Raw genomic sequence first — 288358 nt, 5'->3', positions numbered from 1 at the left:
GTTCCTGCTGGTTTGCACAGTCTGTATCTGCTGCCAGTGGCGTCCCAGGAGAGATACAGGAGCTTCTTAGTGGAACAAGAAAATCTCTGAGTGCATAATGTGTGCACTTTACCAGCAGTTGTTTTTCTCTTCTTAAAAGGAAAGCATTTATGAGGTCAGATGATATTCTTTTGATGTAATTAATAAAACTGCATGAGAATTAGTTACACTTCAGCATGCCAGACTCCATTTGTGAGAAAGCTCCTGTACTTGGTGAGGATCACACTATTCAATTTGGGAAAACATGTATTAGCATTTTGAAGCATTTAATCCAGTGTAGCAGTCACCCTGGGGTTAGCTAGTATTTTGTGGGAATTTAGTAGGTGGCATTTACTTTAATAAGATAACATTTATATTCTGTCACTGTTACTAGAAGGTATATAAAGTGCTGCTCATTTTCCTCTCTTGGCAGACTAAAGAGCCTTCGATTTAAAATAGGTATTTAAAACAGTGGCTTGTTTTGGTGAAAAGGATGACATTCAAAGCAGACTATTTTTATGGCATGCTGTATCTCACAGATGATACAAATACTATTGCATCTAATTTGATGGCTGAACTAACTAAAACTGGATAAATGTGATTTTAAAAATAGCTTAGGCTCTTCTTTGCTCCATGAGAAAAAAACTTTCTGTTGTTGCTTCATAATGCCTTAAACTGTCTTGGCTCAGATGATCGGTTTGGCACAGTCAGTTTGGCCTTAATCAAGTTAGTCAGCCTACACATATAAGGTTCTGGTATCTCCTGTTTGAAAACTGTAAATTCATAGCAAAATAAAAAGCAAACAACTCCATCAAAGTGGTAGCACTTAAAAAGATGGTAGGATGTTTATGGGGTAGAAGTACCCCATTCATTTGGTTTTAGTGTCATGAAATGTAACCAAGTGACTAAAATTACAAGGGAGGCAAATGAAATAGAACCTTTAATAACAGCTGAACAGATCTGTATCATTACTAGGGGGATGAAACCAGCCATACAACTTAGCACCCTGATGGACTTCTTTCAACAATGTCCTGTTCTTAAAGTGCCTTGCCATCTAAGGCAACCTAAGGAAATCTTTCTTTCTTTGTAGGCCTGAGTTCATGCTGGCCAGAAATCCATGGACCATTACATGGGGGTCTTTGCAATAACAGTAACAGAAGAGCAAGGGTAGAACTTCATCTTCTGTCCTTTACCCTGGGTTATGGAAGGCAGTGAAGCATGCCTGTAATTTTGCAGCAGAGTGGGGTGTTACTGGGAAACTCTCATATCCTGCTAACCCCTAGGCTGTCAGTCTTGAATTCTTTGTTTTCTTAGGGGTTGTGGACATGCAATAGCCAGTGTATTTGTTGTGCTTCCTTGGGGGACAGTGCAGTTTGCAGCACAGATTCCAGTAGATGCCAACATAGTGTTTTGTATCAGTCTTTCCTTCCCACTTTCATGAAAAAGGATGGTGAAAAAGATGATGGCAATGGAAAAATTGTGGATCAAGGTAGCTTCCTGGTACCTGAGTTGTAGAAGGGCAGGTCTGGCAAGCACCAGGATTTCTGCTGAAATGCTTATAAACCCCTGAGCTGCTGCTGAAGGCTAGGATATCACATCCTGTCACTTTGTGCTCTCTACGTGCCTTCAGAGCACATTAGTTGATTTAATGAGAAACACTGCTTTAACCTTAATTTGAATTATGTTACTGTTGTCAGATCTCCTTCCCCATAGTGGACAGACCCATTTAGTGGTTATTATTTATTACTATTATATTAGAATTGCAGAATTCTCTTGAGCTTCTCTTTAAATTTTAAATACTCTAGGAAAACCAAGCTAAGTCCTGATCTCATACCCATTAATTTCAGTGGCATAACTGCCATTGATTGAGTGAGTCTTGAGGCCTCAAACTATATATCTCAAGTAATGTTTTTAGAGGACATAAAGTGAAAATATCTTTTCTGGAAAAAACACACTAATGTGTCTTTCTCTTTTTAAAGGTAAAATCTCACCTCAGAGTTGACTTGGAAACAAGTTGAGTCAATTTTTTGTTTAAATAGTAAAATGAATTTTTAAATCCTCTTAGATAGCATTGAGTTTCATCATGTATTTCTGGAGTGCACTAGAAAAGGAGAGTTTATATTTGTTTATGCAATCATTTAATAACTACTTAACCTTAAACTTGCTATTAGAGTAAAATATGGTTTTGTGGCATTTATAAAGCACATAAAGTAGGTGTTTTCAGCTTTCTTGTGTTCCATGTATCGCTTAGTTGGGGGTGGGGGGAGGCTTGTGCACTTTCTCTACATTTCCATGGCAGGCATAAGATTGCTGTTACAAGGTATGGGCTGATTCAATTCATGTATGTCTGTGAGAATTTACACTGGTATTTGCTGTTCAGCCTTATGCCAACTACTAGCCTGCAATTTGGCAGTAGTAAAATTGCTGACCTTTCAAATGTTCATTTACCTTCAAATGTCCAGCGGGCTCAAAACAGACATTGCTGCCTATGTTTGATACCACTGTCTAATGCAGTTTATTTCCTCACTTTCTTCCCATGGATACTGGTAGATATTTTTCACTGCATATCAGGAGTTGCTGATTTCCAATAGGCTTTTACAATTTTTTTGTGTGCTTTGTCTTCCTTTGTTCCTTAGCCCTCTTTAGGAAGAGTCTCTATTTTACTTGAAAGCATCCTTAATGAAATAAGGGTGAGATATTTTTTCCCTCTTGTAATCTTGTCCAGAATGGTGTAAAAAAATCAAATAGTTTTGAGAAGAGACTTCTTCAGGTATTTTCCTTCCAACAGCCTGAAATTCTCCTTAATACTTTGCTAAAAGAAACTGAAAATAGGAGCCCATTCTTCTTAGTCGGTAAATACGAGCCAGTTTTCAGACTGCCATTCAGTACACAATTTCAAGTGGCATTCTTGGCATTTGCACACTCCCTGTTGGAATTTTATGAATAACAAAAAGAAAACTTTACCAATTTGAAGACAGTCATCTCATATAAAGGTAGTCATGAAATCAGATGAGTGCAGTTTTCATAACAAAGTGTGTTTCATCTGACTTTTATTGTAGTCCAACTAATGTGATACTGAATGGAGCAGCCTGGAGAAGCCAGTGTCATCTCGCGATGCTCTTCCATATCCTCTGTTTTGACCTGATGAACTTCTTATTCAAATTCAGTCAGTCGTGAAGGTTAGTTGTACATTTTCAGTTCCAAACTTGCATTTTATTGAGTTGAATGGTCAGTATGGATAGAAAAATGTGATTTTCTCAATAAAGAGAGGACTAACTTCTGAAGTAGCTGTAGTAACAAAATGCTGTTTCCGGCTGAAATGCTGAACATAATGGTCACACCATTATCTACTTCAGAAAGATGAAAGAAGTGTTTCCCTTCTCTTAGACAAACACCTATCTGCCAAGAAAGCCAATTTCTGGATCTGGCCTTCCCCAAACACTCGTGCATTCTGTGGGGCAGACTTCAGGCTAACACAAATTGCCCCAGTTCCCTGGGGGCACTACAGACCAGCTGAATATCTGCTTCAAAATGCTCAATCTTTGTCTAATGTACTGATTGCTTGCAATCCTCTTAAATCAAATGTTTTCAACAGTTACTGTTTCATAAAAGCCCAGACATTAAAAACAAGGTTGAAAGGATAAAATCTGCAGAGAGAGAAAGAGATTGTGCTATCCAGCAATGACTAACAGATTAGATTAGAACTAGTATTAAGATTGGTTTTACCTGTCTTTCCTAAACTCACTGTTTTCCCTTGTGTTAATAGAGCTAAAGTCTATCAAAAATTTTTGTTTCAGTAGTCTCTGTTGCCCAGTTTTACTTCTGTGGGTCTGTGTACATTAATTAGCTATTAACAGCAATGTTACCTGCTAGAACACATGAAGTGCCAGAGCAAGTTATTAACACTTCAAGGTTGACCCGCCCTTTATCCCAGTATTTGGTCTGTATGTCTTCCTATTGATCTGACTCATACAGCTTTGTGTCACCTGGGAATTACCAATTCAATGTTTTATTTGACCATTTATCTCTTTAGCAAAATTATTGCAATCTCTTTGACCTTTTAAAATGTTTATGACAAGGTGTTTGCTATTAATTGCACTCATAAAAGTGTAAAGCTCAGATCAGGTCTACTATGTGCAAGGAAACAACCAAGACTTTGTTTTCCCTTCAAAGCAAGGAAGGTTTTCCTTACAAAAACATTTTAAGCTATAATGTGAGTAATTAATTTATCTGCAATATAATTAAAAGAGATAAATATATTTTCCATACTAAAAGGGATGGTGCTGCTTGTCCTAAGACCACAAAACTAACATTGCTGTAGTCTCAGCTCCTACTTCTTGCTTTGCAGGGGGAAAGCACCAAAGGTAGAAATCATCTAAACCCAGAATTTTTTATTAAAACTGCTGTTTATAAGTAGGTGGATGTCTGTTTCTTGTCATTTGCTCTTGATGCCTGCTGGAGGAGCACACATGTTTACATTGACTAAGCAGTAATTTTGCTATTTCTGTGTGCTGTTTGAGTCCATGTAATGGAGAGGTCAGGGTGTATTGAGTCGAGACTGACAGGTCAAGCCTGTCAAGTTTGTTACTCCTTGCAATGCCTTCTCATAACCACTATCACAGGTTGTCCTTACCTTCTGTCCTGTACCACCAACCCCGTGCCTCCAGATTCCATACATCTCCAACACCTTCCAGTCAGTCACATTCGCTCAGCTTTCTGCAGGCACACTGATCCTGCCCATGGCTGTGGACAGAGATGATGGTGTCTGGACTCTTTCTTTTGTGCCAAAGGGAATGTTCCAGATAGGAAATATGGTTGTATCCAGAGCTGCAAATGCATGTTAGAGGGTACAACACAGACAGCACAAAGGCAAGGCTACAGCCAGAGTGGTGCTGCAGATTTGGCAGCCTGAGGACAGTTATTTCACAGTATCACAGTATCACCAAGGTTGGAAGAGACCTCAAGGATCATCAAGTCCAACCTGTCACCACAGACCTCATGACTAGACCATGGCACCAAGTGCCACGTCCAATCCCCTCTTGAACACCTCCAGGGATGGTGACTCCACCACCTCCCTTGGCAGCCTGTTCCAATGACCAATGACTCTCTTGGTGAAGAACTTTCTCCTCACCTTGAGCCTAAACTTCCCCTGGTGCAGCTTGAGACTGTGTCCCCTTGTTCTGGTGCTGGTTGCCTGGCAGAAGAGACTAACCCCTTCCCGGCTACAACCACCTTTCAGGTAGTTGTAGAGGGCAATCAGGTCACCCCTGAGCCTCCTATTCTCCAGGCTAAACAATCCCAGCTCCCTCAGCCTCTCCTCACAGGGCTTGTGCTCAAGGCCTCTCCCCAGCCTTGTTGCCCTTCTCTGGACACCTTCAAGTTTCTCAGTGTCCTTCTTAAACTGAGGAGCCCAGAACTGGACACAGGACTCAAGGTGTGGCCTAACCAGTGCAGTGTACAGGGGCACAATGACTTCCCTGCTCCTGCTGGCCAGACTATTCCTAATGCAGGCCAGGATGCCATTGGGTTAGGGTTTCATATCCTAGGGCTGTCAAGTATTGCACAGAGGTCAGTGCAGCCGTTGCCTCAGTCCTTACTCAGTCCCTAGGAGAGCCCATCCTGCTAGTAAAATTAATGAGGCCACTCTGATTTCCTCAGGTTCTCCACTGGTTCATGTCTCCTACCTTGTGTGTCTGAATATAATAGTCTGGAAATGACTGAATTCACAAAGCACTAAAATTATCTATCAAAACCCTGGCGGGGGGGAAAAGAACTGAATTCAATGCACAGCTTTGTGAAATTACATAAAACAAGACAAAAATGTCACTAATAGAAGTACTGTGAAAATAAAACCAGTCACCCAACAGTTCTTGAATTATTTTCTTAACCAGTAAAATATTTTTATGTGTGTTCATGCATGACTAACTCTTAAGGTCTCTTTTTGCTATGTTTGCACTACCACTCTCACATTATCAGAGTAAAATGCAGCGTTGTGGCCTTTCCAGCTGTGCATTTCCCACAGCTAACTGAGCATATGTTCAGGGTACTTTCCTGTAATTTTCAAGGCCTCACTTTAAATGATAAGGCCTGAGGTGCTTGGCTTACTCACATCTGCTGCTTTCCTGGAGGTCAATCAAACAGTTCTGCATTCAAGAAGTAATGGGGTCTTACAAAGGAAAACAATTATTTCACTTGAAATCTATTGATCTGGTTTCTGTGGTTCATGTGGTGTTTTGGGTGCAGAACAGTTGCTTGGAACAATTTGAGATCAATTCAAGTGTAACCGAATCAATAGATAAACATAACTGAAATGCACTGCTCTTGTTTTTCATAAGAATATATTTTTTTGCCACCAAGAGTAATACGAGAAGGCTAAGAGTGAGCAAAACAGAAGGTTGAAATGAGAAGCTCTTATATATTAGTGATAAATAATATTTCTAGCTTCAAATTTCCATCTAAAGGGAAGTTGAGACATGAATAGCATTGTGAAAACAGTGATTTACTGTTTGTAAAAGCCTTCCAAAGAGTTTGGCTAACTTCTTCTCTAAAGAACATTCACCAGAGCTAAATTTACCAGGTTTATGGCACTGTGCAGAATGTTATCTTCAAGTAGTTTTGCTTCAAAAGGGCACTATTTGCGTTTTTTGATGACAACACTTTGACAACAAATGCTGGTGATAGAAATTTGTGATTTCATAACCAGATTTCCTTTCTATCTTGCCAACACAATTTGGTTTTATTTCTCTCATTTTCTGGTTTGCTCCAGTTCTTTTTTTCCCTTGTGGGTTTATTCAGGCAGAAAATTTGAGACTGTTCAAAAGAAGTTTGAAAACAATGGATGAGAATAAGCAATCAGGGTATCAGAAGATGTATTTTGACATTAACTCTTTGTCTGCTGCCAGGGTACTGCTGACAACAAAATGAATGGAGTAGGAGAAGCTTTTGTTAGAGCAGTCGCTAAACATTCCACATAATCATTTAGTCGTGCACTTAGAATAATATTCTTTTGGAAATCCTTCCTGTAAAATGGAGAATGCTGATAGAAAGCTGGTGGACAATAAAAAATAGACACATTTGGTTTCAGCTCTCTGGAATGTTTCTGCAAATTACTTCTTCTGGAGGGGTAAGAATGCTTTGGGATCTACAGGATGAAGATCATAACTAATTTTCCCAAATCCCCCATTTCTGTGGGCAAGGATAACAACCAGAGGAAAGTAATGGATAGTTAGTCATGAATTAAATGTGACAGGCAAAAAGTTTGAAAGTCTTTTTTATTCTTCTCTGATATTAATTTTGATTGAGGACAACTAGTGCTTTTGCATCTTGATAATATTCTTTCCTAAACTATTCATTTGGCAAACAATTGGTAGTGCATATATGGAGAAATCTGCTTCATTACACATATGCACTACACTGGATTTCCCCAAAAGACCCTTAAAACTGTAGTGCTGTTTAAGGAAGGTTTTGAGTTCATAATTACACCTGGAAAGGACTGTTTGAATGTGCATGTGATACACAAGTTCAGGTAACCTGCTCATCTTGCATGCAGACATGCCCTTTGTATGCAGAAATACAGATATGTACATGCATAAAACCGCATGCAGAAAGGAGGTTGATCTAGTCCTCCGAAGCATAGTGATGTGAATTGCCTTAAGCAAATTCAGGAAGGTACTCTGTTAGGAATTTAGGTAGTCATTAGGTCTTCCCTAAACTGATTTCAGTATGGACCTGTGACTGATTATACAGAGGATTTTGTATTTTTAAAGATTTATTATTAGACTCAGGTTGCCTGACCTCACTGAACTGTATGGTACTGAGAGGTGTGGCAGAAATGGGTAGGAGACAAGCAGCAAGTAGTGATGAGCTAGTATTAGAAGGGGAGACAAAGAAGACATGAAAAGAAGAGTGATTAAAGTAAGAAGACAAGAAAAAAACATTAAACCTTTGAAAAGTGCTGTAAGGCATAATGAGCACAGAGACAAGAAGACATGGGAAGAGAGAGCCAGTAGATACAGTGTAAACAGACTCTAGATAAGTTTGTGGATTTCACTGTAAACAGGGACACTTCCAGGACCAAGGCTGGCACGCTCAGTATGCTCAGCATGCATCACAGATACTCCAATGCTACATAAACACACTTTCACCTGCCTAGCTCTCTTGGATAATCACACAGTCTGTGCCGTGGGTACCTGAGTGCCTTGCAGCCAATCAAAATTATCCCCAGAGTCTAGTGCTACTGTTGTTCCTCCAAACTTCAGCTATTCTTCCTTTCTCTGCAGTGACTTCATTGCTGCTACCCAGTTCACTGGGGGAAGACAATGGAGAGCCAGTGACATGGTCCTTAATATAACGTCTGCTATGAAAATGAAGTGGTCATGGAAGAGGTACCCACATACCAGGTTCAAGAAGTGATGGTATGAATTGTTTAATTCCCAGAGCTACCTTATAGGAAGAAATTTTGGCAGAGGAAGTCTGAGTCACGACTCGCTGGAGGCTGCACTGTCCTCTCAATATCATGATGCTTTCCCTAAAGCATCTGCTATCTGCCACTGCCAGAGATGGACTCCAAGTTTAATCTGACTAATTTGACTGTAGTTATGTGTTGCATCCGTAGGAGAGGCTACATGTGTTGGGCAGTGGCCAGTAAAGGCTTCTGCTGTTCTAAACTCAAATTAGGTGCAGGAGCTATAGAAGTGCCTTGTCTGGTAAGATTGAAAGTAGTTTTTATAATGCAGTATGTGTGTGAAGAGATCAGAATTTTGTTTGTTGATCTTAAAATTGGAAATTTAAAATTCAGCCCAGAAGTTTTGCTGCACTGGGTGAAGTACCCAACAGTCATGAAGTAACTGGTGGAAGTAAGCAGTAGTTACGACTTGTTGCTCAAATTATTTCTGCTGAAGAAAATCACCCTCTAGAATGCTAGTGCTTGATTTCTGGAAAGATTAGTGGTATATCACTCTTGAGTCTTCAGCCTGAGCTCAAAAAGAAGGTAAACCTATATATTTTTTTTATTCCAAATCAGATTACCACTCAAGGCTGCTGTCAGTTTTTCAGTGTTGCTTACTGACCAGCTCCAGAGATGATCTGCTAGATATTAGTTTCTGCTCAACACTATTGTGATATTAAACAGCTGTGTACCTGGTGGATCCACAGCTTTTAGAACCCTACATGACTCAGAAGAAATAACACATTCATCTCTCTCTGCAGTGGAAACCAACTCTCATCATCCTACACTTCATAATTCAATTTCCCTCTGGATGTAACTTCCTCTAAATGTAGAGATAATGGCCATTTCTTACCTCTTGGTGTATTCTGCTTGAATGACTCTATAGCTGCTGCAGTGCAGAATAGAGAGTAGAGACCTGCAGCACACTGTGGAGAGAAGAATTGCCCTCCTAAACACTGCCATGTGAGAGAGGGCTGTGCCCATTTGCGTGGGCAGTTGTTATGTGCCTAACTTGTGTACAGACCTTCAGTGGTATCTGTAAATACAATATTACAAACAGATCCTCTCAATTAAGACTCCTAATCTGAGAAATAATTTTGGAACAGAAAATGTGAGTTAATATTCAGCCTGCTTTTGTTTCTTTTCACCTTTCTTCTTTTGAATGACTTCCAGTTTAATAGCAAAGTTAAAATGCGCTGTCCCCAGAACAAAATTGCTTTGCTATGATGTAAATAATGCTGAGGAGCAATGCTAATGTTGCTTGTTTTCATTTAATATAACAAGTTGAGCATCATGATTCTTTTAGGTAATAGACTGCTACAAAGACTAATTAGAAACTGTGAAAGTCAGGAATCATAGAGAGTAGTAAAGCATCTAATTAGCTGGGATTTAAAAAGCTGACAGAAAATCAAGATGTTGAGGGTCACAGTTTGATAGAAAGTACATGTGATGGGTGAACAGCTAAATGCCATGCCAGGGAATGGTGGTCTGCACACCGTTTTCTGGTGCCATTCAAATAAAGACACTGATACCACAGTCCACTTGCTTCCTGCAAGGGTTAGGTGGAAAAGATAGCTTATTAGGCTAACATTGCTGCCTTCCTTCTTTATGTGTTTTAAGAGAGAGTTACCCAGTCTGTGACATTACAGCTCTCATGTTGTTTATGAAATAGACCCTGATGGAATAAAGTGGGAATGCCAGAGGATCAGTGTATTCTGTGGCTCCCTGTGTGTCAAGTCGGCGCCCTAGATGTCTGTGATCTGCACTCTGATCAAATAAATGCAGGAAAAAGTCAAATGCAGTCCTCAGTTCAGGAACTAAGATCCTTTCAACTAGACACAAGCTTGTGATAGTCAGGAGTCAGTCCCAAGGCAGGTTATGAATATTTGCTAGTCTTACTATGAAACAGGAAGTTGTTAGTAAAGATTGGGTAAGTCTGAGGTAATGTGAATTTCTCAGCTTATTTTATTTCCATCTTTTCCAGTTTTACCATTTGGGAAACCTATCTACCTTTTATTTATGATACTTTGTGTGCCACGGTTTTTCTGTTAGCACCAAGACAGGTTTCCTAGCTGTTTTTTCCCACTGTGCTGTCAGTGCCCATCTGCAGAGGCATGTTGGTGTATCTGTGTATTTCAGATCAAGGGCTGTGAGTTACAAAATGGGCACCATTAATAATGCTTTTTGAAAGTCCAGGTTAAAAGCATCAACTCTACACTACACTTGGAATATACTAACCTTTGTGTATTGTTGAGTGCATGCTATGAGAAATTATCAGAGACACAACTGATTCTAATTTAAAAGTTATAGTGGGTCACTCAAGGCATCTGCCTTCTACAGCTGACATTTTGGGTCCAAGTTTGGAGAAGTAGTATAAAGCTTTGAGGTTTTTTTCAGCTTGCAGAAAGCCTAGCTTGTTCAAAGTAAGGCATTACTCCTAATAATATTAGTTGATTATAGAATTTGCTTCAGAGTTTTCATCTGTCTGATGACTTGAAGACCTTCACACTTCAAGTGTCCCACCTTGGGAATTACTTGCAGTGTGAGGCTGAGAGCAGAAGTGGGTAAAATGGATAAACTATCAGGAAACAGCTTCAATATTTTGAGGTTTCAAATTACTCTTTTCACCTAAACCCTATCTAATTTGGGAGCTGCATGAGTGCGAACATCAAGGGAGAATGGTACTTTGGGGAGGAGTGCAAATTTTGAAAGACTAAGTGGTTTTCAGAGATGCTGGTTTTTAGTCTCTGTTGATCATAAAACAGCACTAGAAACCTGAGAAGATTTCAGAGCAAGCAAATGCCTGGCAGTCCATCTCCTTCAAGCAGTCATTGTTTGTAGATACAAGGTGTATCCAAATAACCATTTACAAATCACTAGTGATTGTATTACCCTACCACAGGATTACTAAAGGAAAAGCCAGCCAAAATACATACTTCAGTAGTGATTTTTGCTCTTCTGTCTTTTAAATCTTAAAAAATGCTGGTAGGTATATCAGCTGTGATTTCTAATGATTCTAAACCAACCCAGAAAGCCTGCATTTGGCTGTAAGAATGTTATCTCGATAAAATTGGATAGAATATATTCTAAATTAATGATGAAATAATAATGAATAAATATTCCTTGGCTCTCTGGTTTGCCAGTATCAGCACATTGTGGCCCTTGCCATTGTTTATGAGTCCTAAGGAAGCAGGTTAATCCAGGACAGCTGTCTGAATGTGTTTGGGACTTCTGAAAGTTAAATTTTTTTTCAGAACAGATGGGACAGAAGGACTTCTATAGACACTTGTGGAGAGGCTGTGTCTGTCTTGCTCTTTATCAACTCTTGCAAGCTGGGTGAAAGGGTAAGGGGTTGTGAACACTTACCGTAACTTGAGAGTGAAAACTGGGGAAGCTCAGAATTTATGGATCTTAAATAGTTGAAAATTACTAATTTCCTCACAGAAAAAAAGATCTACTACTTCTTCACAGACTGCAGGGAAACTGATAACTGATTGGAATAGGAGTGGCAGGAAAAGAAGAAGCATTTGTGTGGTAAAAAGCTGGTGCTAGTGGAATCTGGGCATTGGCAGTCTCTGCCTTTCGCTATCCAGTGCTGCCACACTTCCCTACTGTCACAACCAGGACAAAACAAATGGAAGTTCCCTTTCCAACAAATTTAGCCTCTTAATTAATGTAATGAAGTGTAACATGTCAAAGTTAAGAACAAATTGTAGCAATGTGGTTGCTATAGAGTAATTTCATAATGGAGTTAAGATTGAGTGCCCTTAAAACCCAGCTTTATGCAACATAGTACATTTGGCTCTCTTACACATATATGTTACAGATGTGATATATGAAATCGTAAGTCCCTGTGTTTGAAGCTCTTTCTTGGTGGATATTCCCTATAACACATTTATCCTTAATTTAATGAGATTATCTGTAATCTTGTTGAATGGGATTTCTGTTTGGGAATTTGTATTTGACCCTTTGAAGGTAGCACTTGCTGCACCTGGGGAAGTGTAACTTCTGAACCAAGAGATCTTCCCTTGTTAAAACTGGAGAGAAGGTCTGGAAGTCCTTTGGCTTACCACCAGCATGCTGTGTGTAGCACAGATGGTTAAACACTGGTACAAGGCTAAAGTCTGATAATTCTGTTTTATGCTCACCTATTTGTCTACCAGCTCTTTCATGTGAAAGTGGTATAGCAAGTACTCAATATATTATTTACATACTGTACAATATAGCGAACTATAAATGATGCATTATTCTTCCATTTAGCCCCATTTGAACTGATTGATTACCAAATTTTCCATTTATCATTTATCAGCATTGTGATTATTTATAACTTTTGCTGAGTTTGCAAAGTAATGCATCAGTCAAGGAGCTGAATTGCACTTCCCTGATTTATAATGGTATTTTAATGATCAGTACCCGATCCTCTTATTGTTTATTTATTTAATTTTGTCAGCATTGATCTTGAAAAGAGCAGCCAGATGATAGGAGGCTAAAGCTAAGGCTGAGAAAGATGACACCCTCCTTCTTGGCCCTTGATTTTAATTATTGACTTACATTATTGTAATATTTACTTCAAAGAGTAGCACAAATAGGGAAAACAATGCTGTTAATTTTAGTAATGAGATTGGTGGTGCCTGAGGACATCCTGATCCCTGTGACAGATAAGAGTGCCACCATGGGAGGAAAAGATTGGATTGGGGCCCAGTTGCCAGTGCTGCCTGGGCCAAAGCCCCATAGAAAAAGATGGCAGGATGTCTTTCCATTTTCCTCCTGCCTCCACTGAATTATGCCAGCTGACCATGGCTGAGATTTCTTGTACTCCTGGATGTGATTTCTTTGTGAACTAAATTCTTGTTGGAAGCTTTTTTACAGTTTACATGCATTTCCACTCTTTACCCAGGGTGAGAGCTAAACATGCTCTGCTGGAGACACTAGCATGCCACCAGCCTGCTCTCATTCCCCACATCATTTCAAAATACTTAATTACCCCAGTCCACTCCATGGCTTTCTCTGCAGTTCAGATCAGGCTGTCTCTCCTGCATCCCCACCATGCTCCTCATCTGACAGCTATTCCATGAGCAGCTTAAAGAAGGAGCCAGGCCTCATACACTGAGCACCAATGTCTTCCCCAGTTAAAACCCGTAATCCCAATTTGTTCTTTTGAGTGGAGTGGCATTAGTGATGTATTTGAGGTTAATAGAACAGAGAATATGGAGGTGCTAGTTCTCCTAAATATTTCTGATTTGAGTTAGAATACTGTTAAAGACAAATCAGAGAATAGATCCTATTTGGGTCCTGATAGCTTTCATGTTACCACAATGTTCTGTCATTTGGACTCATCTAATCGCCTTTCTTTCTTTCTTTTATTATCTTTTTATTTTTATTATTTCCTTTTTTTTCTTCTTGCCTCCCCAAAATTGCACTAGCAGTCAGTAGCACAACTTTAAAGAATGGAGATGTACACAGCATGTAGCTCACTGGGCTTTGACTCTATATGCTATCCTTATTAACAACTGCTCTGCTAAGAGAAAAGAAGATTGAACATAAAAACCCGAAGGTCATCCATACAGTTGTCTCAACAGCAATCTGTGTGACTTTAACCCTGTTGAGGAAAAGTAATTACCCTTTGACTTCTGATGACCTCAACTAACCTTTGTTGAAGGACCAGAGAAAATAAAGGCTGACCAACAGCCTGCCCTTCTTGCCCCGTGGTTAACCCGCACCGGGAATGAAGAACACCCTCAACAATAGCACGTGAAAATGTTGCCATGGAAATATCATTGGAAGAAGAAACAAAAATCTATTACAATTAATAGTGTTTTATTAGGTGACTCCTATAGAAGTGCTTAATCCATGGAAGTTGCTCTATCTTAAGGTCTGAGGTCAGAAAATTTCAGGAGGAATAAAAGAGGGAGGGAGATGGTACCTCTTTAAAAATTCAAGAGCTGTTGACAGAGCTGGAATGGTTTGCATGAGATAAAATAATCAGTTAGATGTTGCATGCTCTAAGGATGGAAAATTATAGGAAAGAATAAATGCAATTACAGTAATTGCAACTGATAACTGCTTGCTATCCAACTGGTCAGCAGTGTGTTGATACAGAAATATTTTGGTTTTGTTATATGGGAAATAAAAAGGGTCATTTATCTTCTCATATTCTTTTCACACTCCTAAGGCCTTGCCTAGAGAACACCAAGTTGTTTGCAGTCTGTGCTGCTTTTCTCTGTCCAGCATTTTCAAAATTTGATCCTATCATGCTTGTGGGTTGATTTTTTTCCTACATCCTTTTACTGTTTATTAAGTTTGATACCTTGCCATGTGTATTACAGTTGTGTTACATTCACTGCTCTACTTTGGTTAGGTTTTGTCTGCATCTTACGCTGTTCACTGCCCTGGTAACTGTAGTTTCAGTTGGACCTGACAGTGCTGCACATTTTCAGTGGTTTCATAGTTTCTAACAAATGTAGATGGTTAATGGCCAGGCAAAGACAAAAGATCATGAAGACAAAAAGCTACATGTTGCTGATCTACAATATTCCAGTTTCTGAAGCATGATAAAGCATTTGGAATATGTTAATACTGTGGCATTGCCTTATTCATGTTACAAATTAAAATACTTTAATGTAGGAAGAGGTTTTAATGTATTTCTATATGTCAATATCTAAATAATTTTAAATCACAGAATCACAGAATTGTTTTGGTTGGAAATGACCTCTAACATCATTGAGTCCAACCATATTGCTTGTAAGAAATTTTAGCATGGTTGTTTTAAGAGATACTAATAGGCAATGGTACATATTTTCTACAGCACATCTTTTAAGGATGTTGCACATGTCATACCCCAGATTCCTTCTTGTGGTCTTATTCCCAAAGCACAAATATATAAAATGCTAGGAAAGCTACAAAGCTTTCACTAGTATTACTGATCATCTCACTGTTAGTGTAAATGGGAGCAAGTCTGTGCTGTAACTGAGTATTTCTTCTAATAAAAGCTGAAAGCATACTCAGGAAATGAGTTGCAACAAACAGGAATAAGATTTCTTTTTCTCCAGTATTTGTATGTGTCAGCTTCTATTAATACAGCTGTGGATTTTCAATATGAGAGTACTCTTCAATGTAAGCATATTTGCAAATGGTAATTTGTAAAGAGGACCTGGTGTGCTGGCTAGAAGCTAACATTTACTTATACCTGAAAAGGACTTTCATGTGACACATTACAATAATTTTCTGTATCACAAATATGATAATTTTCTTAACCTTTTCCTAATCATAGTAACATTGTTCAGTCATTAAAGTTTGTTTGCCCCTCAAAATTTTTGGACACAGAGTACAGTATAGCTAGGTGCAAAAATACTGTGGTGGTGCACCTGCCTTTTGTTTGTATAATGTAAACTTGGCTGTTGCTTTAACATAAACCGTCTGCTGCAAAATTCATTTGCCACTGTGTGAACACCTATAATGGCTTTGGTCAGATTTCTTTAACTACATAAGCTTGTACCTCAATTTAAGAAAGCAGCCTAGGTCCAGGATGAAGGCAATATGCTTTCATTAATTTTCAACAATAATTTTGTATGTCACTGGCTCCAAAGAATTGTTTATTTATATAACTCACCTAGTCCTGGTGCTGTGGAGAACCAGTACCTGTTTCACTGACTGTTTCACTCTTTCCTTTGGGCTGGTGCCAAGATTTTCACATTATTCCCTCTCCATTTCCAGATACTCTAGGTCCACGGTGTTCTGGCTGAAGCTCAGAAAAAAATCAAGCAAGTCCATCATCTTCCATGGAGTTTCTGTTGTTCTGTTTATCGAGGAGAGGGAGGAAGCAGGAAGGGAAGAATTACAGTTATGTTGTTCAAAGGTAAGCCTGTAGATAACCTGCTCAGTGCTCAGTACTTTGAGGAGTTTGAGCAATTCCCTTAAATTATGCACATCATGTTATTTCTAAATTAGAGGTTACTGTGAAGGAGTCCTCTCCTTCACCTTTGGATTGTGTTCTGTCATGTTTTAATTGATACATCAGCTACATCTTTTTTTTTCCATTTTAGCCTAACATAATTCTCAGGCCTTGGAAATGTTTTAATTTATCCATCCTTTAATTTGTGGGATTAACATAGACAGTACTGAGAGACGTAGAAACCATTAGCTATTCCTCTTATTGAGTGTTGCCACAAGAAGAATTTTCTGGCCAATTCAATGAGCTGTGTATACTTGTTCTGGTTTATAACATGTTTCGCACTTCATGCTCTGAAATACACTGTTGCCTGCCATTGTCGCCTGAATGAGAAATGAAATAGAAACTCTCTTCATAGGGTATTATTTTCCTACATCACTATTGTTCTGCTATGTCCATGCAGGTGTACTTTATGTTATTCTAAGCATAGTATAACTTAGATAAAAGAACTAGGCAGGGAATATCACAGCTAAACAGTCAGAAATGTTTTTAATTGAAGAGCAGAGTCTGGTAACATACAATCACATTCTTTAAAATACAAAACCCTATTTATACTTCAGTTCAGTTTTAGGTCATATGTTCATCGATATTTTCACCATAAAACATACAAATGTACTTTGGTAGCTGATGATTAATCTTGCCAGCATATTATCATACATGTGCTGTGGAAAGTCAGAAATTAAATGATTTCTGTCTTAGTCTGACCTGGTAAATTCACAGACACCTATAAAATGGAAAGCTTTTAAGCATACAACAATTTTTAAAGCTTTAATTGCTCTAACACAGCCTAACTGGTGTGTTTAACTAGTGGCCTCCTATTGTTCCACAGCATTATCTAAAACTATTATGCCTTTCGAGAGAGAGACAATACTAAGGTTTAAATGTTGTATAAATGTTATAGGGAGAAAAGAGAATTGATTCAGTCATCAGTGGTAATTGCAGCAGAAATATTAATTAGAACAAGATTGCTTCATGGCAAACTACAATATTGAAAGAACTGAATAAACATCAGATTCTCCAAAGGAATAAATACAGCCTGAATAGCCAAGGCATTGCAAAAACCTTTCTTGATTATTGTAGTAATTTGCACAAACTAGAGAAGAGCTACTTTAAATAAAACAGTATGACATTTCTGTAGCAAATTACTGTCACCTTAAAGTAATCTACTAGTTATTTTTGAATAGTACAGCAAGAAAGCATTGAATATAGTTTGGATAAGTGCTTATTGGTATCACACAAACAGATAAGTAAACCTTTATCTTGATGGCTTTGTTTTAAAATTAACAGCAGTATTAGATATCCTAAAAGTTACCACAGTCATTAAATACCTTTTAGTGATGGATCCCTGGTAATCCAATTTACAAAACTATATTCTCAGCAGAAACTCCTGGGGTATAAGGTAGTTCTCTTCAATGAGCCCTTCCTGCTTTTTCTTGTCATGAAGCAGTGATGGTACAGTTTTATCCTGTTGATAATTGGACTCTCTTTAAACTATTTCTTGTTGACCCACTGGATTGGTCTTTATTAGGGTGGAGATAGCTGGAAGACTGAAGGACTGCAGACCATATATCATTCTTCGCTTTTTACTGTACCTTAGTATGCAACATAGCATCATTATTCTGAGCCGGAAAGAGAAAAGCTGGTCCAGCATATATTCCACACATTGCTAGTCTTGCCTCTATGTCCTGCAGTGCTAGAGAGGGGGATTATTGCTGCAGAAAAAAAAATAGCTGGCCATAGTGTAGAAATAATCACTGCAGTCCAGCTCAGCCCCACACCTCTTTCTCTCTCTCTCCTTCTCTCTCTCCCTCTGTTTGAGGCCCCAGCTGATTCAGTCTGCATCCATCCATACATAAATCATTGCCCTTATTCTATTGGTTACATGGTACATGGCAAGTATTGATTTTTTCCGTTGCCTCATTGCTGGGGAACCCATGGTTTTTTGTGAGACTAAAAATGCAAAATTTTATCCTGGAGATCTTGTCAAGGTATAAAAATGACAAGTGATGAGGCTGCTATTTTAAGGTTTATGTGACTTAAAAATCCTCACCTTCTCTGTTCTACTCAACATTTGCCTGTGTCCCAAAAAGTCGTGGCTTGTTTAATCACTACTGCTTTTGGTAGGCTTACTAGCTAAGCATCAGGAGAATAAGCAAACAGAAAGAGGGCCTGGCTGTTTTGTCAGAGACACTGCTTAATTATTAAAAGTTTAATTATCTTCTGAATCTTAAGAAAAAGGTAAATTACAATATGAAAAGAATGCCATTTTAAGAGAACAAAAAATGAACCCTGAGTACAAGACAATAATACATTGTAGAAAAATGGACATCTGTTTTGTTATCTGCATAACACAGATATAATATTACACTTAATTCTTGAGGTAGTTCCTCATAGCATTTTGAAACATATTTAGCAACCTTTTATCAGGATGATTGATTGCTGTATTGAGATAATGTTTCTCAGCATTCAAAGATGCCTGAAAATGTCTCACAAAAGATGGCATCTTGTTTCCTCAAAAAAAGTGTTTCTGAGGAACAGGGAGGTGAGGTTATAAGCCAGATTCTGAGACACTCTCCTTCAGTAATAATTCTTGATTTCCAAGAGCCTGATCTGAAAGGCACTGGACTCAACAGGAACGTTTTCATTGACTCTGTAGGTGCTGGATCAGCTTCAGGTTACAAGGAAGCAAATGTATTTATTTTTTTAGACTGTCACTTTCCCCCATTTTGAAGATGTGAAATGGCTCAGGACAGGTGGTTTATAGCTAGATGTATGATACCATTATCTTTAATCTGATTACATCTTTTAACACTTTAAAATGAGATGCTTGCAAATCTATGTTTACTTTCTTTAATGCCTGTAGTGCAAAATCTGACCCACGCCTGCCTGGTGCTCTGTTTTCCTTCTGTGTCTTCTTTCTTTTCTTTTTTTTTTTATACTTTTGAAAGCCACTTCCCAATCTTTTTACCTACACTACCTTGAGATGTTGTGTGGATTCCATTTAAGCCATTGGACCCAATTTCTGCCAGCTGCACAGCCAAAGCAGTTGATGTTTTCTGTCTGTTGTTTGCATGCAAATAAAATAGCTTAGACAATAACACATTCAGAGCTTCATGATTCTGGGGAAGTAAAAATTGAGCATAAAGCTAAAATTATCAATAAAAAAATCCCAGTCAGACACCTTCACACATAAAGGAGATGAAAACATAGCTTGCTGCTGGGCCTTTAGTTGAGAAAACAGCATGTATTGATGAAAACCTTGGGCCAGGCTGGAGTAAGCCACCTCCTCCATATTTGGTGGAGCAATTGATTTCTTACTAATGCACTTTATTTCTCCAAATGTATGTTGCAACTCTTGTGAATATTTAAGAAAAATAAAAAGAAGAAAAAATAAGACTGGGGGAAAACATTGCTGTCAGCAAATTAGCTTCTCACTTCATCCAGAAATGTAGCAGCACTGAAAAATATGCCTTTTGTTTGACTCTCTCTGCATACAAACAGGCTGGTTCTTCGTTATATTCAGTAGCATTACTTGAAATGAGAACACTACTTCTGTGGGCTGTAGACAGTGAGTGTGTACAAAAGAGTTCATTACATGTCTGTGTATACAACCAATTTGCTGGTTGAAGTTGACTCTGTTAACCTTTATTAGTAAAAATGGAGCGCTATTTGGCTAGCTGAGGTATCCTTTATGAGCACAGTGCCAGTAGTTCCATGGTTATATCACAAAGATACTAAAGAAATGCCATTCTAAATTTGAATAGTACCAAATGTGTTTCGTTGGTCTCTTACAGAGTGTCAGGACAGACAATACTCTCAGAATTTGCCCCCAAGATTTTAGGACTCATCTTCTGTAGGGGCATGGTTCCCTTTGTATGTTTCTCTGGAGCCACCCAGCCTGAAGCCTGGGCATTCACAAGGCAGTTTGCCTACCTGTGTTAAACTAGTTTTGCTGTAGTCTATGCTCATTTTTTAGCAAGGTATATTTGCATTGCAGCTCTATTGTGGTTGCAAGCTTGGCAGACACTGCACATGTACAACGCAGAGATGAATCTTTTATATGCTACTCACCATCACTACTTTTTGTGGCTTTTGTTTCCTTTGAGAGGCTGCATTGTGTTTTCTGTCAGCCTTTTGTGCAGAAGGATGTCCTTGTGTTACACTCTGCTCAGTGTAACCAGTACACATGCATCACACCAGTCACCCCAGTACCAACTCAGGTCCTGGCTGAGGTAGGTTTTTAGAATGGCTTGAGGAATTCTGGTTGAGGGAATAAGGCAAGTCTGAATATCCTGAAGTTGTTCGTAATGAGGCAAGAATTGCTCTTACCCACGAGGGTTTTGTAGCAGAACTGGCTGCACAAATCATTCTGGAAAACTCCTCTGCATGATGCCAGATTGATAGCTCTCAAAAGCAGTATGTACTCATACAATAGTTTATTGCATGAGGGTCTGGACAAGAGAGTGCCTTGAAAGGAACATAAGTCACTGAAGAGCCCTGTAACAGTCCTTCCAGTGTGGCTGGGAAGTTGTCTCAGCATTGTTGGTTGTTTCCAGAAAGAAAGTGGAATATAGATAGCATGATCCCAGAGCGTGGACCTCCTTTTTGCATCTCTCTTGAAGAAAAGCGATGTTACTTCATTAATTCTCTTGAAGATGGACATGAAAATTAATAAGTAACTATGACATGAGGGTTTTTTTCTGCAGCAACCAATAATATTATCTTTGTTGAAAATACAAATGAAGAGACAGGATGGCAGAGCATGCTTGTGTAAGACAGAACTGAAGCAGCCAGGTGCAGAGAGGACAGAGCAGCTGCCCATTTCCCCACGACAGAAAGCCATCAGCCTGCCCCAGGAGCCAGCCCACACTGCTCCACACAGGATCACACAGGAATACCACATGCAAGGCTAGGACAAGCTGCTGACAGTTGGGGCTGAGCTAACCTGGTCTCTCTCACCCATTGCCAGTGACTTTCCTTCCCCACTGTGCACAACTTTATCTCTGCTACTGAAACAGAAAATGATCAGCCTGTTGGACAAGAGCAGACTTCCATGCTCAAATGCTTTCATAAACAAGGTTGTGATACAGAAAAATAAGTCTTGTGTTTCCATTTCATAGGTGAAGAAATCAAGGAACACCAAGAACTGGCACTGAAGCTGAGATCATGTTTAAGAGCTCCTGCTTGTGATACACGTGGGAAAAATTGCTGAAGAAATGAGTGCTAAAGAACTGAGTGTACACGTGGAAGTTTGACCCCTATAATGCTGCCAAGGTCTTTGGTGGTTTGCTTAGCAACCATTAGTCACAAGAGCATTTGGCTCAGCTCAAACCTGTATGTTGCATTTTCTTAAAAACCACTAAAAATATCCAAAATGAAAAAGGGAAGGAAATAGGAAAACAAAGTCCTTTTGAAGAGAAAGACCTGGCTCTTGTTTTCTGCTTCTCTCAACCTGTTATTTTGTAAATCAGTCTCTTACACCAAGCAAATTAACTGCATGTGCTGCAACATGCTGTAGGAAGCCTGTTGTGGATTTGTCCCTTTTAATAGGAGCCGAATATAGTGCCACTTCATTTAACCCCTGCTGAATGCTGCAGAAGATTCCAGAAAAGTTGTTCAGCAATAATTTTAAATCTCATCCCAGGGGAAGAAAAAAAAAGAAAAGAAAAGACAAGAAAAAGCTTTGGACTCTCTAGCTGGAGCCTGTGTTGGCAATGAAATCCAGGAAAGGGTTATTTCACCTGAATTCGTCGCTTAGCGGCCAAGAATCTACCTCCCGAGATTGCTGTTCCTGGGTTACCAAGTAACTGGTTGTGACAATTACCAAACAGCTGTCCCAGGAATCTACATAGCCTTTAACCTCTGTCAGCTGAGAGATGGGCTGATGACAGCTAACAAACAATAGAAACACACCCTAATATTTTATTTAAGAGCTGAGAGAAGCCACAGCTGTATGGATCATTCAGCCATCTGGATTTAACTGCTGCAAACTGCCTGTCCTGTCTTCAAGAAACCACTCTATGGCCACACTGTGTGTTTAAGGATGCATTTGGGTCTTTTATCTGCCAAATTTGGTGTCCAATAATTAAATCCAAACTATCAAGATAGGCTTTTGCTGTTGTGCAGGAACAGCAAGTGATTAAGGATGAAGTAGACATTTTACATATGCAGCCAGTGTTTCACAAGATTTTCCCATTTAGTAATGGTGTTCATCTTGGGGTTTTCTGAATGTTAACTGTTGCACTGACTCTCAGTGAGAGAGAGAACATTAAAGATAAAAATAATAAAGGAGTAATTCAGAATGAGAGAAAAGCCTTAATTAAAAGTGTTAAGAGAAAACTAAGGGAAAAGGAATGCTGATCTTGGATATTGAGAAAAGCTTCTTGATAATGAGGTAGATTATGTCTGGGGAGCGTTTCCCAAGGGAAAGGGAAACTACCATCAGCAGTGTGTGGAAGCTGGAAAGAGTGTAAACTGCTGGAAATGTTAGCTATACTGATGCAGGTGTCAGTTCTAAGGGGTGACAATTGCTTTATTAATTTTGGGGGTTTTTTCCTCCCATTTTTACTTTCTGTGATTTTGTAATGTTACAAAGAGCAGTCAGCAAACTTGCCTCAAATCTCAAGTGCAACTTTTTATGCTGGTGCTTTGGGTGCTCTGAGCTGGGAGAGATTTATGGATATGCTGTCTTCTACAAGTTCTGAGTGGCTCCTTTTAATTTAAACTAGAATCAGGAAAAAGGTTCTTGAAAGTTAAGGGCCCAGTTCATGTTCACCAATCCCAAGCATGTGAGCTGTGGCAGAAATGGCAGTGAGTTCCATTCCTCCCTGTTGCTATCCAGGAGGGATTGTTTGGATATCAGATGTGTCATCCCACTGCTCATCTTCCAGCATATTCTGCTTGAGATATTCTAAAGTTCTCTGCTACACTCTTTTCATTTTTTTTTCCCTTTCCTTTTCTGCACACCCCCCCCCCCATGTTCTGCATCCCAGAATACTAAGAAATGGCTCATAAAACTCTTCACCAGATTTCCACTGGCAGCAAGTTCACAAAGGAAATTTTCTCCTGGGCATCTGTGGTCAGAAGCTTCTTCATTGGCATTGGAGGATTCTTGTAGAGATGGTTTAATTCTCTAACCAAGTAAGACTGTATTGCGTTTGGCTACCCCTGCCTTTTCTAACCTCCTCCTTAAAGCAGAATTGATAACATTTACCCTTTCACACAACTATAATAAGTTTTCAGGTACTCAGGCTTTAGAGGAATTTTTGGTTCCTGCAATAGGTTTAAAATTCACCTAACTTCATCAGTGTAATTTCTAGAGAGAAAGTGACATCTCTCGTGGCACACAGAGCTTTCCAGAGGGAACACACATTGTCCTGCGAGAAGGAAATGTTGAGGACTATGACACACCTGCAGGTTGCAGGACACGCCTTTTTCTAGTGAACGGAAGTGTGGAACTAGCTGTCAGCTGTAACACCTTTTCCATCAGAACTTAACCCTTTTCATTAGCAGCTGATCCAAAGTGAGTGATATTGAGTATGTGAATGCTTAGGAAGTGAGCAAGGACTTTGGAAATATTTATTAAACAAACAAGCAAACAAACAAGAATCACAGTCTCTTGTTTTAGAATAGAACAGAATTAACCAGATTGGAAAAGACCTTCAAGATCATCAAGTCCAACCTATCACCCAACATCATCTACTATCTACCATCTACCATTGACTGATGATGGACTCAATACACTCATCCAGATCATCACTAAAGATATTGAACAGGATGGGGCCCAGCACTGATCCCTGGGGGACACCACTAGTGCCTGGCTGCCAGCTGGATGTGGCACCATTCACCACCACTCTCTGGGCTCAGCCCTCCAGCCAGTTCCTAACCCAGCACAGAGTGCTGCTGTCCAAGCCAGGGGCTGACAGCTTGGCCAGGATTTTGCTGTGGGGAACAGTGTCAAAGGCCTTGCTGACATCCAGGTAGACTACATCCACAGCCTGCCCCACATCCACCAGGCAGGTCACCTGATAATGGAAGGAGATCAGGTTGGTGAGGCAAGACCTGCCTTTCCTAAATCCATGCTGACTGGAACAGATCCTTTGGTCATCCTGCAAGTGCTGTGTGATTGCACTCAAGATGACCTGTTCCATAATCTTGCCTGGCACTGACTTGATATTAATGACTTGTCATTGCCATCGTTGCAACATCTTTACATATCTGCTGTGGACATTTGTCCAGGCTTGTAAGCTCTGACATATCTGAGAGGAGCAGCACTGTGGTCATAAGGAACTTGGTGCATTTTTGGGGAGAGCACAATGAGTCTCAAACTGGTCACTGCCTGGATGATGGTTCTTTTGCTCCTTTCATGTATCCCTTGAGCTAAGTACCAAAGGTGCTTTCACTCCTAAACCGGTTATTGGCTGATTTGGGTATGAATGAGAAGGTAGGAAGTCACAGCGACTGTCTTGTGTGAATCCCATTTCTCTTAGGCATTTGTCTTCATGGTGGAATTTGATATAGGAAGGCTTTCATGAGACATTCTTTCTGTCTCTTGGTGACAGATTAAGTTTGTCCTATTTTTCTGGCTGGTAGCTGGTTGGTTATGTCGACATATGTTGCAAAGATTCTTTTGGCAATATTCCATTGTGCTGACTGTTCAAACAGGAAATTCATTTTTTAGTATTTGCACATGTTAAATGTTTATTTTAGTAGGACTCAGCTCTGACAGCAGGCTGGTCAAACAGTGTATTTTTGGAGCAGCAAAGTCTGAAATTCTCAAAGTCCTGTAGTTCTGCTAGTGTTCAGCTTGGAGCTCTGCTTCTTGAAATACCCCAGGACTAACTTTTGAGCTCCAGATTTCTGCTGTTTTGTTCTTTTGGTGAAGGGTGCCTCTGTGTGCTTGATGGCACTAGGTTCAAATCATACACTAGGATGGGAGACTTTGTAAGCTTTGCTCTGTGATAGTCTGTGCTTTGTTCTTCTACTTTCTGAAGATTTCATTCATTGAGTTGGCCTCTTGTTGCACAAGTGTTAACACCAGTGAACAGAAAGGTGATTGTGGCTTGTGCTGCACAATAGAAAGTGAGGACATGCTCAGGAAGTATGGCAAGAAATGCTTTCCTTGCAACAAAGCCTGTCTGAAGAACTTCATCTGAGGAAGCTAAATTTCCATGTAAATCTGTTAGTTGATAATTCCATTTCAGGTGGCTGCTTTTTGACCTTGGTGGCCAGCTTCTTTGAAGGATAGTCTGAAAATGCTGGTGTGATTTAATGTGATACATTTTAACTTGCTTCCTAAATTTTCATCAAGCAAGATTCTGTGGACTCTTTATCTGAGGGCTGAAAGTGGCTGTTTCTTGTATGCAGTGGCATTAGAGACACCCTGGCTAAAATTTGATCAGAATAAGTTTATAAGATGTCAGAATTGACACTGTTTACTTTCTAAGTGTGGTGTCTGTGCTGAAGAGGAGCACAATACAAGAAGCAGCTACATCAAGACTTCTGGTGCACACAGAGGAGGAATGGTTTAATCTGGGCAAGACCTCTCCAGACCCCTTCACTGTCCCTCAGTTGGTGAGAAACAAAGTGGCTGCAAGTCGCCTGTGAAAGCTGCTTTGTGTCTTGCCAGCCTTTTGGAAATACTTCAGACCTGCAGCTATTTTGAGTTTGAGGTGGAAAAAGGATTTGTGGCAAGCCTAGCATATGCATTTCTGAGAAACACATTCAGTTCCTCTATAGTTATTTTTCTGTAATTTGACAGGAAAAATTAATGTTGAGGAGATCCTGCTCAGGTAAGTCAGATTACAACACACCCATGCATTTGCCATGTATGTATTTGAGCACAAAACTTAGATAATTGCCTGAAGAACTGTGTGCATATACAAGATAAATGGTTTTTGACTTGTGCTTATAATAATTTAGGTAAAAAATACCTGGTACTCATTAATTTATCAGGGTACCAGAAAAGTTTGTTAGCTACTGAATCTTTGGTGTTGCACCTGCAAGAAAGTAGAAGAATCCTTCAGAATCCAGTGCTGATTAGCATGGATGAAATATAGGCAGTGCAATGAAATATATCCTTCAAACCCTGCCATGTAAGTATTCTGGCATTTGGAATGACATTGTTAGTTTAGAACTTGCCTTGATTGTTCATCACTTAGCTGAATTTTGAACATATGTGGTTTCTGAAGAATTAGTCTCTTACATGGTTTAACAGTTCTACTGATCACCAGATTCCATCTCTCTACCTTGAGATATGATTTTTATTCTCAAGTGCACTCATCCTAATCTCTGAGTAACAACACTGGCTCTGGAAGGAGCACACTCTTTCCAACAGAAACTCAGAAGTGGTTTCATATATGTTAGGTGAAAGTGTGTTGCAGGAAAAGGCACTATCTTTTAAGCAAGCTTTGTTTTAAGCACAAAATAATCAGGATTTGGATGTTAATAAAGTAACATTTTTGTGAAAAAGGAGCTAGATTTACAAAAATGAACCAGCTCTTCAGCCAGACCCATTATGAATTGCAAAAGCATCTGGGAGATTTGGCCAGAAAATCAGGGTAGGCTTTTTTTACTGCATCAGAGTTTGTAAGGTATTTGGAGGGACATAACATTTATTTCCTATTTCTCTGAGTCCGGGCCTTGGAAAAATCCAGGCAGTTTGTTTGTATATTTTACATTTTTCCCCTAAGTGTTCTAGGCTCATTAGCAAGCCTTGGAAAAGCACAATTTGTTAAAGTTAATATGGAAAACAAGATACTAAGACCTCAAATCTGTCTCCAGAATATAAATAAGCATAGCTTCCGTTGGACCAGATTCTGACCACAGTTATACTGCAACCCTTGTTTCAGGAAGAGTTATGAATGTGTGTTTGCTAGGACATGCTTCTCCTTCAACAAATTTCCTAAGGGCAGTCACTAAGTTTCTGCCTACAGGACATACACATCTACAGAATAACTGCAGTGCATCCAAAGCAGCTGCACAGCAGGAATAGGGCATCACTTACTGCTGCCTGGCAAACACTTACCCAGCAGATACAATGCAGGAGGAATGTGGACCTCAGGGCTGTCCCAAATCCTCTTCTGTGCCAGGAGAAGGCTTGTGCTATGTTTCCTTTCTGACCCATTGCCCTGGCCATCAATGAGTAGACATGGGGAGGGAATAGTCTTGTGGGCTAGTTCCTCCCTGGAGAAGTTTCCTGTTCCTGTAGATCAAGGAAAACTAATATGTTTTCCTTGCTTTACATGGAGCGGTTGTTTGGGTTGTGATTTCACTTCTAAGAGCACAGTTACTCCACTGCTACACCTCACCAAGACATGGCAATGACTGCGTAACACTGACAGTTCTGGTTTACTTCATCCAATAACCACTATGTCACATTGTACAAGTACCCTAGGATCCCCTCTGGGGTGGCAACCAAAGAAGACACTGCTCAAAATTATGCTTTGTAGACTTAAATGAAATGATAAAACGATGTCTGTGACATTGGATGAAGTAATCTTTAGCTGAGATCTTCATTTCCATTACAATTTTGTAATTAAAAGCTTGGATTTGAGTAATTTATGTTTTAAACACGGGTGTAAGCTCTGCTTATCCAGTTGGCACAAGATAGGTGTATCCTCATTAGCCAGAGTGTTTACTTCCCCATTAAGCCAAAGTTGTTCCTACTTACTGTACCAAACTTGGGTCCTTTGGTGATCTCCTAATTCCAAAAGTGCACTGGCCAAATAAGCCCCAAGTAAAGCAATTTCTGGTTTGAAGCCAAGCATATGGTAACACTAGAGGATATAAAGAGCTGCAATGGTACTGGAGAACTTGACCTGTTGAATTGCTGCTTGAGAAGAGTACTGTTTCTTCAGGCAAGGTGTAAAATCTTTCATTTCAAACATGCTCTGCAGCTCTAACTCCCCAGACAATGACATCTGCTTGGTTCTTGCGACAATGACCAAAAGAGTGCTCACATGTATCTGAGCATGATACCAGGTGACACCTTTTTAGATTGATGACATATTTAAGGCTGCTGTGGTACCATGTGGCAAACTGTGTACAATCATTTTGATTATCTACTGTCTTGTAAGTAGTTTTTACTGTCATCTTCATCTGCATCTTTGCAGGACTTTTGGTTTTGCAGGGTTCATCAGCTTTCTCCATTACCCTTTTTCTGAAATCACCTTTTGTAACATCATGTAGTAGCACTGGAGATAACAATATTCAATTTATGATATTAAAAGACAGCTAGATCAAGGCTAAAATCTCCCAGGCAATCTGCTTTTGTGCATGTCTGCAGCTGAACATGAGCCAGCAGCCTGCCCAGGTGGCCAAAGAGGCCAATGGCATCCTAGCCTGTATCAGGAACAGTGTGGCCAGCAGGAGCAGGGAGGTCATTCTGGCTCTGTACTCAGCACTGGTTAGGCCACACCTTGAGTCCTGTGTCCAGTTGTGGGCCCCTCAGTTTAGGAAAGATGTTGACTTGCTGGAATGTGTCCAGAGAAGGGCAACAAAGCTGGTGAGGGGTTTGGAACACAAGCCCTTTGAGGAGAGACTGAGGGAGCTGGGGTTGCTTAGCCTGGAGAAGAGGAGACTCAGGGGAGACCTTATTGCTTCTTACAACTACCTGAAGGGAGGTTGTAGCCAGATGGGGATTGGTCTCTTTTCCCAGGTAACCAGCGCCAGAACAAGAGGACACAGTCTCAAGCTGCACCAGGGGAGGTTTAGCCTGGGTGTTAGGAAGAAGTTCTTCACAGAGAGAGTGATTGCCCATTGGAATGTGCTGCCCAGGGAGGTGGTGGAGTCACCATCACTGAAGGTGTTTAGGAAGAGACTGGATGGGGTGCTTGGTGCCATGGTTTAGTTGATTAGATAGTGTTGGATGATAGCTTGGACTCGATGATCTCAAAGGTCTCTTCCAACCTGGTTAATTCTATTCTATTCTATTCTATTCTATTCTATTCTATTCTATTCTATTCTATTCTATTCTATTCTATTCTACTCTACTCTACTCTACTCTACTCTATTCTATTCTACATGATAGAAAATAATGCCTTGTTATATTCTTGCAATCTCTGTTTTGTGCAGCATATTTAGCTCAGTACAGTCACATGTCAACTTCTTAACCTTTGTGAGCATGTGCATTTTATAGTAGCTTTCATTTACAAGATGATGTGTTATGCCTCACATATTGCAGTGCTTCAGCATCATGCAGTTCTGGCGGTGGTGGTATTTACTACAAGAGCAATCCTCTTTCAATTGGAGGAGCTTAGTAGGAAAACAGCATTTTCCTGTATGCATGTACTTGCTGAACAGCTCTGAAGCTGCAGGATGGTAGGTCTTTTAACCATGTAATTTGAGAAACTAGGAGGAGGACTCTGTAGTTCTGGGACCAGCAGAAACTGCCTTTTGCTTTCCTCTCATATAATCTTAGAATGGAGCTAAAGGAAAGTGCGCAAGGAACATATGCTGTGAAGTGTTCAGATAAGGGACAGAATGCTCTACCCAAGTATCTGCTCAAACATTTTGGGAACCCTCTGTGTATTTGGTTAAACCTTTCAGTACTCAGCAAAGCTCATCAGGAATGCAGGTGCAGCAAATAATTTGTTACTTCTGGAGTTCACAGTCTCAGAGGACCATTCCCCTTCCTGCATTTGTGTGCAGGGCTACATCTCAACTAGGATAACTTTAACTCAGCAGTTCTGGAATAAGCAAAGTCCTAAGTTCCCTGTCAGCTCTGTTGTCAGCCGTCTACCTGTGCTTTACACAGTTCCTAACCTTCACTGAAGCACTAGTGTATTTATATCATCTATATGAGATAATGAACTGTAATTTGCCCTGGTTTTTTTTAACTGGGGAATTGGGACTCAGGGAAATTGCACAACTCTCCGAAGAGGAAGAGGTGTTCATTTCCTGGTCCACGTTGTCAGTCACAGACCATTTAATTTGTTCCAGGAAAGTTTTAAAACTCTTTTAATAATATGAAGCACACTTTCTCATGCTTATTAGAAAATAAACTATTTTATTCTAACTTGGTATTTTTCCAAAGATGTTTATTGTCTTCTTGAAAATTTGAGCCAGAGAGTCAGATAGAGTAGAAGGGTGGGCTGGCAACTCTTGTTAAACATCAGTTCTTCCAGTTGCTGTTCCTTCTCCAAAAGTCCTGAAAACATCTTTCCCATAGTTACCTCATAACAAATTTCTCTTCTTCCTTTGCAGAAACCACTACACAGTAATTACTTCTTAAATGCTCTGATTGCTTTTCTAATCCATATTTAATGGACATGTAGTGGTGATAGATTATCATCAGACATGAAAGGCAGTATTCTCTGTATGTAAGCTTAATTTGGTTGGTGCCTGGGCAATAGCAGTGTTCTGCAGCAGTGTAGGTGAGGAGCTATGTGGTGGCACCAAAGACCAGACAAAGGGCAGAGGACTGACAGCCAGAAGAATAAACCCTAAACCCCATCTATTATGTGGCAGTATGCATGCTGACGTGGACTGCTGAACTAAGACTCCAAGTGGTGCCTCGGGAAGCAGAGGTAGCAGATGTGCCTGTTCTGCATGTGCTACTGCAGAGATGTTGGAGAATGAGTGAATCCCATAGCACTGACCATAAGCTGAGCAAGCTCAGTTCAAGTGAACATCAGTGGCATATGACCTGTTGCATCAGGACCACTTTGGGGGGTGCCCCTGAGATCCCCCAATCATTTCTCATTTCACTGGGGTCCATTAAAGAGACTCACGGAAAGCTTTAGGTAATTTTCCTGACTCTGCTCATTTATTTTCTTCCTCCTCTTGTCTCACTAATCAAGAAGTAATTGAGTTGGCTTAAAAGAAGGATAAGATGCATTACTAAGAAGACATAACTGTGCACCTGAGGTCAGAAGGCTCCAAGAAAATTCAAGGTGAGAATTGGCTGGACTATAAATGAGATTTAGCAGGAGGATACCAAGTTGTGGAGAATGGAGGTGCAGAAATGCATATAGCAAACTAGCTGTGGAAATCTAGAGGTATCTGAAAATCTTTGGGCATTTCCTTTATGTTTTAAGATGATGGCGCAAAGGATTGTGCTTACATTCTTTCCAACTTCTGTCTTTGTGGAAGGGAATTTCCCTGAAATCTAACTATTCATCCTTGTGTCAACAGGCTTTGCCAGGAAGACGTTTTTCCTTCTGTATTAATATCAAGGTAGTAAATGTCTGTCCCTGTGTTCATTTGCTAGCCTTCCTTTCTTTTTCTTTCCCCCAGTTGCTCTGCAATTTAAGTTCATCTTTCATTGAAAACATATGTTGAATTAAAGACAGTATTATTTTCATGCATTGTAATACACTCTATTACTTCCTTCATTATAGCTCCATGTAAAAGTAATTTTTATTCCATTTGTCACTGAAGACTGTTAAGATTCTTTAGGTCTTCTCTAGCCAAGAGATGATCCCTGATTCACTAGTCTCATTCTTGGGTTTTTATGTCACAGTTAGCCAAGTGCAGTTTAGTTGTATAAAAGACTCTTAAAATATGAAAAATGCATATTAAGGAAATAATAAATTATACTAAATTATGGTTCAAGAAAATATTAAGCTAATGACAGTAACTTATTTTATACATTAAAAAAAACCTAAGTAAATGTAATTAAGAAGCAATATAAAGAAAAAAATCCCAGTCCTAAACACTAATGGCTTAACATGGACGAAAGCAGCATTTTACACAATTGCTTTGTTCTTTTGAACAAACCTTGAAACTAGGTAGCTTTAAAGAGCTTATGAATTTATGTTTTTGCAGCAGCTTTAAACTAATTATACTAACTCCATAGAGACTTCATCTGATAAGTTTACTTTATTGTTTATATCCACTTCCCACCAAAGCTCAGCTGTAGCTGTATGAAATAAAACTACAGAAAATGCTATAGTAACTTCACCATCTGCTGTACAGCTTTGGGTTTTGTTCTGCAGTTCAAGTTGAAATACATTGCTTGAAATAGTGGGCTAAGTCGCTGAAATTAGATGGGACCCCTGCAGTCTAATCCATAGGAACCAGCCAATTCTTTTGAGTTCTCTGTGTTTGATTAGTTGTACTGTAATTAAAGAAATTACCAATAGCCCTCTGTCTGGAAGTGATTAACGCATCACGTGCTCATACCTATATTCTTTAAGCATCTTCAAAAGGCTTCATTTGTGTACCTTAATAAGGATACAAATGAAAATTGTCTGTAGCCCTAATACTGTAGCTTGTGTGTTACAAGCTGTTGTGTTTTGTGCTTCAGTGATGCCTCTTCAATTGTTTCTGATTGTGCTGTGTTTTAATTAAAAAAAAAAAGCTGTTTGTGTAAATGGAACATGCTTCTTGGCACAGCCATTGACCCTGGGGAGAAAGAAACCAGAGAAAGAGGAGAGCCTCCTAAGCAAACAGAATGTGGCATGTTGACTCTGCACACGCTTGGAGATGTGGATATGAGTGCTTGAATTATGGCTAAATTTTTCCTGGGCTCTCCAGGATCAGAGTTGCATTCATTGAGGTGCAAAAAGGAACAAAACCTAGAAAAGAAAGCCCCTTCAAATTCTTACTTGGTGTTGATGATAATGGCTTCTAAAAAAAATAAATAGAAATTTAGGAAAAAAAAACCCAACAAAAGCTGCTGGAAGGATTTTCTTAGATTTGCAGTCTGACAGAGCAGCCAAATGCAAATTCATCTCTGTGCAGGTTCTCATTGGAAGGAAGGAATTTATAGGCTGCCTTGCACCCCCCCCGGAATGTAATATGTAATGCGACGTTCTCCCTGTGTGGTGGTGTATTTGCTGTGGATTCTCTGGGGAGAGTCTTGGTGAGTTTGGTGGCACTGGGCTGGACTCTAGTGCCTGGGTGAGGAGGTACAGATACCAACCTTTGGCCATGTGCTGCTGCTCATCGGGGTCATGCAGAGCCCTGTGCTGCTAACGCAGCACCTTCCTGCTGTGCTGTGTGCTGGCACATGCTCAGCCTCTTCACACTGGGCTACCTCCCAGGGGCCAGAGTTCAGCCATGGCATTTATTTTCCCTTCCCACTCTTCACTTCTCTCAAAGTTCTTTCTAGTCATGAGGAGTGGAAGAGATCAAGGGAAAAAGACAAATGAGTTTTCCCTCCAAGAGCAATGCAGCACCTGGTGGGATAGACAGTACACAGAGTGCAGCTGTGGCACTGCTTGGTCCCTGCTGAGTGCCAGCTTTCACCAGCAGTCCACTCCCTGCTGAAATAACACAACAGCAACGTCCTGACACATTGTATTCAAAATCATCCATTTTCTCCAGAACAGGACAGAGAAGGGCTTGGGGAAAGCGAAGAAGGACCAGTAAGGTGCTTTTGTCTCGTCTGTCAGATGTGCTCTGGGAATACTCCTGCACGCGTTTGCACGTTAAATGAATATCTGTGTAGGCCTTAATCTTGAGCTGTTCCCTGGACATTAGTGAGGGAGATATGGATCTCCCCTGTGACATTCCTATAGGCTTTCATTTAACTGTTTCTCAACCTATAGTGAAGATAAAAGCAAGATAAACTTTTATAAAAAGCAAATAGCACAAGGCAGCATATTTTGTATCCCCCCTTAGCATGACAATAATTGACAGTTTGATCTAATTCAGGAATTGGTGGGCTCTTGTATGGAGGGCAATAAGCCTTTTATATCTCATGTGGGTTTTGAGTAACATGTATCAGCTTAGGTGAAGTGAACAGAACAGGGATGCTCTGGAAGCAACATGAATTTTGTTGGGTTCTGAAGTCCTGGTGGTGTCAAAACTGCAAATGTGATGGTCCAATTTGCACCACTGAACCACATCTGTGGCCTCTCAGTGGCACCTAAGACCCCTAAGTGCTGGGGACTGAAAAGAAAAATTAAAAACCTCAGGGATAGAAGGAAGTTGCCTGATAAATTGCAGTTAGCCCTCAGAGTAGGCTTTTACAAACACCTCTCCAGAACAAGATAGGCAGGGCAGAAGAAATGGGGAGTGAACAGGGAGTGGAGTCTGAAGTCTAGAAAGACTGATGGCTTGTTCTGCCTCACACAAAACTGTGTCAAAACCACAAACCAGGGAAGCTCCTCTCACTGCATAACAGACTTCTTATCCTTGCCTTATCTTTCTTTGATTGTAAAGTTGCAGGAGGCAGCAGCTGTCTCTTAACCATAAGTGACATAGTGCTTAGAACAGTGTGTCTTCATCATGGCTGGTACTTCTAGGAATTACAGTTTTTCCAAACTAATACACATCACACAGAAATAATAACACTCATCCTAACAATATCCTTTCCAACATCACTAGGACCAAATGGAAATAGAGAATAAAACCACTTTTCTGATTCTAAAAATGATTCTTCTGGGTCATGTGGAAAATTATTGTGGAGCTTATTTATGGGAGTTCAAATGTTCAGTTGTTCTGCTTTACTTTTTCTAGGAATTACTGCATGGCTGAGAGTCAGCCTCTGAAAGTCTCAAAAAGCTCATGAAAAGAACTGCTGTGTTTCCTTTGGAAAAACTGGATGGCACTGTAAGGAGAGAAAAAAGTGTTAGAATGCGTTTCAGCTTTACTGGAATTTGGAAATATAAGAGAGTTTAGGATGTACCTATTGCTGTCACAACTCAAACGGGAGAAGGAATTCATTTGGGGATAAACTATTATCCTTAATGCACTGGGACCCACCGTGGGGGCAGCTCAGCAATGGAAACTTGTCAGTGGAAAATCATGAGGTTTTCCTTGAGAAACAATGAAATTCCTCAAAGGTTAGTCGTGTGCAATAAAGAAGTTTGAGGAGATGACTGTTTGGATCACCTTCAAAGTTGAGGAAAGCCTATTTGACGTGCTTAGCCAAGGGGGCACAGACACGAGCGAGAGGTTGTGTGGGCATTGGTGACAACAGTAACCTGTAAAGTTAGACCAAAACAAGAGATGGCTTTCCTGAAAGCTGCTGGCAGAGTAGGGATGCTGAAATAGCAAGACTGCTGACCATCAATTCCTGCACTCTAAACTGTTTGCCAAAATGTAATTTAATTTTTTTTTCTTTACCATCAAAGGCTGAAAATAGGAAAAAATAACCCAAAACATACTGGCCCAGTATAGAGCAAGTGTTCTCCTGGTCCTAAATCCATTGTCAAACCACAGTCACCAGTGCTGCCTTTTGCAATTCTTTCTCTTGAGTACACAAAAATCAGAACTGATTAAACAGCAGGTAGGTTACTTCCAAGTACCTCCAGACTTTGAAAGGCTACCTTGCTCTTTTCACCTTGTATGCCAGAGTGTATGTTTATCCAAAAAACCCAAACACACAAACAAATGAAACCCAGTCAAGACATGAGCTTCCATCCCTTTGCTCTCTTCAGTCTTTGTTTTCAGAAAAAACTATCTTTTGAGTCTGAGAAAGTGGTTACATCATATATTTGCTCCAGCTCCACCCTGCCTGTTGTGAGCGTTACAGGTTAGCTGAAGTAGGGAAGAACCCAAACAGTTCTGTGGCCTGTAATCACATAATTTCTGATCGGCACACGCTGAAAAGCAAACTGTGATGATCATGTGAAATGTCTGTATGTCAAATAAGGGAAGAAATGCTCAACTTGTTTCAGGGACTCCCACTGTATGTTGTGTTCTCTTGCCGTGTAGTATTCAGGGATGAGGAAGGAGGACACCAGAGTACTGGTCCTTTGTGTGCAGCAAAACTGGAGAGATCTTAGCCTGAAATAAAAAAATCTGTTTCTTGGTATGTGTAAACTTCAGGAGCATAAAATTAACATTCCTCCCTCTCCTCATGTCAGCAGACTGAGAAGATGCTGAAATCTGAGCTAATTGTCACCTTCTTGAGAAGAATAAAGGCACAGCCAACCAGTAACAAAGCAAGCAAGCTGAACAACTGAAGAATGGTGTCTTCTGCTTTAATTAACTTGTAGGGCTCTGTTTTGCACTCTGCCTTAATAGATGTTTAGCAGGAAGATTTGTAGAGCTAAAAAAGTGTTGTACCATGAAACATAACTACCTAACATGTACCAAAACCTGAGAATAAATTTAACACCCTGGGAGGCAGAGGTGTGGATCAGATGAAAGATGGTTTAGTTCTAAGTAGAACTAAATGCTGAAGGGACTTCAGCATAGTAAAACTGCTGTAGGCGAGAGAAAACTAGGACTTTACCAAAGAACTAAGGGGAAAAAAAACTGTTTTACTACTGGCTTTTAATCTTCTTGGCTTCTCCAATATATATGGGGAACAAGGAATAATTGCTGAATAATTTGTAGTGAGAATTGGCCGTGTTCTGTCATGTTAGATATATGTGCAGCATTTGTCTCCAGCCAAAGCTTCCCTTCATGCTGCTGCTTTGCAGGATGCTTGGTCCTAGGTGACTGCAGTTCCAGGCATGGTGGTTGGTAAGTGCAGTTCTCTGAATTAGGCTCAGTCCTGTTCTAGAAGCTCTGGAAACTCAGGCAACCTTGTGTACAAGCTCATCAGGGCCTTGGGCTGCTTGCTGGAAATTCTTGTTTCCATGAGCTGTTTGAATCCTGTGGAAAACTCCCACTGATTTTGCAGGGATTATCCATTTGTGGAAAGTTATTCAGAGGGAGGTGCATTCCTTTGTAAAACAGCTGGCAACAAGTCTGGGCAACACTTAGGTCTCAGTTTTGGCCCTATATTTTTGTTGGTCTGAATTCATCATGTGCCTCACACAATGGGAATGTACTCCATGACTAGAGCTTGCACTTTCCATTTTAGTCTAACAAAAAGTAATAATAAGAAAAGGTAGTGAGGCTTGAATGCATGAATGTTCTCTGGTGTCAGGTGCCTTGGACTGTATCATATCTATCTTTGAACAACACTCTGTAAACATCTGAGTGCAATTCTGCTTGAAAAGCGTAGACCCAGCATTACCTGTCTTTTGTCAGGGCCTTTGGACTCCAAGTGAGGAAAGCTGCATTGTAAATGGAAAATGAAATTAGGTACAGTGTTTTCCATTACTTTTCTGAACATTGTTATTATTTATGCCCTTTTTATGTTTGAATACCCTGTATTTCTATTTATGATGTTGTGACCTCATTAATCTCTGTATTCTCAAAAATATTCCAGTATTTAGGAGAAGTATTCCAATATTAAAGGAGAAGAATCACCATGCTAGCTTGTTTCAAGAACACGTTATCTGCTGACTGGTCAACATATTTTCTATGCTGCTTCAAGTCAGAGAACCCTGCATTGCATTTACATTTCAGTTTGCTAGTAAAAATGCAGTTCTTCCTTAGCTTCTTTAGAATTATGACCTACATTTCCCACATCCCACTGTTGTCTGAAATACTAAATCCCATCCTATAGTGCTGTGCCGGAAGATGTTAGCAGATAAAGTGCAGAGCAGGTCAGGGTATTTCTAATTCAGATTAATGACCCCATTCAGCTTGTCTCCTTAGCAGGAAATTAGAAAGTGCTTGGAAGGAGAAAATAGTGATTCATAATGCGTGACTCTCTGTATTGGCAGTTGCACACATTAAAAGCTAAGATATTGTTTTGATACAAAATAATTGAGTCTGACTTATTTGTAGGATATGGCTGCCTCAGTTCATAGAGATTCCTTGTGAAGACTGCTGGCTTAATGCCCAGATTGAGGAAGACTTGGTGACTGATGGCTGTCAGCAATCCCTGGCCAGGTTACATGCATGGTTAGTTTCTACTGCAGAAATGACCTCAAAGGGCCAGAAGAGTAAACACCTTCAGGAAAGTTTTGAGCAGTCAGAGAGAAAACAATGTGAAGCTGCCTAGGAAAGCAGCATGTTTGTTGCTTAATTTGACACATGCAGTTATTTTTAAGTGCAGTGGTTGTAGCTTGAGGATTGTAGAACTGTAGTTACTGGATGCTGAATGGTGGCGGTGTGCACGGCTTAGTGTTGTCACGATTGAAACATTGAGGTCAAAGGCCAGCAGAAGTCAAAGGTCCCTGCAAGCTAACCATATGCATGGGTTCACTGAGATCTTCTCCCTCAGTGTCATGAAGACAAATGGCATTTTTTTAAATTCTCCCAATGAACTAGCATTCATTTTTTTGGTGTCTCTCCCTTCTTTATTGCTTCCTAATGAGCTTCATTCCCATCAACTCTGCCCCTCTGCTTTCCAGCCTACGTTTACACCTGGGCATAGAAAAGAAGCAAATTGAACAAATTAATTAAGCTGGCATGTCTAAGGAAACAGGCTTTGGTGACTTCTAGAGTTTTACCTCTTATTTTTTACAGTAATTTTCTGTGAAAGTTTGATAGCCACATTTCCTGGGCTGCTTCTGTCTGTAAGGCTGGTATGATCCCCAAATTTTTTGTGTGTGTGGTGGCTCTAATTTAACTGAGAACATTTCATTCTGTGTCTATATTTACATATATAGATAGATACTACATACACCTGTGTATTTTTACTCTAATTGTATATTTATGGTGCTCATTTAACTCACTTGTTTCTTTTTTTTAGCAATGGAATTTTCATGATAGTGTTTCTTAGGAGGTATTTGGATGAGGGGATTGAGGCCATCATCAGTGAATTTGCAGATGACACCAAGCTGGGGGCAGGTGTTGATCTCTTAGAGGGTAGGAGAGCTCTGCAGAGGGACCTTGACAGGCTGCACAGATGGGCAGAGTCCAATGGCATGAGGTTTAACACATCTAAGTGCTGGGTTCTACACATTGGCCATAACAACCCCATGCAGTGCTACAGGCTGGGGTCAGAGTGGCTGGAGAGCAGCCAGGCAGAAAGGAACCTGGGGGTACTGGTTGACAGTAGGCTGAACATGAGCCAGCAGTGTGCCCAGGTGGCCAAGCAGGCCAATGGCATGCTGACCTGTATCAGGCATAGTGTGGCCAGCAGGAGCAGGGAAGTCATTCTGGCCCTGTACTCAACATTGGTTAGGCCACACCTTGAGTTCTGTGTCCAGTTGTGGGCCCCTCAGTTTAGGAAAGATGTTGAGCTGCTGGAAGGTGTCCAGAGAAGGGCAACAAAGCTGGGGAGGGGTTTGGAGCACAGCCCTGTGAGGAGAGACTGAGGGAGCTGGGGTTGCTTAGCCTGGAGAAGAGGAGGCTCAGGGGAGACCTTATTGCTGCTTACAACTACCTGAAGGGAGGTTGTAGCCAGGTGGGGATTGGTCTCTTTTCCCAGGCAACCAGCACTAGAATAAGAGGACACAGTCTCAAGCTGCACCAGGGGAGGTTTAGGCTGGATGTTAGGAAGAAGTTCTTCACAGAAACAGTGATTTGCCTGTTCATGCTGCCTAACCAGCACTTGGCTCCATGGTATGGGCATTACCTTGGGAATTATACAGACAGTTTTAACATGAACTCAAAAAGTGCCACTAGCACTTAATGCAGGAAGCACCTGATGGCGCCTCTTGAGATCAAAGCTATATTATAGAGATGAAATAACTTGTTTAAAGCTGTGTCACAGGAGTGATGAGCCTGGGAATTACCCTAGGCTAGTGTCCTAACAGCTGAATGATTCAGCCTCCTCATGCCATTTATCCCCAATGCCTTCCAGTCTAGAAATGGGGGTACTGGACGATACAAAGAAGCACAAACTCAACAAAACCTTCTAGATTATATTACTACATACCTGTCATGCCTGAGGAGAAGCAATCCCCTCGCTTGGGCCTTGGAATGCCTTGGGAAAGGGTTCTTTAGGTAATGTTAAAGTTGTATGGTGAATAATCTGATTCTTTTAGTCTGAAAGATCTCTTTAGATAGTTAGGAAGAAGCCAGCTAATGAGGGGGAAACAGAATACAAATAGCATCTTTTCTTTGTCAGTTTTCTTTGGGAAAAGAAGCCCGGACAACTATATGCTCTACCCATTTCATGTTTAATCACTTTATAGGAGTTGGCACTGCAGGGAGTATGTATTTATAGTAATGTATTCACATGACTTCTGCTTCACACAGACTACTGATTGAGATGTCTAATTTAGGAGCACAGACACTCCTTGTAGTCAGTGGAACCTAAATTACTGTCTCTGAATTACCCCCTGAAAGGAGGTACCTTTCTCCACTGGCTTCAGAGTGACCTAAGGCTTTTAATTTAGGTACAGAAACCACGTGCCCAGTGTATTAGCCTTGTGTAACTTGATTAACTGTTGGCCATGGCACTGCCTTCTCCACACGGGCAGTGAACTCCTCCAATCACTACTTTGTCAGAATTGAGCATGTCTAAAGATAAGATGATCTTCCCTGGCTGGACATAGCTAGATATATGTTCTCATGACTTGAGGGCAAAGACACACTTGTATATAACTGTGCCTGAAATACCTTCCAGTCACTGAGGGAAAAGGGAATTCCCTGCTTTGGACCTGGCTCTGCATGGTTCACTTCAGGTGGCAGGGCATGTAGCAGCACAAAGTGCCTGCAAGCTAATGCGTGCATATACGAGATACCATGAATGTTACCTTAGGAGGAACAGAGCTGGGCGGGGGGGGAGAAAGCCACACCCCAAACCAACCCACATTCTGCACTTCTGTATCTGCAGAAGTTGAGATTAATAGTGTGAAGACCAAAATTGGCCTGTGAGCCCCTGGCTTCTTCATCTGACTCTGATAAGGGCTCTTCCTGTGACCCACACAAAGTGCAGATCTCTTGCTAATTCTCTATGTCTTCACAATGAGAATGCTTTTATTCACAGGAGGTAGTGTCACAAGGTTGTTGTGAGGGGATGTGACTCAGTGTTTATATAATGCTTTGAAGATGAAGAGTGCTAAGTATTGTTTGAGATGGCAACAAAATAAAACAAAATATGTTTGGTGTAGCTGTTCAAGCCAAATCCATTTTCAGTTAATCTTCCAAGCAGGAATTCAAAATCAAAGTAAAAACCTTTGCCAATTGGAACTTTACAGCTTGATGGGAAAGCTAGAAAGAGAATTAATTGGGTTTTAAATAGTTGTAACTGTATTGTGATGGAGCATGGCTCATCTACTCCTGGTTGCCAGTCAGTTTGGAACTGTGAATTTATCCTTGCTCAGGGGAATCTTTTTTTTGGGGGGGAAAGAAAAGTAGTTGGGCCATCTTGCATGCCATACTGTATAAACTGTCAGAAACAGCCTCTCTGCTCTCTGAAAATGTGTACTTTTCCACTTTAAGCTGCCTTTTTTCAGTAATGCCAAACAGCAAAAATTGTGGAAAGCAACAAAATTGCCAAACACCAGCAGAGTACCTCCAAGGGAATTGCTGTCCACTCCCAGAGTTCAGCTTCTGACACTGCCCCAAAGGGCTGTTCTGGCTAGGGAAAATATTCTTCCAGACCCAGGTGAATGTTGCCTAGGAAAGCTTCAGGATCCTGTGCTGCTGCTTTACACTCTGTGCTGGCCCCCTCAGCATCTGCTCCTCATTTGCTTGTGTCCATTACAAGAGAACCTTTCCTTTGAATCAGGGTTATTAGTAATCAGCCAGTGTTTACTTGTGGTGTAATACAGAAGAATTTGCTCCCTGGCCTTTGTACTCTTCGTGATGGCCTTTAGTCTCTCCTGCCTCAATGGTGGGCACACAGAAATGACTGTACTAAATTGGACTAAATAGTTCAGTATTCAGGCAGCAGTGCTTCAAAATTGTTTCCATCTCATGGTTGAGATTTTAATATGCAATAGCAAGAATTTGCTTAATGCAGATTCTCTATAAAATGGGCACAGTAACACCCTTGCTTCCCAGCAGCATTGCTGGGTCCAGATCGTTTGCAAAACACTTTCAAGTCCTGTACTGAAAATAGCAAAGTTCAACTATTTTTACCTGCCAAAGACTTGCCTCTTTTAAGGAAGGCTCTATGTACATTGGATGTAGATGCTTCACCTGATGTTCAAAGGGACTTGAACATGTCTCTCAGCCTCTTGTGTTTGGTGAGATTTGTCAATATGGAGCACCTTTCTAAGAGGGTTATTCATTGCTTTTTCACTTTCAGTGAACACACTGTTTTCTAGAGAAACCATGCTGTTTGAATTTTGCTGTTCTGGGCTGAGGTATGCCTTCAGATCCTATTTTTCGTTTTCTTAATACTTTTGAAGTTACTTGTTCCTAAAATACAACTCTCAGTAAACATTTCAGTGCTTTAATTTGGCTTAAATTTACACTTGAATAGTAAAGTTCCAAAATAGTTTTATGAGGGAAAAAAAAAGACTCTGTGAGCCTTTCTTTTCAATATCTTCTAGTTACAGTAAACTACACACACAAGTAACTGCCTTATAAATAGCTTTACATTGTATTCCACTGCAGATCATTGGAGCAACATTCCCTAATGGGTGGTGAATGGCATAACGTTATGTGGCACAGTTTCTGCAGCCAGGATGAAGAAGATCATTGGGAAGGTATCGTGTTGATAAAGGTGGCCATAGAAACAAAAATAACCTGTCTATATTACAAGTAATAGACCAAAAGAACAAATACAAATAGCTTTTCTGCTCAGGAGCAAAATGAGACAGCATCACTCTGCTTGGTGAAATGCTCTTGCTATGATAGCCCAAGATTTTAAAACATTTCCTTTAAGCCTATGATTGCTGTGGCACAAACACCTCACTGCAGAAATAATTGTTGCTCACCTTTGGGAAGCTGATCCTGTCTGGGAATCAATTAGTCAGCTGTCAGAAGAAAGTGCATATCATATATTCATGAACAGAGCAGTTTGGAAATACCCACAGCAAACATTCATTACTTGAGGTCTTGCAATATTAAAAGTGCAGCACAGGACTGACATTTTTTCCCCCCTTCCTGAGAGAAACCTGTATTATTGGTCAGATGTTTATATTTCATTCTGAAGTGAAAATACAGCATTCCAATTTTTCATTTTTAAAAGTCTTATTATTTTTAGGTACAGCAAGCAGGTTCCTGTTCCCTAAACCATTCTCAGTACCACAGGTGTGCCTGATGTTGAACACAGAGCACCTGTCCCAGAGGACTAATTTTGCAAGCTTCCCATTCTCTACATTTCTGTGCTTCCTCTCCTGGAGGTGAGTCTGCAGAATCAAGGCTGAGCTGAGTTCTTGTAAGGAGAGATCTTTCAGAGAGTGGGCAGAAGACAAAAGAGCCAATGGCTGCATTCTTGTTGGAGTGGGTCTAGTACGTTCTGCTTTTGCTCTTCTGGCTTGATCATGTTGAGATATATAAATATCTATATATCTACACACATGTGTGTATACATGCTTCTTTCCTCAACCCTATTCTGACACTCCTTTGGCTTTATGATTACCAAAGACTTGACCAGAGCCCCCTGTGTCTCCAGATAGGCTGGAGAAGGAGGTTAAGGGGAGATCACTCTCAATGTTGCTGCTACAACTGCTGGACAGGCAGCAGGTTGCTTATGATGCTAAGGAAAATTTGAAGCAACTGTGTTCTGTACCAATTTATCCTGATGTAGATGAAGAAGTTTTACAGGCAGGTGAAAAATCTAGTGGTGTCATTTGGGGTTGTAGAGTTTTCTTTCAGGTCCAGAAAATCTTTTACTTTTGTATGAGTGTAGCAAGCAGCTTAAAAAACGGGAAATAGAGGAAAAGATGGTCAGTACAGCAAAAGATCTTTCACAACATCTTTAGAATAAACCTTTAGAATAAACCAAACCAGGTTGGAAGAGACCTTCAAGATCATTGTGTCCAACCCATCAACCAATCCAACCCACCCAAACAGCTAACCCATGGCACCAAGCACCCCATCAAGTCTCCTTCTGAACACCTTCAATGACAGCGACTCCACCACCTCCCCGGGCAGCCCATTCCAATGGGCAATCACTCTTTCTGTATAGAACTTCTTCCTAACATCCAACCTGAACCTCCCCCGGCGCAGCCTGAGACTGTGTCCTCTTGTTCTGGTACTGGGTGCCTGGGAGAAGAGACCATCGTCCGCCTGTCTACAACCTCCCTTCAGGTAGTTGTAGAGAGTGATAAGGTCACCCCTGAGTCTCCTCTTCTCCAGGCTGAGCAACCCCAGCTCCCTCAGCCTCTCCTCATAGGGCTTGATCACAGAAACATCACCAAACCACTAAACCATGCACATCTTTTCCAATTATTACTTCAACAACCTTGACTGTTCAAGTGCTTTCTTAAACGCAGCAAGAAACTTAGGAAACCTGGTTCCATGTGGTGCAGCTTCTTACACCCAATGAATAGACACACACACACACCTTACCCTGTCCCCACCCAACCCTAAACAACAAAACCCCCTGCCTGAAAAGTTCTGACAGAAAATACAGCGCTGTTAACCGAGGGACACGTATGCTTCCTTTGTGTCAGCAGTGTTTTGGGTGTCAGCTGTTTGATGATTGTACATTTTAATTAAGGCAGGGCACACTGATGTGTGCAGTTGTATTTGAGCTTGTTCTTCCTTGTAAGCCTAATGAACTTATTCAGCCCCACAAGCCTGAACGAGCCTGTCAGGTACCTTTGCCAGTGGTCTTTGGCAGAGATCCATGTGCAGACAGTGTGAGACACTATCAGTCAATTGCCCATTTCTAAAGAAATCCCTCTCCTACACTTAGTAAAAGACATTGCATCAGGAGAGAAGGATGTTTCCCAAACACATTTCTAGGCACAAATGCATTTGGAGAGGCTGAGATGGCTATAGCACACAATTTCTGGCTTTATTAGAGCTTTTTAGCAGCTGTGTTCAGGCTTAGGAGTAGTTGTCCTTTCAGGCAACATTCACAAGATTTTCTTCAGCATAGCTTGAGAGCAGTAACTGTAAGTTTGCTTAGTTTGATCTTGGTTTTTATTTCTATTTGATTGTATTTGAACAGACTTTTGTGACTTGTGAGTGGAAGAGGATGAAAGTGAGAGAGGAAGACAGGGCAGAAGTTTTTACAGTTGTGGCCCTAATGGTTAGAGCAGCAGCCAGTCAGGTGTGGGGATTTCTGCCCTTTCCCTGGCTCAGCCGTGCCTCACTGATGCTTGAGGCAATTCACTTATCCTTTCCAAGCCCATAGTCACAGGGATGTCTGAAAAATAAGTCTAATAACCCTGACTCATGGTGGTGCTGAGGGGAGAACAATGTGTAGCTGAATGTTCAGTTCTCTACCTGTAAGCAATGCCTTAGGTTTCTTCCTTTGCCAAATGATATTCTAAACCTTGATTTGTACATTTAATCACTTCAGTGATCCTTAACCTGCAGGCTGTGTAGAACCTCAAATTTGGTGGACATATAAAACACCATTAGCAACACCTGTATACAGCTACAGCAAAGCAGCTTATAAAGAGGAGACCCTGTACAATGGTGTTGAGTCTTGGTGATCGTGCCAGTGCTAGTGGAAGAGCTTTTTCTATATCAGGTCACTGGTTTCACAGAAGGCACAGGACTTTATCCAGAGCAGGAGGGGCACAAGATGAGAGCCTACAGGTACTGGTGGGAATCACTCTCTGCGATGCAGTGTCACCCTATGGCTCCAGGCCCTGGGAGAGGAAACATGAGATAGACCAAGAGGCCACCTTACAACTTCACACCATTTGGGAATCTTTAGATTGCCTTGGCTGTTTCTTTGGATCTTCCAAAGGGCAGTTAAAAAGCATGGCCAGAGGGGAAGCCCCTTTGTTCTGTGGAATCCCAGCATGGTAGGAGTTGGAAATGACCTCTACAGATCATCTATTCCAATCCTGCTGCTAAAGCAGTCACCTAAAGTGGGTTGCACCAGATCACATCCTTGTGGGTTTGGAATCCCTACAGAAAAGGAGACTCCACAACCTCTCTGGGAAGCCTGTTCCAGCCTCCAGCATCCCTACAGGAAAGCAGTTTTTCCTTATGTTTAGGTGGAATTTCCTGTGCTCAAATTTGTGCCCATTGCCCCTTGTCCTATCACTGGTCACCACTGAAAAGAGTTTGTCCCCATCCTATTGACCCCCAACCTTTAGATATTGATGAGCATTGATAAGATCCCCTCTCAGTCTGCTCTTCTCCAGGCTAAACAGCATAAGGTTTCTCATGCTTTCCCAGTCAGAGATGCTCCAGTCCCCTCAGCATCACCACAGCTTCTGTTGGAGTCTCTCCAGTGGTTCTTTCACAGAATCACAGAAAAATTCAGGTTGGAAAAGACCCTCAGGATCACCAAGTCCAACCTATAGCCCTACTCTGCAAAGTTCACCCCAAAACCATATCCCCAAGCACCATATCCAAATGACCTTTAAACACAGCAGGGTTGGTGACTCAAGCACCTCCCCGGGCAGCACATTCCAATGCCTGACCTCTCTTTCCAGAAAAAAAAAGTTCCTAATGTCCAGTCTAAACCTACCCAGGAGTAGCTTGAGGCCATTCCCTCTTGTTCTATCACTAACTACCTGAGAGAAGAGACCAGCACCAGCCTCTCTACAATGTCCTTTCAGGTAGTTGTAGAGAGCAATGAGGTCTCCCCTCAGCCGCCTCTTTTCCAAACTAAACAGCCCCAGCTCCTTCAGTTGCTCTTCATAAGACTTATTTTCCAGGCCCTTCACCAGCTTAGTTGCCCTCCTCTGCACTGGTTCCAGCACCTCCACATCTCTCCTGTACTGAGATGCCCCAACCTGGACACAATACTCAAGGTGTGGCTTCACCAGAGCCGAGTACAAGGGGACAATCACCTCCTTACTCCTACTGGACACAGCATTTCTAATCCAAGCCAGGATGCCATTGGCTTTCCTGGCCACCTGTGGGCACACTGCTTACTCATATTCAGTTGCCTGTCAATTAGAACCCCCAGGTCCCTTTCTGCCAGACAGCTTTCCAGCCACATTTCCCCAAGCCTGTAGCGTTGCTTGGGGTTGTTGTGACCCAAGCACAGGACCTGGCATTTGGCCTTGTTGAAGCTTATCCCATTAACGTTCACCCATTGATCCAGTCTATCCAAATCCCTCTATAGAGTCTCAGGAAGATCAACACCCCCACCCAACTTGGTGTCATCTGCAAACTTACTGATGACACACTCCATGTCTTCATCAAGGTCATCAATAAAGTTGTTAAACACAAGTGGTCCCAACACTGAGCCCTGAGGAACACCACTTGTGACTGGCTGCCAGCTGAATTCAACTCCACTGACCACCACTCTTTGGGCCTGGCTGTCCAGCCAGTGCTTTACCCATCAGAGTGTGTGCTCATCCAAGCCACGAGCAGCCAGTTTGCCCACAAGAATTCTGTGGGAAACAGTGTCAAAGGCTTTTTGAAAGTCTAGGTAGACAATATCCACAGCCAATATCCTCATCCAATAGTTGAGTCATCCTGTCATTGAAGGAGATCAGGTTGGTCAGGCAGGACCTGCCCTTCATAAATCCATGCTGACTGGGCCTGTTTTCTCTGTGCCATGTAGTGGTGCTTGGGATAATCTGTTCCATGACCTTCCCTGGTACTGAGGTCAGACTGACAGCTCTATAGTTTCCTGGATCCTCCTTTCTTGCTTTCTTGTAGATGGGTGTTACATTTGCTACCCTCCAGTCCATTGGGACCTCCCCAGTTAGCCAGGACATCAGGTAAATTATGGAGGTGTTCAAGAGGAGATTGGATGTGGCACTTGGTGCCATGGTCTAGTCATGAGGTCTGTGGTGACAGGTTGGACTCAATGATCCTCGAGGTCTCTTCCAGCCTTAGTGATATTGTGATACTGTGAAAGTGGCTTGGTGAGCACATCTGCCAACTCCCTCAGCACCCTTGAGTGTGGCCCATCCAGCCCCATAGACTTGTGTGTGTCTAAGCAGTGTAGCAGGTCAGTGACCACTTCCTCATTTACTGTGATGACCTCATTCTGATTCCCCTCCCTGACTCCTAGTTCATGATGCTGGGTGTCCAGGAAACTGCCGGATCCAGTGCTAGGGACTGAGGCAAAGTAGGCATTGAGCACCTCAGCCTTCTCATCCTTAGTCACTGTGTTTTCCTCTGCATCCAACAAAGGATGGAGACTTTTCCTACTCCTCCTTTTGTTGTTAAGGAATTTATAGAAACATTTTTTATTATCCTTAATGGCTGTAACTAGGTTGAGCTCTAGCTGTGATTTGCCTCTCCTAATTTTCTCCCTGCATAGCTTTACTACATCTTTATAGTCCTGCTGAAAGACCTGTCCCCTCTTCCAAAAGCCACAGACTCTCCTTTTGTTCTTGAGGTCCAGCCAAAGGTCCCTACTCAGCCAGGCCAACACCCAGATACCCACCAAGATACCAACACCCTATCTTTTTCTGTCTTGAATTGGAGAGCCCAGAACTGGACCCAGTACTTCAGATGTGGCCTCGCTAGGGCAGAGTAGAGGGGGAGGAGAAAGACTCTCAATCTGGACGTCACACTCTTTGCGCACCCCAGCAGACTATTGCCTTTCCTGGCCACAAGGGCACATTGCTTGCTCACTTGTTGCTCACTAGGACACCCATGTCTTTCGTGTCCATGTCCCTCTGTGTCTATCTATAGGGTCACAGAGCGGCGCCAGCCCTTAATGCCCGGGGCCAGGCTTCCTCCTGGCATCAGCCTCAGTCGGGTCGCCGGTGTAGCCGGCTGGCGGCGGCGTGACGGCAGCGTGCTGGCTGTGTGCGGGCGCCACCTGCCGGCCAAGCTGCGACGCGTCGTGGGGTTTTCCCTCAGGGAAACGTTTGTCTTGGTTTTCCCGCCTAAGCTGTGTCTCCGAGTGAGGCGGGCGGTCCCTTCATGCAGGGTCTGGCGTCCGGCACTTCGCGACTCTTAATCAGGAGGAGATCTGATTGAGGGAGAGAAAAGACTTTTCAGTCAGGGCACTGGCTGGGGCAAACCAAAGGTGTATCTGGGTAACCTGGCTGATGTTGTGCTTTATGTCATGCACGTTTGTCCCACTTCAAAAGTTCCACAGAGGGAGAGCATAGCCTCCAGTCCCAGATGGAAATTGTAGCTGTATGAGGTTATTCTCTCTGCTTTCTGTAAAGAATCACAGAACTGTTAGGGTTGGAAGGGACCTCAAGGATCATCTAGTTCCCCCCCACCCCGCCATGGGCAGGGACCCCTCACACTAGAGCCACATCCAGCCTGGCCATAACCCCCCAGGGGTGAGGCTTCCACCACCTCCCAGGGCAACCTGTGCCAGGCTCTCACCACCCTCATGGGGAACAACTTCCTCCTAACATCCAATCTGAATCTACCCATTTCTAGTTTTTTCCCATTGCCCCTAGTCCTGTCACTCCCTGACACCCTAAAACGTCCCTCCCCAGCTTTCCTGTAGCCCCCTGCAGATACTGGAAGGCCACAACGAGGTCTCCTGGGAGCCTTCTCTTCTGCAGACTGAACAGCCCCAACTCCTTCAGTCTGTCCTCCTAGGAGAGGTGCTCCAGCCCTCTGCACATCCTTGTGGCCCTTCTCTGGACACCTTCCAGCATGTCCAGACCCTTCTTGGAATAGGGGCTCCAGAACTGGGGGCAGCACTCCAGGTGGGGTCTCCCCAGAGCTGAGCAGAGGGGGAGAATCACCTCCCTCAACCTGCTGGCTCTGCTTCTCTTGATGCAGCCCAGGATGGGTTTGGCTTCCTGGGCTGCAAGTGCACATTGGTGGCTCCTGTTGAGCTTCTCCTCCACCAGCACCCCCAAGTCCTGCAGGGCTGCTCTCAAGCCAGTCGCTGCCCAGCCTATATCAGTGCATGGGATTGCCAGGTGTGATGCCCCATCATCTTTCACTATCTCTAGCTGAGTTAATGCCAACAGTGTTTTCATTTCAGAGACCCTGCTTCGGTGTTATTTCCATATAGGGCTGGCCTTCCACCGCTCAGTGTTGGCTTTGTGGTGCTGATAGTCACATGCTGCCTGAACTCTCTCTACTGGGAATGTTCATTTTGTAAGCTGGAAGAAAGGCCTGGATTTGCCCCATCTACCTCAGCCTGCTATCCTTAAGGTTCTGTGTGCTGGAGACAGATCCATAAATGTCCTGGAGAGCTGAGCCCTCTTCTTTCAGAGCCACTCTCCCTATGGAACACATAGGGTGACCAGCTTCACAGAAGCACATTCAGGTGGCAAAAACTAAGGGCCAGCAGAAAATGTATTTGACCTGAGTAGATACAAGCCAGAGAGCAATGTAGTAGTCCTCAATACAATCATGTTTTACTTGCTATTCTATTTCTAATTTCTGCAATTTTAGTGCTAACTCAGAGTTGGTTTTGAAAATTTCCATGAATTTTGTTTTGTTTGTTTTAAAATAAATATTGAATAAATAACAAATCCACAAAATTCACTAAGGGGAATGAAGCCACTCCCCTGCTAAGCATTCCCTCTCCTGCTTATGCATTACCTCTCACGGACAGATGAGGCTGCTATGCAATTGCTTCTTTCATTTTGGGGAATCACAGAATCATTGTGGTTGGAAAAGACCTTTAAGATCAAGTCCAACCACTATCTAACTCAACCAAGTCTGGTGCTAAACCATGTTCTTTAAGCAAACAGGTCTAAGTGGTTTTCATCACTTAGCTGACCTCTGTTACTCATTGGAAGTGATAGCTGGGGGAAAAGCTAGATTTCTGCCTGCCAATAAATCTTGAGGCTGCCTTCCTGGCTCAGTGTGTGTGAGGTTTTGAGAAACAACAGTACTATATCCTAGGAAGCAGGCACCCAGCTTTCAGCTGGTGCTCCTTGCAACATGCAAGCTGACTTTCTTTAGTTTCCCTGTGTTTGTAAGGCTGTTAGGAGAGTGCATTGCTAGGAAAGCATGATGATATAAATTATACTGGTAATAGACATATAAGCATGAAATATATGAATCAAATTAGGCACACAGGAATGAACAAAACTGGAGGCTGCCTCAAGAACTGCCTCTCCTTTCTTCTGCTAATGCATTCTTGCATACCTGAGATGTTCCTGTTGTTTTTAGCATACCATTAAGCTTGTAGATATGTTAGGGTAATGAACTGTCATTGAAAATCCTTGACTTCACAAGTGACTCCCAAATTTGTAATCTGCCCTTAACCTTAGCATAAGCAAATGCTTGTTTAGGTTGTTTTGCAAGTGTATAATTAAGGGACATCACCTAATTTCTGTCTAATGAAGAACTTTTCAGAAACACAAATGTCAGAAAAGCATAGCCTTGAGTGGATTTTGGGCAGAAAAATCTGTGCCTTAGCACATCATTCTTCAGTAATGAGATAAAATTAACAGAATCAGCTATTAGGATCAAAAATATATCTCCTGTTCTACACAGATCATGATATAGGCTTGTGGTGAGGAGAAAGTTCTTCACAGAAAGAGTTATTTGCCATTGAAATGTGCTGCCCAGGGAGGTGGTGGAGTCACCGTCCCTGGAGGTGTTCAAAAAAGCATTGGATGTGGTGCTTGAGGTCATGATGGGTTGGGTGATAGGTTGGACTTGATGATCTCTGAGGTCTTTTCCAACCTTGTTGATTCTATGATATCTGAAAAACAGCACATCACAGTGAAAATCCCTGTCATCAGGCAGAACTGGTTTATAACCTGATAAATCCGAAAGAAAACCAAGTAGTTAGTGCAATGTATTGTGCCAAGAAGGAGCATCTGGTTACAACACCAGAAATGTTTATTTTTTCCCCTCCAGATGAACATATTGAATGAAGTGTATTATCCCCTAGATAATGGCCAAAACCATTCTTTATTATGAAAACTTTATGCTTTTTCATAAGCATTAATAATGCTGTGGGTGTGTGGGTGGGGGAACAGGTTGACAGGAATGCTAAATGGAAAAGCAAAATGGGCTAGGTATGGAGCTATAATTTCTCAGGAAATATTTCTCCATATGATACCTCCTCCATTTAGAACATTTTTATAAAGCAGAAATACTTCTAATTTCTTACAGTCTTCAGGCTTTTGCTGCTTTTGTAAATGCAAGTATTTCTGAAAGGCCATGGGAAGAGGATGGTTTAGAAAAGCCTTTATTTATCCTGATGACGTACAGCATGCAGCTTTGTCGTGCTCTGGACCAGTGCCTAAATCTTGTCTAAAAATCATCTCTTAATCTTAGAGCATTATTCCTCTCCTGTGCTCATTTATCCAGCAACTATCCCAAGCCTACTGAGATGTGACAATCTTGCTTCCTCTTCAAAAAATGCTTTCTTCTGCTTTTATAAATTGGGTGGTTTTCCCTCATTATCTTCTTCAGTGGTCACAAAGTGATAGTAGCAGCAGTAGTCACTGCAAGCAGTCACTCTTCCTATGGTACACATAGGGTGACCAACTTCACACAAGCACATTCAGGTTGGTGGCAAAAAATAAGGGCTGCACTCTTTTTCATGTACCCCAGGAAACCATTGCCCTTCTTGGCCGCAAGAGCATGGTGCTGGCTCATGGGCAACTTGTTTTCTGCCAGCATTCCCAGGTCCTTCTCTACAGAGCTGCTTCCCAGAAGATCATCCTGTAACCTGTACTGGTGCATGGGGTTATTTCTCCCCAGGTGCAGGACTCTGAACTTGCCCTTGTTGAACTTTGTTAGTTTTAGTCAGGGTTCAAGACTTTCAGGGCTCAGAAATCTTTATTAACACAGTTCTCTCTTCCACAGCTTATACAGAAATGCTTTTCCAAAGTGATCAATTGTATTTTCATTGAAACCTGTCTTTATACTGTACAGGTATTTTTATGGCTGGAAGTAAAATGGAGTGAGCTTGAAATACTGCTATGTATATCTCACTAGGTAGCTTCTCTTTAAATTAAAGAAATATTCCATTTTAAAGAAGAATAAAAATAATTCATTAATACAAGTTTGGATATGTGCAGTCCTGTTAGGGAGAAGCAAATGAGGTAATGGACAAGCTTACAATCAGTGCTGGCCTTTCCTGTTAGAAGTTTATGGGTATTTTATTAATTTAAATGAAAAAAAGACTACAATAGATTAATTATTAGTAAGAATTTTATTCATCAGTGTTTGAGTAGTTTCTGTTGCCTCTCAATATTCTGTTGCTTTGTTACCTCAACATAATTGCTATTGATTTCATTGAATGGAAACATGTAAGTAGCACCAAAAAATCCCAAGTTAGAATGGATACAAACTGTTCAGGGGCTTTCACAGCCAGCTAAAGAGTTAAGACATGAGCAGAAAAGTAATTTGAAAGAGGTAACTGTTTCAGGATGGATAAATGCTTTTGTCCCTCTGCACTTACAAGTTCAAATGTAATGCTTAACAATTATGTGGCCATGTGAAAAAAAAGAGATTCTCACAGGAAACTCAAGCTGGGTAATCTGCATTTGTCCATAAAGAAAGTCAAAGAGTAGCAGAGCAAAGGCAGTCTCAGCCTACACATCTGGCAGGGAAAATGCTGCAATGTGAATTAGTTTTCATTAAAAAGGTGTGTGAAACAGCAGGAGGGCAAACTGAAACTGAAGATGGAGAGGGCATCAGTGAAGATAGGAAGGCATCAGTGGGGAGATGCTGTGTTGCAAATTCTCGTTGTGAAGAAAAGACAAATGCATTTACTTTGTCAACTAAGAGAGTTTCTTACTGTAGACTAGATGGGTACTTATGGCTTTGGGGATTTTTGGTTTGGTTGGTTTGGTTTAAGGACCTGAAAACCCTGTAATACTATTGGAAAAATGCAACACCTGTGAGTTATCATTTGTTATTTGACATCCCTGCAGACCAGAGGCCTGCAGTCCAGAAGGCACTTTTCCCTTCTACAAAAGGTCAAGCCGTTGGCCACAAAAACAACAGATGTGAAAAGGAAGTATTTTTAAACTGTAAGATTTCAATTGGCAGCAAGGGAAGATGAGTTGCCAAAATGTATCTGTTTTGTGACTCTGAAAGCTTCAGTCCCTCCTAATGGAAGACTTCCATAGTTAGTCCTTGCACAACACATTTAACGTGCACCACACTTGCTGTAGTGAAATTGGAAAGCCAAGAAAAAACTGTCCTGTGAGGCAGAGTGAGAGCTGTTAACCTATGGGAAGCTCTGTACTGATCTGGTTTTAGCAGTAATGGTACTGGAAGTGGTGATTTCTGAGGTATACCAGTGAAGGCTGCAATCACTAGGAGTCAGGTGAGAGTACTTACTACCTAGGAAGAAGTGATGTGGAATTGGTTCCTGGAACTTTCCAAATCCAGCTTTTGTGTCTATATGTGAACACTTCAGTTTCAGGATAGCAGCAGTTCTAGTGGCTTTTTCTGAGGAACTTCTCTGTGGTTTTGGTGTGGCATAACTGCTGTAGGATTGACGTTACTTCACAGAATCCCCTGAGCAAGAGCAAAGATCAAGAAAAAGAAACTATTTTGAAAGGGATCTGTGGAAATCAACTAAAAAGGAAGGATATTGGGGAGAATAAGAGCAGATGTGATTCCTCCTTGAGTGTGTGGGAAGGTTGAGAAACTTCATGACTTTATTAGAAGTTGTACAGAATCCTTCCTAATTCTATGGGAAAGAAGCACGTGTAAAGAAGTAAGCATTTTGTAAATGGTCAGAAAGGAGGATAATGGAAATGTGAATTCTAATCATATAGCATGCTCAAGCATTGATTTTAAAATTCATATTACCACTGTATATTGTGGCTACTATCATTACTATTGCTATCCCCTAGGTTGAATTAGTTCTCATACATTTTAATCTGAGTATTGAGATGCACACTTAGAGAATATAATCTCAGGTGAAATTCTGTCCTCAGAATTCTGGGGAAGGGAGCAGCTGCAGTAACCACATTCACAAATAAGGAGCCTGGCTTGTTTATGGGAATTGATACAGAAATCTTTTTGCATTTGCTCTACATGAACATGTGCATTTGATGAGATTCCCTCTCCCCTAAAATTATCCTTGTCCAAATCTAGGCAAGAGGACATTCAGCATGGGCTAGTGATGGTATTTCTACAGAAAGCTGTGTCACAGTGCTAAACAGTAATTTATGGTCTTGAAAGACTAGAAACAAAAAGATTACAGCACAAAGATGAGAAGATTCCCAGTTTACCTTTGAGGCCTGCATGTTTCTGTCACCCTTTGAAGACAGGGAGTTGGCTTTAAAACAAAAGTATCTTTAACTTTGTCTGGTTGCAGTTTGTTCCTTGTTCCTTCCATGCCTGTAATGACAAAGCCTGATGACCTTGTCATTTATTCTTGCTTGTAGTTCAGGAGGATGTATAGAAAATAACAGTTTCTATTCAACCTGATTTATTTATTTATTTAGAAATAAGTGCTTTTGAGGGAAGCATCAACATATGATCCTCTTGGAAGAAACCCTTTGGGAGGTTTTCCTTTCAGTTTGGTCCAAACTGCTTCCCCCCACATCCTGGAAAGATCAGGGACTTTCTGGATTTGTGCAAAGTTGTGGATGATCTAGTTCCAGAATCTGCTTTATTTCCAAACCAGTAATTGGGCAGCTGGCAAATCTTCCCACATCTGCTTGCAACAAGGCTCTGTGTTCTGCATTTTTTAACAAATACTTTGGGTTTAGTGATTATAAAACATCCCCCTTCCCAGTCCTGGCTTAAAAATCCCCCACAAAAAAGCAGCTGAGATTTTCTGATGCATGAATGACTTGCAGAATTCTCTTTAACAGCTCTGCTTTTTTGGTAGTGTAAGGCAGTACTTACCACTCATGTTGCTGAATTGTAAGGGGATTCCAGCTGACAAGAGAAAAAAAGGACATGTGATTTCTCCCCTCCCCCCCTTTTTTTATTAGCTGTTTGTCTTTTCTATTCTTTTTTTCCTGTCAGTTTTTCTGTGCAATTGGTAGCCTGCATCTAATAAGAGATCAGGAATAAGCAGGGTATCAATCCAGTATTCCTTGTTAAATAATGAAAAGTCACCTACTGAATGCAGTGAGCTTTGGGACAAATGTTCTAAACCACCTCACAACTGTCTGTTTCCACAGTGCTGAGTTCTAACAACAAAACACTGTGATTTGTCCCCTTTTTTGATCATAGCTTTCTCTTAGTTCTGGGGTCTTACGCTGTGGCATCTTATCCCTAGTTCCTCAGACTTTGTAGGACTGAACACAATTGTCCCTATCTGCATGTATTAGGAAATTAAAATCTTTTATTTAACCTCTGACAAACGTTTGCTGTGTCAGCCTAAGAAATCAAGCTTCTGAATTAGATCTTTTATTTCATGTAGTGCTGCAGTTGCAAGAAATCCCTACACAGTGATCATGCCTTGTGCACATTGTTTATCTAGTGTTACAAAGAGAGCAAATACTTGTCCCTTGAAGATCAGGGGTTTTTGGGGGGGTCTAATATTTCTGTGTGGCGGTTGGTCTCTTTTCCCAGGCAACCAGCACCAGAACAAGAGGACACAGTCTCAAGCTGCTCTAGGGGAGGTTTAGGCTAGATATTAGGAAGAAGTTCTTCACAGAAGGAGTGATGGGCCATTGGAATGGACTGCCCAGGGAGGTAGTGGAGTCACCATCACTGGAGGTGTTTAAGAAGAGACTGGATGGGGCACTTGGTGCCATGGTTTAGTTGATTAAATGGTGTTGGATGATAGGTTGGACTCAATGATCTTGAAGGTCTTTCCCAACCTGGTTAATTCTATTCTATTCAATTGTTTCAACTGCAGCCTATCAGTTTATCCTCAGAAGCACTTGCCCTTGACAATCGTCATACCTCAACTGCAACAAAATGTGCAGCAATTTGAATCTCTTTCCTTTCCTCTTCCTGTATATTCCAAATGTTACAGTCTATGTCATCCCTAATTGCAGGTAATTGGCTGAGGTCAGCAAGATTTTGCTGGCAGTTCTGAAGCAATGGTTTGTACTATACTTAGGCTGTACTTGTTTCTATAAATTGCTGAGTTGCTCTGATTTACTTCTGTTTCATTCAGGTTAAAGTTTCACTGTGGTCTGTCATGCCTGTGGCTACACAAGCCACACACAGAGATTTTCACTACTGAATTCCTGCTCCACTTAAACCCCCAAACAAACACCCCCCCACCTTCCCACTTCAGTGTCTCCCTATTAGAGCACCAGCAGTTTTCAGAGTTGTTGCATCTCTTCTTGGATTGATTAAATAATAATAGCCAAAAGGAGTACACTTAGATTAGAAACCCTGATTTGAGTGCTCAGTTTCTATTTGCTTTTACTGCTCATAAGCAAATAGAACAACAGCTCCAATAATACGCGTATCATTGCAATGCTGCATTATACAGACCGTTGTGATACGGCACGTAATGTTCAGCCAACGCTAGATAGAATAGTTAATTTACCTAATATATTGAACATGGCCTAATTAAATATTTAATGGATTTTTCCTGCTGAGAGGAATCAGTGGAATGACTAAACAGTGTGTTCATGGAGATAAAAGTTGCAGAGGAAAGTCTTGCAGATTTATTGAGAGATGCAATTAAATAAATCATTCCTAAGCAATGGGTTAAAGCCAGAGAATGTGAGTATCATTCACACTGGGTTGTGAACATAGAAAATCTGGGTTTGTTCACAGTTGGCTCTTTACTTTTACTGAAGAGAGGACCAAAAGACAAGGATTCCATCTGTAAGTGTTGTAAATACCAAGGTGTCTATAATGAAGGATTTTGCTTCCAGCCAGCTTTAGCTAGATGGTATTGTCCATAATATCCCTTCTGTGATAGAAGTGGGTATGCAGAAGGAGAAAATATTATATGGACTGCCTAGGATCAGTCTATTAATTTTTATTTGTGCTAACACTCTATGAATGCTGTATGAGACTCTGTTAGGGAAAGTTATTTTGTATTGTATTGTAAAATATTCTTATGTAAACAGATGAGTTTATACTGATAATGTGAATGAAAGTCAGGCAGGCAGGCTCCGTGCTTGTCAGGTTGGAGAGTGAAAACTCCTCTAGTGGCAAAAGGGCTTAAGGAGGAGTGGATCCTGTGGTCAATGATCTGGCACAGCTGGTGTTGACAGCAGGGATTTGGTTCATTTGACCCTCTTTGAGTATCAAGGACTGTTAGAAAGAGATGGGATCTCTCTGAGCCAATCAGGCAAAAGTATTTTTGCCAATATGCTGGCAAGCCTGGTGAGGAGAACTTTAACCTAGGTATGGTCAGGAGAGCTGAAAACAAACAGGAAAGTGAGGAAATAGTAGATCAGACAGGCAAGTAAGGAATGCAGGGTGATGTGGGTGAGAAACACCAGAGCAAAGGATGTGTATCTAAACAAGAAGGTGGCAAAAAGACAGCATTTCAGGGGAAGCTCTACCACTTTACTGGGAAATCAGCACAGCTGCAGGGCTATGATTGCACTGGGATCATGGAGATACGGTGGGGTAGCTTGCATGACTAGGGTACTGCCATGGATGGACAGAGGCTTTTTATTAAGTATGGGATGGGAAGGCAAAGAGAGGGAGTCGTCATTTTTTGTTAGAGATGGGAAGGTGTAGAGCTCTGCCCTGGGCTGCGTGATCCATCAGAGAACTAACAGGCTCAGATGAGAGAGCAGTCAGTGTGCGTGATGTTGTGTCGGATGTCAGCTACAGGCACAAGAATGATGGGTAGAACATTTAGAAGCAACTATAACTAAAATTACTTGAACCTTTAATTTTTAAAGTCATTTCCACTTCCTTCCAATTTGGGGAATGACATTTTTGAATTTGAACTCTTCTCAAAAGTATTTTTGGAAAGTCAGAACAAAATCAGCTGAGCCATCCTTGTGTAAAATGACTGCTGTGAAAGTATTCATTGGCTGTGACACATTTTTTTGGCAGACAGATATTGAACAGCTTTAGGCCTCACTGGAAATGTCCACAAGTGTTTTTGAAATCATTGCATAATGATTATTAGTTATAATAATGCTTAGAGAGTGCACCCAGAGATTTCAAGCACTGGATAGTCTGCAAGTGACAATGAAAAGCCAGAGCTAGCCCTCAAGGATTTGCAAGACAATGTGCCAGCAGCACTATGTATCTGCATATCCAGGGGTGAGCAGGACACATCAGTGAACAAGTTCCCAAGCTGGCAAACCGTGGTCAGCTATGGAGATTTAATTGGATGTTGGTCCATGTTGTTGCTAGTGTTTTGTGCTCAGTGTGGAAGGGTTGAAAGGGAATGGGACTGTCATCCTCCTGGCCATTGAACAAAAGAAACAGTGACCTCAGCACTGCGATCCCCACACTCATTTGCCTGGGCTCTACACTTCAGCTCCTGAAGGGAAATTATTCAAGGGAGTAAAATAGTACTGAAAACAAATATTAAAACCCCAGCTTTGATGTGGAAAATGAAGTGTTTGTTTCCGGGCAATTGTTTTCGGCACCACTGATGGTAACACCCCAGGTGCAGGGAATTGCTCATCATTTGAGAAAAAAAGGTGGACTGTCTGAAAGTGAAGTTTGAAAATTGCCAGGAGACAGGAATAATTCTGTCACATTTCCCACTTTTGATCTTGTTACACAAGCATGAGTGAATGTGAAATTAGATCCTCTCCTTATAGAAGCGTTCCAGATTAGTTTCACTTGAGACATTTTTAGTTCCATCATTAGAGCTACATTTGTTCAAAACTTTTGAAGTTTGACTTAATTAAACTATTTCTAATGGCCATCTTCTCCTTCTAAGGTCTATGGAATAAAGCTGTGCCTCCTGAGGACACACATGTGGAGGTGTTTCACACTGATGGGGAGCATGTTACTTGAAGCTGTTCATTTCAGATCCATGCTTTCTATGGCACCCAATGATCAAAAGAGATGAAGTACTGCTCCTGAGAAATGCTGTTAATGTTTGGCTGAGGCAAGTGGATGTTCTTTCCTGAAGTTTTTAGATTAAAAATGTTCAGATATTTTTCAGTTTATTTCATGGAAATACATTTGAACTTGTCTTATGACCTTTTAAGTAACACACTGCTGAATTAGAATAAGAAAAGCCTTTACTTATTGCTGCCTTCTCCCCATGCTGTTCTTTTAAAGTTGCATTAAAATGGAATACATTTGGTCATAAAAGATGACAGCTCCTTTTCATGGCCTTTTACTGTATTTTTGCTTTGGCTGGTCAGATGCTTTTATCTCAAGCTTTGTTCTTTACAGTGGAAAAAAAATCAGAGGATTTAAGAGAGTGATAGGAGTGTTTTCAGAGAAAACAAAATTTTCATACAATACTCGGTACTGATCAAGAAGTGGAATTTCATGGTGACAAAGCTCTGTGCTTTGTTGTAACTGCTGTTGACAGTGATGAACTTCAGGGTCCATATAGCAGCTCAGCAGATGTGCCCATCCTCTTGCACTCCACTTTGTGACAAAGGTCATTTGTCATCGGGGTGGTGGGCAATACTCCTGTGTCCTGAGGAGCAGCCTGTACCTGTGTCAGCAGCTCAGATATGATTCCCCAGCTGGGACTTTGGCAAGTGACTGTTAAGGGAAGGAGCTGGTATGGGCTTCTGGGACTGCCCTTGCTGGGGCTCAGATGGATGAAATCAGAGGGCCTGGCAGGTCACTGGGAAATGGGAAGTATGTGAAAAAAGGATCAGCTGAAAGAACCTCTCTGAATGGGAAAACACAGAGGGTTCTTTGGAATTGTGAGAATGCCAAGTGTAGCCCAAATGCATGAGAACAGGAGAACTTTTATTGTCATCAGGTGACATCTGATACTTCATGGAAAGGATTAGGAATAAGAGCAAAGAAATAGTGTTTGATGTAACCGTTCTTGTAGCAAATTTGAAATAGGACCAGAGCAGAAACCAAACCCCTTAGCTAGGTTGGTCCCGTGGCCTTAGTTGGTCTCAGAGCAGGCAGGCAAAGAGTGGCCTGAGGCAGCAAATTGCCAAGGGAACCAGCTGGGACAGTGACAATGGGATGGGCAGGGCACATCTTTTGCAGCTGCCTTCGACAGAGCCAATCTCGATTGTGGGGCTGCAACCTCTTGATCTGACAGTGCTGATATGAAGTACTTCAAGTGTTCCCATCAAGAATCAAAACTCTTTAATGCTAAGTAATGACAAAATTACAGAACTGGAGGCAGTGAGGGCCTGCTAAGTGAGGCAGCCTGCTCTGCCTGCAGGGGATTGTTCAGGAGAATGGGGTTATTGAAGAATGGGTATTCACCCAATTATTCACCAAACAATTGCTGTTCCTCCACTTCTGCTGCCCCTGAGATGTATTATACCACCTTTCTTCGTAAGCAGCAGGAATAGATCATCAAATTTCATTTTCAAATAATCTGCAAGGCAGATTTACGTAGAGTCTTTGTATCTTTGAGCAAATTGGAAACCCTAATGCTTCCTGCAACACTGCAATGGAATATTCTCAAGGAAGAAATATTAATATCCCAGTCTCAGTTCCTGCAGGGAGCTCATTTCATGGCGTGTGGCCTCCAGCTTCAGTGAAGTGCTGCATTAAGGAACCGCATCTAGTGCTGTCTGATAGCAGCTCTGGAAGGCTGGCTTCAGTATTCCCACTGTCAAAGAAAGCTGGTGAAGGCTGAGGCGGCGCCGGCTTTCGGTGATGTAATGCGACCCCTGACAGTGCGTCCACATCTCAGATGGAGATGACGTAGGTGTGCTTGTACCGTTATTTCTAAGTGTAAAGCTGCTCACTGAAGGGATGAGGACGTGGGGCTGGGGTCCGCCGTGGTGCTCCTCTCAGGTGAGGGGCCCCTCCCTCCCTCCGGGCTCCCTCGGAGCCCCCCCCAACGCCGACGGCGGCTAGCCGAGTCCCCTCCCGCCCGCGCTCGCCCCAGGGTCAGCCCCCGCCGTATTGTCGGGCAGAACCCGACAGGTGGCGCCCGCTAGCCGCGCGGGGACAGCGCCGCCCTCCTTCCCCCCTGCCGCTCCGCCCGCGCCGGGCCGCACGTGGCGCGCGCCCCGGTGAAAAGCCGCGAGCCGCCCCGCGCCCGCCAGTGGCGCCGGCAGCCCCCGCCTTGGTCATCCCCTGCGGCGGAGCCGGGACGCCGGCCGGCATCCCGGCACGACCCACCCACGCACCCTCCCTTCCTCCGCTATGGTGCGTTGGCTCGGTACTTCGCATCCTGCGCGCTCGGCGAGCCTGCAGCCCTCAGCCGAGGGGCGTCGGTTACCGTGAGAGGCACCTCTTCCAGCGGCGGGTAGCCCTGGCACGGCAGCAGGGAAGCGGCGCACGCTGCTGCCGCTGACCTGTTGAAAGAGCCCAGCTTCTTCTGGCTTTCCTTTGTCTTAGTATATTTTATTTATTTTTTTTTAATTTCCTTCTCGGCAGGGAAAGTTTGATCCCTAGACTGTGGCTTGGCTTCCTCCACACCCTTTCCTCCTCCTCTTCCTCCTTTTTTCCTGGATCCGCTGCCTGAGGCCAGAAGTGATTTTCCTCATAACCCCTTTCCTCGAGCCCAGCCTGCTGGAGCTGGGAACATTATTATCCTCCCGAAGGATCTGCCCGCGGGGCCCATTCCCCAGCCGAGGCTGTGGGGCGGCCCCCGGGGAAGGCTGTAGCCCTTTGGAGGGGTGTTGTTTCCGCGGGTGTCCCCGGGCTGCCGGGCCGCTACCATGTCGAAAGTGGCGGCGGAAAGTTGCGGGGCAGCGCCAGCTGATGACTTGTCCAAGGTGTCGGACGAGGAGCTGCTGAAGTGGAGCAAGGAGGAGCTGATCCGCAGCCTCCGCCGCGCCGAGGCCGAGAAGATGAGCGCGATGCTGGATCATAGCAACCTCATCCGGGAGGTCAACCGCCGCCTCCAGCTCCACCTTGGCGAGATCCGCGGCTTGAAGGTAGCGGGGTGGGCAGGGTGGGAGCCCTGAAGTTTCTGCCGTGTCTCCGCGTCCCCAGCGCGTCCCGCTGGGAGCTATTTCATCAGGTGGATGGTCTGGGAGGAGCCGTTGCCGCGAATCGCATGAAAAGCGAACACCGACTGCAGTAAATAGCGTTTGATCCCAGTGTCCAGTAAAGAGATGGCCAACTATACGACAGGCTGTGGTATTATCTACCTCAGCATGCTTCGGGTTGATAAAACGCTTAAGCCTTGTCACTTTTGTGTTATACTTCATTGTTTTGCAGTAAGGTTAAATGAACCTTGCTGAAATGCATGTGAAAAATTAGTGTGCAGATCTGTAGGCATGCAGAAGGTTTTGGGTAGATTATGCAGGTTTCTGTCACTGTTTTAAGATGACTTACTCATCTGTCCGGCAGTCTGGAGAGACTGACAACACTGGAGAGAGTGGTCATGGTCAGAATGCAGTGTGTGGCAGGAGATGGTAAACCCATGGGCTCAGTTTTGGGATGATCAGAGCCGATCTTTAGTTTGTTACCCAAAAATGACATCTGATAATGCATCTCAGACCAAACCATTTTTTGGATAGTATACATCTGCAGTCTACGGTCAGGACACACCAAGTCTGTAATGACTTAGCCTTTCTTAAGTGAACTTAATTGAAGCTTACTCTCTGATGTTTCCTTCCCAGTTCTGAGGACTGGGAAGATAGTGTGACTGCAGATAACTACCCTGATGTAGCATGTACATCTTATCTTAAAGTAGGCATCTCCACAACACATTTTCTGTCTTGGGACATTGGGAATGGACACTGTTTATAGGAAATGCCTTTGGTGAGGTGAGGTTGGAGGAAAGGAGAGACAGATGCGGCATAGGCCTTTGAATTATTACTGGAGAGTACATTAGAAGAGAGTTCTTCCCTTGTAGAATGGTTTAAACCAACTAAATTACTGAGAAAATGTCTTTGATAATAGTGTGGCATAGAATAAATAGCATATCAGGGAAGACTCTTCCTGTCTCCCAAGTTTTCCTGATGTTAAAAGTATCAGTGTGTGTCTCCCCTTGCTCTTTGACTGTATTTAATGTCTGGGGGTAAAAAAGGCTTATCCATGATAGGAGTTTAGTAAAAATAAAGTGTTTTAAATGTAAGTTAAATTACAGTAGTGTATTTCTCCCAGTTCTGTGCAGAGGTCTTGCAACATCAGACAGATTTACGAGTCTTCCAGATAAGTAATAAAACACACCAAAATGTGTAGGAAGGAATGATAAATTCCTCCCTCAATTCTGAACTCCTTAAGTGATGATTAACTTCCACCTTTTGTTTAGATGCCTCAGCTGGAACTTTAAAAAGGAATTTGGGAGAAGGAGGTTTTGAGTCCTACATTCTTATCTGGCCACCTTCCTCCTTTGTCCTGTGTGGAATACCTGATCCATCAGTAAGAATGACTAGCTGTGCCTGGTTTTGGTGGATGGGTTCCTCCTGCTCCTGTCTCTGTGGGCTTCCACAGCTTTTTTTATTCCACCATGAAGTCATTGTAAATCTCTCTCACCAGCTCAGATTTTTAAGGATACCTTGTAGCCTCATTGAGATTTTTTTTCTTTTGTCAAATATGAGTTGAAATTGGTCAAGCTCAAAGTCATTGTGAGGCAGAGATCAGACAAACACCTGCACGCGCACAAATATCCTGTGGAGTTACAAAAGGTTCCTTTTCTTAAGGAGCAGTGCTGTAATGGCCTTTCCATCAGGCTAAACGTTTAACAGTTGTGGCTAATCTCTACTTCTAATATCACACATAAAAAGGAATGAATATTTAGATGGAAGAAAGATAAATGTGGTCACAAACCAGTTTCTTATAAGTAGGAGGATAAAATACTGGAAATGTTTTCTTTAGCGTGTTGTTGTGCTACAGTAATAGCTTTAATGTTTTGCTTTAGAGCATTTGCTTCAGTCTGCTACTCACTTAGAGAATGACATGGAATCGTACTTCATTTGGTTAGAAGTACAAAAATCTATTAAAGAAGTTTATTTGATTTTAGAGGGGTTGAAGCAATTCTGATGCAGTGATGACTGACGAGGTTCTTTTATGCATATCTGAAACAAAAAAAAAAGCATTTTAATATCTCTAAAATGTTCATTTTTGTATCTGAATATGCTTTAGGGAATAGAGGGTATAAATGTTAATAATTAACTATTTTAATGAGGTTCCAGTTTCTGCTGTACCTTGTAGTTTTATGCAGCAGGAACTCACAGGTGAATATTTCTCAAGGGAGTGAGATCATCGTGACAGAGTTTATGACCTTTACCCAGTTTGGGAGCTAAGTTATTCTGGTATTTAGGATACTTAGTATTAATTAAGCACCTGAAACTTTTGTCCTGTATCAGAAATTTGTCCTCTAGCCCTCCAAGATTAGCTCTACATTATAGTCTCTTTTTACTGGACAGCAGCTTTGTCTGAAGCATGATACTGTTATAATATGCACAGTCTACACTGGAGTCTCACTGGAGGGTTTAGGTGATGGGTTCGTATCAGTGCTGTTCACTGGCTTGTATAAGGGTAATAGTATAATGTTAATTCTTTTAGACACTTTTCTGTTATAATTATCTTTCTTTTAAAGGATATCAACCAAAAGCTTCAAGAAGATAACCAAGAACTGAGAGACCTTTGCTGTTTTCTGGATGACGACAGGCAGAAAGGCAAGAAGGTGTCCCGTGAATGGCAGAGACTGGGCAGATACAGTGCTAGTGTTATGCACAAAGAGGTTGCCTTATACTTACAGAAGCTGAAAGAGCTGGAGGTGAAACAAGAAGAAGTGGTTAAAGAAAACCTGGAGCTCAAGGAATTGTGTGTGTTGCTAGATGAGGAGAAAAGTGGTGGGGCAGGCAGCCGGAGCTCTATTGACAGCCAAATCAGCCTGTGCCAGTTAACCACCACCAGTACTTACATAAGAGATGTTGGCGATGGAAGTAGCACTTCTAGCACAGGAAGTACAGACAGTCCAGACCATCATAAGCACCATCCAAGTACTAGTCCAGAACATCTTCAAAAACCTCGGGGTGAAGGGAGCCCTGAGCATCAGAAACACAGGAGTATCAGCCCCGAGCACCTGCAGAAGCCTCGGAGTTCTGGCAGTCCTGATCACCATCTGAAAGGACCAAGTCTGGAACATCACAAAACCATTGTCAAAGCACCTGAACAGCAGAAGCACAGCAGCAGCAGTCCAGAAACTATCCCAAAGCATGTTTTGAGTAGTAGCCCTGAACACTTTCAAAAGCAGAGGCCTGGCAGTAGCCCTGAGCATCAAAAGCACTGCAGTGGCAGCCCAGATCATCTTCAAAAGCACACACCGAGTGGAAGTACAGAACATCTCCACAAAGTGAGGGGTACAAGCCCTGAGCATCTTAAACAGCACTATGGAGGGAGCCCAGAGCATCTCAAACATCTTAGTGGAGGCAGCAGAGAAGGTACCCTCAGGAGACAAGTAACAGATGACCTATCACCTCACCACAGGAGTATATACAATGGAATGAATGGTGGGTCAATACTTCAGTGAAAACTCACTTTGAAAGGTAGTTTCAGTGCTATTTCAGCTGTTACTGGAAAAAGAATAATGTTTTATGTGAAATGAGAGGTTAGTATTAGTATCATAGCTGAACACCTATTTCTCAGACCTTGGCACCTAGGTTTGAAGTTAAGCTCCGAAGAAAGTGAGGATTTTGCCATAGTGAATTGTCTTGGATGGAGTTGATGTGTTTCCATTTTATAATCAGCTGTGAGAAGTTGCATTGACATAGATGGAGCTGGCCATTTGTTGTTGGATCTGCTTTTGAGATGGAGGAGACAGTGAGCTCAGCGCTGAGTGCTGTCCTCACCATTTACCTCATCATTCTCTCACACTGGTCCATTTACCTGTTGCGATTAACTTGCAGAAAGCCTTCAGTTAATTTAACATGCTCAGTAGGGGTAAGTCCAGATTGCTTTCGGTGAAATGTGTGTATTTGACAGGGCTGGTGCATCCCAGGGTGGTGAGTGCAGAGGCTTCTCTTCTTAATGATTTAAAAGTGATTGTTCAGGTGAGCGTATGACAGCTACGTGAAGATGTGTCATACACAAGTTATACAAGTTGGTTTAAAAGGCTTCCATTAAATCCCGTATTTCTTTCTCTCTTCCATACTTTCTGTAAGTAGCATGCAGCATGGAATCCAGCTTCCTGAAGTGGCTTTCTTGCTTGCACTCAGGATGTTCATCAGTCCAGTATCTGGTTATGTAGAAAGGTGATCCAAGGTTTTAAGAATTTATCTTTATAACTCACATGGACACAAAGATAGCATTTCTTCTTCACCCAACATAGTGGGCTTTCTGACATCTCTTTTTTGTGTCCAAATAGTCTTGTTAAGTACTCAGCCGTGTTACTCACAGTGCAGTGAAAGCTGCTGTTGCTTTAAACTAAGTTGACTGGTGTCCTTTGTGCAGATTATTTCAGCTATCTACAATTTTAACTCAAGCCACAAGATGCTGGAGAGTCCATCTGGTGATTTAGAACTCTGTTTACTGACTTTAATCTGAGCTTTGACTGTTCTATGCTTTATATAATCACTTTTTCAGAGGACTTCTCTCACCAGTAAGTTGTCAAGCCTCTCTTCCATATTTGCATAATTTGATGCAAGCATGAGGTTGAATTCTGACATCTTGACAGCTTTAAAACTCCTGACAGCTTTGCTCTGAGGAAGAGGTCTTAAACTTCAGGAACATACTTGGTCTTAATTTGCCTGTTCTGTGCATACCTGAGATGGGGAACTGTGAATTGAGCTGTAATGAAAATCCTGATCTTTTGAGACTTGTTGTAAGCAATGTTGAAACTGAAAACAGGAGTTAGAAAATGGTGTGGAAACCTGGCTCTGAACTTCAATGAGCAGTACAAAAGGAGGCTGTTTTTGGGTATTATCCTAAAATCATGTAGTAAGTATATGATGTCATGCTGATGGAACCTAGCTTTCAGATTTAGGAGTATGTCTAGCTATGCACATCTGGGTGATTGTTTTGTAATTTTATTGCAGTACTTGTGGATTGAACAGCAGAAATTGAAGTCTTTGTGATCCTCAGTGATGAATATCTAAGGTTAACATCTTTCAACTCTTTTGTAAATGAAGGAATAAAAGTAATGTATCAATTGGGTGATCAGAATTTACCACACTTGGTACATGTCTGTCCTATCTACTGTGGTCTTAACTGGACTCTTAGGTCTGAGAGGAAAAGGAATCCCTCTGCATGTCAAAACTCATTCTGAAAAGAACTCTGCTGTTAACCTGTAATTGCTGTTCTGAATTGGAAAGCATGTCTGTGAACAGCCAAGCTGTTCCTGATGAAACAGAAGCTTCCATATGCTGCTAAGTGCTTCCATTTACCTGAAGTTCTGGGCTTGTGATGACTTGTGTGACCACAGGAAAGAAATGTATTTATTCAGTGTACAGTTATCATAGCAGAACTTTGTCTGTAAAGACATGGGGAATGGAGGCAGAACACTTCCAGGTTTCTGACAAACTCTTAAGCTAAAGTTAAAGCAGTTGCAATACAATGTTACAATGCTCATGTAAATATACTGTGTATCTGTAGTCTGCTCTACAGGCCATAGTGTCTGCATCAATCATTGGGCTTCACGCAAATTTTAAGCTGTCATGAGGTATGTGGGAAGTTGCTTCACTCTGAAGCTGTCTTTGGGCCATAGGCACAGCTGAAGGAATAAAGGATAAGGAGATCACATTTCCTTTCATAGTTTTTCTCATGTTCTATGCTCAAAGGTTCATTCTTGATAGTTTTTTCTTGTATGACATGTCAGCTTCCACTTATAGGATTTATAAAGCTTAAAGAAAATCCTCATAACTTCAGACTCCTCCAAGATATTTTCTGAAAGGGCTGTCCTTAGACTTTGGAGTGACAGAAAATGGGATGGGGGAGTGAAGTTTGTCCTGATGTTTGTTAATTAAAACCATGTGCATTTCATTTTAAAGACTCTAATGAAACGAAGCATAATGACAATCTTTTGCTGCGATCACACAGAAGAGTTCTGGGGGATAAGCACTGTGGTATTTGGGATAGAGAGATTGCTGAAATTAGGAAATAACAGCAGTAAAAAACATTTTAAAAAGAACATTTATGCCACACAGAATAATACTTGACAGTTTAGCTCTGACACAAACGTGAGTTTGAGTGTCTCTTGGAAGTTAATATGCTTTCAGAATTTGCAGTCCAAGTGGTGCTTTTTATTTTAAGCAGCATACTTCAAAGTTTCTATTTTGAGAAGTTCTTTATTATACTCTGGGCTTTAATTTTTATCATGGAATTGTTTTGGTTGGAAAAGAGCTTTAAGACTGTTGAGTCTGATCATTATTTAACTTTTGTGTGTATGGAATGTATAAGAAAGCTTTCATATACGCTTTTCACTTCCTGCTGAGGTTATTAATGAAGAGAAGTGAAACTGCTAACTGACAATATCTGCTGCTGGAGGTGTGAGGATTCTTAGAGAGCAAATGCAACAGCACCTCTTCTTGGGCAAAGGTATTTGTAGACTAAGCAGACTTGCCTTAAATTTGGAACAATTTCTGCTATGAATATACTTCTTATAAGAAAAATAAAACCAGAAAATACTGTGCTGAGCCAAAAGCAGAAACTACAGTGTGACTGAAGTCAGAGAGAAAAAGCCTACTATAGCGTTACAGATTTAACTGATATCATCTCTGTGGAAGTAGCTCATGTCCTGCTGGCCAAATAGTGCACTGTTGTGATTCAGTGTAGGTTTGCTTACGTGTTGTGTGTTGTAAAGTTGAAATGGAAATAACTTGTCTGTCATTAATAGCAGTGTGCAATACTTCACATCAAACTTGTAAATTAGCTGTAGGTATTACACACTGTGAGAGAACTGGGCATCATGTGTGAATGTGTGTGTGTGTAGAGCATGCTTCATTTATTACCACACTCATTTTCGTAAAGTAATTCATCGAGGTGGAAATGTGGCTTGTAATATCAAAACAACGGACCTACTAGAAATGCATGCTTTAGGGCTTTGGGGAGAAGTTTGAGCTTACCACACTGACCAAAGCAACTTTGGTTTGCAAGGGAGGGAGTCACCCTTCCCACAAAACTATTGGTGCATTAATGGGAAGAGCAGTGCCTCTCCTTGTGAGGAAACTTGCCTAGTTTCAAACAATTCTATTGATGTTCCAGCACTCCAATTATTGCAAAACCGGCAGATGATCAGTGGCAAACAGACTGGTGCTGATAGCACAGCTTTGTGTCTCTCCCCGTCTGCTAAGCAGTGGCATGACACATCACACTGGGAAGTATAGGAAAGCTTCAGCTGAACGACCTGTTTTGTTACAGGACTGTGACTACCTCACAGCCACGTGTGATACACAGCACTCTCTGATGTCACTACTTTGAAGTTTCATACTTTCCCCCTTGAGCTGCATATTCTGCTACACAAAGTACTTTGCTTTGAAGAATTTGATGCTAATTCAGTCTCCTTTGCTGGAAGCATAGGGAATTTACGTTATCTCTAAATCATCACCAGTCTACCATGTATCTTTTAGAACAAGGTCTGTGTCAGTCTGTGATGAATGGGAGTGTGTGCTAAGAAGATGGGAGAGAGTTGGTGTCGCTGCCATTGAGTCAGTTAAATCATCCCCAGTTACACCCAAGTGTTGGTAACACCCTGTGCAGTGACCACCCTGAATAGTGCCTTTGTTTTCCAAGCATTTAAGTAGCATGGTGTGGAGGATAACGGCTGTGCTGGCTGATTAATTTGAGATGTGTGGCCATATCTCTTGTTTTGAGTGGCTGCTTGAATTTCAGTGACATTTGACCACAGACCTCCAGAAGTGAAAGGCCAACAATAAATTACAGTGCTGTCACTGACAATGTCTTGACACACACCCTGCAAGCCAATGCTTGTGTGCATCCCCTGACTTTACCAGTGGGACACTGATGAACTGATTTGGGTTTTTTATTTCATTTTCCATGTTTTTTAAAATTTAGTGAGTGGGAGTTTGTTTTGGTCTGTACTGAAGACAATAGAAGAGCTAGTTTGTTTGTTGTGGTGATTGGGTCAAGATGCAAGGCATTTGCATTTACCTCTGAGAGCTGATCAGGAGCTTGCATGGCAGTTAGTGTGATCTGTGTGAAATGTGGGTAGGGTTTTGGTTTACTTTTATAACATTAAAGCCTTGACTGAGTCCTTGTTTGGAGAGAATACTTTTAACCTGAGGGCAGGACCTCATGTAACAGTCTCTTGCTCATCTTTCTGAATTAGAATTTTATGATTTTATAATAGTAAAACATATTTTTTAAAACAATTACAGTGATTAAATTGTCAAATGCCATGAACTCTGGCAGTTGTAATGGAGAGTTAGAGTACTGTAATACCTCCTGGTAAATGCTACTTACTTAAGAACTTCAGAATTGTAGGGCATACTATGTGTGCTAAAGGGTGTCCCTTATTTTCTGTCCATTAATAGAATATTTTTATTGATTTTTTAAAATTATGTTTATCTTTTAACTTTGTTAGGAAGCTGTTCATGGAGAGTTGCTGTTAGTTGTGCAGGGATTGGAGATGAATGGGTTAACAATTAGGGAAGAGTGCAGCAGTCGGTATAGTGTGAGGTTAAAGTTTTGTGCTATCATTCACACATAGTACTTAGGTGTTGACAGGAGTCAATGACAGTGAGGCATTCCAAATTACAGGGTATTTAATGAGGCATAGTGAAAATTTGTATACATCAGAAAATGACTAGCAAAGAAAATCCATTGGCTTCTGAGCTAGCAAGTCACATCTTAATCAGTAAACTGAAGCACAACCTATCATGGTCTCATTGTCATACACACAGATATATAGTTACTGAGAGAGCAGTGAGAATTGTCTTCAAGTCATGATCTTGATATAAATCTTGTCTTCATGTGCTTCTTGAATAGTTAGAATGAGCTCTGTGACAAGAATCAGTCAGGATTGAAACACTGGGCTTTGAATGTTGCTTACTGCAGAGGGATGTCCAGCTTAATATGCCACATCCATACTTGTGGGAAGATTAAAACCAAATTGCATACTACTTGTGGTATGATTTGATTTACCACACTTTATACTTGAATCTGTAGAAGAGTCCACTGTGTAACCACCAGTGTTCTTGTCTGCCTGAAGATAACTGCAGATTTGAGCCTTAGTAAAGGAAACAGGAAATGGGATTTGAAGAAGTATTGTCATAGGATGCTCAGCTGTGACTCAACTCTTGGCCATGTGAGCAGATCTACACAAACCCTCACTGCTGTGAAGTGACATGGAGCCCAGTGGTGGTTTAAGTCCTCGGAAGTATCAGGTGTTCCACTGAAAAATACAAAATGAAAGATAATAGATAAATATGTGGGTGTTTGAGAGGAGAGAGCTGATTCACTTAGTCTAAGAGCAATATTAGCTTCTAAGTAATAGAAACTGAGGATGAACTTTCGCTCTGGGATGTTGTTCCATTGCTGTTCATGGCAAAAGTTTTTATGCACCTCTACCTGAAGCAGCTGAGTCAGTTTCCTGGGGGATGTATTCTAGTCCACCTCTGCAGCTTGATGGTGTTTTTCATTTTATTTTTTACCTTTTCAACTAACAAAATCAACAGAGCTGATTCTGATACCAGTTTGGAAAATAGATATTTGAAGGATTGCTGAGGAATGTTTGAAGAAGAAATAATTTGTTTGCTTAGAGATCAAAATGTCTGTTAAATTTATCAATATGAAAAGATCTATACTTCAAACGTAGCAAACCCTGGCTCTCTGCTTTGTGTTTGGTAGAGGTGCACTTAGCAGATCTAGTTCTCAGTAAATTGATATTAGATGTTAATCCTGCATGTCACTTAACCCTGTCATGGGTCTTTTGGATATTGCTTGTTGCAGGAGAAAGAGTGTTGACTGAAGTGCTTTTAATACTCCCAAAGTTTTGCTAGGTTGTAATTGATTTGTTCTTTGCAGTGCTTCTCAGAAGGACTTGCATAGGAAGCATAAGGCTCTTGAAGGTCGTGGGGAAGGATCTGTAATGGAAGATGAAAGTGCTCAGTCAATTTTCACTTCCCAGAGTGAGAAAAATCCAGACAGTATTTCTGTTGTTTGTTAAGAAGTGCTGTTTCTCAGGGAACCAGGAGCACACTAATTCTAAACACTGAGCATCACTGCTCTGTGTTTTTATGCATCACAGTAGTATTTGGGTGCTGCAGGAATGTGAATAGCTGTGCTAGTTAGATGATGAATAACCCAGTTGGTTTACTTGTCAGGCTAGTGCTTACTAAATGCTAAATTTATGTCCCATCATGTCTGGTAAAACACAGCAAGAAAGATTCTTTGAGAGACAGTTTCTTCACTGCTCCAGAAGCCTGATCAAGAAGCCAGAGACCATAAAGATGAGAACATTCTCTATTTTATCCACAGCCAGAGACATTGTTACATGTGTAAAGAAACATAGTTCACTAAATACAGATTTCTTTCATGTGATGATGTAAATCAGAAGTAGCTCTTTGACCTACAAGTCACAGGCCTAGTGCTCTTCTGCATGTAAACACCATCCCTTCAGCAATTCAAATGTATTTCCAATTCAGAGATCAAGTCAGCTGCAAATCTGTGGAGGTCCAGGAGTTAATAAAAAAGAGGATTAATTAGCCACCAACTTAACTTTAAATAATACTTCTGCCAGCTTTTCTCTTAGTCATTTTTGAGTGTGGTGTGAAAACTGGGGCAGAGGTTACACATGTGCCTAGAAAACACCTTTATTAATGAATAGCTTGATAGAAACATTGTCAATGTGCTTCCTTTCAAAATCAACTTTTAAGGCAGCACTTCCTTCTTTTGTGAATTTCCTGAGTTATGCTAACTAGGTCAGTGGGGAACAAAGGTATTTGACATTTTGTTTGTGTGTGCAGCTGGCATATTTGAAGATGTTAATATACAGTTTCCATTTACAAGAGTGCTTAAAAGTGTCCTGGCACATGAAGCAATTTACATGGAATGCAGACCTGAAGTGCTTTGATAGCTTTACTGGAATAAGCTGCATTTTTCTGTCTTGTTTCATGGGGTCTGTTTTTAATGTTGCAGCATAGGTGTGTAGCTGTAGTTAGCTTAATTTGTGAACTCAAGATTCTGGTATGAACTGGAGGCATGCTCAGTTATCAGCCGAATATTTCAGGTTGCTAACTGGTACAATCAAAGGGAGTATTATACAGTATCACTGTGTATTAGAGGTTAGAAGGGACCTGAAGAGATCACTGGGTCCAATTCCCCCTGCCAAAGCAGGATCACTTAGGGTCTTCTGCACAGGAATGCATCCAGGTGGGCTTTGAAAGTCTCCAGAGAAGGAGACTCCACAACCTCCATGTGCAGCCTGTTCCAGTACTTTGTCACCCTCACTGTAAAGAAGTTTCTCCTCATGTTGAGGTGAAATCTTCTATGTTCAAGTTTGAACCCATTGTTCCTTGTCTTATTACTGTGCACCATTGAAAAGAGCTTGGCCCCATCCACTTGGCACCCACCCCTCAGATATTTATACACATTGATGATATTCCCCTCTCAGTCTTCTCTTCTCAAGACTAAATAGCCCCAGGACCTCAGTCTCCCTTCACAGGGGAGGTGCTCGAGTCCCTTAATCATCCTCATGGCTCTTCACTGGATTCTCTCCAGCAGTTCTGTTTCTTGAACTGGGGAGCCCCAAACTGGACACAGTATTTCAGGTGTGGTCTCACCAGAGCAGAGTAGAGAGGTGGAAGAACTTCCCTAGACTTTCTGGACACACCCTTCTTGATGCATCCCAGGATGCCATTGGCTCTCTTGGCCACAAGGGCACATTGTTGTTCCATGGAGAACTTGCTGTCCACCAGCACTCCAGGGTCTTTCTCTGTGGAGCAGCTTTGCAGCAGGGCAGCCCCTAACCTGTACCGGTGCCTGTTGTTATTCCTCCCCAGATGTAGGACCCTGCACTTGTCCTTATTAAACTTCATGAGGTTTGCCTGCACCCAGCTCTCCAGCCTGTCCAGGTGACATTGGATGGCTGCACAGCCTGATGGGGTGTCAGCCAACCCCGTCAGTTTTATATCATCAGCAAACTTGCTGAGGATTCTCTCAATCCCTTCATCCAGCTCGTTGGTAAAGACATTGAACAAAAGTGGACCCAGTACTGATCCCTGGGGAACACCACTGGCACAGGCCTCCAAGCTGACTCTGTCCCACTGATGACATCCCTCTGAACTCTGTTGTGAAACCAGTTTTCAATTCACCTCACAGACCAGCTGTCTATGCTGCATTTCTTGAGCTTTGCTAAGAGAATGTTATGGGAAACAGCATCAAAAACCTTCCTGAAGTCAAGGTATATGACATGCACTACTCTTTCCTCATCTACCTATTTGGTCATGGTTTCGTAGAAGGCTATCAGATTAGTCAGGCATTTACCCCTTGGTAAATCCATGTTGCCTACTCATGATAACATTCTGGTCTCCATGTGGTTAGAGATAACCTCCAGGACCAGCTGCTCCACCATCTTTCCAGGGATGGAGGTGAGGCTGGCTGGTCTGTAGTTGCCTGGGTCATCCTTCTTGCCTTTTTTGAAGACTGGAGTGACATTGGCTTTCTTCCAGTCATCAGGCATCTCTCCTGTTCTCCATGACTTTTCAGAGAGAATGGAGAGAGGTTCATCAACAGTATCACCCAGCTCTCTCAGCACTTGTGGATGCTCCCCATCAGGGCCCATGGACTTGTTTGTCTTCAGTTGGTGTAAGAGATCTCTAACGTGGTCCTGACTGATCAGCGGAAGGTCCACATCTCTCCAGTTCTGCTCCCTTGCTTCTAGCGACTGAGGTTCCTGAGGGCTGGTCTTAAGAGTAAAGACTGAGACAAAGAAGGCATTCAGCCACTCTGCCATCTCTGCATCATCAGTTACCACATCTCCCACATCATTCGTTAGTGGGCCCACCTTTTGCCTGCTCTTCCTTTTATCATTGATGTATTTGAAAAACCTCTTCTTGTTCTCTTTCACCCTTCTGGCGGGATTCAGTTCCGGAGAGCCTTGGCCTTCCTTGTTGCATCTCTAGATTCTCTGACTATATCTCTGTAATCCTCCCAATTGACTAATTCTTCTTCCCACATATTGTAAACCTCCTTTTTATTGTTGACTTTTACTTAAGAGTTCCTTGTGTATCCATGCAGGTCTTCTGCTTACCTTATTTGATTATTTTTTTCCCCCAAGGGAATACATTTCTCTTGAGCTTGGAGGTAGTAATGTTTGAATATTAACCTCTACTATATCAGAATAAAATTTGAGAACGTGAGCTTTTATATACTAAGAAAAAAGAGAACATAGTATGTTGTCAAGGTGATCGTTTGGCCCTTAGTCAGTAGTGTGACATCTGGTGAATATGCCAGGGAAGAGCGGAAGTGGTGCTTAGCAGATACAAATCTCCATGATAAATTTGTCTGAACATCTGTGTGACTTGGCAGCTATGGAAGAGAGGAACTGGGTGAACTTGTGTGTTTTGAGGTTTTTTTAGTTATTTTTTTTCCTGAATGTCTCTGGACTCATTTCCAGCAGGTAGGTGGTTGCTGCTGCCACCTCTCAGATCCTGCAGTCTGACATGGTTATTTGAAGCCTTGTGAAGCAGCAGCTGATTTTGAGGGAAGATTGGGTGAATGTTCTCTCTCTGTCTGACAAAAGATGGTGTTTTCCTGTACACGAGAGCTGGCGCAGAGTCTTCTCTAAAAATGTGTATAGATTGCTGTGATCAGAATTCAGGCCAGGATTTTAGAGCTCTGTAGTAATGTATGCTTGGTGGGGAATCAGGCTGTGACATTCAAAAATGACAGCCTAAACATTTCCAGTCAGTGATACGCGATGACAGGACTACGGGAACAATCCTTGTTATGAGTAGAAAGTCACTGCAATTACGGCAGCTTCCTGCCATGCTAAGTGGTGAGGCTTTAACGGCACTTCTCATGATGAAATGTACTCTGAGTGCAATTGAATGTTTCAAATGTGTGCAGAGATTAGAGACATTGGTACTGCTCCTATTTTAGTCTTACTTCTAAACTAGAACAAACACTAGGTTGTGTGTCCTGAGCATGATTCAGCGACCTGTTGGTGTTTCAATTATCTCCTTCCTAATTAGATGGGAGTGATTATGTGATACTTGAAATAAGTGCATGTTTTGAAGTTCCCAGAGAAGTAACTTTTGGCAAAAATCCATTGCTTTTCATTTCGCAGGCATTCTGTCTTTCATGCTGAAGTATGGAAACATATGGTGCGGATTCTGATGTAGCACTTGTCTAAATATCTTTGCTTGTAAAATTTTCTGCAGAGCCATATAACTTTCTCCTGTAAAAACATTCCTGAGGCATTTAACCAATTTTATATCTGCACGTTTCTGTCTTTGTAAACTTTTACTGGATGTAGGTCAAGAAACGAAACTGTGAACCCCAAATAAGAAAAATGAACAGCAAGTAGCTAGAAATTCAAAGAGAGTAGTAAGAAATAGAATGGTGATGTGTGCATAAAAAATAGCATCGTTTGTCAAAACATTGCCCAGATATTTTTAAGGAACCAAACCAGTACTTTAAGTCAAACTCTTTGAATACTACTGAGAGCCAGTAAACACAGAATGCTGCACTCTCTGCAGCCAGTTGCCTGGACACCTGCCTGCTTAAGTTTGACTTCAGCCTGGGTCAACACGGATCTTTTGAAAAGAGCTTCGTGGCGAGTTACCACCATGCCTATCCTTGGCCACGGGGCCTAACTGGAGAGCAATTCAGCTCTGAGCCCAGGTGACTCAGCACCTCCCTCCTGCTGGCGCAGATGTGCGGCAGCACGTGCCGCTAGCCGCAATCGAGCGAGGAGACAGCTCTCTTGCCAAAGTGGCGGCCCTGCGGCTCAGCTCTCCATGTTTAAATTTGCTGTGGCTAACATCACTCTCTCGAGCAGGCACGCAAGAAGATGACCCTGCTGGTCCTCACTGTCTCCTGAGGTCCTCCTGCTCCAAAAAGCCCCCAGAAGAAACCCAAATGGAGTGCCTCTCAGCTTGAGCACGCTGGTCCTGGTGCTGATCCCGAGCAACAATACATGTTCTTAAATTAATGTTAGCTATCTCTCTTCAAAGTGCAAGATCCATTGCACCTACTTTGAGATGGTGGGATTTGATTGAAGAGTCGGTGATGGAATTGGACAGATTCAGCAATGTGGCAGGAGTGGCAAAGGAGATTTGAGTCCAGTAGTGGGAAAGGATCTAAAAAGATTTTCAGCATTTGAGATTCAAAGGGCTTTCACTACATTGCTCTTTCAGCATTGCAGAGCTGCTTAAAAGCTCGGTAATGTGCATGTAAGTGTAGTCAGAATGATACATCAAGGCAGGGACAATGTCTGTTACTCTGAAAAATAGCTTAGTAGATTGGTTTGGCTGCAGCAGCTTAGTGCATTGAAGTTGCAGTTTCAATGTATATAACTTTGTATGTTTGGTCCTGAATTGTGGTCATTTACAAACATCTCTAAGCCAGTGTGCTGAAGTGATGCTGTTGTCTCCTGTAAGCTTTCCTGTGTGCTCCTCATTTAAGTACAAGAGCAGCATTCACTGATTTGAGGACACTGCCTCTTAAACGGCGAATATTCTTCATTAAACTTGGCAGTACAAGAAATTGCATGTTTCAGAGAGACCAATGCATGCTTCAGGTTCAGACTCTGTTGGTAAGCTTTAATCAAATCTAGCTTTAGAAACTATGCTTTGGGCATCGCAAAGGAGATGCTATCTAGATTGAAGAAAACTTTTGTTGAACAGAGTCCTTGAGAAGAAGAATGGTCTGGCTTTGTTTTCTTCCACAGAGCAAACCCAGAGGAGAGTTGGGTGTGAGAGTACTGTCTGTCTATGCAAAAGATCAGTGTTGTCCTTAATGCGTTCTATGTGGGTTATATTTTGTCACCTTTCATAACCTTGGGTGCTCTAGAGTAAGAAACAGGTTGAATTTCTTTTGTGTTTTGGTAAGAGGAGTGCATGTTTTCTACCTCTGTATAAAACAGCTGGTCGGATAAACTTGGGCACACCTCCAGACCTGACAGTTGCTGTAGTTGCACCAGCGTTGTGCCTGTTCTCATGAAGGGTGACTTTCACCCAGTGCTGAAACGTGTCACTGCAAATCTGCCAGTGACTAAAAAGATAGGACTCTTCTAAAATGTTTGGGTTTTCTTTACTCATTTTTGATGGTGGATGATGTATTACTCAAAGTGAGACAGGGATGTAGGAACTCCTCCTGGTCCCTCTTGTTAGTCCTTGTCTGGCAGCTATTTGAATGACAGAGCTGTCTGATGAATATGACTGCGTGAAGTCTATGGCAGTGTGAAGTTCCCGTAGGTGCCAGTGCTTCAGCACTTTGGAAAAAACCTTGGGGTAACTGAATGGCAGGGGAGTATGATGGTTCACTTTATGTGTGTCCATGCAGGTTAGTGTTCATTAATTTGTGGGGGCCACTGTCCAGTTAAAATCAAATAGGAAATGTTCACTCAACAGCACATGTAGGACTTTCCATCTGTATACCTGTTATCACATTGGAGTAAAGTAAAGCCAGAAATAACTTCAATTGCAAAGGCTGCTGTGCATGGCTTGATGGTCGTCTAATAATATGTTACAGAACAAGAGGACACATTCTCAGGCTGTGCCAGGGGAGGTTCAGGTTGGATGTTAGGAAGAAGTTCTATACAGAAAGAGTGATTGCCCATTGGAATGGGTTGCCCGGGGAGGTGGTGGAGTCGCCGTCATTGAAGGTGTTCAGAAGGAGACTTGACAGGGTGCTTGGTGCCATGGGTTAGCTGTTTGGGTGGGTTGGATTGGTTGATGGGTTGGACACGATGATCTTGAAGGTCTCTTCCAACCTGGTTTGGTTTATTCTAATACATAGATAGAAGGCATCATATAACTAACACAGTAAACTATACATTTTGGTACATTTGGCATATTAGGAGGTTTGCTTTGTTTTCAAGATGATCAGTAAATGTAGCTCAGTAGTCTTACAGAGGTAGTAGAATTGACGCTTTCTTGAAGAATTTGTAATGCTCAGTTTTAGCCTTATGATTGTTTCTAACTAGAGCCTTAAGTACCTTTAATCTCTGCGTATGTCTGAATGGTAATTCTGATTGATTCAGTATGAACCAAAGGCACTGGGGAATCAAAACAATTCTCTGGCGGTCACTGAGAAGAGAAATAGATTTTGTTTACTTATTTTTAGTTGCACAGAAGTAACACTGAATTACCTTTCTGTTTCAAAACAGTGTAAGCCCTGTCTGAGGCAGAGGCAAGAGTAATTCAATAGAACCACCTGAAGACTGTCATCTCACAGTCATTGTGTTTGGTAAAAAGGTGAAATATTTCAGAGACTACTTTTCTATTTCCAGTTGCATTGTTTGGTAGCAGGTACTTCTCAGGAAAATATGTAGACCTGGGCTATTCACACATGCCCCTTCCTCCCACACTGTATGTATGATTTAGTATGAAACTCCAGACAGGAGGGAAACCTATTTGTGGGAAATTCTCAGTCTGTTTCAAAAGGATAGGTCAAGGACAAGAGGGTACATGGTTTGGTAATGTGCAGGTTGTATTGTAGCTGTACAAATAAGCTCAATATTCAGACCTACAGCCTGGCCAAGATTCAACTGTAAAAGAGAAAGCAGAATTAATAAGTGTTGTCTATCTATTAGTGAACTGAGGGCAGGAAATGAGACCTACTCTCGGCAATAAATTAGTATTATGAAAGTCTGCAAGACATCATTGCTGTGCACTAGGCTGTGTCTAATGCTTCAAAAGAAGAACTATGTATGAGTAGCACTTGAGCTGTATGATTACACTTCTGGAGATTGGACTAATATTTTGCTTGCTTCCTTTTGCCATTGGTGACAGCTATGGAGCAGCAGCACTGCCTTGCTAAATGGGTAATAGATACTGATTAGTAACTGCTCTGGAGGAAATGCAAATTTTAGTCACTGAGGCCTCTTAAGGAATTGCATGTAGCATTTCACTGGGTTTTGGGAAGACAGAACTAGGTGAGAAAATGCAATGGTGATGGTTGTTGAAGTTGTGGAGAGAGAGAAGTACAGGAGTGTGCAGCCTTTGGATGAGGGTCTACTGTGCTGTAGTTATTCCTGTCATCACTTCTGGTGAGGTCGAAACTAGCGGGAAGACTTGTGTTGGCGCCTGTTGCTGACAGTTGGCTGTGAAAACAGGAGTATGAGGAGAGCTGTATGAGCAGGACATGTCTAGCAGTGCAGAGTTAAAGGACAAGAGTTAAAGGACAAGGCTGGATGAGGCTCTGTCCAGCCTGATCTAGTGTGGGGTGTCCCTGCCCATGGCAGGGGGGTTGGAACTAGATGATCCTTGTGGTCCCTTCCAACCCTGAATGAAACTATGAAACTATGAAGTGAATAGGAATTTATGGGAGATGCAAGGCTTTGTAACTCTGCATAGATGAAAAAGTCTTTCTAAATTATCAAAGGCTTTTATTTTGACAACTCAGGATTTCTTAACGTCTCAGATTTAAAAAAAGCCAAGGGGGTTGCCTTGGATGTGCTTTGGAGGCTTCTGTCAGTGTGATGAGCATTTTTGATCCCAGTGCTGTGACCCTCTGTTCATCACAGTAACAGGCATGTTGAAACAATAAGCCTGGAATCCTAAGGATAAATTGGCAGAACTCTGAGAATTTGTTGCATGCATCTTAACATTAGGTGTTCTGATCCTTCAGTGTCTTGAATGAGAGAAAAGCATAATATTCTTTTTCAGTTACCTCTTTTGTTAAAGATGTAAGAAAGAAGAGGAATCCATATACAAGTAAAAACTCTGTTATTTCTTATACACACAGAAGAGAGAGATTGAAAATGGGATGCCAGGAGGAGAGAGGAGGTTTATCTTTCTGCAAAGAACTGGTCACACAAGAATTGGCTTGTTGGTTTATTTTCCTGGCAACATGTGTTCCATTCTTGGTAGTCAAACCTTTCCCTAACTCTTTGGGGAGAAGGGACAGAGGGATTTGGAAATGCTTAAATTGCTTTAATTTCATTTTTGGTGGAAAAAAGAAATTATTTTGAATGAGAAATTGCATTGTGCATGGTTTGATCCTCTTGCAGGAATATTGCCATTGATTTCCAGAGGAATGGAATGTGGCCATATAGTTTGCCTGTGGCTATTCCTCTATGTTTATATAGACTAACTCACTGACACACAGAAAAAAAACAACCCAAAAAGGGAAAAACCTCACTACAAATAAGCAAGCAGAATCTACTTGCCTGCATGAAAACTAAATTAACTTTTGCATCTATCTATGCAGTGATTGTTATGCCAGAGGGATGCAGGCTGAGAGATTTCCCTTGAACTTTTTGCCTTGCACGCTTGCCCTGTAGTGCAGCAGTCCAAATGGTTAAGTAATTTTCTAAAAACCATGTAGATAAATGAAGGTGAGGCTCTTTGATTTCTTTTGAGCTCTGAGGAATAAAATATGAAAACCTTTTCTGGTTCTACTAGCTGGCCAGAGACTGCAGTCAGTTTAATGAAAGACAGCTAAATGTAACATGCTGAAGTGCTGCTTCGTGTGTGGAATGGATGCTGTGGTCCTATGCTGGCGATCGAGGATTTATTATCTTCAAAACTGTGTATACCAAAATGCAGAATTAATTCTCAGTTGATTATTCCTGTTATCTCCTGTTTGTAACCCTTTAGAGTCTTAGATGATTGATAAACATTTTAAAAAGTACAAACTAAAAATACAAGGCATTTTACTTTTTATAAGAAAGCCCTCCCTTTCCCCAGGATATGTTTTAGAAGCCTTATCTAGCAGCAGCTCATGCTGCAAAAGATCTTTATAACTCACTTGTTCTGGTTCCCTATCGAGTTACTTGTCTTACTCTTTAAAGCTCTCAGGGAATTGACTTAAGCTCAACTGTATAGATCATCCCTCTCCATGTGGTCCTGTGTTACCCCAGCAGCTGATGGGCCATCTTAGAATCAATAAGGTTGGAAAAGACCTCAAAGATTATCAAGTCCAAGCTTTCACCAAAGACCTCATGACTACTAGACCATGGCACCAAGTGCCATGTCCAATCCTCTCTTGAACACCTTCAGGGACTGTGACTCCACCACCTCCCTGGGCAGCATATTCCAATGGCTAACAACTCTGTGAAGAACTTTCTCCTCACCTCGAGCCTAAACCTCCCCTGGCACAGCTCGAGACTGTGTCCTTTTCTTCTGGTGTTGGTTGCCTGGGAGAAGAGACCAACCCCCACCTGGCTACAATCTCCCTTCAGGTAGTTGTAGAGAGCAGTAAAGTCTCCTCTGAGCCTCCTCTTCTCCAGGCTAGGCAACCCCAGCTCCCTCAGCCTCTCCTTGTATGGCTTGTGCTCAAGGCCTCTCACCAGCCTTGTTGAGTTGCTGGAATGTGTCCAGAGATGTGCAACATCTTTCCTGAACTGAACTGGCTCAGAACTGGACACAGTACTCAAGGTGTGGCCTAACCAATGCTGAGTACAGGGGCACAATGACTTCCCTGCTCCTGCTGGCCACACTATTCCTGATGCAGGCCAGGATGACATTGGCTTTCTTGTCTACCTGGACACACTGCTGACTCATGTTCAGCCTGCTATCAACCAGTACCCCCAGGTCCCTTTCTGCCTGGCCTCTCTCCAGCCACTCTGACCCCAGCCTGTAGCACTGCATGAGGTGGTTGTGACCCCATCTTGGCTGAGGGGCCTCAGTTTGATATTGGAAGACTGGGCAGTGTGAAATGTCCACATCAGGGTTTGCTCAAGGAGGGCAATTTTCAGTTCTGAGTTATGCACCTGATTTTACTCTTTACCTTCTGGGGAGAACAACATGTTTAGGCAAAGGATTAGATAAAACTAGGTGACTGAGAGGAGAATCCATCCAGCAAAAGATGGAGAGGGGAAAAGTATGTTAGAGGAATCTTCTGATGGCTGTGGTATGGTGGTAACTGTCAGGAAAACAAGCACCCAGTGTCACAGTTTTGGGACTTCTGATGCAAACAAGTCTGGGGTTTGACTCTTGCACTGAGGGGATTTTTAATATACAAAATGAGTTGATGACCTGCAATGGATCCTCTCAGTGAGCAGCACAATGTGGGGAGTAAAGAGCAGCTCAGCTGCTGAACAGTGTCATGCTTCTGGCTTATACATGTCTACTGGTGGAAACATCAGCCTTGACTGTGCTTGGTAACTCCATGGGACTAGGCAGTATAAGGTTTATGCTCTGAAAGTCTCAGTAACACTTTGAACTTATATGACATTTTTCAGGTGCTTAGGAGTTTTGGTCCTTGCCCTACGGAGATCAGGTGAGCTGATGACTCTTCAGAGGTTGTTTCATAGTCCTCCTTTATACTTCATCTCTTGTGTGATTCCAGTGTGACAGAAAGGCTCAGCAGTGTCTTACCTAACAAAAGCAATGACTCAGTGTTTCATTTAGTCCTATATTTATTTAAAAGGGAAGAAGCTGTGCTTTTGCAGGCAAGGCTCTTCTCAGCATTTGTAAGTTGAGCAGGGTCAGTCTGGGTTGTTACCTGGGCTTTTAACCTCTGGAAAGGACACAAGTTTGTTCGTGATAGAAAAAAACATTCTCTTTTGAGTCAGTCAGAAATGCTGTGAGGAGAAAGGTGGCAATCTCAAGCTGAGATTCCCTCTACTTGTTATTTCAAGTCCAGAAGACCAAAAGCTTTGCAGTTTTTCCAAGGCTCTCTGCAAACATCTCTGGTGGAATGTATTATCATTCCCTTCTTGACAGAAACAGCTGTACAATGCTGCTGTGTGCTTCTAAGCAAGGACAGCCCTGTGTGCCCTCTGCTACAAGTCCCTTTCTCTTCTCTCATCACTGCTCCTGTTTATTCTCTTTATCACAACTGTCTTTTGTCTATGTTGTCTCTTTGCCCCTGGTCCCTGCCACTCTTCAGTGTTCTATGTTTGCAAGATAAAATAGATGTAATTATAAGCAAAAATGCCTGCTGAGGATGGAAATGGTCCAGGAGTATGTCAAGAAGAGATCATCCCCATTCTGGGGAAAAACTCCCTTTTTTGACCTGTTTTCTCTCTTGAAATGCTGTTGCACTTATGTTTCTCTACACATCTTCAAAAAAAATCAGTACTAAAGAATTTAAAAATATATATAAGGCAGATTTCTGCCTTTCATGGCTGGTAAATAACTGTCAAGTGACTGTAATCCCCCTTACTCTAATTCCATGTGAACAGCTGTGGTGCCTCCTGACTGAGCTGCTCACAGCTGATTGCTACACATCCCAGATACCAAGCCCTCCAGTGCAACAAACCAGTGAATATTCTGTCTTATAAAAATGAGCTGTGGTTATTCTTCCTACACATGCCTGTTTTGTTATCTGTCATTTTTGATTTATCAGAATGAGCAGCATTTGGACTTCACATTTCTTTCTGGCTTTACTGGTTGATGAATAACTGTAGGTATGAAAAAGGCAGTTTCCATAAAGGGCTGTTGGCATCTCAGTCTTCACCCTTGGAAAAACAGGAGAAAAGGGAATGAGTGTTGCTGTTGCAGTAGACATGGATTTGTTTTCAAGGACTAGGCTTTGTGCTCAGTGTAGTTGTAGAACAATGATGTTAAATTACTGGCTTCTAGAATGTGAGGTCATCAAACTTCTGTTATGGAAAAATCTTTTTATATTAGAGAAATGTATCTTGAACCAAACCCAGTTTTGTCTTACCTAGCAGCCAAACCTCTGTGAGCTCTTGATTAGCTCTTAGCAATGATCCTAGCTTGGCTGAATAGATACCATATGGTATGGTGTGGACATGTAGAACAAACCTGGCCAAATTTGAGATCTGTTTGCTGTTCCCCTGCTATAGGCTTCACTCACTTTCTATAGATGTTCTGCCTCATCGTTCAGGGTGCTCAAAGCCATGAACTGCTCCTGAACCACCCAGCTTTGGCTTTGCTGTCTCTATTTTATCATTTATTTTGCAAGTGCTATTTCAGATTCTCTTCTGTCTCCATGGTGTACTTCTCACTTTCCTTACAATAGAATAATAACAACAGTAGTAATAATATTAATAATAATATCAACAATAATAAGCTTTATTTATTGCCATTATGAATAATGGGATTTTGCATGATTCTGAATCTCACAATAAGTTTAAAATGCCTTATGGCTGTTAAAAGAAGAAATACTAAAATTTGTTACTATCCTTTAGACAGGATGCCATGATCACTCTATCAGGGTCTAGAGGGGTGATAATCAAACTAGCTCTCTCTTGCAGGAAGTGTTAGATGTGACATATTTAACAAATGGCAAGTTAGGCTTACTTTATATCTCAGACAAGAAAGATGCTGTGTATTTCAATGCCAGTGAAAGTGTCCCTTCTTTGGACATTTTAGCAAAACAAAAATCACAGAATCATAGAATTTTTGAGGCTGGAAAAGACCTCTGAGATCATCAGGTCCAGCCTATGACCCAACGCCATGACATCAGCTAAACAATGCCACCAAATGCCAAACCCAATCTTTTCTCAAAGACCTCCAGTGATGGTGACTCCACCACGGTTCCACAGGCCATGTAGGTAGAACAGGGGTTAAAAATACACATGGCGAAGAACAGCATATGCATTAAAAGTGTTACTTTTTGTATTATAACTAACTAGTGGAATTAAAACTTCTAGAAAGCTGAAAACATTGTTGGACAACAAGGAATAAGAAGTGATTCTGGAATAGAACACAGTAAAGGACTAATAGCCTCATCTTCAGGTGCCTGTGAGAGCAGGGAAGGGACGTTGACAGGAGCTGTGCCTTGGATCATAGGAAGTGCTGTATTTCCAAAAGGCACAGGTATCATTCCAGCTTCTGGTTCTGCCAGTTCAGGCAGCTTTGAGCATTACATTCCTACTTTATGATCTCAATGTTTGTATCCCAAGGCAGAATTTGGATTTGATGCCTACCTGCAGATGTATTACACTTTGTCATGTGTCCACTTTGCACAGTATGCTTCAATTTAGCTTCTCCCTGTTGAATGACAAAGGCATTGCAAAAATGCAGTAAGAGGAATGAGTGCTTGTCTTATATTTGAAATCTAAACCAAATTTTGAACCTGAGAGTTCCTAATAGACAAGCAGCTGAATATGAGCCAGCAGTGTACCCAGGTAGCAAAGAAAGCCAATGGCATTCTGGCTTGTGTCAGAGACAGTGTGACCAGTAGGAGCAGGGGAGTGATTGACCCTCTGTACTCAGCACTGGTAAGGCCACACCCTGAGTGCTGTGTTCAATTTTGGGCACCTCAGTACAAGAAGGCCATTGAGACATTGGAGCGGTTGCAAGGAAGAGCAACTAAGCTGGTGAAGGGCCTATAGAATGAGTCTTATGAAGAGTGACTAAGGGAACTGGGGCTGTTGGCTTTGAGGAAGAGGGAGCTGAGGGGAGACTTTATCACCCTCTACAACTACCTGAAAGGACAATATAGAGAGGTGAGTACTGGTCTCCTCACAGGCCATTAGTGACAGAACAAGAGGGAGTGGCCTCAAGCTGCACCAGGGCAGGTTTATGCTGAAAGGGTAGTCAAGCATTGGAACAGGCTGCCCAGGGAGGTGGTTGAGTCACCATCCCTGGATGTATTTAAAGATCATTTAGATGTGGTGCTTGGTGATACAGCTTAGTGGTAAATTTGGTAGAGCAGGGTAGTGGTTGGACCTGCTGATCTCAAGGATCTTTTCCAACCTGAATGATTCTGTGATCTAACAACACCATTACTGTGCGAAGTCAAATGACTTCTGCTCCCACTGGGGCCGACACATGATGTAGCATGGAAGTTTTTGTTCTTAATTTGGAGGGAACAGAAATACAGCTTATGTACTTGAAGCAGCCAAAAACATTTGCCTGCCTAATGAGTAATTTGGTTTGGTGGAACATTTTTTTCCCCTTGCATATTTTCCTTAGAAAATTAAAATGAAGTCCTTTCCCAGAGCTGAGGTTTCCTGGGTAGGCAGCGTCAGCAGGAGTCCAAAAGGCCTCTGAAGGGCAGAAGGGTAGTGAAGAAGTGCAAGATACAGTTTATAGGCAGTATTCCTTATGCATAATGCAATGAGTAGTTAAAGCAATCAGCACATTTGGTGTCAAGTTTTGAAGATACTGTACCAGAGCCAAGAAAAGGGGGAAAGCTAGGAAGCATTGGGATGTGCTGAAGGTGATTTTTGTCAAGGTAGAAGACATAAATAGTAGCAATTTGGAAGGTAAATAGAGGTTGCCAGAGAACAACAGCTTTAATCTGCTGGTTGAAATTCATATCAGGCCTGCTTTGAGTTATGCTGAGTGTGTAGAACCTAGCAACATGTCCTGTGTTGGAGACTAGAAGATTGGTGTTCTGTTAAAAAAATCCAATTGTTATGCAGAGTGCCAGTCTGTAGGGATTGCTTGGGGAGACGTTCAATCACATCACCTGGTAGCTGCTGCAACATCAGATGCTGAATGCCACGGTGATACTAAGCTTTTGTGATGTGCTGGATACCATGTCAGAAAGGATAGATCAGAAGGAAAGTGCCCAAAAATACCCTGCAATGCAAGGAGTCTTGGTGCTGACACAAACTTTTGAAACCTGTCACTTGCCCAGGCAGTGAAATCAAGACTGAATATGTTTAAGGTTTTGAGGTGAAAAGGGAATAATGATAATTGTTTTTCTTGAGGCCAATTCTTATCTCCCAGCCTTTTTTACACTTCTCCATTCTGTGGTTAGGTGAGGGGTCTGACTACAGGAGCTAGTTTAATCTTAATTAATAATAGCTGGGAAATTGAGATTTTCTTTGTGTAGTTTTTAATGTATCTTAATACACCTTGCTGCTTTCACTTTCTCTTTTCTTCCCAAAAGAGTTTAAACAAATGTAGAGATACTGCAATGAAGAGAAAAGAAAATGATTTCTGCCAAAGGAGCAGTGAAAATTAAATCTCATTTGCTTTAGTTGTAATAGGAGAAGAACTTTCTGAATGTGACTGTATCCTACCAGAGCCCTGCAGCTGTAGGGAGTAGGTACCTGTCTTACCATACAGAAGTTCCAACATTTTAAGGAATGAGAAGCCAAATCTATAACCAGATTAAGGTGGCACAGTACAACACACTTCTGCCTGATTGAGAATTTGGCTTGGATTTTCTTATCTTCAAGCTGTCTCATACACTACATCAAACAGTGACAGCTCTTCTGAAAGCTGCAAAGATTTGGATAGGGGCCATCCCAGTGATGCATGGCTTTTGCTTTTACGTCTTCCTTCCATACCCTGACTTCACTGCTTAATAAAATAAAACCCGTCTATTTTAACTGGTAAGCTCAACCAGTGTATTTTATGTAATCCATGACAGACATATGGATTTATAGATTCATAGAATGGTTTGGGTTGGAAGGGATCTTGAAGATCATCTAGTTCTGAACCCTCCTGGCGTTGTCAGGGACACCGATCCCTGTTGTCCTACCACTATGAGCCCTTGTGAAAAGTCCCTCCCCAGCTTTCCTGCAGGCCTCTTTCACGTGCTGAAAGACTGCTATAAGGTCTCCCCAGAGCTGCCTTTTCTCCAGGCTGAACAATCCCAACTCTCTCAGCCTGTCCCCAAAGGGGAAGTCCTGCGGCCCTCTGGTCATTGTGACCTTCCTCTGGATCTGCTCCAGCAGTTTCCTGCCCTTCTTCATGGAAGGTATGATATATACAGTAGATCTGGGTACAAGGTGAGGCATTATATAATCTGTAACTCTTCACTGCAGTGAAAAGCATAGCTGCCTTGACCTGCATCTGAGAGCAGACCACCTTTCTTCTGAGGAATTCCATGTGTATAACATGGGCCTTTTTAGAATTTCTAATGCACTCTTATTTCACCACTTAATTCCATTACTGTGGCACCTTGTGTGGGTAGTTGGTCTCTGAACCTTGCTTTTTCTGCATGTGCAAAAAATGCAGTTTTCTGGGTTTCTCAGTACTTTTGAATGCATGCTCTTTAATGAGCTGCCAGCTTAAGCGGGGCCACATGTGTGTTTTGTAGTCTGATGCACAAGGAAAGCCTGATAGCAAACCCAAAGGCAACTAATGCTGGGGCAGAATGTTAGCAATAAGATGAAGTGAATTGCAGAGAGTTCTCTGGGTTTGGCCGTTCAGCTTTGGGGCTCAAAGCTGAGGAAATCAAGCTACATAGCATATTTCATAGGTTCTTTCATTTATAAGTAAGCAGCTCAGCTGGGGTTTTCTTCAGCCTGACTTGAAATTCTAGCTTGATGTCTTCTGATAAATAGCCTGTCTCCTGGCCTTCCCTGAAGGTATGGGAAGAAATGCAAGCTGTATGTAGAGTTGCAAAAAGAAGAAGCTGTGTTCAATTTTTACAGGGATTTTTATCTGCCTCTGCTTTTATGTCATACTGCATTTATATGTTAAAACCAGTAATTTTAAGTTTTGTTTCTTAGAAGTTTACAGCTTTCAGTATATGCTTTGAACAATAAGAGAAAATTTCAATGAAGAAGGTAGGTTACAATAGAATAGAATGGCTTTTACAGCTTGTGGGCTAGAAGTGTTTCTTGTATCTGAGGCTCTTTCAACTGGAGCTTGGACTTCACAGAGGTCTGTATGAGAAGACCAGTTATCTATTACCTCTAAAACAGGTGAAGACATGATGCAAATACTGCAGTGATGTTAAACAGCCTGACTCATCTTTTAGAATAGCATCTTTATTACTCTGCATTTGATTTGCACCTGAAAGTAAGTCCAACAGGTATGGGTACGTGAACTGCTATATACCCTTGCTGACAGGATGGCCATTACTCTCATTTTGGAACATTTCAGGTTAGAGAAAAGAAGGGAAATAGCTTTTTATCTACATAGACCAACTCTCCTTTAAATACATTCTTCAACATTTTACTGTTCACTAATATAGGGCTGGCTTGTGATCTGCAGTAGTAGGTTTCCCAGCTGACATCTGTTCCACAGAGTCCTTGGCTCTTACTGTACCAGTGTACGAGCAAGCAGGGAAAGAAATACCTACAAATTCACATAGAGAATATTTTTTTAGAATAGCATAGAATAGAATAAACCAGGTTGGAAGAGACCTTCAAGATCATCATGTTCAACCTATCAACCAATCCAACCCACCTGATCAACTAACCCATGGCACCAAGCACCCCATCAAGTCTCCTCCTGAACACCTCCAATGACGGTGACTCCACCACCTCCCCAGACAGCCCGCTCCAAGGGCAATCATTCTCTCTGTGTAGAACTTCTTCCTGACATCCAGCTTTTTGCTGTTGACCAAGTGTTGGTCTTGCAGGTGAATGGGAGCTGCTTTTGTGTCCCTGAGGATGTGTTTCTGGTGATTAGTTGCTTTTTTATTTCTGAGCTTGACTGTGAAACTAGAGAAAGTTCTGACATTTCTAGCTGAAGAGAAATACTGCTCCTTGCCTGTACTTGATGAGACTGCCAACTGAAAATCAGATCTTTAGAGTATATTCACCCATGCAGGAAGTACTGCTGTTGTATTTGGGACACTTGAGTGCTATATTTAACAGTGTTATCTCTAGTGAAAAACCTTACCTTTTGCTTGGTATTTTTTTCTTAGCTTGCTCTAAACTTATGCCACATGTCACTTCTTTCTGCTTTTAGATGACTACTCCCACATGTCTGTAGGTTCTTAAACAGGAAAAATGAAAGGGCTTTGAGGAAAGTGATGAGGTTAAATTGACACAGTACAGGACTGGAACTGAAATGTTAGACTGCTGCTATACCTTCAAAATGCCCTTTTAACCAAGCAAGAAAAACTGTCCTTAAATAATGGTTAGGAGACAAAGAGAGAGTGACATTTGAAAGGGAGCAAAGGAAGCATCTGCAGAATTCACAACCAAGATGAGTGAGTACAGGAAGAAAATCCCAGTGAAGTAGCAATTGGGCAAAGATTTTTTACAGAAGAGGTCTCAAATATTTGTCTTTCTGTCACTTTTGTAGAAAAAGATTAAGATGTCTTTGGGAGTGAGACACACTGTGCACAGTGTTTGCTTAAGAATGAGTCATGCCTCGAAAAAACAAACTTAGCATGTGCAGGGTAACAAACTTATTCAAGATCAAATTGCTTGAGTGTTGTAAATTTGTCCAATTCCACTAGAATTTGATGTAAATTCATCATATTGTATCAACCTAAATATTTAAACCCAAGACATCCTGCCTCGTTATCTAGTGCTGGCAACCCTCTTCCATTTTTATCTAAGTCTTCACTTGGGGCAGTGAATCATTCCCTGTTACATGGATTTATGAGGCTAAAGAGCACATCAGCCACTGTCTGTGACCCCAGTATGATCATTGTGCTGGGATAACTTTAATGGAAATGTGAAATAACTACAGTGCTTTTCCTAGTACTGGAGTGATGGTGCTACCAATACAGGTATTGAACCTGGGCATTGCAACTGAGAGGAGGTCCTATGCCTGGTTAGAATAGGCAAAGCTGATGTTGGGTTATGTGGGGCTGTGAATGCTACAGGGAACAAGGTATTGTATGTACATTTTGTATGAGCTTTATTCTAAATAGTAAGTGAAGCTCTGGCCATCTCTGTCTTGGACAAAAAAAAGTCTTAATTGGTGAAGGACAGTTGGACAAGACTTTCTCATCTCTGAGGAGGGGAAAAACTTGAAAACTGCAGAAGACTGAGTGAAGCTTTGTTTTACTTCTAGAAAATGTAGGGATGCTCTATGAAGTACAATAGGAGATACAAAATCAATGAAAGAAATGAGCATGTGATCTAAATATATAAATAACATTTACAAGCAGAAGAGTTGATAGTTAAAAGAACTGAAAAAAGACTGAAATGTGGCATTGGGGATATTCAGTGTTGTCGGAACTGACTGGAACAAACTGTCCCACAATAATTACAAAACCATTTAATCTGCTGAAGAACAGGCTGTGTCCTACAAAAAGGGGCAAATAGCCAGTGTTTGCCTGTGATGGGAGTTTGCCTGTTACTTTGCAGTGTGTTGAACTAAGCTCCAAGAGACTAGTCTGACTTCAGTGTGGCAATTCCAGTGCTGCTGAAACAGCAGCTTGATTTGTCCTTAAACACCCTATTTACCTTTTTATGCTGAAGATTAATTTCATACTTCAGTCCTACTCCATCAATTATTTGCCTGTTTTGTTTTGTTTTGGTTGGTTTTTGGTTCTTGTTTGGTGGGGAACCTGCCCTGAAGAGCTTACCTCTATTTGCAGTATAGATAGAGCTTGTAAGCATCCTTTGGCTTGCAAAGTGAGGTCATCCTGTGACTTTTGAAGTCTGGGAGCATGAAATACTGTAGATTGTTTTAGTGCAAGTGGATGGTTGTAACAAGGTAGAAACTTTGTTTAGGCTGTAAGTACAGAAGTGACACCATATGTGTTAAATTTTGGACCAAAAAGGAAGAGGTACACACTACCAGAGGTATTTGGGTTGGAGTTTTGCATGCTCCCTCCCCTCAATTCTTTACAGCAGTGATGTGATGGGGAGCACCTTGTATTGTTGTGTGCCTGGCACCTCTCCTGTATAGGTTATAGATGAGCTGGGATACTGCCTGGCACCAGGTGGGAGAAGGTAAAAATATCAGTAGGAACTATTTTATCACCATTAAGATTCAAAAACCTCAGGTTACACCTTCTTGTCCTCTGCCCTCTGCTATTCTATCTTTTTGTGATGTTGTCACAGCTTATTCTGGGTCAAGCCTTAAAAGCAAGAACAGAGAAGATGCAGTAAGGTGGTTTCTACTTTTCATCTGCTGCAGCAGACGTTGGTTGCTGTGCTTCTGCTGCTTTCTGTTATGGCCCTCCCTGCTGTGTCTGCCATCAGTCATGTAGGTTCATTGGGCTAGATTGCAGCAGCATCCCAAATGTGCCTAGCAATGTGAAAACACAGAGGAATATCGTCCTTCCCACAAAGCCTCTCTACACACTAGATAAACAGTAAGAGAAGCAAGGGATGCAAAGAGTACTACACCAGACAGCAATAATAGTTATCATGGTGATTTTCCTGTGCATTCTGCATGCATGACTAAGAGTAAATTCCCTTCCTTTTCTCATGAATTCATCCATGTACCTTCCATGTCCTCAGCTTATTACCAGCTGTGGTTTATTTTATTAAAGTGAATAAATGTAGATGAAAAATTAAATAAAAAGGTCCTAAGTAAATGCTTTTGCTGTGCAGTTTGGGGCAGGACATGAAACTGGGTCATTTGAAGGAATTTTAAGTCCTTGAGTAGAAACAAGTGAAAGATTGCTATTTGCTTTCCCTTGTCATTTTGCTTGAAGTGTAATAAACCCCAGGTAACAGACTGGGATGTTGTTGTTCTTGGCTTGATACAATCTGCATGGGAAGTGCTGTTCAACTCTTTTAAATTACAGAACTGCCAAGTTATAACCAAACTAACTGGAAGACAAGTTTTTATGAATTTTCTCTTCCAGTTTACAATGTACAATATCCTGCTCTTTATTAGACTACCTAAGGGACGGGCAGTAATAATCAAGAATTCTTTTGCTGTTCCCAGGGGCCTACTCCATCCCTCATTTATTTGAGTTCTCATTATTACTAAACCTAATATTTCCTCATCTAGAAATGATGTCATGCTGTCAGAGACACATCTGTGGGGTGGTAGCATCTCTGAGGTGACAAGTGTTTTGGGGGATATGGTGACAACCATATTTCTGTGTAGGGTAAGAGTTACTTTCTGTCTTCTGCCTATTAGCTCGTGTATGTGAGAAGCCTGATCTAGAGATTTCACCACGGGAGAGTGCAGGGTGGCCGTGAAAGGATGAGTGTGCTTTGGAAGAGATTCTGGGTCACAGGATTTAATTTATATTGCTTTTATTTCTTAAGATATAAATTTAGAAACTCATTAAAGCTTTGTCCGTATGGATTAGACATACTTAAAACAATGATGGGATTTTCCCTGAAGGATACAGTAGAATTTGTTGACAAGATTGAGGAGAGGTGAAGGGTGTCATCTGAAGCCCTCGGATGTCGGCGAGGAGCTTCACTGACTGTTAAGGGCTTCGGATGTAGCCTTCAGAATTTTACATTAGGGGCAGGAAAAAAGCTTATTTTATCTCTTGGATAAGGAATAATTCATTAGTGCTTCCTAAGAGAAACCAGGGACATTGATTTCCTGTAGATTTATCTGCGGTGGTTTATAAGACTACTTTTTATAAATGGATTCTGTTTGCTGAGGTAAGCAATCTCTTGCTTCACTGTCTGTACAAATACCCTTAAGCAAACAGTTGCTATTAGCAGGGACTTTCTAAAGCTTAATTTTGTTTATGCATTTTTCTTTAAATGTCTGTAAAATTGCAAAATGGGAGGAAAAAAAAAATCCATCTCTAGTTCAGATGGCTGAGAGGTCTTTGAGGAAATTAGTTTAGAAAGCATCTTCAAAAGATGGACACAGCTCTACAGTTTCAATTATGTCATTCTAAATATAATCCTAAATCCTATTAGTTCTAAATATAATTGCATGAAAAGGAATGGAAGATCAGGGAGAAATATAACTGCATGGAATAAATGGGTCTCCTAAATAGATACATTCTTCACTGAACTTACTTGTGCTGAAACAGTATCTTTAGTCTCACCTCAGTTAATAGATCTCTCTTTAGAGTAACACCTTAGCCATGGGAATGTGAAAATTACTCTCTTGGAGTCTGATTTCTAGAGGTTTGCAACTCAAGCATTAAAACATTGACTCTGAGGGGAAATCTGCTGTGTGACATCTTTGATATCCTGGAAGGGAAGTTATTCCATTAACTGCTCTTTGGCTTATGTGATCTCCTCAGAAGTGGCTTTTCTGAATTCATCTCTGTGTAGGACAGCAGTAGGGAAGGATGATGGAAGAGCAATACTGTGATTGAAAATCTCAGCTGAGAATGCAGGTACAGGTAGGAAATGCTCTGTGTTCTGTTCTGAAGAATAACATCTGAAATTCAGAGACATCTGTCCAAGTTGTACACTTGAAAGCTGTGTTTGATTTCTGATAGCATCCCTTCCCCACTGTATTTTGTAATGCAGCCTGGTGTTATGACATGCAGGAGGCAGCAGTTGCTGAGAGCTATTGTACCCAAATAACTTTGAATCAGCAAGTGTCTCACTGCATTTTAATCTTATTTACCCAGTAACTTTGTAGAACATCATGCAAGAAGTTATTTTAGTAATAAAGATTTATTAGATTCTTAGCATTGTTACCTTTGCCTTGTGGACAAGGAAGGCCTCTTAGTTCTGTGTGCATTACAGATGCTGATTTCTATTCTTTTAAGTGTTGAAAGGATTTGGGAGCCTGACAGAGGCTGCTCTTCTCACTGGTACTTCACACCATATTGGGTGAGAGTGTTGATCTGCTTGAAAGTAGGAAGGCTCTGCAGAGGTATCTGAATAGGCAGAATTAATGGTACAAGGTGAGCTTTATGAGGTTTAACAAGGCCAAGTGCCAGGTCCTGCACTTGGGTCACAACAACCCCAGTCAATGCTACAGGCTTGGTGAAGAGTGGTGGGGAAGTTGCCCAGCAGAAAAGGACCTGGGTGTGCTGGTTGATAGCCATCTGAGCATGAGCCAGCAATGTACTCAGCTGGCCAAAAAGGCCAACAGCATCCTGGCCTCTGTCAGGAACAGTGTGGCCATCAGGAGTAGGGAAGTGATTGTGGCCTTGTACTTGGCACTGGTGGGGCTGCACCTTGAATACTGTGTTCAGCTTTGGGCCTCTCCCTACAAGAAGGACACTGAATTGATGGAGTGTGTCCAGACAAGGGCAAAAAAGCTAGTGACAGGTCTAGGGAACAAGTCTGTGAGGAGTAGCTGAGGGAAATGGGGTTGTTTTCTCTGGAGAAGAGGAGGCTGTATTGCTCTCTTCAGCTTCCTGAGAGGAGGCTGTAGGGAGGTGGGTAGCACTGAAACAGGCCACCCAGAGAGGTTGTGGAGTCTCCTTCTCTGGAGACTTGGATGTGTTCCACTGCAACCTGCTCTATGCACACCTGTGTTAGCCAGGGGGTTAGAGTAGATGGTCTCTAGAGGTCCCTTCCAGTCTCTACCGTTCTGTGAACTCTTGATACCTGACTAACCCTTTGTACTCTTAATGCCAACTTTGAATGTATGTGCAGGATCAGATCTTAAGTAAAAAGAGCTCAGCATAAGTAAGATAGGAGTTCTGATCCTTAGATCTAACAAAACAGCTGCTTTATGTTGCCCTGAAGAAACTCTGGATACATGGCAGTTACTGCTGTGAATGGAACTGATAGATTCCTTTCTGACAGTAAAAAATATTTCCTGCAAAGATTTTATTACTTACTCTACTTTTGATTAAGGTTTTAAAAAGATGTATGTGATACTATTTTCATGAAACTTATTTAAGGTATCCATTGATCTCTTCATAATTACTCATGTCATGTAAACTTTGCGTGTGGTTGCCACAACCTTTTCTGGAAAGGTGCTGTCATGTATAGTAGTTCTGGGCAAGGCCATTATGTGTTTTATCTGGGTTTAAGAAACAGTAGAGTCATGAAACTCAATTCTCTCTCCATTCCTTTTGGCTTTCCCATCTGTTATGACTTTGATGTGAAATATCTGTGAACAGCAAAATGTTGTCTGATGCAAATGCAAAGAATTGTTTAAGTGGTTTACAGTTTATGTACTCATTTTGCTTGTGACCTTTGACATCTCCATGGGGTTAAGAATTTTTAAACCCTTGAGTCTTCATCTGACTACTGAAATCAAGAGAGATTTTTCCTAGTGCCTTCAGTAGGAAAAGAGCTGGCACCTGAGTGCTGTTGAAAGTCAGACCCATAATTTATTAAACAACAAATCACTGTCAGCATTTACAGCGGGTATATACAGCATTTACACTATAAATATATCCATTAGGTTAAGCATTACAGGAGTGGAAGAGTTACTGTTAGCTTCAGCACAGACACAGGTTGGCTGCCAGCCAAGGCCAGGCTGTTCAATTTTGGCTAGTTGCAGTGGGCTCTTAGGGAATTTGCCTCAGTGACATGTGGCTTGGTTGCTGTCTGTATATCAGACCTGGCAGTATTGCAGCTCTGCTTGGAGCAGGCAGTATGCAAACATGTAGAGCAAGACAGTCCCTTTTACTGAAGTGGTTGTTTCAGAGAGACCTGAAGAGGTCCTGTGATGTCTGAAGCAAGCTGTGTCTCAGCCTCCTGATGCTAGTGGCAGTTTGTGGTGCAGTTTATGGTCTGTTCTTGGGGCTGACTCTCCTGTTACTTCAGTGACACAAGCTAGAGCTCCTCTTCTAGTGCCTGCTGCAATTATGAATCATTCTTGTATGGGAAAATGCAAATACATGTACATATTTTGTCTGCTATCTATATAACTTGAAGAGAAATTCAAGCAGTTGTGCTTTCAGTAAGTTAAATGCAGGCATTCTCATAGTGGGAAGAACTACAGAGAAAAGCAATGGACATGCTGCATCAGGCCTACAGAAAACAGGCTACTGTGTAAAACAGATCCTGGGGAGTCCAAGGCCCAGTGCATTTAGAGAAAAGAGTACAGTTTTGGGTATAGTGGCCTGAGTTGCACCTACATCCTGCTCTAGATGTCTAAATTTAGTTTAACTTGAAACCATAGGCACATGTAGGTGGCAGAAGCCCACTGTGATGGGCACACATGTGTCTCTCTTAAAAGGCATCACTTGGTGCTTCAAGGACAAGTATGTCCAGACCTGCAGGAAGAGCTGTGACCCCACTGTGTTCCTGTTTGTGGAAAGCCCAGTGGCTGGGGGCAAGGCTTATTTGCAGATGGTCAACAATTTTGGTGCAGCTGCAACCAAATGCTCAACCAACAGCACATCCTCTAGGATGACTTTGTGGACAGTGTCCAATCATTTCAGTCACTGCCTTCACATCTGCTGTAATCTAAAGAAGCTTTTTATGGGTTTCTGAAAGGGATTTTAGAAAGCCTTTGTGATTTTTTTGATATAGAAACCAGAGAGAGAATAAAGAGTACAGAGCTTGTCCTGTATTTTTAGTGAAAATCACTTCTTTTCACACCTACTTGCATTGAATAAATCAAGTAAACAGCTTTGGGACCAAATTTTCACTCAGCCTCTGCACATTAATAATCTTGCCTATACAGCTTCCCATAATGACTCTTTAAGGTGGAGACATTGAGCTGTTTTAGTACAGGAAATACATGTCGTGAGCATACCTATCATAATGTTCATTGCCATTAGGACACTTTCAGAATGGGAACCCTTCAAAGAAAACGCCATAAGGACTTTGTTCCCATGGAAGTCAGTCAGTGAGTGAGTTATCTTTGAAATGAACTGAGTAACTAGGTATTTTCTCTCTGGATGTGGGAAGAGACACCAGGAATAAGTATGGCAAATTCCAGTTTGGAAAGGAGTATTCAGAGTGGAGGATCTGTTCTGGATCCTTGTGCCTATGGCTCAGCCTGCCTGCACGGTGATTGTGGGACAGAGGGCATGCAGTGGGGCTGGGCACACATTACCAATCCCTTGAATTGCAGTAAAGGAGGTCCTTCATGACTTTATTCTCCTTTTATTCCTTCCACACTGTGCAACACCAAGTGCAACAAGTTCGTGTAGCTCCTGTTTGAAAGGGTTATTACTTGCCCCTGTAACAAAACACGCATGGTATGCATGTGAGGTTGATAGATGAGAATTCCCTTGCAATACTTGTGGACATCAGTGCTAGAACAGTGTGTGTGTGCCCAGTGATCAGTGACATGATTTTTCAAGCCAGAACTTCTGAGCTGGGCAGAACTTCAGTCTCTCAGAAACTACTAGGGTCAATAGCAGACTACAAAGGGAGATGCAGAGGAATAGTCAACATGGTTGAAGTACAAGTAACAGGTCAGACAGATAACAGAAGTGTCAAACCACCTTATGGCCAAATGCATCCCCTTTTTATACTAGTATTCATCTGAAGAAAACCCCAGCAAAATGAAGCCTTCAGAATAAAAAGGTAGGTGAAGGAGCTCTTTAAATTGGTCTTGATTCAAATTATGTTAGTTCTACTGAAATCATTCATTCAGCCTTGGATGTCCTAAATTTACAGCTATATGGCAAGCTCTGCATGTGAGAGAAGCATCTTGGTGGAAAAGAAATGTGTTGTGAAAACACTTGGATGGAAATACTGAAGTCTACATGTGTATTACTTGTCTGTAAGCACTCTTGTATTCACTGCCCCTCTTGGTACTGCATCTTGTGGGACTGAGGCTGGCATGAAGACAAATCTTATGCAGACCTTCGTAACGCTCTGTGTTTAGCATCAAGTATTTCATCCTCCAATATGTTTGGAAAATGCTGGATTAACTAATGGGAATTGGCAGTGGGGCTGTTCTCACAGCAAACACAAGATCTGCAGCATACTACTGCTAAATGGCAGGTATTTTTTAGAAGTATAGTTATAAAAGCATTCAAAAAGTGACACCCTTGAAAATGAATTTTGTTCCACTGTCTTGAAACCTGCCCCCTGACTTTTCTTTGCAGCAGGGTCTGACTTCATTTGAATGTTGGGTGGGATTTTTTGCATTTTTATTACCTAAAGAAAGAATGCTTAAATAAATCTTAATCTTAAATCTTCATTCATCTGATCTCAACCTCACTGCCTTTTTTCAGAGCGTATTTGTCCTGATCAGGTTCACCAGCTGTAAAAATAAACAATGTGAATTTCTGCCCCAGGGTCAAAATTATGCTTCTGAGTGTGAAATTTGACAATGTGTGTATTTATCCAGCTGATAAACATGTCAAATAGAAGAGATGTGTTTGACAAGAAGTAGAGGAAACAAGGTTTTGGGAGCGTGGAGGCATGTGTCCACTCTTGCAGCTTTCCATGGGGTTTTGGGTGTTTTTGTTGGTGTGTTCAAGACAAAAGTTACGTTGATGGGTGATATGAAGATGTCGGGAAGCTGCAGTGCGCACAAAATACTTACTTGTTAAGTCTCAGTCTCAGAAAGGGCCAGGCAATAACAGTAGTGAAAATGGGGTAAAATCTGAAGACTGTTGTGAGAGTTTATCCAAGTAAACAGAGGGTAAAAACTGAGAAAGAGCTCAAGGGTTTGCTAGTTATGATTGTGTTCCTGAAGAGAGAATAGAAGAGAATAAATCAGATTGGAAGAGACCTTCAAGATCATCGTGTCCAACCCATCAACCAGTCCAACCCACCCAAACAGCTAACCCATGGCACCAAGTACCACATCAAGTCTCCTCCTCAATACCTCCAATGACAGCGACTCCACCACCTCCGCGGGCAGCCCATTCCATAGCGCAATCACTCTTTCTGTGTAGAACTTCTTCCTAACATCCAACCTGAACCTCCCCTGGTGCAGCCTGAGACTGTGTCCTCTTGTTCTGGTGCTGGCTGCCTGGGAGAAGAGACCAAGATCCACCTGGCTACAACCTCCCTTCAGGTAGTTGTAGAGAGCAATAAGGTCACCCCTGAGTCTCCTTCAGGCTAAGCAACCCCAGCTCCCTCATGTACACACAACATTTGTTCTTATGTAATGAGCAAAAATGGTATAAAAGTCACTTTATTGTCAGGAAACAGTAATTAACCTATCTTGTTAGCATGGAACAGGTATTTTACTAGACAAGAGTACTCCTGGAGAGAGCAACCTTACCTTTGATTATGTGCTATTACATTATGAAAACTGCAATTCAGTCAAACTCATCATTCATTCACCGAAATTTCAGTTTCATGTGGCTTGAGCTTATTGAGCTTAAACTTGGCATGAAGATTGCTGAAGGTGACATTTCAAATAAACATAATTTCTCTGCAATCTTTTCACAGCAAAACTAGAGCAAATGAATGACAGATGTGAAGTAATCTTACAGTTTAGAAACAAGACTTATAAAACCTGGGTGCTTTGTGTAGCAACATCCCTAATTTTGTTTACACTTGATTAACTTTTATACTGTTGTTCACAGGGCCAGAAAGACGTAATTGTAGTGTGAAGCAACTTGCCATGCTCTGTTAAGACTCAGTTCTTGGACAGAAATGTTTAAGGTCTCTTAAAGTCTGCAGCAGAAAAGAGCAGCAGATGAAAGGCAATTACTGGTGAAAATGTAAACTTAATTGACTGGTAAAGCCTCGTCTTTGGGAAAATGACTCCCCAGCACGATGAAAATGTGCACCAATCCAATAATATTGATTCCAGGGTGCTGGCGAAGGAAAAGGGAATTGTTCTGGGAGAACTGCCCAGCCCTGCTCTGAGGCTGCAGCTTGCACTGTGAAGCTTTTTTTAGAACTGGGCAGTAGGTGAGGGTGAGTCCAAGTGGTGGGCCATGCTTCCTCTGGGGCTTAGCTGACCCATCAGGCTATAGGCAGGGTTGCCGCACAGAGCAGCCAGCATGCAGCTGAATTGCTGAGCTGAAGGGAGAGGTTGCCACAGCCCAGCTTAAGTGCGTGTGTCAGTATACATAGGATGTATCAGAAGTCTGTAAATGCACTATTCATCCATCCATCATGCTCTGCCCAGGAATACAACCAGTCGTGCACCTCTTTGCCGGTTGTGTTGCATTCACCTCGTTGTGTGTTGCGGCACAGGATGGCTCCTTCCTTTCTAGCTTGGCATCACTTGTGCCCAGCTGAGCACTGAGCTTGGCCAGACCCATGTTTTGTTCCTGGTTGCACTGCATCTTAGCTCATGTCTGCTCTGGTATCAGTCATCTCCACAGTTCTATGACCCATTTTACTGCTCTGTAAAAGCGGAAGCCATTAGTGGCAATACACCCTGCCAGGGGTGGCAAAGCAGCTGATCACAAAGATACTCATCAGCAACGGGAAGTGGAATTTAAACTCCCTTTTAATTTGTGCTGAGACATTAAGTGGGAATTATGAACCAGTACTACTTAATGAAATATGTGGTCTTTAATAGACTGGAGGGATGTGTGCTTAACATGTAGGACAAAGTAAGTGGTGCATCTGATTGGATTAGTGGCAAATTTAATCTAGTGTATGACACTGCTGATTCAACAGTCTTCCCTTTTTTTTTAGGATCAAAGTGACTTTGGCTTGCCACATGATCTATCCAATGCACTAAATGAACTGTAAGCTGGATGAGTTTGATCCATTAATTCAACAGGGGAAGGAATTTAGTGACTATATGCAGTATGGGAAATTATCCTTTACCACAGGGGAAAGCTTTTTGGTGACATGTAAAATATCCCCAGATACGGTCCCCCAGCAATAAATAATGACTTGCAGTCATTTCCTCAGAGTATCAGCATTTACTTTGCAATCTGTGAAAGCTTGTCTTCTCCATGATGTATTCCAAACACGAATCCTATGCACAAATACCCATTTTCCTGTAAATTTGAATCAGCAGATTTGACTGAATGTTCTTACAACACGAAGATAAGAGAGGATGTGAATAGGTTGAGCAAGGGCTGAATTTTAGTCCTGCATTTGTGGGAAAAGCCTTTTGTAACTTCCTGAGTGTTTCTGAGATTGCAAGTGAGATTGCAAGTCTCTGAGATCAGTGTGCTGTGCTTCTAAACAGTGATGTCTCTCTGATTAATGATTAGGAAGACTGATTTGCATCTTAAAGCAGTATGTGTGTGTGGTGAGTTGTCCTGTTTTCAGCTTTTTACGTGTTATGTTTGGAACACAGTTACGAGAGAAGAGTTACTGACTTCCGGCTTTGACCCTGCTGACTGGAATGGTTAAATGTCTTAAGTGCTCACACAAATATTTTTAATAAAATAGTAGAAAATGTAACTTTTGGTAGTCTTGCAACTATTGTTGCAGTAAGTATGGTACGTAACAAACGTGCAGTCATACAAGCTTTCAGCAAAAAGGCTTTCAACTTACTGTAATGTATATATTTTATGGTTCTTAATTGGTAGCTGAGGAAAAAAAACCTAGGTGGCACCAGCCATGGATATTACTTGGACTTTGACAAGAGCTAGGAAAGAAAAGTGGGAATTGACATGGCACAGCAAGTGTGGCTGAACCAAAATTGGCTATTGCCAACATTTAACGTGTTCAGTTGGCAAATGCTTTGGTGTGCAGGAGATTGTGGACTTCCTTTAGAGATAACGGGTAACTTAAAGAAAAGTGCCTAGAAGAAAAACTCCTTCTTAGATTTACAGAATTTCTTTCTGTGACTAAGAAGCATTGTGTTCGTGTTAAGAGTAAGGCAGTAAAGATCACACAATTTTCTGGACATTAGTTTATGAATTATTCCTCTGACTTCCTCCAATTTTACTTTTCCACACAGGTTTGCTTTCCCCTGTCTTCCACCATAGGAAATTTGTTTCAAGTGTTAGTTCAAATTGAGGTCAAGTTTTCTTTCTCTGACTTTGCTTCCTACTTTTTCTCTGCAGTTCTGAAAGCTTCAAAGTTCAGGTGTGAGTCTATCTTGTAGTCTTTTTCTAACCCAAAGATCCAATCCTTTTGAGACCTCACCCTTTAATCTTGCATTCTTCTAAGACAGAGCAATGACTTGCATGTTTGTGCTTAACAAAAGTGTCAGCATTTTTGTTAAAACATAAAATGTCCTCATTAATGGTGGTAATCAACAAGGAAATCTGGAAGGTGACAAAAGGCTCTCTTCATTATTGGTGTTTTTCTTGTAAGGAGAATTGCTGTCTGTTCACTGACTAGTCTGAAATAAAAGGGTAGTCTTTGATCATTGATTGCCCTGGAACAGTGTCCTGGTCACAAGATCGTCAGTGTATTTGGTGGCCATAGCTTATGTTTTTGTGTGAGGTCAAAACAAAGTGCAGCTCAGGGACAAATCAGTCTTACTGCATTTTCAGACTCTTCTCCATCAGCTGCAAATGGTGCCCTCAACTGCAGCAGCACTCAGGCCTGTTTAGATGACGTTTGGATAATGCTCTTGGTGTTTAGGTTACAATGCTAAATATTCCATTAAAAGGTTAGCCAGACAGCTGTAATTCTTTTTTACTTACAGGCTCCAGCGAGGTTATCAAAGTTGTACACCTTGGTGAGCCTGGTGTAAAACTGCTGTTGAATTTAGGCTTTTCTTTTCCTTCTGGTCATGGGAAGTAGCCCTTGGAGTCAGGGTTCCCAGGAGTGTGGGTGTTACTGAGGAAGTGAGAGTGTGCCTCTTAGAGCAACTTGAGTTAGAGAAAACTAAACCAAAACAGTGCTGTCAAGAGCTTGCTCTAGCTGTTGTGAGAGCAGATAACTCCCTTTGTGTGGAGCACAGAAACCAAATCCTTCTTGCCATCTCCAGTACCAAATGCCAGCTTGGCGCTCTGTTCAGTGAAGTTAACCCTTCAGAGCATCCTTCTGTCATTTGCTACGGGAGGTCCTTGGTTCAAAGCAGAAAAAGCCCATGGCCTTTAACCTCCTCTGGTCACCACACATTTGGCTGTGGCACTTTTTTTGCTGTCCTAGGCAGTGTAAATTGTTCCTGCATGCTGACTATGGAGCCAGGCCTCTGGTGTCAGTATAACAAATACCCTCAACAAAACTCATCCAACTATTTCTGCTGCCTCTGCAGGCATTCCCTTAACAAAGAGTGAAAATAAAACCTAGTAATATGGTGAGTCATGGAAGTGGAACGACTTTATCCGCAGACCTGCTTGTAGCAACCAAGTGTGGGAATGGGAGACCGCTCACTGCCACTTTCCAGTCCATGATGTGGTTAGAGATGTGTTAAATGCCTTTCTTTTTACTTCTGTTTGTTTGTGGTGGGGAAAAAAAACACCAAAATGGCCCCAAAACAAGCAAACCAACCAAGCCCAAACCAAAGCAGGCAGTTCTCATCCACTACTCTTTTAGCTCCATTTGCTGCTCGAGTGCTTTGGTCTCCCAAATTCTGTTTGTTGGATGAGAAATGATAGAACTTGCTACTCACTGAGGAGTTCAGTTCCCAGCAGTGTTGTATTCTGTGTTCTCAAGAGAAGGTTATCTCAGCTGTCTGTGTAAATGCTGTTTTGCTTGGAAAGTGCCGGCTGGGCTGGCTGTGTTGGTGACTGGTGGCAGAGCCATGTAGAGCTTAGCAGCTGCTCTGCCTGATAATTCTGCTGCTCTGCCTGGTAATTCTACTGCTGCTGCTGTTGTTGTGGAGCTTCATTGAAATGTGTTTATGCTACAGGAAAGGCAAACTTATAATTTTCCTGAGCTCCTGGCGTGTTTCCAGCAAGGAGTTGTTTTGTGTGTCAACTGTTCATGGAGTCAGTATGTCGTAAGCGCTGCTATTAGAAGAATGGGAGGAAAGGAGATTCCTGCACTCTCCAATCCCACACTCTGACATTTTTTGTCGTTGTTAAGACTGGAAATTTCTTTTGAGTTTGTGAGCAATGGTCTAGCCAAAGACAATTCTCTGGTACGTTCTAGTGGAGGCCATATAGCTGTCACCATCTAGGAGATGCCAGTGGGTTCCTGGGACCTGTCTTCTGTATAAGATTTCTTGGCACATTTTGGGACTTTGGTGACACTTAACTGTAGCCTAGCAAATCTTGGTGCTATGGTACCTACTCCAGTAACCCCATAGAAGCAGGTCGATGGAGGAAGCATTGTGGGTCATCCTCTGGTGTGAGGCTTGCCAGATGGGGCGGATGGGTTTCCTTCCTTATGCGATGTAAACAAAGTGATCAGTGACACAGGTTTTCTCCTGCTGTTTCCATAGGTGAACATGTGGGCAGGTTTGTCCTGGTGAATGGTAGGAAGTGTTGCAGATGGATTGGAATGGGTTGTCAGTCTCCACAAACCCCACAGAAATGGAGAATAAAAACCATCTTGCAATTATTTATTACTGCAGATCTTATGTATCTGCCCAAAGTCACACGAAGACTGTTGTACATAAACTTAGTTTTGCTCCAGTTCTTCCATTTTTGCCAAAATTGTATGTGAATTAGTCCACAGCTTTCTCTTTACTGCTGCATTTCCAGGAGCACAAAGGAAACCAGGCATTCCTGGAATTATTATCAAGATTCTTTTGTCTCCACAGGGCAGGAAGCCAGCCTGTCTTGGCTTAATGGCATTTTTTCTAGCCTTAAACCTCGGAGGTTGTCTTTATTCCTCTGTTTGCTTGAGAAATTTCAGGATGCATCTGCATTTTGTTACAGCAGCTACTCTTTTCACATCCCTTACATGCCTATTCTACCCTCCTTGCCCTCTGCTCTATAGTATCTAAGATCATCCCTGTGTAATGAAATAGTAGGTAGTCTGATTTTATTGCCTTTTTAACATACAGTGGTGATGTGTATGTGATGTAACCTGTTTTGTAGTTCTCCTCCAACTATTTTAGTGGTTTTCCTTCCGTTTGTAGCTATAGGCATGTCCATCTTATATGGCTTAGAACTCTGGGAATAATTATGGGGTTTTGTTTTCATTCTAGAAAGTCTCAAGAGATACAGTCCTAGTTTGCAGCTGCTGGGGGAGCAAGATGTCTGTATTTTGTATTTTTCTATAATGGATAGTATTTCACAACACTGTTGTGTTTCGGTGTCAGTACTGGGATTAATCAGATAGAGTCACTGTGATGTACTCAGGAAACGCTCTGCTAAAGAGCAAAAATCTCTCTTCTGTCTCTTTGATGCTGAAGGAGCAAGTTTTTACTTCTTACAATCCTATAAAAGACACCTTCAGAATGTGACCAGAATGAAGTCCTAATAACTGTGAGACAGGTAGTCAATGAGAAGACTCTCACCTCATCTGCACATGTGTACGCAAACCTGCACTCCTGATTTTTGAGGTGTGGCTCATTGTTCTGTGTGCATTGTGAAGCATATGAGGGAGCTGATGCTGGAAAGGGCAAGAAAGGGGCCTCGGGAGGTCGTGCAACCCCTTGCAATGTGCTGGGGTGGGATTAGTAGTGAATTGCTCTGTGTAAATCTCAGCATTAATGACATGACAGTTTCCAACAGCCTTTTGTAGCTGAAGCCTTTCTCCATTATTTGTATGTTTAGGGAGAGGAAATACGTAAATTGCTTTCCCATCAGTGAAGTAACCAGGAAATAAACAGAAGAGACCTTGTTTAAAATACTTGTTTTGTTCCAGTGGGGTAGATAAGCAGCTGTGAGGGCTCTCAAGTTTGACTTTTCTGTGAGTCATTCTAAGCTTTGTCTGAATGTTGAAGCCCCTAGTGCAACTGAACAAAATAGTATATACTATTGATTACAGAAATGCAGATGATTTAAAGACTTGCAGAATTATTGTAACTGTTTATTGACTGGTTTCAGGTTCTAAAGTACTTCCTATATGGGATGGATTTCATCCCTGTTGAATTAAATGGTACTTGAAACAGAAAAGTAGAAGGTTCAGGGGCAGCCAACAGTTCTGGCATCATTTCATGTGTTTAAGAGACAGCTCAGAGTGAGACATGTAGATTCAGAAACGGCCTTGCTGAGTGTCTGATGGCCATGTTAGCAATAAAGATGTATGAGTGATTCTACAGAAGACAGAAGACTTACTTCCCTTTATTTAGGGCTGCTTGGAGATATACTTGAATCTTTCTCCTAAATGTTTTGGAAGTGAAGAGAAAGCACTTCATTAACCTCTTCACTTAGGAAGACAATCACATCATATTAAGACACAATATGGTAAAAAGCCACATCAGTGGAGAGGTTACCAATAGGACAGGCAGTAGCATCCTAAGGGATCCCCTCTCAGTCTTCTGTTTTCCAGACTAAAGAGCCCCAGGTCTCCCAAGTCTCTTTCTCTTAAGAACGATGCTCCAGCTCCATAATCATCCTTGTAGCCCTCTGTTAGACTCTCTCCAGTAGTTCCCTGTCCCTCTTGAACTGGGAAGCCCACAACTCTAGATGTGGTCTTACCCCGGCAGAACAGAGAGGGAGGAGAATCTTCCTTGACCCACTGGTCACGCACCCAAGGAAACCATTGGCCTTCTTGGCCACAAGGGCACTGCTGGCTCATGCAAAAGACTCCTGACCCTTTCACTAGCTTTTCCTGTGCTCCTGAGACAGCAGCTGAGTTGAATCTTACTGTCTTCTTGGTTTGATGTAGTAGGCTAAACATGAGCCAGCAATGTACCCAGGTGGCCAAAAAGGCAAATGGCATCCTGGCCTGTATCAGGTATAGTGTGTCCAGCAGGAGCAGGGAGGTCATTCTGCCCCTGTACTCAGCACTGGTTAGGCCACACCTTGAGTCCTGTGTCCAGTTCTGGGCCCCTCAGTTCAGGAAAGATGTTGACTTGCTGGAACATGTCTAGAGAAGGGCAACAAAGCTGGTGAGGGGTCTGGAGCAGAAGCCCTATGAGGAGAGGCTGAGGGAACTGGGGTTGCTTAGCCTGGAGAAGAGGAGGCTCAGAGAAGACCTTACTGCTGTTCTACAACTACCTGAAGGCGTGGTTGTAGCCAGGTGGGGATTGGTCTCTTCTCCTAGGCAACAGGAACAGAACAAGAGGACACGGTATCAAGCTGCACCAGGGGAGGTTTAGGCTGGATGTTAGGAAGAAGTTCTTCCCAGAAAGAGTGATTGGCCATTGGAATGGGCTGCCCAGGTTGGTGGTGGGGTCAACATTCCTAGAGATGTTTTCAGAAGAGACTGGATGAGGCACTTAGTGCCATGGTCTAGTTGATTACATAGGATTGGGTGATCGGTTGGGCTTGATGATCTTGGAGGTCTCTTCCAACCTGGTTGATTCTGTGACTACAAAATCCATAGCGTCAAAGTGGCCCTTAAATCCAGACAAAAGCAAACACTGGCAATCTGAGTCAGAGAGCATCAATGAATCATTAAAGGCAGTGCTATGGCTGCCTCAGGACAATGAGAAGTACTTCATCTTATAATAAATAGATAATTTTAAAAGCTGCTGCAACTGAGAAGCCACTACTTTAATAGAAAATCTGTTCTGAAAGTGTCTGATTACAGAGATAAGGTAATTAGCACGCCTGTGTGTAATGTGTGATGAAAAGGGAAGCCTGGCATACGTTACCAGGGAAAGAAAATGAAGTGGCAGGGGATGTTTGAATTAGCATATGTGAGCTTTTCCCTTTTCTAGGATTCAGTTTTGAAATATTCAGTGAACTAGCTAAGCTTAGTTAATTATCATAGAATCATAGAATGGTAGGGGTTGGAAGGGACCTCTGGAAATAATCTAGTTCAACCCTACAGGGAGAAGTTATGAAGTGCTGGATCTGTAATCACAGGAAATCTCAGCTTGAGGTGGGAGAATTCCAGGCAAGAAATGCAAACCCTCTCTTAATGCTAATGCCACGGTGTTTGCTCTCCCCAGACTTTCAGAGAATAGGTGTCTTGGTGCTAAATCGCTCCTAAACATTCCTGGGACCTTAATAAAATTTTGCCTTGGGCAGTTGTCTTTCTGCAGTAATCTTCAAGTTGCTGTGTTCCAGGGGAATTCAGCTGCACTCTAATAAGCTCTCCAGCACTTCCTCAATAGGAGCGTTATGTAAGATGTGCAACCATAATAGCAAATTGTAGAAGACAAGGCTAAAAATGGCCTTTGGACGTCATCCTATACTGCTGCTGGGCGCCTGGACACTGCCAGTGTAAACGCTGAGCAGCTTCACCAGTTTAGAGATGCAGGTGGTGTAAGTTTGTGTTAGTGTAAATCCATGAGTGTGGGTTTTCTCTTGTATTTAAACAAGGTAGCTGGAAGGGGATGGGTTGCAGTAATATCATGTTTTAGTCATGAATATTAATATTGAAATAATGAAATCAGATGACTAGGAATTCTAGGACAGGGAGATATTTTGCATGTCATTGAATCTGCTCCCCAGTTAGCAAAGGGACACTTTCATAAACATATGGAGCTGTCAGTTAATTACAGGAGGGTTTAAAGTAGCCCTTGCACAGCCTTGTTTCTCATATTCCATTTATGGAAAGATTATTTAGATTTCATCGTGGGATGCTGGGTGTGGATTTGAATGACCAAAATCCAGTTTGATATGCAAGTGTATTCCTGCCAGCACAGTGCAGGAAGAGCTGCAGAACAAACGACTTTCCTCACTGAACTTGAATATACCTTAACCAAACCTTCATTGCCAGGTATCAAAATAACACTGCACATAAAGTGCTACGTTCTTTACTGAGGTAAATTATTTTCAGTTTCCTTCATTTATATCTTAAGTGTTTAAAATATGCCTATGGGGATGTGACAGCTCCCCAGATTCTGGTGACCTCCTTTAGGAACCTGAATACCAAATAGAGCTGAGCCAGTGGAAGCAGAAAACGTTGACGTTAACAGAACTGAGGTGAGGTTTGCATTATCATGAAATGGTGTTTTTCCATTTTCTAGCTTTGAGGATGGAAGGAGATACTTCAGAGCAGCCTTTTGTCCAGTGTGGCCTCTTCAGCCTGGCTATAAGTTAATGGTGAGAGATCAAGTCAAACAGTATGAACTGTTTTCACATAATACCTTGAGCTTTCAAAGTATTTTTGTCTTGGAGGATTTTGCTCTACTTCCCCTGAGATGTCTGCTTTGCTCATCTACTGTCTTACCACTTTTCTCTGAAGTTAAGAGAGTTTATGTTTTTCTTTTAACTTCCATGGAGCAAGTAGCATCTTCTACGTTGATGAATGAGTCCTTCAAAGTTAGTCAAAAGGAGGTCTGTGGAATCCCTGTGCTCAGTTTTTGCAGACAGCTATTATAATTTGGACTATTTGTTTCTTTATTTATTTAAAAACCCAGAAAAATGGCATTTTACTCATTGAGTGAAAGCACTTTTTGTGTATTACTTTCTCAATATATATCAGCACTAGAGGTGTTGCACCTCTTTCTTTTCCTTTACCTCAAGTACTCTTCTGGTCATTAGGTAAGATCCCTTTCCATGCCCATATTCTACTTGCTACTCAAGCTTGCTTGAACAAGTAGAAGTGTAGGCTGAACCCTGGAGTTTTTGCTTCCTGTGGGGTTCTAAGCAAACTGCTTTGCAGGGAGCTAATAGGTGGGTGGAGAACCTCAGTCTTTAAGAATTTCTCTGGTGCAATCCCACAGTTGCCTATGAATTGTAACCCTCTAGTCTGCAAAAGAACAAACCCAGCAAAAAAGTGTTGGAATTGAATGTGACATCCTCAACCACTCTAAAATAACAGAGGATGATATAGCTTAAAGAACTTTGAGAAGTACTTCAGTGACTGAGATCAGGTGCAGTTACACAAGTGGATAAAGCTAAGGCACAGGTATACCTTTGGCAACAGTGTGTCTGATACAGCTTGACATAACCCCAAAAATATCTATTAACTTCAAGAGTGTGGATGTCAAAAGAAAAAGTGACCAACTATGTAAATACTGATAGTAAGGTGTAAGAGTGATGGATTTGGAGGAAAGGCAGATTGCCATCAAATTTCCCTAAAAGCAAGATATTGCTGTCTCTAAGAATTTAGGGAAAAAAAAGATTGGTTTCTGTTCTGGAATGAAGTACCTCACAGTGACCACATTTTCAATGGTGCCAAGAGCACAAGCAGCTCATTTGGTAGCTCAGCTTGGGAAGGAAGATGGGAAGGAGCAGAAATAATATAACCAAAGAGCCCAAAGGTGATGAAACTGGTAGTTTGGCTGCTGCAGTGTCATGGCTCTGTGGTCAGATCTTATTTAGATGTGGGTCCAAATTAATTGTTACTCTGTATTTATTTGAATATGTGTTTGATCTCAACATAGTCAGTGGTTTCTGAGCTATTGCTCAGACCGTGGTAGTTGATGTATATCATGTTAATACAGATGCTGTTTTTACCCTGGTTGCATTCTCTGCAGAGGAGGCTTGGTGGATTTGTGTTTGGAAGTTTATCTGTTAGCAGTCTATAACTCAAGTTTATGTTTGCAAATAAGGGAGGGCTTTGCTGTGTTACTTGCAGCTCTATGAACAGGAGCAATGTGAGATAAATCTGTTTGGGGAGGGATAAAACACAAAACAGTTTTATGGCTAGTGACATCAGTGAGAGCTCATCTTGTTTGTGTAGGTTATGTTTCAGAGGAGTTCACAGTATCGCAGTATATTAGAGGTTGGTGCCTGATGCATTTTAGCATCTTATTAAATCCTTTATTATAAGACAGCAGTAATGTTATGGAAGTGATGCTAAGTTTCTATTCTGCTTTCCCTTTGGGAGATGTTTGTTTCCAGCTCAGACAGTGAAGCTGAAGTATTTTTATCATCAGTTCATTCTGTTTCCATTTTAAATTGCTTGATTGTCTTGTGAAAATTAGCCTGGCATGACATTGGGAGCAAAGATTTGCTTTTTATTGGTCTCCAACCTGATGAAGAATAGGTGCATCATATAGGCCTTTTCACAAATGCTTTGAAGATACATGTTTTTGTGGTGGGTTGGTTTTGGGTGTGGTGTGGGGTTTAGGGTTTTCTTCTTTTTTAGAGTTTTATAACTGCTTCACTTCATGTATTTGCAGTTCTTCTGTCTTTTATGTCCTTGACTGGCTTTTCTCCTTTAAGCTCATAGCATCACAGTATAAATATATTAACAGATACTGAAATATATATGCATCTAGTCTATGTGCCAGGGAGACTCACATAAATAAGGATTTGCTAGATCAAGCCTTTGGTAGATGACCTGATTTTCCATTCTAATCAGATTACAAAAGGAGATTGAAATAACTGTTTCACACTTTAGAAGGGTTAACAGACAAAGAATTCAGACCAAATCCTCAACTCATCTGAACTGGCATTGGGAAGTTGTGAACTGGCAGCAGAGTGGTGTGATTTGAAGCAGTACAGATCTCAGGTCTGTACTCCCAACATGAAGAAACAAACCGGAGAGAGATGTTGCTAAGAACTATACATTGTATGAGGAGATGATAAATGGTAAACCAGGAAATTACAGAAAACTGAGTTGAACAGAAAGGGGCTTGCATGAAGTGGGCTGGTGGGTACAGCTGGGAAGTTGGACTGGATCATTTAGTTGAGCCCAAGCTAACATAGCAGTGGACTTGTACCCAGTGAATTTAGAGATGGCTAGTGCCAAAGAAAGCACTTACTTCAGTCTCTCTGAAAAGGTGACTCCACAGAAACTGCCTTACATGGAAAACAGAGAGGAGAGAGATGTTTGAAGCTGTTGCCTATGCTGATGGTTGTAATGATGAGGGAGTTTCTGCGTCTCCTCCCAGAAGTGCTGATGCTGGGAAGGAAGCTGATTTGGTGGGAGGAAGGCTGCTGTACATAAGTTAATTGAATAAGCTGTTCATCTTCTAAGTGCTCATCTGAGCTAGGCTCAGTGACTCTCCAGAGGTGCACCCATCACTAGCTATGAAAATGGTTATGCAGCAGAGCATGCAGAACCTCACATTACCTCTTTCCCTTTTATTGTACTATGCTACTTTGAAACCAGTGTCTTGCTGTGTATTAATTATTTTTGACAAATTACTGTATGTTGCCTTCATTCATTACATGTAGTGTAGATTCCTGTGCACTATCTGTGCATGCATATTTTACCCTATTGCAGTCTCACAAGAGCAGTAAGTGATACCTCATTTCCCATCACCTTTACTTTATGGACAGGCTGGCATGGTGATTAGGTTTCAGAGGAAACTACTGCACAAATTCGTCTCTCAATTTAAACCAATTGCCAGTGCAGCTTGACAGTACTGCCCTGATAGCCACAGATTCTTTACCATTAATCATCAGAGAGATACTTTTACTAATAGCATGGTAGTATGAGTACAAATATGATACTGGAACTGACATTCAGAGTAGATCATTGAGACAGGAGTGATTGTGTGGTGAACTTCCAGCTACACAGAAGGAGGTATGAGAGTCACAGCAGTGTTTTTGCACTGAGAAGATATGTTTAATGTTACAGTCATGTGCTACTTTCTCAGGGATATATTTCTCCTAGATAGAGGACTTTAATAGCAGAAACTCTGTGTGACCCCAAAATGTGTGATGATAATGAACTTGGATGCTTTTAGGGATGGATGATGGTTCTACTCTTATTATGTTAAGTTCTTGGGAACAGAGCAGACTAGGAGGGACTCATATTCTCTGTAGTTAAGCAAATTATCTGATGAAGGTCAGTAAGGTTCCTTGTGAATAAAGTGGACATGTGCCTAGCAGGAGCAGAGGCTTGACCCTCTATTGTAGCAGACTGCTGTTTTCCCTGCGTGCAAGATCATGGCTTGTAGGAGGAAGCTGTATGTGTGCCACTAGACCTCTGCTGGAGTGTGTGGAGCCTCTTTGATTGCATCTTCCTGAAGGAGCCTGTCTTTTCTTTCTGGTGTTTCAGTGGTGATTTGGTGTGGAAACACATTACTCTTGTTGAGTATTTCCAAAACGTTGTACAAGCTTGCAGCGGTCAGTGGGTGGATTGGAAGAACTCAAGTCTGTCTTGCCTTTCTGTAAAATAATTTGTGTCTGGGAAGGGACCACCTTAATGTGCATCCAGTTAGAATCAAAAGCACCAGGGGCTTGGATTAATTCTAGTATTGGTGTTCATTGCACTACCTTTGAGAGGAGCAGAGTCGAATGCTTGTTGGGCATTTGAGAGAGGCAATCTGCTGTGAGTACACGGTAGAATGTGGCACAGGATCTAACGTTAGTGAACACAAACCTATCTCTGTGGATAATAAGAGTTTTTCTTCTTTTTGATTTTTAGAATCAACCTTGTCCTATGTTAGGCAGCTGGAGGCAAGAGTAAGACAGCTGGAGGAGGAAAATCGCATGCTGCCCCAGGTGGGTGACTTCTGTTGGTGGGAACAGGAGCCAGCAGCTAGACAGCAACACTTGAATCTTCATGCTTGAGATAAAACCAGTACTAATTGTCATTTGACATTACTGCATCTAAACAGTCAGGCTGATTATTTGGGTAATCAAATGCATTCACATCTGTTTGTTCATCTAGCTCATAATTGAGTGAAGTATTTGTTTAAGACTACCACAATGCTTTCATTAATTTTTCTCCTTTGCAGGTGTTGATACCATGCCTAACAAAAATTCACTGGAAGCCATTACTAATAATTAATTAAAGGGTTCAAAATTGCAGTGAGCTGACCTTTTCCAGTGTTGTTATTCCGAGAGCTTCCTTCTTATCAACTACTTTTTATAGTTACCCAAAATGTTTTGCTCTAAAGATGCAAACGTTTCACGGGATAATAATGGGATTACATTTTTTGTGAGGCATACATCAGATATGCAAAAGCAAAACTGAAAATGTGTGGAATAAATAAGCAGACATGAAACTAAAGATTTTCCCAATATATGCTTATGGGAATGAAAAAAATTGAAGTTCATTGAGAACGAACCAATGACACTTGGAATTTTTATATAGACACATATATAACAACACATATTTCTACTGTATTGCATTAAGTAATCCTTAGAAAAATTCATCAAGTCTCTAAATTAAGTTGCCCTCTGCAGTTGCATTTTATTTAAATCAGACGCTGGTTGAAATGGAGACAGTGGTCTTCATGAAGAAAAGTGAGGTTTATTGAACATACAGTACTGTTGTTTGAATGTAAAATCCAAGATAGCAGTGAAATGTAGTAGCAAGTAAAAGCCACTGGCTCAGATTTATTCATTTGTGTAAGCCAAGATTAGCTAGAAGATCTCAGCCCCAGGTTAACAATTTCATTTCTTAAGGCAGGTTTTAAGTAAAACATAATTTTTAACATTCTTTTTTCCCCCTCATCTATAATCTGGCAGTTGGAAGGGCCTCTCTATCTCTTGTTTAGCTCTTGACTTATGAGGTGATCTTGAGCAATTCCTGTAACTTCTTTGTACCCTAATGGTTTCATCTGGAAAGGAAGGACAGCAAGAATGGTTACATATCTGTCCACTAATCTATACAGTCTTCAGTAGTAAAGACAGAAGCTGATACTCAAGTGACAAAGACTATAATTTTCTTGTCAAGAACAGTGTTGAGGGCGAATGTTAACAAACCTGCCTGAAAAATATTGTTGTTTCTCTTGGGTCTGGAACAAGACCAGAGGATAAATTGTGCAGAATTTTTTTTGTGGGCAACATTTTTAGAAGTGGCCATGTACTTTATTTGGGGTTTGAGTTGAGTGACAGGGGTTTGAATTTCCTGGTGTATCTTATTCACCTTTCCTCCTGAAGAAAGTAATTTCCTGGGGAAGAGGAAGGAAATGGAGACATCAAGCTTATTCTGACTTTGCATTTGATTACCTTGGTATATTATCTGCATGAGTTCATTTTGGGGATTTATAACTGTGAGTAACACCTTGAACATGCTGTCAATGGTGATCAGGCCCTGTCACAAAGACCAGGATGGAGGCTGGAAATGCATAAGTTTGTGGCACTGGCTTGATTCCATTTCATGGGAGGAATGGGAGTTTATTGGGTGTTACGTGCTTTTGACAGATCAGCTGAAAATATACAATGAGCTCCACAACTGATGAAGATTTGTGATACAGCTCTTAGTCAGTTAGAGTGTTGTGCCTTAAAATTTCACCAGTGCTTCAGTACAAGAGTGCCATTCACTTTTTGCTTTGCACCTCTTTAATGACCAACTGGAGCATGGGAGCTTTGGGAGTAGTGGGGCTGCACTTGGTAGGAGAGGGATGGTGACTTGCACTCTTGAGTGTGGTGCCTCTGCTAGCTCATTGAGTCCTTTGCTTTCCTTTCTAAGGCTTTTTACTCTCCTCCTACCATGCTGTTCTCCTCTTTCCTCTCTATCCTTTCGTTCCCCCTTTGCTGCTTATGTGTCACTCATGGAAGTGCAGTGGTGTGTTTGTTGACACCCTCTTCAGAAGATAAATCACTTCTTTCATCTGTCACTTAGGTGTGGTTCTTCTCCAATTTCTTTTGTTTTGCTTGTCTCACTCCACACATGTTAGTTTCTTTCCAAAACCCTGCAGGCCTCTATTGTAAAGGTTTTATTAATATTTAGTGGCAAGAATATTTCCAGACCAAATGCTTTTAAGTGCTGCTATCACTGTTCAAATGGAATCCGGGTTTTAGTTCGCTCTGCTTTACTGAAGGGCTTCTTTGTCAAGGGAAATACAGTGCCACCACCAGTCAATATTTTAGTTTGATCAGGTGATAGGAAAGGTATAAAAATGTGCAGATTCACTTAAGCCTGTTAATGTCTCTTCTGTACTGTACAGTGGGTCTGATGGTGATTTGTAGTGCAGTAGTGGATTGAAAAGTTATGAGGAGCCTCAGATGGGTATGTTTGCCGTGCTGCTGAGACCTGCAATGAGCTGCTCTTTCTTTTGTTGTTTTTCTTACTCTTCTGCCCTCAGATAGCATGTAAAAAGATAGGATCCAGAGCCTTTCAGTTTTGGACCACAAATAGTAGTTTTGTGCAGGAAAGCAGATACTCTCCAAGATTTATGGCATGCAGCTGGCTTTTCTGTTGAGAATGCCAGACTGTGCCAGCTGTGCCTGAGAAAAGAAGTGTGCAGCTTGTGCTGATGCTTCTCAAACTCTTGTGTAGGTAAGAGCGTGTTATGGCAGTGCTTAGAGGCAAAAGGATTTGAGTGAGAACATTTCTGTTTGGCTGGATGAGTTTCAGACCAGAGTCCTTCTCCTGTGGGGCTGGGTCAGGAAAGCCCTGGTGCTACTGATGCCTTCTGCTGCCTTAAAATGACGTGAAACTCAAATGAGTTTTGCTGCTAACATACAAACCCCAACCATGATAGTGCTCTAGCCAGAACATGGTGTCAGTGCATATTGTAATGAAGATACTCAGCAATAATTAAAAAGATGTGTAGGGACCAAACTATGGATTCAGATGCCAGTTCCTGGACTGTGACAGGTTTGTCAGCAAGTTACTTCAGCTAACAGAAACCAGGAATGTCCTCCCAGGCTTGATGTGGTATGTAACTGCTCTCCGTGCCTTATGCTGGGGGAGGCAAGATCAGGATCTGGCATCCACATGTCAATTAACTGAAGAGATACCTGATTTTTTTAGGAGTAGTGTTTCAAGTCTGGTAAGCTCAGCTGAAATGTTATGGAAATGCAGACATCTGTCACATAATGACAGAGATGCATTTGCACAAGATATACTTGGCAAGGCACCCAATTTAAATTGTTTCAGTTTTATTTGTTTCATGGGAATAGGGAGCAAGAGGCCAAGATGGAGAATTGTCATACATTTCCTCCTTCTCTTTGTCCTTGTAATTTAGCTTTACCTTTTAATGAAGGGGAAAGGAAGTATTGCCAGGATGCTGTTTGTGAGCCAATAAACTGCACAGGTTGAAGGGGTCAGAGGCTGGACACAGGGAACTGAGCTCCTGACTTCTGCAGCATGCAGCACAAAAGCCATGAGGCAGGTGTGGTGCAGGGCTGAACTTCAGCCCTTCTGCTCCCTCTCAGGTGGGCTTTTCTGCCTCCATCTCCTCATTCTTTCTTTTACAAGTGTATTGTTCCTTTTCCATCTCTTTTTGTGGCTTCTCTTTCAATCTCACTGTCGCTTCAGGCAATTTTTTTCCATTCCTGCTTGCCTTTTCCAGTCCTGGTAAGTGTGAAATGGCAGGCATGACCCTTAGGCACACACTAGTTTATTTTTAAACACTTGCAACACTTTCCATTTCCTCCTTTCTTCCCTCTTCTGTTAAATTACCACGTTTTATTTAAACTCATTTACATATCTTTCAAAACCTTTTTTTTTTTTTTTTTTTCTGAGATCTGCACTTGTTATTTTCCCTCTGCATGGCATGGTTTTAGTTATAAATGTAATTATAGGATGGGAGCTGTTGGATTAGAATTTGTATTTGGTACAATCTGTGTCACTCACAGTCCAGTAATGTTTATATCCTCCCTTCCATAGCACGTAGAAGAATAGAGTGGGAATCCTTCAAACAGAATGTAATTAAACCCCATTGAACATGCCTGTGTTACCTAATCATGGAAGCAAATATTTGCTGAAATTAAACCAACAGCATCCACCCACCCAATTCTGTTATATGCTCTCCTCCTGGATTTAAATTAATAGGTTATTAATGAGGTAACTTAGGTTTACAACAGCTGAGGTTCTGAGCAGTCTTTTGTCTCAGGGTGTCCTAAGGCAAGTCTTTATGAGCTTGCTGTACATGGGGCGTGAAGTGGGTTTTACCTGCTTCAGACAGTGAGCTTTCTGCAGCATTATAATCCACACAAGATACAGATTCAAGTGTACCAAAAGAGCAGCAATTCAGAGAGGAGGACAGCTTTTTTTTGCTTTTTTTTCTCCCCAGTGTAATTTCTGAAAGTGTTAAGTTACTTTGCATTCAAGAATGTCTATCAGAGTGCACTTAATTTTCCAGGTTTTAGATAGTGGTGGTGTTCCAGGATTTGGAGGTGCTGCTGCTCAGGGCCTTTTTATCTTACAGGTTCATTAGCAAAAGAGGCATATGAAGGGTCTACTGAAAATGGTTGTTTCTGAAGGTGTGCAGCAAGCGATGGTCTTGGCCATTGATCAAATATGCTGAGTGTGTTACAAGTATGCTGTGGTGATTTCAGCAGCAGCGTATAGGGATTTCTGCTGAGGTCTTTGAAGACAGGAGTTGTAGCAGCAGCTGCAGCATTATAAATTGTGTGTTTGAATGGACAGAAATACTTCCTAAAAAATTGTTGCAGTTGTTGAGTGTGTTATTAATCCAGCAGTGCAACACAGTGACGTTTCATGCTGCTTTTCCTTTCTCCTGCCTGTTTGAAACAAGGTGACAAGACCAGACTGGGTTTTCTTGAAGCTACTGGGAAAATTGAGGGCTGGGGAAATCAGAAGACAGCTTTGAAAATCAGGTAGTGATTGAACTGGCATGGCAGTTGCCCAGCAGGAAGGATACAGTTCCCAGTAAACCACTTGCCTCTGGGATAAAAGGCTGCTAGAGAGTGAGGTCCTGTGCATTTGCTGAGTTTGGTCTCCGATGGCAAGCGAACAGAGCAGTGCCCAGTGGACAGGAAAATCATGTTCTCTCAGAAGCTTTGGTGAGGTGACAGCAAGCATCCTTGGGGCAGAGATGGACTCTGTTTTTCCCTTCTCAGCTATTCCTGTGTCCCACGGGGAACTGGTGCATCAGGCAGCAAGCGGCATGCTTTCTCCAAAGGGACTGGCAGGCAAACTGCCCCTGACTTCAGCTGTTCTGTGTGCTTTGCACTACAGTGGCTTTCATTCATGACTATCCTTATCAGCAATATTGATTGAAAAACTAGTATTTTCTACTGGCTCAAGTAGAAAGGCACGTGATCAGTTCTGTCAATTACAGAATACTCTTACACAGGGGTCTTTATTCTGTCTATGCCCAGGGAACAGTACAGGATTTGCCTCTGGCACTGTAGGATAATGGTCTAAGTGTCCTTAACATTTTGCAGTCAGTGGAAGGGAGATGCTGAATTTCCATTCATCTAATTTTTTGTTATGTGATACTAGGGAGTTGAGTCATATTTCCTATTCTTTCTATTCCCTAGAGTTGCTTGTTGGCATTAGATATTTTGTGGATGTATTTTCAACAGAAGATGGGCCTGCAGTTAGTAACTGCACACTCTTATGGTTGTGGTGAAATGTGTATAGGATATTAAGTGGGTTTTACCTGCTTCAGAGAGTGAGCTTTCTGCAGCAGTATAATCCACACAGAATACATGCTATACTCAGAGGAGGCAATATGCAAACCATCCTGTTGCTTGGGCACAAGGGCTGGGAAGAGGCAGTAGGAAAGGTTGGCAGTGTAGGATATTAGGGAAGGTTGGCAGTGTAGGATGAGCAAAAAAGTAAATTCTCAGATGTTGATATTGTGCAGCACTATTCTTAAAGTTATTATAAATTTAAGCACTAGGGAACCATCAATTTCATCTTTTCTGTTTGATTTGGTCCAATTCCACAGCTTTGTTACTGGATAATGAATTAAAACATCTGTCCAAAACGTGGGGATATATGGGATGCCTACTTTGGGTGGCTGAATGTGAATGCAAGTTCTGTGTGTGGAGCTAGGTAAGAGGAGGAAGGGAACAGGATTTTGCTTTTGTCCTTGAGGTCCTGCAGAGAATCTAGTTGTAATATGAGTTGAGCAGTGGCAAAGAAGTGACTGAGTGCAAGGAAACTCAGGTCAAGTTTTGGTGGAAGGTTAAACATTGCCATGCTCCCCACTGGCAAGCAGCAGCTGTGATGGTAGATCTGAAAACCACACTATTCTGGTCTCCTGAGGCACCTTGTTTTCAGCCACTGCCACTTCGACGAAGTGCCTTTTCCGCTTGTTTTCCTTTACTGCCTCCTGAATGCAAACTTGTAATGCAACTGGAAGTGCTCACAGGACTTGCTGAGGAGCAGGAGACGTGGTCAGGCTGGTCCCATCCCCATCATCTGCTAACATAAGCTGCCTTCATAGTGGCCTTACCAGAGACAAGAAGTCCCTGAGCTGGAGGATGGGGCTTCAGGGCTGCAAAACCTGCCTTACTTTTTGAGAAAAGCTATGTCTCTTATGGAGAGATGGAGGAGACAGAAGGATGTCTATGGGGGAATTACCAATTTTTAGTCTCCTACAGGTATGTGTTGAGAATGCTGTCTGCTTAAAGTGGTGTGATCACAATAAATTTCTTATTCTCATGAAGAGTGACAAACATGTGCTGCATATGGCACAGAGGAGGCTGAGGAGGGCAGCCACCTGGAGGAAGGCCTGAATTCTGACAGTGGCACAATTCACAGGACTTTCAGATTTTCTCATATTCAGAAGGATTTAAATGCACAATCTGTACTAACCTTCCCAGCCTCTTTATAGCAGTATTTGTATTTACCATTCAAAACTGATCAAAATCTTTGCTGGCCCTGAAGTCAGAATACTCTGACTTACAAAGAATTCAAAACTGACTGAGGGAGCTTATCCTAAACCAGAATTGCTCCAATCTGCTTTACTACCCCTTCCTTTTCCATTTCCTTTCCCAAAGTATAGCAGTAAGTCTGTCCAGTCACTAACAGACCTATAAATCCTTCAGAAAGGGAAGTAAGTCTGAACCTACCTCCACCCCTCACAGCAAATTGGTAATAGTCATTGTTGTGGCACACCTGTAGGATGATACACTGCATGCTGCCCTCAGTGTGTGCTGGATTTGCCAGTGTAGTTATGAGACCAATTAGTGCCCACTGTTGTGGTCCACACTGCTTCCGTTGCTGAGCAGGAGGCTGACAGTGGAAGAGATAGACATACCAAATAGGTTTTATCTTCATATTCAAGGTACCTTTTTAGTGGGCTTAGTATATGCAGCATTCCTTCCCCCTGCCCCCGTTTTTAGGGTGTTTAGGAGTATGTGAGGATCAATCCTGCAGATGATTTCTGGGATTGAGTCTAACATATTGTGTATTATGCAGGTTATCTTTGTGATGTGCCCCTTTGACACTGCTGGTTACAAAGGCCTGGCTATATCCTGGTGAGGTCACATACAGCATACCAACTTAATTTGGACTGCAGTACTTATTAAACATTTTTGGACAGACTAGGTCTGTGAAGTTCAGCCTCACGTCATCTCCCCGTGCCCTTTTTCTCCCATACCTACCTTCCTCTGTCCTCTCCTGTAGATTATAGACACCCCTAAAAAGACTGCAAAGTGCGATGTACGTGCTCAGCAGGGGCAGCGGTTCTGATCAGAGGCTCCTTCCACTGTCATTATCTTCCCTTCAGAAATGCATTCCCTACACATTCCATCAGGAATTGCTGCTACATTATTTCTTAATGTTTCTTGAATGTTCCTTACTCTGTGAAGTAGAAGTTAGTATAAAGTTGTTCTTTGTATTTCACAGGATTGTTTTACAAAGCTCTGCATGAAGAATGACAGTAGAGAGTGGGTCAAGTTGAAAGCACCTCGGAAGCATCTACTTGGGCTGTCTTTATCGCTGCAGCTATCATATTGCTGTCCACGAATGCAGCAGGGGTATTTTTAGAACTCCTCCAAAGCAGGCTGCTTGCTCAGGTTACCTTGGCACTGCAGTCACTCCAGGAGATGCTTTATGTACTGCAAAGTTTGAGGTTATTGAGCTGTAAGAAGTTAGGGAGCTTGCATTTGTGTGGCAGTGTCCTGAAGAACCCTTCCAGGTGTTCAGTGGAAGGAAAAAGCCCCTGAGGTTGTCACTGTTGGGTATAAACTGACGTTTCACAGACAAGCAGGGGAACATGCCCTTGCCGTGGAGCAGTTGGGGCAGGGAAGGTGTGAGCTAGCTGCTTGGAGGCGTTGGCTCCTTCCCTGGTTGGCTGTGGCTAAGCTTGCCTTGCAAACCTTGCAACAGTGTTTAGAAATGTGAGTTTTGTTGAAGGAACAGCCTCCAGAAATACTGGTATAAAGTTAGACTCTTTCAAAACCTTCCTCTGGAGTTGAAGTCATCTCTCTGAACCTCACAGCAGTTTTGTAAGGCAGTGTCCCTACACAGGGAACTTTTCTGCCATGTCCTGATTTTCCAGAGAGACACTTGAGGGCCAGAGTGACACTCAACAGTAGCACTTGAGCTGCCTCAAGTGGATCTTGGTTACTGTGCTACACAAAGATGGGGAACTTCAGAGTAAAACACACCTTCAGTGCTTCTCAGCCTCTTTAAAAAGAACAAGACCTAATTGACATTTGTTTTAAATAGCTGCCAACCCTTTTCTTTATTAAATAGCTTTTGATTTTTTGCGAAGGATCCCATTAGGATGCCAGGAGGGGCGGAGGGGAGTTACTGCTCTGCAAACGAGCCAGCTAGCATCAGTGGACATGGCTCAGCCTCTCAGCAGTCTGACTCAGTGGTAAATGCTCTGAAGGTAATGCTGCTCTGGTGCAGTCCATGCAAAACGTCATGTCTGTTACTCAACACATGTTGTATCGTCCCTAGCAACATTCCAGTGGGCACCACTGGGATGTTGCTGTCATGAGTGGGATTGTTTTTCTGTGTGTCACTCATCACATCTGTGGACTGTGTGTTTCTTGGAGCAGGGATCTGGCCCTTACAGTGGGGATGATGCCAGCGGTAGCTGCTCTTCAAATCACTTGTACATTTTTGTTTGAAGCTGAAAGCGGTGCTTTTCTGAATAAGGAAGTCTTTATGCTTCATCTAGGATGCATATTTGTTCCCCGGTGGAATATAATGGATTCCTGTAACCCATGCAGAAAGAAACACTTTAATGCAACAATAAAGCAAATGTACATACTAAAAATATCAGAACTTTGGGCTGAAGACCATGAATCATGTTCCCAAGATCAGTGTTGAAACTTTGAGAGCAGATATGATTTACTCTGAGGTCAGGGATGGATTGCAAAGACCTCTGGTGCATTGATAAGCAGCCATTGACATAAGCAATTAGAGGGGTAAATTTGCAAGTTTCTTACCTATGCCAACAGTGAAACTGTGGCAATTAATGGCACTTAAAAAGCTGCTACAAGATGCAGTGGTTTATCAAATGATCTGAATCAACAAGTGTGGCTGAGTTTGCTGTCCCACTGAAGCATGGGTGTCAAGCTGTGTTTGTGCTTCTCTGGACAGCATTGAAAACTGACGGTGCCCTGAGCAGGGAGCAGGGACTCTGTGTTTCTTTGACATGATTATTTTTCTGCTGCTTTGTGCACATCTTCTCTCCTGTACTCCATTAATTAACTAAACTGCTTTAATATTAATTTGGTTAAGTGAGTGTTATTCCCCACCTCTACAGGTGTTGCAGGGACGTGCTGGTTACTTGCAGGGAGTATGTTTGGACTCCTTCAGAGGAGAAATAGAAAGACTTTTGTAGACATTTGCTTGGGTTTTGAGCTTTGTGGAAATGCACAGTAAGAGCTCAGTAGTCCTGTGACCTGCCTGGACATCTCAGGTTATGCACAAGGTGATTATCTTCTACATGGTTGAGTGACATTGACTTATCCTCCATGAAGCCTGTGGAGATAGGTTTATGCAAGTGAACTGTACACAAATTACAGCAATCAAATCCCTGTTTGCATTGCTTCACTGCTGCCACCTTGGCATTTGAAGCAGGGAAGGCTTGAGCCCATCTCCATGTGCATGCAATTGCAGGTCCCTTCTGTAATGGCCACCCCTGACCACATCCTCATCAAAAGCACTCTGCCTGTGTGTATGCTGGTCTCACCCTTGTACAGGAGAAATATAGGGAACCTTTGTTCCTGGCTGCTGAGGAGCACCAGTGCCCAAGGTCCTGTGTGCTTCTCCCATCTATTTCACCTCCTGCTGCCTAACTATGCTAGGTAATTGTGTCAGGAGATCATGGGTAATTAGAGTTTTTTGAAAAGATTTTGTAGTTCTTCTAAAGTACCCTTTGGAAAAGACACTTCCCTGAAGGGAGCATTTAACTGCTTGATCTAAGTGAAATATTTGAGCTGGTTGGTGTAAATGAACTATTTGAACAATGGCTGATACTTTGGTTGCTGGAATGGATTGAGAAGAAATATACAGAATTCAGTTCAGTATGATGTGAAAGCTCAGCATTTAGTTTGCTAGGAGGCATTGCAGTAGGCAGAAATAAAGATAAATGATGCTTTCATACTTGAAATGGGAAGTGAGCTCTTAGTTAGCAGGCTGCCCAGCCTTCCCCAACTCCCAGCCAGGGAGGAGACCCTGCTGTTCCCCACAGTGAAGTGTATGGGTTTGATCCTGCCTTTCTGGGGAATGCAGAGCTCCCACTTGCATCATTCAGGAGGAAGAACAAGCCAAAGAAGGAGCCTGCTTTTCTCCACAGGTTTGGTTTGGAATTCCTGCAAAAAAAGAAACAGACTTTGTAACAAACCCTCATTATTAGTGCAATCTCCTGCACAGCAAGGAATCTCAGGAGCAGGAATGTATCTTGAAGGGACAGATCGTAAGAAAACAGAGGAAGGCCACTCCTAAAAATAGGGCTGTGTTTTTCCTAAGTAATGGGGAAATGAAGACAACCCACAAAACCAAATTGCCTGTGAATCAGTGGTGAAGACAGTGGGGAAAGACAGAGCAGAAGTTTGCCATGAGGTTGCTCTGGGAAAGGTTCTTCCATGACCTGACCTGTCATGTGGGGTGGCTGAAAGAAGGAATCGTACTGTGTGCCTCCCCTTGGTGATTCTCCCCACCCTGCCATCAATTAGGGGGTAATTCCCCATGTGCAAGTGGTGTCACTAGGGTTATCCAAGCAGTTATTTCCAATGGCAGGGTGGGTTTGCTTTGCAGACCAGGGTTTATAGTTATGAAATAATGATCATTATCTAGTCTGACTGCCTGCATACCCAAGGACACAGGCTTGCCTGCAAAACTTGCACTGAGATTTTCTGTCCTGAGTTCAGTGTCTCCACTGGAAGCTCCACAGTGCTCTCTACTAATTAAAATGAGGTGTGTTTTAATCGACAACAAAGTCTGAGGGTAAGTATAGGAGTTGCTGCAGCGAAGTGGGTGTTCTGTGGTACCCAGGAGGTCAGGCAAGAAGATTCAATGTTCCCTCCTGCCCTGAAATCTGGAGCACTATGATCAATTTAATTAGCCTTAGATGCAATTGGTCAGTTATATATGTATGCCCATAAACATACTACTACTATTCTTTGTGGCTGCAAAACAAATCTGTTAAATAAATATGCTTTTTACATATACATATATATGTATATATTTTAATACTCTTGTCTTGGAAGCTTAGGAAAATCCAAATCATCAGGCTATTAGAGACTCTTACTCTTAAAGGCTCTTGCCACTACCTTAGTGAGATAGAAAAAGCTGTGGCTGGAGAAATGTGCAATGTAAATTTGAGGTGTTTAATTTTGTACTCCCTGTTGAGCCTGGAAACACCTGCAAAGATGCAAAGTATTTTTTGTTTAAATGCTGACAGTATGCCCTTGAAGATTTTCTATGAGAATTAAGTCAATTATTGTTTCTGTAATACAATTACTCTTTTATTAGGAACATTATAATTTTAGCATTGGTTAGTATTGATCAGAAATATCTATGTGTGATAATACATCTGGATAAAGTACTTTATGACTCAGCTGACCCAAATTTATCCTTCAGAAGAGGAAACTTTGGCAAGTATGAAGTCTGGTAGCCTCAGTTTCCCTATCTGTACAATGACACCACTGTATTTTCCTGCCTACACTATTCCTTTGCAGTGTATGGATAAGATAGCCATTTCTAACTAATACATATTTAGTAGTAATTCATAAAAGTTGCCATGATGCAAGTAATTCCACTTCTAAAATGCTATTATACTAAATTTGACATTATCAAGTCCAACTATATACTTGTATGCTGCTTTTTCTTTTTGTTCCCACTCAAAGCTCTTTTGTTTGCTAGCACTGAAATTCTGCCTTTTCTTCTGTCTTTTGTAATCTCTCTGATTTCACTATTGATGTATTATTGTACTTTTAAAATAGTTGATTATTTCCTTTCTGGTTTTATTTTTTTCTTATATTCATCTAATCCATGTTGAAAGTACAGTGGATTTGTGACAATTACAAGGGTTCTTTTCTTTTGCGTTTTCATTGCAGTCCTTCCAGTTTGTAGTTCACCGTTTTGCTGCAGCTTGGTGTGCTGTGGGTGTTTTACATGCAACATTTGGTGTGGCATTGTTTTGCCTGTGGAATGACAACAAGTTTCATTTTGGGTTCTGTAATTTTGATATCTAATCTTGATACTGAAATGCATTTTGGATGTGTAACTCATGTTGTAGGAGTTTTATGGTGTTGTATGATCATGTCGATATTTCATTAAGGTAACAGATAGGGGAATTCTCTTCTCAGGATGTGTATACGATATTGGTACCCACCTCATCAATGTGTTTGGGAATGGTTTTGCTTTGTATTCATACACTTGTGTTGTCTAAGGAGAATGTAGCAGCAGAATTAGAAGTAGTTTGTCGTATAATTACTGCATATGGAGGTAATTTCAAAGCATAGGAATGTTTGGATTAAATCTGGAGTGGTTTCTTCTTGAATTTCCTCAGGCTCTCAGTAAGTTTTCTTCACAGGGCTGCAGCACACTCACTTGAGCTGGGAGCCAAAAGGAAAATGGGCTATGTCATATGGGATTGATGGAATGGCTGGTCAAGAGGGGTCAAGGAGCCCAGAGATCACAGTTATTTCATGCCACATATGAAGGACTGTGGGCCTTGAGTACTGCCACAGCTGTCTGGTGATGTAGCTGCTCTTGTGGGGTGCAGGTTTTTGCCTGCCTCTCAGGGAGGGGATTTCTCCTTCCTTTCACTCTGGTGTGTTGGAATTAAGCTTGAAGTGAATCATTATGACTGTACCATGAACCTCATAGCTGTCCTTTATTCAGTGAAGATTACCACTGAAATTTTGAGTGGAGTTTTTGATACTGGGCTTTTTGCTCTGTTGTAACTATTTAAAACATGTTTGGGAATGCGCAGTGCTTCCATTAGTGTTGCTTGTGACAAATCCCTGTTGGACTACTGAACTGAGAAGAAAACAGCCTTACATGCAAATACAAAATACATAGACAATGCAGAAGACCAAAAATAAGTGCATTGAAGGCAGCAATATGCACAGCTATGTTTGTGCAAAGAACTGTACATATGCCAGCAGAAAAAGAGAGTCTGGTGATAAGTCTGCAGAAATTGAGCCTTTATCATCCTGTGTTTCTGAAAAGGAGGTAAATCAGATTATTGTGATGCCTTTCCTGAAAAGGAAGCAAATAAAATTATTGTGATGCCTTCAAGATCCAGGTATCTGTTGTACTGTATCCACAAGCAAAAGTGGTTGCTGATAAAGATTTATCCACCCATAAAAATGACAAGAGTATTCCTTTTGACTACACTTTGTCAATTCTACTTAGCATCTCAGCTTCCCAGGCCTGTCTCATGTGTGTTGGTGCCTTTCAAGTAACCAAGGGTCATTTGTTCAGCTGGAAATAAAGGACTTTGAATGTGTCACCTTTTAGTTTGTTATTGTGTCAGCAGTAGCTGCTTTGTAAATATTGTCTAATGTGTATTGATTCAAAAAATTATTGTAAGGCATCTATATATGTACAGTAATGCCTTCTCACAAAAGCTATTCAAGAGGCTTTTGGTTTTGCTGATATAAAGCTAGGGAAATCAGCTACCAAATGTTGGAAAGAAATGCCTGTCTCATCAAATCCAGCCTCCTGTCCTTTCCAGTGGCTTAGCCAGGACACTGCTGATTTGGGAGGTTTCACTGAAAACACGTTTTTCACGCTTTCACTATAGCATAGTGTTTCACAAGACAGAAAACAGTTTTTATATGTTCTGATTTCAGGCTGCAAGACTCTGGTCACATGGAAAGTTTGCAGAGTTTGGCTTATGTCCAACCATTAGTATTGAAGAGAGTTCCCTTTAAAGGATGTTAATTTGTTTGTCCCAGGTAGTAAGGCTGCAGTTGTATTACTTCAAATCTTGGAGGATTTCAGTTTTTCATTCCTATACTTCAGTTTTCTTCAGCAAAGGCTCAGAGCTCCTGTGTTATTTTTCCATCTCTTGCAAAGAGTATCAGTAGAACCTTTGCTCACCAGCTGTAGGAACTGTCTGTTCAGGATGTTGACTTCCCAGCTGCTTTGCATTCATTCAGTTCCAGCTCATGCAATATCTGTTCATTCCTGGGTTTTAACACTGTTAAAATGCAAATAATAAATAATGACAGTGGAAAATGGTTTGTTTGTCTCTCTCGATAGTTGTATCCCAGTCAGTCCGGAGATTATGAGTGCTTTAGTAGCAGTTAAACTTTAGCTGGTTTCTACTTGATTATCATTAAACAGAGATAACCTTAAATTGCAATATGCAGTATGGTGGTAATGGCCAGGCTTGTTTCTGGTGGCCCCACCTGGTGATACAACACAAGCTACTGATTCTTCTTCTTATCATTGTCAATCTTTCTATAAATTACTGTAAAACACTTACCCAGGCTGTTTGGGGTATAACTTCTCTGCATTTGTAATTGCATACTTTGTAACATGGATGTTATGCAGTCATGAGTGGGAGTAAATCTGAGTGTGAGGAAGGACACCTTTATAACGTGTAGTCTACACTGAGAAAAAAACTGCTCATTTCTACTAAATTGCAGATTTCCCCTTGGTTGAACAAAACACACAGGAGTGTATAGAACAGTGACTCCACGTACAATTCTTCTCACCTCAAGGAAGAACAAATGAAATAAACTCTTTTAATGCCTTGCTTGATTTTAAGAGAACAAGTAAATTCTTTGAAAAAGAAGAGAACTGCTTTGTGCTTTTTAATCTGGAAATGTTTAGACTTCTCTGGACTGAGCTTCATTCTTCTGAATCGTGTTCTGCAAGAGATGTGGTTTGGAAAGTAGTTGAATGAAGCTTCAGCTGAGGCCTGTAAATGCCCTTAGTCTTGTATCTGAAGCATAAAATATCCTAGTGATGCACGTGCTAGTTCATTTGTCTCTGTTCTTAATCATTTTTCCTAGAAGCATGTGCTTTCTGTGTCAGAAGGAATGCTGTATCCCTTGAGAAATGTTCTCTTCTGTTGTGTGTCCCTCCTGTTTGTCCTTACCTGTGCTGCATGATCTGTGTAATGAATGTGTGGCATTTCCAGATGCATGTCTGTATGAAATCCAGTACATCTTAACTGGTGATAATGAGATCTCTTTCCATCCTTCCATTTAGGTTGTGTGGAGGAAACTTGGAGATGCTGCCGGATCGTGCCCTGGCATTAGACAACATTTATCAGGAAATCAGTATAAAGGACCTATGTAAAAGGGTCTGAGCAAGTCTGCTCTCTGAAGAGAATGAATTTGAACTGCTGATGAGAGACAAAGAACTGACTGTGTCCACAGCAACTTCCCAGTTGATGGCAAGGTGTCTGTTTGCACTACAGAAGACTTTGTTGGGAGCTAGTAGAGATTCTGCACAAAGGTCTTTAGGAGGAGCCATGTTGTCAGGGTCCCCCGAATGCTGCTGATCTGGTGTACTGGCTACTGAAGCGCTGCCACTGCATCATCATTCCAGCACACCTCATTTAGAAGCACTGAGGTATTTCCATCCTGACTAAAAGATAATTGGGAATCTGCAGGAGTTCCATGAAATAAGTTTTATTTTGATCAGTTACAGTGAATCTCAAGTAAGTCTGAAGGAATTTTTCACTGGATTTGTTGGAGGTTTTTCACCAGGCTGGAGAGATGCTGATAAACTGTGCCTTTGGTCTCTGCAGTTTTGAGAAGGTCACTCATTAGTAGCTCACATTTCAGTCTGTACAATGCTGGGTAATGGTGCTTAGGCGATGTCCAGATTAGTTTTTGCTTTAGTAGAATACCTGCCTTCGGAGGTGCTCAAAGATCATAGAGTCTCCTATCCAGCCAGTAGTGTAGCATAACTACAGTCCTTGTAGTGAAACACAATTTCTTTCTAAATGAAAGTAAAGATAACTCTTTTCCATTCACTTTGCACGTCTTCTGAAGATGTGTACCATGTTCACAGCCCTCTCATGAACAGAACACTTAGATGTCACTATCACAGGTCTCAAGTTAGAACTTCCATCAGGGTTTTATTTAGCAGAGTATTTTCCAATTATCAGGACATTACTTTCTACTGTTTAATTTAGAGACATGCTGGTTTATTTAACAGAAGTCTATAAGGATCTGAAAGACTGCAGTGCATTACAATAAAGCTTTTCTTGCCACTGTAGCATTCTTTCAAAGAAGAAGGGTTTATTATACTCAGAAGGTGTCTTTCATTATTCTGGGGCAGAAAGCTCTTGTTCAGATTGCCTGAGATTTGACCAGACAGCACCCTAGATGTGCTTAGTTTATTTTTATCTATATGTATGATACTAGTTGTGTGTATTGAATTGCAATGATAGGTATTTTGTGTATCTCTAAAAGAAATGATAGTTTCATGTATGAATGTGCAACAGGCTTGTGAATGAATGCTGTTGCTTAACTTTTTACCTTAGCTAAAAATCAAGAGGACTAATAAAAGTTTGGAAAAAAGAAATAGGAATGCAACAATTCCTGGGTTCTGGTTTGTTCTTGGTTACTAAGATTTGAGCCAAAGTTTTCTCTGAGCTTGCAACATGCTGTATTCATGGGCTATTTGCAGTGGAATGTAGCTTGGTTGCTGTACAATCTTTCGTTATATAGGAGTATGATGTAAATCTGCTGAGTGTCTTCAGAAACAGTGTGTTAAGTTGCAGCAGCAGTTATATTGTTTTCTGCTGTTCTTTTGACTTGGTATCTTTCAATATAAGGCCTCTGATCCAGCATTGCTTTCTCAGGCAAAAACTCCAGTTCGCTTTGTCTCTTTGAGTTGGAAATGCAGAATCTGGCCTTCCTTCTGGAATGCTGCACTCTGGCATAATTTCTTAGCTATAACCCAGACAGTTGTCTGCTATTTTACATGTTGGTTTCTCTCATCATATTGTTTGCCTAGTTAAACTTCAATTGTTATATTCCTATCTATCTATCTAAATGTATGAAAAGCTGTAAAACTGTACTTGTGCCTGCAATATGTATGTGCAAGGCTAATTTGAGGGACAGCGCTCTTTTGACAGTACACTTGTGTAAATTTTGATACTGTATTAAAACTATTTTTTTACAGTTCTGCATACAAGATTGGGTATCAGGTGTCTGTGTTCATCCTAATGATGGTAATAAATTATAACATCTCTCCCTTGTTTGCTTTCCTTTAATGGCCAAAGCCAGGAGCTGCTTGAGCTTGCACACACTTTGTTTTGAAGCTGCTATTTCAAATGTTCCCTACTTGGTGGAGAAGCTAGCTGGGGTTGTGGGGGTTTGTTTGCTTTCTCTCCAGGTGTCACTAAAATGCTCAAACAGGTGGATTTTATTCTCTTTTATGCTGAATGAGGCAGCTCCAGATTGGCACCAGCTGTGTGCCCCAGGTGTGACATATTAAGTCCTCAACGGTGCTGGGGCACTTGTGTGGGGCTCTTCCTCTTCCTTTCTTGCGTAGTGCAGCTTTGAAACAGGAGGCATGGAGCTTCTGGAGCCTTTTTGCTCAGGTAAGAGATGTAGAGATGTTCATGGTGCTGGGGGAGGCTGGTTGTGTCCTGCTGTGTGGTGGTGACTTCCTGTCCCCAGCTGGGTCTGGCCTTCCTTGTGGGCTGCTTATGTCGAGGGAAAGTGCAGCAGGAGGCTGCCTTACTGGCTGTGCCAGTGAGCAGAAAACTTGCACTAATTTTTCTGGGAAAGAAACACACTTAGTGCTATCAGTGTCTTGAAACTAATAAATCCTTTGGGGGCTCCTAAAATACAGCTTATTAAGAGGAGAAAAGTGGACATTGTGTGCAGAAGAGGCTCAGAGCTCATGAGGGGTCCTGTAGCCTGCTGATATATCTCAGCGCTAATGAATAAAACTTGCAGTGGTAGGGATGGACCTTCATCTCCTCTGTCTTGCTCTCTGCCCACATGGTTAGGTGTTTTTCAGCAAACTGTAATTGCACCAAGTGTCCTGGATTCCTCCTTCAGTTGGTTTAGTTTTAGTATAATTCTACTTTGGCTGAAAATCTGTACATGTTGTTATGGGGCTGTTCCAAGCCTCTGAGCTGAGTATGAACGAGCTCTAAAATTCACTGTCTGAGTGAATTTTAAGCAGCAGTTGGACAGCAGATGTAGTCAGTGGATATTACATTCTAGGGTGAAGAAAAGCTGCTTTGCTGAAGGGTCAGAAGGTATAGAATGGCAGCCTGCTTTTCAGCAAGCGCATGGTTTCAGCAGAGCCTGCTCCCCCAAGGTTGCAGTTGATGGACATGTTTTTGAACATGGCACAAAGCCAGCATGCCCTTTTTAACATTTGGAGCATAGCCAGCCCAAACAGCCTCAGTGGCATGGGGATGACACCTGGCCCCATGCTCCTTTATGCTGCCTGACCTTCTCAAACACCAAGCCCTCTGAGGTTCTGTTGGGTACCCCCTCAACAGACATCACTCTTGCCATGACACTCGTTTAAGTCTTTATACATTTCTGAGGTGAATCCCAGGGTGATGTGAATTCTTTATACTGATCTCATCAGTTTGATACAGAAAAGAAGAAGGGGAAAAATCTTGATGAGATTTCCCTTTATTGTGAATTCCTGCAGGACAGACTAGCAAATGCAGCTGCCAGATATATAATACATATGTAATACAGCTTCACACTTGTGTTTTCCAGGCTTAAATGAACCATGAACACAAGGATCCCAGCAATGAACGTTTCCAAGCCGTCAACTGGCTCTGCAACTCTGCTTACCTAAAAATCTGAAGGTAAGAACAGCTGACTTGAGAGCAGCTCTGCCTGGGTTTAGTAGATACAGGTTTTACATTATGGAATCAAACAGGCGTTTGCTGGGCTGCCTCGTGGTTGTGGTGCTTTCTAGTACAAGCAGTCAGGCCCCAGGCTGGCAAGTCACTGCAATATTGGGAATGAGGTGGAAGGAAAAATTGCAGAAGGAAGAGAGAGGAAAGTAATCTTTTTGCCAGCAAGGACTTCTCTTCTTTTGTGATTTTTTTTTTTTTTTAATTGAGAAAAGAGAAAGATAAAAAAAGAGAAGCACTCTCCTTCTCCTTGGTGTGCCCAGGCTCTTCACGTTGTTTTATTTATCCCAGAAATGGCACAGTGTAGAGGAGATTTTCCACGTGGAAGACAAACTTCAGTTGTTACAAAAAGGCAAATGTCCACTTGACAAAAAGATGAGAAAGGAGGTTAAGGTTTAGTAGGACTATGTGGGGTGGTCCTGGGCACTCCTGCTGACTTTGGAGGGTCAGGCAGTCCAAAAATCCTAGTGGGGATGAAAAAAAAGTTTTAAATAGTCTTGCATGGACCTGGGAAGTTGATAGAGCAGCTCATTCTAGAGGTCATCAGGAGTAGCCAGTATGGATTTACCAAAGAGAAATCATTTTTGACTAATCTGATAGCCTTCTATGATGGTGTAGAAAGCATAGAAGGGGCAAATGCAGAGAGAGCAAGCCTTGATTTTAGCAAAGCTTTTGACTCTGCACCGTAGCATCCTCATAGGTAAGCTCAGGAAGTATGAGTTAGAAGAGTGGATGGTGAGATGGTTTGAGAACTGGCTAAACAACAGAGCTCAGAGGGTCATGGCCAATGGTGCAGTCTAGTTGGAGCCCCGTAGCTAGCAGCATTCCCCAGGGGCCACTGCTGGGGCCAGTCTTGTTCAATAGCTTCACCGATGACCTGGATAAGGGGCTATAGTGTATCCTCAGAAAGTGTGCTGGTGATACTAAACTGGGAGGAGTGGCTGACACATTGGAAGGCTGTGTAGCTATTCAGGAAGATCTGGATGAACAGGAGAGCTGGGCAAAAGGAAACATGAGGACGTTCTATAAGAATAAGTGTAGTGTCTTGCATCTGGGGATGAATAATCTTATGCACCAGTACAGGTTAGAGGTTGACCTGCTGGAAAGCATCTCTGTGGAGAAAGACCCTTGGGCCCTTGTTGGACAATAACTTATCCATGGGATTGCAGTGTGCTCTTGTGGCCAAGAAAGCAGATGGTTCTCCTTGCCCTCTACTCTGCCCTAGTGAGACAACATCTGGAGTATTGTCCAGGTTTGGGCTTCCCAGTTCAAGAGGGACAGGGAAACACTAGAGTCCAACAGAGGGCTATGAGAATGATGAAGGGACTGGAGCATCTGTCTGATGAGGAGGGGCTGAGAGACCTGAAACTGTTTAGCTTGGAAAAGAGAAGACTGTGAGAGAATCTTATTAATGTTTACAAATACCTGAAGGGTGGGTGTCCAGAGGAAGGGGCCAGTCTCTTTCCACTGGTGTCCTGTAGCATGAATCAACAAAACCAGGAAGTTCCATTTCAACATGACAAGAAACTTCTTTACTGTGAGGGTGCTGGAGCACTGGAACAGGCTGCCCAGAGAAGTTGTGGAGTCTCCTGCTCTAGAGACATGTTCCTGTGCCCTAGGTGATTCTGCTTTGGCAGGCAGGTTGGACTAGATGATCTCTGGAGGTCCCTTCCAAACTCTGCCATCTTATGGTTCTATATTTTAAAAATTCAAAAGAGCACATGGATCAGAGACATAAAATGTACTTGAGTCTTTCTTAACTGAGCAAGTTCAGACACTTAGAAAACTGGTAACTATTCTTGTGGGATGATGAAAAATCAGTGAAGTCGTAGCTTCTTCTGATACTGGTATGATATCTTTGCTGTCCATGCTGGAGCCAGGCTCTGGGTAGATCCAGCCTTGTCTGAGTGTTAGTGGTTCTTTTATTGCTGCTGGCTTGTGGAGAAGGACTGCAGGAGGCTCATTACATAATTCCATTTGAAACAGCTTCCTAAATACTTGGTTCACGAAGAAATGCCAAAATAATGAAGTATTTAATATGTTTGTTAGAACATGACAATTACTCTCCAGTTGAAGATGGAGTGGCCATGGCCATGGCTCAGGTTCTTTGGTGAACAGGCTGAAGTAAATTTTAAAATAACTTACATATGTCTTCAGATTGAAAAAATAACCTTGGAAGCCTATCCCCAGACTCTGGAAAGAGTGAACAAAGAAAAGGGGGATGGGAGCCTGTTGTGCCAGCATCCTGGCTGCAGGTGAATCTTCTGCAGTGTTCAGGTGACTAGTCCTACAACACCCATTTGCTGTGTGCCTCACCTGTGTGTATGGGCATCACAGAGGCCTGAGAGAGAGGCTGTGTGGGAAGAAGGTGATTTCATGTCTCCACATGTGATTGTATTTTATTTTCTGCTGTTCTTGATAAATGCTAGGGGGCAGGCTTGTCCCATGAGCAGTCGTTCTCTGGGCCCTGAACTCCTCAGCTATAGAGCAGGAGGGGGTTGATAGCATGTTGATAGCTTTTCAAGACGCTTTGAATGTCCCTAGTGACACAAGGACATCATGGCTCAGATGAGTGCACTGAGTCCTCTCAAACTGTAGCATCACTCATGGCTTGAGAGTAAAGGTCAGCAAGTAAAATGAAAGCACCCTCTTGGGTTTTAGGTGGCCTTTCAGAAGAGGATCTGATTGTTGTCAGAGTGATGGGAATTGTCCCAAACATCAATACACAATCTAAACAGGCATTGCTTTTCTCTCCCTCCTGAAGGGCAAGTGTTCACAGGCTGCTGTGTGTGCCCATTAGAAAGCCCCAGAGCACCTTAGAGCCCACCCTACACAATCCTGAAAATCCCAGGAAAAGCACAGCATGAAACACAGGAACGTTTCCATGGGAACGGTTCCTCTACTCCTGCTAATAAAATGGACCTATAGCACAAATGATAACTGGTCCCAATTCCTTCACCAAACAGCAAATGCTATAAAGGGAACCGGTTAAAGAGCAGAAGCGCAAATCAACACAACTGCTAAATTAGGTACATGCATGTCTCTCCACCAAAAAACCCCAAGCATATAAACAAGGACCTTGGGGGAAAAAAAGAGATAATTTTCACTTATAGCACATCCAGCCAACATAAACCCTGTGGATTGTGTGAAATCAGGTTTGTTCTTCTGATGCACAGCAGGAAACCCTGTAGCTGATCAAATATGTTCAGGGAGGCTGTCTTGCTAATTGCTGCTCCTAACTGAGCTGAAGCAAACTATTTAGACAAAGGAGAGAATTCACTTTTTATTTAGTATTAATGATGAAATAGCATGTCTGGATGGGCTGCACAATAATGCTACATTTTCTGGGGAAGAAAAATGTACTTCTAATCCTGTGAAACAGTTGGGGGATTAACCCCTTGCTTTAGGCTGGGACCCCAGCATGTCCTTGTAATTACAAGATGAATGATGTCGTGCATAAGGCCTTTCCTTCAACCGCAGCAGATTATGAAACAGACTTTAAAGCTGCCTTTACCAACATTCTTGTATGTCCTCACTTTATGCTGATGTTAAAGCAATGCATTCTTTTCTTCCTGTTGTGACTTTCACACCTCCTCTTGGTTTTTAGTTTTTGTGTTATGGCCATTTTACAGCATCCTTTTGGCTTGGAGTGTTGCAGCGGCTCTCCTGGGGCTGGGCTGCATCACTCGGCCACTCTCACTTTGTGCTGCCCGTAGGTTTTATCTTTCTCCTGTCCTTTTTTTCTGCAGCACACAAGTGGTGTCTGAGAATGACTTAGCTGAATATCAACATTGGTAGCCATGTACAAATAAAACCCAAATGGCAGGAAGAAATTGTGATACTAAATGCTTGAAGCAAGTTCTTTTCAGGCTTGGTTAACCACCTTCCGCACTTGGACGCCCAGGTCAGGTGGTCATACTGCTCAGTAGAAAAGGGGAGTGGTGATGGACTTACAAATATGATGATGAACTTACAAGTATATGTGGGCAAGTTTGTAGGAAGTGGATGAAAAGATGGACAAGGAAATGTCTGTGACTGAAGGCTACTGCTTATCTTGTGTAGCAGGTCCTGGTGATTGCATTGTTTTAGCTTCCCTTTACATCAAGCTTTGAGTATGCATTCAGTACAAAAAACTGCTCCTTGGAGGCTGCCTCCTCTGGACAGTGCTGTCTAGAAAGACAAATCTTCCACAGCATGGGATGAAATCTTCTCTCCAAGGGAAAAAGATATCATAAATAGTGTGAAGGCCTCTAAATTGTAGGCTTTGTGGTTCAGTTCCTGTCTCACTGAACCATGATCCCCTCTGCTCTTGCTTAGCTGCCTTTGGGCACCCTGTCCATCAGCTTCCCGCAGAAGCAGTAGTCTGTTGGTGCACTGCACCTTGCTGACAGTCCTGCTGGCAGTTTTACATGGCCCAAACCAACACCAAACTAACAGGGGAAAAAAAAAAGCCCCCACCAAAAAAGGTGGTTACTTCAGACTGAGTAGCTTCCCTTGCTCCTTTGAAGCTCTTCCTTTTCTCAGATAAAAGGTACATGTGATCACATACTTGACTTTTTCCCTGCTAATATCCCTGCCTTAGCAGGAAGCAGGAACAATAGAGAGAAGATGGCTTTGATAGCATTGAATGATCTGATCTGCTACTGAGAGGTGCTGAGATAGTGCAGATAAGATTTTTATCTTTGATCTTGATGAAATAATTAATGCTCAGCATCCTTCAGCAGTGTCAGTTAAAAGCTTCCTCTCTGTTTCAGTTCTGTGCTGTTGTTGAAGTGACTTTAGGGGCTTGTTCCTGCCCTCACCTCCATCCCAGGGAGCCACTTAGCAGACCCTGGGGACTCTTGCTGTGGGGTGAAGATGTTGTGATTTTGGGATCATGTCAGGACTGGTAACTGCTTTATTGCCTGTCACCACAGGACATCCCCTGAGCACCAGCTCTGATCTGGCTGTGCTGCCGTGGTTTGTCTCTTGTGTGTGTCAGAACTGGAGAGGACAGCCAGGCTAGGAGGGTTGCCTCTGCCCTCACGGGGCTCTTTCTCATGATGTTTTCCCTCACCCTTGCTGCTGGGTGCATTTTGGCTGTTCTCAAGCCCATTTCCCATGGGGTGCCTCAAGTGAAACTGAGGGAGCTCCACGGTGTGGGGCTGCCAGAACCTTATAGAACCAGCCGGAACCGGCTGGAACCGGCAGTGCCTGGCAGTGGGCAGCTTCCACCTCCCCTCAGAGCACATCTGGTGTCCCGGCACCTGCAGACAGAACAGGTACTCGCCATCTATATCAAATGTCTCACTGAGTGTTCATGCTAAGGGGTGGATGGAGCATCTGCTACAAGTCCTGCCTTTCCCTAGGGGGCTGAGCTACCTCCTGTCCCTCAGAGACAAGCTCTGCAGTGCCCGGCCTGCGCCATGGGCAAAAAGCCAGATCCTCCTTCCCAGCCCCATCCTCCCTTGCAAGCATTCCCCAAGGTGGCCTTCGGGTTTGGAAAGTACTGAGACCTCTCCAACTTTGGGCACAGCCCTCGCCCTCTGCTAGCTGAGTGTGAGGGGAAAATCCTGGGTTGAGTCTGGGATTTTCTGTGCCTCTGTGTCCTGGCAGGGACTGCTTCCTGGGCCAGGAGCGTCTGTCTGCCTGTTCCTCCCCTCACTCTGTACTGCCCCTGTGTCTGCAGCAGCTATGGCTATCAGACTGAGGAAAGCATGTTGAGTGCAGCACTTACAAACAACATATTCTAAGTCATATTTGCTGGGCTTTAGTTTTCTATCATTATAGAAACTATGCAAAGAGCAAAGTCTGTAAATCACCCCCCATGCTATTGGTTTGGCTGAGGAGGAATTATTAGGCAAATTCCTGTTTCTGATTTGAGGAGAAATTGAATATGTTCTCTAAAGGTTTCTGACTAAACCACCTGTTTACCACACTTGTAATTCCTGTTTCACACATTGTTAGGCTCTGAATTCTGGTGGCCTGAGTGAGAGGAGCTAAAATTACATAAACTAAGGGACAGAAGAGAACTGCATAGCCAATCCAAAATAATGCTCTGGCTGGGCCTCTGTTCAGATGTGTCCTGTAAGATTCCATTCTTTACAGAGAAATAAATATGCCCAAAGGGTGTATGACTGCAAGGCTGGAGTTCTTGCTGAACTATAACTGCACTCAAACCCATTTATTTCAGTCTGTTTTCAATTACCTGAGTGATCTGTACAATATTTAAACTTACCAGGAAAGGTAGTGCCGGTTTAGCTGGATGGATATTCACTTAAAAGAAAGGCCTTGATTCCCTTCACGTTTCTGTTAATGTTTTACAGACACAGTCCTGTTAACTGGGATTTCATGGGTATAAAAAGGCTGGAAAATTATCTCCAAATGATGATGCATTTTTTGGTGTCTGTGGTGATATCTCAAGAAGTAAGTAAATTATAGGAGACTTGATAGGGTGCTTGGTTGCACGGTTTAGCTGATTAGGTGGCTTGGGTGATAGGTTGGACACAGTGATCTTGAAGGTCTCTTCCAACCTGGTCTGGTCTATTCTATTGTATTCTATATGCAAATTGTAACATTTAGTAATTAAAAAGCTTTAATATTCAATTTAACCTTGCAAGTCCTTGCTTCTGGTGAGAACACCTGAGGCAGTGTTTATCTTGAAGCAATGGTTACTGCGGTCGGTGGGAACGTGTCTATAACGTGTGACTATTGGTAAATTGCCATCATTAGTGGCTGCTGGGGATGGCTTAAGGCCGAGTGAGGGAACCAGAGATGGTAAAACTGTAACTGTGGTAAAAATGCTGATGTGTGTTGAAAGCAAGTGACTAAGATCTTCCAAGAAAAGGTAAATAAATAAATAAAAAGCAGTAGGTAAGCTCCTGAACTAATGCTGTTTGATATACCGCAGCTGTAAGTGGATTTTTCCCTCTCTGTACCCTGTAGGAAAACCTGCTCCAGAAACAGTAGATGTCTAGTTGTGATCAAAAATGGTTGTACTTTGCTGGTGGTTTTGCTCTTATTAATAACTAGGTAGAGCTTAGTAGAACAATTAGTTTTTTGTCAAAGTGATAAGGCTGTGGTACTTGACAAGCTACACAACTCTAGTTGAATTACAACAAAATACATCTATCTTGTGGCAACAGCAACAAATCTACTGGCTGAAGTGCAGTGACCTGTATTTTGCTATTAAAAATCACCATAAAGGAGTTTAAAAGCATGTTTTCCTCACTTTGAGGCTTAGGTTTCTTTAAGGGCTCCAGGGAATTTACAGGATCTGTCAGGTATCTCCCTGTTCACCCCTGTGTTACTAATTTATGCAGCTCAGGGCAGCTTGATGCGAGAGTGGAAATCAAACAGGGATAGTTTTACGCAAATAAGGCAGCATCCTGGACAAGGTGTTCCTCAGCTCATGAGAATTTGAATTCATTTCATGTCAATTTGCGATGCACTGGATAGAGCTACACTTCTTGTTAGGGGCGGTTCTATCAGATGGGATGCCTTCACACCCTGAAGTGTAACCCTGTAAACATGCTCAGTGATGGCTCTTTCCAAACCACTGGTAGAGACAGGTTAGTCTGTACAGGGTTTACAGTGGGCTTGTGGAGCCCGGTGCTAAAACACACACTTAGTGTATTTGGCTCTGGCATTGTGTTTATCTTAGGATGTGATGTGGGGTCATTGTCTGTGCTACCATTGGGAGATACGTGCGAGTGCCTGGTGGTCTTGGGAACACTGCTCAGAAAAATACTGCGCTTTGAACTCCAGTCCTGGGGGAAGGCCCCTCCAGCATGCTTCTGACTACAAGCCTGTTCCTTCCTATTAACACCGTTATTGCTAACACCTTTCCCCGTGGTTTTAAAAATTCCAACAGTTGTTTTGGGCTTTTTGTGCAGGTTTTTTGTTTTGCTTTCTTCTTGTATAAGCCAGTACAAAATATGTGCATGAAGAAATGTCTTCATTTGTTTGAGAAACATTTAGTTTGCACACATTCCTGCTGTGCACAGGAGCTGATTAAAGGGGTATGGCTCACTTTGCAAAATGCTTGTACAAATGGATTTCTCCCCTTTACCTTCTGGTCTCTCTTCCTGACTTGAGTTTTCCAGGTGCAGAATGGTCTTCTGTCAGAGAAAAGACCATCTGCATTTTGTTGATGCTCAGAGGAATAAAACTTTGCAAATGAAAACTGATTTCAGTTCTCTTTTCTTGCTCTGATGCTGCAGTTGGTTGGGTGGCTGTGCCAAGCAAATTGGCAGAGGCTATGGGGCTTTGCAAAACCATGCTGATTTGTGACCAGACAACTCACCACTCCTTTTATCTGTTTATTTTGGGTATGAATTTCAGTCTGACAGAGAAATACCATTTATTCTGCAGAGAGTGACAATAAAAATGTTACATTGTATGATGTTTTAGCTGTTAAGTCAAAAGACTCTGTCATCAGTGGGGCTCCTCTGCTCCAAGCAAAAACTAGGGAACAGAGAGAAAAAATAGAGAATTTCCTGCACACCTCTGCTGATGCTACTTTACTGGCTACTCTGAAACGCCTTTTGATGTAATTGCCGGTTAGTTTTGGTCACTGCGTGCAATACAGCCCTCTGCATGGTCGTGTGTCCCCCTTCTGGTCATGGAGCTTGTAGCAAGGAAAAAAGTTTTCCCTTCCAGTTTACCAGTGCCCATTTGTTGACAGAGGGAATAAGTAGTGACTGGAGTCTAACACCTCAAAAACTCTCCGTGGGAGATTTCTGTATTGGACAGTTCACACCTTTGTGATAAGCAGCACCAGTGGAAAACCAACACTTTTCTGTGGTTTTTGTGATGTCTAATTCTTTGCCTTGTGAACAGCAGAGCTGTTAATTCTGGGCTGCAACCTTGGCCTAATATTCTAACACCCCTTTCTCAAACAGAAATGCTTCCTCCAAAGGCTTCAGTGCTGCACTGAGGCAGCAGTACGCCCCGGCGTTGTCAGAGCCCTGATTTGCTGGCCCCTCAGCTTGGCACTCAGCACAACCAAAAGTGAGTAGTAATTTCCAAAACATTCCATGTGTAAAGCAACTCCCAGATAGGGGGGCAGCAAGGAGGTCTCTGCCTAGGGCTGACTGCCCAATGCATCTGCAAGTGGTTAGCGGCAGAGTACCTCATCAAATGGCATGCTTGAAAGATATATAAATGTTAATTTTAAAGAGTGCTGATTCTTATCTGATGGTTTGTGCAATATATCAGTTGTTTGCATAAAGAGCTTTTGACCTACTCCAAGACTTGCTATTAATTTTGTTGTGGCAGAGGGTTTAATAAATTGCAGGAGACAAGAATAAAGAGGAAACTCCAACCTTTAACCAGAGCACAAAGGAATTATGTTGATGTGGAACATTTTCCCCCCCCCATCCCTGTACTCAATGTACAATATTTTTCTCCATTGCTAGCTGTTGGCTCTGAAAGTAAAAACACAGAGGCTGGTGACCCAAGGCCATCAAAAATGAGGAAATACTACTATGTAAAACCATTTGCACTAAAATGCTAAACTTGTCTAGAAGATAAATAACAGATCTCTTATTGTTTTTTAATAGTGGTAAGAGAGTAATGGTTTGGTCTCAGCCCTCATAGTTTATCCCATGCAGAGTGTTGCCTGTATGCTAAGGGCTTGGTAGATGCTCTCAGCCATCCTGGTGTAGCAGGAATCAAGATGTTCTGCTTCACACTTTACTCAGTGGATCAGAAAAGAGGAGCCAAAAGCAGAACTGATTTTTACTTTGCTGAGTATGTGCGTTGATACAGCTGCAAATCTGGCTTAGTCCACTTCAGGATTATGTGGTCTTTACGGCACATGCTGCAGCACTTGTGCCTCCTTGCTTCAGAGAAGCTGGTATGTTTGTAAAAATATCTGTATTTGAGTTTGAAGAATTTTAGAGTCTCTCCTTGAACCACAGCTGAGCTCAGGCAGCAGCAGCAGCCGGAGATGACTCCACTGCCCTGCCCCTATGTGATGCACAAGCTGAGGACATAACCTAGTACCAGCCTGTTCCCATCTTTGTACTGACTTTTCCTTCCTTAATATGGCTGATGATGCAACCACAGGTTGTTTAAGCAGACCCATTTTAAACCTTGTGAAATTAACATTTGATGAAGTAAAGTACGGATCGATGGTGGGTTTTGTGCAGTGGCTCAGTTGTATTGATTGCAGGGTTCAAAGACTTTCAGTATGGACCTGTTAAACATCTATAATGTTAGGCTTGAAATAATGCTCGGCAAATGCTAACAAGCTTGGAAAGGTGATGTGGATGTGTTTACTTTCTGCTTTCAAGTAATCTGCTGCTTTTCAGTTGGTAAGGAGAGGTGGGAACTGGCTGGTCACACAGAGATGCTCCTGGATTATTAGTTTTACTGAGTTGCAAAGAAAGAGACTTCTGTGCTGGTGCAGTGGCAAAGGCATCATGGCAGCAACTGTAGCTGCAGAGTATGGAGGTGTCAGTTCTCCCTCTTGGCACTTGCATTGTGCAACCCTTGTCTTTTTCTTCCCAAGGTGATTTTGGTTTGAATAGGCAAAAGTGAATAGGCACTTGTACAAGGCCTAAAACCGATCTGAGCATGGCAGAAGACAAACAGGCCCCCTCTCCTGCAGCACTGCCCCTCTGTAGTTTCTGCATGTGGCCACACAAGGTGACCTTGGCCACGTGGTGAGGACCCACTGGAGACCACTTCTGCCACAGTGGCTGTTTGGTAATGCAGATGAGAATGTAATTTAGCTGTGTTTGGCTTTGGCACACTGAAAGCTGGATCCTAGCTCCAGCCTGGTCCCCTAGTGAGAGGTCTGTAATTTATAACCACTCCAGGATGCCTGTGGTGGTTTCTCTGCTGCACATATGCAGGCCACGCTCTGTAGCCTCAGACGAATCACGCACCACCTCCTGCCCAGCAGCAGAGTGGAAGTGGGAAGATGTATGCTCAGGCAGACAGCATGGCAAAAATCAAATCAATACAGATCAGCCCAAAAGTTTTAATCTTCCCTTGTAATAACTCTGTCTTTATCCACCCCCTTTGTGCATGACAAATGTTGCATCACTGAACAGTGCTTGCTTGCAAATCAAAATAGTGTGATGTGATACATATGAATAGGCATGCATGGACCAAAAAGACACCCTTTGCTGTGCAAGTGGGTGTGCACATGCTCAAAAACAAAACCCACCAACTCTCATGTCAGGTATGGCAGAGCAATACCTTAGGGTTTAGGGTCTAGGTGCTGTGTGTGTCCCTGACAGTTCATGCTCCTGTTAACTGCTTGGATGACTGTCATGCAGTTAACACCTAGATGTGAAAGGCTCTTACTTCCTAGCACAGCAACCCCCTCTCCCACATACATTCTGACAATGGCAATTAGAAACATAGCAGCACACCAGGGAACTGCTAAATATAGTATGGCCTGGAGTGATAAGCTTATGCTTCCTGCATTTTTGTGTTTTGATTTCACTGTTTCCCCATTTATGGATAGTGCAGGAGATTTTAAAGGTTAGGTGATCAAACTACCTCCGAAGCAGGAGGAAGAAGAGAGATCCCAACCTCTGCCACTGCAGCATAAAGAATATAAATTAAGTACATAAGGAAATAAAGGACCATTAATTCAAAATTAGTTATTGCTAATTAGTTATTGCTAGCCTACAGCAGCTAAAGCTCCTGCCAGTTCTGGAACAAGGAGGAGAAAGCAATTCTGAACCTGAAAGTATCTGGTCTTGAGCACAGCAGGATGTTCTTGCTGAGAAGGGAACTCAGGCTAGGTGACTGCTGAAGCTCGGCCCTGGTGAGCACCCTCCAGCTGGACCTACAGCGCTGTCACATGCAGACATGGCAGCTCCTGTGCAGGAGATACTGCATTTGAGACGTTCTTGCCCTTGAACATGCAAAGAAAGAGAACTTTAATTCTTGAATACGTTAATTCAGGGTGACTTGTCGCTGCTGCAGTCACACAAATTTTGCTTGTGCTTAATATTTATTTAGTGGAAGCTGAAGGAAGGAGCTCGCTCTTGCTCTGTGGTATGCAAACACTTAGGGATGGCTTGGTTCTTGGTTTAGCAGCTTAACGCTTTGTAACGATTTGACATCTTGTTTGTGTTACCTAAATAGATACATGCGATTTCCGGGAGCTGCTGCTCCTGCTGGGCCTTTCTGACAGGATTTATGCACACTTTCGTTTTTAGCCTGAGAGAGGTCACAGCGTATTGCTAGCTCAAAATACCTGACACTGACAAGAGAAAACAAATTTAATTAAATCAAAAAGGGGGCAGCACTGTACAGGCTGGTTATTTATAAATAGTGCCACCAGTCAATACCTGATGGTTTATTGAACTTCATCAAACTCCTAGTAGCCAAATGTCTATTTTAAGAAGGCATCTGACCTTGGGCATCTCTCCTGCTTGGGAGGTGCTCTCTGCTGCATCAGTGGTTCAAAATCAATAACCTCCAATACTGCCCTGTTGAGGGCTCTTGTATTTAAGGGTGGTATTGTAAAATGTGACAATATTCTGCTGACAAGTGACTCGATACTGATATCCCCGTGGGGAGAGGTGGACAGGGTTATGTGGTGACTAAAACTGCACTGATAATGAATGAGGAAAAAATCTGCTGGGGATGCCATTTTATCCATTTAGCACTCGGGTCTGCTGCCCTTGCATCAACCTTTATTAACATGGTGCGTGGGTGCCTGAGCAGAACTGGTTTGTCTGTTGTGTTTCACAAGTTTCATAAGACTGGTAGGGCTGTGAAATTCATAAGCTGTTATTCTCCTGCTTTTAATAATGTTAACGAAGTGAAGACCCCTGTGTGTGGAAATGATTCTTGTCTGACTTGTAAACAAAACTGAAGCTGTAGCCCAAAATTCAGTGCGCAAGTCTCACTCTGAGAGCTGATTTGGACACTTTATGCTGTTGTCTATAAGCAGATTGAGAATGAACACTGGAGAGGAAGGAGGGCTCTGGGTGCAGGAGCAAATGGGAATAAAGTATCGGTGCATTTTTTTGTGTCAGTTGGTAGAGGGCTTCAGGCAAAAGTGTCTTCCTATACAGGGCAAAGCAAAAGTTTAAGTTCTTTTGAAGACTAATGCTTAATTTACATGGGGGATGTACATTGATAGACAGATAGTTAGGTACATTGACTTGCAAAGGGCTTCTTGTCCCAAAGGTTTAGGGCTCCAGACTGACTGAGATATTGCAGATAGGTGAGATTTAGCACACAGCATCACTTGGAGGTTGTTGACTCTGTTCCTGGCCTAGATTGAATATGGATTTTCTGTGTTCCTGGCTTTGGCACTGGGATGTATATCACACTCGAGATGCTGTACAAAATAGTTTGAAAAATCTACTTCTGCCAAACAGCTGCTCTGTAACATGGATTAAAAAATGTATGGCCTTTCATAAGAATAATACTGTTACTTTCTTGTAAACATGCCTATAATGACTCCAAACATCCATCTGTGTAAACAGAAGCCTCTGTCTTTTTTTAGCTTGATGCAGACTGACAGGCAGAGAAGCAATAAATACAAGTGTACAGATAGATATGTAATTGCCTATTTCCAAACCCCCTTTTCCCGTAACACTGAAAAAATACTTTATATACTAAAGGGCTCAGCAGGTCTCTCCATAATATACAGTGTGATTAATTCAAATGCAAGCAAACAATCGTGCATGCAGGCATTGCAGCTAATGACCAGGATGCCCATTGAGACCCTTCTAGATGGCGAGTGGTAGGGGCTTTCTGATGATCAGTAGCTACATTCTGGCAGAGGCTGGGGTGATGTCTGTAAACAAAACATTGCCGGTTTGCAGCAGGCTGAGTGCTTTGCTCTTCCAAAGTAAAATCATGCATGAAGAAGGATCAAGACTCCTTTGCTTTTATATGTGCTTTGAGTAACTTTTTGCTTAGAATGTTTTTGGTAACTATAAATGGTTCTAGACCTGCCTGAGTATTTCCTAGGACTTGGTATATAATCAGAACCAGTGTCCCTTCTTGTGTTTCAGACACTCGGTATGAATAAGCACATTACTGTGCTGAAATAACAGACCACAAGCTGTATCTAGCATATGCACTCTCTCCCCAGTCTGAACACTAAATATTGCTCAGACAATGTATTGAAGGGAAATCCCCTTAGTAAAGCCAAGGATGTGGTTTTCTTCAATAGGTTTTGACATGGCTTGAATGTATACCTGTATTGGACCATGTGCAGAGCACCTTGCAGTATTCTTTACCCAAAACTTTAGTGTAATCTTTTAGCAGGAGTCACTTCATTTCTCATGCTCAACCAAAAAGCACTTTTTGCTCTCTAGCATCTAAAGTCGTTCTTTTGCAGAAAAGATTTGCTACCTTGAAAAAAAACAGGAAGAAGAAAACAGAGGAGTTGCTTAAGAGATAAATGGCAGACTCAGCCTTAAACCCTGAACTTGCAATTTATTTGCAGAAAATGTTCAGGGATTGTGAAGACAGGACATCTGTTTCATGTTATTCCCAAAGCAACCTGCTTATTCAGCTGCAGACATCTCCACCTGCTCTTCTAATGAGCTTGGATCTCACAGTCTTCCCTCTTTACCCCTTTGAGCACGGACAGAGCTATCTGAAGCAGAGGGACACTGCCAAACATTTAGCGTAGGGTGAATCCTCTGCATACGTGCTCTTGGAGCCTCTAACTCCCAGTGCTGCTGGAGTTGTGATGGTTAAATTAGATATGACTGTACATGATCCTAATGTAGAATGTTGAATGTGAAATCAGAGCAGTCTTGGGGCTGATGAGGAGTTTGGGCTCTGGCCTTCAAGAGGTAATTCTTCAGCGTGATCTTTTTCTAACGTACTGGTGTTTGACATTTACAATAGACTGCACAAACTGAGGAACAGCAGAGAGAAACTGATTTTTCTTTTTTTATCTCCTTGTGCTTTAATTTTGTAAAGTAAATATCACAAAGAAATGCTTTGCAGGTGTGTGGGGAATGCAGTTGAAATCCTTGGCCAAGGCTGCATTGTCACTGTTTCAAAATTCATGTGACTTTGGTGAAAACTTGAGCCCAAGTACTCACAGCTAGCAGAAGTGCCCAAAATGGTGCAGTCATCTGCTCAGGCAACCCTGTTTGTATCATGCAGAGGGAGAAAGGGAACATGGTTGGAGCTTTGCAGAAGAGACAGATCTTGAGCCGAGCCCCTGGGGTCTGAAGGTGTCTATGGCAGTGCAACCCATGCGCTCCTTTGGAGACTGGTGATTGAAAAATGTCTTCAATTGTACCTGAGCACTCTGAGCTGACTTCTTGTGACCTGCACAGCAGCAGATGAGGCAAGAAATGTTCTTTGTAGAATCTCATGGAAAGATTCCTTCTCTGGCAACTCATTCCTGAGAGCCTTTGTGTGTGTTCTTCCTTATACCAAACTTTATTTTTTCCCCTCTTAGTACAGCCAGATACACATTCTCAGATGCAGAGTCTCTCATTCAAGGAGAAGGACATTCATACTTTTCCTCTGCTAAATATTGCTATTAATATTTCATTTAATTTGACTGATGGCTTTTGCTTTTACTAGCCACTGACTCCTGGGCTAGTTGTGACAGAAGAGGACATGTCTCTGATGGGTTCCTGGGAGGGCTCAGTGCAGGACCCTTAGGATGTGGGTAATGATTAAGGAAAATAAGTGAAAAACTGAAGCTCCTTGGGTCAACACCTTCCAGTAAATATTCTCATATCACTTAAAGAACTTGATAAATTGAATATACCAGGACTTCCAAATGTCTTTCCAGCAGTGAATGATGACTTCTCCTCCAAAAGCCATAGGAGTGCAGATATGTGTGGGGAGCAGTGGGTAGCCCCAGCCCAAATTCCAGGAGGCTGAGTTCAGGCCCAGGGTGAGGCAGCAGACTGAAGGTGATGCAGCTACTTAGCTGCCATACTACAGTTTTGGTAGTGCAAATGTGAGTTGTGTAGGAACTGCATCTGATAGCTCTGAAGGTGTTTTCTGTAGTCACAGACCAACAAGAGTGTCTCTGGAATGGTGAAAATAGTTTCTTGGTGCCATCTAAAATATCCTTAGCAGCATAGGAGACAGATTTGCTCTCTTGAGCAAATAACTTTCCTGTTTGTGTCGTCCTGAGCTAAGACTCTTGTTCCTTGTTGGTGTTTCCTTTCCTCAGTCACTAATTTTTCAGAGGATCAGGATAAATATCAGCAGTGCTTTGTGGTGCCAATGCATTTCTGGCCATGAGACCATGATGAGGTATGGTGGTAGCTGGACGGACCAGGGTGATGGTTGGAAGGACTGGTGCTGCTTCGAAGTTTTGCTTATGCCTCTGCCCCCTCTCAGGAACCCTGTGTCATGCCAGTGGCCCCCTGCCACATGCCAAAAGCAAGTTGCAGCAGGACTGTAATCTGTATGATCAACTATGATGTGAAATCCAGTAGGTCTTGCAGAGGACAGATGATTATTATGGAGCTTTTATATAAATGCTGGGTTGAAGGAGTCTGGGATGTTCTGTAACAGCAAATTTTCTGACTGCATGCTGGACTTGACTAGATGAAACCAAGCACTGGTAACATTACAAAGGATGTGTGTAAATATGATCTGAAAAAGCAACCAGAAATTGTCTATAATGCAAGGGGATCTTCAGGTATGTGTTTCAGTAAAAACACTGGGACAGTTGTCTCTTTGGTGGTGGTAAAAGGCAGATCCTCTCTGCTGCTGTTTCCCAAGAACAGCAGCTCCAGAGAAGAGAGGTGTGACTGCCTGTGGGAGCGAGCAGGAGCAAATAGCCACTTTCTCCACGGGCATGGAAATCAGTTATTTGTTCACCTGATGCATGGGGCTCAGTGTGGAGCACTCATACTGTATCTAATGGCAGTGTTTCCACTTGTAAGAAAGCATCTCACGGCAATTAGTTTTACTGGGTTTGGACAAATGCCAGGTGAAAGCCTGGATGCTCAGGCAGATAATACATAGCTATTGGCATGGTGCTTCATCCGGCCAGATATGCTCCGTTTCTAACAGCTTTTGGAATCTTTAGTAACTTGTATTATGCAGCCATTGCATATCCTGAGTCAGTGTAGATAGCATAGTACACAGGTAAGTATCTTTTCCCAGTGTTAAAATATATGGTATTTAGGTTGATGTATCTGTGGAATTAGGTATAATGGCTTTCTCTTTGTAAATGGGGTGGATGTTTCATGTTATTGGCAGTTAGACTTGATGGGGCAGAAAAAAATAAATGAGAATTACAGGGGAAACAAAAGGGAGTTACAGAAGGTTGTAAACTCAGTTGAGCACCATCTATATATAATTATACTTAAGAAATTACAATAATAGGTGGAAACTCCAGCATAGTAGAAAAAATTTGAATCCTCACTGGAGGAATGTCTGCTGTTTGTAGCCAATTTCACATACTTAGTAACTTAGGTATACATTGATTTCTGTAAATGGTACTTTAGCTCACAGGATGGCATTTAACATACTAAATCAAGCAGAGAAGAGTATTGAACCGAGAGCTATTGGACCATGACAGGCAGTCAGGACTCCCTTCTTGCTTAGGCATCATAGATCTGGTAACAGTGATCTGATAGGCAGTGATCTGATAATTATACTAGGACTATGAGAAATGGGAGGCTATTACAACAAAATCTGCATCAAAGCTAGCCTCTTTCTTAGCAGGACATGACAAAGCACAAACACTTATCTTGGACCTAGAGGTGGTCCCTTCAGCCCGAGACTGAGACTTGCTTCAATGGGAATCACAGAGGTTGGAAGGGACCTCCAGAGGCCATCGAGCCCAACCCCCCTGCCAAAAGCAGGATCACCTACGGTAGTCCACACAGGAATGCATCCAGGTGGGTTTTGAAAGTCTCCCTAGAAGGAGATTCCACAGCCTTCCTGGGCAGCATGTTCCAGTGCTCCATCACATGACCCTCACTGTAAAGAAGTTTCTCCTCATGTTGAGGAAATCATTAGCAAAGTGTTTCTCACTGTTGTGTGTGTTGCACCTGTGTGTATTAAGCAGACATCTTCCAGACCCACTGTTGTAGTTTCTCCTCCAGTGAGGAAAAAAAAGTGAAATACATGCCCAGAAGATAGTGAAATCTGTTGGGGCATTGAAAGATTAATAGCAAATTAGCAGGGAGTTAGATATGGCTGAGTTTTCATCCTTCCTCCTGAGTGACTGAACAGTGTCTTCATTCCTGAATCAGAAATAAGAATAAAAAGGAACATTTTCAAAAATATTGACTTATTGAGGTTATCAGTGGCTTAGGAATTTGTCTCCTTGTGTTGCTTAGTAACCTTGCCTGCAAAGCTGATATTAATAATAATACATGGCAGCAGGATCTCACATGGTAGTAGCTGCAGGTTCACAGCATCTGTAACAGGTCAATACCCTGCACCACACAGCTAATATCCATCATGAGCAAACCAGGTGAGGAAGATGCCTAAGATCAGCTTATGCCTAATAACCACAGGACATGCTGTAAAGTAACTTCCTATCCCCACTTCAATTCACTGTCTCTATTACTTTCAGTACAACAGTTGATTAACTCTGTTGATATCGTTATCATTAGCTCCTTCAGTCAATATATTTGTCTCAATCTAGTCTTTCTTTAGGGACAAGACAATTCTTGATACCTCAGCAAAATACTTGAAGGTATCAGTTTTGTTTAAGCATTGTGATTACTGGCTTTAACAAGCTGAATTCATTCCTATAATATTCATGTTAATAACAATAACTTTTGAGAAACCCATTAAAAGTCTGTGATGGTAATTTGAAAGAAAGGTCATCTGCACCATTCCCAATTCAATTATGAGCAAGTTAGTATCTTTTGATGGATACATTAAAGGCTGCTGTCGTCCCTGGGCATATCATAGCTTCAAAATTAGGCTCCTATTTCATTCAGTGTAAGTAACACTTGGAATGAAATTATTTTCCAGCTAAAGCAAGTATTTTCAGCAGAGGGAAAAGTTTAAACTGCATCCAGCCAGTACTGCAGATGCCTGCCAATAGACAGCAACCCATACTCTATATATAAATTAAACAAAACCCCCTTCATGACAAGAATATTATTAAAGCTGCAAAGTCAGACACTTGGAGGTGAAGAAATGCCAGCATCAAAGTTTTCTGATTGACCTCAGTTTGTCCTCTCCTTCCATTGTGCACATACATAATGATGCAGCTTATAATTATGCAGGCAGAAGTTGCTACTTTTTGGTGCCATATCCCTGTGTTCCCTGAAACACCCTTGCCCTTGGGTCTGTGAGGTACTGGGGGCTTGTCTCTGCTTTATAAATGACATCACATTTCTGCCCTGGAAGGAGATGTGCTAGGGCTGTTGGGCTTTTGCTTCTGTGGTAACTTAAGCACCCCATTGATGTCGATTTGCCACATTGTGGATAAGGAGGTGAGAATGGGGCTCCACGCAAGCTGTGGACTTTGCATACAGTGCTGGGAGCAAACAATACATTGAAGTCTTCCTGGACTTTCCCCTGATGTTATGGGGCCCTGTGTCCATAAGCACAAGTGTGTCTTGTGAGCTTTCATGGGATTTTAAACTCATTAAAAATATCACTTGTTCTTTACGAGGAAATCTATTTCTTGGGGAATTTGGAGCAGCATTTTGGCAAGAACATGCAGGTCATCTGTTTCTGCACTTTAAAATTCTTTCTGTATACTTCTGGTCCTAGGTATTATAAAAGACATTTAAAAAATGCATGTTAGGAGTGTATTGTTATGACTTTACAAAACACAAAAGGCAGTATTTACAGCTTCCATTAAAAGAAAACATTAATGGGGTTGTTCATATGGACAGTGGGTTTGAGTACACTCCTGGGGCAGGCTGAGAGAGTTGTGGTTATACAGCCTGAAGGAGAGAAGGCTCCAGTGAGACATAGCAGTCTTCCAGTATTTGAAGGGGGCCTACAGGTGAGCTGGAGAGGGACTTTTTACAAAGGCATGTAGTGATAGGACGAGGGGAAAGGGTTTCAAACTGGAAGAAGAAAGATTTAGATTAGTCATTAGTAGGAAATTGCTCACCATCATGAGGGTGGTGAGGCTCTAGAACAGGTTGCCTAGAGAAGTTGTGGAGTCTTCAGCTGTGGAAGTGTTCAAAGGCAGGCTGGATGGGGCCTTGAGCACCCTAGTCTAGTAGGAAGTGTCCCTACTCATGGCAGTGTGGTTAGCACTAGATGATCTTCAAGGTCCCTTGCAACCAAAATCATTCTCTGGTTCTGTATTTCCTTTAACTGAACTCAGCAGCAGTGTAGCTACAGTAATTGATGGGGTTGCATATCTCAGCTGGCCACTTCAACAAACCTTTCCTCTATGATCTGCTACTTTTATGCCTAAATCCCTTCCGTGGGCATGGAATGCTGTCAGCACTGCTGGAAAGAGTATGTAAGGGGACATCTCCATCACCCTGGGGTACTTTAATGGCTTTAATATGTTCCGAAGTTTTTCACTCTGCATTAAAGTCCCTGCTAGCAGTGGAGCTGAAGGAAAAGAAATTTGGACTGGTTTATGTGCTTCAGTCAGAACTTCCAGCAGTTTTGAGGGTGTGAGATCAGCTACAGATTGAGTCTGTGCTGTGTCCTCATCGTACCTTTCAATTCTAAATCCTCTGATTTTTGTTTTGGATCCCTCTTTTCTCATTGTTAGATCTGAAGTTTGACTTTATATAACTGTCTTTGTATGATTTGAACCAGAGGGTGCCAGCACATTATGCCCGTACAGGACTTGCCTACATCCAGCACAGGGATTGGGGGTTTGCAAGTGCTTTTCTAGTCTTTGTGAAATAATAGTGCAATGTGGTATTTAAACATGAGAGAACAACTCAGACCCATAAAATGAAGAGAAAATCAGCTTTTTGATACTTCAGTTGCAGTAATTCTATTCTATTGTGTGGGCATAGCTGTCTCCTGTTTGTTTTTGAGAGTTCTCCTTCTCCAGTGAAGTCATCAGGAAGAGGGCAATGCAACCTCAGTGGAAAATGCTTTCTTCCTCTGAGACAGAAAAGAAAGGTGGCATGGATGTATTTTCAAGTGTGTTAGTTTTTTCCCCTCTGGTCAGACTGTACAAACCCACCAGTTCAAGTTTGAATTGTGGGTTACTCTGCAGGTTTAAGCATCTGGCAACAGATGGCCCAGATGTCATCACAGACTTTATCAAACCCTTGAAAATCACCCCTTGAAGACACAAGGAAGAAGGAAAATTGTGTATGACTTTGTTCACTGAATAGTCTAAGTGAACACACAATGAATCTAGCAAAGTTTAGATCCTGGCACGAGAACTTTGCAGAAATGGAGCAAAAATCTTAGGTTACAAAGTATCTCAGCAGTAGCTAGGGGATTTGCAGGGTGGTGCTCACCTCCTGAGACCGACACCTTGCAAGACCGCATGCTCTTTCCAATGGTTTTCCTCAGCATTTAGTGGTTCTGTGTGAATTACCCTTCAGGATGGCTTCTAGAAGGGAAATATCATCCCCAGAGGCAGGATCAAGGTGCTAAAGGTTGTTCAGCTTAAAAATACCACTGGTTTTATTTACAGAAACAAATCCTATGAGGTTTGTAGCATCAGCCTCAGTTTTAGTACCTATGGTGTGCAGGTAGATTGGGTTTGCATTCAGGAGATCTTTGTGTTCACCATTTCACTTTCATTCTTGTTGGTTGTATTTGACCATATGGAGCTGTAGTCTGACAAGCCTCCATCTCAGGTAGTAACCTAAATTTTTGACAGGATATGCCTAAACTGCATAAATCTGAAAACTCACACTGAGGCTTGCTCCTCCAAACTAGAATATCATTAATCTCAGGAGAAAAGTGCTGCAAATTCAGTGTAGATGGAAGCCACGTCAGACTCATGCTGTAAGGGCTGTAGTTATAAGACAGATGTCTCAAAGACAGCAAATATATGCAAGTCACACTTGCAGCTAAGGAACATCCTTATACCCTTGTGGAAAAGTTTATCACCTTTCCAGGCTTATAAGGTTGTTGGTATTTTACTGGGTTGGGCTGGTGATTGAAGCTCACATGCTTGAAGTGGATTAGCTCACTGTCATCTTGTTGGCGTACTGGCTTGCCATTTGCAATTACATCTAAATGTATATGTGAGCATTCTCCAAAAGACAAGAATCAGCTTCCCATGAGCTTCCCAGGTGACAAGAATCCAACTTCCCAACTTGTTCACTTTGTTTGACTTCTTGACCACGGAAGGTTAGGCTGTGTACCAATCTGCAGGGACCCGCACGCTGCTTCTTAATTGTGCACTGTAATCAGCTGCTTGTTTGCAACCCTCTGCAATGACTTAGCTTTGTCCTCCAGCTGAGGGCACCACGGGACCCAACTCTGCACAAAGGAAGCTGAAGTGCTGCCGAAAGCCTCTGCTTCGATGCTGGGAGGCTGACCGGGGTCGTGAGTGTAACTTTTTGTAAACCTTGGCTCTCAGCATGTGTTTTATAGTGCATTGATTGGTAGAGGAAGCATAAGCCCATATACTCTTTGAGAGAATGCATTACCCAAGGCAAAACTGGACCCAAAGGGCTAGGGTCTTAAAAAGCTTTAATTCCTCTATAAAGATATGCATGACCCTGGATTAAGTCAGGAGAAATAGGTACCCACTCAGCGTTTCACAGGAGTCTGCAGTCTTACAGGAGTGAACCTGTGAAACGCACTACAATAAAACTCTGCAGGGGTTAAACTGAGTGAAGCAGAAGCGTTCCTGGAATCATCCAAGGTGAAGGAGCTGCAAAGTTGCTCTGCTTCCTAAGTTTATAGTGAAGGAACTGCATTCTGGCCTTTGTTTTGCTTTGTATTAGTAAAACTCTGTGAACAAGCTCTGCAGAGAAATGAGGGTACTCAGAGTTGTGAGAAAACACCTTTCAATACCAACACCAAATGTCAATAGAAATGGGCTGCTGCAGAAATGAAAAGCACTGGGCATGGGCCAAGAGAGAGGTGACTTTGCTCGTTTGAAATGTCAATGTTTCAGGTGCTCTTCTGCCTGGGGAACAAAAAATACAAGCGTAGAAATGACAACTGCAACACTGAACCAAAGTGGAGTGTGCTCAGAAATTAGTTGAACAATATGTTGCATGTTTCCACTCTGTAACCACGGAATTATGGTTTTGGAAAGGCTGAAGTGGGTAAAGCTTCCAGAATCCTTTCTGGAACCTTAGCCTTTCTCTTCTAAATCAATCATTCCCTGCCTTGATGAAATCTAACTGCAATTACTGCAGCCCAGTCTGGATTGAAACATTTGCTGTTTAATCTCAGGACACCAAGAAATGATGGTGTGTTTTTCTTTAAGGCAGAATTTCCTGTATTCTTGACAGCTTTTTGAAAAAAAGAAGAGAGTGTTGTTTATGGAAGAGAAAGTCTTTGATGGGACAGTGGAAGAGTGAAATAAATGTGAGTTATAGCTTAGTTGTTTTGCCTTTTAAAGGTGAGGTCTTAAATTTCTGAAGTGGCCATCTAGATGTGCAAAAGCCTAACTTGCAGAATTTATTACAGCACATTTTCCCCTTTATGTCCAATAAAACAATATAGGTGTTCTTGACAGTACACCTCTGCCATCACATGTGATATATATCTCAACTGGATTTGCTCAGACCCAGATACCAGGGGCTATGTTTGCTTTAGCTTGTAAATGGTCCATGTGAAGGCCAGAAGTTGGAATGAGCTTAAGAAACCATGATGGTAAAAAAGACAATCTTGCCATGTTTCATGTAATCCATGTTTTCCTGTGGGGTTTAACTGGACTGAAGTGTAAACCTGACCTGGCTTCCTGTGGGTTGCTGCAAATGAAGTTCTGTGCCTTTGTTGTGGGGAAAATTACATCTTTGTATTGTGGAGAGAGTGAACCTGGAGAAAGACAAGAACACACACAAACAACTGCAAAAAAAGTAGTGTCATATGCAGTTCTCTGCCTGGGTAAGAAGAGGAGGGTGAGCTGCCAAAACAGACCTAGGAGTGATTGCTTTTCCTGACACCCCGTTAACTCCAAACCCCAAGTTTTAAAGCCAGGGACGATATTGCTTCTAGGAGTGATTCAAGCTGCAGCTAATAGGCACAGGAAAGGAGCTTGCCTGGTTATCCCAGACCTGTTTATTGTGTGCTGTTTGCTCTTCACTGCAGAGCAGATGGTATCTTCATGAGATACTGACTTCAAAAGCAAATATGTTTGCAGCCCAGGCAGCTGTCAATATGTTTGTTGTACACATGGTGAAAACCGGGCCAAATTATGAGAAGGGAGTGATTCTGTGCATGTCCCAATCAAACCAGGGATATCATTCAGCAGGAGTAATTTACTATATTTTTAGCAGTAATTTGAACTTTTAATAATCTGTGGTAATTCTGTATGGCCTTACATTTCAGGGGGCTTAAATAAATCTTGTTTAATTGCCTTCAAAGTGCTGCAAGGAATAATCAGTGATTGAGCAGAGCACAGCACAGCACAGGCTGCGCTGGGTGTGCAATGATAGCACAGGGACTTCAGAAATACTTATTTACAAGCTTGGAGTCTTGACACATTGGCTTAAGCTGTATGATAAATCAGTAACTAATTCCTTTACCTACTGTAAGGGAAAGCAGCAATTCAGAAAGTAATTATGTTTTGATTTCCTTTCATTTAAACATGTATATATGTGTGTTAAGTGTGTTGTATAGATACTTAACGCTTAATAACCATACACTCTTGTTTATATTCAATAGAAAAATCTATAATGAATGCATAGTATTAGCCAATAGAGTAAAAGTAATGTATCTCTTCTTATAGCATTTGCTATATTTGCTTCACTACACTTTAACTTATTAACATGAGTTTTAATTAAGTCTAGTGAAAATGCTGTCTCCTGTAAGAATTCTGTAGAGAAGTAAGACAAATTCCAGCAATGGTTGCATTTAATCTCTTTATGGAAATAGAGGAAGGAAAAAAAAATGATCTGTTGTGGTTTCTAGTGGTGCACATGAAGGAAAACAATTCCTGTGAAAATTTAATGTTGGGTTGTAAAGAAAAGGGGCAATTACACTCTTCCTAAATAGAGATAAAGTGATTCTGCATATATGTGTGTAACTTTACACCAGACTGAATGATATTTGGCTCCTCCCAAATGTCAATGTGTAGACATTTTGGCAATATGTTAAAACCTAACAAAAAAGTGAGGGTAAAATATCGCAAAGCCCCTCCATCCATCTCTTCAGTGCTTGAAGTGCTGATTTTGCTATTACTATCAACTAGCCTTTGAAATAAACTCCCTGGTGTAGATTGAAAATTAAGTTCTTCAATACCCTCTGCTTGAATTTGTACATCATGCATTTTTGGCCATGTCTGTTGTGAAATTATCTCGGTCTAAGCAAGGTCTTGAGCTTTGGGAAATTTGATTAGATTTACTAGAGTGAGACCAGCTCTTGCTTCTAGTTCCAGGTACAGTCCCAAGTGTATAAGCTGGCTGTGTCCTGAGTTAATGGCTCCACTTTGGAGTTAAATACCAGCGAGGGTGATGCTTTCAAGTGCTTCTTTTCCCCCTTTTCAAGGGTATTTGCTGTTTTTTAGATGCGATCTGATTATGATCTTGCCTATTTTGCACTGTTGCACCTGAGGAATGCTCAAGTCTTTGACCAAAGTTTTTGACTGGCAGATCTGCCACTACTGGCAGTCTGGTGGAGCTTCGCCCACTTTTTGCCAGTGATATTTGCAGCCTACCTACTGAAGTTTACCTAAGAAGTGGTTTGAAAAATGTTTTGGCTTGGCCCTTTTCAGCAAAATTATTTTGTGTTGGTCCCACAAAGCCAATTTCCTTTATGAAGCTTTTGGCAGGGAAGAGGAGCTGCAGCTCACCATTTAAAGGGCTAATCTTGATGTATTTATTTCTGGTGTCCTTGTTGGAGTTTAAGCATTTCAGGGCAAGCAATGTTTTTAATTGGTTTTCTCCTTGGGATGGTTTGATGTCATTCTCTGTGAGAACCTTGAGGTAATGGAAAAACCCTGAAGTTTTGTACTTCAGGATGAAGCTCAGGTTTTTGAAATGCATCTGTGCACCTTGGTAGCACAGACACAACTCCATGGGGAGTTCCCAGGGAAGTTTGAAGTTGCAGCAGATGGGCACAGCCATACGCTGGGGACAGACTCTGTGCTATGCCACCAAGCTGTCTTTGATGTCTTTCCGACTTGTGTTGTTATCACAACTACTGTTACTGTCAAGGTAAAATGTATGGATAGTGCAGTGAGAGGAAGACACTAATCTGATTATAGTGACAGACTAAGAAAATAAACCTTTCTCTGAGAGTAGAGTTCTGACAGTTGGCATTTTTTTAGTTCATTCTCAAAGCAGCTTTATTTTTCTGCAGTTCAAAACAAAAGGTTGCAATCATTAGAGACACAGAGATATGCAAAATTAAATGCATTAAGCAAACAACAATTTTCAGCCAAATATGAACCTTTTAAAAATATGCTGAGGTTCTAACTTCTTCCCTTATGCTGACAGCCTATGGTAGAATCTACCCTGTTGAGCACTACAGTAGGAACTATATGCTGGGCTGTCAGCATGGCAGATTATTAAAGCTTTGGGATGTTCAAAAGACATCTTCAACTGCAATGGGCTCAGCTCAGCTTTGCAAAAGCAGCTAAATAAAGAGCCTGATTGCTCCTGGATTTCTACCTCATAGCTGATTATGGTCTTCTGCAAAGCCTTTCCTGCAGCACAGACATTGGAAATGGCATGAGACTGTAAGAAAATCAGCTGGCAGTCACTAAAGGAGGGGGGGAAATGCTAATTACATAAGCAATCAGTTCTGCTGGCAGGATGTGATGAACTTTCTAAAGAATTGTCTGTGGAAATAAAATACTCTTGGAAAACACTTTGGAGAAAAAAGGGCTTGACATTTTTGAGAAGCAAAAAAGAAAAATACTCTACAGTGGGGTTTTGTTTCCCCAAACAATGAGTCTCCATATTTCTGTCATCAAGCTGCATTTCCCTCCTGTCCTTACAGGTGATTTTTCCATTTCTTGTTTTACCCTAACCTGAGTGCCCTTCTGTTAACAGGCACTGGGCAGAGAGTGCTTAGGTTTGGACAACTGCCCTCTACATTGTACATAGAATAGTGTGTAGAATATAATGTGCATTGAAAGCAAAGCTGTTGCAGCTGGGGTGCCTCTCCCTAGCAAACGAACGCCCTGAAGGACAGGGTGGTTTCTGAGCCCGTGTGACAAGATGATGTGGTGATTCTGATGGCAGCCACTCTGGCGTGCTTCCCACTTGCACCTCCTCCTCCTCGGAACCCTGACTGAACCAGCCATACCTGGTGCTTCAGAGGAAGCTCTGTAAAACTTGTCTGTGCATGCTCTCATTGTATACTTCAGTGAGAGAAACGTTTTCTTTGGGCTGCTTTGAATTCTCCATGGATTGGTGTTTCGTGATGGCAAATGTGGATGAAGTTTTGGTTTGCTTTGTAAACTGGCACGAGGCAGGCTTCGCTTGGGCTGGTGGGAGTAGGTCCCCAGCTGGCTCCTGCCCTCCTGCCAGCAGCACAGACATTAGCTTGAACGGGCACAAAATCTAGTCCTATACTGAGGTACCAGGCATGGTAAGCTGTGCCTCAATTGATGAAGATTATCTCTAGAAAGGAAGTTTTCTAACAGAAAATAAAGAACGTTTATCTCTATTCATATTTAATAAGCATGAGGCAAACTATAAACTGCATCAAATCAAACATGGATTCCCTGCTGGATAGTGTTAAATTGATGGTGATTAGTAAACATTTGACTACTTCCTTTGTTTTGTATACTATATGGTGCCTCTTAAGCTGGAGAGCAAAGGAGATATTCCATCTTTTTAGAGTGATGGTGCTGGTTAGGTTACACCAAGGTGTTACTTGCACACCCACTTTGGAGTACCCAATGTACATTGAAGGAAGCACAGAGCTTCCTGTGGCTTTGGATCATCCTCTGCTCATGTTCTCTCACCATTTGCTGTGCTTCAACTCTTGCTGTCAGCAGCATGTTTGGGCACTGTAGACAGCAGAAACCAGGGCAATATGCACGTGAAGTGGATCTCTGCCCCTGTGTCACATGCTGAGCTTGTATTGCTGCATCTGATGGCAGTAAACAGCAACTTTGTGTCTTTGTCTTGAAGCGGCAGTGGGAAAGGGATGCTGCTTATTCCTGACCAGTTGGATTGCACTTGTATTTCTCAGCAGAAATGTTCTCCCTTTGCAAGTGAAAAGAGGATGTCTCAAGGAAATCTGTTTGCAGTGCTCTGACCTGCCATACTTTGCCAAGCTTCCCATATCTGTGCCAACTTTCCCCTCACAGTTCAGGCGGTCATTTTAAAGACTGCCTACAGCACTTCTCTTTCTTAAGAAAACCAATCCAACCTTGTGTTTAATGCATGTGTGTGCTCAGGTAGATACAACCAATGGCACAACAAAATAAGAGTAGAGTGATTTGGGTTTTTTCCCAGTCTTGTGAGGGTCAGTGCTCTCCACATACAAGATAAGAGAATATCTGACCTGGTAAGTGCTTCAGAGCATTGCATACAAAGAAGCTCATCTTGTAGATGGATTTTAACCCTCTGGAGATGCTGGCAGGTAGTGTGGTGGGTTTTAGGAAGTGATGCAGTGGTTTGCATAGGAAGTGTGGCTTTGAAGTGATGGTCTTGGAGAGGGCTAGACACTTGCTGTCATGAGGGAAGGGCTGTGCTGGGGAGCAAAGAACATCATGTTTATGGCTGAAATCACTCAATACATGCATTGATACTTGTTCTTCTGGCAGATGATTGTATTTTAGCTGCAAGTGCTCTGCTTTTCCTGCTGCTTTGTCATTCCTGTGATTGTGGAAATAGCACTTTCTATTTGAGAAGAGCACAGAAAGCTGGTGATTCCCAGCTGAGGAACAGACCACAGTCTGTGAAAGCTGTAACTGTTTTCAAGTGAGAGATGATCAAATGCACCAGATGATGTCACCTAATTTTACAGTGCACATCACAAAAACTATTTGATCTCCACACACCTAGCAATACACACCTTGGAGGCAGTGCTCTGGCTGGATTCAGCAGCAGAGCAGACTTGTTCCAGAAAATGCAAACCGGGAAGCTGGAGCATGATGTGATACCTGCATTGCTGCTCTGCAGGCCGGCCTTGATGGAATGGACACCAACCAGCTCATCATATCATCACAAGGGGCCAGTCACAACCCCCATGCAATCCCTGCCCCCTAGGTTTACACAAAGCCACAGGACACTTCTGCAGAATCATGGCTGAACTCCATCAGTGCTAGTTTTTTGGTCCACCAAGGGATTGTGATGAGGTTTTATTTGCATGGTTGTGCACTTTGGTAATTGAGCTTACTCTGCACCAACAATCTGCTAGCCTTGTATTTTCATATTAACTGCTAGCAAGCCTTTCTGATGAAGGGTTTTGAAAACAGAAGTAGACCAGAAATTGACAAAATTGCAGAAGATGGGTTCAGCAGGAGTGCTGTTGGCAAGCTGTTTTACTTGCTGCTGGGGTTTGTCCTGGGCCAGGAAGGGGAGCAGGACTTCAAAGAAGGTCAGTTCATTCTCTGTCCAAGGCCAGTGGTGAGTTTCTGGATGGAACTATACATAAAGGATAAGCAGGACTATTTGTATGAGCTTTTGCTCACTAGCTGTGAGGAGCATTATGTCCATCCTTTATGCTGGAATTTTTCCTTTCTGTGGTTGAGTAATTCCATGGACAGACATAAATATGAAAGGGTAAGGAACCAGTCTGGCTCTTTGTCCTCAGCTGAGCAAAATATTATGGTGCTTGAAGTTCAGATATTCAATACCAGGCTGCCATCTTCAAAATGCTGTCTGGAGCAAAGTGTTATGGGGCTTGCAGTTCAGATTGTATCAGGAGAGGCTTCCTGTCCCAGTTGCTGCTTTTGGTTTCCAGGGTTGAGGTGTTGGTCTTTTCTGCTGTGGGTTGGGGGGGGGGGGGGGGGGGTACAGGTTGCTGGCTTCTGCTGCATTTTGCTGCTCTTTTCTGCAGATAGGCTAAGGTAATTGTGCATTGTGTTATCTCCTTTGTAGTAAAGCTCTTTATCACAACCCAGAATTAATTTTTCTGCATTACTTTCCTTTCTGTGTTGGGGAAGGGGGCTTGTGAGAGCAGGCTGTGTTAACCCAGGACATTGTCACATTGAAAAGCTGGAAATACTGTTTCTGCATGAGTCTGTATTTAGTGTATGTGTCCTGGGGAACACATGAGGAGAACAGCCCTCCCCAGTACTTGTGCAAGGGCAGAGCCCAGGCATGGGTCCTTAATCCTCCCCAACCTTTGCCAGTGCCACTTTGGAGGGACTTGCTTTTACTGAGGTGAATTACACTGTTTTACCTGGAGCACTCTGAACTGTCCCTGGCAAGGCAAAATCAGAGGGATTTGGCTTCTAATCAGTAGGGGAAGTAGTCAAGCTTATATTAAGCCACAGAGAGTTGTGGTACAATGTAACTTATCATATTTTAAGTCTGTAAAGTAAACGGTGGTTGATCTCATCTGAGTGCTTCCAAACAAGATTTTGATCTCATCTAGCAGGTTGCTGTTCCTGCTGAGGGGATAGAAAATCTTGACAAAATGCTGAGATGAAATGACCCTCCCCTCTCTCTCCCTGTAAATCATTTGTGTTCGAGCTCAAACACAAACCTAGATTTCACAGCTGGTTTTTAGCATAGACTAACCCCAAATCTTGGATTCAAAGCTTGGCAGTGTTCGAAGTGCAGTAAATTGTATCGTAGCTTACTTTCCTTTCTGGCATAGATGAGGTAGGAGCTCAGAGGGAACTCAGCATAAAGTGAAAAAAGCTCCACAGAAATTCTGCAGTTCACTGGAACATATATTTGTTTCTTCCATTTCCGGATATCTAAATGAAAGACATGGAAGGCAGAGGGATAGTCCTAATGAAACTGGCAACAATATTTGTAATCAAAACTGTCTGGGTTTTCAACAAAACCATTTAGAGTTTGTCCACAGTCTGCAAAGGTTAGTTTTCTTCCTGTCTTATGTGTTTAGCTGTGACTTCCAGTAAAAAGACATTAAGGTTAGAGTTTTGTTTTGCCTTGCCCCCCTTTGCCCCCCCATTCCCCCCTCTTCTCTTTTCTTCTCTTTTTCCCAGAAATCAATTGCTAAGAAGAGCTGTATGGGAAGTATTTGGACTAAAAAGATTGTTACAGTGTTAGAGCAGTGCCAGAACTAGGCACATTATACCTTTTGGAACAGTAACAACAATGGGTTCACTACAAGGCACACTTCTTGTTTGCTTATTTATCAGTTTGGTGCTGCTGAGAAAAGGACTGTGCTGGGGCAAAGGTTTTGCTGAAGACCTGGGGAATGGAGTCACTCCCTGGCAGGGTGAGGAGTGATTGCAAACGTGGGACTCCCCACATCTTCTATGGAAGCACTGGTGTGTAGTATGTCCGTAAACCAGAAATGTCCTCTCTCTAGTGTGGTGAAAGCTGTTGTCCTCCTTGCAAATCCTAGAAATCATAAGACTTCTTGGACAGAGGCAGAGATGTGGGCATTTTCAGTGCAAAGCCTTCGGCTTCAGGTTTTATTTCTTCCACTACTCTTGAGGGTACACAATAAATCTTCCCTAGTTATTTCCATGTGAGACAATGCACCAGAGTGATGTGTTATAGCTTACCCTGGTGCAACAAATATCTTCCATTTACTATTTTACAATCCTCCTCATTTTTATGGCTTTCCAGAACTGTTTATTAACTGAGGAACATCTGTATGATGAAAAGGAAAAAAAGGAAGAAAATCCTAAACAAACCCAGGAATGGTGTGTTACAAATATCTGTGGAGAGCAAGCAGACAGATCAATGCATTTGCATTGCACATGGGAGTGAGATCTTTCACAGCTGATCCTCCATCAGCTGCCACTGGTACTGGTGTAGACAGCAATGCTAACAATCTTTTCAGCTGCAGGGGCAAAGAGGTGCCCTAGACATTCCCAAAATGCTGCTTGTGGTAGCCCCAAACACAGCTCAGGCAACACGTGGAGGCTGTACAGCGAAGCTCATTTTCAGTGGGAGGGGGTGTATACATGGGGAGTCATCTCACTGTTACTTGCTGACATGCAATAAGCTATTCTTTAAATTTTGACTATATTTTTGAGGAATGGGAGTGTTTTCTGGACTTTAATTGGCATCTGTGATCCACTGAGTAGCTGGACAACTTATCACATCCGAGAACAGCTGCAGAGGACAGCGGAACTGTGTAGGTGAGCCGCTTCTTCTGTCAAGATGGCCCAAACTCGGGGCACATCCAAAGTTTTGTAGGTGACCAGTGTGACCTGGGTGGCACTTTGTGTCCTGTAGTCTAGCTTTGAGATTTTTGCTCCAAGATCTTTGAGCAAAATGGAGATGAAATATGGCTTCTTTTTGCTCAAAAGGGCCCAAAGGTCTTGGAGGAAAATCAATTGACGTGACAAACTTGGCAAGGAGAGCTATCAGCTGGTGGCTGGCTTCTGTCCAAGCTCTCCCCCTTACAGGGACAGGCAAGATAATTTAGCAGATATTGTTACAGAAGAATAGGATAACATATTCATGAATATCCTAGTGACTGAAGAGCTTAATGCCTAAGTACTTGGGAGCAAAAAGGTGCTTGCTGCTTACCCTATTGTGAAACACACATTGGTTCAAAGTCCCTTTGAAAAGGGGCACTGGAAAGCGTTGAAACAGTCCGTGACTGTCTTTCAAAGCAACACACGATTTCTCCTCAGTTCATGGATGTACACCATGACTGATACATCAACAGCTGCTTGAATTTTCCATTTTTCATCAGCTTTTTTCTTACTGCTGTAACTTTTTAACCTTCTTATCACCTCTAACTGCATGTGTTTTGGATGACGTTAAATGAAATTTCAACACCGCTCTCTTTCATGCAAAAGCATTGCTGTTATTTTAGCAGCCTTGAAGACACATAGCTATTACTGCCATAACACAGCAATAGAAAAATCTGACTTTACTTGAACCCTCTCTCTGTTTGTACTATCACTTTTAAGTCTTCTTGGCATTACAGAATCTCTGAAAGCCTTCTGGTACGGTGGGTAAATGAGTTTTTCAGTTCTTTTCAAATTGAGTTAATAGCCAAGAAGTGGCAGAGGGAAGAGACTGGTGCATGCTCTTGTTCTTCACCACCAGTGTGTCAGATCCTGCCTTCAGCTTTGCAATATGGGCACATTTTGTTGTGGCATGAAAATGCACAAAGCAAATCCATATACTGGTATGCATATGCCTGGTGGCATTTTAAATGATTCCTGAGTTTTATTTTTGAGTTCGTAGATTGGAGCCTGGTTTAAAATCATTATCCCTTCTTTAAGAGTATTCCATGGGGCTTCCATTCTCTGTTGCCTTTGAGAGGTGAGTGACTAAAATAAATGAGAATTCTGGAATATCAAAAGAAGGTTAACATAAGGATTAAACATTTCCTTGTTAGCAGAGAAATAATAAAATCATTCTAACTGAGAATATTGAAATAAAATTACAGGATGCAAATTGTAAGTTCTAAATGTCTAGCCTCACTTCTGACTTGTATATAGAGGAACCATGTGGTTACCCTGCTTTGAAGTCTCAAACACCTGAAAATTACTGCTGCAAGGGGGTCCACAGTTGTCCTGCTCAGCTAATGCTAGGGCTGTGCAATGTGAGTGGTAGGGGGAAAGAATTATTCATGGCAGAGGTATTAAAGATCAGACTCTGACACTGCATATTTAAGGTTTGATGTTTGGCTTTTCAGGGCATTTTAGACAAATAATGTCAGGATTGATTTAGCAGAGCTGATTCTGCCTTGAGGAAGGGAAGAGAGTAACTGACCTTGTAGGATCTCTTCCCACTCTCCTTTCTACGATACTGTTATAACTCTGGTCCTCTGGGACCCAAAACTGTGCAGCATTTTGCATCTCAAAGTCAGCCTGGGAGTAGGCTACTAGAGGTAAAGCAGGTTCAGCTGAATACTTGAGATGGGTTTGCAGAAGTAATTGAAGTGTTGTTGTTGGACATCATTAACTTGAGATGTTAATCATAAGAAATGTACCTGAAAAACTTGGTCTCTTTATCTTCCCTGGTCAACAATGGCTTCCAACCTTGGTGATTCTGTGGAAGTTGGGCTCAATGATCTCCAGGGGTCCCTTCCAACCCCTAACATCCTGTGATCCTGTAATAACACAGTCTGCAAAGGTATACTGGGAAAATGGGCTAAAATGAGAAATCACATTAAAGTACTATGGTTTTTTTGCTCTTTGCAGTTAGAGGACCTGATAATGCAGTGTTAGTGGGAAGGGTAAGAAAACTCAGAGCAGGCACTAACACCAGCACATATACCTCAGGAACAACAACAAAAACCCCCACAACCCCAAAGCATTTCAGAAGAAGTGTTATTTCTTTTACTCTCTAATTCTCATTAGTGTTTGTTGGCTTTTTAAAGCAGCAATACATTCCTCCTTTTAGCTCCTGGCTGTCGTCTTTTTCTTTTTCTTTCTTAAGTATCTCATTAGTGTCTGATATGGAGTTGTGCAAGATCAAATGTCAGCCTGCACTGCTTAATGTCTGTGAAAGTTATATAATTCACCCCAGCACCAAATCAGGCTAATACAGAAATAACACTTTACACCTTTGAACTGCCAATCATGCAGCCACCAGCACCATGTTCCAGACCGTGGTTTTGCCAGCACAGTCAGGAAGACATAGGTAGCACCAAGTTTTGGGGTGTAGAAATGTGGCAAAACTCATGTCAAAAAGTGTAGTTGCAGCCATGCTTATATCATGTTGCAAGTCCTGTTTATTAACTCTGAATCCATTGCCCTTGGAATCTTCCTTTCCATGATGACAAAGGCAGAAAATGTGGAGGTTGGGTCTTTTTCGTTTGCGTCTGAAACTCGTTAGAATAAAGCAGTGACTAGGTGTTGTAAGAAAAAAGGCTGTGGTTTCTGGGGCAGGCCCACATTGCTCCTGCTTCAGTGGCCAAACGCTTTCAGAGACTGGCTCGATAGGAGTGTTTACAAATGAGGACCATGATCCTCCATCCAAGCTCCGTTCACTCAAGATACTGCTCTGCTTTCAAGTGATTCTTTGTTAATGAACTTGCCATGACTTCAGGAGATCGAAGACCCATGGGTGCATGGGTCAGAAAGGGCTAAAAGATGCCTTTCTGACAGTCTGGTGCTAAACTGGGCAATTTCATGTCGGAGTTTGACATCAGTCTTAATTTTTGTAGCTCTCCATTCAATCTGTGGGGATTTTTGGCTAGCACAAGGACACATAGCAGGAAGACTTCTCACTTACAGATGTGTAATCCTGTTAAATGACAGGCCAGATTTTCAGCTGCAGCTGTCAAGTACATTGCTTTCAGGGGGCAAGTTGCATTTGCATCAGCATAGAGTGCATTTTAGGCTATGTATTGAGGGGTTCATCCTATATGTTAGATGCAGGGGCCAGGAGCTGTGGTGTTTAGTGCCTTCAAAACAGTCCAGTGAATTGAGGACCTGCCAACATTCAGCTTTTTTAATTATTCATGGCTCTGCTGATAATTGCTATTTCAGTATTTCTGTCTCATTTATTCTACAAGAAAAGCTGACAGGGCTGCAGCTTGATTTTTCTTATTTATACAAAAAAAGGTTTGCTGGTTACATAGCACCTCTAGGGAATCCCTCAAACCAGACAAGGATGCTCATTATTTTCCACTGGCCATGACCACTGGTCTGTGTTAAGACAATTTATTGTTTCTATGTTTACCGCCAGAGAAGAGTGAGTTTGTTTTGGCTTATTTTCAACCTCCTTGAAGCCTGTGCGTGTTGCTCAGTGGTACCTAGATAAGAATTGAACCTTTTTGTACATTACAAGAATAAGATGGAAACAGTGCACCTGACAGCCAAAACTCCTGGAGATGATGTAAGCTGCAGAGCAAAATGTGTAGGAGTAAACAGTCATCTCCCAAACTGGGAGTCTAGTTGCAGGTGAGGAATGAAGGAGCAAATACGACAAGTATTTTGTACAGAAGTAACCCAGGGAAATCATATGCTACAATTGGGTTTTTATTATTTATTTTACTTTTAATTAGGCCAAGCACTAATTTAATCACAGGAGATGAATTTTCTTCTGTTGCACTGCAGGTCATGGAGAGATGATTGGCTCTTTTTTTTCCAGGGTTTAAGTCCATGTGCACAGGTCATGTTTTGTTTCCCAGGCGCTTTCTACAAGCGCCATATATGCACTTGCTGTGTGCTTGGAGGCCGGAAGATGGTTCGAGAAAGGAGCCATCTCCAGCCTGAAACAAGAGGAGGCCTTGGCAGGACTGGTTTGATGAAGGTCTAGACTTCCAAGTCTTTCTAGTTTTGCTTGCTCTGCTCACATGAGTCACTAGAACATTAGTAGGTAACAAATAAATATATGTGTATATGCACACGTAAATACATACTAATTAAATGAAGGACTAAGCAATCACACATTATTGACTTACCCAATTTCTGAACATACAGCTGTTTCCTTTCAGGACTGGGGGGAAACCAGCTTTACACATGTGCTTTGCCTACAGGTCTTCTCCACAATCAAGGAGCCTTTCAGTTAGATCTGATTTACAGTGGGGTTAAAATTTGGGGCTTTTGGTCTGGTCAAAGGACATCCATTGGAATAAAAATCATGCCACAAGTGCTGTTTTGTGAGGTACCCATCATCTCCTTAGTGCAGAAAGTGGAAGGAAGTTGATGGATTTGGGATACTCAAGTAAAAACCAGTGACCTGTATTTAAGACTCAAGGGAGACAGGAGAAAAGAGAGAGAAAGCAAGAATAAGTCTGATTCCTCAGTGCTAATCTTCCTCAGAATGTGTAAATGAGTTAAAGGGAAATTCAGCCTCTTGAAAATGAAGTTTCAAATAGGATTACCAAAGGCTGTTCAGGAGGCAGATGAAAGGAAGTGAGAACTGGCAGCCCCACTCCCCCCAGTCCCTGCTCCAGTCAAGGGAATGCTAATGTGGCTTTCAGCTATTCAAAGCCAAAAAGGCAATGAGGGGGCTGTATCCCCTGGTGAGGGATCTTCATGAAGAAGGGAAAACATCTTTATACTACACATAAAGCCTGCCACTCTATGCAATGTATTCAAGCAAAATACATAAAAAAATGAACCTGGAAATTAGAATATGCAGTCAGAAAGAGCAAAGCACAGGTCAAATCTATTTTCAGTTGCTACAAAATTATGGTTCTATGTACTGGAAGAAAAGGTGGCAAATTCCTCTCTGCCATCAGGCAGAGATGAAGGAAAGCTCCAACCTGTCTCTCTTACTTCTCATTTTCTGACTAAAATCTACCTTTTCTTCCTCTGCCTTTCCCCGTTTCTGTCCACTCCAGATGTAACAAATTAGTATCTCTTGGTATTTAGTGGTATGCTAACAGTGTTTTCTTTACTGCTTATAAGAAAAGGTGGAAATGGCCCTTAGTGCAGATAGCTTATGCTCTGCAGGACAGGCAGCACAAGACACAGCACACATAGAGACCTCATTTCTTGGTACTCATTGTTGAGTGCTTGGGTTGGTTGTTGCAGGTGTCAGGAAATATGGCTATTTTTAAATAGAATAAGGTTCAGACTGACTCAAAAATGACAATGAGAAGGGCATATAGCAGGAAATGAATGTAACTCTGAAATATCCATAGGGTATTTAGCAGAGAGATGGGAAGGAGTCTGCGAGACAGGACTGCTACTGCACTGGATATGTACCTCTCAGGCTAGAAGAGGTGAGGTGGCTTCAGGACTCCTTTTGACTTTTGTGGAATCATTTAGCATTGCACTGCTGTATTTTGCTTTTCAACACATTAACTACCATTTTTAATAGAAGAATATCTCTTTGTATGACTCAAATGCCTGTCTTCCAAAGACTGTCAAAATCTAATTAAGAATAATTACCCTATCAAATGTCTGCATCATTCATCCCTATTTGGTTTGCCAGGCTCAAATATTTCTGCTGAAAGACATGTGAAATGATCTAGGGTTTTTTATATTTACCTTTACAAACTTTGCTGTGATGTTTTGAATACGGAATCTCTGCAGTCAAAATCTGTAGCCATAGTTAACTTTGATCAGCCCTACTATCAGCCCTGTATCAGCCCCACTGTCAGCGTTACAGAACCAGAGTGCCCAGTGCTAGTTTCAGCCTGTGGCACTGGCAGCTCAGATGGGGCAAAACCCCTCTGTGTTTGGGCAAGGCAAGCAGGCCATAATGGCATGGGCTCCCTCTGTGCTACTTATTCCCAGTTTTGCTTGAATTCTTGCTGAGGCCCTGAGTCCTTTTGCTTGAACACATCTGGGTCAGCTTCTACTCTCAATTAGATAGTGGTTCAATTCTTGCTTTGAGCAAGTTTTCATAAGAACAGCTGAGGGCAGAAACTGGCCCTGGAAAGCTGCTGGAAGAAAGAGTATTTGCAAAACTTCTGTGTTATATAAGTGGAGGTGGCGAGAAGGACAGTAATCACAAGAACAAGTCTCTTCCCTGTCTTGTTGAAACAAACAGCTTTTCTTCTAGGACAATAGCATTACTTATATAGCAAATCAGGCTGCTTTGCTCTTTTAATGGATTTATAAATTGAATTTGTTATTAGCAGTGACGTTATTGTGATGTTAAATGGCAGGAAATTGGCCTGCTGTGTTGCAGCCACCTCTTAGAAAAGAGGGGAAAGGTACTTATAATAAGAGACTGAGTTTTGAAAACCCATGAACAAGGGACATCATAGAGAATCTGATACAGTTCAGTTTAAAAGCTAAATCAGAGCAATTGCTCATTTCATTCTGGTGATTGGAGACTCCCAGCAGAAAAATCTGAAACATCTGTAATAGCCAGACTTGCAGAATAACAATAAGTAAAGATCTGAGATGTTTGGAAACTTATTTTTCATCTCACTGGTGGTTAGGAACATCGTAATAGTACGTTCAAAAATAGCTTCAGGTCAAACTAAAATGGAAGGGCTTGGCTCAAGTGTAAGGATTTTTTTTTTAATAAAAGAAAATGGACATTTCTGAGTGAAAAGCCACATGAAAGGGTAAGACAAATCTAAGTCTTTATTTAAGAACACTGGTGAAGGTGTTCAGACTGCGCAGCAAAGTTTTTTGCTTTTATTTTCAACGTAGAATCATCACAGAATCAATAAGGTTGGAAAAGACCTCAAAGATCATGAAGTCCAACCTGTCACCCAACCCCTCCTGACTACTAAACCATAGGCACACTTCTGTGATATGATTGGAATGACCTTAACTCTTCACAAGCCAGATGACTTGCCAAAAATATATTATTTCCAGAAGCTGTTTTTCAAAGTCCCGTGGAGATCACTGTTTCACTTTATCAGTCATTAGTTCTTGGAAGGCAGCAGTTGCCTCTGTGAACAGAGATGCTCTGCTTAAGTAGAATCTTGAAGAATTTGTTTAGACAAAGCTACCCCATAGGGTTACTCCACTGCAAGACAGGGATGCATTCACTGAGCCCATGGATCTTCTTAATGGCAATATGAGAGCTACAGGGGAGATGTAGAGGAGAGTGCAGGGAAGAGCTGGACTGCTTTTGGGGGCAGTGATATGCTGTGATAGGAGGAAACAGTGCTCATGACACTCTACCCTGCTCATGCTGTTGACCTCAGTGCTATTCTCTTGTCCTCATTGTGCTATCTTTTGGCTGAGGCATAGACATGAAATGGAGCAGTGTGATCATCTGCAGTCACACATACACACAATACCAGCTGGGTATTGGCAGGTGTTAACTGATGTTTGGTATCTTTTTAACTCCTCAGACATAGGGATCGCTAGATATGTGTTTTCTTTAGCACTTGACTGTTTCTGAGTGGAAGAAATTAATCAGAATAACATTTACAAGATGATATAAAATGCAAGTACATTAAAACCTAATTCTGCTGAATCTGAAGGAGATGCTAATTCTTTCTGATCGTGAGTACTTGAATTAGCACCTGACCTGAAATTTTCCACAGCAGATTCTTGGAGAAACACCTACAGAGAAAAAATTTATTTCTCTATGAGAGAGACACATTATGGCAAGGACAGTGGTAAGGTCAGTCTAGAAAACTCTGTGAGCTGAAAGCTCCTCAGGCAAGAAAGATATTGAAGAAAAGTTAGGGGCAAACTTCAATGAAAATAGCAGCAGAACAGTTACCAGCAAAAAGTGGTTAGGAAATCTTCCACAATGGATTCATCTGGAATTGTGACTAAGGCATCATTCTGGTATTCAGTATAAGAAACCTCAGCTTCTTATTTATTGTATTTTCCTTTACACATGTGGTTTTCATATTTTCTGGAATGAAAACATGAAGACAATCCTATAAACCCCACTGTATATAAAGTTAATCACAGGGAAATCACAGTATAGCTGGTATGCCAATACAAAAATATATCACACTCTGCTCATCTTTACTTTTTGTCTTCTCTTTATATTACTTTTGCTGTCTTGAGCAAATTTTGTTTTAAACCAGCTCCCAAGACTATTCATTGTACTGCAAATGCACATGAGTTCAGCTGACACTGACATGAATGATCTCAGACTCCATAGTCTTGAGACTAAGACATGAACAAAACCAGGAATAAAACTTACCTCTTTGCTGAGCAAGCCTGTGGCTACTGCATTAGGTATGCACAACTGCTACCAGTATGGTACCCATTTTGGTGAGCTCAGATAATTTGTAGCATCTCATGTTTTCCCTGAAATGGTGCTCCAGAGGTTTTTTTAATCTAAGGTGGTATTTTTCACAAGGAAAAAAAAGAAAGGCAAGTCTTCATGTTGAAACAGATTGATAACATGACCTGGGTGCTTTCTAATGTCTCTGACACCAGAGGACAAAGAAGTCACAGATCTTAGTCACCTTTTCTCCACACAAAGCTCTTTTTGCCTCTTTCCTGCTCCTTCATAGGCTTATGTCTTTTAAACTCATTGTCCAGTTCTAACCAAAGTTTACAAAAAAGAAGAGCAGAAGTGTCACAAATTATTTTGACAGAAGTGTAATGAAACTGAGTAAATGAAAGTAAGTAGCTTAATAGAAAATTCCAATCCTAATACAAGATTTCACTAAAGATTTTCACCAGACACTCAAAATCCTCTTATGGCAAGCTCGATCAACATAGCTGGGGAAAAGGCTCCACTGATATCCCCATCAATCTGCCCCAGATACAATTCCAAACAAAACATTATTTGGTCTTGGAACTGTGTGGTCCTTGCATTTTGCAAGTCTTGTGGTGTTTTTTCCCTCTTTTGTGATTAAAATCACAAAACTATTTAAATCTGCCAAGGTTTCTATCCAACAGGCTTTGCAGTAAGTACACTCTGTAGTGAGCAGTCATGGGCTGTCCATCTCAAACACAAAATGCAGCCATATGGTCATTACAGTGTGGTGCGAGTTTCAAGAGAAAAATATTTACTAAGAAGAAGGGAAATGATAGCATTTCACTGAGTTAAAATCTGTGTAAATAAAGATACCCTCCGCTTCCATAACCCAGTTATAATATTGATGTATGTGATCTCAAAATTATATGCTGTGAAAATAACAAACTGTTCGAGACAGGCAACTGACTGGCTCTCCATGACTTCAGACATGTGTACGATAATTACATCCTCCAACATAGATCTTAATTTGAGTTGTTCCAGAAAAAAACCTTTATTTCTATGAAACTGTTTTAATCCTAGGGTACTAAATAAAGAAAGCCTGTGAGGGAAAGATAACAACAGCTGTACTGGTTTAGGGGAGACCTTGTTGCCCTCTACAACTACCTGAAAGGTGGTTGTAGCTGGGAGGTGGTTGGTCTCTTCTTCCAGGCAACCAGCAGCAGAACAAGGGGACACAGTCTCAAGCTGTGCCAGGGGAGGTTTAGACTCGAGGTGAGGAGAAAGTTCTTCACCAAGCAAGTCGTTCATCATTGGAATGTGCTGCCCAGGGAGGTGGTGGAGTCACTGTCCCTGGAGGCGTTCAAGAGGAGATTGGATGTGGCACTTGGTGCCGTGGTCTAGTCATGAGGTCTGTGGTGATAGGTTGGACTCTGATCCTCGAGGTCTCTTCCAACCTTGGTTATACTGCGATACAGTGGTTAAAAAATGGATCTGCAGATGAAGGACCGAGACCTGTTCTTGTGTCTCAAAACATGGTCCAAGAGAGAGTGCCTGTTTCTTCATGTGGTGGGGAGCAACACTCTTTGTACTGGTAGAAGTCACATGGTATGAATAAGGTTTCTGGAAGAACGATCTGTATTGTGTTGCCCAGCACCACCTTGCAAGGGGAAAATGCTGTGATAGAAGGCATGTGCATGGTTTTTGCCAGGCCATCTGTGAGAAAACCTGCATAAAGCTCAGTCGCAGCACTTGGAAGCTTTGTGGTTTTGGACCCAGTGATGTCCTGTGCACCCATAGGTAAACATCAAGCCCAATTGCAATGGGTTGTTTCTGTGCAAAAATACTGATGCAGAGCCAACAAACACATTAATTCTATTTTTAACTAATTGCCACCATCAGCTGTCTGTGTTTGGGGCAAGGGAAAGATTTCCTTTGAGATTTTGTGTTTACACCCTGGAAATGTGGGCAAAGTGCTGTGGTAACTTTGTTAAAAATAGTTTTAGTGGAAAGCAGAAATCCTTGCGAGCATCACCAAACAAACCTGAAAACAGTCATCTAAATAATGGGATTTCTGGTTTCCAGTGCATTTATGAGTTGTCTGCAGTCCTGCAGAGGAGCCAGCTCCCTGATGCCACCTATTTGGCAACAGATAACTTGAAGACTGTCGCAGTTTGGACAGATTTTGTTGAAGCTGAGCACTGAGCTCAAAATGTGGTGATGAAAAGAAATGGACCAATTTCCTATGCAGTTTATTTATGTTAGCATTATTTCCTTAGGGTAAGGGACTAAAAATGAAGTAATTTTAATATACTGCTACTATCCCTTATGTGCACATAGAGACAGATGCAATGGAGAAGGTGAGAACTAAACAAAAGTCCTGTCACCCCAAATTAGGAGGATGTTCTGATTCCTATCAGAGTGCAGTGCCTGTGTGGGAATTCAGTCTGTCAGGCTGTATTTTAGGCTTAGTGGTTTCAACATGCCAGCTTGTGAAGGCTGAAGAGATGCTTTTAAATGGACATATAAGAAAATTAGTTTGTGATATTACTATCAGACACTACAGTAAAGCTGAGAAAGTATCTCCTGTGGGCTTATCCAATTTATGTAGTAGTTTTGCAGACAGATTTATATAAGCCTTTCCGAACTCCTGTTTTATTTTCAGGACTGAGTAGGACTGGGTATTTTCTGACTATGGCAAAGAAAACCTTGAGAAATTAAGTGTACCAACTTGATGTTTTCTGAACATTGTTGATATTGCCAAATTATACCTCTTGGGGAGCAAGCTGAAAGTTCAATGTGTCCCCTGAGTTTTTCCTAAAGCTCTTTTAAGGCACCATCTTTCTGCTCCCCGGTGGAGACTGACTGTGAAACTAATGTATGACAAATTTGGGAATGACTCATCAGCTGCTTGCTATTGTGCATACATTGTATATTCATGACCCTCAGCGTACAAGCAGTCTCCAGATCTGGCAGGCAGTTGTGAGTCAAGCTGGTATTCTGAAAAGAGGGAGTTCTGTGGAGAAAACGAGTGTGCTGGCGGCACTGTGTACTGACAAAAGCTCAGGAGAGAAGCTCCTGTATAATCAGTTGCTACTGCTTGAACTCGGGAGAAAAAAGCATCCAAAGAACCTAATAAGAATATTCAATTCATCAGTGTTATAGACAGGAGTGACTCAGGATGAATGTTCAAGCCTGAAAAGCACAGATTAAGCTCACTTATTTGAAAGACACAATTGTAATTCAAATTAAAAGAATGATTTGTATCAATAACTCCAAGGTAGCTGCCTGTTCAGGCACTAAAGTGGGACTTGCAGCTGCCTGAATCTCTCTATGTGGGATGTGACTTTTTGTCTCCTCTGAGTATTTTACTTCCTCCTTATGCAGAAAACCACTCGAGAGGTAACATACTTGTGGCAGAGAGTACTGGATTGGTTGGTTTACTCTATGACAGACAAGACCTTATGGCAGAAGGGGGGGAGACCTCTTTCCCATGGAGACTTAACGGGACCTGCTCAAGAGTAAGCAAGAAAATGAGACATTGCTGTGAAGTGCAGACAGCAGTGGGGCCAGTTTGTAAGCCATGGATGAAATTTCCCATTGGTGGGTTGGAATCATGTCTGATTTTGTGGACACTCAGGATATTGTGGAACAGGCTGAAAAGGACAAGCTGCCTGTATTGCTGTAGTGGGTGGCAAGTGGTGCTGTCCAGAGGGTACAGGGTCATGCAGGATGAGACCTGTGCTTTCTGATGTGTCACCGTGTCTTGGAATGTAACTAATAGTTTCCCACTTTCTGTTTCCCACGAAAATGCACTGCGATCAAGGTTGGACTCAAATGCTGAATTCCTTTTTGAACTCAATCCTCTTTGAACTGGTGTGACTGCTAATGAAAGCTGAGGTTATTTAGAGAGGAAAACAGCTTATCTTTTCCTTCTCCTTGCTGGATGGATACCCTTATTTTGTTTTGGATCATTCAACTTTATTTTTGCTATGGAAATGTTATTTTTTCAGCTTTCAAAGGTTTGGTCAGCTTATTAATTTTTCATAGGCAGGAGCTTTGATTATTTCTCTTTGAAATGCCATAACTAACCCTTTTTTCCCTTTGGGCAATGTACTTGGCTCTTCAGTTATGATGTCCCAAAAGTTGCCTAGAAAAATAGCCAAGGACAGGTTGTCCAGCTTGTTGTTGGGATTGCTACAATTTATGCTGTTCCCATTAGAGGTGCTGAAAGGGATGGACAGGCACTATTTAGTGTGTGAAGGGTATGTGCCTGGGACAGCACACAAGGTCATACTGCTCATAGGGGAAAAATGAGTGGTCTCCTTCCCTGCTGTAATGTCTTGCTTGTTGTCTGGCCTTGCTGGAGAAGGTGACATGAGGAAAATTTCACCTCAATGTGAAGAGAAACTTCTTCATAGTGAGGGTGACAGAGCACTGGAACAGGCTGCCCAGGGAGGTTGTGGAGTCTGCTTCTCTGGAGACTTTCAAAACCCACCTGGATGCGTTCCCATGCAGACTACCCTAAGTGATCCTGCTTTGGCAAGGGGGTTGGACCTGATGGTCTCTTGAGGTCCCTTCCAACCTCTAATATACTGTGATTCTGTGAAAATAGATCCCCTTTTCCTTTGAGGATGAGCTGACTCTACTGTTGTTTTAGAAGAGTTATTGGTTTGTTTCCTACTGTTACTATTTGTTGCTTTATCCTCTGGGGCTGCTTTAAAAGGCACAGATGTTTTGCTCTTTAGGGAAAATTGTCTGTGATGCTGAAATGAACTAAATGTGGAGGGTTTTGCTTTGTTTCTTTTATATAGTATTTTTGCTCATGCAAGAGACAGTACTTGTGGCCCAGTTCTTTACAACACTTCTCTAGTGAAATGTTTAGCTCATATTAAATTGGCCTTAAATGTCCAGAAAGATATGGTTGACATAAATTTGATTGTATGATTTTAAGGCCCTATCTTTGATTTTAGCTTTTAAACCAATTTGAGATAGTTCTTAGATAAATCTGTGGTAGCTTGGGTGGACACTCTGAATGGTGGAAGTAAGTCAGCTCACAAAAGGTGCTGCATTAACCACAGCTACAGACAGCTGTTCTCACAGTCCATGTGAAGTTGTCTGTCTAGTCAGCAAACATGCCTTGAATCTCAATACATTATACCATCATTCAAAGGAGAAAGGAATAAAAAGCAAAATGTTGCTGTTCTTTTATTAATTCAAATGTCATTCCTCTTTATTCACATACTACCAGCTAATGTTTAATTAAAACAGGTATTCTGGGGTAGCTGGTTTTCATTTTCTTCTAGCTGTATTCCAATTTCTATTGTTGCTTCACTACTGATTTTACTTTCACAATTGATTGGAAGGTTTTCTCTTCCTTTAATGCCAGCCTTGAAATATTCACTTGCCATAGGGCCTCTCAGAGGCTTATTGTATTGGACTATGTGATGTGAAAGGGTCTGCAGCGGCAGATCTAGTGGGTGATGTTCTGCTGTATATCTCTCTGCATGGACACATATGCTATCAACATTTTAGCTACTTCTCTTACATCATCATTTTTATAATTATTTCCTTCATTGTAAGACTTCACCATATCACAGGAGTCCCACAAAGTAGCCACAAAGAAAAGATTGTTTCCTTGTTAACTGGGTCAAATGGTCATGTGTCTCTGGAACAATGGTTAGTGAACAGTACCTCCACTCAGGAGGCTTTTGTTTTTCTGTGAATGTGGAGCAGGCATAAATTTAAGCTTGTGGAAGGTTTATTGTTAACCTGCTGTGTCATCATTGTCCAGTGATTTCCTATTTCCTGACAGCAAATTTAATTAACATCATGCTGGCTAAATTACAAATTGGGAAGTATAACATGAGCTACACATGGGAAGTCACCTTGGCACTAGTCAAAATCAAAGGAAAGTAGGAAGGAGTGCTATGATTGAGACTGAGGTAACACTGTTCACTTGTGGTATTAGAGTGTCTTTTAGAATTTTCTCTTTATCAGAATGATGCCCACCATAATTTATTATGACTACCCATAGAAAAGTTGAATGAAGAAAGAACTAAAACTCATTAAGGTATTTCTTTCTGTCAAACTATTCAGTTTAGCAACATGCATCTAAACTATCCTCACTTTAGGGCCAAAATTGTCCCAGTCGTTAAAAAGCACACTTGAGTAGCATGCCCTTTCCACAGGGAGGATAATGGGACTTCAGTGGTGCTGAGCACCAGCTGATGGTGCTCCAGCTCAAGGGCCAGGGTTTTTTCCTGGTTTGCAGTGGTTCAGTGTGTGGGGGACCTATTAGGCTGTAAAACTGCAATACAGTAAAAGTCAAAAATAAAGCCACCTGGTAAACATAAGATGTTTTCAAAACTTAGTTTTAAGTGTGAGTTCAAAGTACTGTTTCCCCTTCAGCCTCCAAAAGGTGGTGTTAGGTACTAGCTTTTCCCCTTCTTTAGCTATGTCAGATATCTTTGACATCTGAGCTTGAATTATATACTAACTGGTAGTAATCCCACAATCCTGTGACTGAGCACCCACAGAAAGTGTGGAGACACTATTGACATTTCTGCTTTCTTCCCCTGTTGCTTACATTTTCTTGTTATCTAATGACTGTGTCACTGCAAACTGCTGTCTCCAGGCTATTTTCAATTGACAACTGGAATGGAAAATACCCCAGACTCAGAGGAGAATATTCTAAGTATTCATAAATACTCCTCAGTCCTCTATCTCCCATGCTTACTGCCTCTGGTCACTCCAGCTCTGGAAAACTCAAACAGCTTCCTGATTTCCTCTATGGACAACCTGGTGGCTTTATAGATACAAGCATGAAGCAGCAAAAGGTCAAGTGCCATGTTTCAGCTGCAGTCAGGTTTGGGAACACAAAGCATGTATGAAACACACCAAGACAGCTCAGTTTTGGCTGTTAAAGTATGTTAAGTTTCGGGGCCATTCGAGTTCTGTGTAATCAGAACAATTTTTTTACCTTTCTGAAGGGTTTTGTGATTTCCAGAGCTGGAGTGACCAGAGGCAATAAGCAACAGTCACAACAGGCAGGCCTCCTTATTCTGCTGGGATAAAAGGGAGTGGAAGGGGAGATACTTTAGGTTGATCAGTGAAGACCTGCTCTACAATTGGTAACCAACCTATTAATGTCAGTCTGGATGTAGGATCACGGTGAAGGTGAACTGCAAAACATCTTCATTTCTGAAATAAGTTTTGCCTGCTTAAGTTTTTATTAGTGGTTGAATTTCTCCAAGTTACAAGGATTTCCTACCCTGCAACCGAGCTGAACTAACAAAGGAAAGTACCTATGCAAATACAAAGGCACTGATCTCATAGCTGATGCTTTACTAACACCAAAGGGCCCAGGAACTTGCCTTCCAGGATCATTAAAGAAGAATTTATCCACTGTAAGGAATGAACCTAATGGCTGTAAAATTCCTGTCCCAGTTCCTACAGGGATGTAGTGTGAGTTAGCTTGATCTTTATAACAAAAATAGTAGAACCACCCTGGAGACCTCAGGGTGTTACCAAGCCCCAGAGATGCTTGGTACTTGAGTCATCCTGACAGACAGCTGTCAGAGACACAGAGACTTCACAGCTCTCTGTCTCAATGATTCATTGCTCCTACAATTAGAAAATTCTTTCCTGGTTCTTTCCTCCCTTGAATTTTATTTTCTGCAGTTTTAGTCTGTTACTCTTTGGCCTCTGGGCTGGTGAGTGCTGGTGCCTACACACAGCTCCCTGACAGGCAGCCTTGGATGCCCCTTTGAGCTTTGTTAGTATTTCCTTTGACTAGAGCAGGCAATAAAGTCAGTGAAGAATTTGCATCTAAGTTACAGAGTAAAATGCTTTAAACTCTTCTAGATGTGTCATGCACATGGGGAAAAAGAACTATTTAAAGCAAGATAAGCTGTTAGCTGTGATTTAAATGATCCCAGGAAAATCCTTGGTTTCTGTAGGAAGAACGAAAGCTCCAGCACAATTAACTGCAAGCACTGATGAACACTGCATGAGTGAGCTTCTCTTACTGTAAATATTATAGCTGCTTCAAACAGCATGAGATAGTGTGTACATCTTTTATCTCTGCAGATATTTTTTAACTTATTACACAGTAAAAGGTCACATTTGCTCTTTTGGTTGTCATTATGTAGATCCTTGCAGTTCTTTTGTAAATGCAATGATCTAAATAATTCATAAGAGCAGAGATGCCAGCTTTTGGTGCCACAACCAGGCAAATCCTAATTCATGACAGTCTTCTCTTTTGTGAAGACCCCAAAGGTTGTAGCTGTGCAGTAACTGCACCAGGCTGTGGTATGCTGCTGGAGGCTTGTTTGAATTTCAGGGTAAATCTGGCAGTTGAAGACAAGAATAAACTAGCCAAAGGAAAAATACTCATCAAATAGATTTTTCCCCTTGACATAATCTGGAAAGTGCACCTTAGGTGATTAACAAGGATCAAACCAGGCAGAAATTATATTGGAAAAAAATTACTGGCAGTATTTTTAAAAGGGGGAAGACTGTGCCTCTTGTAGGAGCAAGTTCAGGGATGTCAGGTGTAGCAAAATCAGTGCTACAATAAGATAGACTGCTGGCATCATGTGGAACAGTCAGCATGGATTTTAATGTCACTTGTTCCTGAGGTTACAAACATTTTTATCTGAAATAACTGTCATATTTCGAGGAGGAGCTTGGCCTCCTCAGCCAGGATGTTAAGGCAGCTGGGGTTCACTCCTAGCCTGTCCCTGGCAGTGTATTATCTTTGGAGAAGTGGAACATGTCCAGAGAAGGGCCATGAGGATGATCAGAGGGCTGGAGCACCTCTCCTATGAGGACAGACTGAAGGAGTTGGGGCTGTTCAGTCTGCAGAAGAGAAGGCTCCGAGGTGACCTCATTGTGGCCTTCCAGTATCTGAAGGGGGCCTACAGGAAGGCTGGGGAAGGACTTCTCAGGATCTCAGGTAGTGATAGGACTAGGGGGAATGGAGTGAAGCTGGAGGTGGGGAGATTCAGGCTGGAGGTGAGGAGGAAGTTCTTCACCACGAGAGTGGTGAAGCCCTGGAATGGGTTGTCCAGGGAGGTGGTTGAGGCCCCATCCCTGGAGGTGTTTAAGAGCAGGCTGGATGAGGTTCTGTCCAGCCTGATCTAGTGTGGGGTGTCCCTGCCCATGGCAGGGGGGTTGGAACTAGATGATCCTTGTGGTCCCTTCCAACCCTGACTGATACTATGATACTATACTATGATAGTATGAAGTTGTTGTGGGAGAGAAAGCTTTTGCTGGAAATGTCTTGAAAGTTGCAAACTTTCAGGCCTGGAGCTGCCTGTTGAGAGTTTTGGACCCATATCCTAGAGCACAATCTGGTATCAAAAATCTGCAACATGAGCAATTCTGGAGGCCAGTATGTTGCTTTACTGGAAGGCCTGTGTGCACTTCAGCTGGAAGAGCTTCATCTTAACACTGAAAGAAATAGCATTGCTGTATGAGATAACTGACTGGGGCTTGTCAACCTATCTGATTTTTCCTGCTCTTTCAAGTCTGTACAGGTCTAGCTGTAAAAGAATCTGGAATAGCAATAGGAACAATGTAAATTCTGGGTTTTTCCTCCTCTGAATAACAGGAAAAAAGTAATTTCCAACTGCTGGGACTGATTAGCACAGTTTGACTGTGAACTAATACCAGATGTTATATTATCCAGGTTTTGTGTGCTTCGTGTCTATTTGCATACAGATTTGACAATGTAATTGTCTACTGACATAAAGCACACTGAAAGAAAAATCAACCATGAGTAAATTCAGAGAAATGAGTTCTATGTCCTACTTCTGTGTTCGAATCACAGCTAAAAATCTACCACTTTGCAGCAAAAGTTGACTTTTCCTATTTTAAGTAGACCGGCTAGAAACCTTGGAGCAAAATTTATTCAATCTTTTGCAATGTAGAAGTTTTCCAAGTAAACCCACAGTAGTGAGTGAAGGTCAGATTGACTGTGATTCAGTAGTTAACAATATGCTTTACATAATAACAAATTATCTCCAGGTGAGGACAGCCTGAACAAAATTAATGGAGCCACATCTGCTGCTAGTGTGTTTTATCTAGAAGGCTGCAACAACTTTTCACACACCGACCCATTCTGCATTGGTATGGTACTCAGACCCAAGCAGGGCTTTAAGATGGCAACACATTTCTGTTGGCACTGGAAGCAACACACATTTTAATACTGACTGCAGCCAAATCAGGACTTGTAGCAATCATGACTGCATTCAAAAAACGTCCTGTCGCTGTCTGCTCGACCTTTCTCTTTCATCATAATTTTAAAGCTTCAGCATCAGGCTGATTTTGGAGGCATTTAGCAGCAAGGAGCTGTTTCATAGGAACAGACACTTGGAAGAGAAAAAGCTTACTGTTAGAATCATCATATGAGTCTGAGACTAAGTGAAAAAATCGGTTAACAACCACCTTTTGGAAAGATTAACAGATCTAGAAGGGACCTTATTTTTATCCTGTTTCATGTAGGGCTGCCTCATTTAAAAAAAAATACACCCACAAAACCTGACCATCCTTTCTGGTACATGTCTTGTTTCTCTCTTTTTCTTATGGTAAACACTTTGGTGCTGAAAATGTCTCCCATGAATCCTGGTATGATTTCTTATGGTTAATGGCAAGTTCATGTAAACTGGTAATCCCAGAAGGTAGACTTCTCTGGAATACTGGTATGATCCTGTCCCTGTGGAGGTCAGTGAGACCCACCCGAGGCCAACTGTAGCCACAAAGTCAGGATCAGCTGGTGGGAGTGTGCTGCCCGGTGGGAGAAGGAGCAAATTTATTGATGGAATTGTGGTGTTAAGAACAATTTTCCATACAGACAACTGAAGTAGTGAGAACGAATTTAAAGATTAATTTGATGCCTTGAACCTGTCTCTTATTTAAAACCAATGACCCATCTGTCCCTTGGGTAACACCCTGACAAGTATTTAGACCGGTTACATGACAAAAGATGCTAAAATGAATCAGCAGAATCTCTTGAACCAGACAGAGTATTAGAGGTGGTTTCTTGTTCTGTATTTCACATCCATTTTCAATATCGTTCCCATCAGACTAGAGATGTCAAATAAATGACAGGCAGGAGATGAAAAGAAAAAATGAAGCCTGACTATGAGCAAGTGTTAATTAAACCAGGATTTAGAATAATCAAAAAGTTCTCTTTTCATATCTGTTGCATATAAACCTTCATTTAAGAACCACTTTGATTTGATTTATATGGCTATTTGTAATGATTTCTAGTGGATATTTCACTGTGATAAAGTGCCTGAAATGTAATCTCTCCCTGATACAAGCTTTGTCACTTGTAAGTCACCAGCTGCGCTGCTGTGATGCTGCCACTGATATCCTCCACTCACACACAGGACAGGTAGAGGTAGACCTAATTTCAGAGTGTTGTTTGTTTGCCTGCATGCACATCCCCCCAGCATGCATTCCTAGTTCTTATCTAAATAGTTTACAGAAGGAGTTAAACCATTTCACACCAGTCTGTGAGCCTCCTTTGATCTGAGATAGCTACTGTGAATTACTTCATAAGCTTTGTGATCTGTGTATGTCAAGCTATGATAACTCTGGCTTATTGTTATATCATTAAAATGTTTAAGCCCTCAAGATCTGTTAAGCTGGTCTTTTGTTTTGGTCTCCGCAAATTAAATCCCCCTTGAAAAAACAAAATTTAGCAACCAAAGTGGATCATCATACAGAGCATTAAGGCCATAAGTCATAAATTTAGTCACCCATTTCCCTTGTGATTTGTTTTATTTTACAGCTCCTGCATAACTTTGTCTCGCTTGATAAGCTGCCTTATCCAGGACCGTATCTATTTCCTTGCTGGTGTTCGCTGTGTCAGCAGTGTTGGGGAAGACATCACCCGCTGTGACTCTTCAGTGGAAGGTGCTGGCTGGAGTCTTCCTGCAAGTGGCTTCTAGTAAGATTAATTTTTTTCCCTGACCCCCCTCCTACTCCCTGTCTGGACTTCTGAGATCCAAATTCAAACTACAGCAACTGTAAAGTGTGTTTTCTGTAGTTTTACAGCTTGTGTTGAGGTATAACAAGTTGGGAGCTAGACTACAAATACTGTTTTTTACTTCCTGGAACACAGGTACTTTGAGAGTATAATTTAGTGTTATGGGATTAGAGCTTGACATCTCTTAAAAAGGAGTGAACTGATTGACTGATTCCTTTTCTCCCCTGTAAGATGGACTCACAGTACCAGTTGAGTTGAACACTGTGCTCCAGTGAGCAGCATCCCACCATGGATGTGTCTGGGAGCTGTGGTGGGTTGGAGTGAAAAGCTTTACCTAAGCAGGAAAAACCTTAAAACCCTTACCAGGTTAGGAAAGTAAGGGAGACACTAGAACATTGTTCTAATTTTACCAGGACTGTGGCCAGGCCAGGAACAGGAGACAGCCAAACAAGTTTTTTGTTGGGTGCAGTCAGCAGAATTATATCCCCTGGTGTTCTCAATATTGGGAAGACTGAACTGAAGATGTGAGATTTCTGTCAGGGAAATGTCCTAGGGCATTCACAAACCCATCTAATTTGTTTAGCACTTCTAGTTGTGTAGTTTTTGAAACATTGTTGGTGCATTATCTCTTCTCTTGCAAAATAACAACATTGCAGAAAATCAGGTAACTCCAGGAAAAGCTATTAAAACCAGACTTGATAATTTTGACAATTGCAGATTTCCCCCTGTGCTGCAACTGATCTACCTGAAGTGGACTGACTGAAGAGTCAAGGTGCAAGCTTTTAGTAAGTGTTTGAAACAATAAAATGCAAACTGCCTGGATGACAGAAATCAGGAGAATGAATCCAAGAAGAGCATCAAAGGTAAAAAAGTTTCTTGTATGAAAAGATTGGTCACTAGGGGCCAGCCAGAGGGCTGTGGGGGGGAGTGTGCACACACCCATGTGTTTTGCTTGGCTTTTTGGTTAAACGGCAGCCCAGCTTTTATGTTAAGACAATAGACAGAAAAAATAAGTCTGGAAGAGGAAATTTTTGAAGCAATGGAAATGTCTTCCTTGGTAGTGTGTTACCTCCAAACATGCATAAAAATGGTGGCAAGGAAGTTAGAGTAGTCGTGCAATCTGTTACTCTGAAATCTTCATTTGTTTCGTGCTCGGGCTTTAGGCAAGACACTTCATGCTATGACAGCTGTGCCTACAGTCTGTGTTTCCTGTTTGTATAAGCCTTGGATGTAACAGTATCAAACAATACTAAAACAAGAGGAAAAGAATACTCCTGACTCTAGTGCTCATCCCTTAAATCAGAGGGTGCCCTGACTGCAAGTTGTAAGAACAATGAATATGTCTATTTTCAAATGTTTATTCCCTGTGGGCCTGGTGCAGCAGTGGTATAAATTAACTGATTCCAACAGCCAGATTTACAAGGAGAACAGTGGAATTAAGCAAAGGCCTTCTCATAGCCAAAGAAGTGTTAAAACCTTCAGAGAATGACTAAATGATCCATTATGTTTTGGCAACTGAAAACTCATTTCCTACCTGCTGTTCGTTTTGCGGTCTCAATGAACCAATTATTTCAGATAATGTGGGAAGCAGTCCCTTTATGAGAATCCATCAAGAAATCATTATTCCACTACAACCTAGGTACTGTTTTTTTAAACAGAATTGGAGGGTACAGAGTAAAAAAAAATATTTTCCTGCTTTCTTTAGCCACATTTTTGAGGAGATGGGGTGAGGGGAGGGTCTGTTACCACATTCTCCAGAGTGTTTATTGACCAGTTGTCTTGTCTAAGCACAGAGCATTTTATACTACCCCCAGCAATAGCTTACAATCATAGAATCATGGAATTCCATTGCTTTGACTGACCATGATTAGAGGTCAGCTTCATGCTAGTGCAAACTCTGAAAAATAGCAAGTGAGTGTAAAGTCATGTGGGAAAACAAAAAATTATACAGTAAGAAATGTTCTGGAATAGCTTTTTTCTAGATACTCAGAACAGGAGTATGCTGCCTGTGATCCTGGAAGAAATACAACAGCCAAGCTGAGACAGAAAAGGAGAAAATTCAATGGTGAATGCACTTATTCCCAAAATTGTTGTCTAGTAAAGGCAATGCACTCAGGTACATGACTCAGCAAACTGCCCCTCAAGGGCAATGCATAATCCTCTTATTTACAGAAACAGGGACTCCTGGAAGGGCCTTGAAAACAGATTTAAATGTGTTTATACATATGCTGACTCAGAAAGTACTGATCTTAGTACCTGGAATAGGATTTCCTTACACATTTGTTTCTCCTTCTATCAAATGGGCTCTTTTAACAGGAGAGAGAGATGCTCTCTTTTGCTGTAATCAAAGGTATCTTTTAAATTCCTTTACACTGGCAAGACAGCTGTGTCTTGCATCAGATACTGGGAAAGCATACAAATAACACCGAGTTACTGTGGGTAGCTCAGATATAATCTGGCATGAAAGTGGAGACATCCCTCCACAGCATGGCTTAGACCAGGACACATTGGGAGTCCATCGTGCACCCAGGCAGCATACCCAAGGGCTGCTGATATCCCCCACAGTTATATTATGTTTTCCTCAGCAATCAAACTCAGTTCTTCTCAGGGTTTCCTGTCTGGATCCGTAGTTCTCACACATATATTGAGCTAGAACATTATTTTTTAATTATTATTTTTAGTTTATTATTGTATTATTATTTTTTATTTATTATCTTTTTTATTATGATGTTTGTAAAGAGACAGCAATGTCTGTCTGCAGAAGCAGGTAAGGAAATCCGAGTGGTGAGGCACGTATGTCTCGCAGAGCGCTGTGGGGCGTTCAACACACCCCAGCCGTGAATGCAGTCCAGGTCAGTGGCAAACACCTCCCAAAGCTCTTACTAACTGAAGGTGCTGGGATTGCCACCTGAGAGCTGATGCAAAAAATTCATTTTCAGCCCAAACCAGAACAAACCCAATGTGTTGGGATCAACAATACCCACAAAATAGAAATGGTCCTTTCTGGTCTTAATGTGTAGTCTCCTAAGGCATATATATGAGGTGCTTCCCCTAGTTCTGGTGGTGCAAGTTGGTTTTGTGTCATTCTGTAGAAGTGCTGATTTCAGTTGCTGGCAGGACAAGGAGAGCAGTGTAATGTCCCAGGACACCTTAGGCACAAACTGTTCTCTGGAGTACAAGGGAGTTAATACATCTGAAGCAACAAGGCATTGACCTCAGGCCTGTCATTGTGTACAGCCTCGAAGGGTCCTCACCAGCTGTCTCCTACACCTGGCTGCCCTTTGCCAGCAGAAGAAACTTGTCTTTATTGCTGAGAGGCGAATGTATAGGTTGGGTTTGTACAGTTGTATTCCAAAAACAAGGGCAGGCACTGTCTATAACTGCTTGAAGTTATCACTCAGGATAAGCAGTTATACTGGGCTCTGCATTACCTCTGAGTAAGCAGTGGGTGTCCAGCTCACCTAAATACTTCCACTTGGGTGGAAAATACTACTCAGAGTCTGCTGGGGCCTCACAGCAGTGATACTAGCATCTCCTGATTGCAGAGATGAGTGTGGTAACTTGTTCAGTCAGAGATGTTAGGCAATCTCTGTGTTTGGCCTTAGCCATCAGGGCTTCATAAGCCAGCATCTTTTTATTTCAAGAAGAGCATTCCTCATAAATCAGTTATTTCCTAGAGGACCCAGGAAAAATACAATATTATCTCAATTAAGCAAAAGTGTTTGTCTGCAGATCTATCACTCCACATGGAACAGGATGACAGCCAGATCAATGTTTAGTCTGGTAAATCAGACCAGTCATTCAAAGAGGCTTCACCTCGATGACAAGCCTGTTCTCCCACCAGCGTCATTCTCAGTTTGTGGCTGGGGAAAGGCAGGAGGTGTGTGTGTGACAATTAACTATTACTGATTAGCCACCCATGTTCTTTTTGTTTATCTAATCTAGCATGAAGAATGTTGGGTATCTGATCCACAGACAAGCCAAACAAGCCATTCCAGAATTGCCGGAATGCTGCACAAAAGGATGGTGTGATGTTAAATGCCTGTTTTTTCCCTTCTTGGCAAGTCAGTCCGGTACAAAAATGGGAGAAGGAAGGATGAACATATATAATGCAATTTCAGAGAGCAGGTGGATAGGTTTCTCAACACAGACTGCAAACCCCTGTGCCATTTTACCATGTCGTTATGGTAATGGCAGATTTATGCGAGCAGTACTTGCTGGCTTTTGCCAAAAGCACACACTGCCTAAATTGAGACTGTTGCTGTAGCGCTCATCATTTAAGGTGCATTAGAGACACTGTAAGAAGAGAAATGTGGAGAGGGACACTGGGATGCTATTAGTGAGTTGCATATGAAATTAAATGGGAAATGAGCAAAAAGCCATCTCATCATAGTACAGAACTTCTGTCTCTATGTGACAATAATATCCGTCTTCCATTTGCACTTGGCATGTTGGTAATTTGCACAGCACTGAGGGGCATTATTCATTCAGCATGGCTAATATTATTTATAGCATTTTGAGAGAGCAATTTAATTGCCCATACACAGCAACATCTCTCCATGACATATCCCCCACACAGAGACCCAAATAGCACAAATGGTGTCATGCTCTGCCAATGGCCTCTGCTATCGGTTTTCTCCAGGAAAGCAGCATTAAAATATATGAAGGTATATATGTAATATGTTATTGACAGGGAGGGAAGGAGCAAGAAAAGAGAGGAAGGGAAAGGAACAGGGAAGGAGGGAGGGAGGGGGGAAGAAAAGAGGGAAGGAGGGAAGAAGGGAGGGAGGGATGGGGGAAAGGCAAAGGGAAAGGCAAGAAGGAAGGAAAGGAAGGACACTGAGGACAGACAGAAGGAAAATTGGAAGCACAGATGGTAGGAAGGGCAGAAGAGTACAAGGAAGGAAAGACGGATGGAAGAACAGATGTATGAAATGGTAGACTGATAGATAAAGGAACTAACGATGGAGGGGATGCATGGAATGTGGGGTGGAAGAACAGAAGGAAGTTAGGACAGAAGAAGAGATGGAAGGATGGAGGGAAACAAGCAGAGAAAGACAGAAGTAAAGATGGATGGACAGAAGGAAGGATGGACAAAAGAAAGGAATGATGGATGATCTTTAAGGTCTCTTCTAACCTAAACTATTCTATGAATCAGTGAATTAATCTTTGAGGTTTAAGAGAGAGCAAGAATAACCTTGTTGCTTTGGCACTGAACCTGCCTCTGGAGAGCCAAGTTTAGTTCACAGCTCAGCCACAGGCTAAAATATTGGACATGACATGTCACCCTTTCCCCTTCTGTAACAAGAGATTATTACTTCAGTACTTCACTCTGGTGAGAAAAGACAGAATCCATTAACCTCCATGTGTTCTCTGACACTCTGATCACAAAGGTCATATATAAATTACAGTATAAAGGTAACCAGTTATTTAGTTAGTCTGAGTTAAGTCCTCATGAAATATTCATACTAAAATGAGCACTTGGCATTGGATCTGGTATTAGCACTTCAGAGAAATTAAGAGCTCCTTTATTTAACATTTGTTCCTTTGTGTTTGGTTGTGTCAAAGGTGCATTGTAGTTGTATGTCTCATCCATAATTCTCTAGAATCACAATTTATTGGGATTTTAATAACACCCCAGTCCTACAGATACTTTGCAATCTGTCAGCGAACACAACAGAAAGTGTTTAGAAACTGTATGCTAAGTTTGCAGTTGTCAGAAAGCAGCCTGCAGGGAGAAATGTATCACAGGTGAGAGGAAGCACCCTGAGGCTCTTACCCCAAAAACCCCACTAGCAACAGTTTGGGGAGGGGAGGTTCCTCCCCATAGGTGTTTAAGCAGATTACTGTTTCCTGGCAAAGGGCAGTACTGACTCAGGCTCGAGTTTATCTATTTTCCTTTCAAGTACTACAGAGAGAAAAATAAAGTGATAGCATTTGCTAGCATCTTTATTATAATAATGAGATTTTATATAGGAGTCACCATGTATTTCATGGAAGTGTTTTTCACCCCTGGTAACAACCCTGCTCCCAATTTTGTTAGGTTTGGGGTTTTCTTTTTTCTCTGTGCTGTTACTAAGAAAATGAGAATGAACCCCTAAATAAAAAAACACAAACCAACACCACACCAAACCAAACCAACCAACCAACCAACAACCAAAACCACAACCAACCAACCCCCGAACAAACAGACAAACCCCCCAAGGAAACACAGATATCCAGAGGGCTGGGCATCAGCCTGTTCCGGCTCTGCCTCACGCCCAGAGATCAGAAGCTATTTCAATCTTCAACTATCTACAGCAGTTTACACTAAATCAAACACAGCTATATGATGGAGTGCCACAAAAATGATCAGGGGATTGGACCACCTGTGCTGTGAGGACAGGCTGAGGGAGCTGGGTTTTTTGGCCTGGAGAAGAGGAAGCTCCAGGGTGACCTGGTAACAGCCTACCAGTACCTGAAAAGGGCCTACAGGAAGGATGGAGAGAAATTGTTTACAAAGTCCTGCAGTGACAGGATGAGGGGCAATGGCTTCAAACTACAGAAGGGCAAATTTAGATTGGATATCAGGAAGAAGTTCTATGTTATGAAGGTGGTGGAACACTGGAACAGGTTGCCTGGAGAGGTGGTTGGGGGCCTCCTCCATGGAGGTATTCAACATAAGACTCGACGAGGCCCTGGGCAACCTGGTGTAGTTGGGGGTGTCCCTGCTGACTGCAGGGAGGTCAGACTAGATGACCTTTGGAGGTCCCTTCTGGCCTGGACCATTCTATTCTAGTCTATATACTTTGTGCATAATTCCTCCCCCTCCACCTCCTTCACTAAAGAAAAAGATGGCAGTGCCCCCCCCAAAGTCTGGGGAAGTTCTGAAGACGTTCTGAGCCTTGTATGAGAAACATGCAAAGATTTACAAGGGCAAATTGTATTTCTACCTGTGAGGATGTAAAGAGCAGACATCTTCAATTTTCCACACATTGGCACTCAGGTTAAACACCTGTGTTCGTCCTGATTTCATCAGAACCATTAGCCACTCACCATGTGACCTATAGCATGTTCAGCTACATTGTCTTTTCCAGGTAGATGATTTTCCAATGAAAACCAATCAAGTCTCTAGCCAGAATCATTGTTTTCATTCCCTGTGGATTTCAATGTGTTGTAATCATACTGTGTCACTGAAAGCCCCATTCATGGGGCTGCACACCATAGGACTGTAGAGCAACTCCTCTTTGAGTAAAAAGACAATCTCTGAAGATACATCATGCAAAGACTGAAATGATTAATGTGAAAAGATAAATATCCCAACACTTATTATTTTTTACAACTTTCTAAGTGTTTGATGCTTCAGTCATGACAATTTAATGCTTGGAAGTAGAGGGACTGATGAACACATCAGACCAGAGTCTAGGTTCCAGGGACTGCTATATGGAAAACACCAACATGAAGGAATTGTCTACCTACTTTTAAAATTCTTCTTGGTCTATATTGGAGTGGGGAGGTGTTTTTAAACAAAATCTCTTTGCTGTAACTATTCAACCAACAGAATTTAGTGATCATTCCATATACTGGAGTTTCCCAAGGGAAGAAAATGACCACACAAGAGCCAAGGCAAATTAAAGAAGTATTCTGGCTGTTGGTGCTGCAGCATGTGCACTTAGGACTGCTCTTACCTTCCTGTGTGCCCTGCACACCAGTGTGACTTCTTGGCCATTATTGCTGTTTTCCTCAAACCAGGAAAAGTTGGTGCATGAAATACAGCTGCTGCCAAAGGCACAGTGAGCAGTACCTTGTCAGCACATGGAATGCTTATGATTTACTTTAACAGAAGCAGTAAAAGTACCTAGAGCACTTACCTGTGCAATACCCACCTCACCCAATGAAAACAATGAGACAGAAAGAATTTGATGGGAAGAATAAAAACCACACACATAGAAAAAAGAGTCTTGATCAAGAGTTTCTTACTGCTCTCCCTCAAAAGCACTTTAATCAGTACCTACTGTCCACTTGTTCACAAGTCTTAGTGATACACAGACCACACACTACAAGTTGCCAAGGAAACCGGATTCACTTATGATGCTACACATTTGCTGTTTCAATCTGCTTATTTTTCTCCACCCATGTTCACCTTAAAGTCGCTATTGTCCTTCATGGTCTAATTCCCATGATAGCACTGCCATCCAGGACATGGAAATGGATTTGCCACCTAAATCAAAGCTTGAGCCACTCTCACTTTTAAAGCAAGACATGAAAAATGATCTTCAAAATTACACTTGTCAGTATGTTACTTCAGGGTGCCTTTTTTTTTCACACTGATTGCCAAAATACTAAATGGCAGATATATTTGAAGTGCATATGCACAACACTCCTCAACTGGGCTGACTCTAGAACTGAGAATATGCAAGCAAAGTTTTTTGAAAGCAAATCCTCTTGCCACTTGCTTGATTCATGAGTCTCAACATCTTGGGCACTGGCTACACAATCACAGTCCCTTTCAATTCAGTGGGAGTTTTTATTATTACCTCAGCAAAGCTGGAATTTCAACTGCATTTTAGGGAGGTTGCCAGCTCTGTATCTAAAGTCAATCATAGTTAGATTAATTGTCCCAGGGCAGCTGAACTGCTGAGACACCTGAGTTTGTGCTAGCTGGAATGACAACTCATAGTTTTGGTGAAGTCTCCAGGCAGCACAAATTCCAACTGCTCCATAGTTTGTACAAGGACAGCTTTTGAATCCCAGGGGTTTGGTGAGTATCATGAAAAGGGTTCCAGATGTAAATCTTATTCCTGATTATTTTTTTCCTCCCAGTTGGTCACAGCTCTGTGCATAATTTGAAAAGTCTCAAAGTGATGACCTTTGAATGATAGTCAAGTGAGCTAGTAGAGCTGAGGGAGATTGTTTTGCCCATCAGTGTAACTGTCAGAATAGTTTTGTTGATCTCCCAGTGTGTTTTCATTTCTTTTTCCCAACCACAGCACTTTTACCTGACTGAACTTTACAGCAGGTTCTTTCCAACCCATGTGATGTGTCTTAGTCAGGATAGATTGTGACCTCTTTGAGGGTTATCATATAACTTGGGCTGATCTTAATAAAGAACAATAAAATAGATTCTGGGAAAGTGCCAAATAAGACACTATAGCAATTGGTTTAATTCCATCCCAAGCAAAGCCTGTATTAATCTCACAGGAAAATATCTGCCATTGTCTTCCATGTGTTACTATGAGTTCATTCTGTCACCAGTCTCGATGCTGCCTAGAAAATACCAGAATGCACATCCACACATACCCTTCAAAACTCAGACCTGACTGTTGATTAATAAAAGAAAAAAAGAGGAGTTTGCAGTGAAAGAAAAAGCATCTTTGTTGACAGCAATAAAATGTAACTTGTCACCAGAGCTGATATGCTGTATTAATGGCTCTTTGGTGAAAACACAGAGCAGGGTGCTATAAATATTGATGGAAGCACGCTGCTTTTGGAAATCGGTGGGGAGTGAAACTTTTTAAGGTGAATACAAAATTTTCTTCAAGTGTTTCTCCAACTTGAAACTCAAATACCCTCTTTTAACTGGAAGCCATGACATTCACAACCACAACCAATTTTTGCTGCTAATGCAGCAGACAGAGCAGGGAAAAGTATTACCACCTAGAAGTGATAGGCACAGCTGTCAAAATCTGTAATAACAAAACTGAGGGAGAGATCTCCAAATGAGCTGGAGTGTTAATGTATGTTGTAGTATATTGAAGCTCTTTCTATTTTTTTTGGGGTATGTAAATGTCTTGATGCTCACAGTGACAGCTTGGTTGCCATGGTTACTTGTGAGCCAGCCTCTACCTCAATTTGAGGAGCCAGACTATGTTTTCTCCTCTGTACTGGATATGTCCACATGGGCATTCCTGTAAATATCTCGGCAAAGGCTGGGGGGTCAAGTGTCACAAACCAGCATCCACTGCCCAGTCCATGTTCACTAGGAAAAGGCTATAACAGCATTCCTGATAGTTCTACAGACACAACAAAAGATATCAACCCACTCTCAGCAGCCTTTAAAAATTGCTTAAAATTTCTTTTTACACAGCAAAATGTTCTTTTGAGGAAGGTGGGGCTAGATAGACTCTAAACACTGAAGTCTCATTCCAGAGCTCCCAGGCCTATTTGCCACTTCCTGTGCCCATCAAAGGGCTGCTTCCCTACTGAGAGCTGAAATCGGTCCATTCCAGTACATGCTCTGGCATGAGAGGTAATCAGGCCTTGATGAAAAAGTGCATGTGCCAATAAAAAAGGCAAGTAATTTTAAATCCAAAGCAGAGGGAACTAAAAAGGTAAAGCATGTCCACAAGTAGTATCAGCTGTTCCTGCAAAGGGGCTAGATTAAAAAACCCCTGATTTTAGGTAGGATCTAAAGCAACAAGGCCTTTTCAACAGTCTGCTGTGCAGGGGCTGCATTAGGAGAGAATAAGGGAGACCTCCTCTTGGAGACCTCCTCTTACAGTACTGCATGGGCACAAGTATAAGTATTTCTACCTCAAGAAAGAAGGGCAACAAGCTTCAGGTGTGGATGGGCATTAGCTATATGCAGGGGACTTTCTGACCTATCTGTACTGAGGAGTACAGCTAGCAGAAATAAAAAATCATAAAGCTGGAACAGGCTTGATGTGTAAGGGGATTCCATACCAAACAAAAGGAGAAATACAGACTCTAAGACAAATGTACTTGAGAGACAGCAAAGATTGGCTATGTATCATGTTAGCTTTACTGCACTGAGGAGAGAGGAACCTGAGGAAGATAAACACCAGCTACTCCACCTCATGCTTTAGCTATAGTAACTCACATAATTTATGCTTAACACTAATATGACACTATATGTTATACAGCACATACACAGCACGAGAGAGACATGAACAAATAAGCACTCTTACATCACAGAAGAGTTTGGAGCCATGGTCTAGACCGTTCCAAGGTGGTAACAAGAACGACTATAAGCAGGTGTCAAGGAGGTTTGAAAGAGACAGTGTCATAGTTTGACGGAAATCTAAATGTCATCTCCCTCTGAGAAAAAAAATCTATTTAGAATACTGGGAAACAAAATCCAATTCTAGTATGTAAGTGGAAAAATCCAGTTATTTTAGTCTCTGTGCATATCACAAAGTGTTTGTTGGCTAAATGAGGTGTTTGTCATTACTAGTATAAATGGTAAGGTTTTGTTTAATTGCAAGAGAAATAGTGCAAGTGAGTGCAAGAGGAAAATTGCAAGTGAAAAAGCAGCATTTACAGAACAGCAACTGTGAGGAAAAAGAGCACAGGTCCAAAAAGCCCGTGAGGTTTTTGAACTTTGTCTTCAGGCAACATTAGTGGAATACTTATTCAGGACCTAATCCCCAAATCCAGATTTTCAAAAGTTGGTGTGGTAGAAGAACAAAAGACCTGAATTTTAACTGGCATGTACTTTAAAGAAGGGTTTGACTGCAAAGATGTAACACGGGGGAAAATGCTGGAAAACAAACTCCTTGACCTACTTCCATAAAAGAGAAAACAGTCACAATGCATCATTTTAAAATGCAGGAATATTTCAACAAAGACTTCCTTCTACCTGCAAGCTACCCTCAATCCAGCTCTTGAGCTAGGTGCTCTAAATCCTGGCAGTGCCATGTTGTACACAACTATGGTACTCAGATAAACGAATCAGGGCAGTTTATTCAGACAAAAGCTGTGCCCCACATTTGCAGGACTATGGTAGACATGAGAATTTGATCCAGAGGTGAATAAATAACAAAACTTGCATGAGCAGAACAATGCCTTTAGCCAGTGGCAGCAAGGACAGAACACAAGACAGTTTTCAAACTGCCTTGCAGTTTGAAACAGCAGCCAGGAGCTAGAGCTAACTGCCCCAGGATTTTATCACCTGGTTTGTCAGACTTTTGACATGCGCTTTAATCAGATTCATGATGGGCAAGGACCAAGCATACCAAGTAGAAAAACTAACAGAGTCAGAACCACTAATTAATGTGCCAAATTATTTAAATCCTAAATGTTTGCTTGCATTAGATTTAATGGTTTGGGAGACAGGATGATCCCTGTCCAGCAAGGCCCCCTCCCTTCTACTGACTTTCAGTCCCTAATTGAAGGATTATTTCTTGAAACCTCCGCACAATTCTTCTTTCAACCATAATTTCCTTTGCTCTTCCTTGACCATGAGGCTTGGATTTCTTTAACAGGCCTACTTTCCAGCACTTTTCTGTCCATGTGAGTCCAAACCATATGGGCTCAAGAGGAAGCCAAAACCTGCCTCCCTGTGGCTTGAGTGGTTGCTCTAACAGCTTGTTGCAAAAAGAGCTGGGCACCCACCAGCATTCTCCTGCCCTTCCACAATTAAAAACTGAACCCAAAAGAACTAAGCAAGAACCTGAAGAATAAGGTTGTTTTTTTAATTTGTTTGTTTGGTTTATTTTATTTTATTTAAGTGAGATGGAATCTCTCCCAGGTAACACTTAAGAAGCTGCAAGCGTGCAAGGTGTGTGGTGAGGAGAGCTCAGTTACTAGCTAGACCTGTTCAGGTTTGACTCTTGCACTGGAGCAGGCTGCCCAGAGAGCTTGTGGAGTCTCCTTCTCTGGAGACTTTGAAAACCCACCTGGATACATTCCTGTGCAGACTACCCTAAGAAATTCGTACTTTGGCAGGGGGGTTGGACCCAATGATCTCTTGAGGTCCCTCCCAACCTCTAATATACTGTGATACTGTAAAAACATTCCTTTCCTAAGACAATGGAAATTCAATTTGACAAATACAGATTTGGATTATCAATTTGATAAAGAGGTGTGAAGGAAGATGCTTCAGGGAAGGAAAAAACAAATCTTGTATCACATTTAAAAGCTCAAATTCTCTCCAGATGAATATTCAGCAAATGTGGCATTGAATAGCTGAAGATGAAAATGAACATTGCAATAATGGCTTTTTAGAGGAGAAGAAATATTTGTTTGTATTGTCAATGTGTATTTCACAAAAATAGACTACACTCCAACTGGGAAATGCAAACTGAAGTTACATTTCTAGAACCAAGCAGGTATTTTGCCTGCTAGTGCAGTAGCTCTAATTTTCCTTACCCCAAATTCACTATTAATAAATCAAGAATGTCTGGCCTACCTAAAATGATACTGGTAGCTGTAAAGGAAAAGGTTGTCAAGTTTTTGTTTGACTTGGGAAATCTCATGCTCTTTGATTAGACAACACTGAACACAAAATTCAGAACACAGTTAAACAGGAGCAGGATACTGAGTTTTCTCCTTTGATGTATGAATTCTGTTAAGGTCAGCAATGATGAAAAATTCTTCAAAGTGTTGCTTAAGTGTGGTAGGCAGAGCGAAAGGAGGCAGCAAATGGCTACCCATATCAATATTGACTTCTGTGTAAGCAGATTCAGCAACATGATGGCCCTCGAGACTGAACTAAGACAGGACACACACACACACACACACACACACACTTGCATTACGTTGCGAACTTCTTGAAGCCAAAGCTGATATCAATTAAAGGTCGAGCACAGGTCAGCTTGCACCAGTCCTCTCTGATCTGTATGAATAGATATTTCTTGACCTGTGACCCTGGATATTTTACTGCAGATAGTACTCACATTCAAGACATTTTCATCCAAACAGCTTTACAGATCCTTTTCTCAGAACAAGTTGAGGGACGTTAATGATGTTTCACGGGTACAAAACCATATAGACAAAAGAACACAAGAAAGAAATGGCCTGTGTGGAGGGTGGCCCCTCATGAATAAAACCCACTATATTTAAATTTGGTAACAGAAATTTATAGATGACTCTTGTCCATTATCAACAGCTGAGGAAATTGTTCAGACATACACAGTAATATGATCTGAGTTGTTGGTTACCAGGGACAATTGTCTCACTGTTCCTTTCAGTTTACATTTTAGCACATAAGTGCACACAGTGCTTCTCATCTGCTGTATGTTTGCTATTGTTGCCAAGGATGTGTGAAATTGGAGCGTGACTGAAATTTCCTCCAGTGAACTTGCATTGTTGGAAGATCAAAATATTGACAGCCTGATTTTATAATTGTAATTCAATCTTGTTTCATGCCTTAGGGCTGTCATTTAGTTTTTACTTCAGGATTATGTTATGCCATTTATGGCTTTTCTTAGGTAATACATTGACTGAAGCTGACTTTGGACCCTACTTACTAGAGTTGGCTGAAATCTTTCAGATGTAATGTTTCCAAACTTAATGCTTTTCACTGAAAAATGCCCCCGTCTCAAAATCTAAACTTTCCACAGATTTATGTATTTCCTTTATGAACTCTTGCAGGAGACAAAATTTACACTCAAGTGCTTTGTTTAGGAAAAAAAATTCTTGTTTCTGTCTTATGGGAAAGAAAATCAAATAGTTCAATTATTCAATTCAAAGCAGCTCTTCCTTCTAAAGCTTGTAAGCTACATTTCAGTGGAGGGGAAGGAAAAGAACCTCAGGAATATATTTATTGAACTAAAGCAACTGAAAGAAATTAATATCCCAGGAAGGAGTTTTGTTTGTTTGCTTTATGCCCATTTTGGAGTAGACACAATCTTTCAACAAGCTTTGCTGTTCACACACCAGATGGCTATATTTTCCTAATACTTTATTTTCCTCACATATATTTCCACTGGAAGTACTTTGCACGTGGCAGCAGGATGCGTGTGCATTTCATTAATCTGCAAGATACTCAACTACACACTAACTCACTGGACCAGATGATTCAGTGTCTTCCTAGTAGGGAAGATCAGGAGCAGCCATATTATCTCCACTGTCATAGATACAAAAAGATCTATTCACCAGCTAAATGCTTTGAAGGGAAAGAAATTAATATATCAAAAATGGGTATCAGCATCTTGTTGAATTCCTGGAGCAATTCCTCATTTAGCAAGCAGTAGATTTTCACACTTCTAAGGATGGAATGAGTTTGTAGGTTGTCTAACAAACTGCAAAGCACTGCAGAGAAAATATTCAGCTTTTGCAAACCCATACATGCTTGTGTATTTTCATAACTGCCTTTGTTATCAACCTTGATATAGACAAAACATTGTAAAACAGCCACAGGAAATCCAACATTCTTAAAGTCTTTCAGGTTTTCTTAGTATCTATAATATATAAAATTATGAGAAGCCTTGATGTATATCTGTATCTGTTCATGTATGCTGTGTTCATCTGAAACCCATTTCAGTGTCTCACCACCCTTACACTAAAGAATATCAAGTGTCTAACCCCAGTCTACCTTGTTCTAGTTCAAAACCTTTGTACCTTATCACAACAAGCCCTTATAAAAAGTCCCTCTGCAGCTTTCCTGTATGCCCCATTCAGGAACTGGAAGGCTGCTCTAACATCTCCCAGGAGCCTTCTCTTCTCCAGTCTGCACAGACCCAGTTCCATCAGCCTGTCCTCATTGGAGACATGCTCCACACCTTTGATCACCTTTGTGTCTCTCCTCTGGACTTGCTCCAACAGATCCATGTCCAACAATATGTAGCAAAACTCTTGGCACTCGCCTAAACCAACTTGGAGATAGCCTATCCATTTTAGAAATACTTTTTTAGTCTTTATTTTGGCTATCTCAGGAAATTAAATGCTTAATTGCTGCTTGGAGTACTTTTCTTTCTAGAACCAGTGGTCATTAAAAAAAAAATTCAGTAGATTACTGAAAGTAGATTACTGAGACTGGGATGCTGCAGCACCCAGCCCGCTCCTGGCACAGCTCATTTTCATCCTGAAGGCAATGAAATAGTTTCTCAATTTCCAAAATGGGCTTTTATTCACCACCACAGTCACAAGTACATTTTGCTCTATAGTTTGATTTTAAGAAGAGTTTATCTTCTGCTAGTTTGTTTTAAAGAGAACATTTCCTTTCTCGCTCTAATACTTTCCCTTCTACCTTATCCCCTTTGCGCCTCTGAACTAAGATTTCTGTGTGCTCAGACTCCTCTTGTCCTGAGGACAAATTCCAATCTACAGCCATGAGAGCTGCCAATCTGTGAGATTAATCTGATACTGGAGAAGTCAAGAGTCCACTCCCAAAAGAGACAAGACAAGAAATAGGGAAAAGCAGATCCAGTAAGGCAGATCAATAGGACTTTATGCAATGAAAGAAAAAACAAAGGTAAGCAACCTCAAAATGCCTGTGCTTGTCTGCTGCTCTTTGGGCAGGCTCAGCCACAGCTCAGCAGCTTGTTGGAGTGCTGCTGTTCTGTTCTGAGTGTAGCCGAGGTTGATGGCTGGTAATGGGTACTCCAAACATGGGGGGAAAAAAATCCAGCCCAGGGCTGGATGGAGGAGGTGAGTGCATCTTACACTCTTCCAGTTTCAGGATTTCAGACTCCAAACCAGGGTAACTGCCAACCACAGCAAATGCACACAGCTATAAATCTACTTTAATCAGTTAGATTTATAGTGGTGGATTTTTTGTTTTGTTTTGTTTTAACTAATACCAGTTAGTGTTTGGACAACTCCCTAGCTCCTAAGTGAAAACAGGAGAAGCTCATATGATTATGTTTTCCCTACAAGGCTGAAGCTTTCTGAGATCACATCCCTCTGCTGCTTCTATCATTTCACCCCATTCAGAGACTTCAATAAATGGTGTCCATTTATTTCAACCACATTTCTAAAGGATGTTTTGTTTAAAGATTTATTATCTGAACCACTGGGGAGGGGACTCCAAGAAAATGTCCTTGTCATTCTTCCAAGCTGTGTTTATTACTGTCTGGCCAGCTGTTTTATGAGTCTAAAATTACCCTTTTGATTAAGTCCAAACACTACCCTTTCTGCACTTTTAATTGTTTCTATATAGTGACATAGACTAGCAGCAGACCTTACACTTGTTGAGTTCTTCATAAAATGCCTCTGATGTCCTTATTTTTTTAATAGTTTAACTGCTCAAAAAAGGAATCCTATTTTATTTACAGGGAAAAAAAAACACACCGTAAGTTTTGTGTATTTGTTTGGTTTTTTCCCTTCTTGAAATGCAATAAAACAGAGAAATGCTTGTGTATTTGCAGATACAAAGCCTAAGTTTCTCTGTATGGCTGTTATGTAATAGCTTCTAATCCCTTGTCAATGAATACAGCCTTTAAACTGATTATGAGAATAGAATAGAATAAACCAGGTTGGAAGAGACCTTCAAGATCATTGTGTCCAACCTATCATCCAACACCACCTAATCAACTAACCCATGTAACCAAGCACCCTGTCAAGTCTCCTCCTGAACACTTCCAGTGATGGTGATTCCACCACCTCCCTGGGCAGCCCATTCCAGTGGGCAATCACTCTCTCTGTGTAAAACTTCCTCCTGACCTCCAGCCTGAACCTCCCCTGGCGCAGCCTGAGACTGTGCCCTCTTGTTCTGGTGCTGGCTGCCTGGGAGAAGAGACCAACCTCTGCCTGTCTACAACCTCCCTTCAGGTAGTTGTAGAGAGAAAATTTTCTCTCTTTATATCAGCATAAGCCCACCATATTTCACATGAAAAAGCAAGATGTTTGTTTCACATTGAAGAGCAAAGAGTTTTCAGTAGAAGGAAATATTATAATCACTCATCTAATCCCAAATCCATGTCCTTGGGTTTGCTTCATTTCACAGAAATATTGCCTACTACAACTGATCTTCTCAAGGGCCTTTCTCAACTGACTATGGCAAAAGATCTTGCTCCTCACATTTTCACTCAATATGCAGAGGTTTAATATAAATCCACAAGACCTAAAGATAGTCATAAACAAAGTCTTCTGTACAGAGACCACTTAGAGCAACCCACTGTAAACTGATTTGCAGAAAGTTTAGGGGAGCAGTAAAACCTTGTGCAAACCTCCCCAGCTGCAGGAATAAAGACAGCTTTGCCAGTGAGCTCTAGTAGTGTAGACTGAAATTGCTGTACCTCAACTTTCCATGCCTAGGATGATTATTTTCCATTTCCATCTACCTAGTAGAGTAGATTTTTAGAACGAGACTCAGATCTTGCTTCTTCAACTCTTCTCCCCCTGTATGCCCTAAACAAGGGGGAAACTGACTGATGAGAGTGCTCAATGCCAAACTGTCCCAAGTGCTAATGTTTAACTCTCTGATTACATTATAAAGAATTCACTCTATTCTGGAAACACAGTTTGACATTCTCGTAAGGTATAATGCCTTCAGGAAGAGGCAGAGAAATGCAGAAACCAAGCTTGCCAATGAAGTTTAGTTTGTCACTGATATGTTCAGTAGCAAATACTTAAATTTTGGTATCTGCCTGCTGGCTCTACAACTCCAGGGAACTTGAGCTTTTTAATGCACGGGAGTCATGTTTTGCTTCAGTCTTCCCTTGGCCTGCGTTGCAGGAGTCTGTTGCTCTAGTAGCCTATTCATATCAACATAAAGGAACATTTATATAGTATGATGAAACAGGAGAGCTGGATTTATAAGGATAAAACCCAAAAAAAGCAGAATTGGTCTTTAGAATATTAATGTTGCTACATTAGGAAGGTTATTGATACACTGAGCATAAAACCCACGACAGTAGAGCTGATACTTCTCTGTAACTTGAATGCCCAGCAAAGAGGAAACATCTTTGCTTTCACTTTTAAGGTCTCTGGTTTCTAGCTCCTTGTTTTGAACAGATAACATCACAGGACAAAAATGTGCCTCAGATCTCTTTTTAATTTTGTGGTCTTTCTTTTTCACTTTCTTTTTTAATATGTTCTCCATCTCACAAAGCTCATTTTCCCAGCCTGGTGCTGGAGATTGCCCATCTATAATGAGGCTCAGCCTTCAAAATGTCAAACATAATGAAAAAGAAAAAAAGCCATAATGAAATCAGCCGTAGGGACTTGAGGGGCCTTCTGGTTAAACCTCTGTGAGTCTGCCAGTACTTCAGCTACAAAGACAAATAGGCTCTCTGCCTACATCAGAGGGGCAATCAACACTACCACAGGATGCGAATAACCCAAACTGACAGCACGTATGCCACGAAGAAGGCCATATCTCCAGGTTACTGTCACTCATACAAAATGAGCAACCTCAGCTTGTCAGACCTGGCAGCAAACAAGAGTAAGAGCCCAAACTGTGAAAATCATGCTGCACAGGGGCAGGCATTTCTGACCTGGGCACTACAGATTACCTGTATTAAAAAAAACAAGGAGACAAACCAGAGTTCTCACTAAAAAGCCTGTTGAAATTCTGTGACTTTTCTTCCTCTCCCTTCCTAATACTTTCTCTCTCTCCAGAGACACATATCAGAGACAATTCAAAAGAAACACACATACCTCAGTCTGCTGGATGTATTAGGCTTCACCCTTCTGAGACAGAGGAGTTCAGGGCTGGAGCAAGTCACAAGAAACCAGGAGACACCAGCTGACCTAGGCACCCACTGTGTCAGCTTCAGGACTAGCAGCCCACACCTTGGGCTTCCTGAAGGACTGGGCTGCCATCCAGCAGAAAAGCAAGCTACACAGAGCCCAATTTACAGGTTCACAAGAATATTTAGGACAGAAAATAATGATGTGAGAAAAACTAAGAACCTAACAATCAACACTGCTGGCACACACACTGACTGCAGAACCTCCCACTTGCTTGGTTCTGTGGAACATGAACAAGTCCAGTGAATAGTCTGACACTTCATAGCCTTAGTAGGAAGTTTTGAAGAGGACTGAAACAGTCAGTCTGTGTAGGAGAAGGGTTGGTTTTGGATAGCTTTGGAACAGCTATGTTTGGTCTCTGACTTAGAAAAGAATGTAAACATCTTGTAATTGAAGGGAGAATCTTGGCAGATTTTGGTTGGATGTGTTAGAATATTGTTTTGTTATTTTAACCTATTGTATGCCTTAATTACACACACAGCACTAGGAAATAACCAATTAAGATGTGGCACATATGCCTTCTGATAGAGTATATAACTTTGCTGTGTAACATAATAAATGTCTTTGCCTGCTATAGAAGCTGTGCTCTAGGGTGAACGAACACCTATGCCCTTATTACAAGAAGTCTTGAATGGTTGCTTTCCATCACGATTTCCTTCATATCTGTGTGCCATGAATAAAAATGCAAATGCAATTATAATGGCTCATTAATGAACATGCTGATGTTTGTGCCAGAAAACCTGGTCTGGTGATCTTGAGACAGCCTCTAGCTGCCTATAAAATAATGCATTAACCTCTTCGTCCTGTTTGGGTGGTCTATAGCAGAGTCCAACCAGGATATCAGCATTGTTTGCCTTCCCTCTAATTCTCACCCCCAGGCACTCAACTTGATCATCCTTGATCTCTAGTTCCATGGCCTCTAGAGCCTCCCTAATGTACAGGGCCACCCCTACACCCCTTCTCCCTTGCCCGGCTCTCCTAAAGAGAGAGACAGTAGCCATCAATTACAGTGCTCCAGTCATGTGAGTCATCCCACCATGTTTCTGTGATGGCAACTACATCATAAATTTCCTTCTGTAACAAGGCTTCCAGCTCCTCTTGTTTATAACCCACACTGTGTGCATGCACTTCAGCTGGGCTGCTGGTTTCACCCCTGACTGCAGCTTACCACACTCAGACTCCTGTCTGCCTTTGCTGCCACCGCTTGCATTTGTTCCTGGAACAAGTAAACAGCAAGTGTGTGATCCTCCATTAAGGAGCAAAACAGACTAGAAAGCTTTTCACGGTGTAGCACAAGAGTTTCATGCAAGATTTTTAATATTAAAAATTACTCAGTTTAATATGCAAGATGTTTTCTTCCCCTACAGTAATTAAGCCCACAGAGACCACTGATAGTTTCTAATGCATATAAGTACTAGCAGCTATACAAAACTGAGAGATAAAAGGTGGTTTTCCTCTTTATGAGATACACTGTGGTTTATGAACAATGTCAAAGGTGATCAAGTTCAGGTGGTGTTGTGCTCTACTAGTAGTCAAGCATCTCCACTGTACAGAGTTGGGAAATTCTCTTTAAAATAACATGACCTTGGAACACTGAATGTGTATATACTGTGAAATCTTCAGGTGATTTGCCTCTCAATGCTGCCTTGCAGTAACTTTGAACATTAGCTAATTAAAGCTTATCCTGAATGAATTCTTGATTTATTGGTTTCAGTATGGTTTTACCTAAATCCACTTCAATGACCTTAATTTCGCTTAGCATATGATGGTAAAAGATGTTAATATTCAAAAGTGAAGGTGCTTGTTACTTCTATGGAGTTAAAAATCCTCTAAACTGGAAGAAAACAGGAAGCAGGAAAATAACTTGCCGTTTGAAAATAGTTATTTCCAGATGCGAAAAAGGCAAATAGGTATGTTTGCATGCAAATTTAAAATTGTCTGTCAGAGAAGACTGAGATTCGAGTTAAAATAGGTGAAAAACTTGGAGAAGGTTCCTTTAAAAATAAAATCCTTATTTTTTTACTCTTAAGAATCCCCAGAACCATGTCCTGTCAAACTGGCTTTGAGAAATCAACCTTCATATTCCTAATTTCCCCTCTGTAACAGGAATCTGCCCCAATTCTCACTGGTTAAAAGGTACCACAACTCCTTTTGGAGGTTATTATTGTGCAATGGTAGTAACTAAATGAATAACTCTTCATCCCACGATACGAATGTTTTAATGTTAAAATTATTTGCAGCTCAGGAGCATTAAATAGCTGTGAATGTCGGGGTGACATGAAAAGCGATGGAACAAAAGTTCAAGTGAGAAATGGCTGAGAAAGGGCTTTTCAAGACTTGGGGTTTTCAAACCAGTGTTGTTTTCTTTTTAGAAAACTTCTGAAACAACCTAGCAGTAACTCAAGCTCAATAAAGATGCCCCAAAGGACTTCACTGCTCTCGTACATGGCAAAAATACATTTTACTATACTTCAAGACCAAAACTAATCTCTTTCATGTCATATAATCACAACGAAGGAAAAAAGAAAAGGAAGGAGTTATTGTATGTATCAGTGCCTGTGTGACATACATACCAACACGAGCAGTGCTGAAACTTCAGATCAGAGAAACTGTGGAACTCTGCTAATACAGATGTTTGAATTAAATCCTTAGTGCTCAGTGACCGTGCGTCTGTCTCAGATAGCATCTGTAGTATTCCCATGGTAAGCTTTTCCAAAAGTCAGCTATTTTCCTGCTACACAATGAACACTTTCACCCTGGGAATAGGTTTCCTGACTTAACTTCTAGGCAGGCCTTTGGTTGTTAGGTAAAGGAGTGGTCTAGAATTAGTTATCTCCTGCTCAGGTAGGTGCTCCCATATGGAGATTAAGGTATGTCTTCATTCACTGCCTGCTAACAGATGCTGAGATTGTTTAAATTGATTTTGAGAGACCTATTTTCTGTTTTAGCAGGATACATCCTGACCACTGGTTTTACTTTGCAGATTTTTCCTATATTTTTAATGAAAATTCATTCATCTAGCATTGCATTTATTGTAAACTGCTGTGGAGTTTGTTGACATCACAAAATCAACAGCAACAACGACTGAAAGAACATTGAATAAATTTGTTGTGACTCGTGTTTTGAAACCGCTCTGGAATAAAAGCACCAGGCATGTGGGGCTCAGCAGCAGCAGCTGGGGAATGCCACATACAAAAACGTAACAGATGTTCAATTACATATAACCATGGATGAGAAAAAGGATATTATATTATTATCAGCTTAATGTAATGTTTTCACAATTTTCTGCAATGCATTTCAAGATATGTGTGGATTTGTTCAAGAAAAGCTGGGTATTTTTCAGTGCTCTGAAATATAGTTTTTTTCACTGCTTAGTGAAAAAGAATGGTTCCCCTAGGGAATTGCTTAGTCAGAATTTCTTACACATTCAGCAACCAAAAAGACTAATGGCTTTTTGGAAGGCATTTAGTAAATGTATAAATACTGCTGATCTGTGAGCTGTACGATTCTCTTGTTATTCTGACTGCAACACAAGGCTGAATTCTATGGAAAATGCACTGGGTGTGTCACACAGCTGCATGTGATAGCTGGACAGACATGGGACTGATAAATGCCAGAGATACAGCACGTGATATCAGATTGGACCTACATTGGAGATGTTTTAAATCTTACTAAATTGAGGCAATGAAGTGTGGAAGAAGTGTACTTAGAATAGAATAAACCAGGTTGGAAGAGACCTTAAAGATCATTGCGTCCAACCTATCATCCAACACCACCTAATCAACTAAATCATGGCACCAAGCACCCTACCAAGTCTCCTCTTGAACACACCACCTGCTGGATGTGGCACCATTCACCACCACTCTCTGGGCTCAGCCCTCCAGCCAGTTCCTAACCCAGCACAGAGTGCTGCTGTCCAAGCCATGGGCTGACAGCTTGGTCAGGAGTTTGCTGTGGGGGACAGTGTCAAAGGCCTTTCTGAAGTTCAGGTAAACTACATCCACAGCCTTCCCCACATCCACCAGGCAGGTCACCTGATCATAGAAGATCAGCTCAGTAAAGAGAAAAGCTCAGTGAAGAACAAATCTCTCTCAAAATTCAGCTCTGTGCATGAACATCAGCATATTAAGCTAAACATTTCCAAAACTAATTTGCTCTGCTGCAAGTAGTGCACGTTGGTGGTGCAATTTGATTATGTCTTAAGCACACTGCAAAAGCTGGGCATGACATTTTTTGAACATTTGTGTTACTTTTACCAGGAAAAGGATACCTAAGAATAGTTTCCTGCAGCTAGTCAAATACTGTGTACAGAGTAGTTTGGTGAGAAAGGCTGGTTATCATACTGAAATGAAAAATCATACTTTATTAAGAGCTGCAACACATCTGACAGCAGCACAGGCATTTAGGGCCTTGCAAGAAGATTTTCAGTACACTGTAAATATGGAAGTATATGTTGCAGTATAATTTCTATTTATTGTCCAGCTTTGGGGTTTATAGGAAGGAAGGTTTAGCCTATTTCACACTGAGGGAGGGAATTACTGTGAAAGCAGGAAAAGAAAGATGGTGCTCAGAAAATTTCAACAATATTACATCTTTCTTTCTCTTCAGCTGTATCTGCATGTAACAGCCTTTGGCCCACAATCAGCAACTAATTTCCTGACCTGCTCGGCTGAATGGAGAAAGAAGTTCCAAGAGAGAGAGAATGAGTAGACCTACTCAACAAAACAGGGAAGTGATTGCTATGAGAGTTGGAACTTCTGAACCGTGTGAAATATTGATTAATCTTTGTGATCAATGTAACAGTGAAATATAGTTGGAAAAAAACATGCAACATGGGTGAAAAAAATATCTACTTTTTATGTCTAGCAACTGCAATATTAAAACTATTTCTCATTCAGTTGGTGAGGAGCAAGGCCTGCCTGGCTAGGTGTTCTCAACAACACAGAATTCCTGTTTTCTCCACACATTTTTTACATTCCATCCTCATTCAGCAGTGCCTGGGTGATTTGGAGAGGTGATTAGGCTGCATTCCTGTTATTACAAATAAAAGAATCAATAGTAACTCACTTAACTTCATTGGCTAAGTGGCTAAAGAGGTGTAACATCAGCTGCTGAAAAGGGACAACACTTCCTATGCATGTAAAAATACTAGTAAGAATTGTCTCAGGGTAATCACCCAGCAAGATTTGTTTGCCAAAGCAAATTAATTATTAATCAGAAGCTTGCTCATTCTAAAATGTTTGGCAATTTTAAAATAAAAGAAAAAGGCAGCCTGGAGCTGTATCAAACCCAGACCCTACTGAAGCCATGTGATAATATTACATAGCATAGATTTTGTAACGTGAAACAGATAGTGAAATGAATTCAAAACAGAACCTTCCCAAACACTCTAGAAGTTTAAACTCACTTTGCAGACTGGGCTGTTCTCTATTCAACACTGGAACTTAAGCTTTAGGCTCAGATGTACTGCTAAGAGTAAGCATGTTACAGAGAGAAAAGTAGAGGGAAATTCCTTTAAAGATAGTAAGTGAGTTGGACTCCAACCCCCTGTACGTATCAGTGACAAATCAGTTGGCCTGTGAAATACGCTTGGCAGGTTACACATTTCAGATCAAAGGACCATGGCTGGATACAATAATAATCTGTAATACGTACTTTAGGTCCTTAGTTCCTTCTCTGGAGATCTCCAAGGTTAAGCACTTTATGCATACTGAATAACCTTTCCTGGAAATTCAGTGACCAGAGTCACTGAGAGAGACAACCTTCTGGATTGCCTCTTCTCTGCTAAGTTCCCAGCAGATGTCTGGCAGGTTAAAGTCACCCACAAGGACAAGATCTGATGATCTTGAGAGAGCCTCCAGCTGCTTATAGAATAATTCATCAACCTCTTCATCCTGGCTGGGTGGTCTATAACAGACTCCAACCAGGATGTCAGTTGTTTTAGTCCTCCCTCTGATTTTAACCCACAGGCACTCAATCTTTTCATCCTCTACCTCAAGTTCTGTGGCATCAAGAGATTCCCTAATATACAGGGCCAACCCTCCTCCTCTTCTCCCTTGCCTGTCTCTCCTAAAGAGCTTGTAACCACCCAGTGCAGCACTCCAATTGTGTGAATCGTCCCACCATGTTTCTGTAATGGCAGCTACATCATAGTTTCCCTGGTGAACCAAGGCTTCCAGTTCCTCTTGTTTGTTACCCACACTGCGTGTGTTGGTGTGCATGCACTTCAGCTGGGCTGCCGACCTCTCATCTAACTCTAGTTTATGTCCCTCTCTCCTCTCTCTGGAGAGACTGGTTTCATCGCCCACCCTCCTCAAACCTAGTTTAAAGCCCTCCCAATGAGCCCTGCCAACTCTAGTGCTAGAGCCCTCTTGCCCTTTCCAGATAGATTCACTCCATCTAGGTTCAGCAGGTCAGGTGCGGTAAAATTTGTCTCTTGATCAAAGAACCCAAAATTCCACTGCTGGCACCATCCCTTGAGCCATTTGTTGATGATATGGGTTCTCCTGTTCCTTTCAGTGTACACCCCTGCCACTGAGGGAGCTGAGCAGAGCACCCCTTGAGCTCCTGCCCCATCACTCAATTGTCTGAGGGCCTTGAATTCCTTTTTGATTGTCCTGGTGCCCTTCTTATCAATTTCATTGCTGCCAGCCTGGATTATCAGCAATGAGTAATAGTCAGAGGGCTGGATTAGCTTTGGTAGTCTCTTGGTGATGTCCCTTACCCAGGTCCCAGATAGGCAGCAGATTTCCCTGTGGGATGGGTCAGGACGACATATAGGACCTCCTGTTCCCCTCAGGACAGAGTCATCACCAACAACTATCCTCCTCTTTTTCTTCATGGTATTAGTCCTGATGGAACTACAGGCCATAATTTTCAGGCCACTTTGCTTAGCATTAAGCAACTTCTCACCCCCCAGCCCCTTATAAAACTGTTCTACAATATTCTTTCTTTAAACCCAGTCTCTTCCAGTTTTGTCAAGATCTGAATCTTTTATACAGAGGTTTCAGCTGGCCTAAGCTATCAAGTTCCCCAGGATAAGAAATCAATAACCATTTAATATTTAAGCAGCTTACAGGCAACAATTGAATTGTACATGTGGCAGCAGCGCTCCAACTACACAGAAATCTTGAAACTCAAAATGCTAGAACTAGCAAGGCAATAGGCTGCATTATGCTTATCTCTATTTGAGGGCAAATTATCTCACTTACAGGATAAACACTGTTAATGATGCCTTCCAGTGTTTACTTTTTCCCCACTGAGTGCATCCTATTTTGGCCTGGATAAGGGAAATCTGATTTGGGGCAGATCAACAATCTGGCTTTGAACAAAAGACAACTCAGAAGTCAAACAAAGTTAAGCAGCAACAACCTCAATTACCTCTTCCAGTAAACAGGAAATTTTTGTCAATCTCCTGCAGGTGATCTATATCTGTTTTGTTCTCTCAGGATACATTTTGTTGCGGGTCAGCTCCTGAGAATATCTTTCATGACTCTGCTGAAACAGAGCACTCAAAAGAGAGTTTGTGTGCCAAATGTCTAAATGCAGCAAGATGCTACAGACAGGCTGGGAGTTCATCACTGGGAAACCACATAGCACATAATAATATGAGAGAGACTATGTACAATATGCCTTCTCACAAAGATACATCCTTTGTTCTCAGACATCTCACTAGTAGAAAAGACAGTTCAAAGTGCAAGTTTGTACAGGTAAAAGAGCTCAAGCAAACTCCTATACTGATCCCAACTTAAGGGTCTTCCCTCTGCATCTACGTATATGCACTGACATGCATAGTAATATGAACAATCTGTTTCCACATATGTTTTCAGTTCCACTGAGAAGTTGAGAAGTACTCCCTGTTGAAACAGGTTAAGTATAAATATATATACTTGCTGCTAAAATGTTTAAGCTTATGGATGAATCTGGCACAATAGATATACTTTCCCATTGATACAGGAAAGTTCAAAAGGAAAATAATCCTTACTCTTTTATAAGCAGTGAAAATACTTTCACAGTGAACACACTCTTAAGTTTTAAGGGAAATCAATATGTTATTTATTCCAAGCCTTTAAGAGAACATAAGAAACCTGAAGCAAGGATTGTCTGGTGATAAAGAGCTTGGGTCCATGTAATCCTTGGCGTGCCTTTTTATCCCCAGAAAATGCGCTTATTTGTTGCAGATTGTTGGCTGCTCCATGAGCATCACTAAACTGCGTCAACAGTCAGTAATGTCTGAGTTTGCAAGCAGGGCTCTTTCCTTGAAAACTCATTAAGAATTACTTTTGTCAGCCACCAGTGCAATGAATCTATTGCTGCAACGCAATGTTACTGGGTGCTAATTTTGTTTATTTTCCTGGAGTCTTCTCATGGCTAAAACCAACTGAGAATAAAAGCAGCCAGTTAACTATTACCCTTGAAGATTTTTGCATGTGTCTCCAATTTGCTTCTTAATTTCTCACTACCTAGCTACTTGGGAGTGATTTACTCAGAGTACTCTGATAATTGCTTTTAATTCTTATTAATTCTTGGTTTTAAACATGCTTGGAGACTTTAAGCAGGTATTTGCTAGCTTTGAGTAGCTTCAGAACTGATTATTTTGTTCAAGCTCTGCAAAGGCTTGGGCAGTCCTTACTGCCTGTGAAAGGATGGATTTTCCCAATTTTAAAAGCAATTCTGGGGTTTCAAAAATCCCCAGAAGCAAACCAAGGGATTCTGCTGGGGCTCTGAGGATGCTTCCAAGGCAAGTGAAAAGGAAACTTTATTTAGCATTTACAGGAGTTGAATAAGTGATAAGTATCAGTAGTCTTTTACATGAGCAAGTACCCAGTCACAAATAGTGGTCCTAGAACAGGCATTCTTCAAGGAAGCCAGACCTGACAAATCATCTTTAATCTGGTACCAACCAATGCAACAGCAACAGCAGGGAATTGCATTAGTGAAAAATTCTGGGGAACAACGCTTGGAGAGTCAGAGAGATCTAATAGCTACAATACTTGGTCAGGAATCAGAAGTCTCTTGCTTATAGACACTGTTTGTCTGACACTCCTTTTGTGCATGCCGGCATCTCATAGGAATGATAATGCTGTATGCAAACCCACCAGCAGGTCCAAGCAGAGAAGCCCTGGGTGCAACTCTTTTGTATCCCGAGTAACATACTCCAATTTACAGCTGCCCTAGATGTAGAAAACAGAGATCAGGACCCACTTTTACGTCGGGTTTGGTTTGGTGTTTTTTTTTCTTTTCGTTTTTTTTTAGAGCAGCCAAAGTGGCCCTGAAAACAAATGAGATGGGAAATACCAATACAATTTCATTTCCTTGATAACATTGCCTGCTCTCACTAGGGATTTGTTACTTCCGAGTGTGTATGCATGTTCTATCTGCACCTGCAGGAGACAGGGGGCTGACTTCTACTTACTGGGTTTAAGCAGAGATGAGGATCTAAAATCTAATGAGTAGTCTGGGGTATGTTAAACACCTGCCTTTGCTGCTTGCTGCAAGCTCTCAATGTAAAGAAAGAGTAAACCACCCCAGACTTTTTTGTTTGGTTTGTTGGTGTTTGTTTTTCTTTTTTAAGGACACTCTGGATGCTGACTGTATATCTCTGCCTTGGACACATTTGTGTCTCTGAGCATTTAGTACCTGTACTCATGGTACTATCAGCAGAAATATTTCCTCTAGGTGCTTGCTGCCTCAAGAGGCACAACTGAAAGATATTTGCAAGTAGGATGTGGTTTTTTTTTTTAATTTAGAGCAAGACTTACATAAATAAACTTCTCGAGTTGCTGGGGTGTTATAAAGATGTCTAAGCACAGCTTGGGGAGTGTATTTCTGAGTGAACGTGGATCTCTGCAGCCTACAGCATTAAGGCACTGAGCCACATGAACCCAAAGATTATAAATGAGTAATGGCTGCATGAAGTTAAGGACAGCTAGTCTCAGGGTTGATACATTTGAGATTCACTCCGTGTGGTATTTTTGGTCAGAGACTACAACAGAGCACTACAGAGACTTGCTAGTAGAGTTTTCTAAGAGAAAATATGTTACTATCATGGTTACTGATCAATTACTGCTAATGAAAACAAACTACTTGCTTACTTAAAGCAATTATAAACCTTGTGCTAAGAAGCAAAAATTAAGTTAAGCCAGCACAACTCATTTCTTCATCATTTCCCCATTGGTGAAATAATTAAATTACATGTTGCAATCTTTAAGTATGCCTAGCATAAATTATTATTTGATTATAATAGCATCATTGAACAGTCTACCAATCTTTAGGAGTTGCAGAAGTTTTCACAGCTCTAGATTCTTATCACACCTGATGCAAAAGGAGATGAACATATGAAAATTGTTTTGAGAAGTCCTTGGTATGCCCACTAGCTAGAGAAGCATTTTGCAGGTGTTTTCTTTTACACAGCTATTTGCCAGCTTTGTCTGGAATGAATTGACAGCATGGAATGCAAACCTCTGCCATCATGGTAGACAATTTAATTTTTCTCTGACCATGACAGCCTTTCCAGAGGAACATGAAAGAGGAGACTTTTAGCAGAGAATTTCCCTTTTGCAGTTATTATTCTCTTCTTACCATTAAAAGAGCTTGATAATCACACCTGGATCTTCTGAAATTCTATCCTTATTGCCTTTAGTTTTATTTCTTTCAGATTATTTCTTTCAAAACGTTTCTATCTGGTGGCCACCTGGATCTTCAAATTCTTTTTATACTCTAATGAGTCTCTTCAGAAGTTTCTGGGTCCTTAGGAAAGCACAGTGCTGTGCACATCCAGGTTACATAAATTCCTGCCACCAGAGCTCCCCAGTCCCCAGGAGGTTTGAGTACTAAAACAATGATAGTGCTGTGTATGTTTAACCTCCCTTTTCTTCTGTTCTTCCTCCTTAAATGATTTAACTGCTGGGTCATCTAACTGATTAACTCCAGCTATGTTCTTGTAATCAAACTTTAAATCAGAGTCAGTGACCATTTGCACTTGGGCTGGATTTACTGGTGTTTGGATTTATATTGTTGTACTTAGCTTTTCCAAAATAACCCTTGTTTTATATTTTTGACATAACACAGATACTGAGATGTCTTTTTAAATCATCTCTCAAGTATGTCAACTAATCAGCATTTCTATTTCATGGTTACAGTCTCCTAGCAACCAAACTTTATCTTAAACTGACCCTTGTTGTTTTGGAGACCCTGAGCCTAGAATATTTCACATCGTTTTCTCAAATGGAGATTCACAGATTGCATTCGGTTTGGAAGGGGCCCTCAAAGGTCATCTTGTCCAACCCTCTGCAGTGAGCAGGGACACCTCCAACTAGATCAGGCTGCCCAGGGCCACATCGAGTCTGATCTCGAATATCTCCAGGGATAAGGCCTCACCCAAATCCCTGGGCATCCTGTTTCAGCATTCTACCATTCTCATTGTAAAGAACTTCCTCTTTATGTCCAACCTAAATCTCCCCTGCTCCAGTTTAAAACTACTGCCCCTTGACCTATCACTACAAGCCCTTCTAAACAGTCCTTCCCCAGCCTTTCTATAGGTCACCTTCAGATATTGAAATGCTGCTGTAAGGTCTCCCCAGAGCCTTCTCTTCTCCAGGCTGAACAGCCCCAGTTCTTTCAACCTGTCTTTGTCGGAGAGGTGCTCTAGCCCTCTCACCATCTGCCATTGGGCCCCTCAATTTAAGGAAGATGTTGAGATGCTTGAATGTGTCCAGAGAAGGGCAATAAGGGAGCCCAGGCTGCCTCCAATGTTGACATCACTGGTGAGTTCACTTGCATTTGTGACCATCAGGTCCAACACTGCATTATCTTGGGTAGAGGTGCTGTTATGTGGCTCGGGAAGTTAACATTGAGGCACTGCAGGAGTATCCTCAATAGCTTGCCATGATGTTTTTCCAGCAGATGGAGTAGTTGAAGTCTTGAACACAAGAGCTTGCAAGTGTGAAGCCTCCTCTGTCTGGAGTAGGAAGGCTCCATCAGGGGGCTGCCCTTGATCAGGTGGTGTAGCAGATGTTAACCACAAGGCCCCCTTTGTTGCCTTTGTCTCTAACTCTTTCTTTCTCTAATCCCATAAGCTTTTGACCAGTTCATCACAGTTCTTCAGAGACGTTTCTTCACACTCTATCCATTCCCTGACAGAGGGCAACACCTCCAACCCCTCCTTCCTCACCTGTCCCTTCTGAACAGTCTGTAGCCATCAATAGCCACACTCCAATCAAGATTCATCCCACCAAGTCTCAGTGGAGGCTGTCAGGTCATAGTTTTCTAGCTGTACAATAGCTTTCAACTCCTGTTTGTTGCTCATGCTGCATGTGTTCTTGTAGAGGCACTTCAGCTGGGCAATTGGCTGCATCACTTTCTTAGCAAATCCCACTGATTTCCTTGAGGGTTGCTTCCTTGCTGGTTTCTACAGCCTCAGGATTCCCCAGTGAATGGACCCTTTGTTTGTTGCAAGCAAGCCTGATTTCTTCCCACTCCCCTTTCACATCCCTGTCCCCCTTTGAATCTAGTTTAAAGTTCTTCCTATAAGCCCTGCTAATTCCTGTGGCTTAGTAATTTCGCTGGTTATCATTTTGATTGCCTGTCAGGTTTAACTTCATCATCTTGCCTGAAATAAAGCATCAGGAATATGCTAACATTTGGACTCACTACTAGTGCTGGTTGTTCCCTTGCAAATAATCCACAAGTCTGTTACTTAGCAAGCCCTTCCCTTAAAGAAAAAAAATCAATCTAAAACTCCCCTAGAACATGAAACTCACAAAACTCACACAACAACAACAAACCCCACTAACAAACAACCCACCCCACCCACATTCACAGCCCATTCCTGACCTACATGGGAAGGACCAATGAAGAGAAAACTTTCTTCTAATCAAGTTCATTGTCCTTCTGGACCTCAGCAGTGTAGTGAAACACTTAAGAACTCACAGAGATGAAAAGACATGGAAATTATTATCTGCTGGTTCCAGCAGACTTCAGTGAATATGATATAAATACAACTTGAAACTGGTTCACAATTTATCTTTGATTTTCATGATGTGCATGGAAACTTCTACAACATCCTCTCAGAGGGGCCTCTCTGTCCCTCTGCTACATTCACACCCTTTTTTCTAACTGGGCAAAGAGAAAAACAGATCCACCTGCTTTGAATCCAGAGAGAAAATCAGATGCTGAAGATATGGGGAAGCTTTGCAGATGTTGCAGTTAAAGGAAAAACAGGCAAGAGCAACAAAGACATTTAAAACATACATCATTTCAAACTTTATAATGCTGCAGCTTCATGGAGGATACCTGCACCTCATGATGAGTCAGAAAAGCCTGCTTTGCTTGATCATTTGTAACCCCCATTGACAAGACTTCAGATCTTGCCAGTTCAGTCAAAAGTAGAGACTAGCTTTGACTGCCCCTCTCACAGTCCAAGGTGTATAGCACAGACATGGTATTTGACTGGGGCGGGGAATGAACTTCAGCTTAACCTGGCTGCTACACATGCACACCAATTCAGCTTTATAGATGTTTTATTGAGCCCAGTTTCTAAAAAAATGTTGTTTGTGTAAAAGCTAGGCAGATAAAGTGAAAGACTTGCACTGTACCAGCAAAGTGGCTTAGGTAGTCATGACAACCACGTCAGTGCTTATAAAACTTCCCTTCTTCATAATCTTTTTTTGCAGTTTAGATAACACACATGCGAGCTTTAAAAAACTAATATCTGATCTACAGCAATAAAATGAAAAGTAAATGTTTATAACCTCCAAAATAGTGGAAGCTGAGACACTGACAGTTGTCTGGTGCTAATAACAATAATAGTTTTCTCCAGTTTCTGTAAGGGCTCCTGGCTCCTCAATGTGTCCAGGCTTAAGAGAGACCAAGTCTTACCTCAGATTCGAGGGTGAGCAGGGAAGGGAAGGAAGGAGAGAGTTAGCACTGCTTTCAAAAGAAGGCCAGACACTACATACACAAATGATTACTTCATTCAACACTTGACACCAGAAGGGCTCTGCTGCTCCAATCCCAATTCAAAGGACACCAACAGCATGATTTGTGGGCTCCTACGAGCCGTACTTACTTCAGCCAGAAACAACGTTCCTATTTTTCTTTCAGTCTTCTACACTCATTACTTTTCCATTTGGTTTACAAAGCAGAAATTCAAAATCTCTCTTGGTTTTATCATTCACAGGTGGAAGCCAAAGCACACCAGAAATAAATACCCTTCTCCAGCCCAGAGAGGTGTTCATGGATATGCTTCCAGCAAAAAGGGAGCAACTGATGTCAGTAAGACAAATCACTCTCTCTCTAATCAAGTAATAAACTCAAGAAAATCACAGAGCTTTCTACACCCAAGTCTGCCAAAGGGTTGCTTCAAAGGGGGGGTGGGGGCGGGGAGTTTGGCATCCCTACTTTTTAGTAATTGAATTTGCTTTCATATATTATTATAGTTAGGAAGCATCATTTACCAAGGGAAAAAAATACATAAGACTTTTCTTTTATAATAAAATACCTATCATCAACATGTGGGTTGGTTTTTTTGTTGTTGTTTTTTTTCCCCACCCTTCTTTCTCTCACCTAGGAATTAATTCATTGACATCCATAAGAATTCCCAAATTTTCAACGATACCTGACTTACAATGTCTCCATCATCAGCCTTGGGGAAACAGCTCCATCTTCTGGGAAGCAGCTCTTCAATGGTCAGGCAGAGATGGGTTCTCATGGATCATCCTGTCCCTTCTCCAGAGTCACACAGAAATACCAGGGTTGTATTGGAGATGTTTATCAGTGCAGGATAGCCCACCTCAGGAATCAGTCTCCTGTGAGCTGGTTTGTAGGTGGCAGGACTGTTAATGCAAAGAAGAAGGGCTGAGTAAACAGAGACGTAGCAACTAATCAACTGCAACAAAAGCATCTCAAAACTAAAGAAACAAAGAAGAGCAAAAGGAGCCAGCTGAGCACCTGAATCCATGGACAAGCTGGTATAAAATACAAACATCAGCCTTAGAATCATCTCTGTCATAAGCAAATTCCATGATGGAAATGAGAGCTTATTGAAATGTCTCTAAACCTCCAAAATTAGTGATACCAGATATAAAAATACTTACCAAGGCTCATAAAGCCAATGCCTGAAGAAGGTGTCTGCTCCAACAGAAAAGGCTAGAAGTTAGCTACCAGTTCTACAGACTGGAAAAGAGCTGTTTGGTGGTTTGGATATCATATTTAACAATGTATACAAATGGAAATTTAGGCTGGATACTTTGCATTTCTTTTCAACTGAGAAGCATCCACATTGTGAATTTCCTTGGTCCCACCAATCACAAATCATGTGTTATACAAAGGCTGTGCATTTATTCCATACATGAGTGATGCTAAGGACAATTGTTAGGTAGAAATCAGTGCTTTAAAATGATGTTATTTCATCAGGTGTGATTTTCCTCAGGACATGTACAATTTGACTGAAGTCAGATAAGCAAATAAATCTGGCTCTCATCTTCCTATGAATATTAATAACAACAGTTGAGAATGTTCTGTTATTTATACACAATATCATTTCTTTTTGTGTTAGAGATTCAGTCATTTTTTAATGTAACTTTCCAGAGCACTGGGATATGTAGCTTCACTTTCAGATCCCTGTCCACTTGCTCTTTAGCTACAGAAAGAAGATCTTAAAATCTCTTTAAGGGTAACTGATCTTATTAAATGTCCCCACGGGATTTTTTTTCCCCACAGAAAATAATGGGCCTGGAGCTAAGCCAGTGAAAAGTGCATTCCTTAGTTGCTCCCAGGAAACTGTGCATCCTGCTCCTGGACTGACCTGTAGGGAAGGGCAGTCCTATGAGGCAATGAATGAGAACAAATAATCATTCTCAGAGAACACTCATGATCAAAACCTGTCTGAACCACCATCTAGTATCATCTAGAGGTGGAAGCTCTCTGAGGACACCAATAGGAGTACATCTACCATTAATTCCAAGGGTTTTTGGTGGGGTTTTGGGGCAGGCATGGTTTTTCATTTTCTTTTCTGTAATGACTTTAAGGCTTTGGTGTGTAGTTCCACTTTTAGCTCATTGATCTACCTCATGGGGGGAAATACACCAAGTGCATGTAGAGCAAAGAACCTACTTGAAGATGCTAGGTTTTCTTTCCTGATTGCAGAATGCAGTGTCACCAGATTGATTGAATTGCAGGTGATGTCTCAGGATTTTTCTTTCTTTGCCTTGTGACCTGAACAGATTGTGCTGATCTCCTAAATCATGCACAATATTTTTTCTCAGTTGATAACCAGAAGAGAAATAGGGCAAGAGTAACTGTACATCCTATGTTGTACTGAGACAGTCATAAAGAGAGGGTTTATGATAGGGTCCCTACTAAAAGCAAGAAATGAACAATAGAGCACCTTCACTCTAAGAAGGGATTTCCAGTTTTCATTAAATGCTTTCACTCTTATTTGTTTGTGCCTCTTCCTGTCTGCCCCTCCAGCTTATAGGCAGAACCAGTGTCAGACATTTAAGCTGAGTTTAAGTGTTTTCCCTCCTAGTTGAAATGTTATTCTTAACTTTGGCTGAATTTGGTACAACACATCTAACTTTAGTCAATTGACACCAGCTTTTAACATCTGTGAATTTCAAGTATATTCTCCCTTTCTACCAGAGCTCTCCAATTCCTCTTTACCACAGCATCACAGCAGCCACAGCGTTCATGAAGTCTAATGCAACCTAATTCATTAAATCACAATTCACACATACACACCACCCTCCCCCCTCTCCCCCCCTCTTTCTTTAACCAGGTGCTTCAAAAAGAGGGAAAATTGGAAGAGAAACCTACTTGGGTATGGCACAGACCACCTTCCCCATTTCTCCTGCTGATATTTGGATATGGGAAGGTCAGTCTCAATGACTCAATGACTTCAGGAAGAATATGGGAGCTGCTCTCTCCAAACAGAGCTATAGCAAAGGCAAGGAGGAAAAGTGCACTGAATATCTGCCAGCCCCCTTGGAAACTGCAGCCCAGCTTGAAAGAGTGCTGGCTTGTCATTGCTGAGATGTGTGCCAAGTCATATGAAATTGCCCTGGAGAGGAAGGATGAGGGAGAAGGGTAAGGGGAGGAGATACCCAGACAGTACATGCTGTGAGTGCTAAAGAACATCCCTTCAGCACTGGCTGCACTAGCTGAGACACAGTCTCCCTCTATGAGGTGCTGGGAGCCTGTTGCTGCTGCAGACAACACTGAGGCACAACCACCTCTGCTCCAGAAATAGTCATCTGGTAATTAGAATAGATTAGAATAAACCAGGTTGGAAGAGACCTTTGAGATCGAGTCCAACCTATCATCCAACACCATCTAATCAACTAAACCATGGCACAAAGCACCCTGTCCAGTCTCTTCTTAAACACCTCCAGTGATGGTGACTCCACCACCTCCCTGGGCAGCACATTCCAATGGCCAATCACTCTTTCTGTGAAGAACTTCTTCCTAACATCCAGTCTAAACCTCCCCTGGCACAGCTTGAGACTATGTCCTCTTGTTCTGGTGCTGGTTGCCTGGGAGAAGAGACCAACCCCCACCTGTCCACAACTTCCCTTCGGGTAGTTGTAGACAGCAATAAGGTCTCCTCTGAGCCCCCTCCAGGCTAAGCAACCCCAGCTCTCTCAGCCTCTCCTCATTGGGCTTGTGCTCCAAACCCCTCCCCAGCTTTGTTGCCCTTCTCTGGACACATTCCAGCAACTCAACATCTTTCCTAAACTGAGGGGCCCTGAACTGGACACAGTACTCAAGGTGTTGTGTAACCAGTGCTGAGTACAGGGCAGAATGACCTCCCTGCTCCTGCTGGCCACACTATGCCTGATACAGATTGTAACAGATATCATAGAATCATCCAGGCCAGAAAGGATCTCTGGGATCATCAAGTTCAGCCATTTCACCCACATGACCAAGTCTCACTACACCATGTTCCCAAGCACCAGATCTATATGGCTTTTTAACACTTCCAGGGATGGCAATTCAGCCACATTCCTGGGCAGCCTAACAACCTTTTCCACAATTTTTTTTCCCTGATGTCTAAACTTCCCTGAGTGCAGCTTGAGGCCATTTGCTCTCATTCTATCATTAGGTACTTCGGAGAAGAGATCAGAGTCCACCCCTCTACAACCTCCTTTCAGATAGTTGTAGAGAGCAATAAGGTCTCCCCTCAGGCTCCTTTTTGGTAGACTGGACAGCCCCAGTTCCCTCAGCTGCTCTTCACAAGACTTGTTCTCCAGGCCCTTCACCAGCTTAGTAGCCCTTCTCTGTATGTGCTCCAGTGCCTTGCTATATTCTGCAGTGTGATGCCCAAAACTCAACACAATACTCAAGGTGTGACCCTCACCATATGTTTCACCCAGTGTCTTCCCTATCCATCATCCCAGCCTTACAGCAAAGTATCATCCTTAATTACCATTTCTTACAAAATCAGGTGTTCTGTCATGCAAAAGCTTTGGGTTTCTTTAAGCTTCTTCCACAAAGTTAGGGAGAGATCTGAACTGCCTAGCTTGCCATCTAAGAATAACTTTTTGCTGAGCTTTGATCAATGAACTTGAAAACATTTGCTGATCCAAACTATAACATATAATTTTAGCTCATTGTCCATGGTGCAATCAGTTCTCCACTACACAGATCAACAGGGAAACCCCAACTCCAGCAAAATGTATGTGAACAGCAAACCCCACTAACAAGTATGTTTTTAGTACCCTATAACACTTCTGAAGTGGTTTTTGTCATTTCTAGAAGTCATGTATTGCATGAGGAGGCAACAGCTTGCTTTCCCTGTATTTATTATCCATGTGGACAAAGACAATAAAGAAGAAGAAAAGAGAAACCTCCTTGTCGTTACTAACGCACCCACGCTACACCATTACAGACTCAGCTGCAACATTTTCCTGTACCTTTTTACAGCACAACTTCTCGGACAATGCAGCTCCAAAAGCTCCTGTTGCATTTAATATAACAGGGATGGTGTCACAGAAATAGTGGACAGAAACAGGGCTTTTAAAATGACAAGTCACCCTATTCCTAGGGATTTAGGGCAGAATTCTTTTCCTCTCTCAAAGGCAAAATTTACTGTAATTATTCTTTTCTCCCTAGCAGTTCATGTAATTTGTTCTTGGTTAAGCACATCATAGTCGAGGTCCAGCCTACAGCCACAATGCATTTGCAATCATATTTACAACAGTGTGTACCAGGCCTGATTTTGAGTCTCTCCATATCCAGGGATGTCCCCCCCAAAAATTTCTATGTGCCCTGTGCCTGCGGGAACGATGTCTATTCTCTGCCAAGAGAATTGTTGAGGGGCCTCTCAGCAACCTATGATACATACTTAGATCTGTTGGAGAGGGTCCAGAGGAGTGCCACAAGCACGGTCAGAGGGTGGGAGCACCTCCCCTAAGAGGATGGGCTGAACAAGTTGGTCTGTTCAGCCTGGAGAAGAGAAGGCTCCTAGGAAACATTACAGCAGCCTTCCAGTACCTGAAGGGTACCCACAGGAAAGCTGAAGAGGGACTATTTATAAGAGGCAGTGGTTTTAAACTAGATCAGGCTAGATTTAGATTGGACATTAGGAAGAAGTTCTTCATAATGAAGGTGACTCTGGAATGGATTTCCCAGGGATGTAGTGGACACCTCATCTCTGGAAATGTTTAAGACCAAAATGGATGAAGTTTCGAGCAACCTGTTCTAGTGGGAGGTGTAATTGCCCATGGCAGGGGATTGAACCTAGACAATCTATAAGGTCCCTTCCAACTCAAGCCATTCTATGATTCTGGTTTCTAAAAGGTGTAAATTACTTGGACCATACTGGAGCACACATCATGGGCTCAATGCTGCCAGAAAGTAAGTGCTCAGATGTTCAGCACTGAACATGCCAGGAGAAAATACTTGAGGCAAGCTGACCCAGTGTCCTGCTGAGAACAGCCATACATTTTTTTACCTGCATCTCCTGTATTCAGCAGATGTTAAAGTCAGGTGATCAATTATGGGGAAAAAAAAAGTTTTTACTCTGCAATTGCAAGCTCTGCAAGGGCCTGAGCATATAATTGTAGAGAAAGAAATTAATCTCCAACTGGAAAAGGCAGTACAGCATTGCTGCTCCTGTCAGACAGGCACCAAAAGCTGAGGCTTTGCCATGGGAAATACGAGGCGTCCTGTGGTACTTCAGCAAGAACACCACATTGAGAAAAACAACGGCAGCACCCCACTGGGTTTAAGGTTTAGCTGACATATGGTGTATCTTGCCTCATCTGCAAGTAATCTTATTGCCTGGTTTTGCCTAGCTGTTCTTTTTTTCCAGTGTGACTTCAGAAGAATGATAATTAATTTTAACATAACCATGGGCTCTTTCTCAGCCTTTCCAGGCTAACACGAGAGGTCTGTACTGAAGTACATCCACGAGAGCCAAACATAATTAGGCATAATTTATTGCCTCTGTTTCCTAACTTCTAAAAAGGGCTTTCCTCAGAGGAGATAAATTTTAATGAAATTAAAGGTCCTTCATCACATGTAGGTTTTTATTTCTTTTTACCCGACTCCTCATTTCACATCCCACAGTGACAGGCTAAAGGCACTCATTTCTCAGAGCTTCCTCCTTATGGAGGCAACACAGACACCCTGAAAAGAGAAACTGAGGCATGGAGAGGCAACTTCACCTTCCTAAAATGCAGCAAGTGAACAGAACAAAGTACAGAGACTAAATCTTCTGGAAGCAGTCCCCAGCTAGCTTGCTTTCTCTGAGTGTCTAAGCATCTGAGAAGAGCATAATAAATTGTTTCTCACATTACTGAGGAAACACTTGACCACAAACCTCACCAAAGCCTGCAGTGTGTGAAACACTAGCACTTGGAACAGACCCAAACGCTGTGAGCCATGCCCTGAAAATTAGGCAATACTGCTGAATTCATACCCACAAAATGTTCCAAAATGTGGCCATTTCATTGACAACTTTGCAAAATCTAGGATCACAGAAAGTGCAGGAATGCAACAGGACAACGTAGGTTTTTCTAAAGGCATTTAGAAATTCAGCTCCCGAAGCCACTGTCCTATCAAACCAGGAAAATGCTGCTGCTGTGACATGGGTGGCAACATTTTTAGAATGCACACATCCTCATGCTTCTCTTCCAGACCCTGCAATTCAGTAATCCATTTATGTATATTCTCTTAAAAGATTTTTGCTGATTTTTGCTGTAATGTGTTGTCCAGGGAGGTGGTTGAGGCCCTGTCCCTCGTGGTGCTTAAGACCAGGCTGGATGAGGCTCTGGCCGGCCTGATCTAGTGTGGGGTGTCCCTGCCCATGGCAGGGGGGTTGGAACTAGATGATCCTTGTGGTCCCTTGCAACCCTGACTGATACTATGATCCATAAGGTGCTTTGTGCCTGAGACTTTAGGCAATGAATGTTAAAACAGAGCCGATGACCACACTGATGGGTGCTGAAAATCCGTAGTGCCACCCTGCAAGAGCTGGATGTTAAACACTCCTTTCCTGCCCGTGGAGAGTCATGCTGCTCTGATTCATTTAATAATTCAGATTGTGGTGTGATTTGAAGTCAGAGGCACAGGCAAGGTGCTAAATTTCCAGAAAGACCTATGCCTAGGATCATGTAATGCTTAGCACCTGGAACAGGATCAGGCATTTCCAGCACCAATTGCTTGCAGGACCAGGTGCTGTGTTTTTAGTCTGGGTGTTACTGATTGAATCATGTGCCTCTCAGATCGGTAAAAATGTTGCTCACCCTGGGTGCTACAGGGTCAGACCTTACACTCAGAATCACATGTAGATGAAACCTTACCTGGCAACTACAGGCAACAGCAGTAAGCTATCCCCTTTCCCCTCAACCTCATTTCCCAACCCCTCCCCTTGTCCCCCCCCTTCACCTTCCCCTCCCAAGAAAATACCACAGAATTATGGCTTTAGAATTCAAAAGGCAGGATCTTTGTTTTAAGGGCAACACAAACACGAGAGAAGCTATCACTTGCATTTCTTAAAAGACTATTTGTAATCATTTGTGGTTAGCTAGTTGGCACAATTGCCTCATGCAGGCTGTACTGCCACCACCCCTCCACACTCATTAAAATTACCTCATTTTCTCAGAATTTCAACTAACCTGGCCCACACAATTACATGCTTTTCCATAGTGATCCTGAAATTCTGAAACACCTTGAGAAAAGTGGAACAACAGCTACCAACAAAGCCCTCCTAGAACCGGAACAGCATTGCCTTTCTTGCCATTTCTTTGGGATAAACCATTGATGTGCAATAATACAAAGTGCACAGCATTAGAAAGAGTGAAAGCAAAGACTTCATAGCAAATGACTGCTTTTGGGCTATTCAAGTTCTGTGGGCTACTCAGCCTCCATGAAACTTAAATACCTACTGATTTTTGCAGCTAAGAAAGTAGGTATTTTGTTTCAGGGGAAAATACTGTCAGTAGCTATAAGTGATGCACCAGAGGGAAAAATTAATCATGCATACTTGAATGCATTTCTTTAAAGAAAAAGGATGGCCATTGTGCAATCCACTTGCAGCTCAGCTCTGAAGCTCCTTTTGCGCTCCTCTAATGAAATGAAGGGCAGAAATGCCATTGGCTTTCTGAGTGTAGTGGGGAGATAACATCATCCTCTGCCCTGCAGCAGCTCTCAGGAGGGGTTACCTGGAGTAGAGTCCCCCGTATGTTATCCTCAGTATTTTCTCTCTTGACTTTCCCCATGTCTGAAGCTATACAATGTTTAAGTAGAGCCTGGGGAAAGGTTGCTACTGAGCCTCAGGTATTTATGAGCAAATGCATTTGGGGTACTTCCTATAAAATGTTACTGTAAAGACTAACCTATAATGGAGACAAAACCCAAATGGAAGGAAGAAGGGAAAAACACTGGCGATTGGTCACATCCCCTTGCTTAATATCCCTACCTGCTTGCTAAGCCAAACTGAAGAGAAGCAGGAATCACATTTTTACAGTGGGGTGCTATAAATAAAACAATTTCAAATATGGGTTGTTTCACTGCCATTTTATTAGTGTGGGAAGTAAATAGCTTGTAAAAAGGATCTTAACTACCTTCATTCTGGATCTATGTACCAAACTTCCGTGTCATGCTCTGAAGACTTCTGTAACTGCCCCTTATTCCCATCCTATTCAACATTTTATGGTAGAACAGACTTCCTTTCTCTTTTTTAAGTGAATACAATTTGAGGGCCACTTAGGCCCCTCTGTGACTTTTATTTGTACATACATTTCTCCAGAGAAGTATAAATCAAAGTCTTTGTATCAAATAGCTTCATGTCAAAAGACCAATGAGTCATACACCACAGACCATCCAGAATCCCAGGAGCTTTGTTGAATTGAAACACTAGCAGCATGTAAACTATAAAGCATAAACTTACCCAGAATGTGCTTTTCCTGCTCTACCAGTTAATTTCAGTTATTAAATGGCCACACTTCAGTTCTTGTCCCCTTTTTATGAGAATCCTGACAGAGGGGCTTTACTCTCAGGCAGGCAAAACCTTTAAGTGAACAGTGAATGGATGTAGAGAAGTTGCATTTTGCAAGGTTGAAACACGCACTGGCAACAAAGAGGTTGCTCTGAAGACTTACATTTATATGGATTTTTAAGACTTACATTTAGGTAGTTCCTGTAGGAAACCTATCAAATAATCTCTGACAGGGAATCTAGCTGGACTGTTGAAACTCTTGACTGAACTTCTGAGTAGCATGCCCCTTCTAGGATAGAATAAACCAGGATGATTCCTGGTCTATGTTTGGTGAATGATTGCAAACAACAAAACATTGTAGCAGTAGTTGTCTATTTGCAAACAAATTACTGCAAGGAAGAGCAGATCTGAAATGTCCCTTTCCCCCTATGCTTACTACTTACCAGCTTCTGCTTGAAAGGAAGCATTATGGACCATGAGTTCACTCCTGCATATTGTAGGTTCAACAAGACCAAGTACACAGTCCTGCACCTGGGCTGGAACAATCCTCATTATCAATACAGGCTGGGGGATGAGGTGATCAGAAGCAGCCCTGTGGAAAAGGACTTGGGAGTTCTGGTGGATGAGAGGCTGCTAAGAAGACAGACTGAAGCAGCTGGAGTTGTTCAGCCTGGAGAAGAGGCTTCAGGGAGACCTAATAGGAGCCTTCCAGTACCTGAAGGGGGCCTACAAGAAGGATAGGGACTGTTTACAATGGCCTGCAGTGATAGGATGAGGGGCAATGGCTTACAAACTAGAGAAGAGCAGATTTAGATTGGATGTTAGGAACAGGTTCTTCACCATGAGGGTAATGGAACACTGGAACAGGTTGCCTGGGGAGGTGATTGAGGCTTGACAGGGCTCTGGGCAATGAGATCTAGTTGAGGATGCCCCTGCTTACTGCAGAGGGGGTTGGGCTAGATGACCTTTGGAGATCCCTTCCAACCCAGACTGTTCTATGATTCTGTGAGCCAACAGTATGCACTTGCAACCCAGAAGGCAAACCGCATCCTGGGCTGCATCAAAAGAACTGTGGCCAGCAGACTGACAGAGATGATTTTGCCACTTTGCTCTGATAAGACCTCACATGGGGTACTGCATCTAGCTCAGGTGCCCTCAAGGCAAGAAGGACTGATGGTGAGGGTCCAGAGGAGTTAATTGAGGTCCCATCCTTGGACATATTCAAGGTCAGGCTTGATACAGCTCTGGGCGACCTGATCTAGTGAAGGATGTTCCTGCTCACTGCAGAGGGGTTGGACTAAATGACCTTTGGAGGTCCCTTCCAACCCAAATCATTCTATGATAAGAACGCATCAGACACACAGATGACTTATCCAACAGAAAATTCAAAGTCAAATGCTAATTTATATTTAAATGAATCATGATTGCATACTGTCAAGTCAGTTTGCAAACCAAGCTTAAAAGATGCATAATTAACAATATGTCTGCTCCACATTGATCTGCAAGAAAATATTTTTAACTCTCTGGTGTATCACCTTTCCTGTACCATGTCAGACACTCAGTCCTTAACATCACCTCAAAGGTCCTCTGCACTTATCCTACCTCCAAATCATACTGAACTATAAAGCTGACTCAGCATCCCCTCCCAGTCAAAAAGACTGCCTTGACTACATAATGCTAATCTGTGTGTAACCACAAACCCCATATCTATGTCAGCAGGCTCACATATGATACCCTGTGGCATAGAGAAAAGCTGCTTTGGGTGTGTTCCACTGAGGTGCTGGTCTCTTTGCACAGGTAATTAGTGATAAAACAAGAGGGAATGCACTCGTGTTCAAGAGGGGATTGGACGTGGCACTTGGTGCCATGGTCTAGTCATGAGGTCTGTAGTGACAGGTTGGACTCTATGATCTTTGAGGTCTCTTCCAACCTTAGTGATATTGTGAAGATGCACCAGGGTACATTTTTGCAGTGAGAGTAGTCAACCATCGGAACAGGCTGCCCAGGGAGGTGGTTGATTCACCATCCCTGGATGTGTTTAAAGGTCATTTAGATGTGGTGCTAGGTGATATGGGTTAATGATTGGATCTGACAACCTCAAGGGTCTTTTCCAGCCTGAGTGATTCTATGATTCCAACTAGCACTTTGCAAAATGACAGGCTGTGGCATCTTCTGAAAACATGCTGCGAACTTACAAAGTTTAGGGCCACAAAGTTTTTAAACACTGATTTGTTTAAATGGCACCACCTAGCAAAGTTCATCTGTTACATCCTGCTCTACTTGGTCTGGTAGCTTAGTGCTGGTAGGGCTCCAGCTTTGTAGGGGGCTGGGAAATTAAACAAACAACAACAACACCACCCCTCCCCCCAAACAAAACCAAACCCAAAACCTGCAAGGCTGTTAACCTCACTGGAAACAGGCAGGTAAACCTTTCTTAAGCAAGAACACTGTGCTACTTCCTGAAAGGCTTTTGATGTATTTTCCCCAAATGCCTCTTTTATCACTAGTTGCTGCTTAATTTCCTGCTTGCTGTCCTCTACAGACTTTTGTTTTTAAAAATGTAATAAAATAGTAAAAAACTAAACCCAAGCAGGTAAATCAGAGGCACATGATATTCATTAGAATAATCTTACCCTCATACACTCACATGTAATGAATAACCTCTGCAAAGTGTGAGAGAAGAGTTCTACACTGCAGTTGTTTAATTTCCTTCTAGTTTTCCCTCTCAGAAAATACCATGGTATTCCCTGGGTTCCACCAGAGCAGATGGTTTATGGGAAAGTTGCTTTTTGGCCTTCAGATATGCATGCTGGATGCATCCAGGAATGACAGAATCCAGTCAGAAGTGGAGTGTAGTGCCAGACTCAGATGAGCTGGACACAGCAACTTAGAGATGCATGACTGTAAAATTTACAAATGCTTCTTTGATCAAAGAGGTTTTGCAGCACAGATTTTAATCCCATCAAATGTGTGTAAGGGTGAAAGCTGATGCCTCTGAGAGCAGCTTGTTACTTTCAGGCCACCTAGAGTGTCCTTTGATATTTTCAAGAGACAGGATAATGACTTTTGAAAAGGTTTTAATTTCTGAAAAAATAAGTTTTAAAAATAAGTTTTCACTGAGATTTAGCAGGCTCTGGATGCCTGCTATCAGGTCAGGTGGTAAATAGCACTTGGAAACATTTTAATGTTAATGCCATTAATAAAGCTCATTGCAACAGCAGTTTGTATTAGCCTCTCTAAGTGTGCTTCATAGGATGGAGATGAATTTATTTAATTGAGATGAAGCACCTTTGGACAGTTGGATCACTTGCTATGAAAAACTGTATTCAACACAACCAGTGCCTATTAACTAACGATCCTGCTGCAAGGGGCTCTAATGTTATAACATCTGCTTGCAGGCAGAGCTCAGAAGCTCTGCTTCTCAAAACTCCTCCAATTAAGTCCCCACAAATGCAAAAGTTAATATCCATGAAAATTATTGTGTAAATGCAGAACTAAAGAGGGGTTACATGGAAATGTAAACATACAGGTCAGCTATTATTAAATAGGGCTTCCAGTTCTCTTTCTCTCTACTCCAGCAGTATAGTCTGTCATGAGAGCAGTTTGGGTGCTTGCTGTCTCTACAAGGGTATCATTAACAATTCATTCTTCCTTTGTATTTATCTGACCAGTTGGTCAATACTTAAGTATTTCCTAGGCCAACAAAGCTGCCCCCCCTTTTAGAGCATAACTGTGAAGGGCTTTGAGAGTGCATAATTACAATTGCTTTTGTAGTGTATTATTCTATTATTCCTCAAACTGGATCACAAGGTGTATCAAACTTGTCTTGTTTATAAGATGACATATGAGCAGAAATCTTACAATCCAGCTAATAGATTTGCATGTGCAAGGGTGGTTCTCAAGAAGAAAAGGTCATGAAAATTCAGAGAGATACCTGGAAAAATGAGGATGCCTCATAAAAACTGTTGGTCTTGGTGACAGCGGTGTCAGCAAGTCAGCCACTCGCATATGGAAAGCGATCTCTGGGTGACAGATACCAGCGGGCAGGCGTGTGCAGCTTTGTTTAAAGATTTAATTACTGTCTGAAATGCATCCAATTACTATCTATTAATTTAATGGCTGTTTGATTCTGGTGTTAATTCCGTGTCCTTAACTGATTTTCAGAAGTATTTGTCAGGAAATACACGCCATGTGAAAATAGTACAAAGTAAATGCAACTTCCTGTTTTCGGAAAGGCACACAGGTCTGTCTGAACAGCTTTCCTGGTTGGTATGCAATTCAACAGCAAAAGGTGCTGCTTGGGAATTTCAGCTTACATACAGGCAGCACTGGCTCATGCAGTGCCAGATTCAGGCAGAAGAGAGAGAATACGGTGTGGAGGTTTGACAAAAACACTTCAGGTGAAGTTCAGTTAATTTATTTAATCTTAAATTACTTGAACTCAAAGATCCATAAAATCCACTCCTAAAAGTTAATCTAACATTTGCATTGCTGTATGTGGAATAATTACCAGAACACGTTTAGCTGAAATTAATTGGTCATTTAGACTGTGCCCTTCCACATGTTAATTATCCTGCCTATGCATGATGAAAATGAACAAAATCATTGGAAAGTATCAGTTTCTTCATGTCAACGCAACAGGTCTTCCTTTGCCAGGAAAAAAACAGTCATTACAGAATAACAGGGACACCATTTATGTGCTGAAGCATGTTGAAAGTGGGATGCATAACAGATGCATAACATATTAAGTGAATCTGAATTATACTTTTAAAACTTAACTGTTAGCATAGAGATACTAATTCCTCATTATAGTGAAATGAATTATGCAGACCTCTTAAAACCAGACTTTTCACGTCAGGAAACATCTTTAGCTATAAAAAATTTGATCCACAAAAGTCTGACTCACTGAAATTTCCCTGAAACACCTACTTTTTCCTCCCTAGTCAAGGACTGCTTCCTGGTGTAGTGGTTTTTTGGTGGTGTGTGTTTTTTTGTTTGGTTGTGGTGTTGGGGTTTTTTTGTTTGTTTGGTTTTTTTAATGCTGTAGCTTAGACTTGTACTCAAGGATGCAAAAATGACTTTCTCACCCAGAGTCCCATTGCAATTAACACACTGCTCATCAAGAGCCTGGTCTAAAATCATCCAAAATTAATAAACACTTATGATTATGGCAGGTCTTAAGTTACACTGGGCTTTGTGATCAGATGCATGCCATTTGTAAGAATCACAGAATTTCAGGGGCTGGAAGGGGCCTTGAAAGATCATCTAGAAGAAGCTAATAAGCCTTTGCAGCACTATCATCTATGAGTACCTTCTTTCTTAGAGTGACTTTCAGCATCATACACAAGCAGTTGTATCCAGAGCTTTAAGTGTAATTTAAATTGTCCTGTGGGGAAGCATGGCCAAAGCCCATGTGTGATGGGCAAATGCTCCTCCCTAGCTCCGAGCTTTTATCAGAAATCTCAGGGCTGTGTTTTCTAATTCTGCCATGGCTCAAGAATCAGGTACTGGTGAGCACTTAGGATGGAGTGAGGATGGGGAATAAAGAAGAGAAGAACAGAACAATAGATTATCAAAGAGGAAAAGTCTATGTTATTACATAATACCTAGCCTGTGGCAGACTTTGGGATGAAGCCGGGAGTAGGTGTTAGGGCTATCTGTAATAGTATCGCCCTACTCTCCCCCAGTAAAAGTTATGAACAGATTTTTACTGCTTGAGGTTTTTAACAAGTATTTATCTCATTTACAAAACAAAGTCAGTTACCTTTGACATGAATAGACAAAGTTTTTGGAAGAGAAAGTGTTTGCTGGTTTGTTTTTTCCCCTGCCCTGCACAATACAAACATTACCCCTCCCCTTGTTTTTTCCTTAAACAGAGCCACTTTTTCAGTTAAAACGTACCTGTGACAGAAAAAAAGTTTTTAAAGATATATATTTGTTTTAAATTCATCTTTGAGACAAAGACTAAGCTGCTCTAAATAAGAATAGCCTACAGAGCTCAGAGTGATGTCTACTTATACTACTCCAGAACCTAGGAGGAAATGTTATTTTCTCTTCTGTGTTATTAAATCAGATAGCCCAAAAGGATTTTGCTCAAGTGCAGAGCTCTTGTTATCTCTTTTGCACTCTGTTGGCTGTACAGAACACCTGGAAATTAAATTTGATGTTGTCTCCTGCAACATCTATGCTGTGCAGGAAACAAAGCAGGAGTATGTGGTTTAGTGCTATTTTATCTAAAGCCTGTTTAGGTAAATAGAATCTCAACTACTGGATAGCGTAGTTAGCACAACTTCAGCTCCCCATTTTAAATACATCTACTTTTCTCATCAGAATCATTTCTTTAGGTTTTAGTTTTATTTGGCTGATGTGCAAGAAGAATCAAGGTCTCAGCAGATACATCACAATCTGTATATTGCTTAAGCAACTTACAAATATCAGGATTTTCTTTGACACACTCCCATACCTTTCCGACAAGAAATTGTTTGGAAACTAATTAATAAAAGAAGAAATAGAGCTGTGGGCTATATTAAAAGCAACAACGTGCTTTTTCTGATCTATGCTACAGTAAAAGTGTCTGATGCCATCTCAGCAGCACCTGAGTTTGAGTATTTTGCTTTTGGATTTTGCCATCTGCAGGAACTGTTGTGGGATGAATTCTGCCTCAGAGGGAATTCCATGGGGAGTTCAGGCAAAACTGGTAAAAACCAGGCAAAGCCAAACTCTGAACGTGGGAAAAACAATCAAAGATTGTGACACTAATTTCAAAGTATTGCTTGATTAAGTGCACTTACAGAATGCAGGGTTATCACCTCAGTTATCACTGAGGTTTTAAAACAATGCCTACAGGATGTAACGACGTAGATGGTCTAGTACCAAATGTCATCCCAGAGAAAGAAAACATTTCCCCCAACAAAGAAAAAACAAAACCCAACCAACCAAACACACCCCCAACAAACAAATCCACAACCAACTACAAAATCCTACCCTCCTTTGTGAGAGACCTTACACAGTCCTACCTAAAATAATTCACTTTATACCTCTTGATGGGGTTGCTTGGTGCCATAGGTTAGTTGTTTAGGTGGGTTGGATTGGATGATGGGTTGGACACAATGATCTTGAAGGTCTCTTCCAACCTGGTCTATTCTATTCTACTCTACTCCCTCAAACCGAGCAAAGGTCCTAAAGACTGTATTCAAGGCAGTCAATATCTGTATGCCAGATAACTGAATTAGCTTCTGGAAAACTACTGGAACTTTACTGTGTTTACAGCTTATTTGGTTGGCAGGGTGAAAACTGTCACATTAATATTCTTAAATCAACTTGGGAAGGTGGCTTTCTATATATAGTTAATATAGTCCAGAAGCTTGGGGGTTTTGTGCATGTCCTGTACCTGTACCACATTGCAGTAGAAAATACATGCAGGATAATCACAGAAAATGTTTTTCAAATTAAAATACAGAGGTCTACTTCCAAATGTATCTGCTTTATCTAGTTTTGTTACCCCAAACTGCTGAAGAGTCCTGTTTCATAGTTTCATTCAGGGTTGGAAGGGACCACAAGGATCATCTAGTTCCAACCCCCCTGCCATGGGCAGGGACACCCCACACTAGCTCAGGCTGGCCAGAGCCTCATCCAGCCTGCTCTTAAACACCCCCAGGGACGGGGCCTCGACCACCTCCCTGGACAACCCATTCCAGGGTCTCACCACTCTCATGGTGAAGAGCCTCCTCCTCACATCTAGCCTGAATCTCCCCACCTCCAGCTTCATTCCATTCCCCCTAGTCCTATCACTACCTGAGATCTTCAGAAGTCCTTCCCCAGCCTTCCTGTAGGCCCCCTTCAGATACTGGAAGGCCACAATTAGGTCACCTCAGAGCCTTCTCTTCTCCAGACTGAACAGCCCCAACTCCTTCAGTCTGTCCTCATAGGAGAGGTGCTCCAGCCCTCTGATCATCCTTGTGGCCCTTCTCTGGACACGCTCCAGCACCTCCACATCCCTCTTGTAATAGGGGCTCCAGAACTGGACACAGTACTCCAGGTGGGGTCTCACCAGGGCTGAGTAGAGGGGGAGGATCACCTCCCTTGACCTGCTAGCCACACTTCTCCTGATGCAGCCCAGGATCTGATTGGCTTTGCGGGCTGCAAGTGCACACTGAGAGCTCATGTTGAGCTTTTTGTCCACCAGTTCTTTGACTTGTTCTCAACATGCTTTTATTAGCAATGTTTGTCAGCTGCTGATTTTTTTTTAATGCAAATGCAAGCTTATAAAGGAGGAAGGAAACCAGAATGGAATAAAACTCAGCAGTGTGAGATGAGAACACAGGCTCCAGAAGCAGCAAAGTTTTTTGATGAAAGCTTGTCAAATGGAAAACTAGCTGCCGAACCACCAAGGTGAACTCAGACTGACTTCAAGCTGCCATGCAGTGACAAAAAAGGAAAGTCTGAATGTAAGAAAAATATTTTCAACATTCAAGCTGCTGTGCAAGGGCCTAATTACTTCATTTGAAATGCTGAGCAAAAGCTACCAGAGCTGTATAAAAGTCAGAAGCTAAAACTGGTGTGGAAGGTACTACCAGGGTAATTGGGGAAGAGAAGGTAATTGGGAACCGAGAGACTTTGGCTTCATTAGCAGAAATAAAAAGTGAATGGAATTGCTCCTCTAGGTGTGAGTGAGCCCCAAGGAGGGAAAACAGCTCCATTAACCAAAGAAGGAGAGCTACTAAACTTTCTAACAATAAATGCTCCTAAGCTCCTTTAGAGCAATCTGATTGTGAAATGGTCTCTTGGCAGGGGAGCTGTACAGGCAGAAAGAAGTTAAAAGGAAATAGAAAAAAAAATAATAAAGACAATACACCAAATACAACCTTGTCCCATTAACTGCTTTTAAAAAGACACCTATTTAATCAGGCTGCTAGCTTCAGCAGGAAATAAAGTGTGCTAATCCATCAAGTCCCTCAAACAGAGCATATTGCTAACAGCACCCAGCTTATTCCTGGAAAGCACAACGGAAACATATGAAGCTCAGGGTGAGAGCATCAGACACTTGGTTTTACACTGTCAAAATGACTTCAACGTCATTAATCAGAGCTTGGCATTTTTCATTTTTCCCCATGACCAGGCATGTATTTGCAAACTATTTAAATCTCCCCAGTTTCAATATGTCAGGATGACAAAGGCTGAGCTTGCAGTAGAAACCTATCGCATGGTTGATTAATGCTCTGATAAATGGTTCAGAACTTGGCATCTTCCTACCTGCTCTTCATAAAACCCAATCTGTAAGTGTGCCATCACAGTTCACTTGGATTCACTGAGAAGAGGCTCTCTTTTGGAGGGATGAATATAAAAGAAGTCAAGATCAACGATGTGAATTCATGGGTTTTGAATTATCTCAAAGAGTAGATCTGCTTCTGAAGTAGTAGCTAAGTCAATAAGATAATGATTAAGAAAATACACCATGAGTATGCAAGTGGTGGGCCTGCATAGGCACTTGCATGCAGCAGTTGCTCATGTGAAGGCAGGAGTTCCTGAGGTGAGTGTTGTGCAAGACAGTGTTCAAAGTTCATGCTCACAAGCAACCCCTTGCAGGGTGTAACATTTATTTAATGAGACTAGAAAAGCCATGAAAACACTAGTAGATGAAGCTAATGCCCATGTAGTGTATGATTTTTACACAGGCATTCACAGGCACTTCTTTGTATCCACCTTAGCCTGTTACTATCTTCAATGTTCCCTTGGTTGAGCATCACTTCCTACAACTACCCTTCCCAGGGTCACTTCAGGTACTACCTTCCCAGGTCAAAGTGACTGATATCTGATTTGGCTGTCCTTTGCTTTGCCCTCAGGTGTTAGCTCAAGCAAGTTAAACGTGCATCTTTGTACTTGCCTTCCAAAGAAGCAGAAAGGAATTTTCACATGAACAAGTCTCTTTAATCAATTTTCCTGTTATGAACATGCTTGCAGGCAGCGAGCAAGGCCCTATTAGATTATCAAATAGAGCTCTGGGGCACAGAAGTCTTTCTTCAATAGAAAATGTCAAGCTAAATGCAGGTTAGAGGAAGTTACTTCCAGCTAATGATGTCAGCACATTACACAACTGCTAAAGAAAAATAAAAATCAGACAGTAACAAGAAGACTAATTACAAATGACCAACAGCAAGTGCTGTCCTCTCACAGGCTCCCTTTCTGCCATAATACTTTGTCTCCTCTAGGGCTGATTATGAACAAACCAAACCAAAGAGCACTTTCTCTTCCTTCTTTTCCGCCAAGAGACCTTCATCTCATGCCCAGCTAATTGAAAGGGTGGCATCCATTAGTACACAAAAATTACTGTTATTAATTACCATAATAATTACTAATAATTATGCTGACTCTAGTGACTACATTTCTCAGTTCTTTATAATGTAAATTGCTTGCTTGTTATCCTACCAGATTATGGGAACCCCAACAAAACTAGCCTTATGAGTTATCCAGGAACAATTCTACAGCTGTCTAAATTGGTCCTTCAGGGATGTGTCTAATTATTATTGCATTTATCAAGCACTTGTGATGCTCTGCAATCCCTCCCTGATGTATTAGGTTGTATCAAGTGCCAATCCACTAAATGCTCTAATGTCAATCTACAGAGCTCACGTGCCTGCAGTTCAGAACACTCACACCAGTTTGGTTCAGGCCTGGAAGGAATACTGCTCATTTGCAGCTGGAAGCAGTTAGAAGGGTGCAGTACTCCCTGGTTGCTCACAGCTGCCATTTCTTTAATCTCACTGAAGTCTCAGGAATGTATTTCAAGCACAACATCAAGGTGGTCACATTTGTTGAATGATCAGGACCTGTATGGATGCCATTGCTGAAGACAGGATTACAATAGTTGAGAGGGAGGCAGACTTTGACAGAAAAATAATTTTTTAGTTTTTGCATGAAGAGCTCTTTTTTGAGTGGAAAACCTCACCTTAAACTCACTAACAAGCTCTAGATTTTCTTTTAATGAAAAAAAAAAAAAAAGCTCTGTTTTTAAACACCATGCAAAGGATTAAATAGTGAATAATGAATTAAATTCCTCAGATTGATGCCAAAAGTATTTCTTTAATATGACACCATGGTGATTTACTCAGTAAATGACAAATAAAGCTTCATTTCTTCACACTTATTTCAGAGTAAGTGATCTAATTGCCATAGATTAGGACATAATGCAGAACAACTCTTTACAGAATTTCTTTCCAGCATTATCAAGCCAATAGGTTAAACAGAAAGAAGTTAAAAAGGTCTCTGACCTGTTGGCAGGAAAATCCCATTGATTTTCACTGTCCCACTTAAAGAGAACAACTATATTTGGCAAGATCTTGTGTTCTGGAAGAATGCCTGCCTACAAAGCAGTGGATTCTAACATCGTTCTTGGAACTTGATCCACATGCAATTAAGGAGGTCCAGAAGCAACCACTGATGACACTCTGGGAGTCTCACTGGCTAGTATTTCACTCAACTTACAGCAAGCAGAATCATAGAATGGTTTGGGTCAGAAGGGACCTCTAAAGGTCACCTAGCCCAACCGCCCCTACCCCCTTCCCACAGTAAGCAGGTGCATCCTCAACTAGGTCAAGTTGCCCAGATTACTGTATAACAAATGCACATCATAAAGATATGCACAAACCTGAACTAAGGAGAGGTGCAAACAAGATGGGAATTGGGAAAAAAAAAAAAACCACAACCCTGAATTATCCAAGAATCCTTTATCATATTTGATGTCTTTATAAAAAAGCCGTAACTGCAGCTGAAAGATCCATTAGTTACACTGACATTCTTAACACAGCATCTGTTATTTTCTGCTCCTGTATCTGTAATCACGTTTGCTATTTATGTTTATTAAAATAAGAATTTACTTCCTATTTAATGCTTATTAATATAAGAATTTATTTCATAACTAGTTGGCTATTTTGGTACAAAACCAGAGGAATGAAGGGGTGGACTTCAGGCCAAAAAATCTGCTGTCAGCTCACATTTCCCTGTGGTAACTTTTGTCAACTTGACAAGTCTCTGTTTAATCTTCAGATTAGCTTTATTTTGAAGACCCACAAAGAAGAAAACAATTGCCCCCTGCTAGGAATCATAAATTGCCTAAAACATTGAGTATAAAACCAGTGACACACAGTACTCAAGGCTAGATTCAAGAAGGACAACAGACTTGTATTGACCAATTCAAGCCTGCCATTATTTGCATGCTGGCAAGCTGACTGCAGGAGAGTGTACATTGAAAGGAACCTGGTAAGCAGTTACACGTCTACAAATTGGCTTAGATACTGAGTGCCTGAATAAAACTAGAGACAAAATAATGTCAAAACAAACAAATAATCAATCATACAAGATCTTTTAGCTACCTCTTTTAGAAATTCAGGGAGAATTACTTGAGGGCTGGATGTGTTGAGCAGTTGAATCCTGCTTCAATCTCATATTTGTCCATCTAATCCCACCTATGATATTCCTAACTGTGCATTTCTGTGCAGTAAATAGAGATGTTTGACTCAGGTAAGAAGGGTTTGGCTGCAGCCCTTGCTGTGGATTACCTCAGATTATTCTAGAAGGCATGAAATGTTGAAGGTAAAAATAGAAAGTGAGAGGCAACATAGCTAAGGATGCAATTTAAGACAATAAAACCTTTAGGAAAAGTCTATGTTTTTCCCCACAGAGACAATATCAGGGTACTGGATCAAATATTTTACCACAATTATTGTATAATCTTTGTTGTGTTCAATTGGCCAGTAGTTTGCTTAGAGATCAGCATCAAACAGAGCTAAGGCTGTGCTGTTCAGTTGTGAGTCTGCAAAGACAGGTGAGCCAATACTGTTTTCTCTCTCTGGTTGGGATGACTGAAGAATATCTGAACACCTACAGTAATGTTTGCTTCCATGGATACTTCTACCTCTAATACTTCTGTGAACCTGTGTTCAGTTAAAGTCCTTCTTGTGTCTGACAGAAGAGTAATATTTGTATAAAAATAAATCAATAATAGGAGTTATTTGTGAAGTGTTTGGCAATGCTCAGCCTTGTGGCAACAACACATAGTGCTTTATTTGGAAAAACTAAAGGGGATTGGGCAGAAGGGCGAGAGAAAAAATGGAGACAGGTGCTCAATTAAAATGTAAACAACTGCTTATGTCCAAAGGGAGAATTTTCTCTACACATTATGCAGCTGATGCCCCATGGTGTAAGTGGGTAGCATTGATATCATACAAGAATCAAACAGGGAGCTCCAGGAATTTTGGAAATAATTGCAAACTGTCCAGAGAACAAAAGGTTTTGAATGTCACTGGAGGAGGAGGTGGCAACACATGGTTGGAAGGCCCCACTATATAACTACACACTGGAGGTCTCGACTTTGTGGCTTCTATGTTGGAGGTGCCCAGCCTAAAGAGCCACATCAGTGCATCCTTCTTAGATCATTACATAAAAGTAGGCAATGTAATTTTTTTTTCCTTTGAGGGGCAGTAATCCAATTGCTCATAACCAGAAAGAGAAATTAGATCTTAAGAAGTAATAGCTCCAGATGAATTTAAATAAAACTGTGGGTAAGTACTTCTACAAAGAAGAGAGGGAAGACTTGATATGTACTCTTTCTGGAGTACTTTCTTTTGATTAATGAAAGAATGCTGGTATTACAACACACCTCATGCCATGAGATTTCAGACATACTGTTGGGCTCAGCTTTCCCAAGTCAGGAAACCCAGGTGTCCAACTTGCTATTGTGACTAAGATACTAAGGACTGAGTCAGAAGCACTGCTTAATACAGGAAGAAGTTGACTGCAGAACTCCCAAGACCCTGCTTGATTCTTGGACAACACAACACCCTCCTACCCAGCCCTGGAGCTGGGGGCTGTGCTGTCAGCAGCTCATGGGCTTCTCTCTACATGACAGCCTCTGCTGTTCACATTAATTGCTCCAAGTAGTGTTTGGGAACACTAAGAAGCAAAGGGGCAGAGGAAACATCAAAAGATTTTGTCCTTCAGCAAACTGGCACAGATGCATCAAAATCAACAAAATAATACATTTACAACACCAAAGGCTTATACCTACTGTTTGCAGAATGAATATTTGTAACATCCTAAGATATCACAAACTACAAAAATTCTCTTCCCTCATAATAGCTCAACGTGTAGAGAAATCTCTCTATATACACCCCAATTAACAATGCAAAGTGCTCTTCATCCGATTTGATGCATCTAGATTGTTGTTTGGCAAGGAATGCTGGTGCATGCAATGGATGATAGACTGCCTGTGCTGAAGGAACCAGAGCTCAATTATATTGACTTCTGTGGAGTAACGATTTTGTCCAAGGTGTTTAAGGTTAGTCACGTGTGTGCATGCCTTGCTGAACCAAAGCTTCTGAGATGAACATCATCCATCATTTATGTGTCTCAGGCTTTCAGACTAGCTATCTTTCTCTGCAGCTCATGTCCTGCAAACAAACAAGCCTATGTGCTAGCCATCTTGTGCTATTTTCTTCTTATGAAACTTGCAGTAAAACCAATGGTTTTCTTTGGTGGTCATTTAAATATTAAGACAAAGCAGCCCTGTTTCCTGAGAGCTCCACCAAGTTTAACATTTTGAGAGATGCTGAGGAAATGCTTTAAAATCTGATGTAAAACCCAGAAACCTTTTTGTTTGTTTGTTTTAATCCTTCCCTTCCAGCTAGCAAGAGAGACCAAAATTGAGAGCAGTGGCAAAATGAGGAGAAAGAGTGTATCCTTGTATTTTCATTACTGGAGCAGAATAAAAGGATGGTGGTGGCATAGGACTGCCAGACAAAGTAGAGTCCTGTCCATTTCTGTCCTGAAGTTGTGGGACCCAGCTAAAGAGGGGTGGATTTTTACCAAACCACAAGGAGTCTCAGTATTTTTTTTTTCAGCCTGTCTTAATACATGAACAGAAATTATGAACTTGAATGTTATCCAGACTCAAATGACACTAAATGTCACTGTCAGATGTTATTTTCCATGCCATAAATATGTCCAATTAAGATAAAAATCAGACATTTAGCATGGAGATAAATTAAATAATTAGTTAACTGATGCAAATATAATCTTGACACTATTTACCCTGCAGCAACTAGATACTGGTTTGTACCACAAAATTTGGCACTGCTCCTCTCCTTTCATACTAGGACTCCTGATAGTTTAGAGAGGTGTTTATGATAAATTTCTGACCTGTTTTCCAAGTACAAACTCTGCCATGGTTTGTCTAAACCCCTCTCTTTTTCCTGGGCTAGTCGCACAAGAGGCTATGAGTAAACACCTCTTGAACTGGCTGAAGCTCTACAGCTATATAAACCAAAGCTATTAAAAGCTGTCCTGAACACCCTGCAGACATCTGTCATGGATAGTGTTTAAGCCTTGTTTGCTGATTACAAACCACAGTAGACAGTGGACCTAGCAATTTCAATGTGATTTGCTGGGTCTGTACGCAGATTCCCGCTGACAATCCTAAATAATTAAAGATGAACAATGGATCTCTGACAGTTCCTCTGTTGGTAATTACTTTTTAAAAAATGGAATATATGGTAGTGTAGTCCTTGAAAGCATTTCTGCCTTATTTCTTGAGAAAAATATGACACTGGAGTCTGAAGTACTGTAAAGTACTCCATCTTCCTACATTTTCCTTTAGAAGATGCTACCTAAGGATTTAGAAACTTGCTTGGGAGATAAAAGATGATTGAAACAACTTTTGCTTAAGGCAGCACTTACTTGGCCTATGGAAAGTAAGTATTCAGAAATTAAATTGATTTCTTTGGGGGCTGTTTCTGTTTGGTTTTTTATCCTGACATGAAAAAACTGAATAACATAAACCAAAGAGCTTCTGTATTTAGACAGAACCCTGCCTAGATATCTCTGCCAGTTATTCATGCTGTTGGGTGTGATAAAGTGCTGTATCAGGTTTGTCTGCATTTGTTGTTGTCCTCATTTAAGCCATTTGGGCTGAAAATTCTCATAATGGAGTTTCTGCCTCAAGTTCAACCAGTTAAAAGTATTTAAGTAAGAAAGAAACAACTGTAGCCAATGGAAGAACTCTGTGACTATAAGGTGCTTCCATGCCTGCCCCAGCTTCTGTCACAAACTACACTTTCCTGTGCATCTCTAACATCTATTCTGGGCAAAGATCTTCAAGTTTAGCATGGAGGATCAGTGAATATACAGAATGCTCTTGAAAAAAGAAAATCCATTCAAATTTTGGCTTTGATTTTGAATTTTACTTTGGAAACATAAAAGCAAATTATTAACTTCATTAGTCTGATCTTGCTAATGCCACAGAAAGACTTCCCTTCATTCCCACAGGAGCAGCTTTCATTGGTACTGGCACCTCACAGCCAGAGCAGTCTGTCTTTTAAAATAATTTACCATAAAATATCACAGCCACAGATAATAGGAGAAGGGAAATCTTATTTCTTGTTTCAGTGCATTTTATTACACCAAGATTGTCCTGTTAGCTTTGTAAGATGCAAGGATCAGAAGTTCTAAGATAAAAAATGCCTTTAATGAAATCTGCTACGACCTACCCACCTTTTACATTGCAAAGGGCCTCGAGTTCAAAACCACATGCTCCCCAAAATCCCAAGCCACCATCTGCTTTCATTACACACTCCTCCCATCTGATGCTCTTGTTTTATTAAGCTGCAGGATTGTTACAAAGATTCACCCTTAGGTTTTTTTTGTAGCTCCAGATGTGAAAGGGTGTTTATGATTTCTGTGAGTTAAACTAAAATACCAATGTGCTAACGATGGTTTTTCAACATCCCAAACCCCCTCAGCTTTATGATGAAAGTTATCCCTTTGCCTGCTATATCCTTCCAAGAGCAGTGAACAAAACTGGCTTCTTTGCTGTTTTCCAGAGAACACCTTCCTTTAAAAAAGCATCTCCATGGAAACAAGTAGCCATTCTCCCCCTTCAGCCTAAGGCAACCAGTGCTAGGAAAAATTACTGCAGTCATGGTGTTCCTCAAAAATAAGAAAATCAGCCATGGCTTCACAATATTTGATTGCTCCCCACATTGTTCTTATGGCACAGATAGAAATTTTATCTATGCTTTTGAGGAAGAGGCTGTTGGTAATGGTTTTGCTGCCCAACACCCCCATCCCACCCCTTTTGTTGGTTGTTTTGTTGTTACTGTTCTCTGGGTTGCCAGGATGGTCTTAGCTGCTCCAGGAAGATTTCATGCTTCTCCCTTATGGTTCTGGCAGTTTATTGGTAAGGAAGGTTAAATATTAAACATAATTAGCTGCTCCACATAGAAATTAATACCAGCTATATTCCATTTAGTGGAAGCTCTTCACAATTAAAAAGCACTTCTGAATGAAAAGACATGCAGGGAGGAATAAAAATTTCCCTTATTGATATTCAAGGAGACATACTTGCTCAAAGCTAGTACTGTGTGGACAAAATGTGAACAGTAGGAATTCAAAAGCGATTCCCAAAGCAAACCAAAGTAATATTTAAACACACACATGCCCCAAACAACAACCCTGCAAAAAAACCCCAACCCACAAGGAAACCAAAATCAAACCAAACCTGGCATTTAACCTTACAGCAACTGTTTGGAAAGCAAAGTATAGAAAACAAATGCTATTGGGTAAGGGGCAAATAGAGCTTTGATAGAATTAATCACAATCTTCTCCACCCCTGGAAAATGGCATTAATTTTTTCCATGCTTTAAGGAACATTAGAAGATATTTCTAGCTAGAGAAAGCCAACCAACCCACCCTCAGACTTTCAAGTTTTCAGCTCAACAGACAGTAGCTTTGCATTCACAAGTTTTCTACAGAAAAGCTGAGGGTTTGGGCTTGGGTTTGTTGGTTTTTTTTAGCCTCCCTGCACAGTGCTTCAAAACTAAATTTTTGGCTGTAATGTTTACATTACAAGAAACGTTGAACATCCTCCCCCCCCTTGTCTATCAAAATCAGATGAGATTTAGGAGCTAACTTACAGTTAGCCATCTGAGTAGGAAGTTGCTGTGTATTCTTTGTATGATGCCTTTCTATCTCACTTACCATAATTGGCTTATCAGTTTCCTTCCTCCTACCCCCCTCTCCCCATGAGCACATTCATTAAGTTCATTTAAATGATTTTTATGAAGGATAATTTGCATGTTCCTTGATCTGCTTTGTGTTTAGGCAAAAATAGCGTCCATTTAAAACACATTTTTAATCTATCAATTTCTACACAGGAAATGTGATATCTGCCTTTAAAATAAAAAATATATATAGTCCCTGCTCTCAATAGAAAGGCAAAAGAGCAGGAAAAAAAATATGATGAGATTCTGTAAGAAAAAAATTCCCCTGAAACTAGAAATGGGAGGTAAAAAAAAAAAATCAGATACTTCAGTAGCATACCTTGCCCAAAGACAGATTTATATTTGTTTATCATCCAGGACCAGGTATTGGTTTCCAGAAAACTGTAAAGTTCTGGTGAAATAAATGTAGCTGAATCAAATGATACCAGCTAATGATTAAAATCACAGGTGCTGACACAGCACCACGTACTCTGAATGCTACAGTTGAGCTGCAATAACCCTGAAGGCCTCTGTAGTCTGTGCATCCGTGTGCCAGGCCCCAATTATATCAGTAGTTCATTCCCATCTTTTATGGGGAAATCGAAACAAGTGAATCAGCCTGCAAATCACATCACAAGGTGACTTCAACAAGTAGTTTCCCCTGTCCATGCTATTAAAAACACAAGCAGCACCATTCCTTTACTGGCTCTGGGGGGGACAGTGGTAGGACACAGGGAAAGGTAGCCTTTCTCTGACTAGGTGCTGAGTGGCCTGGTACCCAATGTGGTTTGTGTTAATGTCTCCAAACGGAAAGATGACAGCTTGCAGGCTCAGGCTGGTGCTTGCAGGCACTGTGTAGTACTGGTGTCAGGCAAGATGCTGCTTGAACTCATTTTATATTCTAGCTATTGTCTGGTGCATTCTGAGAGAATATTAAAATAAATAATCATAGAATCATCTTGGCATGGAAAGGGTTTGAAGGGACCTCTGAAGATCACAGATTCCCACTCTCCTGCCAAAGCAGGACCACCTAGGGCAGCTTGCACAGAAATGCATCTATATGGGTCTTGAAAGTATCTAGAGAAGGAGACTCCACAACCTCTCTGGGCAGCCTGTTCTGCTACTCCCTCATGTTTACAGCAAATTTTTTCCTCATGTTGAAGTTTAACTTCCTGCATTCCAGTTTGTATTCTTTGCCCCTTGTCCTATTACAGGACACCACTGAAAGGAGACTAATACTTTATTCTTGACACACCCTTCAAATATTTATAAATGTCAGTAAGAACCCCTCTCAGTCTTCTCTTTTTCAGACAGCTCCATGTGTCTCAGTCTTTCCTCATAAGAGGAAATGTTCTGCTCCCTTCAGCATTCTCATAGTGCTCTGTTGGACACTCCCTTTCTGTGTCCAACTAGGGAGACTAGAATGGACACAATGCTCCAGATGCTGCTCTCACTAGGGCAGAGTAAAGGGGAGGGAAAATCTCCCAAGACCTGCTGACCACACTCTTCTTAATGAGCCCTAAGATACCATTGGCCTTTTTGGCCACACAAGCACATTGCGGTCCCATGGAGTCGTGGTGGATGAAAAATTCCCTTGCAATGGCATACTGCAGAGACAACGCCTGTGTTTGTGGTGAGCTGTTCATAGTCTGGGTGATTGGGTAGCGAGGTGCATTGGATTGTGGTCAATGGGATAGAGTCTAGTTGGAGGCCTATATCTAGTTAATTGTCCAGGGGTCAGTACTGGGAACAGTAATACCAGTGAGCTGGATGAAGGAACAGAATGCACTGTCAGCAAATCTGCTGATGACACAATGTCTGGGAGGAGTGGCTTGACACAGCGGCAGGCTGTGCTGCCTTTCAGTAAGGTTTAGGGGCCTATTTTAGAATCTACAACAGTTCTACCCATATTCATGGGCCCCTTAATTCTTACCCTTAAGCACTCAACACCTTTCTTCCCACTGTGATAGAGCTCAGTGCCATCCAGTTCCTCTAACACTGAAAAGAGCAACTCCACTTCCTTGCCTTTTTGGTTTATCTTTCCTAAGAAGTATGTAGTCATCCATGACAACGTTCCAGTCATGCAAGCTATCCCACTATGTTTCAGTAACTGCAATGAGATCAAGGCCCTGCCACCTAGCACAGTTCTCCAGGTCCTCCTGCTTATTCCCAATGCTGCATGGACTGGTGTATAAGCATTTCAGAAAAGAAGTTGAGCATGTAGCTATTGCCCTTGAGGGGTGGTAGACCTTCTGCTTCTCAAAAATACTATCACTGTCCCACAAGTGCGGGGCTGCTACATCCAGGAGCCTCACTAGCAAACCTGGTCACATCCCATTCCCCCTTCAAACCTACTCTATCAGTTCTTGTGTCTTTGCAGTGACATGGATTACCTTCACCCACCTCCACTGAGACTGACGGCTGCAAGACCTTAGTACCACACTGCCCCACAGGTACTTGCTTGTCATTTGCAGGCTCCACTCTAGCAAGCCCATTTTCATCCCCATCCCACTTCAAACCTAATTTAAAGGCCTTTCAATGAGTCCTGCTAAATCTTGTCACAGGATCTTTTTCTCCCTTTGAGACAAGTTTACTCCATTTGTTGCCAGCAGGCCAGGTGTCTTACAGACTACCCTATGGTCAAAGAACCTGAAGTTGTGCGGGTAACACCAGCCTCAAAGCCAGGAATTCATCTGGTGGCTCTTCCTGTCTAAACCCTTATCAGTCACTGGAACTGCTAGAACAGAGGAAAGGATAGATAACAAGCAATACAGACCAGCATGATGATGCTGAGGTAATCCAGAGCCAAAGATATTTGATATTCATTCATAAGAGCTGCTCTTGGTAGCATTAGTGCTATGCAGAGCTCTCACATATCCCTTGCCTTGCAAAATCTGAGAGTTGTTTGCATTGGGGGAAGAAAGAAATAACCATGAACAACAACAACCAAAAAAAAACCCCAAACAACAACAACCAAACACCAACCCAAAACCCATTTTCCTTTGAGATTTAAAGATGACAGCCCATCCAACAAACCTGCCAGATGATTCAATGTCTAGCTGTTATTTGCATGGTATTCTGACTAGAAGTGTAGAGAAATGGTTTTTCTTTCAGGATCATATTCTACTGCAGGGAAACAGATAAGGAAGGCAGGCATTACTCAGAAGGGAAATGAACTTGGCTGATTTGATATGAACCCACATGTGATGGATATGCCATGAGAGTACAATCTAGGAGAAGTATGGGTTTGGAAGAAAAGATGCCATGGTATGGACCTATAATTCATATTACTTAAAGTACTTTCTCCTGCATTTGCTTTAAAGTTAAGTGGTTGAAAAACCCTCTTCTGAGCAACTTTAGAATGAAAGACTATGCATTTTCCTTTCAAAAGTGGCTTGGTGTTCTTCCACACCCACAAGTGTGCAGTAGAGTCCCTTCAAGCAAAGCTCTGTAATTGCAGCTTCTGCCTGAGTGAAGGGTCTCGTGCAATGGAAGAGGGAAAGGCAAATCCTGTTGCCCCCAAGCTTTAAAGGGATTCATTACCATGCAAAATAGTTGATGAAGCAAAATTTCAAGATGGCTTTCATTCCCAATAGCACCTCATTAGTATCACAAACTGCCATGATAAATAATTCAAATACATTCAAGCCAAGAAACCTTCTCAAAGGTGCCAGGCAATTTGTTTGGTTTTGCTTTTAATGCTTAATGATATCTTTTCCCAGCCACAGCAGCAGAACATCTCACCTATTTACAAGTTTTTGTAAAATCACAGCATTTGTGTAATCTCCATCAGTCCAAAGAACATTTTTAGTATCTGCTGGAGGGAAAGGGTCACTCTCATAGCTGGTAGTTTCCACTATAAAAGTGATTATAATTTGATTCTACATAAATCACACAACACAACTCTTCTAAGAGCATAGATTTCCAAATGTGACACAAACCACTCAGCAGATCCAGAAAAACACTCATGCATCATTTTAAAACAAATTACTTGAAGCTATATATCAAGAGCTTTATCTCCAAAACTACTGTTTTACACATGCTTTTACCTTGAGCACAATCCTCAGGTTAATACTGCTCACTCAAATAATTGATTTTAAACTCATAACCAAGAAATTCCCTACACTGCAAAGTGTGCTACTAGCTAAAGATGACAGGGAGGATATGTCAAGATGTCAGATAGCAGCTGCTCTGACTTGATGGGAACTGGAACAAAAGGAAACATCAGTAGCTTAGAAACACACTGACACTAAACACATTGAAATGCAGGAATATGATTTACACCAAAACCCAACAATGGATAAGGTTTAATCAAAAAAACATTCTTAGTCCTCATTCTGAAATACTTAACCTCCTTAGTTTAACGATTTCAGGAATCATTTTTTTTAATATCTTCTCCTATTCTGCTGCACCTGGAGGTCTGTATTTGTACCAGCTGTAATTGGAAAAATGTCAGCAGGGTGCAATCTTGAAACCTGTTGGATGCAGCCTTGGAGCACAGTGAAAGAAAGCAATACATACAAAAGATCTGCAGTATCAGGGTTCTTTTGGTAGGGTTACAAGAAGGTGCTCAGAGAACTTTACCATGTGTTAACAATGGCTTAACTACCATGGTTTAACCATGCCACGATTCTGTGCAAGGCTCAGACATCTACTTTGTTTTGGGGACATCTATGAAATCTCATGGATAAACTCAAATTTGAGACCTCTTTCAGAAATTAATGATGGTAACTTGCACTTTACACACAGTTCTTACTTCTTGGATTAAGATACTGCAGCTACTGGTTAACATCATACTGCAGACTAGGAGTTACTATCTAGAGGATACTAAAATAATTTCAAGTGAAAAGAACTGCCATACCCGGGAAAAGAAAGGTTAGATCAATCCACTGTCCCTCTGAAGCAGGAAGAAAAAGGTAATGCAGCGTACCATCTCCATGGTTTTTACACCATCATTTGGGGAAGAAAGGCTTCCAGTCAGTGAGCCTATTCCTCCTCCCTCTGGGACTGCAAGGTCCTGTTCAGTGAGCTAGAGATCCAGTTCTCCCGGATCCCGCAACTATAGAACCCCAACACATCAGCTGAGACAGAGCTGGGAACACTTTCCTCCCCAGAGTGAAGAGGATAGAATAGATGTAATTGGTCTCTAGAAATCCTAATACTAAGTGATTAATGAGTATATTAAGTGCTTTCACAGGGCTTTTTCACTGCTGGAGTGTCTGAAGAAGCTCACTGTAGTATAAAACCTGGACAGCAATGCTCTGCACAGAACCCTTTCAATCTGACTGAAAGCTTTGAGGAAGTAAACCCTACAAGGTCCTATGGTATAATTATGGATCCAAGAGGAAATATTGCTATAATTGCAACAAAGTTAATGCTAATTTATAGTCAATCATTTGCCAAAAAAGCAACTAAATTAAAACAATTTTACAGAATATGAGGTGTTTAAATCTAAACCCATCTACTCAAACTGGTAGATTCAAATAGGGTTACCAAAATCGAGGAGTAAACTGTGAGAGTGTGCAAAGGTGATCCAGGTGTGAAAACTGCTAATCAAATGTAGTTTCTGTGAGACACAGTCATGGTTATTTAAATCAGAGATAAATTCCACAAGGCCAGGGATTTCCAAGCTGCTTACTACTTCATTAATCCACTAACTGCCTACTAGAAAATAAATCAGTCAAACAGCTGAGAATCTGAGCTGAGAATTCTGTAGTTGTCTCTCCAAAGTGCCACTGCATTTGGATCAAACAGCTTTTGTTGCTGTGCCACTGAAGTAGATGTTCTCTGAATTCCACACAACAGTTTGCTCCAGTAGCTTTGAGGCAAAATTTTCTCCTGTGATTTATTCCTTCAATCTGAAAATAATTTCTGAGGGAAAGTAGAAATATTGGCCTTCCATCAAAGAAAAGAAAGATAGCAGTAATGATTTCAGAAAGATTATGTAGATCACTAGCTACACTTGCAAGTCTATGCCTTGAATCACTGGTGTGATTGATGCTGAAAGGGCCTTTTGCATCTCAGCATATAGAGGAGAAACTGCCATTGAAGGGAGCAGAAAGACTGATTTCAAGGATACTGGCTCTTAGTAACTGACTTGTTCTGGGCTGCAGGTAAAGAGCTTCAGTACAAGCCTCTTACTGGTGGTGCACACACAAGACAGCCCACAATTAACACAACTAGATAGCTAGTTAAGATTTTTCTAACCTGGAAGAGAACACTAGCCAAAGCAATTACTCTGGATATTTAAAAAAGAAAGGAAGAAAAGAAAAAGGACAATAGCCCAGAATTAATTTGTAAGAAATAGCCTAGAGATGGCTAAATTTCATCCTCCAGCTGTAGTTAAAGCAGAGCACCATCAACACCTGACAGAAGCACATTTTATCCTCCCTTAAACATTTCTGAGATCAAGCTGCTATCTAATTGCTGAGGTGGAGTTTCAAATTCAAGGCTGTCCCAGGCTCCTGCAGAACAGCTTTTTACACTGGTTGAAGAGGATTAAGTCCTCAAGCATGGGGTAGAGCCAAGAACCAAGTTTCCATTTGTGAAATGCTGTGCTTAACTACCAGCAATGTCAGTAGTACTGACAAGTAAGCCTCCTGTACACCCTACAGCTCTTACGTAAGCAATAGGCAACACCAGACTAGATTCTGATCCAGTACATATTCAAGCAGTTCATTAACTTAGTCTCTGAAAGTCATGACTTACACCTGCATATAAAGGCTGGGTTTTTTTTTTTTGGGGAAAATGTCTATATTATCATCTCCATATTCACAATCACTGCCTATCCAATTTCTACATATATAACTGATGCCTGGGATTTATTGTAAAGGCCACTATTATAATGACTTCAGTAAGAGTCATGAAATATTGTGGAAATGAAGAACTGCAGAGTCCTTGGCACATTTATCTCAGGAATGGGCACTGAATTTACAAGTATAATCCGTTTAAGATACTATATAATTGGATGAATAATCAAACAATTCTCATTAAACCCCCAAAGGATGCTGACATAGCAAAATACTTTCCTCTGACCCTCACTGTTTTTCACTGTCTGATTTGACTCTTTCTTGTCTCCTGCCAAACAGAATAAATTCAGCCTTTGAGATTATTCTCCTCCAGCAAACTCCTCTCAGCTATTTCCACCATCCATTATAATGTTCTTTTACCCTTCTTTAAGTGGTGCCTGCATAGGTGCACCCGATTTCACTGTCATCAGAGGTCAAGACAAAGATGAAACTAACTTTTACATGATTGCTTGCAAAATAAGGAAAGGGCACAGCACTGTTTTGCCTTTCTAGCTGTATCACAGACATCAACTGCATTGCTATCTGTAGTTTTTGGTGAGTGATCCAGATGATCCCTGTTTAGTCCCACATACCCCTTCTCTGCACACGTGCTGAACCATGGGCACAGCTCCCAGTGCTGTGCTCAGGCTGGCTGCTGCAGGCAGGAGGACGGCACCGCATACCGGTTATATTGGGCAGCCCTTTGTTGAGCCCTGATAGAGGAAGCTGGCTCTATTAACAATCTGGCATGTTACTAGCATCCAAAGCAAAGCATGAACAAAGATAAACAATTTTAGGGCAGAAATCAAAATTGCCCTAGCAATGAAATAACAAAACTACTATGACTCACACATCCCCAAGTACGTTTTAAGCTAACTTTGAGCTCTGATGTCTAAAATGGCATCATAAAAATTTCCAGGATCACTAAATGTGAGGATGTCTCAGTTTCTGACACTGCATCTTAATGCATCTCTTGAAAGTGCTGCAGAGATCTGTATCTGCATCCCAGGCAGGCTAAGCTTGCCTGTCCTCGGGGTATTGTTCAGTCACCGTTTGCCCATGCTCTCAGTTTCCTCTCTGTTTTTAGTTTAAGTGGGACTCAAAAATAATTACAAGGTACTAGCAGGAAACTGTTAGAGAGGGGCAGAGTGAAGTCCTTGAACATATGAGGGACAGCAGGAAGTTTCTCTGGCGCTTTCCTTCAGAGAAACTCAACATTGGTTCTGACATGATAAGACAGGGAAATATAGCACTAGGCTGTATTTATTTTTGTTTGTATATAAACTGTTTTCTATTCCTTAGTGTTTCCATTCTGTTTCTTTTCAGTCTGGGTGCTAGGAAAGGAAGGTTTGAAATCAATCTTTACATATGGGGCAATTAATAAGATTATGATATTTAATAAGTGATTGTTGTTATAAATTATTTTCCCAAAATATCACAAGACACGTGCAGTCAACCACCAAGAAACCAAATCGTTGTGGTCATAAGGATATATCTTGTGCTTGTGGTCATATATACATATATCTATATCTTGTGCTTGATTGTGTGAAATGACAACCTAAATAAGTACATACAGAAGCTATTATTCTGTTAGTCATAATTTCAATCAGCAGGCGTCAAACATCATTAGCTGTGATAGCTTTGGGATTTTTTTAATGATATATAGCCTTAATGGATTACTGCAAGGCATGTTGGTAGTTATGTATCAGCTTGGCATTTGGCTTTTCCTCTGGGAAAATACAAGGTGATAGATGTTTAAGACAAATGACAAAAAGGAAGCTCTACCATAATTCTCCATAAAAAGGAAAGTGTGGGAAACATCAGAACCATGAATTTAGAACCAGCACAAGCTGCTTGGAATACAGTCAATATCTGGCCTTTGTTTATTTTGGTAATGTATTTTTTAGAACAGAAGCCGCTTAGATTTGGAATTTTTGTAGCATAGAAAGTTTAAGTACAAACAAGGAATATTTTTATTACAGTAAGAGATCTTTGTTATAAGAAAACCTCAGCTTACTATTAAAAAAATCATTTCACAGGTGAAATAGTACAAATCTTCTTCAGCACTAGTACTGCACCAAAGCTTTTTGTCAGCTGTTCTGACTCGGGTCCAAACAAGCCACTAAACACATACTCTTTTCATTTGAGCAGTTTAGCTAAAGCCATTATTAATTTTCAGACTTACAAAATAATTTTCATATTGAAAATGAATGCAAACAGAAACCAGTAATGGTCCATTTCACAAGAAACATGTAGAGGAAGAAAATATTAACAAGAACTTGCATATATTTACACACAACATGATCAATGTTTTAGCAGGATTTTCAACATTTCCTCAAGAATAGTATTCAAAATCTTCTTTAGAGACCCACATATCATCATCATACCAAGCTCAGTTTATTAGACTATAACTGCCATTGCCTTGCATAATAAACTATAAGTGTGATAGATGCAAACTGCTCATAATTTGTTGGTTAAGCCACTTCAAATTCTGGTTATGATTTTATGCAGGAAGAAACCTTCAGATGGAATCCCCAAGAACAGTACAAATAACTGACAGATAGGCTTTGAGCCACAGGGCTTCAATGCTCATGGAGACCTTTCCGTTCTGCTAACTCACCTTACAAATATATCTCTTTCCCTCAATTCATTATCAACATTTGGGGAAAAGAACCACAACCAACAAACCACCTCCCCAACACATTTCAAAAATCCACCCTTCTCAGGGCTATCCCAAGAGAAAGCAAGTTTTCCACACTTCTTCACTGCAGTGTTCTGACTGGGGTTTAAGACCCCACCACTGCAGTTCAGTTGAAAGCACCTTTTGCAGCTGCTCTGAAGAGATCTAAATCTTTTAACAGATCACTCACAAGCCTGATCTAAGCATAGATATAAACCCCAGTACATCCAAATGCACATAATGTTAAACTAAACCTCATAAATCTCAAACGTATGCAGTCAGCATAAACTTTCTCATGTCTAAGTCAAAGATCATAGTATCATTCAGGGTTGGAAAGGACCACAAGGATCATCTAGTTCCAACCCCCCTGCCACAGGCAGGGACACCCCACACTAGATCAGGCTGGCCAGAGCCTCGTCCAGCCTGGTCTTAAACACCTCCAGGGACGGGGCCTCGACCACCTCCCTGGACAACCCATTCCATTTTCTTGCCCTCCCCCTAAAAGGTAAAGATATGTACACAAAGGCTCCTACCTTGACGGAGAAGTCATCTTGCTGCCATGAGGGAACAGATGAATAACATAAGCAGTCCACAGGCAGAACAAGAGAGAAAATCGTCTTTGGCTACTAAAGGGCAAATGCAGCTACAGAAGGACAAAGGGAAGGCGAAGAGACACCCAGCTGTAGGTAGTAAGGACATAATGAAAACAGACAGGTGATGCCTATCATCTATGGGGCTGACAGGTGATGCCTATCTATGGGGCTGACAGGTGATGCCTATCTATGGGGCTGACAGGTGATGCCTATCTATGGGGCTGCCCAGGGAAGCCTCCACAGGGTTCTTAATGGGTTATGCTCCAGCTGGGGGCTGTTATTTGATTGGAAATGTTGGAGGGAACTCAGAAAAAAATCAGCTCCTTGGGTTTGTTCCTGGGGTCTTACACCGTAATTTTAAAAAGTACTTGTACTACCTACTATCTATTTGGTTTAATCAAGACTATGTGAGGAAGTCCTGTTATGTTGAATGCTTCCTATACATGAGAGAGGTAATACTTGGTTTTCTGTAATATGATTCTTGTACAGTATAAATGAGGAGAAATAAAGAACTGCTTTCAGCTGATTTCCATTTTGATTCAGTTTGGCCTGGGCTAAAATTAGTGATAACAATGCACCCAGTGTTGCATCCTCTTAGACTAAAAAGAGGTTTTTCTGGGGTTATTTGTCTTTCACATCATTCTAGATGAAAGACTTAACAACTACCTTCAGCAAATAGAGGACAAAATCCTTGTCTGCAACTGAAACACAGGGTGACAAAAATACCTGCAAAGAGCAGACTCTAGAATGAAGAAAATGCTATAAATAATGCCCTAAATGCTACTCTATCCTGTTAATCATGTGCTCATGGCTAGTCAAACACTCAAATACTCTTGCAATGACTAATGGCAGTTAGGCAGCCTTACATTGTCATCATATGTTTATCAACAGTTGTAGTCAAATAGAAATGGGAAAAAGATCAATGAAGTACTGCAAGTCTTTTATGGAGTCCATGCATATATCCCAAATGGACTGAGCAGGACTGTGACCAAAGAAGAGAACTAAGTATAAGCCCTTACTCATGTGTAGTAGTGTGGCTACTATAGACAGAGTGATTTAGAGGGGAAACCACATGAATATATTACTCAGTGAAAGCAAAAATGGTACAGAGTTTTGGAAATTAAATGCAAAGCATCATCACTGAACTCATATTGTAGTCTTTTACTTCTGTCTTGGGGGAAAAAAAGTACATTCAATGCCTTACCCCCAAATGGGGACAGTATTGTGACCTGGAGAAACGTCCATGCCGAGATTTGAATACACACATTGCCACAGAACAAAAGTGTGGTAGTTTCAGGCTATGCCTAGAACATTTTCCACAGATGTTGAACAGAGTGAGGAAGCTGAAAAGAGCAAAAGATAGTTTACCTATTTAAGCTTTATGGAAGACATCTGTCCAATGGGATTATTGAGAGTCTATCATTATTTTACTTTTTACATCCAGTAGTAATTTATTTACATTCTACTACTTTCTGTTGAAGATCTCTGGAAAATTTTCTAGGCATAGCCTGAAACTACCACAAAAAGGAACATGAAAAAAAAATAGGCCTTAAAGCCAAATGAGTTAAAAATAGTTTTCCTGGCCCAGTTTTTTAGCCCCAACCATTGCTGAGAAAGTAAATGCTTCACTGAAGACAGGTTTTAGCTAAAAAAGGTATTAGTTCATTTCTCCTCCTTCGTCACGAGCCCTAAGTTCTTTTGCTGACTCTGATTCTTTCTTCCTGTGTTTAAGGCAAGTGAAAAAACAGAGGAATTGAGCTGGGTAAATTTAATAGTTGGGCTCAATCAGTATCTTTATCTGAATTACATCAATAAACTGAGAAAACAAACTTCACAGTATTATCTGACTAATTGAAAAAGGCCTGAAAGTAGCCTGTCTCACTAACATCTCTTTCCTATGTGAACTCATGTAATAAAAGTAAACAAATCCTTATATCACATACAAAACAAAATTTATCTTATGGTATGCATTCTGAAGTGATTTTCCTATATGTAAAACACATCTTTCTGTGTCTTGCTGAAGTCACATCAGGCATCAGTTTGACTTGAATTGCATTAGAGAGCTGGGACCAGTTTCAGTGTTTGCTCTGCCAAACATATTTATCTGGAATCAGAAATTCTTGATGATATAATGTGAGAAAATAATTTCTGTTGCCCTGATGCTTCCAGGCTAGGAAATCCACTCACCAGATTCATGCAATAGTAACAATAACGACACAGAAAGAAAATAAGTCAGTATTTCCCTAAAACACTGGGATCTCTTTCTGCTGGATGGTCAAGACTGAGATGGAGAAAAATCTTGATTCATCATTACTGATCATTTGGGGGGTTTCACTTATTCTTGAAATATGTGGCTCAGTATAACTTACGCAACCTATTAATCACTGTGATGTTTCTTATGAGCAGAGGCCAGTTTTTGTTAATGCACTGCTAATCATTATCCTAACAGAAGCTGACTGCAGCTGCAACAACCCCAAGCATTTATTAGTATCAGAAGAAAGGTTGAGTATAAAAGTTGGAAACTCACCCCAAATACCTTCAGGCTTATAGATTTTGTCCAGTTTGATTTTGTATGCATGGACATGACCACAGAACTAAGGATTTATGCACTGGCTACTTGCTTAGGATGAATTACCAAGTAAAGTTCGATTCTGCTTAGAAAATCAATGAAATTCACGTCCACGAAATTGATGCCCTACTCTGAAAGACTCAAAGTATTGCATTTGTATATCAAGTTTTATTGACAGGAACTCTGAACTCAAGCTCTGGTCTGAAATAATTGGTGAGGGACTATGACTGAGGATGCTAGTTCCCATCAATAGATCAGAGGAGTCTGTGATTGGCCCTCATTTTATGAATGCAGCTACATGATGTGCATCAGCTGGATTCTTGTGAGCATGTTGGGGTAAAAGCCCACCTATGGAGCTGCAAAGCATAACCTTTCAAAATTAAGGCTTTTTCACTTTGTCCTTAGGGTCTGTTTAACATAGCCTCCATCTTTAAAGACTGCAGACTTCAGCCTCTAAAGAATTGTTCTTCCAGATACATCCTAGAAAATCAACACTGCAGCAAAATAAGAAAAGTTGAGAGCAAAAATACTAATGTCTTGGTTCCTCCTATCATTCTGGGGATTCTTCCAGGAATTACATTCATGTGAGAGTCAGAGGCTTTAGTACACCCCTGGTAGAGGGCTGGATTGGGGCTTAGCCTGGGGCAGGGCAGGTCCTAAACCAGGGTGGATTGTGAGTGTGTGTATATATCCTTTTGCCTTTGTGCCTTTTGTATTTGGTTTACTTTTGTAAATAGCATTTCTGCTTAACCTCCCATTCTGTGCAGTGTGTTTATTTATTGCTTTGGGGTAAATTCATTCTGTCCTCAGTCCAGAGCTGTTTTCAACTCAAACCAAGACAGCACTGACCATGAACGGACTGTTTTCCCTGGGAACAGGCAGGGAACCTAACACAGCCTGGCTCTGAACTCCACTTGATTTCACTGAAGAGAGTTCAACAGAGAGAGAAACAGCTTCCTGATTATCACTTTTTCATAGCATTTTTTTCAACTGTACAGCCTTACATATATGAGTTGCTTTTTACCTTTTCATACAGGACTCTTTTGTCAGGCTGCTGCGTTACCAACAAAGAAAGGTGGCAACAGTCACCGAACCACTGCAGAAAAGGGGCAATACTCATATCACCCTTTTACTGCTCTAGGCTTTTGAAGTTTTTTTTTTTGGGGGGGAGAAATGGTATAAAAATGAGTTAAGGAAATTTGGCTGAGCGTAGGGAAGGGGCAGAATGACTCCTCACCTACAAGAGGCAACTAATTTTGCTGCAAACCACCAGGAACTGTACCACTACTTTAAAAATATAACCTGTGCTTGGAATAATAAAAAGTTGTTATAAGAGGCTGGGTAGACTTAACAGGAAGAAATAGATTAATAGTTCTCTGTGTGAGCATAATTGATTTTGGACATGTACTCCACAAACCCTTTACCAATGATTTATCTTCATTTGGAAGGTATAACACAGAGTTCAGTCAGATCCTCAGAGAGCCATCCATCACATGCATCATCAGCAAAAAGTGCTGCTTTCTCTTTCTATTTTATTTTTCCTCTTTCTTTCGTATGTGGCTTAAACAAAACATGGGATCATTTTTCTTTTGGAAAGAAATAAATCACTGCTAGTTACTGAAGTATTTCTAGGTCAGGTAACCCACCAGAATGTGTAACGATTGGATTTTTTCCTGAGCCATGAATTTTCCCTTTCTCTAGGTTTATAGCAACACACTAGACAAGAAAGTTTGAAAAGACATGAAGAAAAAAAATGGTTTGGACAGCTGAGCCAAATTAATGTCTTTGCTCACTGTGCCCATGCATGCCCCCCAAAAATTTACACACTGTGCACAGAAAATCAGCAGGCACTTTGAGTATCCCCACTGTTATCAGCCAGCTGTGAGACCCAGCATAACCACACATTAATCTGTTACTCTCTAAGTCAACTCCCAAGATAATAATGCATCTACCACCCACTGCAATTCCAGCTCTGCTCAGCCTCTGCACACCAATAAGGCCAAGCTAATGCCATATTTAAACCACTGACGATAAAGTGTAAACAATCCTTACTACTGTAGCTATTTTTGTGCAAGGAACATTTTCTTTAAGAAGTATACTTGGGGCTTTAACAGGGCTCATCATTCTGGTAATGAACAAAATAGGAGCGACAGCTGTTAATGAAAGGAGAATGTTTGAATGCCTCCAGCACGCTCCTTCTGCCTTCCAGCATAAGTGCCATGAGAAGAAAGCCCCAGGCCAGGCTACCTTCATTCTCCTCCAAGAAAAAATGCTGATGAAGACTCTAAAAGGCAGTTTCTGCAAGGGGTCCTTGTCAGCCATGCCACCCAGAACTGACAGCGCAGCATCAGGGTTCACTCCAAGTGCTGCAGAATTCGGCTTCCCGTTTAGTCCTGCTTAAAACTCACACCAACACAGTTAGCTGCCCTTTGTAACAGGCTGGACCTACAGTTTGCCTCTAGTAGCACTCTGCTTCTTGCTTATGATTGATTTGCTTAGACAGAGGGAAGTTTGCATAACCTGTTACTCTCAGGCTGCAGTCCGAGGCTGCAATAGGGTATAGAAAAGGTAAGGGGAGGAGGAACATGTCTAACACATTAAAGAAAAAGAACAAGAGGGGAAACATCTGCAGACGGGGTTAAAATTGTCTCAAACATTAAAAGACGACAAAGGAAGATGGAATAAAACCAGACCATTCAGGCATGAAATTTGAAAAATAAATGTCACACCATGTCCCAACCATCTCCTTTGTGGATTATGTATTTTTTTCTTTATTCACTTTATTGTAACTTCTGAGGAAGAGCAGTACAATTCTTTCAAATCACATTTAAGAAATGAATGGACAGTGTTATTTGCTTTTAGGTGTATAAGCTCATAGAAATGGGCACTTCTCATCTTGATTGTAGTCTACACACAATTTTTTGGTGACATTTAAATTGCACTCAGCTCCATCAGGGCTGAAAGTGTATGGTAATTTTGAGAACATTGTCTTTTTGATAATTTTTTTGGCTAATCAATCCAGGATGTAGATTATACATGTGGTAAACACACAGTTTGGACATCCACAATCCCATACCTTCTTCCTGGTGATATTTTCATAGACACATGAAAAAGTTGAGGTAGGAAGGCAGCATATAATGCAAATGCCATTCAGAGAACAGTCAATTAGATCAGGTTGCTCAGGACTGCATCCACGTGAGTTCTGAGTATCTCCAAAGGATGGAAACTCTATAAAAGTATTTGGGCAACTTGCTCCAGTGTTTTATCATCCCCAAAGTAAAAGCAAATAAAACAAGATAAACTCCAATAATCCCTTATTTGAAATTCCCTGAAAAAATCAGTTTATGTCTGTTGCCTCTTTCCCTGTCAAGATTTTGCATTCAGAGTAACACAGAGAAAGAAAGGAAAATACTTTCCTCTTTTTCTCTAAAGACAATTTTATTTCAGAAACCTGTAGCTGCAGGTATAGCTGCCAGTGGGGTCTAAATTCATACTGCCAGTTCCTATGCTCAATCTACAAAACTGTAATGAAGTGAGATTAGTTAAAATGAAGTGCAGTCCCCTAGTAATTGAGATGGATTCAGATTTAATTAATCTTTTGTAAAATACTTGGAAAAGTTGATAGGAAAAAGGTATTTTTGCTGCTATAAAACAGCTCCCTGCAGGAGAAAATCCTTCTTCTGTGCAAAAACAAACAAAACCCCAAATAAATAAATACTTAAACTGAAAAAAATACCTTTCTACAATATGAAACCTGCTCCTTTATGAAAATATAAGTAGCAAGGGAATTAAATGAGTCCAATACTTTCAGCTTTTTGAAGACTAAAAATTTCCTCTTGTCCTGCAGTATTCTTATAGAAAGCTTAACTGCATGAGTGAAGGGCAAAATTTCCCTGAAGAAACAGAGATCTGCCTCTTTCTAACATGGGCATGTTTATTTACTAATTCCAGGACACATCTCTTAGAAGATGTCCTGCTTCTATGAAGGTTTTATACAGAAGGCACAAATTTTGGTGTCAGTGTGGCACTGCCTTCTCTTCCCATTTTTGAGACCAAAAAGCAAAGATCTGTTTAGTCTCAAAATGAATTATTTTGAAAGAAATCAGGAACCAATCTGATTTCTAAACTAGAAATACTTCTGTTTATGCTAATCTAAAGATTTTGTGACATAAACCACACCCCATGGTTTACAAATGTTTTGCTCTACTGGACATTATGCTTGGAGAATAATTGCATTCCACCTTTAATCTGCAGTTTTATACAGACCAATACATTTCAAACTGGCAGTTTCAAAAGGCAAAAAAACATTGTCAAAAACTAAACTACCATGAGCTGATCACTTAGCTGTCTCCTGCATGTAGGGGAGAACCCAGCTACACAGTGCACTGTTAGTACTCTACAAAGAGCCAGTAAAATAAAATCCTCTATTAATAATGATGGTTCCTGCCTTCTATCTAAAAAGTTTAAGTGCATTTTTAATGTTCTTCATCACTAAATGATACAATTCCCCTGGTGTTCAATGTGCTGATTTATCCCTAATGAAACCAATAACAGATAATAGAAGAGACCCCACAGCATCATTAATTACAAGAGATGTTAATTAGATGTTACACATGGGAACAAGACAGATGGCAAGACAAACAGCAGTCAGACAGATAGATATGGCTGAATACCTCACACTGTCCTAGATAGATGAGAAATTGCTATTTGTGTAAGCTGATAAGGAATGACCTTGTCTTAGAAAATACATTGTGGTAAGAAATATTAATGATGACACGAAAACCAAGGGAACAAGCATACACTTCCTTAGCTCATATGAGTCCCTTATTGAAATAAATGAAACATCCCAGATGAAGAAAGGAATGGTATCTGCAATGTGTGACAATGATTGCCATGTGGAGAGATGGCTAGTTGGCTTCCCACAGCTCCTGTTCACGCTGTTAATTGTCTCCCAGCAGTGAAGAACACTAACATGTCAAAGGTTTCTCATGCCCTTTTTTTTTTTTCTTTTAATTCTCCCTTTAATTGCTATTTTATTTTTAAATAGTTAGCAGAGGCAGAGCCTAATTATGTATTTTGTGTTACTGGTTAGCAAAGAAGAAAAACCAAACTAACTTTGGGAATAGAAAACAAACCCCAAACCCTTCCATCGCGGCTGCTGCCCACACAGGTGGGCTGCAAGATCAGACTCCATCTCACTCCTTTTCCAGCCTCTGCTCATCGAAATCTTTGCTGTGTAGGAGCCCAGCACCAGAGGAGATGGGCAGGCTAGAAGCACTGGTCAGCAACCTGCTAGTCAGGTGTACTCCTCAATCTCTTTCCCCACTCAGATATGCATGATTTAGCCCACTGGGTTTAGTAGTTACAGAATCACAGAATATTAGATGTCGGAAGACACCTCCAAAGATCATCAAGTCCAACCCTCCTGCCAAAAGCAAGATCACCTAGGGCAGTTTGTACAGGAATGCATCCAGGTGGGTTTTGAAAGTTTCTAGAAAAGGAGACTCCACAACTTCTCTGGGCAGCTGTCCCACGGAGAACTTGCTGTCCACTAGGACAGGATGTTTAAATGACCTGCTGTGGTTCTACCCATGCCTCACCTGTCCCTCTTGTGAGAGATGCCAGCTCAGGGAAGGAGGAGGGGGCACTCCACTCAGCAGTTACCACCTGTTTCTGCTCTCTAGAAGCCACTACGCCGCACTGTGACAGTCCTCTACCCTGCCGCGGAGACAGAGCAGTCCAGAGGCTGAGATCACAGACACAGATCTGTAAACACACGTGTTTACAAGAAACAAGCATTGCTGGCTTTATCAGCCTCCCCTCATTTATTACCTGAATTGGCACTTGCAATCCTGTGATTAAAATTGATACAAACGGTTTGCAGAGAGCTCTGCAAGTTACAGCAACAACTTGTGATTTCTTTCCCCAGTGGTCTGCTAGGTAGGCAAGGCCCACTTTGCACACACAGTGCACCAATTTCAATTCTCATGTCAAGCACTGCATCTATAATGGGGCTACTCCATACTTATGTGGAGATGCTGGGACAGACTTCATTGTGGCAATGGTTTTTAGGATTCCTGTCATGGGACAAAGAAATCTCATGGTGGACTGTGTTACCTTCTAGTTAAGGCAAACAAGAGCCTATCTCTATTTGTTCATCTGTGCTCTGTATATAGTAGATGGATACATATGATATGTAACTAAGCAACCAGTCTTGGTAGTTATCAGTAAATAAATACCCTTGTGCTCCAAAACCTTTTGCCATATTCTAAATAAGATAAGATTTTATACATTATCCCAAATGATTTGCTTTCAAGGTTTTCTGCACAACTGATTTCCACTGGGACAGAAAGCTGCTAATCAGCTACAGACTATCCATTGTGCATCTTAACAGACAGGCAGTAGTTCTGAGAATATCATTTCTACTACCTGTCAATGTTATTTAGGTTTTCTTCAGGGTTTGTAATACAGCCCTAGGTGGTGATTTATTTAAATTATTTTCCAATATACCTTGAAATCACAGAAAATAGAAATAAATGGATAAAGCATGGAGCTCAAGGATGTGTTGTTCCAGACGATCTGTCTCCTTGGCTTCATCTTCACAAGGAAGACAATGAAACACACAGAAACAATGAGTTGAATGTAGAGAAACTGGGAAAATATCATCTTAAACAAAACAAATTACTGTGCTACCGAATAACATGAAGAACACAGGCAATGTGGAGGCAAATCTGGATTTGTTTAATATATCTTCTATAAATAGGTGATCTTCATCAACTCCACAATGTTTCAAAATGACTATTATAATGTAAGGTCTTGCAAAAACATCTCACATGAATCTCTCTAATTTTATCCTCTGAGTTTTGAGGGGAAGCCCGTGTCGCTTACCCAACAAAGAAAGCTGAGGAAGCTTAAAATCCAGCTATTCCATTTGAGGCATAAAGCTTTGATTGTTTCATGGGTTCCTATGCATTTATTGCAGCAATCATAGGATCTCTATGACAACGATCCTAACAAATGCTCTCTGAACACTGCTGCTGCACAATGTATCTACCATACTTCATAAAACCACTATGCTGACTCCATACGCTATTTTTAGAGTGTGCAATTAATTGTTATGATGTTTTACCAAGAAAAGGGAGAGCAGGCTAGCACTACAACACATCAAAAGACATAAAATTAGGGATATCTGGAACCAATGCAAGAGTTCATGGTTGTGTCAGTGTTTTCCTATATTTTTCAATTTAGGCTAATAGACATCAGCTAAGAAATCAGAGCACAAACAACTGGAACTCAAGAGTTCACTCTGTGGAATTTTCTCAGTGCATTTTAGATATTGTTAAATTAAGAAGCAATAATAACGATAGTGCAAGCAACTTCCATTCAGATCTTCTGGTGCACTGTGCTCAGGCTTGTTATGTCTTATTGTTGTTAAAATGATCAGGATGTTTTGGAGCTCAACTAATCAGTGCCCACTGAAATATTCTTCTGCCTCCTCCTCATTTGCTATAGAAGAGCATTAGGAATTGAATGTTTTGTCCCAAGATATGTAGACCGAGGAAGACCAGACTGCAGTTCAAGCTGCATCATACAGAGTGTACCAAGGCAGAATTATAGAAAAGGAATCTCCCTCTTCTTTAATTCTGTACTAGCTGGGTGGCATAAACTGCCAAATCATTTAACAAGATCCCTCACAGCTGAAAGGTGATGGATGTGTGAAACACTAATCACATATGTATTATTCCCTACCACTAATAAGTCTATTTTTGTATGTGCCAGTATTGTGAAACAGGCTATGAAACAGGGCCAAGAATGCCACGAGATTCATTAACCTTCTCAGTTTGTTCACACAATGTGAATGGGAAGAGAATACACCAGTGTCTGCTACTTGTAGAGAAGTATGAAGAGGTGCCAAAACCCTCTCTTATGTGTACTTGATTTCATATTTGCCTGTTTATGATTAGCAATAATGGTGCCATAGTACAGATATTTCATTATCCTGTCATGAGAATGAAAGCACTTCAGAGGTGTCTGTCAATATTTACAGTATCACTCTGAAATAGACTTCAACCATCCCTCTTTGCACATTCTGTAAGCATCTGTGGTAGTGTGGCCACAGAGGAAGTGTGAAGGCTCCACGCAGTAAAGCTCTATGCAGTGCAGGTCACTTGCCACCAAGAACGTATTCCCTGTGAGGCACAGGCTAGCTGTGGTACCAGCAGCTTGGTGAAGCTGGGGTGGGTGAAAAGACAAGCTGAGCAATCTTGGTGTAGCTGTCTGACAAATGAGGCACTGAAGCCAGATTTCCAGAAGTCATGAAAAATGCTTCAGCCAAGAGAACTTTTTCTGGCAAGATTAGCATTTAATTTAAAAATATCCCTTACTACTTGATGCTTTACTCTCTCAAAAATTAAAAGCACAAATGCTCGGAAATCCCCTAAAAGTGTAATGCCAGCATTCCAGCTCTTGTGGACAGCGATCAGTCTGTGACACCTCAGTGTCTCTGCCAGGGCAATGGCTACATGCACTACTAAAAGACAGAAGCAAGGTCCTTTAAACGAGTGGTCCCACAAAAGCCTGTTTTCTTTTTTCCCTTTTTCTGAAAGAAGAATGAGTCCAAAGCTGCCTTCCCTATTTGCAGCAATGACCGTTTCCATGGCACCCAAAGCAGCAGCCAATGGCCTTGTTAGCACAAGAACTCTAATAAATTTCAGCAGTTTGCTGAGAAATGTATTTTGTTTTGGGTTGTTTTTTTTTTTAACCCTTTCCATCTTGGAGTCTCCAATAAGATCTTAAAGTCTATGGCAAAGTTAAACTCTTCATAGTAGCAATAGTTTGGTCAGAGTTTTGTTAATCAGGAAGTAGAATATACACAGACAGAAGGAGAAGAAAACAGAACACAACAAAACAAAACCACAAACCCTATCACTTTTCCTAGCTATCATGGACTTGACAGAGCTCTAAAAATGATTGCCTGATGAATCCTACCTGAGCAGCATCTATCTTGCACCCACCAATGGGTAGCCATGGATACCCCTGGAGAGAGAACATCTTCTCCTTTAACTGTGTTCCCCAAAACAATGGATAAGCTGACATGCTGTCCTGTGAATTTTCTGTAAGAGATTAATGAATGTGGGCATTTTACACTCAAATATACTTTTCATCACTCTGGTATTCATTTCTGTAAAACCTCATGAATATGTAGAAGTGTCTTTTACATCTCTTTAGGATCTTCCAGGCTCAGTGATTCTTAGATGGCTTTTGCTTCTAAGGGATTGATTCTGTGGTTTTCACTTCGATTTTACATACAATAATGAATAGTGTTTATGAACCTGTGAAAAGCAATGGAAGAGAACTAGCTTTTCACAGAGTCAAAGGTGACTGAAAAAAATCTGTATATTATCCCTTGTGCTATGTTAATGATTGTGGTATCAGCCTTTACTACTATTGCCTGTAATGCAGAACATGTATTTGTGACTGCAGTAATAAACAGGCTTCAAAATGGAGGACAAAATAGAAAGCAGCGATCAAATGCCAGTAAGAAAGAACACATCAACAAAAAGGATGCAGTGCTAACCACTGCATTTGAGAGTGCAGTGCTAATAAGAAATTTTGTTCTGAATTCTAAGCACCTATCTGCCAGAGATGTCTCTGATGTTGAACATTACCAAGTTATTACATTAAAGGGAATTGATGAGCAGTTGGGGCTGAGGTGGGAAATTTTCAGGTTGCCACAAAATGCACTGTACAACATGGAGAACTAAGGAGCAAAGCTGCCATCAAATTTATTTCCTATGGGTCTCAGTTCAATACCTGTTACTGCATCTGCTCCACTCTTTACACCCATAATTTACAGATGTGCCTTGTGACCCAAACTCAGTAAACAACTGCTCAAAATATGTGTCCTCCCCCAAAGAACCCGGGATTCAGTTAATAAACAATACAAATAACAGATCCTGTAGAACCCTAGGACTACATCTTCCCCCAAACATGGCTTCTTCGCACTGTGTGAAAAATAAAACTGAAAAGCCTCAACTGAATTTCAAAGAGAAAAACTGTTCTTCCCCACAGCTAGATATTAACATTTCTGTATGCAAAAAAATTGACTTAAAGTAGCTATCTTACTGTTAATTATTGAAAAAATATGTACAGAAGTAAAATCACATGAGCTTAACCACAGTATCAAACTTCACCTCAAAGGAAATAGCCTTTCCTTTTAGAGCATAGGAGGGGGTGTGTGGATGTGCAAGAAAATAATATGTTGATAGGGAATTAAGATGGCAGAGCAGGACTGCTGTTCTTAGGCAACAGCAACTTATTCACCAGAGTTACTGACAGAACATTTGAACATGAGAAATAACATACAATAAAGCTATAGAAGTATTTTAACATCTGTATTAGCACAAGTTTAAAAATGCACTCTAGCATCCCAGGCTGTAACTATATGCCTTACATCCTTTTTCTTTGAGGAGCTGTGCACATTCTGCAGAGGCATGGGGAGTACATTCAAAGAAAATAGAGCCCCAGGAATCTCCATTTCATTTACAAAGTGATTAATAAAATAACTGAGATTACTCTCATTTAGCCATCATTGTAATTCATTTCACAGACATAATATTCTCAGGTTCAGACATTAAAATGGTAATAAAAATGCTTAGAAGGTATTCTCTTTAGTTTATAAGCATGATGCAGTTCACCAAACTTACTTCAACTTCTGGGGAATTGCCAAGAATGTTAATAAACTACAGTGGTTGAGGAGTCGATTAATTTTGGACAGTGTAATTTGTATTCAGATACTGTCTAGAAATAGTCTGATTATTAAGAAGAGATTTTTTACAGTGAGCATGGTGAGACACTGGAGGAGGTTGCCCAGCAAGTTTGTGGATGCCCCCTCCCTCGAGGTGTTCAAGGCCAGGTTGGACAAGGCCTTGAGCAACCTGTTCTAGTGGAAGATGCCCCCAGCTGTGGTGGGGGTGTGTGAATCTTTAAGGTCCCTTACAGCCCAAACCATTCTATGAATCTATAAATCTATGAAATAGTTGCCTGGACAAAAAAATCCTCACAGACTGGTGTTTTGTGTTGTTCCTAGCAGCACTCCAGTACTTTTCCTTCCACTCCTTGCCCTTGAATGGACTTTTCCCCCTGCAGATGCAAAGCCCACTATACATCATTACAATACCATGTCCTGCTTGCAGCTGCTGGAGGCATCCAAGCTAACATGTCATTTATGAAGTATTTTCATTCAAATATCTGGTTATATGGAAGGCATGCCCAGGCAGCTTCCTCCAAGACCTTTTTGTAAGAATAATCCTAGACAGACTGCTCACAGCTGGTGTAAGCAGAAAGATCTAGCTTTTGAGCTATGTAGAAGTTGACCCCCTGCTGACTGAGCTTCAGCTCCACGTTATGGATGATTTTTGCTTTCTTGTTCATTTGACAGACTGGAGGATTGACACAACCAAGGGATTAGTATTTGTTTTGTTCCAAGCTAGTGCTAGCATAGCACTTCATTCACCATGTGGGCTGCTCTGTCCTTCAGGGAGTTATGCTACACCATTGCTACCGGCCAGAGTTGCTGTCAGTTTTGTCATGACACCTTTACTACTGGTTTAGGAAGATTGCATCTAATATCTCATTTTCCACATAGCATAGCCTTTACCCCCCACTACAGACAATATCATTGCTGTCCTGTTGATCTGTGCTAAATGAAAAGAATTTGTACTGTCTATAGCATTTGTGGGATTGCTCACTGTTCTCTGGTGCCATGAGGGATTTAGGTGAAATACACACCACATAGTTCACCACAGAAATACGTACTTTGTATTTTTCAACATATATTTCAGTAGCAGAGAGTATTAAATACCACTAAATATTGAGCAGCTCCTGAAAAAAAATAGCATTCTACCTAATTTCTTTCTTTTTGTTTCAGGCAGGTAAATTATTAGGAGCTTTATATCAGAGACCAAAACATTTCAATCTTCCCCAAGACAATAGTAATAAGATGTGACAACAACCATAATCTGTGCATTAGTATGTATCAAAAGAGCTGTTTTAAAGGTGTGATTGCAGATTATTTGCAGTAGCAGATGTGTGATATTTTGTAGATCCATGACATGGCTCTGATTGCTCTGCTTTGCAATTGCTACAGCCAGAGCTCTTTCACCTGTGAACACACTTGATTACTGCTATTAGGAACATATTTATGGAATGAGGAAGATATTTAAGGGCCTACAGTTATTACAAAAGCCTGTTGTATTTGGTGCAGAGAGATAGGGCAGAAAGAAAATGAAATGTTGAGAGTATGAGAGCACCCATACCAGTTTAAGCCTGACATGACCATCAGTTTGGCTTTACTTGTGGAGGTCTCAAACATGACACAGAGCAGAGGTAACTCAACAGTCTCAGATGAGGTTAGAGATGAAGGGAAAAAGGCTGAGACCTAATTGTGAACAACAGCAACCCTTCCCCATCTCTTTTCTTATACATCAGTGTGGTGTTTTTTTCTTTTTTTTTCTTTTCTTTTTGTCTCATGAGACTTGGGGAAAGGTTTAACTTATCTTGCTGCTTCCTACACTGCATTTCCTGAGAAATATCAGTTACATGTGAGTGCACATGGGGGGAGCCTGTTCAGGTTAGAGCACCCAGTTCCTGGAGTGTATGTCCCACCTGCACATGGTCCTTTCCTCCTTTTCTCAGTCTTGCTAAGGGGGAAACTAGTTTCTACACCTACAGCATTAAACACAAATAAATATTTGAGAGAGAGAGAATGAATTATTTGTGTTTGACATGTTCTGTTTCTCACCACATGATTTAATCCCATAGCACTCTTCCACACAACTGATGTGATTTATTGTGATTCACTAGCAAATAGGGTTTTTATTATGCAATTGTCATCTTGATTAGAATTTTCGTATGTTTTATGTTTACTTGCTTGTATCTTCTTCAAAACACTTTCCACACTTCATTTTTTTCTATAGTGCACTTCTATATCATTACACTGATATGTAATTATAATGTACAACACAAAATGAATGCAAGGTTCATGATTAATTTGAACGATCAAAAGCAAGAGTTAAATCCCCCTGGCTGAAAGTGACTTCTGAAAAAGTTAATTATTCCTGTTTATATCTCATTTATGTCTTAAGGCTTTCTACTAAGTTACAAGAGATTTGAAAGGATTTTATTTCTCAGCCCTGGCTACAGCACAGCAGAATATTAAAAGCTCAAATAATATGAGACATGAAGTTATTGCTACTCCACTGAGTCTGATCTCCTATTGCCCTGCATAATATATACACTGAAATTTTTACAGTGTAGGTTAGAAAGCACTCCTGGTCTATTCTGCACACATTTCAGCTTGACATGACCCTGCCAAAGAGCCACAAGAGAGCCACTCCTTGTTAAAAAAAGATGCTTTAGGCTAACAGAAAATGTTATCTATAAACCTTGTGTGTAGTTGAGGAGAGCTGGAGGGGATAAATAAGCTGTGTTTCTAATGTCCTGTCAAGGCACCTGATTACAGTTTTCATTGAGTTTAAAGGGATGCACATGGTCTCTCCTGAAAAAGGAAGGGAAGTATAACATTGGTTTCAAAGAAGAGATTATTAAGACCTCCTATAATACAATTTCGAGGGTATTAACTAATGATATTAGTCCTAGAAAATCACAGAAGCACATAACAGGTGTCAGGCTAGAAGAGGTTAAGCACAGTTGCATAGTGTGGAGATAGCAGAGGAGGAGGAAAAGTATCATCTTAGGTCACAGTCACTGCCTACAGCCCTCAGACATGCTGCAGAGCTGGTTCATTGCAGAAGTTCCCACCATGAGGAGAAGAAAAGAACCGCCCCTGCAGGTAGGATGGCCCAGAGCTGTGCCAGAGCTGGTGGGGGTCAGGGTTGAAAGATGCTGTGCTGTATGCTGAGGCTTGTTGTCTCTGGGCTGTGTGAGATCTCACCCATAAAGTTGCAGAGAGTGCCTGGCTCTTGGCTGGGGAATTTCCAGCTGCAGCACATCTTGTCTTGAGTGGTGTGAACTCAAATGTACAAGGAAGACACCAAGTACCTTTACAAGCAGGAGGGAAAGGTTGTGGAATGTGGTGTGAGAATATCTGTTCCTCTTACATGCAATAAAAGAAATAATCCAGGGTTGATCTGAGGTTTTACAGTGTTCTTACAAGAAAAATACAATGGGTGGTGGAGGTTTGTGTTAGTTTCCTCAGCAGCCATGAGCAGCCAATGGGCTGATTAGCTCACAAGCCCATCAGCATCTCACCACTATTACTGCCTCTCCCACATCTCTCCCCAGGACTCTGCTGCTTACTGACATTGAGTTCTGCAGTAATTTGTGTCTTTCCACAAATCATTTTCACCCTTCACCACATACCTCCCTCCTCCCCATGGCTGAAGCTGATGACTGTGAGTGAAGCCACTCTGGCCTAACAGACAGTTGCCAGCTGGGAGCCCAGGATGGATAACCAGCTCCCATCAGCATTTCAGAGCACAGTGTGAGTCACAAAGCCAGCAGATCCTCCTGGCCGGAGAAAAAAGTTAGTGAGGTAACTGCTGAGTGCAATCATCTCATTCCATAACCAAGCTGAGTGGTGCTGTCAATATAGGATGTCATCCAGAGGGACCTGGACAAGCTGGAGAGGTTGGCCCAGGTGAACCTCACAAGGTTCTTGAGCAAATGCATGGTTCTGCACCTGGGCCAGAACAATCCTTATTATCAATACAGACTAGGGGATGAAGAAAGTAAGACAACTTAAACCAGTAAAGAATCACAAAATTACATACTAAAGATCAAGTACAAGCCAAAAAGGACTGAAACAGTCAATCTATGTAGATGATGAAATACTAGCAGTTACAGCAATTTAAAAGCCCATCTCCTGTTGGCACTGCCTATACTTGAAGTTGGTCCCTGTCACAAATACTTGCTGGAGCAAGCATTCTACTTCTGACACCTCACTGTTGGCTCAAGGTGTTTCCACATTCATTCAAGTTTTTGCAGTCAGAAGAAATACTAAGTGAAGTATAGTCCCTGTGTGTGTTCCATGTATGTCTCTGTGTGTGGATGTAAAGCTTTTGGCTCTAACTGCATGAGAATGAATACTTATGTAGAAAAGAAATCAAGGCAGTTCCTGAAAGAATAATGAATGTCCGTGCTTTACACCCACACTTATTTTTCAGATCTATTATTTAATAGGCTATGTGGCTATGTGAAGACTTTGAATCACTGTACAGTCTTCAAAACCTCTAAGCCTATCACTTGAAGATAAAGACTGAATCTGGCAAACTGGAATGCAACTAATTGTACTGTTGGGTGTAATTAATCCATCCATCCTAATAATACAGTTATATTTATACTAATCCCTAAGCAATAATCTCTGTTGAGCTAGCAGATATCATAGTCTCATATGCATCATTCAAGCAAACTCTTCAGAAGACTGTAATTTCCTGTGGGTAATGTTTAGATTTGGTTTAGCACCACTGAACTTTGCAACACGTAGCAGTGGATTTTACAGATATGAGTGGCACTGTGTGTAGTACACATCCTTTCAAGCTGCTTAGTTAATCCCTGTGCTGTTTGGTGTCACTTATTTTCCTTTTGTAACCTCCTTTAGTAGAGGTCTTTTGAACTAATGTGACACAATAAAGTGAATTCCAGGGTTGCAATCCTACTTACTACCCTGCTACTTTCAATTATTATCAATATTTTTTGCATAAATGCAAGCAGAAATTCTTTCAACATGTTGAAGAATTACACCAAATAGGTCTGGCCTGATAGTAAATTCTTTAAAGATCTGCTACAGACAACATAGCAAACATTCCAGAAGTCTTGAAAACTTCTTAAGGGGTATAAACAACAAACAGAATCTTGATGGTTCAGACAACAGAGGATAGAGATAGGAATGGAAAATTTCACCAAAATTATGTACTAACATTTATTAGCAACCTTACCGAGGGAATAACAAATTCTTTACTTTGCCTGAGTGCAAAGAGAGCGTGCTTTTACCACCCACTATGGTGAAATGATAGGAATTTCCCACTTATAGAGCCTATGAGTTATAAAAAGTGCAATTTCACTACCATAACAGTTTTTAAGCTGTCCCAGATTCAGGCAAAAACATTACATTTGTTAAAGCATTTACTTAAGAAAGTCAAAATAGTTTATTTTTTGGACTGTAAATGTCTGCTCAGTCATTCTTTTGGCATGCAATTTCTGACAGTTCTTTGATCTCTAGGAAAAGGCAGAAAAGGACAGTCACACTGCATAAGCTGTGGGCTGAAGCATCACTCTAGCTGAAGGATGTTACATACACACTATACTCCTGGCAGAAGCCATTTGGCCACCTTGGGGTCTACAAAACTTACAAATTGGTTGGGAGTGGTGACTCTGCCTATGCAGGAATGTTGGATTGGGGATTGTTGGTTCTTTCATTTGGTTTGCTTACACATTGAACTAGATTTCCACAGTTCAACAACACACAGTTGATCCAAGTCGAGTTTCAAAATGGCATTGTCAAGTCAAAGCTGAGCACTGATCATATCATTCAAGGTTCAGTAAAACGGGACAATTATTTGAAAATAATGAAGGTGTAACACTGGCCCAAACCAATCCCTTTGAAATTCTGTAAACATTTGCAGGACCCTAATTTGTCAGCATTTTTGAGCTGCTGCAGCAGGGAAAAGCTGCTTGGAGGGTTAGGCTGTACTTTGCTAATAAGAACTGACTGCAGCATCTCAGAAGCTGATGAAAGTCATTCTATAAATAGTGACGGTTTCTGTTACAAAATACATTTACATACATTAAATCAAAATGCCATAATTAAGGTAACCACTTCAGAGAATGTATAATAAAGAAAAAAGCCATTAATAATCTCTTACTGCATGCAATTATGGGAAAAGATTGGGACTGAGACAAGCTACCAACCTTTTGCATTTGGAGAGGAATTGTTATGTTCTCACTGTTTTGGTATAAATTACTAGTAGTAAAAATGATAAGCAAAACATATAAGTCTATTAATAATATACACTGTCACAGATCTTCTAAGGTTGCACTAAGCATATTGCAGTGTTTTCATAATTACAATCAGCTAAATAGCTGGTTAAGTGAGTGGTGCAATTTAAATTACAAAATTTGAATGTTTGAACAATTTCCCTGCAGATTGAGAATGGCTTCTTAAAAGGTCTAAAGTGCCTGTGGAGTGCCAGGATTCTCTGCAGTCAGTGATTGTCTGCTGTTTGCAATCAGCCTCCAATTTATCACTGCTTCCAATAAAATATTAATGTAATCAGGTGAAATTATTCCCCCTTTAGCCTCACATTTGGTGTGGAGTTAGTGTCATGTTTGCTATTGTTCTGTATGAGTATGTGGCAGTCCAAGGAAGTAAGAGATGGTGAAAGAACAAAAGGTGACAATTTAAAACTGATACTTGAAGTAGCAGTATAAAGCACTACATGTCACTCTGGCCTAGGCTACTGTAGCTAGAAATGCCCCCCCGAGATCCCAGAAGCTTCCTAGTCAAGGGATTGTTTGAAACCACTACCACATTACCGCTTCTGTTCAAACATTAGCAGCGATTTAATTACCATCAGCAAAGCTCTAAAATATGAACATCCAATATCTGTAAAGAAATTAAGTTCCCTTAACAACAATCACAATTAGTGCAACTATAGATTGTGATTAAAAATGAGTCTTAGATAAAGAGGGTGAATTTCACTAAAAATGCTTCTGTTAGAAAGATTTGACCCTCTTACCCATTAGACCCCAACATTTATCTGGAGAAGAAAATCAAGTTACAATTGAACTGAGACAATTACATTTCAAATTTGGTTCACAGAAAGCTCAGGTTTCGACTCTAATACAGTTATTTTGTGACCTTGGGCACCTCTGTTAGAGTCCTTACCATTTCCAAATGAAGATAATACTTTTCTGATTTTGTAAAGAGCTTTGAAAGCTTTGCTGAATTGTTACAATTTATGTCTACATCCCTGAATGAACAAGATGGCTGTATTTGCACATCTGAGCCTGGATGGAGTTGTGAAGAAAATATTTACTCAATACCCAAATAAATGTGGCTAGAAACATCGCACCAGATAATAACACTTTGCTTAATTGTTTGGGGTTTTTTAACAAAATCCTAAATAAGGCTCTGGGTCCTACTAGACACATGCGCTGAAACCCATGAGACACACTTCCCTTCAGTCCTAAGCACACATCTGTACAATCAGCTAAGTGAGCACAAAATATGAATACATGAAAACAGTCCTATTCAAGCCCAAAGTCAACACATCCTCCATCAACCTCACCTCAATGCCTTGATCCTCCTATATGTGGTCTTGTCACACTCCCACTGAAGTCTCTGAATCAATGTTCTATTAACTTCAAAGACAGATCAACCACGAGGGTTTTTTTTCATTCATTGCAGATTCTGGCTATCACCTAAAGAGGTTTCTGATCTCATCCTCTGTGGATTTGAAGTGTTCAACTTAGTAATATTAAGGAAAGGAACTAGAGTGGTGACTGATGGCATGGTTTGATAGATTCAAATCAGTAGTGATGGCACCAGTGAATATACTGTCTCAGTAATAAATCAATCAATCAATAAATATATTTTTAAAAGTAAATAAAGAAATATTTGAAACGTGTAAGCATGACAGAAGCAGCTCTCTTTTAGCCTTTACCCTTACAGGTTATCAAATTATCTCCCCCTCAAGCTCTGTAAGCAGTGCCCTGTTTCCAGGAGGCAGCTCTGTTCTAATTGCAGTACGTGAGAGAGGGAAGAAGGTGACATTTAGCAGTAAAGCAAAGGGCAAAAGAACACAGCCAGTTTTGTGCTAAGCAGTGTGACAGCACAGCCACTGATATCGAGTGTATTTGTGCAGCTGCAGAAATGCTCTTAAAGGCCTCTTGGTGAGAGAATCTTCTGCGTTATCAGATTTCACACTTGGGAAAGATTTTCCTTTCTCCTAAACTGCCTGTGTAACTCTGAAAACAGGTATGACCAGTTGTACCCACAGTATATCCTGCATCACGACTGTTTGCCTGATGTGACATATGGTAGCTGGATTTGCACACAAGTGTCAGTCATCTCTGGGAGTGAGGTGTTTCTCTCACATTACTGACTTCTGAGAAGGTGATGGAATGTTCTCTTCTCTAAAGAAAGTGATTGTCCTTTCTTCCTCTTAAGCCTTCCAGGTTGTATTTCTTACCTAGCAATGAAAAAGTTATGGAGTTTTCAGAAGTCTGATGCAAGCCAATATCTACCTGAAGGTCATGTCCACAGTCACCAGAAGCAGCTGTGTTTCTGCATTGCAGCTGAAATTAGCCAGCATCAAGATCGTGTATTAGGTTTTCTCTGCAAGTCCCCAGGGAGAATATTGGCCACAGAGACAAAACTGAAAGTACAAATATAACAGATTTATTTTTTTTCCCCATCTGGTATGAAGTCCACAAACAATGAGTGCATTTGCATATGTTTTAATTATGACTCTGCTGTTACCAAGAATACATTAAAAGCATCCAAGGTATATTCATAATATTCTCTTTCTTGCATCTGCTGTAAGGAAAATGCAGTGTAGTAAGTCCCTATCTAGTTGGCATTCATAATGAGAGCCAAGCACCATCTCTAACACAACTCTGTCTAATTTACAAGGAGTGAATGATATGTAGGCAAAATCAAAAGGGGAAAAAATATCCTGAAAAGTACCCAGGACTATGCAACTACGTCAAAAAGAAACAGACTAAAAACCCTGAGAGAGGTGTTCTGAACACATTTTCTTCTTCAATGCTAAGGCTGGCTGGTGGCAAGTATAAAAGCATTCTAAGTTTTGTTGCAGAGTGAAAGATATTTCTGGAATATTTTAAGAAGTAGAAATACTATTTGAGATGAATGAAAAAGAAACATGATGTTGTCTCCTCTGAAATCACAAGTAGTGGTACATTTTGTTTCCAAAGAAATCAGCAATCCTCTCCGTCTTCATCTGATTCTGTGCATGCAATCAAAGGAATAGTGGTTTATGCAGGGTACTAATGAAACTGGTCTGTTGTAAAGCCTCTGACAGAAATGGAAGACCAGAATTAAGAGAGAAAATGAAGATGCACTGCCATGCACATACTTTAAAACCTCCCAACATCAGTGTTCAGTTTCAAAGCAAATTCTGATGTCAGGCCAGTTTCTCTTCGATGAAGCTGGCAAGGAAAAAGTAAACTTAGACTTAATTGTTTCTGCAGAAGATGGCTTTATGCTTCACAAGCTTTAGGATTCATTAGGGATATCAGAATGGGGACACATGTTCAAACATAAAGATATTATGTGCATATTTACTAAGTGTAAAGTCAGAATCTCCTATCTGTGCCTTTCAAAATGGGCTGCATTGGCCCAAGAAATATATACATTAAAGTTACTCATTTATTATGTCTTCCTGTTGTACCAAAAATCACTCAAAAAGAACTAGCAAATAGCAGTGAATTAAAGGAAACTATATAACTACAAACTAATTTTAAGACATTGGTCATAGCCTCTGCTATTAAGGACATGCTGTGTTAAAGCTGTGGATATAATCTCCGTGGGGATTTCAAGAATTATTAGCAGGAGGGCAGGAAGACAAAGAGCTGATTCAGGCTCAGAAGCTGATAGATAGCACTAGATATTTATTCTGGCCAAAAATAAAAGAAAATGAAACAAACCAGAAGACTAAAATAACCAATGGAGGCAACTCCTTCTGTTCAATATAGTTTCAGTGTTTTACCACCACAGCGAATCCAACCCTTGGTTTTCCCAGCCCTCCTGTCCACAGCTATTTCATTACATGCAACCATTCAACCCAGGGTGCTTGAAATGACTGTGCACAGCTGGTAAATCTTCCTAGTATATTCTTTGTCAGTTTTTACCCTTAGTACATATTTGACGTGATGGTGAGACTACCTGTAGACCTAGACTATCAGGATGAGAGAAAACAGACTGCTGTTGACCAAGGGCTCAGTGGTCTTGCTCCCTAAAGTGTTTCTTGAATGAAAACTGGATCTGTCTACAAGTATCTTTTTCCAAGATATAACTGCCTGCTTGTTGTGTTCAAATAAATATCTTTTATTGCCTATGTGCAACTACAAGTTTTTTCAGAGAGTCAGGAAGATAAAAGATCCATTATAGCATGCCTGGCATACATTTTGGAAAAACTAAGCCTCCTAGAATAAAAACAAGCACTGTGGACTTCACTCCCTGCTCCCCTCTGCTGGTTCTCATGGTTTCTATCTCAGAGATATTGTAAATGATGAAATCACCACCCCAGATAGTGGCACACTGTGTGTGGCCTGCACAAAAAGTTTGTGAATGCCACATGAACAGGTTAGCTGCTGATAATTTCTAGTCCCAGTTTATAGACGCAAGACTTAAACAGGGCAGATATTATAAAGCAATCATTTTTCTCTGCATCCATACAAATCTGTTTTTCTGGGTTTGATTTCATTGCAAAAGGGTCTTCATAATGGGGCTTTATGACATGACATATTTACTAGCACCACAACACTGTTAAACTCTCCTCCCCTGAATGTGAAGTGAGTTTTACTGTTACTTTCAGTGTGATTATGATTTCACATTTTAGTCTTTTTTCACCCTTAAAAAATTTAAAGCTTACCAACAAAAGTTTTGCTTTTACTACTCTCCATCTCTTCAAAGCCCATTCATTTTATGTCTGTGGTAAGCTGATCAAAGTCAGGTCATTAACTGCTTTTTTTACAAAGCAATGCAGACCCATTAATCTTGAAACTGAGTCTACATTATGAGTGTTCTTGTGGCTTATGCTAAAGATTGATCCGGTATCTATTAGTGCAGTTTTATGTACTTTAACTAACAGCACTGTAGGTCTTCAGACTAATGGTTTCTTCTTATATTTTCAAGGAAAAGTATTTGCCACTAACTTCATAGAAAATTAGGTTCATGAAATAAATGTGTGTTACACTGAAAGAGAAAAATCGATGAGAAGAAAATAACTGCATAATTTAATGGTTTCCACAGCTATGGAAATGCAGCATTATACAAATAAGTAAATGGGTATGACTGAAGGAAAAAAACCAACACCCCACAACAGAAAAACAAAAAGCCAAATTGCTACTGTTTCAACCTATTTTACACATTAGAAATCTATTACATATTTTGAGTCACACCCTGTTCCTATTTTATTTCCAGATAATGTGGTGTTGGTTAGACCCACTGATAGTTGTTTCACCCTCCTCCTCCCTGGCTTGCCTGAGAGTGCACATAGGAAAATGACATTATTTACAGAAGGAAGAAATGTGGCCCTGAATACATATAAGCTAAAATACATCCATTAACTTAAGGCTACACCACACTAGAACAGTGGTATTTTATTTCTGAGTCACAGAGGTCAAGATGATTGTATCCAAGTGATGATTCTGGATCATCGTGAAGGTAGTGTGTGAAAGAAGTGCTGCGTCTTAGAGTAGTGATTTACTCATATACAATTTTGAATTCCTTGTGTTTGGACATTTTAACTACCAGAAGGCAGTATGTTGAACTTTTAAATGTAGATCCATTTAGGAAATGAACATCTATTCATTTTTAAACTCAGTGTGCACAACAACTTAATAACATCATTACACATTATAAATACATCACTATACATGACAAGCATGCTATGGTACATAAGAAGATAGGATTGCACAGTTAACCCAATTATTTGGTGAAACATCATTACACCAATTAACTCTATTTTATTATTTATCATTTACCTTCCCACCAAACCGAGATTCCTATTGGTAAAACAGCATCCTTACTGTCTAACAAAGATAATTACAGTATTGTTTAGAAAAAGCACATTTAGCTAGAAAAAGAGGTTGGAATGATGTGCAAATCAGTCATGAAAAGTCATTCAGACACTGATGGGATCCCCTCCCTTGCTTTGATGACATTCATGTCTCTGGATTTTCCTTTTATGAGTTCTGCGAGGGAGAAATCCAACTAATGCCAGAGTTCCCAATGAGCACACTGAAAGCCAGCACACATTCCCATTCATCTTCTACTAACTGAGTCAGGTAAACATCATTGCCATTAAAGTGCTGTCCTGGCTCCCATTGATAATGAAAACAATTTGCTTAGAAGCTCATAGGAGCTCCAGTGCAACCTCAGCTCTAAAAGGAATGGGGTTGCCCATGTTAGCACAGTAGTGAAAAGTAGAACAAATGGTAGGCAAACTAGCAGATAAAAGCTGTATTTCTGAGCCATTCGGCACTGGGCAGACCTCAGTGCTAGCTGCTTACATGGGGACAAAGAGGGTGCAAAGTTGTTATGTAATTTGCTGCTGTCCAGATCAGCACTAACATAACATTTTTTCTCCTCTCTTTCAAATCTGCAGAGTAAATGTATTTGATATGGAAAATGTAACTCTATGAAACCTGAAACCTCCCAATACTATCTGTGAAAACTAAGGCAGTCTCAAATCCTGTCTATAAGCATAGGCAGAGCCAGCGAAGATGCAGTAAATAAAGTCTCATCCAGGTATCTCAGCTTTCTGAGCAGAATAAAGTAAGAAGTACACAGGAAAAAAAACAAAACAGCAGCACAAACTATCTGTATCTCCACCCTGAGCACAAGAAAGGCAGTCATGCCACACTTACAATTCCAAAGGTGAGAACATACTAAATTCATTGCAGAAGATCCAATAATGAACCTTTCAAAATCACCTGGCAATAACAGGATGGGTGAAGATGAACACCAAAATTTGTTTTCCCTCCATGCAACCATTTTTATTAGCAATATCTCTGCATTTTCTCTCTTCACTACTGCAGTCTTAACAGCACTATAACCCCAATTACATAGTGACAGCAGCAATAGGCATTTATTAGACATGACATCCTCTACCCTTCTTCAACATAAGCATGTCCTGCACAGAAGATGCAGAAGGGGGGCTCCAGCTACCTGAGTAAGCTACTATTATTCAAACCATTTCCCATAAGTCTTATAACTTAGGTACTTTCTTAACCTGCAGAAAGACCTGAATTGGTACAAACATCCAAGCAGTCTCACTGGGGAAGGCAGCTTAAGCTAGTGGGATGTAGAGGAGCAGAACCATTCTGCAGCTTCCCTAGTCACACCCGTGACCTGACAAGAGTGAGTCTGTGTGATGATCCATATTTGGCATTCCCAAAGAAACCACAGTCTGAAGCCAATTTATCAGTACCACTGTAGAAAGAGAGCTACTCATGGCTCCCATCCAAATTTAGCAAAACTTTCTAATCAGCAAATCCCAAATCAAATAGCAACGCCTGGGAATGCCTGCAGGGATGCCCAGCATGGTACTGGCTTTTCCCTGCCTTTATTAAATTGGTCCTGGGAATATGCCCTGATCCTTTAAAGCAGTTCTTTTGTATATTCCCTGCTGGAGCAAATGGTAGCTCTATAAATGCCTCAAAAAAGCATTTAATTTAGATTGAAAAGGGCAGTTAAAAATGTATTGGTTCTAAAAGAATACTTACAGTAGTTTAATGAGTACATGGGATAAATATGGACAAGCAATATTCCAGCAAGACAACACAGTGCCTTGTTTGGAGTTAATTATCCTAGGAGATATATTTGCTTAGTTTACATTTATGATTTAATTTGCAATAAAAGTTGCAACTCAACTGAACCTCCAGACCCCTGTTTTTTCAAAGTGAATTAGCAAAGGAAAAAGCAGAAAACCCACCAGCACTTCATCAACTTGTTCTCATTGTGGACATTTACTGAAAACAAGCCCCTGGAAGCTTGTGCACTTGTAACAGCCAAGATACTGCCTCTTGCTCACCAAATTCATTTACAGTAGTTGTTCCACTGAGGATGTGCTTTAATCATCAAAACCTACCACTGCCTCTGCATCTTATTCTCCATCTCCCCTTCCCCTCTGCTTTTTTTAGCATTGTTCCTTTTTAACCCATCTGCACTAATTTCTGGCTTCTGGGCCTAATCCTGATGCTGCCCTGCATACAGCAAAACCTGCCCTCTTCTCTGCAACAGAACAGGGCAAACAAGGGCAGGGCCAAAATTATTTCTCTGTGCAAAAAACCCTCATCCAAACTTCTATTTAAACTGCCACAGACTCAATTGCTCAAAGAAACAGAATAGATGGAGCACCACTAAAAGGTGATGCAGCAGTGTCAGACAAACCTCTTCACAGTTAAGATGCAAGGCATTGGATCTTGAGGCTGGCTGCTCTTATTATCCATTTAGACATAGTTGCCACCACTTCTACATGGATTAGACCCCATTCTGTACATAGCTCCACTGACTGCATCTCATTGTGAGCATAGCTGGGTTTTAAGCATCTGATGACCTCTTGTGTTGGAAGACTCTTTGGCGACTCTCCTAAGAACCACCCAGGATTGCTTTGCATTATTGAAGTAAGCATTTGAGATTGGGCTTCCCTGATGTCTGCTGAAAAAGTAACACAGCAGAGGAGAACAGTCCTGAAGGTTCCTAGAATGTGTGGATAACTTCCTGACACAGCCATGATGGAGGTCCTGAGATGTGTTGTGGTGCAGGACCATGGCATGGCTCCATTTCTCTATTCCTGTATGTCATACTTTTTCCATCGAGCACACTCCTGTTGGAGGCCAGGATGAACTCTTCCTCTGTTTACGAGGGCTCTGAGCAGCAGTAAAAGACCAATCCTTAAGTATCAGGGGCAAAACATATTTGAGTCCTTCTGTAACTTATAGCATTGCTTGCCTGACACAGAGTTGGAGAAACTCAGGATGCAATGCAAAACTGACCTCTTGGGACTTTTCTGCTTCTCTCTATTACCTCTGTTGGTGGAGCTCCAGGCACTGGCTTTGCTCTGGTTTTAAGCTGAAAGAAACCTGAGACTGATCCATCTGCCATAAATTTCTGCAGTGCAAAGAACACTGTAAGCCCACCATTTTCCTGCCTGGGCATGCCATAACCTAGACACAGTGGTGGGACAGCAGCCAACAGAGCAATGCCAGGCACTGCTACCAGCAGCAGTTTCTTTATACCTCTGATAGAGTGCAAAGAAATAATAGTGCCCACCAGAGTTATATTTGAATTCAGCCTTCCACTGTTAACATCCCTGCTTTGATAGCACAATGATACCTTTCAACAGTCAGTCACTAAATGTTTTGCTTTCTCTTGTTCATTGCTTAATACCTAATAATATTTTATTTTCATCAACTTAAATTTATATTTTCTGAGGCAGGTTCCACAACCTTGTACCTGTGAGCAGATTCCTACAAGGCCAAACTTTTATTTTGAGAAGGATTTTGTAGCAATGTTGAATGGGCTGGCTCATTCCCAACCAATTATTTATTCAGAGAAACTTCTGCTTGTGAGGAGACTGCAAAGTCCTCAGGACTGTCTCTCACTCAGAATTATTCATGGGTTTTCTCAGAGACAGTTGTGAATTTCACAATTTTTCACCCTAAGAAAGCTCATTGACTCAGGGATCTGGGAATGTGGCAATCCATACAAGAAATACAGCACCATGCTGCAGTTGATGTGCTGACAAAATACAATACGCTGTCCTGTAAAAGCACCTTATGATGACCAATTCTACAGAAAATGTTGGGTTTTTTTTCAGTTAGCTTCTACCTGGACAGCTTAGTCCTGTATTTATATAAAAGGGATGCCAGGAGGTCTACTTTAAAGCAGCTCATATAGCTTGACATGGAACTGAGTTGTGCTTCATGGGCATAATCATTGTAACCAAAATGAAGAGAGAACCAAAAGGAAGACAGACAGACAGAACTGATTGGTTGTTACCAGGCTCTCTGCAAGTGAATTACCAAAGTAACATACCTCCAGAGATAATGTGCCTCTAGAGGTTGTGTGCTTGGGGGAAGCAGAGACATGTATGTACTACAATAAGCAATGAACCTCTAGGTATTACAAGACACTACAGAGACAAGTTTTTTGACCATCTTGAGGCTCAAAGAGTCTTCATCAGCAACTAAGCAAGGAACACCATACTCTTTCTTTCCTGGTGTAAAAATATCAAATATCAGCCAAAAATTGGACCAGAAGACACATTTACATTTGGATGACAAAAAAACTGACTGGCAGCAATGAAAACTTTAGAATCAATGATATGGTTTCATTTTTAGCTGTATGGATCAAAGAAAGCTTCTGTGTCTTCAATAGGGACACAAAAAGAAACATCTTCCAAAGAAGTCATGAACTGAAGGGGCTTCTCATCCCAAAGAATATATGCTTAAAAGTTGTTAGTGCTTGATATTAAAGATGCTACATCCTGTTTTGTAGTTAATTTAAAGACACATAGGCAGAATGCTGAATGCATATGCATCATTGTGATTGCTGAAAAAAAAACACAGGAAAGCTTCAAACTACCAGGTCCCATTGTAGAAAGAAGGCAGAAGAAAAATGATGGCTCTGTACTGAACTTAGGTATACTTTATGAGTGACAGGAGAGTTGCAGCTCATCAACTTTTCTTCTAAAGTTACATATGGAT

General features: G+C 41.4%; 1 protein-coding gene and 2 long non-coding RNA genes across 7 annotated transcripts; all 3 read left to right on the top strand.

The window, feature by feature from the left end:
• The first annotated feature begins 8309 nt into the window (after positions 1 to 8309).
• On the top strand, positions 8310 to 22599 carry LOC137448591 (uncharacterized). The gene is made up of 3 exons (XR_010989148.1): positions 8310 to 8432; positions 16178 to 16319; positions 21533 to 22599. It is a non-coding gene; the product is annotated as an uncharacterized lncRNA (long non-coding RNA).
• Positions 22600 to 62141: 39542 nt separating this feature from the next.
• CCDC85A (coiled-coil domain containing 85A) lies at positions 62142 to 133327 on the top strand. Of its 5 annotated transcripts, XM_068153275.1 has the most exons (6): positions 62142 to 62842; positions 65458 to 66373; positions 115369 to 115445; positions 124319 to 124446; positions 127295 to 127376; positions 131236 to 133327. In XM_068153275.1, exons 1-6 carry the CDS (start codon positions 62624 to 62626, stop codon positions 131323 to 131325), a joined length of 1512 nt encoding a protein of 503 aa, XP_068009376.1. In that variant the 5' UTR covers positions 62142 to 62623; the 3' UTR covers positions 131326 to 133327. The 5 variants fall into 5 exon arrangements, with proteins under 5 accessions (XP_068009376.1, XP_068009372.1, XP_068009374.1 ...); XM_068153271.1 differs by lacking the exon at positions 127295 to 127376 and having other exon boundaries at positions 62145 to 62842; positions 124319 to 124438; XM_068153272.1 differs by lacking the exons at positions 124319 to 124446; positions 127295 to 127376 and having other exon boundaries at positions 62149 to 62842.
• A 1441-nt stretch (positions 133328 to 134768) lies between these two features.
• Positions 134769 to 211802, top strand: LOC137448592 (uncharacterized). Its single transcript, XR_010989149.1, has 4 exons — positions 134769 to 134824; positions 187229 to 187387; positions 188144 to 188289; positions 211391 to 211802. It is a non-coding gene; the product is annotated as an uncharacterized lncRNA (long non-coding RNA).
• Positions 211803 to 288358: the final 76556 nt, after the last annotated feature.

Source organism: Melanerpes formicivorus, unplaced genomic scaffold (genome assembly GCF_026170545.1).
Source record: "Melanerpes formicivorus ecotype bairdi unplaced genomic scaffold, bMelFor1.0.p_v2 SCAF_25, whole genome shotgun sequence".
In the NCBI taxonomy this organism is placed as follows: Eukaryota; Metazoa; Chordata; class Aves; order Piciformes; family Picidae; genus Melanerpes; species Melanerpes formicivorus.
Note: the sequence above shows the minus strand (reverse complement) of the source record. Positions and strands in the feature narration are given on the sequence as shown.

Excerpts from the sequence above, each read along its gene's own strand:
- CCDC85A (XM_068153275.1), top strand. The coding sequence starts at position 62,624 with ATGTCGAAAGTGGCGGCGGAAAGTTGCGGGGCAGCGCCAGCTGATGAC. Across the intron at positions 66,374-115,368 it reads TATATACAATGGAATGAATG|AATCAACCTTGTCCTATGTT; the intron begins GTGGGTCAATAC and ends TTTGATTTTTAG. Across the intron at positions 115,446-124,318 it reads AAAATCGCATGCTGCCCCAG|GATCCCATTAGGATGCCAGG; the intron begins GTGGGTGACTTC and ends TTTTTTGCGAAG.